Source organism: Phaethon aethereus, assembly GCF_964289735.1.
Source record: "Phaethon aethereus genome assembly, chromosome: 1".
NCBI classification, from domain to species: Eukaryota; Metazoa; Chordata; class Aves; order Phaethontiformes; family Phaethontidae; genus Phaethon; species Phaethon aethereus.
Genome location: NC_138575.1, coordinates 206331245 through 206619602, shown reverse-complemented (window position 1 = coordinate 206619602; position 288358 = coordinate 206331245). Strand labels below are relative to the sequence as shown.

General features: G+C 41.8%; 1 protein-coding gene across 2 annotated transcripts; it reads right to left on the bottom strand.

Moving 5' to 3' along the window:
- Positions 1-91799: 91799 nt before the first annotated feature.
- On the bottom strand, positions 91800-239447 carry PDGFD (platelet derived growth factor D; the record flags this gene model as incomplete). Of its 2 annotated transcripts, none has more annotated exons than XM_082008308.1 (7): positions 238882-239447; positions 154685-154889; positions 150536-150716; positions 123432-123491; positions 118650-118851; positions 104287-104501; positions 91800-91934 (listed from the first exon to the last, which is right to left on the bottom strand). In XM_082008308.1, the coding sequence occupies exons 1-7, from the start codon at positions 239009-239011 to the stop codon at positions 91800-91802; spliced, it is 1128 nt and encodes a 375-aa protein (XP_081864434.1). In that variant the 5' UTR covers positions 239012-239447. The 2 variants fall into 2 exon arrangements, with proteins under 2 accessions (XP_081864434.1, XP_081864435.1); XM_082008309.1 differs by having other exon boundaries at positions 154685-154871.
- Between the last annotated feature and the right edge of the window lie 48911 nt (positions 239448-288358).

Below are 288358 nucleotides of genomic sequence, written 5' to 3'. Positions count from 1 at the left end.
TCCTGGTGTCTGCATTTTGCATCAAGTCTCGATATTATCGTGTCTCAGTTTCACATTGACTGCGTTCAGGTTAGGGGGAAGAAGTGCCTTCCTAGCTGCAAATCATGCAGACAGAGCTGAGCGAGGCTCTTTGCTTCTGGTAGTGCCTCCGTGGGGATCAAAACTCAGCAGCTCAGGCCATGCTTTCTGCAGTCCTCTCTGCTGTCAGTAAGTCTTACAGGTGTGAGTGACAGGTTCATTACCTTCCAGTTATAGGGTCTTGTAGGGCTTCTCTCAGTGGTGCATAAGGAGGAACAGGAACCACAACATACATATGCATAGATGTTCAGGCTCCACAGGGCTCTTGGGGGAAGAATAGCCAAACACATCTTTTTGTGCTGATATCAGCAGTAGCTATCCAATAACCCAGTGATTCTTTACAAGAATGAGATCAAGAAAGAGCTGAGTTACTTGATAGCTCAGTCAGAAGTGTCACATAATTAATTAAAACAATGGTCCCTAAATTTCCCTACATGCTAAACAGAAGGAAAACAACTGCACTTGCCACTGCTGTGCCTTGCTCTGACATGCTGAAATGGCACATATGCCTTGCTCAAGAGTGAAACTCATTACAGTCATTCTTACAAGAACCTTTACCCCGTGTAACTCGGACCAGTGGGACATTAAGAGGGTCCAAAGCTTTCTCTCCTTTAGGTTCAGTTTTTGACAGAGTTCCGTTTCTGTTTCATTTAAGTACATTGAATGATATTTGGAGTGTCTCGGTGCCTCCCAGCAGCTGCCATGGAAGTGCCAGCTGCAGCTCCTGCAGTCTATCTTTGCTTTCTGTTCAGGCTTTTGACACAGCTCAGGATTCAACTCTCCTATTCTTTTTGTCAAATGCTATATTTTCTTCATGCTTTCTCTTCCTCTGGTGCCTCTGGACAGTAGTTTAATTCTGACACCAATAGTTGTTATAAATAATATAGTTCCTGCTCTGGGGAATGAGGACTTGACAAAGGGAGGCATTGTGCATTGAAAATAGCAGAAATGCAGCAGATCTGTCATGCAAGACCACCAGCCCTAAGTGATCTACAGTGGAAATTCACTCAGCTTCAGTTTGCCTTTGGCTTCTGTGCTTCAGCTGGGAAAAGATAATGGATTTTAGATTATTTTTCAGACTTTAGGACATATTAGACTCGAGTACTTTGTGATATAAGTCCATGATAAACCTATGTATTTACCATAGTTCTTGGTAAAAAGACTCTTGCCTAACACTTGGGGCCCTTTTTGTTTTATAAAACATGCAAGGACACACAAAGGGAGACATTCCTTAAAATCTGAACTGCAAGTCTGGCTTCTTAATTTTTACATTTAATTCTCAGTGTCAGGGAACTTCTGGGGCTCAGTTTGTACTTACTCTCTGTCATATATCAGTGAGGAAAACTCATCTGTCCTTTCTTATGGGACATAAACCAGAAGTTTGGTAACATTTCAATTCCTACTTTACTCTGAGGACTAGTCTTTAGTTTTCAGTTTCTCCCATTTGTACACTTGACCTCTGGCTTGAAGAATCAGTAGCAGAATGCATCTCCTTTTATGCTGCAGTTCATTACAATAACCATTTCTGTGTATTCGTTCTATGTACTTGTATCCCAGAGAGACTGTGGTGGGTGTATCTATTTTTAGAAGTAAACAGTGACAAATATTTCCATCTGGAGAATAATAAAAGAGTTGCTTCAGCTGAACCTGAAGTTTGACTCACAAGGAAACAGACTTTTACCATACTTTGAACTTCTAATTTGGAAAATTAGAAGACAAGTTAAGATAGGACTGAAGAGGATTTTCACTGGCTGATATGTCTGTCAAACATTACAGAACAGAATCACAGAATCACAGAATCATTAAGGTTGGAAAGGACCTTTAAGACCTTCATCAAGTCCAACGGTCAACCCAACGCAACCATGCCCACTAAACCATGTCCTGAAGTGCCACGTCCACACATTTTTTGAACACTTCCAGTGATGATGACTCCACCACCTCCCTGGGCAGCCTGTGCCAATGCTTCACCACTCAGTGAAGAAATTTTTCCTAATATCCAATCTAAATCTCCCCTGGTGCAACTTGTGGCCATTTCCTCTCATTCTATCACTAATTACTTGGGAAAAGAGGCCAACACCCACCTCGCTACAACCGCCTTTCAGGTAGTTGTAGAGAGCGATGAGGTCTCCTCTCAGCCTCCTCTTCTCCAGACTAAACAACCCCAGTTCCCTCAGCCGCTCCTCATAAGACTTGTGCTCCAGACCCCTCACCAGCTTCGTTGCCCTTCTGTGGACTCGCTCCAGCAACTCAATGTCCTTCTTGCAGTGAGGGGCCCAAAACTGAAGACCAGATTGGAGGTGTGGCCTCATCAGTGCCGAGTACAGGGGCACAATCACTTCCCTACTCTTGTTGGCCACACTATTTCTGATACAGGCCAGGATGCTGTTGGTCTTCTTGGCCACCTGGGCACATTGACTGTCAGCTGACTGTCAACCAGCACCCCCAGGTCCTTTTCTGACGGGCAGCTCTCCAGCCACTCCTCCCCAAGCCTGTAGCGTTGCATGGGGTTGTTGTGAACCAAGTGCAGGACCTGGCACTTGGCTGTATTAAACCTCATACAGTTGGCCTCTGCCCATTGATCCAGTCTGTCCAGATCCCTCTGCAGAACCCTCCTACCCTCCAGCAGATCAACATTCTCGCCCAACTTGGTGTCATCTGCAAACTTACTGAGGGAGCACTTGATCCCCTCATCCAGATCATCAATAAAGATATTGAACAAGACCGGCCCCAGAACCGAGCCCTGGGGAACACCGTTTCTGACCGGCCGCCAGCCGGATTTAATGCCATTCACCACAACTCTCTCGGCTCGGCCATCCAGCCAGTTCCTCACCCAGCAAAGAATGCACCCGTCTAAGCCATGTGCCACCAGTTTCTCCAGGAGAATGCTGTGGGTGATGGTGTTAAAGGCTTTACCCAGGTAGACAACATCCACAGCCTTTCCCTCATCCACTAGGTGGGTCACCTGGTCATAGAAGGAGATCAGGTTGATCAAGCAGGACCTGCCTTTCATGAACTCGTGCTGGCTGGGATGATCCCTTGGTTGTCCTGCACATGCCCTGTAAGCGCCCTCAAGATGAACCTCTCCATAATCTTCCCTGGTACAGAGGTCAGGCTGACATCCCAGTTCCCGGGATCCTTCTTCTGGCCCTTCTTGTAGATGGGCGTCACATAGGCAAGCCTCCAGTCATCTGGGACCTCCCCTGTTAACCAGGACTGCTGATAAATGATGGAGAGTGTCTTGGCAAGCTCCTCCGCAGCTCCCTCAGTACTCTTGGGTGGATCCCATCAGGCCCCATAGACTTGTGAGTGTCCAGGTCTTTAACTGTTTCCTGCTGGATTATGGGCAGGTTATGGTGCTCTCCATCCCCATCTTCCAGTTCAGGGGGCTGAATACCCTGTGGATACCTGGTCTGACTATTAAAGACTGAGGCAAAGAAGGCATTAAGTGCCTCAGCCTCGTCCTCCTCCTTGGTGACAGTGTTACTCCCCACATCCAATAGAGGATGGAGATTCTCCTTGGCTCTCTTTTTGTTGTTAATTTATTTGTAAAAACATTTTTTGTTATCTCTTGTGAAAGTGGTGAGATTGAGCTCTAGCTGGGCTTTTGCCTTTCTAATTTTGTCTCTGCATGACCTGATGAGATCCTTGTATGCCTCTTGAGTTGCCTGCCCCTTCTTCCAAAGGTGATAAACTCTCCTTTTTTTCCTGAGTCCCAGCAAAATCTCCCTGTTCAGCCAGGCCGGTCACCTTCCCTGCCAGCTCATCTTGCAGCACATGGGGACCACCTGCTCCTGCACCTTTAAGATTTCCTTCTTGAAGACTGTCCAGCCTTCCTGGACCTTTTTGCCTTTCAGGACGGCCTCCCAAGGGACTCTCTCAACCAGTGAATTAGACATCTAATTGTCAGTGACTTTTCTCTTTTCTCTGAGAAAATTTTAGCCTCCTTGTTGGTCTTCAGTGCCTTTGAAAATCCCTTTTTGCCTAGTCCTGTATTGTACATGCCTGTGGAAACAATTCCGATTATCCCAGAGATGCTTTCCTTAGGCTAGCCTAAACGTAGGCATTTAAAAGGCACACTGCTTCAGTGAGCACTCCCTGGTAGTACAATTCTGTAAAGCCTTAAAGACAGGTATGAATCCCACATGAAAACCCATATAAGACAGAGCACTGCTGTTTGAATAGCAAAACCAGCAAGGTTATTACTTTGAGGAAGCAATGGAAGTTGGCACTACAGTGTGTCAGAGTCAGGTTATGTGAGTTAAAGTCTGCAGGCCTATTTAATTAAGTAAATAGACAATCAATCACAAATAATAACAGTTCTCAATAATAGTTTTATAAACCTTGCAATCTCATTCCATGGATTCCAGTGTTGTCCTACTTTCATTATGCAGAACTGGAGATTTTCACTGAAGAATCACTTCTCAGCAGGACAGCAGATACAAGCTCCTGGCAATTTAGGGAAAAAAGTGGCCAAATGCTCAGAATAGGTTTGACACTTAAAATAAAGAGATGGATACAGTCCCAAGTCTGCCAAGCTCGTAGGTGACTTTGGAATTTTAAGTTTTCAGAAGGTAATAAATATCCTAAGGACTTTCCTTTGTTTTCTGAATTCTGTAACTTCTTCATTTGTATTTTCAGGCTTGAAGGGTGAAGCATGTTTTATATATTTTTAATCAACAATTGAGCTTTTGGTATAACTGTGTAGCTCTTGTAGCTCATTTCAAATAAAACCACCAAACTGCAGAACCCCTGAGATAAGATCATGAGGGCTAGCAAGAGAGTGAGTTGCTTAACAAATTCCAGGGACAGGACACAACAATAAATTCAAACTGTCAGGAGCCATTTTTAATGGAGATGCCCTAGATCTGATGTTAAATTCTGAAGTATTCAACAGATTTGTTATAACTCATGTAGAATCCACAAATACTCTTCCCCTGCATCCCATAACGATGTCACACCTCTGTAGGCAGTGACACTTTCCGTGATGGTGGTTGTCCAGTGATCTGAGGAGGTGACTGGGGCTCCCCCACATGCCGGTGTGCCCCTCCGTTCCTTCATGTGTGTGAATGAATATTAAATCACACAACCTGACAATAATGACCGTGTAAAAAATCAGACCTCAGCTACAATTCCTGTGATCATAGCATGGCAGAAAAGTTGCCTTAGGACCTTTGTCTGCAGTAAAGAATTATAAATATTTGTAGATAAACCCTAATAGATGTTTATGTTGTTTTTTTTTTAAATCCAAAGAAGGGAATTTTCTATCATTCCTGCTCTGCTGTTTATGCAGTCTTAGACTGATATTAAAGAAACTCTCTAACTCTGAACTGCTTTGATAAAAGTTAATCTTACTGGTCCTCCTACTGGAGGAGTACTGCTCATTCTTCTGGAAGGCATGCTGTCCTGGTTTCAGCTGGGCTAGAGTTCATTTTCTTCACAGAAGCTAGTGTGAGGCTGTGTTTTGGATTTGGGATGAAAATAATATTGATAATGTGCTCATGTTTTGAGTTTTGGTGTTTGTCTTCCCAAGTGACTGTTACACATGATGGAGCCCTGCTTCCCTGGAGATGGCTGAACACCTGCCTGCCCATGGGGAGTGGTGAATGAATTCCTTGTTTTGCTTTGCTTGTGTGTGTGGCTTTTGTTTTACCTATTAAACTGTCTGTATCTCAACCCACAAGTTTTCTCACTTTTGCCCTTCCGATTCTCTCCCCCATCCCACTGTGGCGGAGTGAGTGTTGTGTGGTTCCTAGTTGCTGGCTGGGGTTAAACCATGACAACAGGAAATACAGTTTTGTAGAGACGTTGAGGGCAGTAAGGGCAGCTTCTGTTTAAGATAAGTTGATTTTCCCCTCTCTGTCATACATGCCACCTGATCCTGAGAAAAGCTGACCTTTCATCCTCTCCTGTTCCTAGCAAAATTAATGGAAGATATCCTGTTGTATTATGAGTGATTGTGAGCTGCAGCTGTATTGTTCCAAATTAACTTAACTGGCACTGAAGACACTGGTGACCCCTGGTAGCCCGGAAAAGTTACCTTGCTACGCTATCTGCTTTATATCTTGGACCAAGCCTCCTGTTTCCACTCTCAGTAAATGCCTTAACTCCCATCTGCTATGAAATGCATTAAAATAAACTTGATCTACCTGAAGCATGACAGATTTTTTAAAGATTGACTGTTCTGCAACAGAAGAAACGGTGCTTTGCTTTCACCCTGAAGTTACCAATACCTGACGTTAGAAGGTCTTATTTCTTAGATCACCAGTCAAGCCTGAGTATCTCCTAGAGCAGGACACTTGGAGATAATCAAGAACTTAATGAAAATGCTATTAGGGAAACAGTCTAACTCTAACTTCTTTGCTAAGGTTATAAATAAAAGACAGAGTTTTAGAGCCCTTTTATAGAATGTAATTGGGAGAAAATGTAATAGGGAAGTGGGTGGCAACAGGAAGACAAAACTTTATAAATCTTTTATCAGTTCTTCCTCTGTCTTTTTAAAGCCCTGTTTGTCTTTCTGCATTTTGGGTACCTAGTAGTCTAGTATGGGCTAGTTTTGTACATGAACCTTGGGTGAAGAAGCAGGTTGCATTTTTGTCTGTTGATCCAACTCCACAGCCACTGTGTTGTTTCTAAGCTGAATCCCAAGCAGGAAGAAGCACCGCAACTTGGATGCTGTTAAAATTTCATGGGAAATCATTTCTCGTGTAGTTTCAACACCTGGTAGAGGCAATTTTTCAATTTCTGTATCTTGAACTTCCTGACAGTCAAGAAAATGTTTATCTGATAGTTTTATCTGCTTCTGTGATAATCTCAGTATTTGGGATCAAATCTCATGGGAGTTGGTGAAGGGAATGGTGAATTGAAAAAAACTCTGCTCTAGTTTATTCTTAATCGCTGTCGTGGTTTAGCCCCAGCTGGCAGCTAAGCCCCACACAGCCGCTCACTCACTCCCCCATGGTGGGACGGGGGAGAGAATTGGAAGAGTAAAAGTGAGGAAACTCATGGGTTGAGATAAAGACAGTTTAATAAGTAAAGCAAAAGCCGCGCACACAAGCAAAGCAAGACAAAGAATTCATTCACTACTCCCCATGGGCAGGCAGGGGTTCAGCCATCTCCAGGGAAGCAGGGCTCCATCACGCGTAATGGTTTCTTGGGAAGACAGACGCCATCACTCCGAATGTCCCTCCACCTCTTTCTTCTTCTTTGTCCCAGCTTTATATACTGAGCATGACGTTATATGGTATGGAATATCTCTTTGGCCAGTCTGGGTCAGCTGTCCCAGCTGTGTCACCTCCCAGCTTCCCGTGCACCCCCAGCCTGCTCACTGCAGGCCAGCATGAGAAGCTGGACTGTCCTTGACTGCTCAGCAACAACTCAAAACATCAGCACCTTATCAACATTTTCTCATCCCAAATCCAAAACACAGCCTCACGCTAGCTTCTATGAAGAAAATTAACTCTACCCTGGCTGAAACCAGGACAACATTCCAAATGACAGCTCTTCTACAGGGCTCTTTTAGTGTCTTTCCCATGACATAGGTTATTCACAAGTAGACAGCAGCAGAACACAACATGATCTTAATTTCATTTTATTCAGTCAGTCACTAAGTTTTCCAACATTTATTTTTAAAAACCTCCAACACTCTTGCTTATTAGGACTCCCTTCTTCCTCCAGCTGTTAATGGGCACAAACATAGCCAATTTGAAATGTCTAATCAGAGCACTGCCTGCTTCTGTATTCATACAACAGCTATTACCCTAAGGGACAAATTATGTCTTCAGTTGCACACACTCATCCCGTTCACCAAAGACTTGACAGTTAATCCATCAGAGAAAATATATATTGCAATTAGCTGCACAGGTTACGTGTTTATTTGGTTTCTTTAATTTTTATTTATTTTGCATATATGAATATACATGTATATTTATTTATTTATTTATTATGGATTTGGTTTATAGTTTATTTTTTACTCTAGACATGCCGTTTTCTTTAAGACATTCTCCTTTATATCTGTGCAGAAGTCTACAATGAACCTTGAAGAAACCCGTTCTCATAAAATATGTTTCACAGAACATACTCACAGGAACCCAAGATACTCTGCAGTTGCAAATTAATCTCAGAATAACTGTGTTTATTGACTGTTAAAGCTCGATAATCTCTCCAGTATGATCGTAGACTGCAGGTCCTCTGCCATAAAATTGTGCACCATATCTTGTGGAGGCACAGACTAAGCTTCATAGCCTACTTAGACTAAGAGGACAGAGAGAACAGCCAGGGTGGTTTGTGGATTATCCCCAGTGACTCGTGCATGCATTGTGGTTAAATGGCACTTTGTAGCAGAAGAAGGATGTATTTTGGAGGAAGGGGTAGGGAGGAGAAAGGAAAGCATTCGGGTTCAGCTGTGGCTGGAGGTGGGGAAGGATGGCTTGGAACATTTGTGGCCTGAGGAAAGGTGGACTGGAAGCACAAGTTGTCACCCCTAAGGTTAGGTGGTGGAGAGGGAAAGGCAGGGATGGCTTGAGAGTGGTCTTGATCTATACTCATGCAAGAAACCCCTTTTCACCTCTTGTCTTCACACCTTCAGCTGCAACTTCACTTGTTATGGACTACCGATTGGCAAAATTTCTAATGCCTTTGCAGAGGAAGGGAATGAGAAAATCCGTGTTTGGAATTTGAATTTCAAGAAGATCTGAAGATGACTTCAAAATACCTTACAGCGAGGTGAGAGAGGTTGATGAAAATGAGGGGAAACTGCCTATCAATCAACTTAAATCCTATGTCCAATGAAAGCTAGAAAGTTGAATGTAAACCCCTTACCCCAAGGAAGGTGAAAAGTAACTAACACAGCATTTAATTGCCACGTTCATTTTTGTCTAGATTTTTTCCTACTTTTTTCCTAATACTAACCTATTTCTGTATCACCAAATTCAGCTTCCTAGTCAGTGTGTTATGGTCTCTCGTCAGTGCTGGATTCACAGATAATTTGAGGGTCACAGCCCCCAGCGGTGCAGGTTAGAGGCAGTCATATTTTAGCTGAGAAGGTTTTGGTATATCAGATGAAGTAGCAGCTATTATACAAACACCAGCTTCCAGAGATATCTGGAACTGGACCCAAGGGGCAATCTCCACAGGATAACATGTGTCTGGAGGTATAATGTCCTCATTGGCTATCAAATCCCACCTGGGTACCCCCCCTTTATGACTGCTAGCTAAGGGAATAATGTTCCCTGCAAAGTCAGAGCTGAGGAACCAATAGGTTGTGGAATTAGGTGGGAGGAAGGGGCAGGCGTGTGCATGGTTACTAGGTAATCCTGCTCGCGCCTATAGGAATATTCATGGATTTCTAAATATTCCCTGTCCATGATGATCTTTTCCAAACTAATAGCATTACCGAGAATTTCATAGAAGTCTCACTGTCACTGTGAAAGTGTCACTGTTAAAAATATAGGTCTTCTGGAAATCTACATGTTAGACAAAAGGTTTGTATTTTCTGACAGGCGTATAAAATTGATTCTATACCTTCAGCCATCTGACTGCTTTCTAGACTTTTGTTAAAAAATAAAACACAGCCCATCCCTGTGGTTTCTGCTAGTATGATGCAAAGGTGTCCTGAGATGCAGGTAGGACTTCTGCTACCTAGATGGATGGATCAGTGACAGATTAAATACAATCTAGAAGAAACTATTCATGGCAGATTAAATACAATCTAGAAGAAATTATTCATGGTCTCCAGATGAAGATGAAGACAGCAGCTGCTCTCTGCTCCATGCCTGCAGGAAAGAAGACTGGAATTTGTAAAAGAGGAAGGACCATGGTCTGAGCTGGTCGGAGTATCTGAGCTCAATGGTTGGAAGAGCTTTCTTAAGATGGCTTGCTGTGGGCCATAACCTTTATCGTCACTGTTGCTTGTCAGGAAAAGTCACCTGCATCCGGACAAGGAGGGAAGAACAGGCAGGCAAGAAGCAACAGCATCTAAATGCGAAGTGTATATTATCATAAGCTGTCAGATAGTGAAATACTGCTCTGTTGTTGCTCCTGACTGTAATCACAGTTGCCATGAATTTGTATTCTAGCTTGTAAGTTAACATATTAGTTATATTTCTGTCAACATAAGAACACAGTTAATAGTCCTTGCAACTAGCATATACTATAGTTTTCTTAGAGTTTTATGTATTACAGAAGTTTCAGCGAATTTAACTAATTTGCATTTGATCTTTTTCCACCCATGACTTCAATAGACGACCCTAATCCTTCACAAACCAATGTAAAAACATGTTAATATTTGCACATAGCAAAAGCTCTGCTCAGGATTTTTGTCTAAGATGACATTTTCTTCCTAGGAAAGAAATAATGTAAGTTATTTTTTTCAAGGAAAGAACATCTGAACAGGAATTATTTATAGAATATCAAGCACAATTTGGCTAGTAATCAGTTTTAATTTGCTTGCAGATAAAGCAGCCCACATAAAGCAGCCCAGATGAAACTGCCTGAACCTTTGTCCTAATTCAAAGTTTAAAGAAAAATACAGGTAAACTTTATTCTGTTGTGCAGTTTCTGCTGGTTCCAGATGTCAGTTAGGCTTGCATTTTGTGGCTCATTACAAAACCCATTAAGTGGAGTTGATGAGAATTCTTCAGTCCTGCGCAAGGGAACACAGCAATTGCGGGGCGTTCCCTCTCCCACTGAAACCCCTTGGGAGTCTTTATGCTTATTGTGACCTGGACCAGCCAGGGTGAAAAGCGCTTTTTTCCATTTATTGTTAGTCCTAGGCTTTTCTGCAATGTGGAAAAGTCCAGTGGAAAGTGTTTGCACCACATTCATGTGACAGTCTTAATCAGAAGTTCAGCCCAAGGATCAGGTTTTCTAGTTTTAGTCAGGTCTTAGTACCCACTGAACTGGTATCTTAAGATTTCTCATGTTGCTTGTTGACTGCTTTTAAAGTGCCCTGCATTTTTCTTGTAGTATTTGAGTAGAAATAGACATTTAATTTAATTATCTAAGAAGATTTTGATCTGGGGTTGAAACTAGAAATACTGAAAACTTATGAGAGAGATTGCTTTTCTAAGATTTCAAACCAACTTCCATGAATGTACAAAGCTTAAAAGTTCTAGAAAATTATTTATATTAGGCATGGACTCCACCTTGTCCAGCTTCTGTTAAAAAATTAAATGCCTAGTCTGAACTCATTTTGTGGTCTCCTTTGACAGCTAATGGAGACAAGCACACCATGTTAGAAGAGAGACTTCTGTCTACATGAGATAGCTTTCACAGTATAGGGTAAAACGCTATATGAAAGTTCTTATTTCTCTCTGCTGACATAGGTTAGAGGATTACTACCATTAGACATTTAACTCTTAGCCAAGGGAATTAATTATGATGACTCCAATAATGAATATTTGCATATTCTAGGTTTTACTTTAAACTAAAGTAGTAAACAAGATGATTTGATATTAATTTTTGATTAGTCAGATATGATTTATTTATCTGAGGATATAAATTTCCATTTCTGGCATGTGAGTATGGAGGCTTTGAAGCAAAACAAAGGAGAGAGTGAAAAATTATTGCCTAGTTTCACGTTTTGTTTTCTTGGTTTGGTCATCCTTATTACAATTTGGAATGAAAAAAACCCCCACAAAAACTCTTGTCCTTCTTATGGATTTAATAGCTAAATAATAATAATAAAAAACCTATCAAAATCAAATTAAGATTCTATCGCTGTAATAAAACTAACTAAATTTGAATACTGTGTTCCTCCAGACTAATAAAACTGAAGTCCAATCAATGAATTGATGAATTAACAATAGTATGAAATTAAGTCAACAATTATTCACCAGTGTTGGACAACACTTAAGATTCATTTAATGCAAATCTACCGCATATAAGTGGCTCTTACAAATTATTAATTACAGAAATAAAAAATAATATTACCTGCTTCCCTTACTCTCTGCTATGTGGGAAGAGAGAGTCTCAAGGTTCCTGTTCAGTAAGGGATTTACACAGTTAACCCTTGCTCCTTGCTTCAATATAACACAATGCTTAACTTTATTTTAAAGGTTTCTGGTAGATTTCTTTTTTCCATGATTAATTTATTAAGTTAAAGTGATACATGGAGTTGTGAAGTGACGTTTGCCAAAAATAAGGATCTTCTTGTGCATTTACTGAATATGCAAGAACATACATTTGCATCTCTACAGATACTTAGAATACCAGAACAGTATCTGTAGGCAGAGGTAATATTTTTATTAGACAATCTTGTATATCTGGAAGCATGTGACAGACTTTCAGATGGACAAGTTCCTTTCTAGATCTGCAGTAGAAATAAGGAATTAAAAAAATAATGCTCAGGGTTTACTGAGATATACATTAGATGAGTAGTATCCAAACGAGACAACAGTTGGTACTTGTGGAGTTGGAAGGAGGAGAGAACGGGAAAGAGTAGAAAGGTAATTACTGCCTACTGTAAAAAGACGTCCATAACAACTCAAGATCCTATGATTTTCTGTATTCTTAAACCATGCTCAGTGTAATCATTAGTGACTTTTGTCCCTGTGTTCATAGTTTTTGTGTATTTTTCTTGTCTTTAAATATTCACTTTAGCAGAAACAACAAAGATTTTCTTGCTTATTCTGTTTGATAGATGAATGATAAAGATAATAAAAGAATGATAAAGAACTGTTTTTCAGGGGAAACAGATTTTACAGGGACAGAATTCAACAAAATTCTAAGTAAACTGCTAAGAATTTTCAAAAGAAAATTTTAAACTCATATGCACTAGTTTTTACACAATCTATACCCACCCACCCCTAATTTAACAACACACAGGATAGACTTAGGAAACTATTTAAGACTATAAGAAAGTTATAACTAATTCAAATAGGAGCAAGCAAGAAGATTACTCAATGAAATACAGTGTACTTTACAGGTATCCATGTGTTACATTCCTTCTCAGCTGTTTGAACACTATAGAAAGGATGCTACTAAATGGAAAAAAAATCATTAAAAGATAACGCTAATTTATTTATCACATATTTTAAGATGGAAAATCTGTGAATAACATATAAAAATTATGGATAATTGTTCTTGTACAGTCTTTGTCAAGGATACTTAGACTGTAATATTGTTCAAAGCTTGCAAGTGAAAGTTTATCTTCTAATGTCAATGAAACAATTATTCAGGTTTACATTTAGCAGAATTTATTCCCTGAATAATCCTACAAAAATTAGGTGAAGAATGAATTTCACTGATTATATTTTGTAAAGAAATCATTCTAATTTGCAGTTACACAGTGTTTGGTATCAAAGGATCTCGAAGCATATGACTGTTAATTAAATTTCATGACCTATCCCTGTGGAAGACATGCCTAGCATTATCATTTAAACTTTTATTATATTCATTAAAATCTTGGCATCCCTATTTACCCTTGCCTTCCCATGGAAAATGCTGAGCTGAATTTGGTGTGAAGTTTGTTTTCCTCAGTTGTACCTCAGTGAAGTGACTACATGACAATCAATAAAGGCTGATAACCTTTTTAGGTGTGGTGGCCATTGGAATGGAATCCCAAGCCATATTTTAGGACTCAGTAAAAACATGCTGAATATGGAACAACCTAAAATAATTCCAGGAAATTTGCCTTACTGAGGCAAAGAATGAGTCTTGAGATCTTGCTTCTTAAGCCCTTTGTTTAAAGGTGTGGGACATATTCCCTCCATTCATAGTTCTAAGTTTGTCCTGGAAAATAGGTCTGCACCTTCATTTGAAATATACTTTTAAATGCAGGCACTGTAAAGGGAGATAATGCTGCCCTTCTTTTAACTGTTAGTTCTCCTGCAAGAGTAAGCATAATTTTGGATTTAGGTAGTTAAATTTTACCTACATCCCACTTACAGTGTTATTAGCCTTTTCTGGATTTGGCTCGTTAAGACTAAGTAAATGTAACAAATCAAACCTTCCATTTTTAGGAAATCATAGAAAACTATTTTTATTAGGAGGATAGCACAACACAGCAACAAATTATCCGGGGACACTGCACAATTTCCATCCTTGGACGTTTTCAGGAGTAGGATAGACATAGCCATGATTGACCTGATCTCATTATGCACTTCGAGTGAGACATTGGACTAGATGGCCTCATGATGTTCTTTACAACTGAGATGACTATGATTCTATGAAATCCTCACATTGTGGATATCTGTTACAGGTAGTCTAGCAGAAACCAGCAATGCATTGTCAGTGTTTTAGCTGACTATGATTGCATTATGTCAACCCAGCAACCCTTCTGTGAAGAGCCAGGTTGATTTGAGGGATTATTATTGCTCTGATTCTTTTGGATTTACGTTGTATTCAGCTTCTTACTAGATTTTGTCGGCTTTTTCTGAGCTCTACCTTCATATTTATCTACAGCTAGAGTGGTTAAGTCAGGAAATGATGATTCATGAGAGACTCAATGACATAGTTCTAAATACAAACCAGAAAACTCAACTGTCAGTCCTTGTGGTGCTATCTGCACTGAACAGGCCCGTTCTGGACTGCACAAAACGGAGCAGAGCACAGTTACAGGAATTAAAGCTCTGCTTCTTGGCACTGTGTGAAATCCCAAGCCTTCTATGCAGTGATCAATATTCAGTAGCCAGTACTAGTCACAGCCATCACTCACAAATGGTAGGGTATTTTTTCTTCTAAGAATTTAAGAGGGAGGGAAATCGTATATAATGCTTCCACTTTGACTGCAGCTGAACCGCAAATATCAATATAGGACCCTTTTGTCTGTGTTTTTGCAATTCATTACCCATAGAAGGCTTCCCTAGGCTTGCAAGAATTTTCAGGGTCTGATGGTGATCAATCATTTGACTGCCACTCACACACTACCATCCTGGCTGAAAATTATGAGCAGGAGGATGAAATCAGCATTAATTTTTTTTTTTTTTTCTCATTACAGGTGTGGATTCATTTGAAGATGAGGCAACTAGTCAGTCACTAGTTTGTCTATTAATTTAATTTAATAAATTTATAAATAGTTTGCCTATAGTCAATTAATATGAAGATAAATGGTGAGTATATGTGCATACATATATATACACATGCACAACTGCAAATTGGGATTAATCCCAGCTAACTACATGCAACTAATTTCGAAATATCTTTCTTCTATGATTAATGGGGAGAAAGTGGGCACCACAAAGCAGTGCTTCATCTCCTAAGTGTCTAAGATGGAGGCATGGGTACAAGAGATGGATCCTAACCAAAGCCTTGCCTTCCCATTTCAGCTCAGTTGTCACTAATGTCACCATCTTCTTAAGTAATTTTTCCAGAAAGTGAATATTCCAGTTCCCCAAAATTTTGAAATTTCAAAACATGGTGTGATGTCTTCTGCTTTCTTCTGTGTGGTGCTGATCTTAGTGGATTCTGTCTCTCTTCATAAGACACATACAAGTTTCTCTTTCTCCAGGGATCTACTGTGAACAGTCTTTTCTGTTTAATATTACTCCATAATGTTTTTGTATGTATTATTATTTTGGATTGCTCTTTCCTTTTTGGGGAACCTTCAACTGAATCCAGGTATCAAGTAAGAAGCAGAAGTTGATCTCTGTTGTCAAAAATCAATACATATTAACTAAGAAATTAAATATTGATGAGTTCAGAATCAATGCAAACATTAAGGAACAATACATCTTGCTATGCACCAAAACAAGAAAATAGAAGTTTTGCCCTGATATATGTGCAACTATCACTGAAATTCATTATATTTGTGTACATTTAAAGGTGAAATCTGGTCAATTACGTCTTGCTACACATATTGATCACCATGTTCATATTTGTGTGTTGATGCATCTAATTTGGACTTCTTGACTGAATTAATGAATCACTTCACTTATTTTTCTAAATGAAAATTCTAAAGAAGGGATGAAATTAAAATCATAGAAAAAGAAAAAATGGCACTTCTCTCCTTTAAAGTCAGCGGTAAATTTTATAAATTTCACTGTTGTGAATTAGGACTGAGTGAAGTATCATGACTGGAAAAAAGTATTTCCAGGACCTGTTATTGACCATTACTCATAAGCTGAAAGAACACACATAGTTTCAACTGATTTCAGCTAGTCAGGAAATATGCTTCATATGTGTAATAATACTAAATATTTCATAAAAATTTGTATTTATGTGTGGGCTTTACCATTAATTTTTGATTTATTTTCTTTATTGATTTCTGTATATCCATATTTTCTAGGACTTCACTTATTGGAAAATATATAATAATCATGAATGAAATACAATTATGGGAAATATGACCCATGGGAAAACGTACTTAGCATGATAAGCATGACCAGAAACATACTATAAGAAGAATTTGGCAAAGCTAAATCAAAATTAGAGCAAAGCTAAATTCTAACCATTCTGTCCAAAATTTCCTGATTGCATCAATCCTCTTATATTTAGAACTTTACGCATTCCTTGGAATTAGCCCCCTTGTTTTGGAGAAAAGGCTTCACGTTTGTCAGGAACAGCGTTTATGATAGAGATGACTGTTTTACTCTTGTGAAAATTTCTTCAGTGGTAGCAGAATTACATGCCTTCACAAAACGTTCAGTTCCAACATGCTCCGCAGTGACTTGATGCCTTTTAGCAGCTGTACTCTCAGTGCATTCCAGACAACTTCAAACATCCTTCATCCACTTTGCTCTTGAAGTATATTTAGGGGTGATAAAAGCTTCATTGTGTAGAGAAACAACGTTGGACGTTCTCATTGTTGCTGCTTCTTTCTGCTCTGTGCCGGGTTGCTGCTACCTACTGGAAAAACCTAAGAAACTCTTTTTTCTGTATTTTTCTGCTAAATGTAAGTCTCAGATAGTGAATTTGAGACCTAGAGCTTTGATCATCCACAATGCTTTATTGTCAGTTCTGCTGCCTCTGTTTTAGACTGCTCCATTTAGCTTATTACAAGATAACAGCCTGGGAGGTTCAGTAGGCCATTCATTTCAGGGACTGTTTCTATAAAGTAGTAGGAACAGGCCTGTACCGGGACTTTCTGTCTTCCAAGAGTGTCCCAAAAGACTTCGCACTCTCAATTCCCATGAGAAATACCTTTACCCAATGAATGCTCTATATATAGCCTCAATTTCGAGCAAAATCCCCCCCCCGGTACATACAGACCGCACATTATTTCAGATGATTTGAACTGAGGAATTAAAAAAGATAAACTAAGTTTAAACACAAAACAATAATTCTGCTGTACAGCCACAGGAGGTCCAGAGGAGACCCCAATCCAAGTACTATGTAGTATGGATGTGACAATTCTGTGCTGTCAGCAGAAAAGTCTGAATATAGCCTGTCTCCTTAAAGCTTCTTTCCTCTATCCTGATCAGCAGGGAAACAGGCAGGCACTGCAGGAGGTCAGCTTGGCTGAACAGGGATTCCTGGAGTTTAAATACAAAAAGAAAGCTCAGATGGATCCTTTGCCAGGAGGTGGAAACGGGGACAGGCTACCAAGGAAGAAGAGTTTGCAGTGATTCCTGCAGTGATGAGTGACAGGCATATATTTGGCTCCTTTAACAACAACAAAGGTCAAAAAAATACAATTATTAAGTATCTTTTTTCCCCCTATTTCACATATGTCCAGTTTTGGGATCCCTCTACATGTGCAGGGACCTGGCCACAAGATACATGAAAAGGGGGAGCTGGTTTTGTGCAGCCTGGAGAAAATACTAGGGAGGGGATCTGATTGCTTTCTTCATCTACCTGGAGAGAATTATAGAAAAGATGGAGCTAGACTCTTCTCAGTGATGCACACTGAAAAGACAAGAACCAACAGCTGCAAGTCATAATAAAGGAAATTCCCACTAGGCACAGGGAAAAAAAAATATTCAGACTGAATGTGACTAAGCCCACAGAAGCTGTGAAATCTCCATTTCCTGAAATTTGTTGAAAGGAATAGGAAAGCACACCTGGTCAACAGATGGCTCAGGGGCTGGTGCCATCGTCAGAATTTTGGGGTTTTTGACCATGGGATGATTTACACGGCACCAGGCCTCCTGGCAGCAGATGGAGTTCAGCTATCTCCAAGGGGGAAAAGGATTCTAGGTTACAAGTTGGCGGGCCTCATCAAGAGGGCTTTAAAGTAGATTTGAAGGGGGAAGAGGATAAAACCAGGCTCACTAGAGATGAGCCTAGGAGTGGCATGCCGGAGTTGGAGGTGAAATCAATATCCCAGCTGAAGTGAGTGAAAACCAATGCACGCGGCATGGGCACCAAACAGGAGGAGCTGGAAGACATTGTGCAGCAGGACAGGTATGACTTAGTTGCTATCACAGAAACATGGTGGGATGACTCTCATGACTGGAGTGCTGCAATGGATGGCTATAAGCTCTTCCGAAATGATAGGCACGGAAGGAGAGATGGTGGGATAGTTCTGTATGTTAGGGAGTGTTTTGATTGTATAGAAATCAACGATTGTGAAGACCAAGTCAAGTGCTTACGGGTAAGGATGAGGGGGAAGGCCAATGAGGCAGATATCCTGCTGGGAGTCTGTTATAGACCACCCAGCCAAGATGAAGAGGCAGATGAAACATTCTACAAGCAACTTGCAGACGTCTCACAATTGCAAGCCCTTGTTCTTGTAGGGGACTTCAATCTACTGGACATCTGCTGGAAGTATAACACAGCGGAGAGGAAACAGTCTAGGAAGTTCCTGGACCATGTGGAAGATAACTTCCACGACACAGCTGGTAAGTGAGGGGAGGTGTCTTGCTTGACCTGCTGTTTACAAACAGAGAAGGACTGGTGGGAGATGTGAGGCCATCTTGGGCTTAGTGACCATGACACGATAGAATTCTCAATTTTTGGTGAAGTAAGGAAAGGGGTCAGCAAAACTACTACCATGGACTTCCAGAGGGCAGACTTTAGCCTGTCCAGGTCACTGCTTGAGACAGTCCCTTGGGAGACAGTCCTGAAGGACAAAAGGGTCCAGGAAGGTTGGGCAGTCTTCAAGAAGGAAATCTTAAAGGTGTAGGAGCAGGTGGTCCCCATGTGCTGCAAGACGAGCTGGTGAGGAAGGTGACCGGCCTGGCTAAACAGGGAGATTTTGCTGGGACTCAGGAAAAAAAGGAGAGTTTATCACCTCTGGAAGAAGGGGCAGGCAACTCACGAAGAGTACAAGGATCTCGTTAGGTCAAGCAGGGACAAAATTAGAAAGGCAAAAGCCCAGCTAGAGCTCAGTCTGGCCACGATCATAAAGGATTAAAAAAAATGCTTTTACAAATATATTAACAACAAAAAGAGAGGCAAGGAGAATCTCCATCCCTAACTGGATATGGTGGGGAACATTGTCACCAAGGATGAGGACAAGGCTGAGGTACTTAATGCCACTTTTGCTTCAGCCTTTAATAGTCAGACCAGGTATCCACAGGGTATTCAGCCCCCTGAACTGGAAGATGGGGATGGAGAGCACCATAACCTGCCCATAATCCAGCAGGAAACAGTTAAAGACCTGGACACTCACAAGTCTATGGGGCCTGATGGGATCCACCCAAGAGTACTAAGGGAGCTGGCGGAGGAGCTTGCCAAGACACTCTCCATCATTTATCAGCAGTCCTAGTTAACAGGGGAGGTCCCAGAAGACTGGAGGCTTGCCAATGTGATGCCCATCTACAAGAAGGGCCAGAAGAAGGATCCTGGGAACTACAGGCCTGTCAGCCTGACCTCTGTTCCAGGGAAGATTATGGAGAGGTTCATCTTGAGGGCGCTTACAGGGCATGTGCAGGACAACCAAAGGATCAGGCCCAGCCAGCATGGGTTCATGAAAGGCAGGTCCTGCTTGATCAACCTGATCTCCTTCTATGACCAGGTGACCTGCCTAGTGGATGAGGGAAAGGCTGTGGGTGTTGTCTACCTGGACTTTAGTAAAGCCTTTGACAGCGTCTCCCACAGCATTCTCCTGGAGAAACTGGCAGCTCATGGTTTAGACAGGTTTACTCTTTGCTGGGTGAGGAACTGGCTGGATGGCCGAGCCCAGAGAGTTGTGGTGAATGGTGTTAAATCCGGCTGGTGGCCGGTCACAAGAGGTGTTGCCCAGGGCTCGGTTCTGGGGCTGGTCTTGTTCAATGTCTTTATTGGTGACGTGGATGAGGGGATCGAGTACTCCCTCAGCAAGTTTGCAGATGACACCAAGTTGGGTGGGAGTGTTGATCTGCTGGAGGGTAGGAGGGTTCTGCAGAGGGATCTGGACAGGCTGGATCGATGGGCAGAGGCCAACTGTATGAGGTTTAATACAGCCAAGTGCCGGGTCCTGCATTTGGGTCACAACAACCCCATGCAACACTACAGGCTTTTGGAAGACTGGCTGGAGAGCTGCTGCCCGTCGGAAAAGGACCTGGGGGTGCTGGTTGACAGCCGGCTGAACATGAGCCAGCAGTGTGTCCAAGTGGCCAAGAAGGCCAACAGCATCCTGGCCTGTATCAGAAATAGTGTGGCCAGCAGGAGTAGGGAAGTGATTGTACCCCTGTACCTGGCACTGGTGAGGCTGCACCTTGAATGCTGTGTTCAGTTTTGGGCCCCTCACTGCAAGAAGGACATGGAGGTGCTGGAGCGTGTCCAAAGAAGGGCAACAAAGCTGGTGAGGGGTCTGGAGCACAAGTCTTATGAGGAGCGGCAGAGGGAACTGGGGTTGTTCAGTCTAGAGAAGAGGAGGCTGAGGGGAGACCTTATCGCTCTCTACAACTACCTGAAAGCGGGTTGTGGCAAGGTGGGTGTTGGTCTCTTCTCCCAAGTAACCAGCGATAGGACGAGAGGAAATGGTCCCAAGTTGCACCAGGGGAGGTTTAGACTGGGTATTAGGAAAAATTTTTTTACTGAGAGTGGTGAAGTATTGGCACAGGCTACCTGGGGAGGTGGTGGAGTCACCATCACTGGAAGTGTTCAAAAGTGGATGTGGCACTTCAGGACATGGTTTAGTGGGCATGGTGGTGTTGGGTTGATGGTTGGACTTGATGATCTTGAAGGTCTTTTCCAACCTTAATGATTCTGTGATTCTGTGATTCTGTGAAATGTTCAAAACTGGTCTGAAGAAGACCTTGAGCAGCCTAATCTTACTTTGAAGTTGGCCCTGACTTGTACAGGAGTTTGGACCTGTTTAGATCTCCAAAGACCCCTGACAATTTAATCCTTTCTCTTTCTATGCCACCCAGTTCCAGGTCAAGATATTATTTCCTATCCATCTTTTACCTACTGCTATAAATGTACAGTTAGTGACTTAGAGCTTGTGTTTGGGTGATGTGAAAGAAGAATTCTTCAGTCTGAAAAGGAGCAAGGACACAAGCCAGACTGGGAAAGAAGAAAAGGAATACATTGGTGCAAGAAACCTCAGACTTCTCCAATGAATGGAAACCTTATGTGTGAAGATAAAGCTGTGGATCATATCATTGGGATGACTTTCTGTTTACTCAATGGATATTAAAATGGTGCATCAGGGTGGGCATCTCTGAGGTACTGACACATTATCAAAGAAGCCCTACAGCTCTAAGTTTTTGCTGGAGAAAAAGTCAGTAGTAGCACAGGGACCTGGGAGTAAAGAGAAAATGATTGTGCCATTTTCAGTGTATAAAAAATTGATACTCTGGGAAAAGAACAGGCAGGCAAGGCCTGGTGCATATGAAGATTGTTGAGGATCACTGGGACTGGAGAAACTGTGAAATGAGTTAGCAGTAGCTGGAATTGGCCTGGCAAAGAGCCAAGCTGAGGAGGGCAGCCTGAGAAGTGAAACCTAGTACAGGCTTGTCAAGGGAGGAGATTGGAATGAGAATGTAGATGAAATTAAAACAAGAGAGTCAAGCTTCATGGGAAAGGCTGGTGAATATACCAGTCCTCCATCATCAACAGAAGTGTGTGAAACCTACTAAGCAGCATGCTTCTCATCCCTCTCTTACACTTTTTATATAGCTTGTGTTTAAATTAAGCTGTACATGTATACCTTGCAGCATGCCGAGGACCTGTTTTTCTATTTCTCAAGCTGGTGAGAGCATTCTGCATGAGTGCCTGATTTTTGTTTCTGTGGAGATCAACATGCAAGGACATGAGGATGGGAAACCAGTGCATATCTGATGGCTGGCAAAAGTTTGGAGTAAGGATGAAGCTGGGTGTGGGAACTTGAAAGTAGTCTCAAAGTTCATACTGGGCTGCAGAAACTACACCTCGGAGTACTTCTAGCAGTCACTACAGAAGCTCAGGCACCTGAAGTCTGCAGGGGAAAATTTCAAGTCTCATCCTCTCTGTGTCTGAGGGTTTCTGCAATGCAGTGTGGTGGAATTGAGGGAAGTAACAGCAAAATGGCTTCTATTTCTTTGAAAAAAAGAACTTAAACAAACCAGCCTACAGACCTTTCTGCATTTCAGATTCTTATTCTCAAGCCACACCTGCCTGCAATACAGACAGGAGGGGAGGACAGCCCACAGCAATATTAATGGTAATGCTTACTTTACTAAATGTTGAAATGCCTCATGGTATTTCTGAAAACATTGATAAGATTTTTGTTCCTGTTACTGTGGGTGCCTCAGGCATGCGCAGGTATTGTAAAGCAACACTTCCGACTGCAGCATTTCCTGATATTTAGGATCTGCCTCATTCCCTCCAACCTGAGGTGCTCAAGGGTTTCGTGGAAACAACTGAAGATAGAAAATTCACAGAGGAGATGTTACGGGGTGTGCCACAGGAGGTCAGTGAGTGCTAACAACATTTGGGAAGAAGCTCATGAATACTCACAGGTATTTGGGCTGCAAGATACAAGCAAAATAACATTTGTTTCATTGCCAGTGGCCAGGCCCAGATACTTCACAGGAAGCCACAAGCCCATAATAAAAATAATAGGATAGTCGTTGCACAGAGGAATGTCTTTTCTAACCTGAGAGTTTCTATTTTATATTTGAAGCATGGACGTTTATGTCTCCTCATAAATTTTACACTATCCTAGTGCAACTTGGGGATTATTTTTTTTTATTCATTCTACCTGCTATAAAAAAAAATTAATCTTATTGAACTCTTGATTTTGGTGTTGTTCCTCAGGTTAATTTCATGCTACAGAAACACTATTGTGTTCTAAAACTTCTGCATTTGTCACTTTTTTTATGTGAGTCTTTCTATGAATCTTGCTCATAATGCTAGAAAAAAGTGTCAAGAAGGGAGAATTCTTCTGTTCAGTCAATTTTTAATCTTGGTTCTTGCACTCCCTAGTTCACAATACATGGATGCAAAAGGGTACGTTCTTCACAAAGACAATACTGTCACCAAATGCTTCTTGTTTTAGAATATGGAAAGTAGCTACAGGCTACCTTTGTTTCATCAGTGTTTCCTCCTTTTTTTTTAAGTTGGATTTCAAAAAAAGACTTGAAACTTTAAAATGACATCTTTGGTTTGTTTTCTAGCTTCCGGTGTCTGAATAAACATGTCAATCAGCCTCAAGTCCTCTGTTTCTGTCTTTCATATGCCTGGGAAAAGAGCAAATAAAAGAAGTTTCTTTCTGTCATCCATTTTCTCTGTTTTCTTGAGTCCTACTCCACAGGGTCTGATTGGAAAGAAATTAAGAGCTCTGTCATCTGCTTTTGAAAGATCAGAACGCGTTTAAACTGAATGTTCCCCAGGCCTCATGCACAAAACATTTCACTTTAGCAAAACTAACAAAGATCAGTGCCTGGCATCATAATGGTTTGGTTTATGAAGTGACTCTGAAATTAACTCCGGTGGAATTAATTTTAATTTCTCATGTGCGGACAAGTAAGCTAAAAAAAAAACAAAAATGAGAGACAAACCAAGTAGGTAGACAATTATGGTCTGGCTTACTTGGTGAGAGATTCCTGTATGTATTTTTGAGGTTCAGATGAAGTATTCTAATCAATGCCATTCTTTCATTCAGTAGCACATTTTGGCATGAATTATATATTTGCACAAAGTACCTATCAGTCATGAATGGTGTGTTTATTACTCAGGCGCTTCTTTGTCCTATAAGCTGGATAATACATAAATAACCAAAGACTGCAAAATTTAACCATCAATCTGTTTGACTGTAGTTTATGGAGTGTCTATGGAGTTTATAGAGTTTATGGAGTTCATGTATATTTGCTCTGTGCTGTTCTGCAAGTTTACTTGTATGCAGATTTTGTTATACCAAGGTCGCTTCCAAGCTCCTGGACTACTATCAAGGTTTCAGTTCAGAACGGTTTGCACAGGCAAAACTTGACTACCCTGAAAGCTTTCCTTGAGTAAGATGCACGCAGAGTACTTGACTTGAATCTACAAGATGTTAGAGGGGGAATGGTAGAATTTTATTTCTTTCAAGAGAAGCAACTCTAAAACAATGTGTTTAACACGTGTTTACAGAATACATTTAACACCGAAATACATTTTACACCAAGAGATATCTGTGCCTGTGAACAAATATTAGCTGAGAACTTGTTCCCTTCCAAGATCTCTGTGATGACTCTGTACGTCTAATCTGTTAATTTTGTTTCCACTGTGAGTCACAGAAATATAGTACATGTTGTAGAAGCTCTAACTGGCACTTGATGTTACGAATACAGGCCTTTTGACTTTTCTTCAGTATTCTTGAGCTTTGACTATAATTTCAAGTTCATAAGTGCCTTGTTTACTTCTGCTGAAATTGTCCATAAAACTCACTTTATATTAAACTATATATACCTCAAAAACTGAAAGAGACAGCCTAAAATCTGAAAGAAGAAACTTTGAAGCCAATGCAACATAAAAGCAGGTTAAACCAAGAGGATCTTTTCATTTTCATGCCTATAACCTAAGGAACCGCAAGGAAATTGCAAACTCACATTTCCAAGTACACACTTCCATATTCAGTATGCTCAGCACTGGAAATGGACTGGAAATAACAGGTGTTCCAGAGTCAGGCTAAAAAATCTTTAGCGGAGGGATACAAGACAAATAGCATAAAGGATGAGGTCTTCTTCATAGAAGTATAGAATCTTTGGGTTGGAAGAGACCTTTTAAGGTCATCTAGTCCAACCGCTCTCCAATGAGCAGGGACATCTTCAACTGGATCAGGTTGCTCAGAGCCCCGTCCAACCTGACCTGGAATGTTTCCAGGGATGGGGCATCTACCACCTCTCTGGGAAACCTGTGACAGTGGTTCACCACCCTCATTGAAAAAAATTTTATCCTTATATCTAGTCTGAATCTACCCTCTTTTAGTTTAAAACCATTGCCCCTTGTCCTATTGCAACAGGCCCTGCTAAAATGTCTGTCCCCATCTTTCTTACAAGCCCCCTTTAAGGACTGGAAGGCTGCAATAAGGTTTCCCTGGAGCCTTCTCTTCTTCAGGCTGAACAACCCCAAGTCTCTCAGCCTATCCTCAGAGGAGAAGTGTTCCATCCCTCTGATCATTTTTGTGGCCCTCCTCTGGACCCTCTCCAACAGGTCCATGTCTTTCCTGTGCTGAGGGCTCCAGAGCTGGATGCAGGACTTCAGGTGGGATCTCACCAGAGTGCAGTAGAGGAGCAGAATCACCTGCCCCAACTTGCTGATTATGCTTCTTTTGATGCACCCAGGATACGGCTGGCTTTCTGGTCTGTGAGCGCACATTGCCAGCTCATGTGCAGCTTTCAATGCACCAGTACCCCCAAGTCTTCTTGGCAGGGCTGCTCTTAATCCCGTCATCCCCCAGCCTGTATTGATACTGGGGGTTGCCCTGACTCAGGTGCAGGACTCTGCACTTGGCCTTTTTGAACCTCCTGAGGTTCACACGGGCCCATTCCTTGAGCTTGTCCAGGTCCCTCTGGATGGCATCCTGTCCCTCAGGCATCTGAACCGCACCACTCAGCTTGGTGTCATCTGCAAACTTGCTGATGGTGCACTTGATCACAGCGTCTATGTCACTGGTGAATATATTAAAGAGTACTGGTCACAATACAGACCCCTGAGGGACACCACTCATCACCAGTCTGCATCTAGACATTGAGCCATTGACCACTACCCTCTGGATATGGCCATCCAACCAATTCCTCATCCACCCAACAGTCCACAGATCAAATCTCTCCACACATCAAATCTCTCCACACATCAAATCTCTCCAGTTTAGAGAGAAGGATATTGTGGGAAACTGTGTCAAAGACCTCACAGAAGTCCACATAGACAACATCCGTAGCTCTTCCCTTGTCCGCTGGTGTGGTCACTCCATCCTAGAAGGCCACTAGGTTGGTCAGGCAGGACTTCTCCTGGGTGAAGCCATGCTGGCTGTCTCGAGTCACCACCCTGTCCTCCACGTGTGTTAGCATAGCTTCTGGGAGGATCTGTTCCATGATCTTCCCAGGCACAGAGATGAGGCTGACAGGTCGGTAGTTCCCAGGGTCCCCCTTGATACCCTTTCTAAAAATGGGTGCAATGTTTCCCTTTTTCCAGTCTCCAGGGACTTCACCTGACTGCCAGGACTTTTGAAATAGCATGGAGAGTGGCTTGGCAACTACATCAGACTATTCCCTCAGAACTCTGGGATGCACCTCATCAGGTCCCATAGACATGTATGTTCAGGTTCCTCAGGTGGTCTTGAACCTGATCTTCTCTTACAGTGGGTGGGACATTGCTCCTCCAGTCCCCATCTTGCAGTCCTTTCCCTCAAGAGGTGTGGGAAGAGACACTGCCAGTGAAGACTGAGGCAAAGAAGTCGCCAAGTACCTCAGCCTTTTCCTCATTGGTTGTTGCCAATTTGCCTGTCTTGCTTATCACGGAGGGTATGCTTTCTCTGACTTGCCTTTTCTGGCTGACATACCTATATATGCCCTTATTATTCTTTGCATCCCTTGCCCAGTTCAGCTCCAGCCATGCCTTGGCCTTTCTGACCCCATCCCTACACAACTGGGTAGCATCCCTGTACTCATCCCAGGATACCTGTGCCTGCTTCCACTCCTGTGCATTTCCTTCTTGCCCTTTAGTTTGACCAGCCAGTCTTCACCCATCCATGCCAGTCTCTTGCCTTCCTTTCCTGATTTCTTACACCTGGGGATCAAAAGCTCTTAAGCACTGTGGAAAGCATCCTTAAAGATCTACCAGCTCTGTTCTGCTCCCTTGTCCCTGAGGGAAGTTTCCCAGGGCCTCTGTTGTTCTAGCCTCTGAAGTGTGGAAATCCATGTGAACCGCTAAAAGTGCTGATAACTCAGTTGTCTTTATAAGTGAAGAATCAAGTGAGACAGTACAGTAACAAGAAATGGACTGGAACCCCTCCTCTTCAGTGGAAGAGAAATCATGGTGGGTAGCATTGTGACAGAAGCTGTATTATCTCTGAGCCCCTGAACAATTAAAAGTATCAGTTAGGTTAATTAAGTGCCTATCCCTGAGACAGTCCATAATTTTTTCTTCCACTCATGTGATGTCTTTACTTCAGGCTGATGCTTGAGGTCAGAAAGTCTGAAGAGATGATACTGGAATGGCTGTCTGTCTCACTCTTCTGTGGGTCTTTCAGGATGGCTGAACAAAGACTTGTCACATGGAAAATGAAAGTTTTCAACAGCTCTTGTTATTAGAAAATGTGAGGACAAAAATAAACCTGAGACTGAAGAAAATGCCTCTTAACTAACTGGAGTTGCAGCAACTTAAATTTTCTCCATATTGCATGTTGGATAGTGCCCAAAGAGTAAATGTACCTTTTTCAAAGCAGCTATTGCAGGCAACATTTTAATGCTTTTTTCTTATTCATTCTGCTAAGATACTCACCTGGAACTTATTTTTCCAGGTAGCTATAGCTCCCTGCCTTGCAGATTGTTCAGTACATTTTTTTCTTTTCTAATTTTGTATTGTTCCTCTTTGCTGAAATGTGAGAGAGACCTATCAGCAGAAACAATTATTGCAGCTTTCCCCTCCAACTTCAGAACATAATTATTATTCTTTTGTTTTGTTTGGATTCTATGGGAATTCTTAATTGACTTTTAATTAATAGCCAAGCTAGCTACCACTGAATATTCTTTAACTGGCATCTATACCTTTAGGATTTACACACCACCACTAACCCACTTTAAACTGTACTTGAGCATGCTAAGATTATGCAGAGTTATTCATAGAAAGGAAAGCTAAGAAGGACAAAAGTTGCAGCCATATGCTTCCTGGGAACTTATCAAACAGAAACAAAGTCTATTAAAAAAATACCAAGGTTATTCCTTAGCCCAGGCTAATCTGTTGTGCCATGACATCTCAAAACTTGAAGGTAAAAACACAGTTTTGGAACAGACAACTGCTTAAAGCCATGGATTTGCAAAAGTGGAACTGGCAAAGCAGGGAAGGTGAACAGGCTGAGCTTAGCTTTAGATGTGTGTTTTTAGACAACCTTCATCACCTTCAGTTTCTTCTTTAAAAATGTGTTTGTAGCCATAGAAATTTTGCATGAAAGGACATTACTTCAAAGCTTTGCATAATTTGTGTTCCTGTCCTGATTTTTGTGTTAGCTGCTTACAAAGAAAATGATAAGAAATTATCACTGAACTAATCAGGAATAGGCAAGAATGCCAATGCTACTTTTTGACATCTATAATATCTCTCATATATTTCATCCTTATATCCAGTGATCTCAAATATTGTCAAACAAAAAATGTTCATATAGAACACCCACAAAACTGTACCCACAAAGCCATTTTTGAAATACTTAGTGCATACAGGAACTGTCAACTTTTGTTTAGGATACTGGATCCAGCCTTCCAGGAAAATTCATCTGCATAAGCCTGTTCCCTCATGCCTTTTTTCTCCAGAAGTCCTCAGACATGGGTAAAGTGTGGACTCTCATGTTTTGGACATGTGATAAATACTCAACCTGTTGTGTGATGGTTTGGGTTGAAGCACACAATTAACTTGACAGAAAGAGCTTAGTCAGCTTGGTATAATGAGCCTGTTTAATGGCAGTGAAAAGTTTGTGCACCAATAACATGGAGTTACACAACCCCATGTTTTTTGTTTTTAAGCTGCAAAATTCAATGCTCTGAATAATATTTGTCACAGGGAAATGCTCTCCATTTGTACAGTTACTCAGCCAAAGCAATCCAATGTTCAAGAGAGATTAACGAGAGCTCTAGTCCTATTAAAAGAAGCTTGGTGGATGACTAGCCATTCTTTGTGTTTGTGAACCTCTCCCTCTAAGTTGCGCAATAGCCATACCGCTGCTCAGCAGCACCGTATAGGACCGAGAATTCTACTCCATACACTTCCTGTAACCTCTTTTCCTTATCCATACAGCTCCTCTATTACCTTTAACTCCTCTGCAACTTCATCAGGGATGATTCCCTTCTGTAGTTTTTCTAAAAAATAAGACTGTATTTATATATACATTTTTATATACATAAATACATTAGCGTAGCCCCGTATCTCAAATGTGTTTTGGTGCATAAAACTCTGACAAACTTAAAAGAATCTGGGAAATACTTGTAGAGTCCAGTGTAGTATATATAAAAGAGCCCTGAGGGGTTGATCATGCCTTGGAAAGTCTTTCTGATGACTTTAGAAATGTCTTTTGAACCTTTATGGAAAGGGGACTCAGGTGTATTAGCTTTTATGAAATGATCAGAGTTTCTTTGATGGTAACAGTTCAGAAATGTTTGTTATTATCAAAGAGCCTGAATAGCCAAGCTATGTCCATTATTTTCTACACTATTTTAATTGTTTTCATTACATAGGTCAGTCTAATCTGCCATTGAGTCATTATTAATATAGCTTGACATGGTCTTTTGGGGTGTGAATTTTGATTTCATGACATGCCAATTTCACTGGATTTACTCTCAAGTTAAAGTGGTGAAAAATGGGCTCAGAATGAGTTCAAAGTTTTTATGAACCAAGAGATTTTCTTCGATTTTGATGGGACATGCTTATATATTCACAGGCAGAACTGGCTGTGCAGCAATCATGTTGCATTTTGCAGCTCTCACACTACCTGAATACAGAAAATGAGAAAAAAGTTTCTGCAACTCAACTAGGTCTCATTACTAAGTGATGCATGAATACTCTCATGTACACAGTCTGCAGCACCTAGGAGATATGAAAAATTAAGAATGGCATAAAATTATCAAGTCTTAAGCATCAAAAATAAAACTTGTATTCCATTAACACAGACCCTTTCATCCTCCTTTATCCTTCACTCAGAGGAAGTCTAGTGTGCCTAGGGAAACTAGGAAACACACTCAGTGATGACAGGCATCCTCTGCAACCCAAGTCAGTAGGGTTTGATGGGACATCAACCCATGTTGAGTATGCTTCTATATCTTCTGTAATCTGCCTCATCCATTATCTCTCGTGTGAGAATATAGTTTTCTGTACCTGTCCCAATATAGCCTCTCTGAACCTTGTTTCTGAGAGCCTGGAAGTGTCAAACTGGACTTAAAACATAAGGATTTTGATATCTAAATCTCTTTCACTGGTATGTTGAGAAACACGTAGCAAGTAACTCAGTTTTCCTGGATGAAAATATCTGCATGTTGTTTTCTGTTTGTACTGCACGGTGCTGTTTCAAGAATTTGTTCATCAGTAAACTTTCATATAGAATGTCATCATTATGCATATTGACTTGAAATCCTTAAAGATGAAACATAGTATCAGACCTTATTTAAAACAAAATATGGGGAGGTTCAGGCTTGACATTAGAAAACATTTCTTTACAGAGAGTGTGGTCAAACACTGGAACAGGCTTCCTAGAGAGGTGATCGATGAGCCAAGCCTGTCAGCATTTAAGAGGCACTGGGGCAATGTCCTTAGTAACATGGTTTAACTTTTGGTCAGCCCTGAAGTGGTCAGGCAGTTGGACTAGGTGATAATTTTAGGTACCTTCCATTGAAATATTCTATTCTATTCTATTCTATTCTATTCTATTCTATTCTATTCTATTCTATTCTATTCTATTCTAAAAATGTCATGCAAGGTTTGCACCTCACTACTGATTTTAAGTTGATCTGAGAGCTCTTACTTAATCTTCATTAGGAAATTTTCTTGATTAACATTGCATTATTGGTCACTACTGCTCTTGTCCTTTATTAGTTTGTCTCTATCTGCTGGTGCTACTCTGGATCTCCAGCTGCTTATTTTTTATTCCACTGCTTTCTGTTTCTCTTCTGTGATCTTTATAGTCTTAAATTCACTGATACATATTTTGCAATTTTCCTTTTCTTTCACTATGTTTATTTCATGGATTAGTACTTGCAAAAAATTTCACATGACTGTATGGATAAAACCTCTCTTGGTTGAAGATTGTAGTAAGCCATACTCACTCAGAAATTCTTGTCAGATATCATCAATTTATATATGTCGCATTTTTTCTGAAAAAGCTTCCTTGTTTTTAGACAATTAATTAAAAACTGCATTCCTCATTTATTTTTAATGCTTAGGAGAATGAAGGATAATTTAAAATGAACGCTAAAGACGGAACAGAATTGAGAGCAGGAAATGTAAAAGAACTTTTGACTACATACTCAAAAGGGCAAAAAGTAGAGTACAACATGGTGTAGTGTAGTGTGGTATATAACTATCTCACGAAAAATGTGTTCTGTGGAGAAATGGCATCTGGCTGATGTTAACTTTGTCATGCATACTGAGATTTCTGCTAAACTGGGCAACCTACTGAGAAGCAGAAAAGATTGCTTGATGCATATGTTTCCTTCTTTCTACAAGAACATTGTGGAACCACCATAAGCATTTAGATGTCATCTATGATGGGCTTCTCAGAGGAAACGGAAAGCTACTACCCTGACCTCAGTGACCTCATCAGCCGTATCCTCAAAAGCCTGTTAGACTTTTTTATTTGAATGCACATATAAGTCGGGATACAATTCTCGGACCTCATGGAATGGACAATACCAACAGCAGCACTATACGGTTGTTTGTGAACTTGGTTGTGTTTTCCAAAATCTGAACACAGAAAGGGATCTTAAATGCATCTAAGTTTTTTTCAAAGCTGCCTTAGACATGTAAACTATGTTGGAATAACCTTTGTCATGTGTGATTATTACTGTTGAATGGGTCACTGCAGGACTTAACACAAAGCTACATCCAAAAGTCAACCCAAATATTGTCTAACAGCTGCAAACCAAATGTTGAGGTTCATTTTGGAAAAAATTACATGCCAGGAAATCATAAAGAACTGGTCTGAAGCTGACAGCTGCTGCATCTGCTTCTGAAACTCTTCCCAAGAATTATTATATTGGGAAGAACCACAATCGGAGCGTTTACGAGGAGCAGCTGAGGGAACTGGGGGTGTTCAGTCTAGAGAAGAGGAGGCTGAGGGGAGACCTTATCACTCTCTACAACTAACTGAAAGGGGATTGTGGCAAGGTGGGTGTTGGTCTCTTCTCTCAACTAACTAGTGATAGGACAAGAGGAAATGGCCTCAAGTTGCACCAGGGGAAGTTTAGATTGGATATTAGGAAAAATTTCTTCACCAAGAGAGTGGTCAACATTGGAACAGGCTGCCCAGGGAGGTAGTGGAGTCACCACCACTGGAGGTGTTCAAAAAACATGTAGACGTGGCACTTCAGGACATGGTTTAGTGGGCATGGTGGTGTTGGGTTGATGGTTGGACTTGATGATCTTAAAGGTCCTTTCCAACCTTAATGATTCTGTGATTCTATGAAACTTTATATGATGTTCTCCTCTTGTCCTGATCAAATTTCTAGTTTAAGAAGTGATACAAAAGTTGTTTTGGTTAACAGATGCTTAAATAAGAAGCATAGATTTTGTTAGGTATTGTAGATTTAATCAGCCACAAGATGGCTCTTATAGAAGTATCTTGTTGAGCCCAAATCAGGTTACTTTGTATGAAAAGTCCATAGTTTTGTTTCAAGGCTGATGAATTGCATGCATATCCTGACAATAACCATACAAGCACAGATTGAGGAGGTTTCTGGAAAAGCACTGGTTATAGGGAACTTGTCAAGACCAGAGATGAAAGACTCTGAAGACGTATACAAATTCTTAGATTTTTTAGTATCTTTGTGTTGATGTGATTGTCAAACGGGTGCATGGTTTGAGGAGCCTGTTGCTGTTTTAGACAAGCTAGGACAAATGGGGTGCAGCATCTTTGTGATAACCTGGAAACATGGCTAGATATTTGATCTAGTCAGCAACCCCCCAGCTACATGACCACATTAACTTCTCTGGTTGATGTTGATGAATGTTGTGTCTCCAGACTTTATAAGCTGTAAGTCACATCAAAGACTTTAAGGGAAAGGAGAACCCGACACCAGTTGGCTTGGTTTTCTCTTAGATGTCCTGGGATGAGTGCTGCTCTTGTGGAAAAGAAACTTCTGGAATCATAATGTCACACTGAATGAAGTGCAGAAAAACAAGCACAATTTTTATGGCTTGAAAATTCCTGGAAATGTACCCAAAGAAATATCTTAAAGATCTGAGCATTTTTTATGGGTTCGATAAACATTTGACACAGCAAGCCAACTTGGATTTCAGAGCATCATGGTAAGACAGTCCTAGCCAAGAAAATTTTATTCAGTCTTGAGATAGACAGCTCTGTGGTGGTATATATGGAACAGACCTTTCCAGTACAATAATAACCCAACTGCAATTAAAATAAAAATTCAGTTCATTATGTGACTATATCAAAATTATTTTGGATTGTTTTCTAGTATTAAAATCCAGTTTTAGAGTGTTCAAAATCTTTTGTATATTTTCTTGTCATTCATTAAAACTGTTTGAGTCCACATTGGCTCTTACACAACACTGACAATGCCTTTTGTAGCTCCATCTCAACAGATAGTTTTGATTATTTCAGCAAGCCACATCAGGCATTCTAAGTAAACCCTATAAACCACACTCAGCTTTGAAATTCTTTTTTACTGTCCTTGTTTCAGTCACTACCAGTAAGTAAAATCTGTACATCTGAAGAATTTTTTCAAGGAAGACCTTCTTAGAATATATATATTACATGTTTGGGAACCAATTGTGTAATCTTCATACACATTAATGGATAACAAATTCACAAACATTCCCTCCAGCACAAATATTGTCAAGACCTAACCAGTTTATTATATAAGAAAAGTTTCATTTGCATGTACATATTTGCATTATATTTACTTGTTGTATCATATTACTAAATAAAGATCCTGCTGTAGTCATAACAAGGTAAAGGCTAGTTTTTGAGATGACTTCAAGATCTGTGGAATGTTCTCATTTTGCCACTGGCTGTTACTTCATTGACTAAGTTTCCCTTCACCTTCAAAACAAAACAAAACAAATTCTCATATTGCACAGAGAGGTTGTCGCCACTGAAAAATAATGTTTATATTAATATAATAAAAAGCTTCATGCGAAAAATTTCTTTTACACTTCCTGACTTGGCTGCTCCCACAGTGTTGGATGTGTTACATTTATGATCTTATAGCACCAAAAAACGTGTATTAGATGCTTTCCAAAATGACTGAGTCCAAGATAAAAACTGTGGTTCAGCTATTTAGACCTGAGGATTTGAAATAATTCTGCATTTTTGCAAAAAAAACCCAGCTAATGGAATCAAGTAGTTGCATATTAATTTAATTTTTCATATAAAACTTGTCTTAGATTTTATTATTGCAGAGATATAAACTCAAGAGCCACATATAGTCTCAAATATTCAAGAGACATATTTAGTTCTTCAGAGAGTTTCCTCAGAATATATAGGCTTAAGTCATGCTTTTTACACACCAGGGTGTTTGAGGCTATTAAGAGAGGATCATACAAAACATTTAGCCTGACTTGTATTTCCCAGATGACTTAATGCAGAAGCTCCTGTGTTAATCCATTTTTGTCCTCATTGTAAATATTTTGTGATCAAGGATGATAGTATTGAGGAAGAGATAAATTACTTAGTCAAGTGTGTCTGTGATGATCACAAATATTTTCCAACAAAAATTGCAGCACTATCCAAAATACATACTGATGATGGTCCTCCCATTCTGCAATGCTCCAGCATATTCTTGCATGTATTTGTAACATTGCTATACATAGAGTCTTCTGCCTTCTTTTGTCTGAATACTCATCGCTATCTATTAAAAGGCAGAAAATCAAAGGACCTCCTTCTTAGACAACTGAGCTCCCTCTTGCAAGGCTTAGATTCGTTGTGGGATAGCTGCCTGGGCTTCTCTACATTATTCTTCAGAAGCACAGGAGGGATTCATTTTATCTAGCTGTAGACTTCCCTACTATTAATAGCTGTTGCCGAATTGGTCTCTCTTGTGTTCATAATGAGTGGAGGGAAATGACAATCTGTGGTGTGCATCATCTGGTTCATCCTAGACATCAACTCAGGATAAAGTCCATCACAGAAGCACTACAGATGCTAATGTCTTCACTGAGGAATCTAAGGCCACTACATATCTAAATTCAAGATACTGTCATTTACTCAGATGACTTATTAGTCCCTCAATGTATACTGTCAGCAGAGAATTTTTCTATTGCTTAGGGTAGAGCAAAATGGTACTCAATATGATCATTTCCAGCAGACAGGCAAAACTCCTACACAGCATATAACATTGGTCTTTCAGTGTGATTGATGGATTGGGTTTGATTGACAAAGGCTGCTGTGGGAAGGATTTAGATTGGAAGAGTGGTTAAGGAAAACATGCAAATGTCATTTTTAGCTATATGTATGAGAAAACTGTCAGCTAGACGTAATTTTATTGGCTTTGGATATTCTTCAGTAACCCAAAATAAGGATAATCATATTTTTCAGAGTGGCGTGAGTTTCAATTATCTACTCTGAAATACCTAATTAGTATTTAGGTAAAAGCAGCCTGACATTCTGAAATATGCCAAAGCTCCTTTACAATTTGATGGGACTTGTTAGCCAGAGTCTTTAATAGCCAAGCAAAGGAGAGGTTTAAGAACTAATTTTAGGCACTGAAGACACAGTCTGGACCATGAGAATCTGTAGCATTTCTAAACTAATATAGCTGTCTGGGATGAGAGATACTAACTGGCCATAATCAGAACTGATGCAGGAATCCAGGGCTTTCAGAGAGACTTGGACAGCTTACTGGCCTTTTGACAATGGAACCTATTATTCAGCTAATTCAACATGTATGTGTCTAAGAGCAGAACTAAGAATCCTTAAGAGCTGTAACCATGACACTACAAAGGATACAGTGCCTGTAGTATCGTATGGTAACATAGTTTTAAAAAAAATCTGATAAAAGATAACATTAACCTGAAGCTTGACAAAAATAATTTAAGAGCTTCCCTGGACTAATACAAAACTTTAAAAAATGCAAATTATTTACATCTGTCACCTGCAATTTGCGGACCCATTTTCTTGCACAGAACCTAGAATAGCATCTTGCACAGGTCTAGTATACAGGTTTACTTAATAGTTTACAAGTCTCTCAATGCATCTCTCATAAGCATTGCTGTAATAAAGACTGAATCATAAACATGCATTTCATGAGCTTTTTTTATGAGCTTATATGAGAATTTTTGAATCCCATCTGACCAGTGTCCTGTTCACAATGAGTACAACCTGCTTTATCATGCTCTCAGGGAGGTATCTATTTATGGTTCATTAATAAGGGCTGTTTTCCAAAGAGCTATCTGTTATATAATTATGAAGAACACTAAAAAAATAACCTCCCAATTTTTGTGATGGGATTGTTCAATATTTTCTGATGTCATGAGACCAGACAAAAATATCTGCCCAGCCCTAGCTTCTTGTCCAGTTAGGCAGCTCTTGTGTATTTGCTTTTTCTTAAACCACGCAAACACATTTTTAAATTACGTTATCTTATTTGTAGTCTGTTGGGTGTAGGGGTTAAATGTAAATGACAGTAGTTAACCGTCTGTCTATCTGCAGACACGTCGCATCCCTCCCTCTCCTGCGTGGCTGTGAGTGGCATGCCGGGTGCTGTCTGGGGACCTCGGGATGTAACTGTGCCTGACATATCATTAAGGGGAATAATATGCAGCAGGAGCAGCAGCTGAGAGGTAAAACCGCTTTCTTTTGACATCTGCATCACACGTGAGAGAAGAAGGAGGCATGGCAGTCCTGAGGCTGGGCAGGAGCCGGCGCGGGAGGCTCAGCGAGCAGGGGTGCGTCTTACCGACCTTCGCTGGCACGGATCACCATCAGCAGCTGAAGCATCTGCTGCAGCTTGGCTCTGAACCGCTGCTCAAAACACCCACCGCGGCCCTCCTGTCTCAACTACCTCTGTGACTTTGAGCCAGGCGCCGGTTTCCTTCGCCGGCCTGTGAAATAGTAATGCCAATATGTAATTATCCAGCCTACTGTGAAAGGGTGGTTCTGTTTGTAACGGGCTCTGGGCTTCTGGAACAAAAGCTGCCTAGCAGACACAAAATATCGTGATGGCTCTGAAGTTGAATGGTATATCAAAACATGTAAGGGAAAGCACCCTGCTGGAGACTGCATAGTGCCTCCAAATACACATTTCTATTTCTGTTTTCCAGGAGTTTTTTATGGCTTTGAAGTTCTTTGTACAGGTGTGAGGAACCATGGAGTGACCAGATCTTGTGGTTCTTCTGCTAGTAGGAAATAAATACTTAATATTGTATTATTTTCAGAACATCTCATGACATGTACTACACTGCTCCATAGAAAAGTTATTAAAAAGCATTGCAAGCTATGTTCTGAGTCCTTACTGCACAAGTAGGAAAGGAGGCATTTTTTCATGCTTTTTATTAAACCTTAATATATAAATTAACATGTAAGAGCTTAATGGACGATTAACAGATATTTTAATAAATAAATTATTGTTGACCTCATCAGGTCAATAGTTTGCCAATTATCATGGTACTCATGTACATGACGTACTTATAACCATCTGGTACATGTAGAGCTTAGACCTGTAGCATGCTCTTAAAATCTATTAATAATTTTAAATAATTTCTAAATGTAATATCTGAATGATTCCTGTTTTTTAGCATATGAAAAACAGAGATTTCGGGTTTCTTAAAAGGAAAGAACGATTTAGTTTCTGATTGTGTGTTCAATATGCTCAGCACCTAATTTGATCTGTAGCTTCTCTTGGTTTATGACAATGTGATCTTTCCCTGACACCTTTCCTTTGGCAGTGCCAATACTTGCAGTTACTTGTTCATGTGTGAATACTATTTGATAAGTCTCTATATTCATATGCTGTCATTCTGCAGCAGTAAAATAAAGCACCACCTTTTTCAGATATGGGTAGAATCAGATCAGAGATTTTCTTTTCACAGGAGGATAAAGTAAAATGCTGAAGGGTACTACTGCTGTGTTTTCGGAGCATTGTGAACTGAGCTGATGAGGAAGTAATTAAAGACAGGAAAAAAACATTCCCACAGAATCCATCTCATACAAATTACAGGAATCAGAAAAGCTTTTCATATGTAGAAGCCTGATTTAAAAGCCCTGAGGGGAGAGGGGTAAAAAGAGGCTTTATTTGTGAGCAATGCACAAAATCAATGGATTAGTCTGAACAGGCATTAGCTCCTGGAGCCTGGAAACCATGATTCACCTCTGTTGTGTAGTAAGTGTTTTGGGGAGTCAGATCTTCAAGTCCTTACAGATTTGTTCACAGAATCTGAACAATAAATAATAATAATTCTATTACGATTGCACAATGTTAAATATTTCCTGCTTACATTTCCTTCAGGGATTAAAGGCCAGCACTGCACCCTTCCAGACTGAAACGGAAGGGAAAAAAGTGGGACTGACACAGGTTTAAAAAGACAGGCGGATCCCCTGCACACTGGAAGTAAATAGAATAGTGCTACTTATTAAGGACTATACATAATGCTTCCCTCCAACATGACTTAGGGACACGTATTATTTGCTGTGAATCACAGTCAGGCAGCTGCCTCTCAAAGTGAATATGAATATTGCCCAACCAGTTCCTGGGCTCAGATGGACCCACACCGCCAGAGCTCACTGCTGCTGAGAACGTCACATGTCTCGTACATGGGTTTGCAGGGTCCTCCACAGACACAGGGAGGACTAACGCAGCGCTGGGTAACACTCAGGGGATGACGTAACTCAGAAGACTGAGAGAGGGAGCAGGTGGGGATGGGAATGGCTTTCAGCATTTTTCAGCGTAGCAAAGCAATGTGTAGGAGTCCATTGCTCCCTAACAGCTTCCACAGCTTCCACAGCTTCCACAGGGAAGTATCTGTTGCAAAGACAACACAAGGCTTGCTGCTTCCAGAGTAAAGATAAAGTAAGCTCCAGTATAATGGGAAGTGAAAACATTTAGCAGATGCCTCTCCCCTTCCTTTCCTCCACAACAGATGATTGTGGATTAAACAGTGATGAAAAAATGTTCATGGGCACAGGAGCTGAATTAACCTGCTAGTAGGGTCCCTACGTGCTTTTCGTTCATGCCAGTTTACCCTCACCCACACCATTCCTGGGTATGGCACAAGGGTTATTTCCAAGGGCCTGCCTGGATAGAGCCACCTGATGTTGGAAGCTCTTGGACGGAAGCTAGTCCAGACCTGGTGGTCTCAGGGACAAAGAAAGACCTTGGACACCTTTAATTCACTGATATATGTGCACACTTCATGCTTATCTGGTATATTAATGTGTCAGGTCTCTCCATAACCTCTCAAAGTGGGGAGGATGGAGCAGACTCACCCTGGCTCTCCAAGCTCCAGGTGGATTTGGCGATGAGGAGTGCTTTGCACAGCTGTGTAACCAGGATCCTCACATGCCTCTTCGCACTCTCATTAAGGATGCTTGTTCTTGTCAGTGCCACTGTTAAGACATGATTGTGTAAGAATAATGAAAGCAAGGAACAAAGCTCCTAATCACCACCAAACTAACACAATCAATGAAAAGCTGGTGAGCAAAATATTTTGTGAATGATGACGTTAAGTTTGAGTGCATTAATTTCGTGAAAGAAGCAATAAGATACAAATTTTTGGAAAGCAATGCAAAGTCAGGTGTACACGAGGTGGTTCCAGCTGAGGGAAGTCAAGGGGCAAAATACCCCACTGTCATGCAAAGCTACGCATGTAGCATCAAAATTACATAGCTGGGGAAGCGCAGAAGTGAACGCAGCTGTGACGTTGATGGGGCACGGCGTTGCACCGGACTGGGGGGATGGAGGCAGACTGCGGCTACTGCTGTCCCCTCCAGCGGAGCCAGAGCGTGGGTAGCAGAGGCAAGCCACGATGGGAGGACCAGATTACTTCAGCTCGCGGTTTCATTAGGGCCTGTGTGCATGGACAGGATGCTAGGCACCTCCAGTTTCAAGATTTGTAAAAGCACGAAGGTATGAAGTAAACTGATGTCTAGAGGTGAACAGCACTAACTATTCTTGCAGTGATCAGTGGGAAGATCTCAATACCAGGGAAACTTGTCACCGTTCAGAAACAGCATGTGGTATTTTTATGCTCAGATATTTTCTTGAACAATCAAATAGCAAAATCTAAGACCCATTAACTCAGTATAACATCACAAATAAGCACCTATTTTACAAACAAAGTAAATTCACCTATTCACTAGTCCAACAAGTAATTTTTCTCTTTCTTTTAAAATTTCCATTCTTCCTGTACACGTGATATTGGCAACTAAACTTGACAGGTGAAATCAAGTCTATTTAACCCTATACATGCTAAATAATGTTAATTGCAAACTATCTGTACTCTACAAGATCTACAAGCATTATTTTCCATTGCGGTTTCTGCATTTGAACTCCCATAGATCCCTGGTCTGGGGGTGATATGGGAACCTTGCAATATTGTGGCACAACCCATTATGTCAAGCTCCAGCCCGATGATAGTTCATTTAAAGGATGAAGTTGGTTATATCTCTTACAAGGGTCCTTGGTAAATAACTTACAATAGATTCTGAGTTCACAGATATATAAGAATAAGTGATACAACTCTCAGCACATGTAAGAAAAAAAAAAGAGGGCCTCTTCCTAATGAAGGTTACATATAGTTACAAATTTTTTTGCTGCTTTTGCTGTAAGCAGGAAGAAAATCAGACAACATATTCCCTTCTGTCCTGCAACAAGGACAGGAGTAAGTGTGGGGTAAAAGAGTTTATATAGCCCGTGCAGAAAGAACTGACCGGTAGCCTAGCACCACTGCCCGAGGTGGGCGCTGAGAAAGTCCATACGTCTAATGTACCATTGTTATTGTAATTGCTGCTACGGCAGTAACTTCAAAGAATATCTGCCATACTTCAACACCACACAGTGCCAGGCTCTGTACTAACACAGGCCAAAGGACGATCCTTCCAACAGAGTTTTACCATTCAAAAGCAGAATAAGATTTTCTTTGTGCTAACACTTGCTGATGCATGCTGATTTGAATCCTAATACGTGAATGCATCTGAGACAAGCCAATCTCTTCAGCAATGTGGATACTAGCTGAATCTGAATTTTATTTATCTTTGCTTGCTGCTCTTCCAGCTCATATGGCTGCCAGTGAGTTGCAAGGCCATTTCTGCGTGCTGCTGCTGGACCTACCCATTCTCACTCGTCTGCATTTTCTCACATTTTGTTTGTTTGTCTTTTTACTCTGTCCTCCTGATCACTCTCCGTTCCTCCCAGATGAGCTTCATTCTCTCCACTGAAATTTTCTGCAGCATCCAGATGTTTCTGGCATCTGGAAATTGGCAAAAGAGGAGAGCTTTTAAAAATGTCATATAGGTTCCTCTTACATTATAAGGCATTGCCTTATAAATGAACCTTATTAATGTCTATAGATATCTGAAGGGTGGCTGTCAGGAGGATGGAGCCAGTCGCCAGTCTCTTTTCAGTAGTGCCCAGTGACAGGATGAGGGGCAAAGGGCATAAACTGCAGCACAGGAAGTGCCACCTCAACATGAGGAAAAACTTCTTTACTGTGAGGGTGACGGAGCACTGGAACAGGCTGCCCAGAGAGGTTGTGGAGTCTCCTTCTCTGGAGACCTTCAAAACCCGACTGGACGCGTTCCTGTGCAACCTGCCCTGGGTGATCCTGCCTTGGCAGGAGGGTTGGACCAGATGACCTTCAGAGGTCCCTTCCAACCCCTGCCATTCTGTGATTCTGTGATTCTGTGATTGCCAACTCTGAAGCCCTTTTTTCCAAGATAATCAGTGTTGAGGGAATTTATACTGCATGTAATTAACTGGGTATATTTTATGGAGCTAAGGGTGGGCACCTGAAACCAGTGCATTAGCACTGATTCTGCTTCCACTGAAATGGGCACATGTAGTGCTCAGAATTTTATTTACCTGGGAAAAGAACAGGTGTGTAGAAGGACATAAAATGCCAGTGGTGTAAAATATGGAGAAAATAATTCTGAGTTTGGTTAAGGGGTAACGTAACAGTAAACAAAAACAAGTAAACCGAATAGTTTGTGCACACAAAATATATTTTAATATTTTAATATATTCAAATATTATATTTAATATATAAATATATCATATATACTATATATTAATATAGTATATATACTATATAATATAAATATATATTTTAATATAATTAAATGTTATATTTAAATTTTATATTTAAATTTTATATTTAAAATATAAGTCCCATGATATACCCTCTTCACATCCCCTGCATATCATAGAATAGTCTATGCATTTGTTTCTCCATTTTAAGTTATGAGCTTCAGATACCTACTTTGTAAAACACTCTAAGCTCTACAGCCGAAAAATGCTAGCTAGGATCCAGGTATGATTATCCTCACTGTTATTCTTTAAACCTCCAAGAGGTTTGCTGAAATCACTCTGTAGATTACTTTTGAGTGTTTCTGACTTAGTTTTCCTTCACGCACATGTGAATAGGCAGGTGCCAGATGTTGACTAGAGTATTTGTATGATCAACCATTGCGCGTTATTTGGTTCATTTATCCCTTGAATGTATAAATCAGAAGCTAAATGGTAAGCGAGAGCTGCCATGGTCCCAAACGTGGGAAGAACAAGCATAAAAGAGATTTACTTAGGAGTCCAACACCTAATTAAATGAGGGGCTGGAGAGAGGAAGAATAAAACAGCTATGGTGGTGAAAATAAAGAAAGTGTTTTACAAGTTTGCCTATACTTCAGGGAACAGTTCTAGTTCAAAACATAAAAGGGATACTTTGGCTTGCAAGCATATGGCTTGCTCATTCAACTCAGAGGCATTAAAACTGCAAAAATTAAGTAAATATTCTGGCATCTTTATTAAGCATTCTGCTTTCTCTAGAAAGGTGTATCCTGGATTGGACTCAGTTCAGAGACAGGTTTTCAGGCTTTACCAAAGGCACAAAATACAGCAACTATATTACCCAATTGATGGAGATGCCATCACTTCCCTTGGGAGTCTTTTCACAGTCTGGTAGACCTCACTACAACGAAAATCGCACTAAAACTTCAGGTTGAGGTTCAGTCTACTTTTTCCTTTCTTTTTTTTTCCTCTTCCTCCCCCTCCAAATTAACGCAAAATAGTCTTACAATCATCAGCACTGAGATATAGGCTGCCATAATTCTGACACTAAGTTGTATTTTTCTTGATTATTTGAGCCTTTTGTGTTAAATTATAATAATTTCTAGTGCATTTCCTTTGACAGAGTCAATCAGGTCGTCTGCTGCTGCAGTGACCAGCTATTACTGCCAGCCAGGAAAACCCTCTGTCTTCAGTACAGCATGTAGACTCCTCTGCAATGCAAGGAGACATTACAGGCACATAAGGAGGGAATTTTCAGGGAAAATAATGAGTTAAACATGATGTGGCTTATAGGAGAGGACCCCTCATGAATCCCTACCATATAAAAGTAGTGGATACCTGGCTGCACTTGGCATTCCCAATCAGTGCATCCTTTTTAGTTGCTGGAGCTTGATCCAGGTCAACACTTTACCATGAAGGACCTCAGAGGCTATTGCCAATGTGGCCTATAGGTGTGGTCTGTGCCCTCCTTCTTTTCCCTTCATCTCTGCTGGGGCATACCTGAATAATCAGTGGCTTGCTCTCTGCCTATGCTCCCATGTTTCCTTCCAGAGAGAATGAAAGCAGAGTGTACATCCCCACCAGCAGCTGCCTCAAGTCACTGAGCTCTTGGATTGAACCTGCTCCAAGAGATTTACGTGGCTGTACTTTACTTGTGAGGACAGGAAGGGCACTGACAACGTTTAGCCTCAAATGGGGTCAGTAGCAAGGTATTGAGCCCGTGGTGTGAGCTCTGAGCAGCTCAGCAGGGACACGCTCCTGGTGGGTTGGAACAGCTACAGACATAAACATAAGCACCTAATGGCTGTTGCTGTCAGTTTAGGTTCCAGGCTACTGTAAAGTTGGGCTGTAGCTGGGCAGAGGGCTTGAGGACTGAAATGGTGCTTAGACAGTCTAACATGTCTCCAGAGAGACCTGAAACCCATGGGTGTCTGATTTCCCAGAATTGAGACAAACTTTAGAGCAGAAAGAAAAATATGTCATTTGAGGGAGAAGGGGGATTTACATTGATGCAAGAAACTGAAATGACCTCATTCTTTTTCAAAAGCACTGAAACACAACAGTCAAGTAGGTCCTACAAAGAACTTTGTCAGTGGTGTGAAAATTACATGACCCTACATGTTACAGGTTTATTCTTGGACCCGAGGAGGGTCCTGCAGCAAAGCAGCACTGTGGTCTGAGGTGACACTGGCTGCAGAGAAACCAGTGGGAAAATGCCAGGTGACCCCAGAAGGTGAGCAGCCTTGAACGTGGGAACCAGTGAGTCGGATGAGGTCTGCTGACTGTTCTCCCTGCTACCGAATCTCTGGCAGTGCTGAGTTACAGGTATTTTGGAAGAATATGCTAAGTGTAAAATATTAAATTTCCAGGTAATATCTTGTAGCCAAAATATTGTCAGTCATTGGTTTTTGTCCTTAACCATGGTTTTAGATTCTTTAGACATGTTTATCTCATTATCCGACACATTACATTGATTTTTCAGACACAGAAAACCCACGTCTTCATCCTTGGAGACAAAATGATTTTAAATTTCAGTCTCTTTTTCACTGGGATTCAGGTGACACTTTGTGCTCTCTTTGGAGGGGAATATATTTTCTCATAGTCCAGACTACAGTTTTGTCATATGCCTTCTGAACTAAACAACTTTTGCCTTCCAAACCCCAATGGCTCATCACCAAAACCCACAGGATACGCAGAGTGCTATGAAGTTTGCTAATTTTCATTTAGCCTGAGAGCTGGAGGGGGAAATACAGAGGATGTGGAGCCCAAAGCCGGACTGGCATGGTTGATGAGACTCATGTCAAGTGCACCAATGCACGTCGACCTGCGCCAGGTTTTGCACGGGTCCTGACGCAGGCTGGGAAGTAACGTGTCCTTGGTCAAGGTCAGCACCTCCCTCGCAGGGGAATTCAGTGCATGCTTGTGAAACACCACCGAGGGGATGTCGCTGGCTGGGAGGGTGTGAGAACGCAGCGATGGACACAGCTGTTTCCCTCATTCCATGCGCAGAATATTTTCCTTTCTTGTTTACAGCACTATAAATTGTTTTGTAGTTGGACCTTTGTTCTGGGCGCAGCTCAGCCTTGAGCTGGGTTCACTTGTTCGTTTCCGCTCCCGCTCCGTTTCCTCTGCCTGCCTCCCGGCGTGACTAAGGCCGTCTGTGCCGCTTCCCTTGTCTCCGCGGCTTCCCCTCCGTGCTCTGCCGCGGACGCGGGCAGCTGCGGCGCTGCTCCTCCGCGTGCTGCCACGGAGCGACCTGCTGAGCGCCGAGCAGTGGGGGACAGTGTGCGAACAGCGACCGAAAGGCGATTGCGTCGCGGTATAGAGGCAACAGACCTTTATTTTCAGTTGAGCAGATGAAAGCTTTGGTAAGCTTTCCTTCTCTTCTCTCACACTTAAATGAGCAAAGCAAGATGTGACGGAAAGAAAGAGACCTTGTTAACTGCGTTACCGGAGGTACTTTCTGAGGGATTAGTATGAGTCTGGGAGATGTAAAGTGGCAGCCGCCTTCATTTGATCATTCGTACTCCTTTGAACCAGATACACGTTTTCCTTCTTTCACTTTGTCTGATATTTTGCTGGTCAGGGCCAAGCTTTTTGCTCTGCTGTAATTGATATGATACATCTTCTTAAGCGACAGCTCACTTCATCCTTTCAGGCCGGTTTCGCCTCCTCGTGGTCTGGCTCAGCACGCAGACCTCGGCCGCAGTGCCCCAGATCTGCAGCCCCTTCGCTGCCTCCGCGGCTGCCAGCAGCCCCTGAGCTTAACTTCTGGTTCACGGGTTTTCACTGCTTCTCAGAAAGCGCAGACTCACCCCTTAGCACAGGAGTGGCATCGTGCACTAATGGGTGTCCATGCACCGCAGGCATGGACCTTCTGAGCTGACTGGCTTGAGCAAAAAATGTGGAATTATTTCCCTTGTTTAATACTGCTTGTATTTCATGTCTTCTGCAAGCTAAAGTGGAAATGGACTTGAACAGAATCCTGCTGCGGCCTGTGAACGGATTCCTGCGGATTTTGGTGGGTGTTGGAGGGTGACCCTGAAACCTACAGCTCCTCTGGGTACTCACCTTGCTGAGCTTTGCACCTCAAGTTATCCCACTGACTTCAGGCAAGTATTTAAAAGCTTTGCTGAATCCATTCTGGGTTCACAGAGAATGTGCTTCAAAGCTTGTGTGACAATAGAGCGATGACAGCTCAAAATGCAGGCAAGCAATGGGAAAAGCAAGAGTTTTGTTCTGTAACAATTACAATCCAACAGAATCTAAAGAAATTTGTAAGTGGCTTTAATGTGTGTTTTTCCAAGCCTCGTGCATGCTTTGCCATATACAGGTTTTTCCGAAAGAGCATTGTTCTCTCTGTTTTGCTTGTTGCTCTGATATAACTTAAAATGTTCATAGCAATTTTTTTCACTATGGACTGTCCCCAGTATCCTCACAGGTGTGGACATCGTAGAGTTGGTGGAAAAGGGTATTCCCAGGGCCTGGGACACAAACTTGGACTCAGAGGACCTGGATCATTTTACAGCTTCATCACGGACCTCCTAAGTGTCCTGTGTCAGCTACTGCACTTCATTTCCCCATTTGTAAAAGAGGGATAGCAGTGCCTCACTGTCTTAGATAATGTTGTCAGGATAAATCCTTTTAATGAACACGAGGCACCACAGGCATGATAGTGGTTGAAAGCACATACCTAGATGGATGTAACCTCCCGAGAGACTCACATTGGGAAATGGTCTTGACAAAAACAAATGGGAAAAATCTAAATAGTTTTCTATTGATAGATAATGATTTTCTATTGAATTACACTGTAAAAAATGTGAGATTGCACACATCACATCAACACACAGACACATGTGTTGTGTACATCCTTTAGAGCAATCGTTCTGAACATACACATCTTCATGACAAACAAGGGAAAGTAATTCAAGATATTCTCCCTGCATGGTCTCAGCCATTACTCATTGGCAAAAAGTGAGCAAGTTGAGCATTTCCCCAGCTTGCCAACTTTCTGAGAAGCTGAAGCCAGGCCAGATCGCTGGGCAGGGAGGACAGATGCAGACTGCTGACCAGGACAGCTTTCGCACAACACCAGTCACAGCATGCTCCTGCTGCACTCCTGCTCTGGGAACCCACGCACAGCCAGGTCTTGCATGGACGACTACAGGAAAACAGAAGTAACGTTCCCATACTGGAGACATGTGAAATACAGAAAAAGTACAGGGGAACATGAAAAGGCAGGCATGTGTGTATGAGTCTAACCTGACTGTACCTACTAGCAATACATACTTTTGTGGAGCAGAATCATGAAACAAACTTTTCAACTATGTTAAGTGGTATGGGGCTGTTATTTATTTAAATAAAAGAGGGATTAAACTCTCTGGCTGTCTCCATGCTACTGAATGAAATGTGCCAGGGACTGTTGTTTGGCCAGAGAAAAAGAGACATGACACAGTTCACCTCTGCATGGCTAAACTCTCTCCTCTGTCAGAAGAGGGTAGCCTCATCCATCCAACCATCCATCCATCCATCCATCCATCTACCCACACACTCATCCATCCACTCGTCCATTCATTGGGAAACACTTCCTGGCACTTGCATCTCCAAACTGTGCCTGAACATGGTCAGGGATAGGACTAGCAGGTCTGGGCTAAAACTGTTCCAGGGAACATGGTTGTGACCAAAGCCTGGCTGGTTGCAAAGCAGGGCTTAGGCCTCAGCCTCTTTGTTTTACTAGAATAAAGACACTGGGTAGGTAATTGGTAGAAGTAGTTGCTCCATTCTGTGTTTGCAGCATGCCTCATTTAGAAAGGTTGTGGTCCATAACAGTAGTGACAAATCTTCATCTCAGTGTAAAAAAATAAGTTACAAGATGGCAGGTGTTTGCCCCTTCCATGTTATGTCCTCAGATGTATTCCTGGTTTAGATGCAAGGTGGATGAAATTCATCCTATGGTATGTCACCTATGGTAAAAACCGGTGTATAAAAAATTGTAATGTAAAGGTTCTGCACTTCCCATTTTTATGGAGCTAAAACCAGAAACTTGACGCAATTTTAGGAGTGATTCCCACTTTTCTATGATATACACATTCTTCATTTCTAGCCTAAGTACCAGGGCATTAAGAGCTGACATTCTGTGGAATCAAAGGGTATTTCATATAATTTACAGAAAGTTTTATGATTCCCTCTGAGTCTGTCTTTATTGAACTTGTGATGAGGACGACTTTAATACCAAAAAGATGTGAAGGCAAGTCGAAATAATTTTTAAACATCCTCAAATTTTCATAACATAAATATCTGAAGCATCCTTGGCATGTGTAAAAGTCATGAAATGAGATTATAGCAGATGATGTGGTATATTTACAGCCATGTAATGTTAGTTATCCAGGAATCAGGTTTCCACCATATAGACATCATGTAAAACAAACCCTGACCCAGACACCTTTCAGTTTAGGCGAGTCTATGCAGCCCACTGACCAATATAATGAATTTCTGATTACTCATTTTATTCCTGTATTGGTCTTTTTAAATGCTCTAGCATGGAGGGACAGAAGCTTAAATAAATACTAGAATGCAAGTGAAAAGGCTGGGTAAAAACTACTTGTATTTCAACAATGAGGGCACTGTACTGTAGGGCTCTTTTATGTATCCTGCAACAACAGGGATAAGGAACATTTACCCTTATTTATTTAAATCAACTCCAACTTTAAAATCAAAAACAGATTTTAAAATAATATTAAAATTTGAGTAGACTTTAAAGTAATGGCTGTTATATTTCCTGGCCGAAGCCCAATATCTTGCTTGCATGAAGTATGGTTGCCAATTACAAATTGTATTAGTGCAAGACAAGTTTCTAGTACTTGAATATTGCATTGCCCAAGTGTTTTATTCAGAGTGTCAAATAACATGTTAATAATTTACTTAAATCCTAGTACCTCCAGTATTTTTATGATATTAAGATTTAATTTATTCCCTAATTAATTGAGAAATTAATTAAGAAAACTGGTGTGGGAGAAGAAAAGGGAAAAGAGCAGAGAAGGGGAGATCTGAATATAAACGTATCTCCAGTGATGATTTGGGGCTGGAAAGGAAGCATACTTCTCACAATCCATACTCTTTTTCACAAAGGTAAGTATAAAGATATATGGATTACCTAAAAAAGGTAGCAACTGGACAACTCATCGAATGGGCAACATGGAGTGAGGGAGAACTTCTGGCTTGCTCTAAAGATCTTGTTCAGGAAAAACAACTTTTTGAGATCACAAAGAGAACAGAAAAAAATGAGCAACCTGGAATTAATTAAGAGAAAACGATAAGAAAATATATAACAATAAACCCATGTGGACCTCAAGACAATGAAGATAACCATCCAGCCTCTTCTGGAGGAGGAAGACTGTTGCCGACGCTTTTCCGCGCAAAGGCCCCAGGACGCTGACACCCCCAGATATTGACTGTCAGCATTGTCACCCAGAATAGCACTGGCAGGGGGACCACAACACAAAAGAAAAGGAGGAGGTACTAAGAAGGTTTTTCTATACAAAATATCTAACAGATATTGAGGGTTTTCTGTATTAATTTGTGTTGTTACTAAACTAATAAATGGGATTATTAACCTGTTAAAACATTAACTCTGTTAACTATGAAATTCTTGTCTTGACACGTGTTCTCTCTTCTCTGTCCATAGCAAAGTTTTGAGCATAACAGAAGGTAAGAGGATGGTCTTCCCATAAGTTGCATGGACTAATTTCAGAAATGGTAAGAAAAGTGAAAAAACCTATGACAATGCCAGGAAAAATTCAAGGCACAGAGCAAAATAGAGGAGATATAGTGCTTAAAAACTGAGGATCTTCTTGGAGCTTGTAACAGTTCTCTGACTAAATATTACAACAAACTAAATTTGAATAATTATAGAAACTGCCAGGATCAAACCGTAAGTTAAAAGAACTTCCAATAAAGAAAAAAAAAAAGAGATGAAGAGATGAAGTATGTGAAGGTAATGTTATTTTTTATACCGGTGCTATGGACATTTCATTAGCTAAAAAAGCTCCTAAGACCAAGTGTTATTTAAAGTCATACTGCCTTACCAAATTGTGATTTCTCATCTGTGACTTAGATATGTCTTGGATCAGTAACTTTTCTGAATTATTATTTACAGTATAAATAATGTATCTTAGTTTCTAAAAATAGCCTAGCTGTTCAGCAAAGCAACCTAAGTTCCTCAGACCACAGGGAGCCTATCGCTTTTTATATGACCACTTCACACATTCTAATCATTCTTCTTTGCAAGGCTCTCTGATGATTTCTCTCTGATGGCATTATGTACTATGATATAAGCTTTGGAGTACAGCATTTCAGTTTAAGTACAAACTTTCTTCACTGGATCATTGCAATAAAGCTTTTTCAGTAACTAAATTATGATTCTGCTAGCAGCTCCCTATTCTATTTTATTGTTATAAAAAGAGTAACTTCCTATTAAAATGAGCTTATAAGGATATAAAAATATGGTTTACTTAGGAGTTCAGTTACATCAGAATGAATTCATTTTTGCCAGCTTGTTCCCAAACAGTTAGTATGGTTTTTTAAAGTGCTCATGCCGAGGTGAAGTTTGTATTTCGCATCAACCCTGCAGGTAGAAACACTCAGGATATCACAGGAAATAAACTTCATCTGGAGTAACGTTTTTACAAAGAAACCCACTTAAACATGAGAGCACATTTAAGGAAATGAGTCCTTAAAAGACTTTCTTCAGATGCGTATTTTCAATCTAGCTTTTGGTAACTAAAAACAGTCTAGGTTTTCAAAAACACCAGAACACCAGAAAGCTTTCATTGAAGTAATTGATCCACTGCAAATGTGTAGCCTTAAGCAAACTATTTAAGAGCTTTTTTGTGTTAGGTTATATGGTAAGAGGCTGGTCCCCATGCACAGAGGAGTCCCCAGTGGGGGGCACCCCAATAACACCCATCTGGGGCATTGCAGGAGCCACCCAGAGGCTCATCCTCCACCGTGAAGGACTCCAGGGAACAAGGACATGGGGGGTCCCAATGACCCCGTCATGGACACAAGCCCCAACCCACACCCCTGGGCTGCCCTGGGGAACCTCAGCCCATGGGGCGGGGGACACTCATCATCATGAGCCAACAGGAGAGGGTCCCCATCACCCCACAGACTGAGGGGTCACTGTCAGGGATGTGGGGATCACTATGGGAGGCAGGGGAAGGGCATTTCGGGATTACACTGGGCTTGTTATGGCGTCTCCCAGGAAGGATGCAGAAAGGAAGGATGCAGAAAGGAAGGATTAAGGTGTATTGAGGAGGAGCGAGTGGGAGAACAACAGGATAAGGAGACAAAAGAGGCTGGTGCTGTGCAAGCAGGGTCTGGTCAGTGCAACCTGCCTGTCTGCGTGTGGCCGGCGCAGTCTGTCCTGGCCTCTCACTAAACCCCGTTTCTCGCTACTTTCCCAGGCCAGGGGCTCTGTCCTGTGTGCAGGGGTGTGTGTGGGTCTGAGTGACAGCCCTTGGGGTGGGACACGGGGCTGGAGGCTCCTGTGTCCATGGTGCCAGTAACTGGAGAGACTGAGCTGTCTGCTGGAGGGACCAGAGGGTCCAGGACAACTGCCCAAGGGTCTGGAGGTCAGCTGAGACCCACCTGCATGTGTGTGTGTGTGTGTGTGTGCACCAGAGAGTCATCCGCACCAGCAGCTGGAGCAGGGCTGCAGCCTCCGGGGCTTTTATGCCCAGGTGCCAGTAACTGGGAAGACTGGGATCCTGGGGCAGATGCTGGGCAGACTGAGTATCTGAGCTCCACTGCTGGAGGGATCCAGCTTGCACGATTGTATTCCCCAGTAAGGGACCTTCGGCATGAACTGCCAGATGGGAGGACAGGATAAGGCCATTGGTGCTGTTTGTGTCTTTTGGAGTGTGGTGTTTTCGGTCTCTGTCGATCTGTGTGGCCAGCCAGGTATGTATGTATATATGAAGTATACATGTGATGTATGCATGTGCTCTGTGACTATGGGGAACACTGGTTCAGCCTTGCTGCTGGCTGGACCTGAGGGAACTGAGATGTGTCAGCCTCACCTCTGTTGGGGTTTGGCAACCCCTAACATCATGTGTGACTTCACCTGTATGTAAATGCCAATAACAAGGCCGTACTCCGCTCCCCTCACATAAAATCAAAGTTTAAATTAAGGAGTTGTCCTTAAACCATTTTTTACAGGGAGCAGAAATCAGGTTTTCAGAGGACTGGAAGTGATCTATGACGTGGGCTGAAGTGTGAGGCCAAGCAGCTTAGGTGAATAAGGAAATTCCCTGGATTCCAGGAGCACAGAGCTGTTCTCGGTGAAGTCACTGGGAACTCCACCTAGAGGAGGTGCATCTGCAGGGGGTTGTGCTAGCAGATCACATGGACCTCCTCACACTGAATCATGAGAAAGCTATGGCTATGTGACTGTAGTCTTTTGTAGACAAATTGAAAACCCAAGTCATGATATTTCCTTATCGGCGTTCTGCTTTTGTTTTGTGAGTCAGTGCAAATAATTGTCTTGAGAATGACAGAAATTACTAGAAAACAAAGATGAAATCATAGAGGGTGACTCTTGGGTCAAGCCCTTTATGCAGCTTTGACATTTATCAAAGATTTTTTTCTATTCTGTACCCCAGCTGTACAGATGTGACAACTTCCTCTGCACCAGACAATAGAGAATGATTCCTGGAACTGAAAACATCAGACTTACACAATGACCAATTTTCAGTTTCTTTTTTCTTTGAGAAAAGAGGGTCTTTTTATATTTCATATTTCTGTGCATGTTTTGTTGCCTGAATGGCAATAACATTAATGACATGCGAGATGGTTAGCTGTGATGGATTACTCCAGTGACAGAGTCAATGTGGGGAAAATGCAAAGAATCTACATAGAGAGAGAAAACAAATAGAGGAGGAACGAGTGGACAGCTGGGTTGCACTTCTCTAAGAAACCTTTGTCAAGCACCGAACAGAAGCTCAAGAGGATCATCTTATACATACATTTTATGGATTGTTTGATACTTGTTCGAAGACTCACCACATCTCTTTTCCAGTGAGGCCAGACTGCAGAAAATGCTAACAAGCAGTAACATGTGAGATTTGGCCCATGCATTCTGGTTTACTTTAGTAATTGGTGTCTAATGGGCAGTGGACATTCAGTGATGTGAGAATAAGTGTTAAAAAGAAAGATCAAGTGGTTACCTCTTTCTCTGAGTCTCACCATGCTGTGGGTATATTGCCCTACCTTTGCATTCCTCAGGTTTCTCATAAAAAGAACACAATGATTATTTCTATATTCCACAACAAGAAAATCCTGACCCTACAGCATCTCTTTGACATTCCATATTCACAATTATTGCTCTGTATCTCTCCCAGGCACCATTTTTCAAACCTGTGACAATACCCTTAGACATGCTGTTTGATTATTCTGCTGTGGTTTGCCTTATTTAATTACAGAACCTGGAGAAATCCAGACCAATGTATTGAAACCTTTGTTCTTCAATCTAAGCTACGAGCTATAGCAAGCTGAAGGGGCTGATTGATAGATCCTCCTGAAGACAGATGCAGCAAGGGTCAAGTAAGCAATATATTCAACCTATTGGTAAATAGAATATCACACCTGGGAGAGGCACTCCGGCTTTCCGTGCAGCTCAGAAAAAATGAGACTGGCTTTCCTGTCTCAGTAATATGCCACATATGCTCTTTGGATAAGCAAAGGAAATAGAAAAGGGGTGAGGAGTGCAGGTCTTCTGTGCACTTAGTGACCTTACCATATAGAGGTGCAATACTGCAGTGTTCAGACAGTTATGTCCATGGGCAAGGGAATGCTCAGGAGCCAAGTATCCTCATGTAGTCATCACACTTTATAAGACGGACATTAACATTTGGAAGTCAGAGTAATTTATTTCCACCCTGCAGGTTTTTGACGCAACGTCTTTAAGAACGAACGCGTTGCTGCAGAGCACAGTCGTGCTGGCAGTCCCTGGCCTGACTGCCCAGGATCTGCACACCCCACGGGAGTGGGCCACCGAAGCTTGCCCTGCTCTGGCAGCCATGCATCTGTCTTCTTTCTTGGCACCAGATTCTCAAGCCCCAGACTAATACACAAGTTACAGACCAAAAGTAAAAGCCTTGGGTATTTGCATTCACACAGAACTGTGATACAGAATAAGGGTTTGGGTCCAAAATGTCACTCACAAAAAATATGATAGACTACATCAGTCCTTGGGCATTTTTTTTATTTTTCTTTTTCAAAGGGGAACGTGAACTGAATTTCAGCACTTTATCTCCTCGTGACGACTGCTTACGTCTGCCATTTTTTTGATAGTTTAGAAGGTTAAAATAGGTTAGTAAAAGTGGCACAAGATTAATCTCCCAATCCTCATCCAGAGTAATGAGGACGAACTGTGCTGAGTACTGCTGACTGCTGCAACTTGTGTGGATCCATGCGCATTTCTGCATTTTCTTATGCACGCGTGTGCAGTTTAGCAATGGTACGGTGATTTGTTAATTCCGCAGCTTTGTTAATTCGAGGAGTTTCCATGATGATGTCAGTATTTCCGATTAGGAGGGCACAGACAAGGCTTCCTCTGCTGAGCTCACACCGCCACAGCTGAACTCGCAGCTGGTTAAGAGCAGGGAAAATTGAGCAAATGCAAATCGTGACATTCTTGGGTTTTGCTCATCTTTTAGGGAGAGGCAGGGGCTGCTTTGCACCAGCAGCTGACCGGGGGGAAGCTTATGTAGTCACAAAACCTTAGCTCGTGGTACTGACATTACCATGATGGACACGAGCAGATTCATTATTACATTATGGTATACGACCCTTATAGAGAGAATATATAGTGACAGTGATTTAGTATCTTGGTGTCCAGATGCGTGGTGCTCACTGAAATCAATACCTGTTAGTTATCTAAGCACCTCTGAAGATCTGGGCCAAGGTACTCTAATGCTTCATCAGCTCAGCAAGTGGAGCTTTTCCTCTGAAAAACAAGGACAGAGGCTCCCGCTGAGTGTCTAATAACGCCTCATTATGCCTGCTGATTTTACATAAAAGGTGCTCAGACCATCTGCAGGTGGACAGCAGCACAAATCTTACAGGAGCTGCCTAGAAAACGCAGCGTCGGTTTTCAGTCGGCTGGATGCTGCTGTTTTACATCAACGCTGCTTTCGTTTCTCCCTATTACAGCAAAGATAAACTGTCAGGCTTATCAGCAAGTTCTCCTTGAAGGTGTGACTTGCATGTGCATTTAAAAATCTCTGTTTTCAACCCTACCCTAAAGTTATCTATCAGCATAAATTTTAATCATTGTTATCTCAAGAGGAAATGCTATACTCCAATTAATGGTTCAAATAATTGTGCTCAGTATGCAATTTGGCTGACAGTCACAGCTTTTGTTAACTATATGATCACTGTTGTGGTTCGTACTGGAAAATGATGTTATTACCACTTCAAGATAATCAGCATCTACTCTGCGAATGCAGAGGCTGAGCAGGGCAGAGTCGTATACACCAGAGTAACTCTGTGTAACATACTGCATTGCAGCAAGACAGCTAATAACAGTGCAGCAAAGCACATTAGCTGTCAGGCAATGCGCTGCGCTGTGGAAAATAGACTGATACCATGTCATATTTTGTAATCATGCATACGCTGGGGGATTTTTTAAGAGCTGAGGCATATTTCTAACAGGGATGCTAATATAATGAGCAGTCAAATGCATTTCTTTCACTCTGGTTATTCATAAAATATTATCACACTGCTATTTGTAGATGTTGGCGAGACAATTCGCTATCTGTTAGAATGCACTGTTTGTCTGATGGCACATCCCATAAGGGACAGAGAATAATAAGACAAGCCTGTTGCAGTAACTATACCCTGGTTTAAAACAAAAACCAGCAGCAAGTTACAGAGCCACAATATTTTAGGATGATAATACCTTTTCTCTGAGAATATTTCCAGTCACACAAACCAGAGTTGGGCATTTGTTTTCCCAGTGAATTTCAGTAGGCATTTGGCATTTAAATATCAATTGTGACTTTGGAATAAATGGTAATTTCACTGGTTAGTTGTCTTTGTTGTAATGGTTGTCACTGTTTTGCCTCATAATTGAGGATGCAAGCAGCGTAGAAAGCATCAGACCTAGAGCTATGAGTAAAAAACTGAAAACCACACTGCACTTCCCCACTGCCTCGCAGGTGATGCGGGAACTCCCTGTTAACTCGGCTTCACTTGAGCTGCCCTTGACTTTCCTACTACAAAATCCAATGGCCGGCACATTATAAGGGGGATGAGCCAAGTCTGATGGGTGCTCAAGCACCTGTGCAGACCTATGCACAGTAATCACAGTTTCATCAACTCACCAGGCTGTGACTTGATCTTCACCTGCATCTTTTGCTTTGCGCCATTTCCTTAGCCAGCAATGTGTGCCCATCCCAAGAAGTGGAGGTTTTCCCTACCTAGGGCATGTCATTGCTGCCGATTAGTAGCTATGAGTACAAAATGAATGGCTAACAAATTGCTCTCAGCAAAAAAAGCCCTTAGCTTGTCCTTAAAAATCTGTCCTGAACAACTACCCTTCCATTTTCTACACAGAAGCTCCCTAAAGAAACACGTACATTCCATCAGAATCATCTAGAAATGTACTGCTAGGTAAGATTAAATAAAGGCTGAACATTGCTTGACTATATAGCTGTACAGTAACATGTGCTTGGTATTACTTGGGAGAAAAATCTGCTAGTTTTCTGTGAATATATAGAGAAAAATGTTCAAAATAAATACCTTCAGAAATATTAATGGAAGATGCCGTTTTTTAAATGGGAAGTGAATCAGGTTGTAGATTTTGCAAATTTGACATTTTTATAATAAATAAATAAAACAGCTTTCAGAATTTGCACTGAAATTAAAAAACTGCTTTTAAAGAGCTCACATAAACTACAGTGATCCAAGGGAAGAGAATCGGAAAATTTTAGCAGGGTCAGTGCAGCCAAGGATTAGCAAATTCACAATGACATAGATAATATGTCTTTCCTGTGCTGAGGGCTCCAGAGCTGGATGCAGGACTGCAGGTGGGGTCTCACCAGAGCGGAGTAGAGGGGCAGAATCACGTCCCTTGACCTGCTGGCCAGGATACAGCATATCATAGGTATAATAGAGCAGGACACTCTCCTTTCTTAGTTTTCTTGGTTATGTAACTTAACAATATTTTGATATATATATATATAATGCAGTGGGATGTTTTCCTTTCTTGGTTAGGTGCAGTAAATGAGGGTGGTTTTGTTATCTTTTGCACCCTGTTGGAGCAGGTCCAGAGGAGGCCACAAAAATGCTCAGACAGATGGAACACCTCTCCTCTGAGGACAGGCTGAGAGAGTTGGGGTTGTTCAGCCTGGGAGAGAGAAGGCTCCGGGGAGACCTTCTTGCAGCCTTCCAGAACTTAAAGGGGGCTGATAAAAAGATGGGGACAGACATTTTAGCAGGGCTTGTAGCGATAGGACAAGGGGTAACGGTTTTAAAAGAAAAAAGGTCAGATTTCAACTAGATCTAAGGAAGGAATTTTTGACAACGAGGGTGGTGAAACACTGTCACAGGTTTCCCAGGGAGGTGGTAGATGCCCCATCCCTGGAGACGTTCCAGGTCAGGTTGGATGGGGCTCTGAGCAGCCTGGTCTAGTTGAAGATGTCCCTGCTCATTGCAGGGAGGTTGGACTAGATGACCTTTAAAGGTCCCTTCCAACCCAAACTAGTCTATGTTTATATATCTCTCTCTTAGTATATTGTTACATTGTATGTTACATCATATATATGAGTTATGTATACTAAGTTTCAGTGGAAACATAGAAAAGAGATAATACCTGCCTGGTAGGCTTCTGAATTTGCTGCTGACTCAGTAGGGTATGGTCACAGAGGGGAATTTTACCGGTCTACAGCTTTTATACTTTATCATGAAACAAATGAAGCATTGTGTGTAGAAAATTTGATCTCTTTACAAGTGGTCTATATGAATGGAAAACGTTAATATTTAACAAAACAAACAGTGACAGCAAACCACAAAGGTTTTATGACCTTGAAGGGATTTATCTCAAACTCTCCACAAATTCTCATCTTGTCAGAGATAAATAACAGGAAACTCCAAGTTCAAAGGTATCTTTCTGAGAAAAATGAGGAGTACGTGTTTATCACTTTCCGGGTTCATAACCTTAAATATAGTGGGGTTTTTGTTTTTCCAAGAAATTAGGAATTATTTGTTTTGTGAATTCAGATTTGACTTTTCATTTAACTTCTTATGAACATCATGGTATTTTTATTAAGGTGTTTTCTTATGTTGATTAGGATTTTAGGTTATGGGTCATTTGTGAGCTATTCTCGTCACTATTTCTTCAGCTTTGTGACATTTGTAAGCCAACATGATGCTTTATTTGCTACTGAAGAAGACGGAAGGTAAAATTCATTCCATACAAAGAACCAGTGCAAATTATTTATACCTGCCATGAATAAATTGAACATGATTTCCCCAGCAGTATATCTCAAAGTATTATCAGGGAGAGGTTTAAACTTGCTTTTTATTCCACTGTTGCCATTTACATTTTTGCAATGGGCTTCTGAAGCATATATGAACATCTCTAATAATTTCATTTTGTTAACCTGTCAACATGTTAATCAAAATATATTCTGCTCCATTTTCAGGAAGTTAATCTTCAGGATCCCAATTACTAACGAGTTCAAAACTCTGTTGTAAAGTACGTGTGTGAGGAAACGAAAAAATCTGCAGGTGAACAAACAACCCTGTGTTTAATGCTATTGATTTCCTGCAGTGATGAGCTGTAGAGATCTGCACTCCTTATTTTAGCCTAATAGTGAGGGGTTTTTTTCTTTTAACTAATGGTTAGGATTGGAGAGAAAAAAATATAGCTCAGCTAGAAAACACCACTTTACTACCAGTAGCCTTGAAAACTTTTGCACCAAGTAGGTAACAAATGAAAAATACTGAGGCCTTATCTTTCTTCAAAGCCATTTCAATGACATCAATGAAACATTTTTTGCAGAGGATGACTGGCTTCTGGGCTGTCTAGTTGCTAGCAGAGTTTTTTGTGCTTTTTTGGGATCCATTTTGGCTCAGGCTTAACCAGCTAATGTGTGTTTGGAGCATGAAATACCATCTTGCTCTAAGAAGAGTTTGTCTCCATCTTCTCTGTAACCTCACATCAGGTAACTGTAGGCAGCAATAAGGTGTCCTGCTCTCCATTCTCTTTTCCAGGCTGAACAGTCCAAGGTCACTCAGCCTCTCTTTGTATGACAGATACCCCAAGCCACAGATCAGCTTTGTGGCCCTTTGCTGGACTCACCCCAGTATGTCCACGTCTGTCTTGTACTGGGGAAAACCCTTCTTGTACTAGTAATTCTTAATACCACAGCAGTATACCCTTCCCTTCCCTTCCCTTCCCTTCCCTTCCCTTCCCTTCCCTTCCCTTCCCTTCCCTTCCCTTCCCTTCCCTTCCCTTCCCTTCCCTTCCCTTCCCTTCCCTTCCCTTCCCTTCCCTTCCCTTCCCTTCCCTTCCCTTCCCTTCCCTTCCCTTCCCTTCCCTTCCCTTCCCTTCCCTTCCCTTCCCTTCCCTTCCCTTCCCTTCCCTTCCCTGTTGGCTAAAGCCACTTGTGATCTGTGAGAACCAAAATCAGCACAGAATTTATACTTTTTTACATTTCCCCTCACTTTCAAGAGTTGTATTCTGCAAAGCTTGTCAAAACTATCACACCAATGGATCACATCTAAACAGTGGCTGAAAAAGTGAAGTGCATGGGTATTCAGCATCAATTGATCTCTATTGCCATTGGCCCGAACAGTAAGATTTTCATAAAATCCAAAATAATTAACATCACTGTTTAAAAAAAAAAAAATCTCATGCAACTATTTTTGGAAATGGTCCTGGCTTTTACTCTTTTGTCACAGAGAAAGCAAATGTGGTTTTGAGTTGCTTGGCGATTCTTGTGAATTATTAATTTCTTGCATTCTTGTTTACACAGAGCCTTGACATGGTTCACTTTCTGCCTGCTCTGGTTTGAAACAGACACTGAATAGTCATCTTACCACAGAAACAATTCATGGCCCCTATCTACTTCTGCAAGTTGCTTTTCTGGGCACAGGTATAACAAAGCACCCACAGATTAATTTGTTCCATGCTCAGTAAAAGATTGTTAATCATGATGAACTAATGTGATTTTAATGGGAATGTCATAAGTACCCCTATGCAAATTCTATTTTAATGTAGCAATTAATTGTACTGTGACTTCACCAAATGAGATTGCTTGCAGTGCAGCATTACAGCTGGTGCACTGAAATATTGTGACCTTTGATGCAGACCTGTGCTGTTGACAGGTTCTTCCTACATAAACCTTGAAAATAGAGAGTGGGCCAAGTGGCTGGGAAGGGGGGGATGTACAGACCAAATTTGATTCTTTACTCCTGTTGTTTACATAGTAATTAATCCGACTAAAGGAATCAAAAGCAGGTGAGTAGAGCATGACTGGCCAATATTTGTGATGGAGAAACCTAGTTTATAAATTATTCAAGACAAGAATTCCTGTTTTCCACAAGGAAAACCTCTGCCTCCGCTGTCCAGTATGACTTACTCCTTTGTACTCACTTATTTCTACTTGCACTTTTTCCCACTATTTGTAGTAATTCCAAAAGGCAAAGATAGAAGAATAGACCCTCCCATTCTATCAAAAAATGTAGGAAATAAAAAAAAAAAATTGTGGGTTGAGATAAATCATTTAATAGGAAAGCAAAAGAAGAGGAAACAACAAGGATAACAAGGAGAACAATACTACTGATAAAGTAATACACAGAAACAAGTGATGCACAACATACCAATTGTTCACCACCCAGTGACCGATAGCATGTCCCCAACCACAGATTCCCACCCCAGACAGCTCCAGTTTATAAACTGATCGTGATGTTACATGGTAACATGGTACATGACAAATGAGCAGGGACATCTTTAATCAGATAAGGTTGTTCAGAGACCTGTCCAAACTAACTTGGAATGTTTCCAGGGATGGGGCATCTACCACCTCTCTGGGCAACCTCTGCCAGTGGCTCACCACCTTCACTGTCAAAACTTTTGTCTTTATATCTAGTCTAAATCTACGCTCTTTTAGTTTAAAACCGTTACCCTTTGTCCTATTACAACAGGCCCTGCTAAAAAGTCTGCCCCACCTTTTTTATCAGACCCCTTCAAGTACTGGAAGGCTGCAATAAGGTCTCCCTGGAGCCTTCTCTCTTCCAAACTAAACAACCCCAACTCTCTCTGCCTGTCCTCACAGGCAGAGGTGTTCCATCCCTCTAATCAGTTTTGCAGCCCCCCTCTGGAGTCGCTCCAACAGGTCTTTCTTGTGCTGAGGACTCCAGAGCTGGACGCAGGACTCCAGGAGGGGTATCACCAGAGCACAGTAGAGGGGTGGAAGCACCTCCCTTGACCTGCTGGCCACGCTTCATTTGATGCAGCCGGGATATGGTTGGCCTTCTGGGCTCAGAGCACACATTGTCAGCTCATGTCCAGCTTTTCACCCAACAGTACCCCCAAGTCCTTCTTGGCAGGCTGCTCTCAATCCCTTCATCCCCCATCCTGCACTGATACCAGGGGTAGCCCCCATCCTTGTGCAGGACCCTGCACTTGGCCTTGTTGAACCTCATGAGGCTCACATGGGCCCATTCCTTGAGCTTATCCAGGTCCCTCTAGATGGCATCCGGTCCCTCCAGCATCTCAACCACACCACTCAGCCTGGTGTCATCTGCAAACTTGCTGATGGGGCACTTGATCCCTGTACGTAATTGGTGAACATGTTAAAGAGTACCGGTACCAGTACGGAACCCTGAAGGAAACCACTTGTCACCAGTCTCCATCTGGTCATTGAGCTGTTGATGACTACACTCTGGATGCCATCATCCAACCAGTTCCTCATCTACCCAACAGTCCACCCATCAAATCCCTATCTCTCCAAGTTAGAGAGAAGGATGTTGTGGGGAACCATGTCAAAGGCCTCACAGAAGTCCACATAGACAACATCCATAGCTCTTCCCTTATCCACTGGTGTGGTTGCTCCATCCTAGAAGGCCACTAGGTTGGTCAGGCAGGACTTCTCCTGGGTGAAGCCATGCTGGCTGTCTCAAGTCACCACCCTGTCCTCCATGTATGTTAGCATAGCTTCTGGGAGGATCTGTTCCATGATCTTCCCAGGCACAGAGATGAGGCTGACAAGTCAGTAGTTCCCAGGGTCCTCCTTGATACCCTTTTTAAAAATGGGTGCAATGTTTCCCTTTTTCCAGTCTCCAGGGACTTCACCTGACTGCCATGGCTTTTCAAATATCATGGAGAGTGGCTTGGCAACTACATCAGACTATTCCCTCAGGACTCTGGGATGCATCTCATCATCAGGTCCCATAGACTTCGGTATGTTCAGGTTCCTCAGGTGGTCTCAAACGTGATCTTCTCTCCCAGTGGGAAGGACTTGGCTCCTCCAGTCCCTGTCTTGCAGTCCACTTGAGGGGTGTGGAAAGAGACACTGCCAGTGAAGACTGAGGCAAAGAAGTCATTAAATACCTCAGGCTTCTCCTCATCCATTGTTACCAGTCTGCTACTCTTGCTCATCAAGGGCGGTCCACTTTCTTTGACCTTCCTTTTCTGGCTGACATACCTCTAGAAGCCCTTCTTATTATTCTTTGCAATCCTTGCCCAGTTCAGCTCCAGCCATGCCTTGGCCTTCCTGACCCCATCCCTATACAACTGGGCAGCATCCCTGTACTCATCCCAGGATACCTGTCCCTGCTTCCACTGCCTGTGCATTTCTTTCTTGCTCTTTAGTTTGACCAGCAGTTCTCAACTCAGCCATACTGGCCTCTTGCCTTCCTTTCCTGATTTCTTACACCTGGGGATTGAGAGCTCTTGTGCTCTCTGGAAAGCGTCCTTAAAGATCTGCCAGCTCTGTTCTGCTCCCTTGTCCCCAAGGGCAGTTTCCCAGGGGGTCCTATTGACTAATTCCTTGAAGAGCTGTGATTTTGCTTTCCTTTTCCTTTTTTGAGGTCCTGACTTTTCCCTTCTGCCCTCCCTCAAGGACTTCTCCCTCAGGACTGCAAACTCCACCAGTGCATGATCACTGTAGCCCAAGCTGCCTCTAATCTTGAAGTCAACAATTAGCTCAATTGCCCTGGTGACCATCAGGTCCAGTATCGCATCTCCTCTGGTAGGGCTGTCTATTACCTGGTGCAGAAGTTATCCTCCATGCACTCCAGGAGTCTTCTGGATTGCCTACAGCTCACTGTGCTACTTTTCCAGCAGATGTCGGGGTGATTGATGCCCCCCAGCAGGAAAAGATCCTGCAAGCATGATGCCTCCTCTAGGTGGAGTAGTAAGGCTTCATCAATAGACTCCCTTTCATTGGGTGGCCTCTAATAGACACCAGCCACAAGGTTCCCTTTGTTGCCTCGTCTCTGATTCTTACCCATAAGCTTTCGACCTGCTCATGGCTATTCCTCAGAGACAGCTCTTCACACTCTGTCCATGTCTTGATGTAGAGGGCAATACGTCTGCCCTTCCTTCCTCACCTGTCCCTCCTGAACAGACTGTAGCCATCGATAGCCACACTCCAGTCATGGAATGAAATTCAACCCACCAAGTTTCAGTAATGGCAACCAGGTCGTAGCTTTCTAACAGCACAGTTGCTTCCAACTCCTGTTTGTTGCTTATACTGCATGCATTGGTGTAGAGGCACTTTGGCTAGGCTGTTGGCAATGTCACCTCCTTAGAAGAACAGCCTTTGATTCCTTTGAGGTCTTTCCCTGGTGGTGGACCCGTATGTTTCTTCCAATGTCACTGACCACAACTGGAAGGAGAGAGGAAAAAATAACCTGTGTACCAGATTCCCTCACCCACATTCCCAAAGCCCTGAAGTCTATTTTGATCATCCTTGGACCATGAATTGCAGCTTCATTGTCACCCACATGGAAGAGCAGTAGTGCGTAATAGTCTGAGGGACATACCAGGCTAGGAAGCTTCCTAGTGATGTCCTGAACCTGGACCCCAGAGAGGCAGCAGACTTCCCCAAGAGAAGGGTCTGTCCAGCATATTGTACCATCTGTTCCCCTCACAAGGGAGTTGTCTACAACTGTAACCCCTCTTTTCTTCCTTGTGGGGGTGGTTGTGATATGGGAGATGGGCCTTTCTGACTTTGGCAACACTTCTGGTGTAGATGGACCATCATCCACACCATCCATTGACTGGCCTTCCACATCCAGAGCCTCATACCTACCTGTTCTACAGAAGCACCTGGGGAGGTGAGGTGGGAAAGGAAGGGGTTCACCTGCTGCCCTGAGCACGGACTTGCCTCCATTCGCTCCTTTCCTTTAAGCTACTGCCTTCAGCCTGGTGGGGGAATGTGAGAGACTGAATCATAAAACATTTGTCTCAAAGATTGTTTATCCAAGGTAAGGATGGCTACATGGCCACAGAGATCTCCGGTTGATGAAAAACACCCTGCCAAGATAATGGCTACAAGGATGAAAAACAGCCTGCCAAATTAACAAATTAACAGCTACAAGACACGTGATAGTCATGTGAGGAGCGGGGCTGGAGCCACCCACCACGAAGCGTATGTGCATATGCAGGAATACGAAGACAGGCTAAATTGCAGGCCTTCAGTGAGAGTAAAAGGGACTGCCAAGACAAGCCCTTGTGTGTGCCAGCCGCCTCCGAGCGCGATCGCCCACCACCGAAAACTTCGCGAGACTTGGACCCTGGTATGCTGCGGATCCATGGTGGTGACTATCCTTGCAACTCTGTCCCGAACGTTTGCTTGATTTTTGTCTTTTTATTCCATTCTGTCCTATCGCAACTAATTCTTTACTTTTGATAATAGAAGCTGTCTTTTGACTACGGCTTTTGACATCCTTTGTGTCTTAATCTCGCTCTCGGGATCGTATCGAAACCTCCCCTGACATTGGATCGGGACATTTAAATTGGCATCACGGACAGGATCCCTTGAGACGAGAGTGCCGTATTATTTCCCAAATAAGTGAGGCCTCTCAGGAAAGTAAGGGGGGCGAGTCTGTGTTTGAAACTTACGTGCTGCCTTCCTGAGATGGCCGCTTCCCCGCTTTATTTATGTCTTGGGTATATGGCATTTGACCTTGTTTGTGTCTTAATCTCGCTCTGGGATCGTATCGAAACCTCCTCCAATATTGGATTGGGACAGGGAAGGATACAAAATCCCCTTGATCTTGGTTTTTTTACTGTTCCTGTTTCTCTCTCAGGGAGGGCAGAGCATGGTTCCACCAGTCTGTCTCTTTCTCAGCCTCCCTGATGCTCCTTAACCTCCCACCAGGCTAAGAGGATCATGCCCCTAGTCACACCTCACACAGCTCTTCTCAGTACCGCCATCGGTTACCAGCGAGAGGCTCTGGCACTATCTGCAGCCTGAGGCCTAGGCGGCTGCCTGTTTTTGTGGGAGCTCTCTCTGGGTGGCCACATCCATTCTGGCGAGTCCAGAGGACATGGTATTCTGCTGGGTGGATACCACAGCTAAGCTCCTCCTGAGGCGGCGGTGACCACTGGTTGAACGCACCTCTCGAGCTGGTAGGGCGGCTGCGCCCTCCCTGTGCGCCCGGCCGCGCTGACTGCCGGCTGACGCACCGCGCTCCGTTGGCAGCGCTCCTGGTCACTTGCTTTTTATAGACACGTGGGGTGGCCATAGTAGCTCCGGCAAGGCCCAGGCCTCGTCGGTGTCTCCTGTGAGAGCTGCCGGCTCCTGGTGGGTCTCTCTGCTACCCTGGCGTTTCTCTGCCTCAGGACCCCCCCGTGCACCAAGATCTGCTGCTCCGCTGCGAGTCGGGCCCACTCTGGAGCAGCTCCCCTCAGCAACTGACTTTCTTCCTTTGGTTGTTTTTTTTTATTTTTCTAAAATATGAGTCATCCAGAGACCAACGAAGACATAAGGATTTAACTCAATCACTGCTTTTTATACCCGGCCTGACGCATGAATACAGATACGCTGGTACACACATGCACTACCTAGTTGTCTGTTGCGCTTTTTTATCCTTGTGTTTTTCCCAGGCTGTTCTGATTCTGAGTCTATTTGGTTCAATTAAATAAAAGAAGATATTCTCACTGAATTCAAATCTTTGGTTTGACCATGACTTCACAGGGTAATTTACTGGACCATAGTAATGTGAACATCAGTCCCGCTCACTTTCATGGCCTGGACTCTGGAATGAGAACCTACAAAACGCACAACTCTATGCATGACTCCCACAGATATTAAAAAGCTTAGGAAAGGTAAAGACAACAGTATACAAAGAGAGGAGATCTCCTCAGATGGGGATACTAAAAATTAAACATCACAATTGAAACAGCAACGCAAACAGTTGAACCTGTGTACAATCACCAAACCAGTGTTTGCTTTTTAAAACTTCTCTTCAAAACTCCATCAGTGAAAAGCAGCTGCTAACTTCCAGTGACCTTTAGCGACAGGACTCCTGTCTTTAGGGAATTGAGATTGATTTTCCACAGCTACCAGTGTAAAGACCTTTTGCCTGGGAGCATACAATGATATCAAGGTCAGAGGATTTGAAGTCAGCAACTTTTACAGGGTTAGACTTCAGCTGTGTGGTGTTTATAGCTACCAATTAATGTTTGCCATTTTATGCCCTGGAGTCACCTGCAGTTTCAAAAGAGATTAAGCAAAGCGGTCCCCTCAAGCTCACGGGGGCAATTCTCTAAAGTGAAGTATCTGACTCAAAGGAGTCTGGCAGGAAGCAATACATAAATCAAAGCTAATAATGAATTACGAGTGCATTTAGTGCTGGATCTAAAGTCTTTGCATGGCACAGCCAAAGTATGTACTGTTCTGTTCATTCCTAATACTGACACTTTTTGGGGAAAGTGGGCTTATGCAAAGAAGGAAAAGAAGCTGAACTGGCTGGCAGACAGGCTTTTGGTGCAGTTGCATTTGTATTTCCTTTTTTAAGAATAATTTAGGCTCCCATTTTTCATTTTTTCTCAGGGTCCCACACTGTCTGAAGCAATTCTTGCTCTTACATAGTTTAAACATACCATGTACCTCCTCTCCACCACCATTTTTCCTACATCTCTTTGAAATTCTGAGCCTGTTCTACTGTGAAACTAGAGTATCTTTTAAACCAGATAAGAAGATAACAGAAGAAAAATCTTATGTAGCACTGTACAAACCAGTGCAGAGGAAGTGCTGCTCATACACAATATAACGAAACACCCAAGAACACGTAGAAGCAGTTTACTTCAGTAACACCCCTGTTTTGAAGCATAACCCTTTGGGTTTTTTATAAAGCAGAGAACATGATTACTGTAAACACTTTGGGAATTTAACCCCATCTTTCCTTTGCCTGCTTTCCGTCCTGGGCTGCGTACCAGGCTATCTGAAGGAGTGCATTGCCTCACACCTGATAGCAAGCATTGAGACTTTCTATATACTTTTAGGTGCTGAAGTCAAGACAGGATTAAATACCTTCAGGGTCTCTCTATTGTCAGCAGGAAGAAATTCTACTGAAAGAGAATTGGAAATTAATTTATTGTATTCATGTTACCATACGATGTAAACCACTGTAGATGCTGCAGTTATGTGACTGAATATAATTAATAAATTAATTTACATATGAGACGTGGCTTCTGCAATCTTGTGAACAGACTCTAACTTAATTCCTTTAATAGTCTCCTGAAGACATTGCACCGGGTAAGTTGTTTATCCAAAGTGATCAACTGCCCAGTAGAAGACTTTAAATTCAAAAGTGTTAAAGTGGCACACTAATCCATGTAGATATCTTTTTAAAAATTAGTCTTCCTGCTGAAAAAAATATGTAAATGGAGAGGCTGAGAACTGCTAATTATTTGAACCACTTAAATAGTGGGAAGTGCTGGGCTGTGTATTTAACGGTTTTGCATTGCGCTAATCTCTGCTGGCAGCAGAGTCAATAAAAGCTCTACGGGGAGTCTGAACACAATGTGATTTTCCTAGCCAGATAAATCTTCCCCGTCCCCACTATCCTTATTATCCTCCTGACAATGCAACTAACAATTGGAATAAATGTGTAATTGAGATCTATGCTGCAGAGTGAATTTGCTCTGAAAACATTATGCAGGAAACAGCCACAAGTGAAGGCCCAAGTTTTGTATGAGTTGCATGCAGTTCTCATTGCTCTAGGGAAAGGGAGTTTCATCTAGAAAACAGGAATGTGCATCCGTCAGGAAACTGTTTGACTTCCAAATGCATTTCTGATTCCAATTCAGTAGCTGTAAGCACTTTTCTGAAAAAAAAAAAAAAAAAAAAAAGAAATCTAATCGCTAACAGCTGTGGGATTATATGTCAGGTGTTTATTGCCCATGTTCATCCTGATTGAAACCAAGAACAACAAAACCTGATCACAGGTATCACTTTGGATGAGAAGTGGAAATGAAATGGCAGAAACAAGAAGTAAGATAGACTGGATGAAAAATAGCAATTTCCTCATAATGTCTCCATGTAGGCTGCCAAACCTTGCCCCAAAGGTACTTGCTAAGTTGGTGACTAAAAGAATATAAACCAAATGAGGCCTTCCTACATCACTCAGCCCAATCTCGTGATATTACATTCAGCCACATTATAAGTTTCTTCTTGTTATCTTTAACTACCTTAAACAGAGTTGGGTTTCTCTCCCCAGTTGGAAGAGCTTTGGAAAGCTCTACTAAAGCTTCAATGTTTAGTTGATTAGAAAATTTTGTGTAAATTCTGGCCTATTTTTATTTATAAATGTTTTATACCAAATTGTTTTCCTGCCAGAAAAGTCTTAGACATCAAATGACTCTTATCCACCTTGGAAAAATATCACCCTATGTTTTTATAATGGGCCAGCATCAGTCCCATTTGTTTGAAACCTACCTTTAAACCATTATTCTGACTTACTAAAGCTTATCGCAAACAACGGTTTCCTTTTCTATACACTGCACACACCAGTGAAGCAATTGGAGAAGGATTTGTTATAGCCTCCTTCAGAGTCACAACCCTTAACAAAGGAGTCTTTTTCTGGGTATTTTCTGGATATCTTCTGAATATATTTCAGAAATATATGAGATTTGTTAATCTCATTTCCAAGTAAGACAACTCTCAGTTTGTCTTACTGAATCTAATAGTTTAGATATGATGATCTGTATTCAGGAAGGAGGGGGATATGAAAAAAATTTCAGTGGCTCTACTAGTCATGAGTGGTATAGAAGACATGATCATTATGTTCTTCCTCTACGCCTCCACAGTATTCAGCATGGCTGAGACTGGTTACAGTGAGAGAAAATGACTGGCCCTTAAGGGAAGTCTGCTCCTTATGGATATTCAAAGTCATAAGAGCTTGTCCTTTTCAGAAACTAGAAACAAACATTTGGTGAATTAGTGATGAAAAAATGTACTAGACTGATCAAACAGGTTAGATGCTAGAAATATGCATAAGACTCATACTGCCCACCTTTCATCAGGTACAGCCAAACCATTATGGCCGTGTGCTTGGATAAGACTAACTTATGAATAAAGACATCTGCAACAAAAAGCCAATAATACCAATGGAACAGAAGTGAAGCTTCCAGGTGGCCAAGCTAAGAATTGTTCTTTGACTCCTCATTACCAGTTGGTTTGTCCATCATTACATCTACAGTGTTGCCCATCCTGACTTCTTTGGAAGTCTTTGTCTCACCCAGATCAGCAGTAAGTTTATTTTCACTATTTATTCCCATGTTAAACTCCATCCCCTTCTGAGAAAGCGAGAGGCTGGAGCTGAGCCCTAATCCCCACTCAGTCATGCCTATGAACCATTTAGACTCACAGGGGAACTGTGCTTCTCCTGCCTGCCAATCTGCAGGGCTCCTTGTGCACCCTCCACAAGCTGATCCGGTCCAGCCCTACAAGTAGCGCTGTGGGTACACACACAAGGTGTCTAGCAGGCACTGAAACCAAAGTGGAAATGGTTTTAAACCAAAAGAAGGTTGATTCAGACTAGATCTAAGGAAGAAATTTTTCACAATGAGGATGGTGAAACACTGGACAGGTTGCCCAAAGAGGTGGTAGATGCCCCATCCCTGGAAACATTCAAGGTCAGGTTGGACAGGGCTCTGAGCAACCTGACCTAGCTGAAGATGTCCTTGATCATTGCAGAGGGGTTGGACTAGCTGATCTTTAAAGGTCCCTTCCAACCCAAACTATTCTAGGAGTCTATGATACTACGTAAAAAGAGTACAGGCGTTTAACATGGAATTAATAATGAAAAATTTCAGCAGTTCCCACTTCTTAGCTAAATCACTATATTTCCTCAGTGTCTTTGGCAACTCTCGAATCCCTTTTCCCTTTGGAGTGTAGGCATAATAACAGCTATTTGTCTAAATCATTGTGAATTTGAGGCTTTCATAATAAATAATTTCTTTATGTCTTAACTGTTTCAACTCCAGTCTTTTTAACACTCAAAACTGCTGAAGCATACTGTAAATATAATATCTTGAAAACAAAAAGCTATGCTTGTCTTCTGTTTTAATTTGGCTCTTTAAATCAAACAGGCCTTCAAATTCTGTGAGTTGTACACCAGCAAATTATAACTCACCCCAGATAATCCTGTATTCCTCTTCTTCCCAAATTTGTAGTATTACAATTATTAACTTGGATGACTGTTATTTATAATCACTGGTGTCAGTCTTGAATACCCAGACTACAGGGTTAAAGGAAAATAGTGGTTAAAATGTAGTGGTGGTCTCCAGGAAATTCATAAAACCTTTTCAGTCTGTGATTGATGAGAAATACTTGAAGCAAATGTCCTAAGACCCTGCAAATGGTTTTAAATGAGATATTATAATTTTATGTTTTTATCAGCAGTAGGAAATTTTTACTAGCATTAAATGTTTGTCACAACTGACACATTTAAACAAAAAACCTTGACTGAAATGTTATTCTAGCCATGCTGGCACTGTGCTTTCTAAGATTTACAATAAATTGACTAATAGGGTTGGATGCAGTCTTCTAAATATAGGTTTAAAGCTGCCTCCCCAGGAGGTCTTGGGACTCTGTAGACCTTATTTCCCATCTGCTGGTCCCAGCTGGGTGTCTCGAATACCACAGCGCATCTGAGAAATGTGGTCCTGAACACCAGTGTTCAGGCAACTGAATTCTACTCATTATGTGTCTTATCTATCAGTTGATATGTCCTGGTGGAAGTAAGGTAGAAAAAGAGGAAGATATAAATCAGTTACCATTTACATAACTGGTATAATTTTAAAAGGTTTTGAAATTCTTAACTAACTACTGAAAATTAAGTCCTCAGCCATTCCTACTTTTCCTATCAGGAAGTCTTAGAGACTCACTTAAATGATTCAGAGAAAGTTCAGGAGTCCTCTTGTCCAACCTCTTGCTCAAAGTGAGACTGTTGCTGACACTAGATGATGGCTGCATAACTTTACTGAGCTGAGTCTTGAAAGCTTCCAAGGATGGAGACTTGACAGCCTCTCTGGGCAGCCCTGTGCCAGCACCATGCTTCTGTAATAGTGAAACAGATTTTCCTCATGTCCAGGCAGAATGTCTCAAGCCAGGAACTGTGACTGTTGCTTCTTGTTACACCATCTGTTGTTGTCAAGAAGAGTTTTGCTCTGCTGCTTCTGTAAGTCTCCTTCAAGCAGCTGCTGACAACTACTAGATTTTCCTTCAGTCTCCTCTTCACCAGGCTAAACAAGCCTATCTTCCTCAGCCTTTTCCTATGGGCTATGAGCTCTATGTCCCTCACTATCTTGGTAGTCCTCCACTGGACTCTCTCTGGTTTCTCAATATTTTTCTTAAACTAGGGTGGTGCTAAAACTGGACACAGGATTCCTGGTGTTGCCTCATCAGTGGTAAATATGGGGGGACACTACCTTCTCCTCTGCTGATGACAGTCAACCTAAGGTATCCCAGGATGCAGTTTGCACTATTTGCACTGAAAGCACATAGCTGGCTGATGTTCAACCTGGTGCCAACAGTAACTCCCTGTTCTTTTAGTCATGGCTGCTACTCAGCCAGTCAAATGACTTGTACTGATGTACAAGTACCAGCTTGTACCCAGCTTGTACTGGTGGGATGGGGTTAGTCCACCTGGGCACAGAGATTTGCACTTCCCATTACTGACCATCACATGAATTCTGCTGGCCCAGTTCTCAAACCTGTCAGGGTCCTTCTGGACTGAGACTCTACAATGCACTGGCTTACACAGTCCCTTTCTTCCGTCCACATCCATTTTAGTGTCGTTCACAGATTTGCTGAGGTTTTACTTTTTCTCCGCATACAGGTCAACAATGAAGACACTAAACAAGACTGCCTTATTACTGACCTCTGGGTAAGCTACCATATTTACAGTCTTGCAGAGAATTCACCACTGTATCTGGTTTGCATCATTGCCCTTTCAATAGTTTGTTGTTTGTTCACGTGTCAGATTACATTGGCTTGCATATTCTTAGCCTCAACAGACCTCTTAAAAACAAAATAAATACAGTTTAGGTACAAGTGCTGGGAACAACATATGCTTTCCACAGAAGAAAAAGACAGCTGAGTGAATTCAGTAAGTTTGAAAAAATAGAGAAAACAATAATTTAAATATGGAATCAGGTACTAAATTTTTGTGATTAAGTCTCATTTAATTATGAAATTTATGCCTTTATAGTCTCCAGAAAATGCAGTAATTTCTAAAGTCAGGTAGTTAACATAGGTGCCTAAGGCGGAAGCCATATTTTACTACTAAATTCAGCAAAGGAAGACAGGAACAGAGATACACACCTCCAGCCACACACACCTTTCTCCAGAGGGTACTTCATCCCACATCAGAGGCACTTTTGACTGGATTCATCTCACCTGTTGTTAGAAGTCTACAGTGCAGATACTAAGGATCCTGTTAAAACTGGTCTAGGGAAATAAGTATTTTGGGGTCATAATTCTTCTGACTAAATGTAGAAATCCACTCTAGGTCCCCTGTTTCTTCCCTTGGTTATATATGGGATGTTCTTATCATTGATTTAATTGTGGATGTTTACATTATGGACATCTACACCTAGTCGATTGAATCTCACCCGTGTTGACTATAGAGGGATCCTGTGGTTTACACAAATTCCAAACTTCCATGCCTAAATGTAATTTGAATAAACATCTTCCTTCTTTGTGCTCTGCAATAGAATGCAGAAATGGAAACTGTCTTTTACTGATTTCCCTGACCTCAGATCAAGTAAACTTCATATGTTGCTGTCAAACTTCTCATCTTCATGCTTTGCAGCCATTTAGAAGATCCATCTTTGCTATACTCATCTCTGTTCTTCATTTTGGTCATTGTAAGAATGAGAGTGTCTGCAAACATCAGAGCTATTCCTCCTCCCATCCAGACATGATGAGAGGACACCTCAGGAAATTACCAAGATGCAGAAGAAATGCGGTGCTATTATTCAAACAATGAAGTAAAGAGAGAGCTACTAGTAGTTGAAAGTGTAGGTGATAAAAAGAAAAATCTTTTATAGAATCAGAGAGGAAAGAAGTCAGGAGGAACCTTTAGAGGGATGACAAAACTCGATATAATACAGCATCCATAGAAAATTAAATTAACTTAGCTTCTACTCATCTGGGCAAGACTGACTCCATCATAGTAAATAAGCCACTTACATAGCTGTCATTTTAGTATTAGAACATATGCACAGTATTTTAATTTCTCATAGTTCTACAGAACTGAAGAGAGAACCCGAATCACTGATATCAACAGAATTCAGGTAGATACCTACTGATATTGCATCAAATATACCATATGGGAAGAATAATGGGGTGTAAATAAAAATAATACAGCACAATACCATTAATAGCATTACCTAACTAGAGTCTTTTACTTTTTTCTCAGGGAGTAGGAGCAGAAAAGGTATTTCCGGTTACTTGAGATCTGCTACCCTGAAAACTTCCCTTCTGCCCGATGTGGAAATTCTTTTGCAATCTTCAGCATCATTCTGGGAGGGAAGAGTCCTTAGACACTCCTGAGAGAGCTCAGAGGCCTTTTTGGGCTATGGAATCATGACTTGGACTTCAGCGGGGAAACAGGATCCTTCACAAGGAAATGCCAGACACTAGCTAGAAATTGTAAGTTGTTCAAAATACAAGTCTTTTCTGCTGTTTCATATTCTGTTTATTACAAAGAATCCCTAGTCTGGGAATTGGACACTTGCCCAATTGATCTCAATGGGAATTTGTGTAGTGAAAAAAAAAATAGTTTATGTAACGTTGCATATGATAATGCTCCTTAATGAAATCACATTTTTGTTGGCAATAAAACACACCACTCCTGTGTGTAGTAAAGTTCTGTAGGTTCTACGGAGGGCTCTGACGTGAGTAGCTTAGATGGCATTTCTTCTCTGGCAATCTGTTCAGAGTCCTGCCTCAAAATCCAAGGGATCAGGCCCAGCCAGCATGGGTTCATGAAAGGCAGGTCCTGCTTGACCAACCTGATCTCCTTCTATGACCAGGTGACCCGCCTAGTGGATGAGGGAAAGACTGTGGACGTTGTCTACCTGGACTGTAGTAAAGCCTTTGACAGCGTCTCCCACAGCATTCTCCTGGAGAAACTGGCGGCTCGTGGCTTAGACAGGTTTACTCTTCGCTGGGTGAGGAACTGGCTGGATGGCCGAGCCCAAAGAGTTGCGGTGAACAGCGTTAAATCTGGCTGGCGGCCGGTCACAAGCGGTGTTCCCCAGGGCTCAGTTCTGGGGCCAGTCTTGTTCAATATCTTTGTTGATGATCTGGATGAGGGAATCAAGTGCTCCCTCAGTAAGTTTGCAGATGACACCAAGTTAGGTGGGAGTGTTGATCTGCTGGAGGGTAGGAGGGCTCTGCAGAGGGATCTGGACAGGCTGGATCGATGGGCAGAGGCCAACTGTATGAGGTTTAATAAGGCCAAGTGCAGGGTCCTGCACTTTGGCCACAACAACCCCATGCAATGCTACAGGCTTGGAGAGGAGTGGCTGGAGAGCAGCCCGGAGGAAAGGGACCTGGGGGTGCTGGTTGACAGCCGGCTGAACATGAGCCGGCAGTGTGCCCAGGTGGCCAAGAAGGCCAACAGCATCCTGGCCTGTATCAGAAAGAGTGTGGCCAGCAGGAGTAGGGAAGTGATTGTAGCCCTGTACTCAGCGCTGGTGAGGCCGCACCTTGAATCCTGTGTTCAGTTTTGGGCCCCTCACTACAAGAAGGATGTTGAGGTGCTGGAGCGTGTCCAGAGAAGGGCAACGAAGATGGTGAGGGGTCTGGAGCACAAGTCTTATGAGGAGCGGCTGAGGGAACTGGGGTTGTTTAGTCTGGAGAAGAGGAGGCTGAGAGGAGACCTTATCGCTCTCTACAACTACCTGAAAGGGAGTTGTGGCGATGGGGATGTTGGTCTCTTCTCCCAAGTAACTAGTGATAGGACAAGAGGAAATGGCCTCAAGTTGCGCCGGGGGAGGTTTAGATTGGATATTAGGAAAAATTTCTTCACTGAGAGAGTGGTCAAGCATTGGAACAGGCTGCCCAGGGAGGTGGTGGAGTCGCCATCTCTGGAAGTGTTCAAAAAACGTGTGGATGTGGCGCTTCAGGACATGGTTTAGGGGACATGGTGGCGCTGGATTAATGGTTGGACTTGATGATCTTGAAGGTCCTTTCCAACCTAGTGATTCTGTGATTCTGTGATTCTGTGATCCAAAGTGGTATTGTATACTTTCAGCAACTAATAAGGTGGTTAAAATTTCTACGTCTTTTAAAGATTGTGTAGAACTTGCAGCATATTTCTTCTGACTGCAGAGCTTTAAGAATTGTTTGCTGAGTGCAGCATAGCATTAGTCAAAGAAAATTAGTTGAGAAATTGGCACTATTTACAGTGCAGGCAGCAGGGGTGGCAAGTAACATTTAATTACATATTTGAATGCCTACATGTTTTGTTATGAACACTCAAACAAGAAAAAAGACCACATTTTATTAATAACACTAATGCCCCATCTGACTGTTGTTCCTCATGGCAGGTGGTTTGCTTGGATCACAAAGCTGTAATCAAAAGGCTGTTAAAGCCCTTTTGATCATTTTCTGAACACTTATTGTTTTCAACTTTTTGGACTTTTACAGTTGTTCAAAATTGTCTCACTTTGTGCCATTGCAACTCCACACAATTGCATACTTTCATGCAGTTGCAGCTCTTAGGCATTGGATTTTTTTTTTTTAATATGTGTGTTGCTCTCCCTCTAACCAAATTTCTTCCCTCCTTCCTTTCCTTCCTCTCTTCTTTCCTTTCTTTCCTCTTTCCTTCCTTCCTTTCCACCTTTCTTCCTTCCTTTCCACCTTCCTTCCTTCTGTAAACAGTAAACAATAACCTTGGGTTTAGTTAGCTAAAACAATTAATTATTAAAATCAACAAATTTGCGATAATAATTTATTTCCAAATGCAAGGATATGAAGCTGAACAAGCTCAGCACTATGCTGTCAGGGAACAGAGTGCTCCTGCCTTCCCCCAGCCAGCTTTTTCTACCAGCTCAGAGAGCTGATTCTGTTTTTTTTTTTTCTTTTTGGTTAATTTTAATCCAGATACTTCCATGGTCTATCTCACTGCATGACTGTGTAAGTGTTAACAACAGTGGAGGTGAAGCAGAATACACCAATGTCCACTACAGTGATATCAAAGATACTGGAACTTAGCATTTTGGATGAAGCACAGACTGACCTAGGTCAAAGTGACAACATTATCAAACCTCATTACCTTCAAGAAATTAACTTAAGCATGCACACACAAGCTTTTCTGAATTTCAGTCATAAACAGGTCTTGTTGAGATTCGGAGATTGAAGCTGTAGCCTCTAGATGGACTCAGTTCCACGAAACCAAACCAGCATGAACAGCACCCAAATTAACCTGTTTACCAGCTTATGATGAAATTTCTTCTCAGCTTCCAGCTTTTGGACTCTTCTACCCCTCCAGCACTTCTCTTTTTCTTTAAAGCTGTACCTTAAATCCAAAATCTTCTTAACTGCAGAACCTTGATGCTTAATATATTCTGTATATAATTAGTGTATTGGTATTTCTACTTCATTGTGGAGCAGTTCTTGTAAGTGGTCTTTGTGGCTAATGTTTTCTATCTCAAAAATTGCACAGGTAATATTCTTAAACTCACTGCTCACTTATGATATTTAATGTGTATAATTAAAAAAAAGTTTTGAGAAATATATTATAGTACATAATGCTTTCAGGGTTTAGAAACTACCTCTGTTTACTAGATCAAAACCAAAATTAATCCAGAGTTTCTCTACATTTTGAAAGCAGCACTAAATTAAATTCTATCTATCTTCTCTATCATGCTGCCAGTGCTGCTAAGAAATACAGCATTGGAAATAAGGTGCCACAGTATGTCTTGCACTTTAATTCCTGCAAGGCTTCTAACATTTGTTTCTCTGCAATCTAGGATTTCTTTAGCACAGTAAGAAGCACAGAGAATATTTTTGAGAGGGCAAAAGGACAATTTATAACATGTTACTTGACCCCTCCCTCAACTAATAAGATCAATTCTACCCTCTGCAATACCTGAATGTCATGGGGAGTTAATCATCATAGCTTTCGGTCTTTACAGAGGTCCCATCAGTTTTACTGCACCAGGGGTTCCCTCAACTTAAAATCTCTTCTCAAATTCATATTGCTCATCCTCCCCGTGTTATCCCACTGAATTATTTCTTTAGGCTTTGTAGTGATGCATCACATACTTTAGAGGGCCCAATGTTGAGTAAATTAACATATTAGGAGTCTACAAAACTTCAAAGGTCATTTTCAATACCCATTTTGTCCATTAATTTGATTGGGAATTTGTAATAAGCTAGATTAGACAGCTTCCAGATAAATATATATCTCATTTTGGGTTTTGTCTTTTTTTTTTTTTTTTTTTAATTTTCTGAAACAAGAATCAGAACTTCTATGTCACTTAAAAAAAAAAAATTAAAATCTTCTGAGTGCTAGTTTTCTGTCATTACCTCTGCAATATATACAGTTGCCCTGAGTGCTCCACAGTTCAGCCTTTTTCAGCATTTTTTACTGGCACCTGTTGCTCACGAGTGAGCACTGTCCAAGGCCAATGAGATTTGACTGAGCAAGGTCACTGCAGGGACAGTAGGTGTGATCAGGGCTTGCAAATCACCTGCTGTACACAGGTTGGAAATGAATCTGTTTGAAATTCAGCTGTTTTTTCTGAGACAAATGGGTTTGGGTGAGATTTTCTCTTCACCCTCTCAGGAAAACCTCTACAGAATATAAATATTTGTGGGAAGGGTGTCACAGCAGTTCCTAAATTTCACTATTTTTCCAACTAATATTACACATCAGGAAAGCTGGGCAAAATGAAACCCTCATTTGTATTCATTTTTGAATGTGGGCACTTAGAATGTTTTTCGAGCTTGTAGTGATATCACATTGATGCATGTAAATAAATACTCAGCACAAGCTGAAAACTTTGGCTTAGGTGAAACATGGTTGTTCTGAATTGTACAGAGAGGTTTGCCATGTCGCTTCATCAAAATATCTTTCTTGCATTCAAGATCTAATGTAAAATAATCAGCAGGACTACAACAGAAAGAATAATTGTTTCATTGTGGACCAGAATCAGTTAACTTGTGAATCCAATGGGAAAAAGAATAAAATATGGAGATGGGTGTGAAATGAAATCTTGCTTCTGAACACTCTCTGATACGGGGGGAGCTGAAAAAAAGTGGAGCAAAATAGTTGTTTTGGATTCGAAATAACAGTCAGATATTTCAAGCTGTGAGCTTGTACCCAAACTAAGCTTGGGAGCTGGGGATTTGCTATAGTACTATCTCTAGAAATAATTGTAATGATCCATGCCACGAATGACATGATATATGACTTTGTATGCCTGAAAAGAATTAGTAGTCTGCAAGTGTGATAAAACCATCTGCCATCCATCTCGAAGGAAAGAGGAGCTCATACGGTTTCCTCTGCATCACTCCATCCATTTCAACAACGTTCGGGCTTGGTAGGTTTACTTGTGCATTGTACAGCCACTTGTACATTCTCTTGTAATAATTCTTTTATGAAAACTTAGTCTTCCTGTTATTAGTTGGAATGTAATTTATAACTGTCCATTGCTTCAGCCTGTCCTAACTGTTCAGAATTAATAGACAGGAAGTTTATTTTTTCTGCAGTTTTCATGACTTCTTTGTTACATTGCATCCTGCCATTCAGTCATCAGTGGGAAGTGAATGGAGAGTATTGTTTGCCAATAGACAGGGGAGAGGACTTTGCAGTGATCTATCATTTATTTTCAGTTTCACCAGATTTTATCATGAAGTAACAGATGATGTAACCATTGTAGTCAGTATAGTTGGCAAACACTGCCTTGGAATAGGCAGTGTGAATAAATAGCTTGCATCACTCATTTTCTTCAATGAGGAAAATGATTTATTTGCAATGCAATAGTGTGCTTGTGCTTACATTTACCTTACTGTCTACAAAGCATGCTGGTATCTTTGCATTCTGATCTTATAAATGTTATATCGACACCATATTTAACATGTATAACTTTATGTGACATCATATTTAAGTTCAAACCTGTGTGATTATAGCATGTTAAAACACTATGTTAGAAGGAAGAGGTGGGGAATCTTTACATAATCAAGTAGGAACAGTAAATCTAGATGACCTTTCTTCAAAGCCCAGGGAGTGGTGTGTTTAGTTATTGGCGACTCCTCAGCCCTATTATTCAGCTTTCCATCTACAAATGTGTCTACTGGGACCAGTCTTCAACCTTCAACAAAAGCAGAATCACAGAATCACAGAATCACTAGGTTGGAAAGAACCTTCAAGAACATCAAGTCCAACGATTAATCCAGCGCCACCATGTCCCCTAAACCATGTCCTGAAGCGCCACATCCACATGTTTTTTGAACACTTCCAGAGATGGTGACTCCACCACCTTAACTTAAACTAACCCTTCTGTATTACCTTGTACAAGCTTTTGTCCCTGTGCATCACCAATCCCTACTCCCTGTAGTACCACTTGCTAGTCAGCTGTATGTATCAGGAACTGAACCTGGCATGGGTCAGCCATAACACCTGCACTGAACTGGGCTATTGGACCATCTTGGCAAAGGAGCACTTGTTCCTCTCTGTTCTCCTTCCCTGGTTTAGATGTTTGTATTATGGAAACAGAGAATCTTTGGGTTGGGAGGGACCTTATAAGGCCATCTAGTCTGACCTCCCTGCAGTGAGCAGGGACATCTTCAACTAAATCACAGTATGAGCCAATAAGTAAAAAAAAAAAAAACAAAACACACAAACAAAAAGCAAACACCCCCCCAACCACCTCCCCCCCCAACTTGAGAAAAACTGAAATATTTTTGTTTTACAGAATGTTACTTGTTCCCTCTCTGGGATCTGTGGTCTGGGATGGTCAAATGGTTGGTTCCCAAATCTTTGATTTGGTGATTAGATATCTTTAGGTTAAGTCTCATAATCTTCACAAAAGTATTTTGGTACTAAACTCCTTTAGACTGAATTTGAAACAAAGGGATGTCCCTATACATCTTCATACATCTGGACGTCTTTTCTTTTTCTTTCATCTGACACAAATCACAGGGAAGTCTTCTTCCATGCTACAAGTTATGTGAAGATGCAGGTTTTCTGAGTACTACTCATGAAACTCCATTAAAGGGAATTAGACTGTATCTGAAAAGCAAACTAAGATATATGGAAATATAGTAAGTTGAAAATTATCTTGGCATGTGAATCATATAAACAACCAAAGTGGCAAAGAGTAAAGAAATAACTATGACTCTACATAATTTCTGCTCTGGTCCTGGATCATGGACTTTATACTATTGAGATAGACAACAGATGTGGATAACATCAAACTGACAACAGAAGGTATTTTACAGGTACCACTGGACTTATCAACTCTGCTCATTACAGACCATTTTGATTTAGAAAAGGAGATGTGAAGCACTGATATGTAAGAGTTACTCTTCACAGAGTTAGAAAGGACAATTCTATGTTGTTGTTTGCTTAGAGAAGAGAGATACAGAGCACCTATGGCTTCAAAGGATATCTCAATAGATAAGCTTTTTGCATAATGGTATCACTGCTTGAAGGCTTTGGGAAGGGAGGAAAATCAGTTTTCCACTCTTTTCCCTACCCCTGCTCTCAAAATTAGCAGAAATCAACAGGAGAAAGACAGTTAGTCTGGAGAAATAAGAATCATAGAATCATAGAATCTTTGGATTGGAAGGGACCTTTAAAGGTCATCTAGCCCAAGCCCTCTGCAGTGAGCAGGGATATCTTATGGTCAGGAAAACTGCCCTACATGGACCTGTTTATCTCCTGTGACTCTCAGGGGTTGTAGATGTGCCTTTTGTCAGAGAAATCCCTTGTCTTACCAGACATTTCAATATTTCTAGGTTTCCAGACCAAAGACCCAGTTAATTTTCCAGTGCAAATAACTGCTAAGTAATGCACAATCACAATATCAAACTGAAGCAAAGATTCTTGAAACCAGACTAACCTCCTTGCTGCATTTAGAGGAAAGAAGGCTCATATTCATCATTCTTCCTCTGGGTGCCTTTTCCCATTCTGCCCGGTGAAGACTGATGTAGTGTATATTGGATAACTATTTTAAGTCTTCCTCTCTGTGTAGGTTGTGGTCCTATGAACCCAAGACTAGTGATCACCTTAGATGAAAATTATAGTGCTAGAAGGTTTTCAAGGAGTTACAGCTCCAGGTGTTGCCCCTTGAGAGTGAAATGAGGTAAGGAGGATGTTCAGGCTATCATGCAGATCACCATTTCCCTAAGATCTTCAGGCTTTGCTAGTAGCTTGAGACAGTCAGACCTCTGGGTTCTTCTAACAGATGTCTGAGGTCAACAGCGATACCTAATTCAAAGACCTTGGCAGAGGTATATGTAACATTTCCTCTTTTCTTATGCATTTAATTTCTCCATCAAAGACACATTTCTTTGATGTCTTATAGATTTAAACACCCAAAAGACAAAGCATGGCTGTTTGTTAGCAGTTTTTGAAGACTTGTGCAGAAGAAGAAAAACTGCAAATTTCTTAAAAAAAATTCAGCTGAAGAGTTTCAATGAACTATGACTAACAACCTTCAATAACTGTGTTAGCACTGAACAGACTTCTCAAAATTTCTTGTGTGAGCAGTGGAAGCCTGGGAGAGGAAGACTGGGAGAAAAATGAGGGGGTCTTGCATAGTACTAGTACTTGTATTAAAAGCCTTTAGTGATTTTCAAGGAAAGGCAGAAAATTTAGCTGTAGTGTAAAAATGATATTTCTCTTTGCCTGCTGATGAATTTTATCTCAATGGAGTAGGATTTAAACTTTTTCCTCCTGTTTTTTTTTATAAGTTGGAAAAGCTTATATACATGTATATGAAAAAATATGTGTAGTATTTATTTTATTTATATATATGCACACATGGCTATATTTATACATACATAGATACATTAGCAAGATGCATTTGATCAGAGAATTGTTCTGTTTTGGATTAAATGGAGGAGGAGCAACTGTTTGGAACCAAATGCAGTTGAAGAAATTACTCAGAAAACTTTCTGAGACTAGAACCGCCCCCTCCAACTTCAGTGCAATATAGCATACACTATTCTACGGCAGGTTTCTCAGTTATTCAGTACTGTATCAGGTGCTCTACAGTCAGGGAGGTTCACAAGGTCCTTGACAGTTTTCAAGTACCACCCAGATAATTTGGTTTTCCTGGACCATGTAGTTTCCATGAGTTTTTTCCAAGTTACAGACCTTAGCACTCTCTTTTAAAATTTCCAGCCTGCATTTATCTATAGGCAACTTTTTGCCTATTTTATGCTGTACCCACATAGTCTATAGTGGGTGCACATAGCTTGCACAGCTTTTATAGAATAAATATCATGTGTCAGCCTTCAGTTTTATAAGCTAACCAAGGTACTATGTCAGGTTGCTTCATTCAGCAAACCAGTTACAGATCATCTACTTGTATGCCCCTGAAGGCCATTGTCACTGGGTATCAGACAATGTGTAGTTTAGAGGGTCATAATGAAGTGGAAAAAGCAGAAGACATCAATGGGAATAACAGTTCTCTTAGCAGATGCCCCACAAACATAGTTTATGGGTGGGTTGTCACTTTGCCAACTTGTAGCCGTCGTCGATTATTCAGTAAGGTCCTACATGAATATACAACATTGTGTTTTGGAGTCTAAAAGCAAATTGTTGTCTTTAAACATAGACTGGCAACAAGAAAACTCCGTCAGCCTATATGCAAATCATTCTAAACATGGTTTTGGGTTTTTTTTTAATGCTGATATTTGCTAGTCCATGTGACCGCTGCTCTATGCAGGGAGTATTCTCTGGTCTCTCTTTTTCAATAGGCACTTCTGTGAAGCGCAAAAAACCCAGTAGCATTTGGTGAAAATTGCATGCTTGTTAAAATCCTTGTCAGACAAAAGTACTTGTATACTCAGACAAAATAAAAAGCACTGATGCTGGCCAGAGCTCAGTGCAATCAGCTAGTGATATTAAAATGCAAGAACTAGTTTTCATTTGCTCCTTGAATCAGCTTTATGTAGAAGGACTTTTTAAGGGATACTTTCATTTTGATTATTAAAGTTGTTGGCTTAGCCTGCACTGTTCAATCCTGAAGATTTCGGGTATGCAGTAGCTGCATTTCTCAGTGAAACTAATTTGCTTACCTTTCCTTGTCAGGGTCTTAATTTGGACCCAAGTGTCTTTATTTTAATTGAAAAAAACAATTAGTCTTCTTCATGGAAGCCTGCATGTCTTGTCTTCATTTAACAAGCAGTTGTGTAATTGGTGCTCAGATACAGTTTAACTGGGAAAATTGCAACATTTTGCCTATGTGGGATTATTTGAATACTGAAACTGAAGCTTTCTATAAAGCAATCAATTCCTTGAGGGCATAAAAATCCTTGCCTGACCTTTTGAACTAAATTAGCAACAGAATCCAAGGGTTCGTATTTTGATGTAAAGGTTGCAATGAATGCCATCTGTTGGGTATCAGAATGGTTTAATGAAGGTGTCTTTTACATCAGGTGCTCTCCAAGTTCGGGAGGATGCTCTGGGGGTTGTGCTGCAGCCCAGCCCGTATATTCCAGTAAAGCTGGACAATTTGCCTTATGACTTAATGCGAAAATCTGACTGGAAGCTGCAAAACACTACAGTCTCCAATCTTTTCACAATTTATGTAAGATTCCCCTGTCATGGCTTGCTGAATGGTGTTAGTGGCTGCTGAGTCTGGCAACCTGACGGAGTCGAGGCTGCAGCAGCTCCGTATGCCCACATCCAGCCAGCAGCGGGGCCGAGCAAGTGTTCCCATAGACAGACACACACACATGCAGGTGGGTCTCAGCTGACCTCCAGACCCTTGGGCAGTTGTCCTGGACCCTCTGGTCCCTCCAGCAGACAGCTCAGTCTCTCCAGTTACTGGCACCATGGACACAGGAGCCTCCAGCCCCGTGTCCCACCCCAGGGGCTGTCACTCAGACCCACACACACCCCTGCACACAGGACAGAGCCCCTGGCCTGGGAAAGTAGCGAGAAATGGGGTTTAGTGAGAGGCCAGGACAGACTGCGCCGGCCACACGCAGACAGGCAGATTGCACTGACCAGACCCTGCTTGCACAGCACCAGCCTCTTTTGTCTCCTTATCCCGCTGTTCTCCCACTCGCTCCTCCCCAAAACACCTTGATCCTCCCTGGGAGAGCTCATAAGAAGTCCTGTGCAATCTTGAAATGCCCTGCCCTCCCATGGTCATCTGCACAAACCTGGCAATGACCCTCAGTCTGTGGGGTGATGGGGACCCTCTCCTGTTGTCTCATGCTGACAGGTTTTCCCCAGCCCATGGGCTCAGTCTCCCCAGAGTTGAGGGCTCCATCAGTCTGATGAGGTGACTGGGGCTCCCTCCTGTGCCCCTCTGCTCCTTCTTGTGTGCGAGAATAAGCCTTTAGTCATGTGAGCTAACAAGTTGTGTTTGTTTTATTAATGAACCAGATACTTACTACACCTCGGTGGGAAAAATCTTCCTGCGGGGATGTTTGGCCCTTCTCCCCACACCACATAAGATACGTGGCTCTGTTTGGCCCTTGAATTACCATGTTACTGATACTGTTGGGTAGGTCTGGGGCTAGGAACTCGAAATCCTGCCTACCTTGGCAGGCAGAAGGGCCTGGTCACCACAGACTGGAGAGTCTTCCCTGATCCACAGCCTTCAGTGGAGTTCCAACACTTTGTCACACTTTTTTGTCTCTTGCTTCCAAACAGTTTGTCAAGACAAACTAATCTCTTCCCCTTGCTCTACATAAAGTCTAATAATAAAGTGGAGTCCCTGCCCTTGGAGTAATTCAAAACACAACTGGACATGGCTGAGTAACCTGCTGTAGGTGACCCCACTTCGAGCAGAAGGTTGGGACAAGACCATCTCCAGAGGTCCCTTCCCACCACAGCCAGTCTGTGATTCTTCAATGCACAATAATTTATAAATTTTGGGGAGGGAATCTTCTTTCTTCATATAGTAGGTACAAGTGTATTACCATATTGTATTACCAAACCAAACTGATTTGTTTATTCTTTGTTTGGTAAAAGGCTACAACTATGGCAGTGGATAGAAAGATATGACAGAATTGTATTGATACAAAGGGTGGTTCTTGGGACCACCTTCACTTGGAGAGGGTAAACTGATTTCAGACTGACCTGAGAGAGAATTTCCACTGCTTGAGATCACACTCTCCAAACTCAAACACAGACCAAAAAGGTTAAGATGTCTGCTCTTATTACTTATCTAATAAAAATGTAATGAATAAAAGTTAAGAGTTTTTTTGTTATGTCACCACCCTTTATATCAAAATATTTGAAAGGTACCCATTTATTTTTGTTCTGTTCTCTTTGTATTGGCTCTGAAACTGAAATTCTTTCAACTGAAGCAGAAAACCTTTGTCCGTTTGAAATTGCAGCATCTAATACAGTAATTGCTATTACATAACTAGTTCCATTTTTATTAAAGCATGTCTGTGCCAGAGCAACCGTCTATAAGCAATAGATAAATGAGGTTTTGAAACTCAGTTTCAAAAATTGGGTTTTATAAATTCAGTTTTGAAATATGATTTTTGCTACCTATAAATGAATTTCAGACCAAGTCTTAAGTCAAAATCTATTTTAGAAGATAGTCTAAAAACTAGAATACTTCCTTCCTACTATTCATGGCAGAGTATTTGCTGGTTTGGAAATCCCATTTCTTGAAGAAGTCTGAAAAGCAATGTGAAATTGAATTTGCACTTTAAACACTAAAGGCAGATTTTCAAGGCCCATCAATGAATGACCAAATAAATTATGAATGTTATGTATTTCAGACTATTTGACCAAGACTATCAATAAACAAACTTAAAGAGCCTAGAATGAGAGGCCAGAATACTAATTTCCGCATTGTCATTAGCTGCTGCACTGGAGTCCCTGGGAGAATAAGTACAAATTGGACATCTGTTGAAGTTGCATTACAGCAGTGTGACTGGGCAATGCACTCCGGAAAAGAGCAAGGGAAATCTTAAATGAATTTGCAGGGAAGCATTTTCACAGCTGTTGCAGATCTTAAAACCAGCTAGAAGGAGATTGTGTTCAGTTTTGGGCCCCTCACTACAAGAAGGATGCTGAGGTGCTCAAGCGTGTCCAGAGAAGGGCAACAAAGCTGGTGAGGGGTCTGGAGAACAAGTCTTATGAGGAGCGGCTGAGGGAACTGGAGTTGTTCAGTCTGGAGAAGAGGAGGCTGAGGGGAGACCTCATCGCTCTCTACAACTACCTGAAAGGGGGTTGTGGCGACGTGGGTGTTGGTCTCTTCTCCCAAGTAACTAGCAATAGGACGAGAGGAAATGGCCTCAAGTTGTGCCAGGGGAGGTTTAAACTAAATATTAGGAAATATTTCTTTACTGAGAGAGTGGTCAAGTGTTGGCACAGGCTGCCCAGGGAGGTGGTGGAGTCATCATCACTGGAAGTGTTCAAAAAACATGTAGACAGAATCACAGAATCACAGAATCATTAAGGTTGGAAAAGATCTTCAAGATGATCAAGTCCAGCTGTTAACCCAACACCACCATGTCCCCTAAACCATGTCCCGAAGAGCCACCTCCACATGTTTTTTGAACATTTCCAGTGATGGTGACTCCATCAGGTTCAAAAAACATGTAGACGTGGCACTTTGGGACATGGTTTAGTGGGGATGGTGGTGTTGGGTTGGTGGTTGGACTTGATGATCTTAACAGTCTTTTCCAACCTTAATGTTTCTGTGTGATTCCAAACAAAAAAAGCAGAAAAAATGTCCCCATCTCAAGAGGCTTTCATTTCCTTCTGCTGGCCTGCACACAGCATTTGGATGCTTAGCTCTACCCTGGTTCAGATAAGAAGCGGAGGTCCATCAGAAGCCTCCTTGTACAGCCTTTGCCAGTAAGCACCATCTTCAGCAGGACAAGTGAGGACATCCCTGCTGGAGCCAAGCCCGCAGGTGTTGAGATCAACACTGAGACTGGGGGAGCACTCTAATCTGGCTGTCAGAGATGCTGTGCTGCTGTCATGCTGCGGCTGCTGCTTTGCAAGGAAGCTGTCAGCTCTTCCAGCCCGGGGGTTCAAACTTGATTATCCCAAAATTGCACTTTGGTACTTCCCTGATGCTCCTGGGAATGACTGCTAAAATTCACAAGGGCACCTAGCATGGATGGTGTCATGTTGTGGAAATGTCTTCCAGTAAATCATGGGCTTTAGTTCATCTGAATTCAGAATAATCACTCAGAGTATCTTCTTTCAAAAGCAGTATTTATTTTTTCATCAAGATAAGACACATTACATACTGCATTAAGTAAAAAATACTGCTAGAAAAGCTGCATTTAACTGAGATAACAAAAAATATATATATATATAGATTGCACTTGAGAAAGTAGGCTCTATCCCAGAAGAACACAGTAAATACAAAGCTAGCAAGTGGTTTGAAATTAGGATTTTTTCTTAGTTTCCTTTGAAAATGTATTTATTTTGGGTGGGTTTCCAATTCTACCAGTAAAAATGAACTAGATTAGCTTTTTTAATAGCACTGCTTTTTAAGGTACAACAATACGTAAATAACATATCATTTATTACATAGACAAAAGAGAAAATAAAGGTGTGGAAAAACATCTCAAACATCTCTGCAATTTCTGCTAATAAATAAAAAGGAAAAGTTTTGCTGGTATTTGGTTTCACCAGGGTCATTGCAGCTCGGGGCTTGGGATTTTGGGTTTTACTTAGTTCACATATATGTTATCGTTCCCAGACTGCAACATAAAACCCATCCTTCACTCTCCTGCACTGGCCTGGAGCACACTGTCTTTATGGGAGATGGCAGCATGAAGCATTGAATGGTTCCATTCATTACTAATTGTCTCAGGAGAAGTTCTTCAATTTTTGTGACAAGTTTAGCCCCTATTTAAGAAAGTAAACCCAACATTAAACAAGAGGATAATCCCTATTGTACCAATCTCTTTTTACTTTACAGATGAATTTTTCTGCTGGACCCTGGCATCCACTGCTGCCTGTATCTAGTTCAGTTAGATAAACTATTAGCTGTTCAGTATTTAAAATTATTATTCATACCATCTACCTTTGTGTATCTCAGGTGCTAAAATCAGATTTCCCATCTCCCTACATAGTCAAAAGAGAGAGAGAGAAAAGTTCCCACGTTGGGTGATTTTCAGCTGGGGTCTAAGGCACACTTTGGGAGATCCTCTCTCCACATTGCCCGTCAGGGTAACTCAGGCTCCCAGATGAGGCTGGATCCCCAAAATCAGGAGGCACAACCCCCCTGACACATGGCTGTTCAGGTTGGAGACAGGGTGAGCATGCAGAGGTGCGTGGGAGACATCAGGCGCAGTGGATGCCCGGTGCACATTTTCCCCTGGGGAATGGGAATTAAAGGACCACTCAAAGCACAAACCCATATGAAACTGAAGTTTCCTACAACCAATGCTAACTATGAGGTCAGAGTGCTTAGGCATAATCCAGGCATAATTCAGGCAGGTATATACATTAGAACGCACTGTCTCAAAAACAACCAGGGTTGCCAAGGTCTCACATGCAAATGTCTTCCATAATTAGCTAAAAATTATGGAAGGTCTGGGTCAACCTTGTCATTAAGCTAGAGACAGAAAAAGAATGAAGTCTTCTTTAAATAGTCCTGAAATATGAAATGAAGCTGGCAATCTTTGGTTACAGTGCTGTTCTTTTAATGTGAATTGCTTTGAAAAATGATGAATCACTTCCCAAGTCAGCATTCAGGAGCATTTTTAAATAGACATCTGGGAGCCAGAGAGGAAAAATTAATATAAATAATAAAAACCCCACACATTTTGAATCCGAAGGTTAAAGTACAGGAAAGAAAGTAACACAGCATTTCTAAGGGATGTTTCAGTAAAGTTTTGCTACAATTACGAAAGAGCACTTATAAAATACTTAAGCTGATAAAGAGGGTAAGTCAGAATGTTAGGGCACTTTTATAACAAAATTGTAGAGTGCTAAAATATACTGTCTTAAAGGCTCTCAATATTATATTATAGCTCATGCCAATTTCCACTAATTATAATGCACTATTGTCAAACTACTTTGCTCTTTCAGAGAGACAGAAACACAAGAGGCAACACAAACAAGACAAATCGATGCAACCTATGTCTGCGATTAAATACAAAACATCAGTCGTTAAACGTGCTGCCCCATTCACTCTCTTACATTCATGATCAAAACCCTAATTTTTTGCCAGACTTAAATCTGCCTGTATTTTACACTTTTGGAGCAGCATTTTAAAACCTTTGAAGCTAGTCTGGAAGGATTTTTTTTTTCCTTTTCAGCTAGAGCACTTTCATAATATTTTAAAAGTCATTGGAAGCTATGCTGTAGCTTTTAAAGTGCTTATTTTATTATGAGGTGGTGTTTAATAATATTCTTCTGGAAGTTAATAAATGATGCACATTTTCCATGACAGACAGACATTGCTTAATGAGTTAATACGCCTCAGCAAAATGCAATCAAAAAGAAATTCACCGTCAACAGTATAACCATGGCAATACACAGAGCTGAAATGAGACAACTAACCTCAGATAACTAAGATTAATGCATATATGAACAAGTTATAATAATCCATATTTAAAACAAACAAACAAACAAACAAACCCCAAACCAAATAATGATAATTAAATCTCAAGCACGGTTTTGTTTCCCAGTAACACAACTGCGAAACAAATCAATATTTTCAACAAACAAGTGACCTATCCTCATCGCCTGCTTGGGGAAACACGGCATCCTCGAACTGCAGCGAGGAGGGTACAAGGGGAGGGCCGTCTCTTCCTTTTCGTGTCGAGAGGGCTCCTCCTGGGCAACTGTGGGCAGCTCTGGGCAAAGGGCAGGAGTCCAGTCCAGGTAGGTAGAGACCAGAATCAGCCCCAGCCCACAGGGATTTACCTGGGGAGCTGGTGGGAGCCCCTTCCTGCAGCGCCTGGGCGATGGCTCCCGTGGAGTCACGGTGGGAGAAGCACCAGCCCCCGCAGCCCCTGCCACCACCAGCGTCCCGGCTTATGCAAAGCATCTACCAATTTCAGCACACGACTTGCTCGAGTACAAACAGTAAGATCTTACTTTACTGGTGTGTTACTTCATGTAGTGATGGATTTTCCTCGTTATAGCTCACTCTGTTGGGCAGGAACGCTGGGAAGTTCCCTCTTGGAGTGGGACAAACCATTTTACACTCACACAGGCTCAAATTCTCTCTTCATTTATACCCACAAACCCCGACTGACTGTCAGCAGAGCTGAGCAGGTAGAAATGGCAGCAGAATTTGAGTGTAGGAACTGGTGAGTGCGACACAGAAACAACGGTTTTCAGCGAGTACAAAGACCTACACAACCGGTGTTTGATTTCAGGGGGCATTGTGTGCCTGAGGGCTGTAAGTGGGCTTTGAAAATCTCAGCCCTCAGAATCTAGCTACAGATACCCATAATCCTATATTCATGGATGCTGATACATAAATCTATGTTATACCTGTTTAGCTGCCATGGCACTAACCAGCACAGCTACGCTGAAACACAGCAATCATTTTGGCTAATTTTAAAGGCAGGCTAGTAGCGAAGTTCAAATGATTAGTGAGTAAAGGTCCTCTGAGCAACCCTGCTTAAAAGTAAATGTCCAGTAAGCTGCAATTAGGGCGTCTTCTTTTTTCTGTTTTATTTATTTATTTATCTTTTATCGGGGTGGTCTTGAACTGCAGATACAATCACAACGCTCATGGTGATCCAGCTGTATATCTACTAAGGCCATGTTGTTCCTGGTTCTGCCTTTTCTTCTGGAATGCCCAGCCTCAGGGATGAATTTCAGCACCTGGGAGGACCAACAGAAATGCATTGATTAGAAAACACTGTTACATATTTGAGAATGACAGTGTTGGGGACCTGAGGGCACCAACAGATCTTAATGGCCCTGACCAGCATTAATTTGGACACATTTTTGTTTTACTTCCAGTTTTTTCTTTCCACTGTGTGACATCCTGCTGTACTGTTTGTCCTGGAGCTTTGACAGATTGGATTATTTCCTATATCAGGTACCTTCATATTGTGCAGTTCCCTAACCATGCCCAGAGTTGCTCCTTTGCATGCAAATTATCAAGCATACTTCCCTAGCCTCGTCTTTGCAGTCTCATACATATTTGAATTGCTCTGCCCCTTCTCTCACTTGTATAATATTTCTGCTCTAAAGAACAAGGAATATTTTTTTATGCAATTTAAAATTTCTGAAGCACATGTCATTAGAATTGGCCCAAAAATAAAATGCTTGTGGGAGGCAGAAGGAGACGAATGGAGCTTCTGCAAAATATGTGCCAGATGTCATTGAGTTTCTCTGGAATCCGACTTTTGATGGTTTATCTTAAAAATCTCTGTCTCAATTTAAATAATTTCTTAAGAATTTACTGTGAATATTGTGAAAAAAACAAACAATCAAAAATTATTTCCTATACATCACATAAGAGGCTTCTGAAAAAATTCTATCTAGGCAAGATAACTTGGAGACTCCTAAAAAAGAGGATTGTAGGTTATAAAGAAGATGAAAAAGAGGCAATGAACACAAGTTGCAATGAAATACATCCAGTTTGGGTATATGGAAGAAAATACAATGGAGCAGGTTGCCCAGAGAGGTTGCAGAAACCTTGGAGATAGTAAAAATTAACAGGACAAAGCTCTAAAGCAACCTCATATAACTTCAAAATTCTCCCTGCTTTGAATTGCGCTAGATGACCCCCAGAGCTGCCTTCCAACTTGTATTATTATATGAAGCTATGATTCCCTGAAAATGGTCTTGTGGAAAACAGGCATACCGTGTCCTATCTAACCGTCTGTGATAGTGCAAGTATGTAAACCATGGACTGGAAAAAGCTGAGGAGGATGGCGGTTTGCAGGGGCGTGCTTTGCGAGCCCACCACTGGAGGTTGAGTAGCTGTGTAAGAGCTCGTACCCCCACTAGCATGGTGGTGCAGGTTGAGGGGAGGAAATTATCTGCTTTGTTTCATTAGTTTGCTGTTGATAGGCCTACAGTAATTTAACAAAAGAGAGATTAATTTCCAATTTATGTCCTGAACCTCAAATACTAGTTCGGATTAGCCACAACAAATGAGTTAAGACTAAGAACACTTGAACTGTCCCACAGCATTTTTCTTCCTAAATCTCACAGCATATTGCACAGAAAGACATGCATCATTGTCAAACTTCTACAGATGGAGCTTCTGAAAGTGATTTGCTCAAGGCTCTGCAACATATCAGTAGAAAAAATACCAGTGGCATTACATGGGCCTTTCCCTTTTGAAACCACTTATTTACTGACAGGGAGCAGGACGCGGAGAAAGCAAGGCTGAAGCTCCACAGCTGGCGGTAGGCAGGCTGGCCTGTTCTGCTCTCTGTGGCCTCAGGCACTTGAGTCCAGAAATCCCACACTGGTAAAGTACTAGAGCTAACACATCTCACCTCTTGGCAGGCTGCTCTGACTCACGCTAGCTTGGCCAAGTGACTGCTAGATCAGCTAGATTTGTCTTGCTTGTTCAAAAGATGGAGAGAATTCTGTCTTGTCTATCACCTGCTAAAGCCACTGGTCAAGTGGGGAGTGGGACCTAAACATCATTAGCGTCTCAACCTCGGAAACAACCACACTTCTGCCCTGAGTAACAGGTCCCCTAACTACAGATAATACCGTTAATTAATAATCCTCTATTTTTACAGAGAGGAAATGGCCTCAAGTTGCGCCAGGGGAGGTTTAGATTGGATAGCAGGAAAAATTTCTTCACTGAGAGAGTGGTCAAGCACTGGAACAGGCTGCTCAGGGAGGTGGTGGAGTCGCCGTCACTGGAAGAATTCAAAAAACGTGTGGACATGGTGCTTCGGGACATGGCTTAGGGGGCAGGGTGGTGTTGGGTTGATGGTTGGACTTGATGATCTTGAAAGTCTTTTCCAACCTTAATGATCCTGTGATTCTGTGATTCTCTACCATTAATGCCTGGAGGGCAGGAAAGCTATGGGATGTAACAAAGGCAAGAAGCACTGAACAGAGTCTATTAATTTGTCCTCCCTTTTGTGATAAAATTTATGTTTAACCAATGGGATACTGGGAGGAAGGGCTGTGCCTAAGCAAGGTACAGACATGTTGCTTTAACATGTTGGGAAAATGTAATTACTTTTCCCTGTTAGAAATGCAGAGACATGTCTTTCTTTCTTTCTTCCTTTATTTTCAAAGCAACAAAATTATTATGGATTTTAATTGATTTCAAACATTGACTGCCTCAATATATGCATTAAATCACCAGGACAATTCACTGTACCACGCTGTCATCCAAAACAGAGAGGAACTGAACCCAGGCAGGTTGTTGTGATTATTACAGAGCTGAAAACAGACCGCATCTTTGAAGATGCTTTTTTTTAAGAAAATGTACTTGCAAAATCAAGTAGAGCTGCTGATGCTGAACCTATGATAAAATTATTTATTTAAAGAAGCCTTTCATCAAAATCTGACAAATTCACATGATTGTCACTTTGCAAGATCATGTGTGGGTAGATCTGCTTTTTTCAATCGACAGCAAATGAAAGTATGCCATGGGATCAGAGCAAAGATGTGGGCTGTACTTAAGCTAACAGACCTCCTGACAGCTTGGGGATTTTCCCTGTGTTTTATATTAAGAAACATGAGAACAGTATATGGGCTTTGCTGATAAGAGTAGAAAAATGAATTGGCAGGCGCTTCCCAGACAAGACAGGAAAGCAGTGTTTGAACACAGCTGAAATTGGACAGCTTTAATAGCTGATCACAGAACTGATGTTCAAAGCTCTCAGTCTAGCTTCCATCTAATAGTTTTAGTTTCAGCTAAATATAAGGGAATTGAACAGAATCAGGAAGTGACCACAGCAGTTGAAAGAAAACCCTTTATTCTGAAAATAGCTGCTGTTTCTTCATTACATGGCCAGGTCCTTAAAGGTGAGGAACTACTGAATTAATGAAAACAGTTCAAGGAAATTTTGTCCAGACACTTTATTGCTTCTTTTTTGGTGGGGATCAGTAGTTGTCAGAAAATATGGATGTGAGGAAGGTCTGGAATGCTCAAAATGTTTGGTTTGTGTGGGCAAAAAAGAAGAATAACCTTGAAGTTTTCAAATTAAAGGAGCAATGTGTGCCACTACTCATCAAAACATGGTGTCTAAGCAGTTCAGATCATGGCCTTACAAATAGTATATAGCCAGAGCCATATCCCCCTCATCAAACACTGAGGTAATTATGGTCATAAAACTGTTAAAGCAATAAAAAAATAAAAATCAAGATAGAGGACTTAGCTTCTGAGCTGGATTTGGCGTTTATAGGTAATACAAAAAACAGTATCAGGGCCTTGTTGCATTTCTTGTGCAGAGAGCTCCGTAGGAGCACACCAATATACTGGATGGCATTTTACTTTGTAGATATGCCTGAGCATCTGAGAGGTTTCTAGGTGAGGTGATTGTGGCCACTGCATAATTTTCCTTCGGGGCAGTGGTAAATGAAATATAAAGAAAATGCTTAAATAAGTTTCCCTGCCAGAAGTCTTGCTCGTTGATTATGCATTGAATTTGGATGCCACCTTCTGAAGGACTGTTTAAATGAGAGAGCAAAGCCATCACAAAAACCAGTATCTGGAGGCTGAAGCCAGAAACCCTCAAACTGGAATTAGGGCACGCTTGTTTAAGTCATCGCCTGGACAGCCCTTCAGGGAACCGTGGGGTTTCCAGCCTGTTTGAAGACATCGGAAAATGGCTGCCCTTCCAGAAGGCATACAGTACAAGTTTGGGTCTTGCTTTAGGGGCAGCAGGGTGCTCTCCAGTGGCCCATGGAGCACAGGAGGTCAGGGCTGACGGCCCAGTGGCCCCTCTAATCTCAGCAGATCTGTAAGAGCACTTCATGATCAGGGGCTGAGGAGAGCAGAGTGGTGATGACTGCTGGGTAAAGGACCCAGATGGAGATAGCCTGTTCACCCTGACCCATACCTGGTGTTTTCCTGTAGAAGCAGCAATAAAGAGGTGACTCCAGAGAACGATTCACCTAAAACACCCATCTCAGGTGGGGCTAGCTCTGATAATCAAGAAAGGAGCTCAAAGGCTGGACTCTCAGCTTTACATGGGTAGAGCCAGATGAGGTGAACCACTCCCTCCGGCATTCGCTGATGGTCCTAGCCATGTATCATTTACCTTTGAAGGCAGGCAACATTTAGCCGTGATAGTCCATGATGGCTAATTTCTGTTTTAATAAATGCAAATAGAAATAGGAAATCCAGTCAACATTTCTTAAAAATAATTAAAAAAAAAAGGGTTATCCAGTTGCTTATAGCCATTTTTTACTTATTATCTTTTACTTTATTTATTAGGAGCAATAGTACCATTCTTTGTTACTTGATCAGTAGTTTAAACACCAGTAGAAATCTGAAGTTTCACTCAAAAATTAGCTCTCTTACTTTTCTGATTAGCTTAAGAAGACCACAGATAATCAATAACATCACTACGGCTTACCAAATATCTAGTTAGCTTCATATTCCAGTGACAGGGGATGGAGTGTAACTCTGGATGCTATTTTAGATAGTGAAATTTGTACTTTGCAGAACTTATTTTAAAATCCTGCTATGCAGCATTATCTAATCTCCTTCTGCTCATCTAAAAATACCATCATTCTAGCATGCAAACCAAATTATATTTGTCTGAAATTCATGAAAGAGGAAGCATCAAAAGTGCAAAACATTCAACAGAGATCCAAGTTCTGATACAGATGAAAAATCTTACTGCGCAATTTTTGGAAGTTATCTAATCCAAAGGTCACACACAGTTTAGCTGTGCTCTGAGCATAAGAAACCAAGCATTCTGGGAATGTGCTTCATAATTTAGCATAAGGACCTTTATTCTAGTAGGAACATAGCCTAAAATAACAACACAGACCCAAAGCTATATTCTTTCATACCAGAGATAATTATAGGATATCAGGAACAAGAAAAAAGAGTTTGGTTGCTGATTGGTAGCATTCAAACTAAGGGATTATTAAATTTAGATGGGATTATTGATTCTATTTTCTATTTGTATAAATAAGAACCACCTGTTTTTAACACAGCAAACATGGGGAAAAAATTAATTGGCTTAAACCTCAGGCATCTGAAAGTCACTAAAGCTATGATGTTTTTGACATACGTGACATCAGCAAGACCCTCACTTTTGGTGATCTTGTCATGCATTATGGCTCCAGCTATTGCTTTTTCACGGACCAAATATAGGTGTTCCCCCTTCCCAAACTGCATCTCTGACTGCACATATATCACAGGATGTTCCACTTGCTTAACTTACAGATGTCTTCCCAAGAACTTTAATTTTCATTTAGTAAAAAATGAATCTTTTTTCTCTCACTGCACCTCTGTGCTCTCTCTGCTCATCTTGTGACCTAGGAGCCATTTCTGACTCATTCTGTTTCCTCATATTTGCATTACAAGTAAATCCCATTGCTGCTGCTTGTATAACATTTCTATGCGTTAACTCTTTTGTCAGGTTAATTCTGTGCCTTTATTACCATAACAACCTTTTATCTCATTTATACATGTACTATCAACCCCAGGACATACAACAATCACACCATACTCCTTGCACACTGGTTTGATGATGCTAGCGCTTTTTAATCCCTTAGCAAATTTCCTTTGTTGTGTCAGTGGCACTCGTATAATTTCTCTCCGGTATCTTATGTTTCCCTGTGTAAAGACAGAGTAAGAATTATTGTCTGCTCTCCCAAGTGCCTCCTAAAGGTTTGCTTTGTTTCTCTGAAAAAAAGGGAAGCAAAGCAAGAGGAGAGGATAGAAGAAGGAGGAGAAGGAGGAGAAGGAGGAGAAGGAGGAGAAGGAGGAGAAGAAGAAGGGGAGGGGAGGGGAGGGGAGGGGAGGGGAGGGGAGGGGAGGGGAGGGGAGGGGAGGGAAGGGAAGGGAAGGGAAGGGAAGGGAAGGGAAGGGAAGGGAAGGGAAGGGAAGGGAAGGGAAGGGAAGGGAAGGGAAGGGAAGGGAAGGGAAGGGAAGGGAAGGGAAGGGAAGGGAAGGGAAGGGAAGGGAAGGGAAGGGAAGGGAAGGGAAGGGAAGGGAAGGAAAGGAAAGGAAAGGAAAGGAAAGGAAAGGAAAGGAAAGGAAAGGAAAGGAAAGGAAAGGAAAGGAAAGGAAAGGAAAGGAAAGGAAAGGAAAGGAAAGGAAAGGAAAGGAAAGGAAAGGAAAGGAAAGGAAAGGAAAGGAAAGGAAAGGAAAGGAAAGGAAAGGAAAGGAAAGGAAAGGAAAGGAAAGGAAAGGAAAGGAAAGGAAAGGAAAGGAAAGGAAAGGAAAGGAAAGGAAAGGAAAGGAAAGGAAAGGAAAGGAAAGGAAAGGAAAGGAAAGGAAAGGAAAGGAAAGAAAGGAAAGGAAAGGAAAGGAAAGGAAATGCCCCCACAACACCAAATTGTGTTAGTTACATTTCTTAACTCCATTGCAACAACTCCTCTGTCTTACTGAAGTCCCATGTCACCTTTTTATTTTCTCCCCTGCTCCCCTGTTCTTTTCTCCCCAATAATATTCCCTACTGTCTTGTTTTCCCAGTACAATGTTGGGTCCAGTTAAAGCTGTTTCTATGCCCCAGAAACTTGTGTGAAGACTTAGTATTGTGAAGGTACCCTGAGGTGCCTGCTACCTCTCTCAGGGCAGCAATAGGTTATGAAGTAGCCACCCTAACACTAATCTAAACCTTGTCATTGAGAGTTAATTGCATATATGTCCTGTGAAGGCACCAGACAAGCTTCAGTCAACATGAAACTTGAGTGGAGGTATAGGACTTCAAAAAGGGGATGATGGGGACAGGTGGAGAAGCACCATATAGACAGTGAAAAATGCATCAGTCTACAGGAGAGACAAGTAGGTAAAGATGCAATCAGCTTTCACCACTTCGCTTTTTTCCTTATACGCTTTTTAGCTGTGTTGCTCAGCACTGTGTTCGTGGAGGTTTATACACTCTGACAAATTCTGGTTGCTACCTTAAGAGCATTTATTCCTCACGGAAACTCATTTCACATCTCATCAGTTACAGCAATGAGATGGGGAAACCGATTTCTTGTTTCTCTGAGGTGTGTGCATGCTGGGAGGACGGCACAGCCGCCACCCAAGCTGAACTGAGCCCTGGCCTGACTTGCCCTACACCTCCCCTGGGCTGGGGGATCGCCAGGTTTAGAGCCCCTCTCTCTTTAAAGAGCAGCTCCAGGCAGGCATTTCCAAAGCAACGCACGGCGACATGCAAAAACAGGTTTTCATTTCAGCTCCCCCTTAGCAAGTTAGGCAGCAGTAGGTGTGAGCATTCGATTAAGGTGTGCTGCACCCATTTCCAGGAATTGCTTTGTCTTTGCCTTGCACGGAGCCCTGCGACGTAACTCAGGATCACTTAATGGTAGGTTGTGCCTGAGAGACATTTTGAGAGACTGCCAGCACTTGGCCTGTTTGGTCTGCGAGGTTCGTGACACTATGTGGTAAGTCATGAGTATTTGTCCATGAGCTCTGGTCTCAGGCAAACCCAGAAGCCATGGAAAACCACAGAGCATCACAAGACTCCTAAAAAAAACCCCACCCATAAAACTGTCTGTTTACTCAAGTTATGAACCCGTTTGCTTCTGGAAACTGCTGAATATTTTGGTAAAGTTATGGCAAACTTCCAGGTTATAAACAGACCCGAGATCTCATTATTAGCATTTCCCAGGGCAATAAAGAAAAAGATACCCCTTACCGTGGAATTCTCATTTTCCCTGCTGTTGCATTATTCCTTACAATTGGACATGATAGCAAAGAGCTGTACCATCTGTTCGGGGAACTGGAGCAGCACTCGCAGCTTGGGGAAATGCAAGGCTACACGTGATAGCTGTCAGTCCTGCGATACGAGGAGGGAGTGCTCGGCGAAAAGTACCGTCTGAGGCTTTGAATAGAAACTAAGGGGGATCTAAAAAACATTAAGAGCATAAGGAGAAGATAACCTTGAAATCTCTCTGGACTAGAAGCCTCTCTCTGAACAAACCCTCTGGGCATCTGTGTCCCCACAGCTGCCTGCATGAAGCTACTCCAGCACTGCAAGGCACTGGCTACAAAGCCAAAAGGGAGCCTGCCTGTCTTTCTCACCCCAAAATACGAGGTGACTCAGAAACGCCAGACAACTTCTAAGTGATTTCCCATCACATTTTTGCTGTTGAGGACAAGCATATCCATGTGCAGGACTAGTAGCTCTGGTGGGTCCAGGAGCTCAGCAGAAGAAGCTCCAGGACAGGGGTCAGGTAAAATGAGCCTGGCAAGAGAAGCGGTCTGGGGTCTGCAGGGTTCAGTTTCGGCTGCTACAAACACAGCCTTTGCTCCAGCACCTTATACTTCCTTCTGGTGTCTTCTACAAGTAAATCAAAGTAATTGAGACTCGTGTGTGAATCTGGCCTACATTCTCCTGCAGCAGAAAGCAGAGATTTTTAACCGAATTAACAGCACTGGGGATTTCATAAAGTGTGAAGCACTGTCCTTCGTTATGCAACTAAAAGTTTTTTGGTTAAGGTTAGCGGGTTTCAAATTGACTTCGAAAAGAGTAAACCAGTTCCATGGTTCTAAAACTGGCACGTCAAGAGGCCCCTCCTCAATGCTTTTACTCCCAGGCATTTAAATAAAACTAGAGTTAAGTGTTGAAGGAGAATAAAGTATAAAACTGATTAGCTGTGCATGGCTAATAATAATAATAATAAAGTGGAAAATATTTTGAACTGAAATTAATGGACACATCTTTAGAATGTCATACATGAATTTATCTGCATGACTTCCAGTCATGTTAATGGGAGCCACTTGGCTAAATTTCTGCTCAGTGAGCTGTTAATTCATCCCTAAGGGATTAAGTTTAAATTTAAACTTACAAAAGCCATTTAATGTTAAAGCTGAAACGCTGTCTTGAATTCATATGGTTTTCAGAGAACAAAGGACTAGTGAAATAAATTAGCAGTGATTTATTAGTGTGAATATTGAATTTCCTGAATTTAGTGATTAATTTGTGTCAGACTTATGTCATGACATCCTGGTTCTGACCAATATCTGGTTAGTGTGATATTCTGGTGTCCCAGCACCGCATGCTGCCAAACACCTGATGAAAAAAAAAAGTCTTGATAATATGTTTTTAATCAGTTATTTGGGATTTTTTTTAGGTATTGTCAATAGTTGGCTTAAGTTCTGATACAGATGTGACCCATGATTCTTCAGTTTATACTTCTAATTCTCTCAGAATCCTTCTAAATTATGCACCACTCATATTTAAGAATTGTAATTCCATATAGATTTACTGAGCAAAAAAATCAAATTCCTTTTTATCATTTTAAATTAGTTCCCTTTCAATCTCTCTCAGACTCTACTTGTTCTTTTAAGGAAAAGACTATTTAGGAAGACCTAATTTCCCTTTGGGTACTATTCACTATTTTCCATCTTTCACCATGTACTCTCTTCAGTTTTTTCTAAATGAAATGATCCAAAACTTTTGAGTCACTTTCCTTACAAATGTTTTTGTGTCTTCTCCTGTATCTCTCTTGATGTATGTTTTCTGCTACTGTAAATACTTTCTACTCCTGCCTGTATCCTTCTAAGCACCAACAGTCAAAACCCAGTATAATTTACCCAGGCCATAATAAATATTTGCTGCGTTACTACCAGTTCACCTCTATTCCTGCAGAAGACTGTCACTTGCTTGTCTCCCATCACCACTGCACTGAAAAACTGTTTTCCTGAAGTGATTCATTACTTGGCCTTTACTCCAACTTCCACCCCTCATTTCTCTCTCCTCCCCTCATGCACCCAGCGTTACAGAATCATAGAACGGTTTGAGTTGGAAGGGACCTTAAAGATCAGCAAGTTCCACCCCGCCTGCCATGGGCAGGGACACCTTCCACTAGACCAGGTTGCTCAAAGCCCTATCCAGCCTGGCCTTGAACATTTCCAGTGTTATAAGAATAAATAGTTGAGACTGCTCATCCTAATGCTTGCTGCTTTTCTAATCTGCATTTATAAATAGTTACATATGCCTTCTGAAATCCCTCGCAGCCTTCTCTGCCGTTAAAAGTACGTTACCTCCTGTGCTGTCATTTTTTTCACCTCTCCGTTCACCTCCCTCCAGATTGATCATACATGAAATAACACTTAATCCGCGTGGTGGGGGCACCCACAGATAGCCACTTCCTATGTAGAAAATCGCTCATCTCTTCCACCTCTTTGCTCTTGATCTCTTAACCATCTTCTAATCCATATCTGATCTTGTCTGGTCGACCGTTTGGTCTCTGAAGGAAGTGCCAGGTCTTTTAGCATTCTTGTACAATGTTGTGGTGCTGTATAAATATTTATTCATACATAAGGCATTCTGAGCTCATTTTATCAGCTCATAGTCATCTAGGTGTTTTATACCTATTAATTTTTTTTCCAATTAACTTTTCTACCACTGAGATAAGGCTTTCCGCTCTGTAATTACCAGGGTCATCCCCTGCATCTTGCTTAAAATTAGATAAAATATTAACTATTCTCCAGTCCTAGCAGATGTGGAGTATACTGTATTCTGCTGTTAACTGTGAGAAGAAACTCCTACCTCAGAAAAGAGTAACCACACTGCTCACAGGGAGGCAAAGGTCTGACCTTCAACAGCCTTCTGCTATTGCAGCCCTAGGGTCTCTCGAGTTAATGCCTTTACGGTATGAGTCCACATCACATCCAGATTTAAAGTCCATAAAGTTAATTTTCACTTAAGACTTAAGCCAAGTGGCAAGTCAGGCTCTTACAAAAGACGTGTCAGAAATTAAGTCAGTATGGCATGCAGCTACCTTCTTCGAGACAATTGAAAGGATAATACCAAGCAGCTTTCCTAGATGTATCCACTTCAGTGAACATTGTTCATGTCTGGTTCTGAAAATACTGATTTAGGGGCAAGAATATAAAATGCTCTTTCTTCGTTTTTTACCTCTCTACATGTGTTCTGAATGGGTTAAAAATAAATATCATGGACTTTGTTCTTATGCAAAAATTTTGCCATCCTGAAAAATTGCTGAGTGGGAAAAAAGCTAAAGCCAAAAGATTCAGCTGCTTCCTGCGGGTAATAAATCTGGAAGGGAAAAGAGTTTACTTTTTTTTTTAGACTTAATTGCCATTTCCAAGCATGGTCATAAGTTTAAAATATATAGCACAAAGCAAGAGGAAGTGTAGTCAAATGCCTCAAGGAACACATGTCTCTGTGTTACTAAAAAGAGTATTTCCAGTGGTTGTACCAGTCCTTTGATGGTGACAGTCAGCCCAAACGTAAGCCTCACTCTTGCAACAAAGTTCACTAGGATGCTGTTGTAGGATCCACACAGCAAAAGTCCTCTCCGACTGCTTCTAAATTAACTTACCCATAAATACCCATTAACACCCCCTTCTAACACTTATATAACCTCCTTCCACTCTGCTCATTCACCACTTCCAAATGTAAATAGCTGGGCGATTATTTGTATCCACCGTATACCCCAAAGACAGAATTTCATCAAGAAAATAGTGGAAGTTCTGGAAAAAAGAGAAGCTGCAGTATCCTGAAGCTGTGCTGCTATGTATATAATGTAACGTGACATTAAAGACATTAATTTTAAACTTATTTAAGGTCAGGCCTTCTTGCATGTTGACTCCGTGGGTGTGCAGCTCTCTATGGCTTACTGCAGTGGAAGGTGTGAATGCTGCTCCATGAGACGCCAAGCTGGTATCTAGCATGGACAGCAAGAGCAATCCCACTGTCTAAGTCTAGGCTTCACTCTCAGGCTACCTGAACCTGCCTGGAAGCCCAAGCAGATCCTTCGCCTCATGAAGAGTAGTGGCCACACTCTCTGGTGTCTCTCAGATGACAGAGTCTTTGCCTATGACACTTCACTGCAGTCAATCATTTCTGCCCATTGATTTTTGCACTGCAGATCCAACGTGATAATCAATATAAGCATGATAATATAACATCATAACGATAATATAACATGATATAGCACAATGATGTAACATGATATAGCATGATCAATATCACATGATGATCAATATAAACAGCACACATAGCTCTGAGAAAAGCCTTCAGAATCCACGCAAGCAATAAATACCCAAAAGAAGTACCAAAGAAAAGAAAAAGAGTGAAAATACCTCATGATATTTTTTCACTGTTTTCCCTGACATGCACGTGCAGGATTTCCAGTTCGAAGTCCCGCAGCCACAGTTTCCTCCACAGCGCTGGACGAGGAGGCAGCGGGGGAAGAAAACTACATTTGTCAGCTTCAGTTCCTCCCTTAAATTGACAGAGTAGTTTCTCGGAGTGCAGCTGTAACGTTTCACATCGTCATTCAACCTGTCCAGGTCAACTGCAATGCAAAAGAGGATTCGTTAGTAAGGTTTGAGTGGGACATTTCTCTGGTTTATACTGCTCCCCAGGCAGCCAGTAACACAAAGTTGCCTGGCCGGGAAATATGTGAAATATAGCAGTGATTTCTGAACAGATAAACATAAACCCACCAATTTTAAAACATCACAGGTGGCCATCCAGGTTCTCATCCTACTCCCACTGACACGCATAGCAGAGCTGCCGCTGACCGTAAAAGTGAAGGGAAGGCTCGAAGTATAATATTGGCCTGAAACCTGAAGATGGGTTATTTTATTTGCACTGTTACTGATCTGCTGGATCCTTGGGTAAGAGATTCCACCTTCGCTACTGTCGTCCTCCCCCTGCTTATACCTGGCTTACTTAGATGATAAGCTTCTGGTTTTTTATTACGGGCGCAATTCCTTTGGCCTAACTGCAGCATACAAAAGGCAAACACTAAACAAGGCTCTTCCTGTGGTCAGAAGAGAAACATCTTCAAAGAGTGATTCATCCCTTCCTCAAAAGGGCATTTCGGACAGGTGGCATGACTTGCTTTCTCAAGTTGCCTGTCTGTACTATTTATGGATAGAGTCTAGATAACTGATGGGGAGATCAATCTAGGCAATATTAATTTCAGTTGGTAAATGCTACTATAATAGGCATACAAATAAACAATTAAAACTAATGAGCTTCACTGAATGCCAGTAGTTGGTTGGTGTTTAAATGCCTGGTATCTCTGTGAGATGCGTCATGTAAACAAGCAGTAAAGCCAACCATAAAAATAACTTATAGACCATCAACTGTGAGTTTAAGTGCTGTTTGTAGCTTTAGCTTGTAAAGCTAAAACAAAACCAAAAAAGAAACCTTCCATAAATACATTTTACACAATTGTAACACAGATAAAAGTAATAAATTTAATGAGTTTTATTTCTATATGAGTCTTCTGGTTTCTTTTTCCCTCCTTTTCTACTTTCTTCTTTTCCTTAGGATTCTGTCCACCAATTAAGTGTTCAAAAAACTCAACAATTCATTCAGGAGCACATGTGAATTTGTGTTGAGAAGTGAGGTCTCCTGGGAGAAAGAAAATTATAATGCATTTTGAAAAGAAAATTAAAATGCATCAAGCTTGAAAGCTGAAGAATTCATCTCCTTTTATTCAAATCTTAAAATTTCAGTAAAAAATGGAAAACTGGAAACCAGAAACACCGTGTCTTACTGACAATTCATTAATTATATGAAAATTCTTTTTTAAAAGCCAAGTAAATTACACTCAAAATATAAGTTAAGCTGAACAAAGAAAAATAATAGAAAACAACTGGAGGGTGAAGCAGACAAAACATAATCCCTTCCTACCCCAAACTGTATTTTATAACAGATACATCCACAGGAAAACAGCAACAGCTCAAATGAGAACTGCGCTAACGGTCTAGTGTTTGTGAACATATCAGATTTTCACAGGCATGTTTAATAGCTCTGTACAACCTGGTCCTGAGTGCACCTATGCTCCTCCTTACTACAAACATGTGAAAACCTCCAAAAAAGACAGGAGCACTACAACGCTTCATACCTTCTGTGATTCAGCCATTGTCAACATCACAAAGTAAATTGTGGAAAAAGCTGTGATTTGTAAATATCACGCACCTTTACATTCTGGCCTGGAGATATCCACAAGGCAGATACGCAAGAGGCAAGGGTACGTAAATGTCATGACTGCTATTATAGAAAAACATAGCAGCTTCACCTTTCTGGCAAGGAGTTATCTCAGTCAAAAAGAATTCAGCAGATAAATTGCAATTTTATAGCAATTGTGACACATCTCGCCATGAAATCTCAGTGGTTCTCTCCAGAGAGCCAGCATCTCTCCAAAAGAGGTGTAGATCACCCTCCTGATATAAGCACAAAATCAATGGGGCTGCTGGTATACTCATGCGCTGCGGGTAAAACGCACTCCGAATGTCCACAGCCAGGACTTAGAAGTCCAGAGTATATTGATTTCTTTCTTTTAACAGATAATATTTTGCTCTCTGCTGTCACTCTCCAAAGCCCCCTCCTTCTCATTGCAGGCTCTCAGGCTGATTCTTCTCACAGGGAAGTGTTCCCCACTCCTCGAAACATTCTCATCGGGACCTTTGCCATCAGCTTTGCTGACCGATAAAGCAAAGAGGCATCTGACTACTATTAATTTCATTGACATGAAGGAAAAATTAATCAAAGGAATAAGAGGGAAGAGAATATTCTGCCTTCATGAATAATGAGATTTCTTGAGGGGAAAGCCTTCATCATCCACCCTCTGGCATGGCAGCAATCCAGGGGAACGGATACTGATACGAGCAGGCTCCTGTTGGGACAGGCTGGCTGTGGACTAGCACAGCATCTGCAGATGGTGCATCTCTAGGCAGAGTTAGAATAAAATGCTCAAAGGCTTAATTCAGCCCATGATTGCAATGCCTCCTGCTGAGGTAGCACAAGAAACGAGGCTTTCAGCAACAAACGGGTCATTAAAGAGGGCCCAGACCCAGGTCACATAAACTGATGTCTGTGTCCGGCAGAAGAAGTCCAGGGGACTGAACAAAATTTGCTCTACCACAGATGAAATTTCCCCTCAGATGCAACAGCCCTCCTTCCTGCACTGAGCTGATACCTATTATCACTGCTGTGTTATCAACACAGAAATGAGTCTTTGCAAGGAGACTGGCGGAGGGGGAAAGCACCAGCATTTAAAGGACCAGGGTGGGGTGGCTTTCCTGCAGAGAGCATATTCTATCCATCACAGCTTTACACATATTAGCTGCAGTACTCAAGCTGCTCAATTTAAATGGGAAGGGGCGACCTGGCAAAGGGCTTTCACTGGAGGGAAGGCTGTGCTCACTAGCCTTCAAAAGCCTCGTTTTGATGACTTTCAGAAGTCTTTGCCGGTCTCTTAGGCTGTAGCTGAGTCAGTACTGTGGAGAGCTGTTGACTTGCTCGAAGCATAGGAGGGAATAACCAGATAATTAGGATAATTTTTTTCCCTATGCAGTATGAAGGAATCAGCTATTTTCAACGAGGGCTCAAAACTTTTTCTGGATGCATTCTTCAGGAATTCTGAAATCAACCAGGAGCAAATACATTTTATTTAGTGTAATTTTCTACGATGAACCATTTTTTAAAAACCTATGGGAAATTTTCCAATGGAAAATTGCATGAGTTCTCCTTGGTTTCATACTCAAGGCATTCTGATCCTCACTTATTAGCAGTTTTCAGGATCCCAAATCCCAGAGTTATCAGTTAAGATGTATCTCTGCACTTTGGCATATCTCGAGTATCAGAGTTCATGTTGAAATGGACCAATACAATAGCAGAAAGGTCTTATTTTAGTGATACTATGAAAATAAATAACTGCAAGCAGAGAAGGAAAGACTAAACAGAGGGCTTAAGACATACACAAGTCATCCTCCACAAAAATTCACTTGGAGGTAAACACTTACACTGTTTTACACTCTGCTCTACAGAAATCCAGCACTTGGTGGGATAAGGTGAGTGTACAATGTCTTCTGTGAGCAGCGTATACTGTACTCTCGTAGTACCACACTGACACCCAAGAACAGCTCCCATTGCCTAATTAGCTTTAGACCATGGTTTGCAGCTCCCTAACAAAAGAGCACATTTTGCTCTGACCAACACTCTCCGCTGAAAGCTTCGATGTGCATTTTTCTCTGTCTTGGGATTGTTTCACTGTCTGGAGACAGTCCATTTCCTCAGCCATATAACAATGAGATTTTACAGTACAGTCAGTTTCATGCATCACTTCACTGCTGTGACTAAAATGTAACCGAGCCTTGGTGTGATTGCTGTGAAATCCTGCTGCTTTACTTACCAAGGACTGAAACCACTGGAGTCCTTAATTTAAAACTAGAACTAAAAGGTTCTGTAGGCTGGATGCAAATAACTTCAAAGTGTTATTACAGAACGTCTGCATCAGAGATTCAATTTAAAGGCAAGGCAGACACAAAAAGATGCACTGGAGCAGTAAGCTGAATACTTGGGGTATAGTCTTTACCCTCTCCTCCCCCTCAAATCCTGTGCTTAAATCCATCCTTGCTATGGCATGTTCTCACCTTGAAGCATTGATCTTAATCAGAGGTAAGCACTGAAATGCGGGACTGCAGCTAATACCATGTCTTATTCAGAAGGGACAGCCTTAAAGATTGGACAGGAGAGAAAAGCTGTGCTGCTGGTCACTGGCGAATTTTAAAGACAGGCAGTCTGTTAGGGTTTCTTTTAACACTTTATCTGTTCCTAATTCATACATGGCCCTAACATTGTCATGTCTGAACATTTTACACTTTTTTTCATGCATCGGCCACAGACCAGAGCTGAGGTGCAAGATGTGGTAACCACCTTGCCACAGTATTCTGATACCACATGTACCACTTATGGGAACCAGTTACTCCTGGGGACATTCCAGCTGGACACAAGATGAAAATTTTATACAATTAGAAGAGTCAGCCATTGGAATAATCTCCCCAGGGAAGTGGTGGATTCCCCAACATTGGACACTTTTAAGATTCAGTTGGACAGGGTGCTGGGCCATCTTGTCTAGACTGTGCTTTTGCCAAGAAAGGTTGGACAAGTTGATCCATGAGGTCCCTTCCAACCTGGTATTCTATGATTCTATGATTCTGTGTCAAGGCCATCTACAAGCAAAGCAAGAAGGATTCGGGCAGGTGCAGACCAGTCAGCATAACCTCAGCCCATGGTAAAATTAAAGGGTAAATCCTCCTGGAAGCAATGTCTAGGCACATGAAAGACAAGAGGGTGACTCGGAACTGCCAGAATAGATTTACCAAGGGCAGATTTTGATGGACCAGCCTGAGAGTTTGCTATGATAAGACAACTGTCTTGCTGGATGAAGTGAGAGCAGCAGAGGCATCTGCTGATTTTTTACAGTGATCCATAGAATCCTTGCAGCCAAACTGCTGAGATATAATGGGACAGGTAGACTACAAATTAGTTGGATAACCAGAAGGTCCAAGAGGCTTGAGCAAAATGGTCATCAACTCCAAGTACAACTGGTGGCTGGTTGCTAGCAGTGTTCCTCAGGTGGTAATGCTAGGGTCAATACTGCTAAAGATCTTCACTAGTGATCTGAACAATGGAATTATGTGAACCCTCAGCAAGTTTGTCAGTGACGTCACATTAGGGAAATTTGTCCATGTGCTGCAGGGCTGCCTTTCAGAAGGACCTCAGCAGGCTGGAGAAATGTGCTGGCAAGAACCTCATGAGGTTGTGATGATAAATGGAAATTCCTGCACCTGACATGGAATAACCCCACACGTCAGTCCAGACTGGGGACACATTGGCTAAGCAGAACCTTTGCAGAAAAAGCCTTGGCATCCTGGTAGACAGCAGGTTGAACATGAGTCAGCTGTTTGTCTTGCAGCGACAGAGGCTGCACACTGAGATGCATTAGGACGAATGTGGCAGCAGGTTGAGGGAGGTGAATACTCCCCTTCATTCAGCTCTTGTGAACCTGCATCTGGAGTACTGTGTCCAGTTTTGAGTCCCCTCCAGAAGAAGAGAATAATCACCTAAATGCACTGACACTGATGACATTATTCTTCTCCATACCAAATGTTGACCAAACCCTGTGGCTTTTAGTCGTCAACACATATGACTGACGGTAATCACTGTTCCACTGCACTTGCTTAATGATACCACAATAAGCACTTTGTTAAATATATCTGAAAACTTTGGGATCTGTCCAAGTCTTTCTTGTTGGAGCTCGAGAGAAGAGGCTGTGATTGGGATTTACTACAGAATCACAATGCCAAGACAAACCTCCTCAATACAGCAACTATATTTTAGAGAAATGAGAGATCAGAATTTCAGTGGGATTATAACTGTCTGCATGAAACAAGGTTCACATTATATGCGCCTATTATAGACTGGCAAACCAATTATCAGCTGTGGTATGGGTCAAGTAGCAAACTAAACCATGAGTGTCATAAATGGACATAGCTTCATTGACATCAATGGAATTGAACAGCTTATTCCAATGATAAATAATATGCTGCAAGTTTCACTAGCATTTTAAAAAAGGGTTTAATAAGAAAAGCTTTCACTGCAGTGACTGACAATAATGTCACATAAAGCATAAGGGAAAATCTCATTTGACGCAGAGGGGGAAGAGTACGGATGTAGATCTGAATTAGGCTGTGAAATGAATGAATGTGTGCAGTTTGCATGCAGAAGACAACTTGGTTCCCAACTAAGGAAGGGTGGAAGAAATACCCTGTTTTTTAAGCACTGGGAATACTTCAAATTAACACCTTTTGGAGAAGGTATTCCACCTACTTGGAATATTCACATTTGCCGTGAATGAGTAGGCTTTTGGCATTTGTGATACCTGCACCCCCCGTCTGGTGCAGTTAAACCTGCTGGCAGACATCCCAGAAACTTCCAAGGAAGAGTGCATGGACATTTGCAGTAATTTATTGGCCAGTGTTTGCAAATACCTGAGAAATTACATTCCTGAGTTAAATTTTTAACTTCTTGCTAGGCTATTGTAAGTAATGACAATTAAAAACTACTCTTAAGTACATGGCAAAACTTGCCTGATCTTGGGAACCTGTTTGGCAATGGATAGAAGAAACATTCCATGAAGACTTGTGGTCTCAACTCACTACTCCCCTTCTAGAGAGCCGCGTGGTTATACAAGTGTTTATTTATTTAACTTGTAAAGCTGTCACTGCAGACAGATGTTATTGCAAGAATGTCCCACCTGATTAGTTTCTTCTGATAGCCAAAGGCTTCCTGCATACTATTTCTGAAAAAGAAAATGAGCTCAGAGTCATGTGTAGTCTTGTTAATTATCAGAATGTATCTATCCACATGTGTTCTTGCTTCCTAGGTTTATTTAGTGAAAAATCCCCTTCCTTTTTAAAGATGACTCCTTTCTCTAGGTACTATCCCCTAGACATTTGGATCTCTTGTGATGACAAACAAACAGTGAACTTTCTCGTTCTCCTTTCTTTCTTCATTTGTACACAAGCCATTTCACAAGCAGAGGTCTTTCTAAAATTATAAAGCCTTTTTCAACGGGATGTAAAACTTCGGAGTGAACAACAAAAGATAAATGCAAACAAGCATGTGGAAAAGCTAAATGATGGTTGGAACTGTTTACAACAGTCTCTCTGAGGAGCTCTTCCAATATTATCAAGCAGATACATTGATGCTTTCAAAAATTTAAACTACAGCAGGAAGAAGTTTCTTTCAAACATGTCTGAATGCTCCTTAGGACTCTCTAAAAGAAGAGAGACCTATTTGTCTCGATGCTCAACATAACTGTAGGAGTATGGCTGTTTTCTTATTATATCTACCTGTGTTCTTGCTAAGAATTAAATAACCCACTAGCCAGTGATATCCTTTTAGAGATGCTTTATATTTGAAATAGCCAAATTACTATGGCACTGAGGTTGGCTACAACATATTGTAAATCAACAGTGCAAAAGGAATTCTTTTACGGGATATACTTTATTTGGTATGACCTGCTTTTTTCCTAAGAGTCTAAGATGAATATTCATACTTTCAGAGTTTCTAAAATGCAGCAATGGCTAACAAACCTTTCTAAGTATATTTACAACTGCTGCAAGGTTTTTTGAAATATCTACTTGTCATATTTTCATGTAGGAGGTGTACACTGTAGTTTATAGCTTACAAAAGGCCTCTCATTTAATGAGTTTGAATACGTAAGTGTGTATCTTCCTCTTCCTTTTCTCTCGTTTTCTTCCAGTCTGGGTTTTACTGTGATTCTATAGTTGACTTCTACTGGAGTGGTTAACAGCAAACATCACTGAACATATGTAGAATTAAATTTAAAACTTCATGTGGTTATTCACAGAATCACAGACTCACTAGGTTGGAAAAGACCTTCAAGATCATCAAGTCCAACCATTAATCCAGCGCCACCATGTCCCCTAAACCATGTCCTGAAGCGCCACATCCACACGTTTTTTGAACACTTCCAGAGATGATGACTCCACCACCTCCCTGGGCAGCCTGTTCCAATGCCTGACCACCTTCTCAGTGAAGAAATTTTTCCTAATATCCAATCTAAACTTCCCCTGGTGCAACTTGAGGCCATTTCTTCTTGTCCTATCACTAGTTACTTGGGAGAAGAGACCAACACCCACCTTGCCACAACCCCCTTTCAGGTAGTTGTAGAGAGCGATAAGGTCTCCCCTCAGCCTCCTCTTCTCCAGACTAAACAACCCCACTTCCCTCAGCCACTCCTCATAAGACTTGTGCTCCAGACCCCTCACCAGCTTTGTTGCCCTTCTCTGGACACGCTCCAGCACCTCAACATCCTTCTTGTAGTGAGAGGCCCAAAACTGAACACAGTATTCAAGGTGCGGCCTCACCAGTGCCAAGTACAGGGGCACGATCACTTCCCTCCTCCTGCTGGCCACACTCTTTCTGATACAGGCCAGGACGCTGTTGGCCTTCTTCGCCACTTGGGCACACTGCTGCCTCATGTTCAGCTGGCTGTCAGTCAGCACCCCTGGGTCCTTTTCTGCTGGGCAGCTCTCCATCCACTCCTCCCCAAGCCTGTAGCATTGCATGGGGTTGTTGTGGCCAAAGTGTAGGACCCGGCACTTGGCCTTATTAAACCTCATACAGTTGGCCTCTGCCCATCGATCCAGCCTGTCCAGATCCCTCTGCAGAGCCCTCCTACCCTCCAGCAGATCAACACTCCCACCCAACTTGGTGTCATCTGCAAACTTGCTGAGGGAGCACTCGATTCCCTCATCTAGATCATCTATAAAGATATTGAACAAGACCGGCCCCAGAACCGAGCCCTGGGGAACATCACTTGTGACTGGTCGCCAGCCGGATTTAACGCCGTTCACCACAAGTCTCTGGGCTCGGCCATCCAGCCAGTTCCTCACCCAGCAAAGAGTAAACCTGTCTAAGCCATGAGCCGCCAGTTTCTCCAGGAGAATGCTGTGGGAGATGCTGTCAAAGACTTTACTAAAGTCCAGGTAGACAACGTCCACAGCCTTTCCCTCATCCACTCGGTGGGTCACCTGGTCATAGAAGGAGATCAGGTTGGTCAAGCAGGACCTGCCTTTCATGAACCCATGCTGGCTGGGCCTGATCCCTTGGTTGTCCTGCACATGCCCTGTGAGCACTCTCAAGACCAACTGCGCCATAATCTTCCCCGGTACAGAGGTCAGGCTGACAGGCCTGTAGTTCCCAGGATCCTCCTTCCGGCCTTTCTTGTAGATGGGTGTCACATTGGCAAGCCTCCCGTCTTCTGGGACCTCCCCTGTTAACCAGGACTGCTGATAAATGATGGAGAGTGGCTTGGCAAGCTCCTCCGCCAGCTCCCTCAGTACTCTCGGGTGGATCCCATCAGGCTCCATAGACTTGTGGGTGTCCAGGTGGTTTAACATGTCCTTAACTGCTTCCTCCTGGATTATGAGGAGTACATTGTGCTCTCCATCCCCATCTTCCAGCTCAGGGGGCTGAATACCCTGTGGATACCTGGACTGGCTATTAAAGACTGAAGCAAAGAAGGCATTAAGTACCTCAGCCTGGTCCTCATCCTTGGTGACAATGTTCCCCGCCATATCCAGTAGGGGATGGAGATTCTCCTTGGCTCTCTTTTTGTTGTTAATATATTTGTAAAAACATTTTTTATTATCCTTTATGACTGTAGCCAGTTATTACCTCACTGCAATAGTGTAAATAGAAAGAAATGCATTTAACTCAATAGAGTTGCATTAGGGTTGCAAAGGTGTCAGATCAGATTCTGTAGATGGAATGAAGTTATCATACATACAGATTTAATCAACACACTCTTCATCTTTAAGGTTCTGGCAGGAGCTATCCAGGGAGGGATCAATCTTATAACTGTGTATGAATACATGATGGGAGGGAGTAAAGAAGATGGAGCCAGAGTCTTTGAAAGGACAAGAGGTATTGGACACAAATTGTACCCCAGGAAAACTTATTTAAAAGTTTAAAAAAAAATTTTCTTTATTTTTTCTTACGAAGGTGGTGAGACACAAGTTGCACAGAGAGGTTGTGGAGTCTCCATCCTTGGAGATATTAAAAACTTGACTGGATATGGTCCCAAGCAACGTGCTGTTGGTGACCCTGTCTTGAGCAGGGGGGTTGGACTAGACAGTCTCCTGATGCATCTTCCCACTTCATCTATTCTGTGATTCTGAGAGGTTCAGCTATACTAAAATACTGTACTACTTATTCCCTTGACCCTGATCCTCATCTTTTTGGATTATTAATTACCAAATTAAGAAAACATGTTATTTATCACATATCCCTGTTATAAGAATTGGTATTCAGCAACACCACCTCTTAAGCTCAATTTCATGGCACAATTTGGTATGGGAAGAGAGTTGGAGAGGAGCAAAATCATTAGTGATTCATTCATAGCATTTATATGACATGTTCTGAAAACGCTGTGAAGGATAGACAAAGACTATATCAAATTGTTCTAATCTGCCTTAGGGCTATTCTAACTAAGGATAAAGAATAGAACCCAATCTGGAAGCAGAAACAGACAGGTAGCTGAAATAAATGATGATGCAATCTATTGCTCTCTTTGCTGCAAGGTTATCCTAGTGCCTATAAACATTCCTCAGAGATCCACAGTGTCTATGTTTAAAAGCCACCAAGCATTTTTCATTTAAGGACTTGTTAAAGATATTCCCTACTCCTGACATCATCCGAGAACCAAGCCTTTAATCTTGTCAAAAGTTTATGATTAAATAAAAATTCTTAACTGAAATTTATTAAAGATTTGATTGTGGGTAGGTACTTTTGTCCAGAATGCTGCTGACAGTGAGGGAATTTGGCCTGATAGTTTGAGGACAAAAGAAAAACTGTTATAAAACTTTTTTTGCTTATTTCTGTAACCAAGACAGCAACAAAAAAAGTCCTATTAAAATAAATCAAGTGTTAAAATAATAACTGGAAAATTCTATGTCTTTTACAATGTTTTGTTATGCAAGAAGCTGAACTACATTTATACTAAATGGAGAAATGTTTATGCATCTGAATTTTCTGAGCACTACCAGATCACATTGATACTTCTAGCCTACATGATCAGCATCAATAAAGAAGTAAATGTTATTTTATATGTATATGGTCATTTAAACATATGGGGCACTAGGCCAAATATGATTGGAGAATCAAATGAAATCTGGAGAGCGGAACCAGTACAGGATCCAGGTTTCTAATCAGCTTCTCTTATAATCAAAAAAGGTCCTTTATTGGTTTTGTATACATGTCTATCAGTGCCAAATCCAGCCTGGAAATAAGGGACACACAGCTCATGTTTCACGGACTCCTAAATGAGATCAAACCGATCTCAGAAGTTATGCAGTGACAGTCAGGTGATGTTTTTCACAAAACATGGGCTGTTGTGACTGCACGAAATTTCTGATGTGCCAAAATGGAACAAAGAAAAGGGGTTCAGTTTTCACTGGACGGGTGCTCAGGGCTTTAATGCAGATTCCTTTGAAGTGCTGAGCTCAAAACCAGAAAGGCAACATGTCTTGGAAACTGTAGGCCAAGTTGGCTGCTTATATTCTATGACACTGTATAGAATCATAGAATCACAGAATAGTTTGGGTTGGAAGGGACCTTTAAAGGCCACCTAGTTCAACCCCCCTGCAGTGAGCAGGGACATCTTCAACTAGATCAGGCTGCTCAGAGCCCTGTCCAACCTGACCTGGAATGTTTCCAGGGATGGGGCATCTACCACCTCTCTGGGTAACCTGTGCCAGGGTTTCACCACCCTCATTGTCAAAAATTTCTTCCTTAGACCTAGTCTAAATCTGTCCTCTTTTAGTTTAAAACCATTACCCCTTGTCCTACCACAACAGGCCCTGATAAAAAACCTGCTCCCATCTCCCATCTTTCTCATAAGTCCCCTTTAAGCACTGGAGGGCTGCAAGAAGGTCTCTCCGGAGCCTTCTCTTCTCCAGGCTGAACAACCTCAACTCTCTCAGCCTGTCCTCACAGCAGAGGTGTTCCATCCCTCTGATCATTTTTGTGGCCTCCTCTGGACCTGCTCCAACAAGTCCCTGTCTTTCCTGTGCTGAGGGCTCCACAGCTGGACACAGGACTCCAGGTGGGGTATCACCAGAGTGCAGGAGAGGGGCAGAATCCCCTCCCTCAACCTGCTGACCACGCTGCTTTGGGTGCAGCCCAGGATATGGTTGGCCTTCTGGGCTGCGAGCACACATTGCCGTTTCATGTCCAGCTTTTCATCCACCAGTACCCTCAAGTCCTTCTCAGCAGGGCTGCTCTCAATGCCTTCATCCCCCAGCCTGTATTAATACTGGGGGTTTCCCTGACCCAGGTGCAGGACTCTGCACTTGGCCTTGTTGAATCTCATGCAGTTCACATGGGCCCATTCCTCGAGCTTGTCCAGGTCCCTCTGGATGGCATCCCACCCCTCAGGTGTGTCAACCGCACCACTCAGCATGGTGTCATCTGCAAACTTGCTGAGCGTGCACTTAGGGCAAGAGGAAATAACCTTAAATTGTGCCAGGAGAGGTTTAGATTGAATATTGTGAAAAATTTCTTTACTGAAAGAGTGGTCAAACATTGGAACATGCTGCACAGGGAGGTGGTGGAATCACCATCACTAGAAGTGTTAAAAAAAACCATGTAGACATGGCACTTTGGGACATGGTTTAGTGGGCATGCTGGTGTTCAGTTGATGGTTGGACTTGATGATCTTAAAGGTCTTTTCCAACCTTAATGATTCTATGATTCTCTGATCCCACTGTCTATGTCATTGATGAAGATATTAAACAGCACTGGTCCTAATAGGGTCCCCTGAGGGACACCACTCATCACCAGTCTCCTTCTGGACATTAAGCCACTGAGCACCACCCTCTGGATGCGACCATGCAACCAGTTCATCATCCACCGAACAGGCCACTCATCAAATCCATATTGGTCCAATTTAGGGAGAAGGATGTTGTGGGGGATCATGTCAAAGGCCTTAAAGAAGTCAGCAGATGCAGCCTACATATCCTTTTTCAGATCAAAGCACATTAAAGCCTTGTCATTTGATAGCAAGTAAGTTGCAAATATTGAATTAAAATCCCCTCTCCCTGCTTAGCACATGCTTAACATAGTGGGAATGGGATTTGAGATGCAAATAATTTGTAGACTGCACAGAATCAGAACTGTGACTTGGGCATTGTATTTATGAAGTTATAAAGAAGAGTGCATATGAATACATCTCTTGAAAATGGAAGACAAAATTAAGGAGACAACTCATATAAAATGTTTCACTCCAGATCTTCTGTGAAACCTACAGCAATTGTCATCTTGGAGAACTTGAACAGGCTTTCTAGATCTGTGCATGTACATAAAGGGCAATTTCATCAGGCCCTTCAGTGCATGGTTACCCCAGAGCATGACTGTCTCTTCTAAATAGTGTTTCTCATCTCTTCTAAATAGTGTTTCTTTATCATTATGCATTCATACTGCTAGCTTAACATCCCTTTGCTTTACCATTTGGTGGATGATTTGAACTAACAGAAGGAAACAAGAAACATAACCCAGAAATATGTGCTTTGCTCAATTACAAAGATGTTAAACCATAATAATGTTCCCCACCAACTTAATGAAAAACAGTGAGATGTTCACATCCTAAAAAAACAGCTGCACATACAGGTGTCTGCGCCAGATGCTTCCCTAAGCACAATGTGATAAAAGTGATTATTCCTCACTCAACAGAAAACAATCCCTAAGCAGGGTATTTAAAGGAGGATGATAGTGCAGGTAATTAGGAGCCCCATGCTTTATACACAAAGTAATGTTTAAGAGGGTGAAGCTGAGAACCATCTGTCCTTTACACATGAGTCTGTGATTTTATTTGTGAATTCATCATAACGATGGACAGTTTTCAGTATGATTTCTCAGATGAGTTCCTACTCAGTAAGACAATGATTAAGGATTAAATGACTTTATCCCTGGTTTTAACAGGTGGTAGCTTGCCCTATGGCTCCAACAGGAACACGGGCACCAGAATCTAATACCTTACCAATGGACAATTCTGTGAGGTGTGAAGAAATAGCTTGGTCTTGCCCCAAAGTATGTATGTAGTGTCTTTTCCTACCTTTGGACTTCCTGTCGTGGTAGCTCCTGCCTCGATAATGGTGGCCACTGTCTGTGTACAAATTCTCAAGATCTTCTTGCCAGGTGTCCGGGTTAAAGTGTTTGAGCAGATCCTCCACTGTGTCAAACGCAGCAATGGTCTGATCCAGTGCTTCCGCCGTGAGCGTAGGGTCAGTCACTGATGGAGAGGGATAGGATACCCCCTAAGAGTGACATACATCTCAGTGTACTTGGAATAAATTACAGCACCACTTAAAACAACTGACAACAGTTACTGAGAAACTTTTCTCATTATTGACTGAAACAGCTACATTGGGCCATCTTTTGAAGTCCTTAGCTGGGTCAGCCTCTGTTATGCCTGTGTCTTCTTTCGCAAGGAGACAAGACATCACGAAACTCCCAAGCAAATCCCAGAGGAGGTGCAGGGAGGGGAAGCACTGCCACTGCTGCACTGTCAACATGCGCACCCACTCCTCAAAGGGGACAACAGGATGTAATGGAACTGTCTTTTGAAACCACTGTGATGGCCACGACCACAGAACGAAGGTGCCGTGTGGTGCTGGGGTGGTGCCTTCACAGCTCTGACAGCTCTGTTGGCAAATCTGTAATAGGCAGATCAGAAACCACAGCTGAGAAAGACAAAGGCAACAAGTCCACTAGATTGTCTGTCTTTCTCCAGTCAATTTGGACAACAAATTTGACTTGGTTAAAGACTTGAAAAGCTGGCCCTTTATTCCCCAAAATTAAATGTGTTATGAAATACTGACAATTCTCTCACCCTTTTACCAAAACCACAAGTTACTAAGCAAGCGAGAAAAAACATTATATTTGGATCTCAGCAATGTAACAATGAATATTGGGATTACCAATGTAGTAATACCCTCACAATTATATCATAATACCAAAAAGAATATGATTTCCAACCAAGAATGGCCAAGTACCATTCTCTGAGCGTATTTGGTTCCCACTGAACTTGTGGCACAACTTGACTTTGACAGAAAGATTGCAGCAGTTTCATTTTTACTGGAGAGGACTTCAAACATTTTTAATAATCGTTATTTAGAACCACAATATTCACTACCCTTATATCACTTTTTCCCCTTTCCAACCACAAAGCCTCATAGTATGTGTAAAATAGTGCAAGGAAAACTGCTAATGCAGATCTGTTACTTTCTAAAGAACTACAATCAAAATAACTGATCTTGTCCAACAAGAAGCATAATATGGCACAAGAGTTCTGTTTGGATTTTGGTCTTGAAAGTTAAAACCTTGAGGGAAAGCCCCTGGAAACCATCTTCCCTCATGAAAACCCACCTCTGAAGTAATGTAGCAGAAATATGCCATTTAAAAGTAATGGCTCCCCAAAATAATTTTTTGCCTCATCTCCCAAGTAAATGCATATGTTAAACTACTAATTTTTGTGATTAACTTCACTCAGTTGGGTAGTAATGGAAAGGCCAACTCATTTGAGTAAAGTTACTCACTTGTTTGCAGGATTGTGTCCTTCAATGCTTACTAAAATACTTCTAAAGTATGTATGCCTTTCTTAAAAAAAAAACCTTTTTGCTTGTCTTTAACTGTGAGTTATACCACAAAATTAAAAATCCTTTCTATTTTGCTGCGTAAGTTTGCTGAAAGTCCAGACAGTCCAAATTATTAAAAATAAGAAAGAGAAGAAATAGAAAACATTATAATACTGTGGTCAAGAAAGCATAGCTGTGCTTTACTTCTTATTGCCAACAGCACAAGAGGTTTCAGAGGGCCCACTGTGACTGCAATGTCTCTACAATGCAGTGCTACACAAGAAACAGTGCAGATGGCTGTAAAAATTCATGACCTAAAAGGGAAAGCATACCTCAAAGCATCTCTCCTGACTTCTAAGTGGCTTGGAATAGAGACCATCAGAGAGATGGGAGCCCCAGGAGATGAACAGCTCATACCAGTAAAGCGACCACAGCATTGTTGCCTACAACAATACTGCAGGAAAGACTGTGCTGTAGGCGGGTACCGTGCAGTGTGATAACGCAGTTATTGAGGTTACAGAAGAAGAATGCACCCAAATGCTGTTTGCTTATTGAAGGGAGCTCAGTGGAGCTCATAGCTCATCTGTGACTGCAGCCCAACATGGAAACATCAGGCCCCGACTACCTTTCAAGAGTGAGATGGTGCGAGGACGCTGAGGGAACAGCAGCATAAAAATCAGGCCACAGGTGTGTGGCTTAGACAATGCAGGAGTTTTTTTCACGTGTTCAAGCGTGCATTTCATTACAGAACCGCAGGTCAGTCTGTGAATTTGCAGGGAATTTCAAGCTCATACAGGCAGCAGGGATTCCCCATTTTCTTTTCATATAGAAGCTCCTACTCGAGATTTGTGTAACCTCGTTCACACACAGAAGAAAGCTTAACTTTTTCTCAGTGACGGCCAAGTCAAGAGGAATTATTTCAACAGCTCAGAAAACCTACTGGCAGCGACATCATGTGACAGGCCCAAAAGCAACTTCAAAGCTGCCAACCCAACTGCCTCTCTTTTGTCCTGCCAAGAACGAGGCACTGTGCTCGTCATAATCTGCCTTCTGAGATCACATCCAAAGAGAGGGCAAGAGGAAGAGTGAAATGCAAGAAGCAGTGAAGAGCAAAGATTTTCCACATCATGTACGTCTTCTGCATTTTTTAAAAGCACTGAATACATTTCTAATTTCATGGGACACAACAGTATTTTTTTGTCAGTGCTTTTACCTCCAATTTCTATTCCCCCATTCTTTTATACTTTTTATCTGCATTGTGAAGCTGACAGGCAGTTCAATGTGCATCACAGCTGTTTGTTGGTCATATCATTACTCCACAAATAATGGAATTTTGTTTCCTTTTTTTTCTGGGTTTGCGATGCTGGTTTAAGGGCAGAAGTATTGGGTTTAGCTTTCTGAGAAAAAAAAAAAAAAAACCACAAGAAATATGTTTCTGTGATATGACATCAGACAAGGAAGAATAAATTTGCTTACCCTCAAATTTTCATTCTAAGAGTTGTAATGTTCCCAGATCCTAAAATGAGTCTTTGGGTTGCCTGTGGGTTTCAGGGCCAAAACTTCAGATCTGCCATGTTAACTGAGTATCAGCAGAACAGTATGTCATCTTGTCAGCAAGAGGCAGGTCTGAGGTTGTTCTTCTGCCCCTCAGGACCATAGCAGAATCCCTGAACCTTTCCCTCCTGAAGAATTCAGATGTCCTCAGACTTTTTTCCTGGGTGCCTTTGGGAAAAATTACTCAACCTCCCTACGTTATTTTTCCTGAGCATAAGAAAGGGCTAGTGGGTGCAATGCCACTTAATAGAGAGGGGGTGGCATGGGAAAACCAATGAAACTGAGGTTCTGCTTCTGGTTCAGCTGTAGGTTTCCATGTGACCATGGGCATCAGCTTGCTACTTGTAATATTTGTACCGAATCTCCCTACCTGTAACACATTAACAGTAACTTCTCAGAAACAAATACATGTGGAAGATAAATAAACTTCTTTTTCAGTATGAAAAGAATACTGGATTATTGTTTGGCCTATCGTGCGCCTCATAATGTTAAGGATGATAACTAATATGGCGTTTACCACATATTTGCTCTCATTTTCATAGTTACCTGACGAGGGAGCCCCATGCTTACATTTTCAAACATCAGCCTACCACATTTTTAAATAAAATATGCTATCCCATACATTTTTTTCCAAGCCCATATTAGAATGAAAAATCAGTTTATGTCTTTCAGTGTTTTAGCAACTCCTGCTTGGCACATCCAGTAGATCTCAGCTCTGTTAATATTACTGTGCAGGGCTTTCAGCACAATTAGTTCAAGGCTATCAATGCATCGTATCATGAAGGGCAAGTGTCATTTGCAAACTCAAGGGTAAACATGAGTGAGATTGGTTTAACCTCTTCTAATTTTGGCAATACAGGATTTTCTCTGTACTCACTGCCTGGTTTGGACACTAATCAGTAAAATTTACCCATATTTTATTTACTGCTTTTCCACTGGCAACTCCTGGTAGCAACTGTAACAAAGGTGCCATCACTAAATGCTCTTCCATGAATGCTCCAAACATTGGTATCAAGTCTGCTCTGAGCACTTATCTTTGTCTCATGTGTTTTAAGAGGAGTTTATAAGAACTGTGACATGGTGCTGACCAGCCAGCAGAGCACACAAAAGAGCCTATATTATGAATTCTGATGCTGCATTGCCATACCCCAGAATTCAACTTTACTTGGGAAATGAAAGAGGGGACAGATTTTTGGCCAATGACACAGATCAAACGTAATGAAGAGAAAAAGAAAATTTTATACTGGATTACTTGTCTTCTTTCTTTTTTTTTTTTAAGTCGCATTTCACTGCTGAATATGGAGACTTCAGATGTAATATTTTGTTACAAACACTAAAAAAAATCTCAGTATTGACAATGAAAAGCTAGATCCATTTTCCTGACAGCATGTTTTAAGTATAGTCTTCTATTTAGGTCCAGACATTTTACAATTGAAAATTTTAAGGAGTTTATCTTGTACTTTCATCTTGGCAGGATGAGTTTGAAAGCAAGAAATGGCTATCTCATGTGGTTTCAACAGCTTATGGCATATCCTGAATCTTTTCTCCTTAAAAACACACTAGTTGACTCCAGTATGAGTTGGATAAACACTTATCTTCTGCCCAAGGTGAATACATGGTTCCTCTGTGCAGGTGCCATTTTAGTGAGTTTGATTAAAGTCATCCTATCAATCCATCCATGGGCAAAATAGTAACAAATTACTTACTGAGACAGAGCTTGTGACTGACTCCCAGTTGGTTTCTGAGGCTGCATGCTGGAAATCATCCTAAGGGGAAAAACCCACAGGAAAAATCACCATTAAGGCAATGTCCTAAATTAACTGCAGAACCTAAAAAATGTCTCAGCATTCAAGATCTATCACCTTTTTCAAGCCTTTTTAATGCAAGAGGCCCTTGCCATGTGTCATTCCTATATAATGCCACTTACATTCAGGTTCCTCCCTTTTCATTGTTTATAAACTAGCTTCTTGTAAGCTTGCTGGGGCAAGGACAGGTATTATTATTATTTGGAATATGATATACACTGTTTCGCACAGCAGGACCTAATCTGGTCAAGGCCATTACATTTATCTTCCGACATAAACACCACCTCTGCATGGCTACAATCAAAGTACAAATGCTGTTGCCCAGACTGATCCATTCTGGAAAGAATGTGGACATGCTAACACCCTGGTGCTACTTAGCCAAGGTGAAAAGCAGGGTAAGCTAACCCATTTGAAAGGTAATCCTAACACGGCAGTACGGCCTTTGGTGCTTGTGCCGAACAGGACTTACTCGTCTGCGTAGAGCACTGAATGGCACTATGTCCTTTACATTAAAAACCACAGCCACAGTACATTCACATTAGAAGTGTCATTGCACAAAGCCCCCGGGCATTTATGATTGATTTGAGCACAGGGATGGGATTCATCTCATCTACCTTTGGACGTCTACAAAGTAAACATCTAATCTAGTCGCTCATGTTTCCATTTACAGGCAACTAAAACCAGCATTTTTAGGGCTCAAATCATCTGATCGATTTTAGAAGCTTAATTTGGGATGACATTGCATCCTAAAAATGTTTTTTTCTCCTCATTTTCTATAAAGGGAGCCTGGGAGGACTAACTTAGACACAGATGTCAAAATTTTAGATATTGACATGTGGTCATCTGAATCCCAATCCACTTGTCTGATGAGTGATGGGCAATCATCACTTAAATAATGAAGAAGCCATTTCTTTAATCTTTCGGTAGTTTTACTCATTTCCAATTGGAATAATTAAAAAATAAAAAATGGAAAAAAAAGGCAGCTTTACAGAACAGTTATTAAACACATGCATGCAGTGAATAGCTAATGTTTGACATGAATAAACAGGTAAGGAAAGTGGGCTGAAGTGACAGCATAACAAGATTTTAATTTCTAGTAACAGAATTTATAATGAAAAGATATGAAGAAGATGGATCAATGCCTGGGCTCATCATTTTACACTGACTCAGTTTCTGCTATGCATTTTTTAAGTTGGTAACCAAACGGGAAAATGGAAGAGTAGCTGCTCAGCTGATGTTCTCTAGACTCAATGCTGCACTGGACCATACATACATGCATATATTCCATTATTTCTTAGGCATGCAAAAGAGAAAATTGATCACATAATCTGCTAATCCACCAATAAACTTATCCTTTAGTCAAGAAGGAACAGAGCCACTTTCAGATCCAGATCCGATATACATGGTATTTTAATGATTTTCATTTGCTATAGAAAAATATTCAAACGCCTCAAAAGTCACAAGATTGTTTATTCAATATTGTTACTATTTATCCTTCCACAAAATGTTGCTTTCTCTCAAATTTGAGGCAGCAAAACAGTAGTGATTTCTTCAGTACTTAAGATTAGTAGAAGAAACCCCATCACAATATAGTGTCAGTAATTGACCACTGAAACTGCAAGGGCTATTAAAACGTTAATAATTGAAGTAGTCACTTTCTTCTAGGAATACAAAAGCAAAACAGTTTTGGTGAAATTTTTAATGCAGATTTTTTTTATAAACCGTAAAGAGATCAACAAATGCTATGATCAGGTCATAAATAATTCAGGAGCAGTGGGCTACCTTGGCCACATTCTCTACACATTTGGTTGCCCAGTTCTTGACAGGCCATGATTTAAAGTACATAAAAATGGATTTGAAAAGCTCATGGATCCTCTGGTAATGGATGCCAGTTGCAAAACTTGGAAATAATTTTCTCTCTGTCATTAGCTCCCATTTAGCACTTCCAGAAAAAAAGTGGCATTGAGTTCTGAGGCATTATTTTAAAACAGGAACAATATCTGCCTCATTGAATGTCTGGAGAAGACCGTAGACAAGGAATAATTTTGTGTTTGAAGTGACGGTCCCCTTTTGTTATCTAATTGTAGATATCAAAACTGTTTCTTTGGTCTATGATTCTTTGAGATGGTTGATGCCAGGGAACCTCTCCAAAACCTTTAAATAGATGTGTACCACCTGCTTCTTGGATCTCAAACCTGATGACTGCAAATTTTGACTCTGTGATTGTATTTCATCTGCATAAACTATTCACAACTATATGGCTTTGTTCCACCATCATTCAAGGCAGCTGCAGTCATTCTTGGCTTCTCAGAGCTTTCAACCTTTACAGTTTGTAGATTATTATTATCTCTGGCTTCTGCTGGTAGCTATTTCAAGTAATAATATCAAAGTGGTTCTCATCATTACAAAATCGTCTTCTCCTTTCTCACCATTGTCCCTAGCAGAACCTGAAGGACAAATTTATTTTCAGTGTTATCTATTCAGTTCATACCTTGTTTATATGAATTTGCATATGATCACTTGGCTATTGTTTTCTCCATTACTTAAAATTACATTAAAACTTTTAGTTAAAACAAACAAAAAACCCCACATCTTTTTTAACTGAATACTGGAAAAACAGGGTGGTAATAATTTGAGTACATCACCCTGACAACAGTGCTTTTATTTTCATATGTGTGTCATGGTAACATAACAACATTACATGAGACTTCAGAAAAGCATTGCATTAACTGTTCTACAAGCAGCAAAAATACAGGCAAAGCAACAGGGCTATCATCAACCACCTTCTGATAGCAGCTACTCTTATTGAAGAAAAATGACTTCCTTACCTCAACTTCAAGAATTACATATCAGCACGACAAATCCTGAGTCAGTCCTTACAGTTATATATGTATGGACATTGATATATTGTTCTTGGCTCTGTGTCAGACAAAGATAAGCTACTCTCTCCTTTGCAGACTGACTTTGTCTATAGCCTGTCTCCCACCACTGATCTCCAGTAAGTGACAAGGAGTCATGGGGAATACTCTTTGTTTCATCTAGGGCATTTACAAGTGGAGATCATAAGGCAAAATCACTGCTATCAAGGATATATGAGACTGCAGAGCCAGATAGCACTGAGTGCTGAGGAAGATGCTTTGCAGCCTGGGGGTCCACGACCTGCAGGAGCGCAGGCTCTGCCAGGGTCAAGCCATGGCCTTTGGCGGGGTCAGTAGGAACAGGGAGACATCAGGAAAGGATGAGGGATGAGGCTGGGGGACTCGTCAGTTTGAGAAGTATGTTGTCCATGACTCATGTTGCCGTACCACAAATATGGCAAAACATGTGAGTCCTCCTAGCCATGCTGGATTACTGCCTGGACCTCAAATTAAAAGCAAGCAGCACTTCCTAACATTTCTGTGATTCTTCATTGTTTACATACTTTATCACTGTAGTTCAGTCTTAACTCATCTTGGTGCTTGACATCTATGAGGCATGATAGGCAATAATCCTAGATGGGCACAACACACTGGTAGGTCTCTTCAGGGAAAAGAAGCAGCCCCATGTCTCTATATGCTCCTCTCTGAGCCCTTTCTCCTAATCTGCAGGTCCCTGGGGTAACTGGATTAGGTTTGGTAAAAAATTGTTTATCTGCCAAAACAACTATAAACTATGGCTAACAAAATCTGAGGTGATTCTCTCCACTTCAGGGAGCATGACAGGTTCACAAAAGAATTGTGGTTAAGAAGAGCCCAGACAGCATTCTAGACTGATATTTAGGGCCTACCAAGTTTAATAAGGTCCTCTCCCGAAGGAGCAACCTTCTCTACTGTGACCTTGTCACGGGAATGGAAGAGAAGCGAAGGGGAGAATGTAATGTAGTAAAAATGTGGGCATGTTCTTGGTGCAAGTAAAGATGAGAAAGAGGAAGAAAGGAAACTAAGAAAAAATGAACATAGAGAGGATGAATGTGTTGGGGTCTGTCTGTGGTCACCCCATTTGTGGTATTTAGATACCATACCTATAAACGACACAAAAGAGAAACAGCTTCTAGAAGTCTGCAGAGGAACAGGGCTAAAGCACAAGGGAGATTGTACTGCGGCACAAGGGAGATTCTGCAAAACCACAGCAGAGGTGAAATGGCACTTGTTCAAAGAAGTTTAGATATAATGGAGTTAAATACAGTTGGCGGCCAGTCACAAGTGCTGTTCCTCAGGGCTCAGTTTTGGGGCAGGTCTTGTTTAATATCTTTATTGATGACCTGGATGAGGGGATCGAGTGCTGCCTCAGTAAGTTTGCAGATGACACCAAGTTAGGTGGGAGTGTTGATCTGCTGGAGGGTAGGAGGGCTCTGCAGAGGGACCTGGACAGGCTGGATCGATGGGCAGAGGTCAGCTATATGAGGTTTAATAAGGCCAAGTGCAGGGTCCTGCACTTTGGCCACAACAACCCCATGCAATGCTACAGGCTTCGGGAGGAGTGGCTGGAGAGATGCCCGGAGGAAAGGGACCTGGAGGTGCTGGTTGACAGCCGGCTGAACATGAGCCGGCAGTGTGCCCAGGTGGCCGAGAAGGCCAACAGCATCTTGGCCTGTATCAGAAAGAGTGTGGCCAGCAGGAGTAGGGAAGTGATTGTGCCCCTGTACTCGGCACTGGTGAGGCCGCACCTTGAATCCTGTGTTCAGTTTTGGGCCCCTCACTGCAAGAAAGACGTGGAGATGCTGAAGCATGTCCAGAGAAGGGCAACGAAGCTGGTGAGGGGTCTGGAGCACAAGTCTTATGAGGAGCGGCTGAGGGAACTGGCATTGTTCAGTCTGGAGGAGAGGAGGCTGAGACCTTATCACTCTCTACAACTAGCTGAAAGGGGGTTGTGGCAACGTGGGTGTTGGTCTCTTCTCCCAACTAACTAGTGATAGGACGAGAGGAAATGGCCTCAAGTTGCACCAGGGGAGGTTGAGACTAGATATTAGGAAGAATTTTTTTACTAAGAGAGTGGTGAAGCATTGGCACAGGCTGCCCAGGGAGGTGGTGGAGTCACCATCACTGGAAGTGTTCAAAAAACGTGTAGACGTGGCACTTCAGGACATGGTTTAGTGGGCATGGTGGTGTTGGGTTGATGGTTTGACTTGATCTTAAGGGTGTTTTCCAACATTAATGATTCTATGATTCTATAAGTCCTGTGCAGAAACAAATAGAAGTTGGAATCTCTCACTGGAATATATGAATTAGGGGCTAGGACAGTGGAAGGAAAATGTAGGGTAATTATAATTTGAAGAAAAAGAGATGAAAATATCCTAACATTTAAATTAATAAAAGGAAACTCAAAGATAGCTATTTTTGAACAGTAGTCAACATGCATTGATTGCATTCAGAGCTGTCTGTGGACAAGCAGCTGATAAGCAGATAAACTTGTAGTTAGTAATAATAAATTATAATAAACTGGAAATAAGGTCTTTCTTTTTTTCCCCCGTAACAAGCAATAGTACCAATTCTCTAACATCGCATTTATAGATATTACATTTTATATACAAAGCAACAGGTATTTCAAGCAAATAAAACCCAAACTCAGAACACACTGTGTCACAACAACAGTGTTAGGTAACTAAGGGGCAAAAGAAAAGTCATAGTTCCGTTTAAAAAAAATGCTATGATAAATAGTCAAGTTTATACACTTCCAGTGATTAATTATAATTCATCATGTTGCATTTTAGTACACTTCAATTTCTGTTCTTTAATAAATGTATAGAGATGTACACTTTGAAATATCTTTCTTTTACCATACTTTCAATTCACTACATTGCTAGGTTTCATTTTCATATCAGAATATTTATTACCACATGTCCTAAGGATTCTGAAAGATACCTTTTTTCTATATTAGGCTACTCACTAGGAAGTCGGAGGCTGCATTTTTCTTACCTACAGTAATGGCCAAACCAGTTCTCTGTTCAGTTCTGGTGACCAGGCTTTAAAATATAAGATACTGAATTTGGAAACCATGCAACAATGATTATTTGTAATCTGGAAATCATGCCTTTCAATGAAACAATAAATGGAGTGTCTTTCAATAAGGTTAGAGGTACCGTAACCTTATCTCTCCAGATAACAACCTGTAGTTAGCTACAAGAATCACAGAATCACTAAGGTTGGAAAGGACCTTCAAGATCATCAAGTCCAACCATTAATCCAGCACCACCGTGTCCCCTAAACCATGTCCTGCAGCACCACGTCCACACGTTTTTTTGAACGCTTCCAGAGGTGGTGGTTACCAATGTTAACAAGCTCTTTCGTCTAGCAGTGCAACCATTTAACAAAATCATGTGGCTGTAATCTGAAGGCAGTGGTATTCAAACTGGAAATATGAGCATATTTTACCACTAACAACAACTATTAGTGGAACAGATAATAAATTAAGAAATAACTTTAACTACATTGAATTTTCCTTTCTATTTTTTGGTGTAGGCTATTAAAGCAGGCCATCCATGACACCACTATTTTAAAGTCAAGTAACAAAAGGTCAGACAGCCACCAAAGAGTGTCTGATCCCAAATGTGATAGTATGATTCTTGCCCTTTAAAATAAGACATAAATTGAATTTCTGAAGCCCAGCTGGCACTACGTATCAGTAGCTACAACCTTGTCAGTTATGACTAAGTTAATACTAGTGCAAAATGACATATAAAATCACTCTTGATTTGTTCTGACACATTTACCAGCTATAACCAAGTGAGAAGCACAAGATACTTAAAATGTCAAAAGTTTAAGGCTGTAATAATGATTTAGGTTAACTGCAGTTTGATACATTTATTTATCAAAAGTCAAAGTAAAACTGAAGCCTAAAAATATGTTTAATAACAGTTATGTTTGGTCAATACTCCTTTTCATCCTTCACCTAATTTTGGAATTAGGCATTGCTGGGTGTATATTATAATAGTGCCCAAGACATTGACATTTAAATGATCTCTCTAAAAGGTCAGATAATAGTTGCTCAAATGAGATGATAGCTGCTTTTGAAAAATCAGATGTCATCTAACACTACACTGCCTGTGAGCACCCCGTGATGTACATACCCACAAGAGAGTGCACAGGGCTTCGCTGCCATGCTGTGCAAATTGCGTGTTAGCTTTAATTTTTCTATTTGTCACAGAAGCCTGTCCTTATACCTCCATGTACAAGGGATTTCATTTGCTAATAGCTACTCTGGTGCATACTGCAGTTAAGCAATTGTAAACAAAACAGAAATCAGCTACATTCATTGTAAATACTCTGCAATTCCTCCTTTGCCATTTTCACCTGAATGGCAAATTTTACTTCTGCAATTAAACACTGGGACACAAAACTTGAAAGGCTCTTCTAGATCATCACTTCAAAACCCTGGTTATTTATTTCAGGCTCCACCAACTCCACTATCACAAACAGCTCCCTGTCCATTTTGAATCTAGTTGGGTTTTCTTTGCTCCTTCAAATCCCTCAGACTGGTTGGCTGTTTCCAAGCTAAATTTATCTTTATTGCACTTATGTAAGTGCCGGCTTTGTCCTTTTCTTCTTCTCTTGAGTTTGCTTCCTGCAGTACTTCTGAAGAGATGTTGTATCGCCTCTCAGCATCCGTTTTATTACACGAAGCAAGCCAAGTTGTCTTGGCCCTCAGTAAGAAACGTCCTCTTTTCCCCCCAACTGTCCTGTAGCTGTTCCCTGAACACAGGCCAAGAAAGGTGCGGTTGCTCTGTACTATGGGGATCAAAACTGTACAAAGTATTCCAGAAAAGATATAACTACCCCCTCATTGGTCTTATGCCTAGTGCACCCAGAAACTTTCTTCTCTCCTCTTTGCTAACCAGTAAGATGCCATTTAACAGCAAATGTTTTTGTTATTATCTCTACATGATGACCTCTTTGCTCTTTTTGGGCTGTTACATTTCACTGCACATCAATTATCCAGTCCTCAAGGTCATCCAGTTCTCCTCTCTGATATTCTGACTTTCCCATCATGAGCAATGCTCTTCAGCTCTTGTGTGTGCTGCAGAAGTCATTAAAATGCTACTCTGACAGGCTGTGCTCCAGTCCCTAAAAAAGACCAAAAATAAAACCAATCATAGGACCAACTGTTTAGAAACTCCCATTAGCCAGCTCTCCCTGGCTGGATACTCCTTTTACATTACAGTATGCTGTCTCCCCTTCAACTCTCATGGCTCCTTTATTAATTGCCATCTCCTCCACCATAACTGATTGTTTCCTGTGTGGCACCAATGAGATGCTCCACCAAGTCCAATTAGATTTGCTATACAGCATTTCCTTCCTCTCCAGACGATCCTCCAGTCTGGCATGAGCTCCTTTGATAAAGAAACTTGGAGTTTTCTTCTAGTTCCCTGTATCTTTAACCACCTTCTCTCCTGACAAGTGCCCTGTAGCTCTCTAGGTCAGACTAATGAGCGCACAGTTGCGGTGGCCACTCTCCTGCCGTTGATATTATAGGCTGCCACTGCATTTGCCGTTTCCATGTGAGACCTGGCTCACCTCATCTCACTCCCGGGACACAAGCCAGGTACATTAAGCTAAGACTGCGGCCGCTCCCTGCTCTCTTTATATTACTATTATATAGAAAGGCAGACTTGCTTTCAACAAGCAAGCCCTCATGCCTTATGGTCTGCAGTGCCCATCTCCTGGCAGTGACAACGGAGGGTGCTGAAGGCAATCGGGCTCCTTCCTCACCTCGGTTCAGTGTCTGAGCAGAGCTGTGCCGTGGTACCAGCCCAGTTTGCAGAGCTTGCTGGTCCCGCTGTGATGCCTCATGTTGGCTCTGCCAGGGTGGTGGGGAGCAGACATCAAGAGGGGTCCTGGTCAGTGCGATGTGGCATGTCAAAATGGTGTCAGGGAGCTGCCAGGTGGAAACGAGCTTGGGAGGAGTGATCCCGGGAGCCAAAAACTTGCTCCCGGTTCAGAGTCCAGTGCCCTTGAGAGGACTTGGGTGAACTTCTGCCGCACTGACTGACAGGTTTTTGGAAGCAGCCTCCCTAGTAATAGGTCAATCTGCCCTGAGCAAAACTCGAAAAGCTGACACTTCACTTGCCCAGCAGTGTCCAGGTGGGCAAAAAAGTCTTTCAGAGGTAACAGAAGGCAGTGACAGCCGGTTATTTCAGGTCCTCCTTCTTGGCGTGACTCATACCAAACAGGAATGTACTGAGAGGCCCCAGTACTAGGGTTAGAACGAAAAATATTAATGAATGAAAACCTCCTAGGAGCTAACTATCCATTTTCTGTCTTCTTTCCGCTTGGGTTTCTACTTTTTTTACATAGATTTAAGCACACTCTATATTCAGTGGAAAATAATCATTAACAAATAGAGCCTAATTTCATTTAAAATTCCAAGTTTTTCGTTGTTCTACTAGGAGGATCTGCTAAGTGCTTTGACATGCACGCTCACATTTTCAGATGCCATTTGGGAGAAACATAGGATGAGTAATAATAATGAAAAAATCTAATGAAGCTAAGAAAATTTAATTCCAAAGCTGAGGACACAATGTAAAAAGGCACCGGTAAGGGACATTAGCTGCCCTAGCAGCATTCTTAGCCTATTGATTTTTTGTGAAGGATCCATTTGTTTTTGAGCTCTCTCCCAGAGGATGCCGTTTAATTCTGCAGTAAGCATGCAGCCGGAGCACGTGTTATGTTTCACAGGTACTGCAAAGCAAAACAATTTGTTCACCCTCCCGCTTTGACTGGAAGGCATTGCATTTTCTAGGACAACAAAAAAGGACTGCTGTACAAACTTTCTAAGACAAAAATAATCATAAAAATAGCAAGAATACATCATCTCTGAAGAATACACGAACCAGCTTCTCTTAGCTTTTCCATGTTTTTGATGGGATCAAAAGCAGTTGATTTATTGCAAACAGCAAGTGATACTGCTTATTTTTGCTTTTAACTTGAGTTTCATCAAACAGCTAGAGTAAGGAGCAGAAAACTACTCAGGCTGGACTTCCAGCCCCAGACCTATTCCTAAAAATTCCCATTGCTGTTAAAGCTAAATACAAATACCTTAGGAACAGTCACGCTTCTCGTTTCTTTTATGTGTTATTCTTACAAACATCAGTTATAAGTAACACTATGAATGAAGACTAGATAAAAAGAAGACACCTTACATTTGCCACATTTTTGTAAACAATCTGACTAAACCATGTTATCAGTTTTGGGATCAGCTTACCAAAAGCCAGTCTGAGAAATCCTTTTAAACACCAAACTGAGACCATGATCTCAGGACCAGCAAAGTGTGTACTGGGTCAAAATTAATGTGTGACGCATTTTATTTAAATTGTGACTAAATCCAGGCATAACCAAATAGACTAAGGATATCTGTAGAATTACAATAGGTTAAATATGCTTCAAGCAATGAAAATCAGTAGGAACAGTTTATTTCACTTTTATACTCATGACATGGAAAATTTCACATAAATTTACATTGGAAAAAATAAATAAATTAGAAGTTGGAAATAAAAAAGTTGTAGACACCATTTAATACAAAGAAATATGCTAGGACTACCAGAGGTCAGAAGCAGAGGCAGGGAAGAAAAATAAACTTTCATCTAGAGGAATGTAAATGGAGAAAAAGGTACAAGCCATAAACTCTATTTGATGGCACACATAGACTCAGAGAGGAACTCGTGCCAAGACCCTGGGCTGAGAAAAGAAGGAAAACATGAAACTAATCTGCAATATAACATGGTGGCATGTCACACAGGGTGACTTATGGCTGCACACACAGACATGTCCCGCAAGGTGTGGGGAGATGCTCTCCTCATACCAAGGGGATACCACACCACCCCAGCGGACCGTGGGCAGAGGTGGGGCCTCTCCACACTCTTGGGGGTGTGTGAACAACTGCATGTCTCCACCACCTTCCCGGGGTGCAGCACAGGGTCGTGAGGTCTGTGGGTGCAAGCGGCCTCTCTGGCTACCGAAGATGGGTATTCTCCAGGCAATGGGCACAGCCAGTTAGTTTTAACCTATCCAGGTGCTATATCAGTATTGATACAAATTGCAGGAGGTAGCTTCATAGCCCACCTATGAAGATGCCAAGGTGGCACCAAACCTATGCCACCCTGGCCTTGCACTGCTGGGCTGAACAGGCCAGGTTTTTAGGCTGTCCCCCACCATCAGCAGCGCAGGCTTACATGGAAATTATGAGGAGAGCACACTGGTATCCTCTGGCAGAAAGCCTTTGGTCTGTGGTTCAAAAACTCTGAGTCTTCTGAACACCAGACAACATTTTACATGTACCAAACCTACAGTCTGTTGAGTTTTTACTGCTGGTTCTAATACAGCCCTCCCGGCCACACAGTTCATCTCTGTTCAGGATGACAAGACCTCCTGGACAGCCACTGCACCACTGGAAGATCAGCAGCTGTGCAGCCTCTAGATTTCAGCTGTTGGCATTACAAGCATTTTTTCTGCTGCTAATCCATTTCAAAATGTACCTGAACCAGCACTGAGCTAGCAATGCCAGCGCACAAAGTTGCTGCTAAGGTGGGAAAGCAGAGTGTTTACTTTCACATATTTGTGATGGAGATAAATTACGTATAAAGGGAGCAGAGTGTCCTATTTTGTGCTGCCATATATTATCTGCCTTGACCGCTCCTTTTTTTTTTCCGTTCAGAGCTTAATAATACCAATTTTTCTGTATAAAATCATGTGTATGCAGAAAAAGGGTGGAAGACCTGAATAAGAATATGACCTATATATACAGGCTACCCGCTAACCATAGGCATAAGATAAGCACAGAAGACCTTGTGTTTGTCATGTCTGCCCAGAGGACAGGCAGCTCAGAGCTAATAGGGACACGTAGGACGATGCACATTTTGAAATGAGGATCTCATTTCCAGTTACCTGCAAAAGTTTCACCTCATCTTTAAAAGCAGCAATTGCTTTCTGTTCGGCTTAGGTACTCATACCTACACAGCATTCCCAATTTCTGTTTACTACTAGAAAAACCAAAGTTTTCAGCAGCCTATTTCTACCACTACCATCAGCCTCTTCAGCATGCAACAGAAACCACACAGAGCAGCCAAGACTACCTGCCCCCATAGTGTCCAGGTTCTTCCAAGCATTTTTTTTCAAGTTTACTGGCCAGACCTTGGTGTGACATAAATTTTTGTGGCCCAATGTGGTTGTTTTATCATGCCTTAGAGCAGAAAAACTAGCCTCACTCTTTCTAGGCAGCTTTCCCAAGTTTAAGGGTTTGTTCTTTTTATTTTTTTCTCAAAGGTAAGATTCTCTTTTAAAATTACCCGTAAGTCTGCAAACATGGAACCCAGGGCTCACAGATGTCATTAACTCTGTCCCTCACTGTGTTGTCAGGCAGTGAAGAGAAAATGAAAGAAAAGACCAACCTCCATGTAAGAACTTTTGGGCTACATCTATATGAGTAAATAAGATGAGGTAGAGATTGATCAGACATGGTATGACTCTTGTCCTAGGACACAACTATGATCCTGCAAAACAGAGTGGGCACAACAAACTGCATATTGGAAACAGCCCAAGGCCCGTGCAGGCCTCAAACTAGCTGTGTTAAAAATGCGAGAGTGCAAACAACCTTGTGTCTATACTTTGGCTCACACCCAGCCTGTTTAATCGTCTTTGCCGACAATTTGTGATACTTTAAAAGTATATAGTCTTTGCTAACAATCTGGGATACATACTTCTGCATCAGAGGGTCTGATCCTGCAAGAGCTTGCATCTATACTTCATTATATAGAATCATACAATCATAGAATAGTTTGGGTTGGAAGGGACCTTTCAAGGTCATCTATTCCAATCCCGCTGCAGTGAGCAGGGACATCTTCAACTAGAGCAGGTTCCCCGTCCAACCTGACCTGGAATGTTTCAAAGGGATGGGGCATCTACCACCTCTCTGGATAACCTGTGCCACTGCTTCACCACCCTCGTTGCCAAAAATTTCTTTCTTAGATGTAGTCTAAATCTACCCTCTTTTAGTTTAAAACCATTATCCCTTGTCCTAACGCAACAGGCCCTGATAAAAAGTCTGTCCCCATCTTTCTTATCAGCCTCCTTTAAGTTCTGGAAGGCTGCAATAAGGTCTCCCCAGAGCCGTCTCTCATCCAGGCTGAACAACCCCAACTCCCTCAGCCTGTCCTCACCGGCGAGGTGCTCCAGTCCTCTGATCATCTTTGTGGCCTCCTCTGGACCTGCTCCAACAGGTCCACGTCTTTCCTGTGCTGAGGGCTCCAGAGCTGGACGCAGGACTCCAGGTGGGGTCTCACCAGAGTGCAGTAGAGGGGCAGAATCCCCTCCCTCAACCTGCTGGCCACACTGCTTTGGATGCAGCCCAGGATACAGTTGGCCTTTTGGGCTGCAAGCGCACATTGCCAGCTCATGTCCAGCTTGTCATCCACCAGTACCCCCAAATCCTTCTCGGCAGGGCTGCTCTCAATCCCTTCATCCCCCAGCCTGTACTGATACCGGGGGTTGCCCCGACCCAGGTGCATGAGGTTCACACAGGCCCATTTGTTGAGCTTGTAATATATGACTGAAGGCTGGACAACAATGGTGCCTAGAATCAAGGACACACAATGAGAAAACACAGTGCTCAGTTCCTACAGGTTCAGGTTATCTTTCATTACAGAGGTTTTTTTACCACCCATCACCTAAGAAATATATCAGGACACAAATTTTGATTAGAAAGAAACATTTTTTATCACTGCCAGGATCAGAAGTATTATTAAAAAAAAGGTTTCTGCAGCTGAAGAAAAGAAGGGGACCTGGAAAATAAGTTTTGTCTGCCACAAAACATCAATTTGTAGAATAAAAATATTTCCTCAAACAAAAACCCTTAAAATGAAAAAACCCTCTGTTGTAAGGGTCACAGAAAAAATGGATATTATTTGATTCTGCTGAAAAAGATCTGACAACAAGATACACAAATTCCACAGATCTAAAAATTATTTTTAGCTTCCAGTGCTGCAGATGAGTTGCAAAATCTGACCCTGTGTAGTTACAGGCTCAGACCTTCTCTAATTAAGCATTGACTAGTTATCAAACTGACAGTCGAAGAAAACAGAACTGCATTTTTCTTGGTATTACAAGGGACAGGAAATGTGATAGATTTTTTGGGGGCATGGCATGTATGTTCAAAATTGGTTCAGCATGTAGAAAAATGTATGGGTTGAAAAACAGACAGGGGGTTGTAGGTAGAGGACTATGGTAACAACCCAGGCACTGGGTTGGAGGAGGTGTTTAGTTCAGTAGCACAGAGTTCAGCACCAGCTCATTTTACGTAACAGTGTCATTCAGCCAAAAATTTTCTAAGATTTACCCTATGAAGTCTAAAGTGACAGGAACCCTGCAACTAATAAAAGATGTGTGTGTGAATATGCATGTGTAAGGGAAAAACAGAAACAGTCTGTGACATATCTGTCATCTGCATTATTATGAAGACATGCATGGACTTTATCAAGTGCTCAGAGCAAAATAGAAGGTTGTAAATTTAATAAAGAAGTATGCATAGAAAATACAAATCAGATTTATACAGCACCATGTCTGTCTTTGGAATGCGGTGTATAGCGTGAAGGTCATTGAATCTAGAAGCAGTGTGCTGGGCAAGGAAGAGTGCCGGCCTCCAAGGACAGCAGCTTCTCCAGCACAGAGGGAAGACATACAGCGTCTTAAACCAGAGTGGACCTCAGGTGCACACACAGAAAAAGCAAGCTTCTGAATAAAAGAGTGTAGCAGACAGACCCCTTTGTTCATCAGTCTCACATTGGCCATGCAGTGTTAGGGCAACCCAAGCTGGCCACTGCCATATAGACCTGCCTAAGTGGTCTACCGTGGCAGGTTGCCCTCCACCCGTACACAGCCCTGGTGACACTTCAACCACCATATTCAGCTCCCCTCAGTAACACATTGTAAAAAGCTGGGAAAATACGGGGGCGTTTTGAAAAGAACATTAAAAAAAAAGCCTCTCTGGGGACTGAATAGCCTGAATCTTTGGCAAAGATTAAAAGCTAAATATGGACATCATTGCTCGACAAAGCAATAAGCAAAGATGTGTGAGAGCACTCTGCAAATATCTGAAGGAGACAGACACCCAGGACAAAGAGAACGGACTTCTTTATCATAAATTAGGAAGGAATACAATTGTAGGCAATGGTATGGCATTAAAAAAAGGAAAATGAAAACTGATTATCAAAGAAAAAATATCTTTTTGACAGTGATTTATTAGTCTACAGTTTAATCTCCTGTGAGGTATGCTCCTATGTTTGTTATATTTACAAATTATACTAGATGAACAATCAATAAATTTACAATACAGAGAATTCTTGTCCTTAGAGAAAAATGAGCTGAATGACCTCACATCTTTAAATTATCAGATTCTATGTTGGGCTGCATTACACATTACTAAACAAGAAAAAGCCTACAACCTCCCTGAATTTAGACTTGGAAATCCTAAAACAACCACTATCGTTTGATCCAGGGCTGTAAATATTTTCCAGCAGTTACAGCTGTTGCAACAAACAAGGCAAAGATTTATTCTGTAAGCAATTAAGCACGCATTATACACAATGCATTGTTTTCCCTGGATTGCCAAAAATGACAAAAAACACTGAACAATGCTAAGGTTGAAACAGACCCTGCAACCCAAACTTGGGCTGAATGAATACAAGAGCAGGATTGTGCTGCCAGACTTTGTAAGATAACGTTGACACATGGTTGAATAAATAGTATTGGTGGAATACAAAACACGAAGTTCAGCCTAGGAGCCAAACTCTCCACAAGACTGTGAAGACATGCAATTCTTGTTTTAATTCAAAAGAAAACATGCAACCAACACCTGCTGGGATGGGTTTTCATAAGTTCCTCAGTGCAGGCTGGAGGTCTAGCATGTTTCAATTCATCAGTCACTTCCTCTGAAAGTTTGTCAGAAAAAAATCCTGAAAGCAGACTGACTTCCTACTGTTCTCCAACACAACTGGCACACATTAAAGTTAAGCTGCACCTCCATTTTTTTTTTTTCCTGGGAAGAACAGGCCTTTTCCTCTCCCCTTGTAGCCATGGTGGTAGGAGGGACCAGCCTTGCCACACTGAAGCACCAGGAGTTAATTAACACCTTTTTGCAGCATTGTAATACAACCCTAGTGCCTCATTAACTTTTTTACAGAACAAACATGGCATCTCTGCTCTCCCTACAAATCTGCCATCTTTAACTAGATTTCTATAAAACACCCTCCAGAGTTAGCAAACCAAAATAAAAGGTAACTCCTTCATATATTTTCATCATTCCACATGCTAACGTTCTTCAAGCGTTGCTAAAGTGGAATTAAAGGACAGAATATCGATTTACAGAGACAGCATTACGTCCTCAAGTCAACAGTCTAAAATAGTCCCACTGTTCAAACCAAACAGCTCATGTGATGGACAGGTTAACGTTTGCTGTTAAAAAAGTTTGACAGTGCAAACTCACCTCATGTTCATATGTGGTGCAGTTGAGGGTAAACTTAGGTGAGTATGGTTGGATTTAACCTTCCTCTTTAGTGTAGACACAGAGAGGTCCACAGATCTACCAGCAGCACTGATGGGGTGTTTGTGGCATGTCCAGTTTGCTATTGTATTTTCCATGTCTTCTCCTGGTGCCCTCCTAATGGTCAACTCTAAGCAGACAAATTAGCTACCAGGTTCTAACAGGAACTTTCCTGAGATTGTTATTGGTCTGTCCCTATTGCCGTGTCGAAACACCATGTCCAAGCTGTTGATATTTCCTGTTTGGTTACACAGACATGGGAAGTAAAGTCAGGGAACAGGATGGCTTTCACCCTCTCCCAGGTTATGCTCATTATGGCACAGAAAATGTACCTTTTGATTTCATGCGTTAGAATTTTCAGTGCTGGATCCAGCCTAACTTTCTGGTACCTATATATGCTTAATGTTAATTAAGAAAATTGCTTTATGGATACCATGAAAAAGCTGTCCAACATATGTGGTAAGTAGCATTACTGATTTTAAGACTGGCAAGCTCTAAAAAAACCCTGAAATCACAAATCCTTTTTAAAACTAATTGAGTAGTTTTAATACAAAAATATCTTTAATATCCTCCATCCATTTTTTAACCACCAGTCATTCACAAGACTTCCAGACTGTTAGGAATCATTGATTTATTTCTCTAATTAACAATGGCTATTTAAGTTTTTTCCAACAAGTTTGGGGATGGGTTTCATTTCCTACTTATCCAAAAACACTGACCAGTAATTCATGAACTCTGGCTCAATCCCCCTGCCATGGGCAAGGACACCTTCCACTAGACAAGTTGCTCAGAGCCCTGTCCAACCTGACCTTGAATGTTGCCAGGGATGGGACATCTACCACTTCTCTGGGCAACCTCTGCCACTGGTTCACCACCTTCATTGTCAAAAATATCTTCCTTATATCTAGACTACATCTACCCTCTTTTAGTTTAAAGCCATTACCCCTTGTCCTATCACTACAGGCCCCACTAAAAAGTCCGTCCCCATCTTTTTGAACACTACGTTCAAAAAACATGTAGTGTTCAATAAACATGTAGTGTTCAATAAACATGTAGACGTAGCACTTCAGGAACTGGTTTAGTGGGCATGGTGGTGTTGGGTTGACAGTTGGACTTGATGATCTTAAAGGTCTTTTCTAACCTCAATGATTCTGTGATTCTATGATTCTTGTAAGCCCTCTTCAAGAACTGGAAGGCTGCAGTAAGGTCTCCCCAGATCCTTCTCTTCTCCAGGCTGAACAACCCCAACTCTCTCAGCCTCTCCTCACAGGAGAGGTGTTCCATTCCTCTGATCATTTGTGGCCCTGCTCTGCACCCACTCCAACGGGTCCATGTCTTTCCCGTGCTGAGGGCTCCAGAGCTGGATGCAGGACTCCAGGTGGGGTCTCATCAGAGTGGTGGAGAGGGGCAGAATCACCTCCCTTGACCTGCTGGCCACGCTGCAAGCACACATTCCCAGGTCATGTTGAGCTTCTCCTCAACCAAGAATAAAATGATGATTTTTTTTTTTTTTTTTTTTTGTCTAATGTGGGTAATGCTCTTGTACTGCACATGATGGCCTTTTTTTGTTTTTGTCTTTGTATTTCTAACTTACCTTAGAAAAGTAGGAATTTCCTCTTTTGGTCACTGACTTCCACAGGAATTCTTAAAACAGGTAAGTACTGCCAGCAGGAAATGCAGTCCTTGAGAATCTAAATGTGTCCTAAATGAACAATGCCTCTAAGTCTTGTTAAAGTCAACTATTTGGGACAGGATACTGGATTTGAAAATATCAAGCTTTTGTTTATATAATCCTTTGAAGATGTAAAGTGCTACATTTTCTTGTCCTTGGCCACTGACATAAGTTTGGTGAATTCTCAAACAGTGCACTATTGGATCAAAGATGTAGCATTTTCAACAGGAATTGGACATCCACAGGATTGCTGTTATGTTAAGACAGATTGATAACAATGTCCTGCAAAGGAGGCACACTTTAACTGAGCTGTCAACAAATCAGGGATGGAGGAGAGCAAATGGCCAGTTCTCCACCATGCTGTTGAAACAACAAAACTGCCAGGCACACATGCTTGCAGCTGGGAAAACATAGACACTAAGTTCCATTTTCCTTTTTGATTAAAACAATTGTTTTGTTAGTTGAAGTCTGACAGCTTCCAGGAGCTTCTGTGTGCTTACTGGGTCCTGCTGCTTCTGGTTTTTGGTATCTTCCTTGCCATAAGGTCTGTATTTCTCTGGACATAACTAAATTCCTCATGAATGTTCCTGGCTGACTCTTTTCACCTTTGATACATTGCCAAACCCAGCCCTACTACTCCTGAAGTTCACAGTCAGAGGTTTTGCCAAAAGAGTCTGATGCAGTCAAAAGGCCCTACTTTGGCTCTGCTTTCTATGTGATCTACACCTGCCTTCCCTCCTCTCCTAGACCCAGTCTTTCCTATTTCAGGTCCACTGCTTGTTTAAAATCTCCAATTCATTTGACTCTTTCCCCTCCTAACCACGCTGCCACAACGCCTCTATTTTACACAAATCCTTCTTTCCCTTCATTCCCTTAATAAAAGTTTCCTTAATTGCCATTCTCTCTTCTTCAGCCCAACTGAAACTACTTTCATGGTACTGTAATGAACAAGTGACACTTTGACATCTTCCTAATAAAGGTGGAAGGCTTCTTTCTCATCTTTCATGATACATCTGCCAAGTTTGATATCATCAGTCACACCCTCTCTGTCCTTTGGCTTTTTTATTTTTCCTTTCAGCTTTCAATAATCTTTGTTTGTTTGGGTCTTCTTCTGCCTCTCAGACCATTGCATTTTGGTGTTACTGCTGCCTTCTCTCTCTCTCTGTGGACTTGCCTCTTTTATTGTGTGTGCTTTTCTTACCCACAATTACCTTTATTTCTGAACTTGGACTATACTCAACTCTGCTCCCTTGCCATTCCAAGACGATCCTACGGCAATCCTTCCCTCTAGTACTTGTATCACCCTCCGCTGCCAAGCTGGTAGGCGATTCCTTTTCTCCCTGAAACCTACTTTTGTTCACCACTGTCTTACCCGTGTCATCTCTGGCTTGCAAATGGTTTTAGAAATTAAGACACAGGACAGGGAGACTCCTAATGAAATTTAAAATCCAGAGTCACACAGTACAAGGATTGGGACCAATCTTTGTGTCTAGGACAACAGGAGTAAACATGGAGGGGGCACCAGACCTTCAGAAGAGACCTGCCAAGAGAAGGACTATATTAGACTGCAATCTAGGGAAGACTGGGAGAAGATGAAGTCTGGGAAAACTGGTTGTCAAGTGCTGGGCCAGGTCAGGTCATTGCTCTGGCTGCAGCCCCCAAGCTCTCTTTGACTCATGCTGCATTCAGCTGGTAGGTCACAGGCCTGAAAACCTGCAAGGTTTTCCACCTGAGGAGATGGGGCAGGCAAGACTTAGGAGGTAGGCAGTAAAGGTTTGGGGTTTTGGAAGGTGCAATAGGAGGCTGGTGGGAGAAATAGTTCTTCGTTAGATGCAAATATTGGAATGAATATTTTAATTCGGAACTTCAGCTGGCCCTGGAGCAGGCAAGGCTGCCTGTGAAACTGCTTGTCCAGACATGCCTTCTCAACCCAGCTATGTCAGCTTCCTTATTGCCAAGCTATCTGATCCCCACAATTTGTTTCTTTTGTACCCTTCACTATTTTTGGTTCTGCTCTGAGTACTGGGAGAACTGGAACATTCTTGTCTACGATGCCACCTTCCTTTCTTCTTCAAACCCTGCTGAAGGACAGATTAGGTCTGTGAGATGAATTAAGCAGCAGATCAAGGACTGCTGGACTCTCAGGAATCTTCATTAAATGGAAAAGCTTTGCTCCTCGCTCATATAAAATTGCTCTGAGATGTTCCATGTCTCAAGATGCGCTGAGGCACAATCTCTTTAACATGGTGTCATTTTATGTTGCTTTTTAAAACAATATAACATCTTTCAATGTAAAAAAAAAAAAGGTTCTTAGATCTTCTGCTTATGTTAAGTTGGGGAAGGAATGTTAAAGATTTTGAGCAAGTTTTATCTAATTAGAAATGACTTAATTACATCTCTCCTGAAAGATGAGCCTCTGGCCGATAATTTTATGAGGATCGTATGCCTTGAGCAAAACCACAGAAAATAGTGTTCTGCCAGAACTTAAGAAAACAGAAGTTTCAGTATATAGGGTTTTATGAGTTTTGCACATGTGTAGCATTTATAAAAAATCTTTGCTATCTAGCATAGACAGGCAATCAAAACTGAAATCAGGGAAAGAGTAGCAAAAGAACAACTGATAAAGCTTCCACGTGTAAGTTCTTGCTTCTTCACTGCATAATCTTTTTCATGTTCAACCACTTTATTAACCAAGACATACCCCTCACCCCATTCCTCTCCTTTTGCACCCCCAGCAATTTACTGGGATTCCTTCAGTGGATTATCTAAAAGCAGGGAAGGTATTCATGCACCATTATCACGCCTGTTGTCACATGAGATATATTACGCAGGTTTTCAGGCATACTATTTTGTCTTGGAGACAGAAATGAAATGTCTATTCTGTGAAAGAAGCATCAAGCTAAAACAGAAGCACACCAGCAAAGACTCATGCAGCTTCTGGGCTGGATTCAGCTCTGTGGCCAGTGATAAAGGATTAATCATCCTTTATGGTCTTTATGAATTTGTATTCACACTGGTGGCTGAATCTTTTTGTGATCATGTTAACTCTTACAAGGAAGTTTATTTATTGACATGTTAAAAAAATGGAAGCCTAATGCTGCATTACTTTTATTACAATTACATATTGCACCTGGGTCGGGGCAACCCCCAGTATCAGTACAGGCTGGGAGGGATGAAGGGATTGAGAGCAGCCCTGCCGAGAAGGACTTGGGGGCACTGGTGGATGAAAAGCTGGACATGAGCTGGCAATGTGCGCTCGCAGCCCAGAAGGCCGACTGTCTCCTGGGCTGCACCCAAAGCAGCGTGGCCAGCAGGTTGAGGGAGGTGATTCTGCCCCTCTACTGCGCTCTGGGGAGACCCCACCTGGAGTCCTGCGTCCAGCTCTGGAGCCCTCAGCACAGGAAAGACATGGACCTGTTGGAGCGGCTCCAGAGGAGGCCACAAGGATGATCAGAGGGCTGGCACACCTCTCTGGTGAGGACAGGCTGAGAGAGTTGGGATTGTTCAGCCTGGAGAAGAGAAGGCTCTGAGGAGACCTTATTGCAGCCTTCCAGTACTTAAAGGGGACTTATGAGAAAGATGGGGACAGACTTTTTATCAGGGCCTGTTGCGTTAGGACAAGGGGTAATGGTTTTAAACTAAAAGAGGGAAGATTCAGACTAGATCTAAGGAAGAAATTTTTGACAGCGAGGGTGGTGAAACCCTGGCACAGGTTGCCCAGAGAAGTGGTAGATGCCCCATCCCTGGACACATTCCAGGTCAGGTTGGATGGGGCTCTGAGTAACCTGCTCTAGTTGAAGATGTCCCTGCTCACTGCAGGGGGGTTGGGCCAGATGATCTTTAAAGGTTCCTTCCAACTCAAACTATTCCACGATTCTATGATTCTAAAATGCAGACAGCCAGTCACTTAATACAGAGTGTCTGTGAGTACAAGTATCAGGATTTGGTTCTTATTCTGCACATTTTATTTTTCTGATTGTGCTTTGATTTTTTGGTGTTTTCTTCTGAGCTTAACAGACAAGTATCAAAGAGTTTAAGTCTAGCATTTGAACTAACTTTGACTGGTCAGCATTGTTTGCATGGCAAAGTAACTAAATTTTATTAGATTGCCTGTGGTGTCTTACCCCATTTTGTGACCAATGCTTGTTTTTGATCATATGATTGGTGACCCAATCCTGGGTGTTTAGCAGAAAGCTACTTCTCTGTAAAATTCCACATGATGGATCAAAACGCAAAGTTTCCCCCCACCCACCATTCCATTAATTTCTTTATGGCTCCTTCATTCAAGAAATGACATTTCAAACAAGCAAAACTTACTCATGATCTAACACATTGATACACATTTTGACACATAAGTTTATCCTGGGACAAATGCACTTATGTGCTCCTTTTTAGCACATCATGTCCACCATTGTTGGTTTACAGCTCCTAAGAAGTAAAGATTGCTCGTAATGTCATGTGATGATTCCCAGTCATGATTTATATTATAAAGAAAAGAAAGGTAAAAGCACATGTGTATATATGTAAAAAGATGTGCATGTAAATATGTATTTTTTTAACCTTACATCTTTATATATAGGCATGTTTGTACATATACATATATGTATATGTACATATATATACACATATACATATACATGTTCTTAGCTTTTTTGAAGCCCTTGTTTTCAATAATGATTTTAGTTGAAGTTCCAAAATACGGATTTCATTTAGGATTAACGAAACAAATTAGTAAGACAATAACAATTTACTGTTATAAACGTATAACAAATATGTGTCTTTTACAATAGACTTAAAATAGTGGTTTTAATTACCAAATGGAATCCAACATTTTCTTGTCTCATTAAAATGAAATTAGATGCAGGGCTGGGAATTTTAATTCAAAACATTCACCTTTATTGTTGGAACATATTCCTGAACAAGTTCCTAGTTTATTTTAGCAAATGTCCATGCTAATGTACTTGTAAAACATAGGGTTCAATCTTGTTAACATTCTCTTTCAGAATTAGGACACGGGAAGAATTTCACTTCAGAAGGAAAAAGGGGATTGTATAAAAGGACTTCAGTCAAGCAAAGATTATTTCCATGTGCAACACTGTAACTTAATTTACATTCCTACATCTCAAAATAATTGATGTAGTATTTTTAGTAATTACTGAGTACTTACTTGTTACGTGTAAGATCCCTGAGTTGAGGTAACTGCACTGCAAGCAGTGATGGAACGAAATTTTACATTTCTGGCAATATGAAACATTCACATCACCTACTTTAAGGTGTGCAACCCAGGGGCCTCTCTCCTGACAGTGCCTCACCTCCCCTCTAGCAACTGTGTACGTAACCTAAGATGACTTGCCTTCCTCTGTATCACATATTTCTGCAGTGTTTTTGTGAAACACTGTGTCCTTAGAGTAAGAAATTATATAATGCGTGAGAAATAAAGACTGGAATACCTTGGTGCCTTCTATACTGCAAATTAACGTTTCTAAGGCAACTCAATGAAGAAAAGTAAAAAAAAAAAAAGTTTGAGAAATAAGCAATTTAAGTGATAACGGCAGGAAGGAATTTTAGACAAATTTGCAGCTAAGTGAGGCTCATGCCTAATAGCTGTCCAGGGCTTGCTCCAAACCATTTTTGCTCTAGGCCTGTGAAGCTTGAAGGAAAAGACAATTTTTAAAGAGGTCTGAGGGAGACATTTCTCTGTGTGGATACCCAGGCTAAGCCAACAAACTGCACAGCTACAACTGGGGGCTTTGTGCGTGAAGTGTCTGTAGACACCAGACACCAGCTGTGCAGACTTACCTCGTTCTGCACCATCACAGACAGCACAGGGTAGGAATGACTTTTTCCAGCCAAGGACACTTTTGACTTTTACTCAACTTGGGATAAGTGGTGGGGCACACTCAACTCATGATAAGATCCTGGAGTCAGCTCCACCCTGGAGCTCCCACCCCGAGAAGTCCTATGGCTTCATGGGGAAAGAGCGGATCAGGGACAGGCAACAGGCAGCAGCACGTTGGATCTGATCCTTCCCTCCAAATCCACCCTCACTGCTCCCCCTCCAGCCTTCTAGTCCCTCCGACCCACAGCAGGGAGGGCAGAGGCAGAGGTGCCAGAGGCAGAGGACGTGGGGAGAGAACGAGGAAGACTAAGAAGGTGGAGGAAGCCAGCTTTGGCAAGCAAAAGTTACTAAATGCTGTGTTTAGATGCTCAGACTTTTTTTCACAGATCTGCTCCCTTGCCCACTGTCCCTTATCTTATGCTGGGACAGTTAATTACTCCCAGAGATCCGTATGGCTTCCAACTCTGTCCTGTTAAAGATCATCCTTGTATTTTTTTCAGTCTAATTTTCCAGTCACTTTGAATCCTAATCCCACCATCCTGAGTGACCGAGCCCTTTCATCTCACATGGGCTGCTTACTTTGCATGCCTTGTTTTACACAGGTAAATGTGGTTTTCATGGATGCAAGTTTAATTTATGTTTTCTCTAGAAAAATAATCCCTTTTTCTTTCTCTAAACGGTACTGAAATGTGAAGTCAATGCAAAAACACAAGGGCAAGAAGATAATGAAGCATGTTGCTGCTAAGCTCTGCGGTGCCTCATTTGTGCCTCATGCAGAGTGCTGAACTAAGTAAAAACTTGATCTGCATCAAATGAAGTGAACTTAACTGACTTCCTTGAAGATTCATAAATGAGAAGGCCAGAGAGCGAGGCTGTAAGGCTGTTTGGCTGCACATGTAACGGTGAGAAATTCACCCATCCATTCTGGCACCTCACTCAGGAGATGCAGCTGATCAATAAACTCAAGGGAACTCTCCAAATCGCTTGCTTCTGTTTTCGCCGGAAAATTATCTATCAGAGCCTGGTATACAAATAAACAACAGCCATGCAGATCCAAACTCCAAATGTAAGGAAAAAAAAAAGGGAGTTAAAGATTTGCACATATCTTCTACACCATTTTCCAAGTCCTGTGAAGTAGCCTTGTCTTGAAGAAGGTTACAAAGGAAAGAAAAATAGCAATGTAAAGGTCTTTCATTTCATCTGATACAAAATACCATATGTTTTTGCACGCTTCATTAATGCTTCCTGGTTTGCCGCCTCGAAACGCACAATGAGTTCAACCTTCAGGGGTCAGCAGTGCTCAGCATATCTATGAACCGAGCACTAAGTGACTGCGGGGACTATCGAGTACGGGCTGACTCTGCTGAATATTAATCCTGCAGTTATAGGTTGGACGGTTTGGAATCTGAAAACCAGCTAAGTACCTATCATCCCCCATCTCGCAAATGCCACTGATCACCTGTACAGTTCCCTTCTCGGAAATAAAATAGTATTTCATTTAGAGAGTGCACTTGGGGAGTATTCTTCTGAATAGACTTGCTAGACGGTAAAACTCTCTGTTTACTCATAGTTTTGAAATTAGATAAATACAGTAGCCTTTTTTGAGCTTTCTTGTGCAGAGTCCTGTGTTTTGAGTGATAACGTTTGTTTTTGGGAAGCCTAATACTATCAGACAAGCTGTACATGGTCTGGAATAAAGCTTGCTAAATGCAGCACAGTTTTTGTGGCTGCACTGAAATACGAGCTGTGTAAAGAGAGGCTGCTTCACTGCTTCATTTTTATGCCCAGTGGTCTTTCATAGACTGCTCTGCCTAAATTTTAGTTTTAGTAAATTACCTTCAAATTAGAGTAAATTAGAGCTCAGGATTTACTCACAGTGCAATGCTTTACTCCACTAGAAGCCTAACAATTTAAATGCAAGGGAGCACAACACTTACATCTTTAGAGTTGTCTTGACGATCTGATGTTTATAGGCTCTTTTTAGCATACATATGCATGCATGCAAAGCCGAGAGGTTGAAGTGAAATGACTCAAACAGTGGATCTCTCCTGTTAGAGAATTAACATTATTGCTATTCAAGGCTTTCTTATTCTTGTTAAACAACAGCAGATTGAATAAAAAGGCAATAAGAAGTGTCACGGATATGAAAATATACAGATGATAGTATAATAAATTAATGCTTATCATTTCCTGAGTGTTTGCAAAATCTGCCTCTTTCAAGCTACACTGCACCAAAAGCATAATAATATTAATCAGGACAATACAAAGGAATCGTAGACTCATAGAATAGTTTGGGTTGGAAGGGACCTTTAAAGATTATCTAGTTCAACACCCCTGCAATGAACCATTTCAACTAGATCAGGTTGCTCTACATATTTGTATTGAAAGCTACTTAAAGCAATGAGCATTCCTGCTCCCTAAAGAAAAAAACAAAATAAAAAAAGAGGAAGTTTTCATCTCATTGAAACAGCACATGATACACTGCTAATGCCACTGCATACACAAAGCAGCATGTTTTTACATGGTTAAAAATACAGCCTGAGCTTTAGCACATTGTCTTACCTGTAGAATTTCATTGCATGTAGAATAAACTACTCTGCATCTAACTCAGAATCACGGCCATAACCCCTCAAGGTATTTTTATTTGACCTCAAATGAACAGAAAAGAGGACTTCATAGAGCAGCCATTTCTTTGCTATTTCTGCAGCATCTGTCAAGGCACTGGCCGTGCAGCCTCAGTGCAGAAACTCTTAGTGCTTCTGAAATATGTTATTAGTGTAAATCTTGGCCTAGACTTGACTTTATTTTATATTTAATGACAGGATGTCAAAAACACTTTGATCTGTATTAATGTAGTTGCTGGAATAAAAATACTTTCTGTCAATTAGTGTTTTGATCCAATGAATTTAGCTACACCATCCAGTCATCTAGTACTGATGCTCTTTTACACTATAATCTGTCTCTCACCCATGACACAGCTAAATGACTTACCACAAGGGAGTAACAAATCTTGAATCCAGGTTTAGCCACAAAATAGTCATCGGATTTGAAGGTTATCTTTATCTGATTTGTTCTTGATGTTATTCTTGGAGGTACTTCCTTGTGTCCACACCACCGTCCTCGTATAACCGTGCTGGTCTCTGATACATCTTCCACTTCCACAAAGTCGTACCTGGGAACCAGTTTGAAGGATTAGTTTTTGCTAACTCTGGTTACAGAAGATGGTTGCAAACAGACAGGAGCACAGCTGGAGACACAAAGACAACTGTTCCCCGTTCTCCACTGCAAAACATCTGACTAAATATTACAAACAGTGGACATGTTCGTGTAGCACAAAATACACTGAGCTGCAAGGTACTGCCTGAGTGCTCAAACGGTTGATTTTTGGTCTCCTGCAACATGCCAGACAGTGTTTTCTACTGCATTAAAATAGCAATGAGAGGCACTTGCATGGGATTAGTACACAGTAAACATACACATTGCGTTTCATGTGGTGGATAAATAATTTAGAGACCCGATAAAACATTTTTTAAGGCAGGTTGCCCAAGCTGAGCAGCTGCAAGGCTTTGTGCACTTTCTCGTGGTTCCTCTACTCCCTGCAGCAGCAGCCCCCGGCTCCCGCCTGCCGCTCCTGTCGAGGAGGGATGGAGCTGGGCTGCTGCCATGCCAGGAGCAAAGGGAGATGCTGGAGTGCATGCTGCTGGAAGGCACTTTTTAGGACCTTCTTTGGAGGTGGCGTGGTGCTCCTGCTAGATGGTGTGGAGGGATGCATTTCAAGCTTTCAAGCAGAAAAGGGCAGGCTGGCACTCTGCGTGCCGTGGCCGGGACTCCTGCGCCCATCGCCGAGGTGCTGTCACCAGGGGAGAAGCAACAGCACATCTTTCCTGGTGCAAGGTCACACCTTGGCCAGCCACACGTGCCATGGCGGTGGTGCCCCCGAGCCCAAAGAGGGCTCTGCCAGGAGCAGCAGACACTAAGCCCCAGGGATGAGAGGACACAGTGACAGCACTCACTGCCACAGCCTGTGTATTTGCTGTCTTGGGTCATTTATTGAGTTCATTTCTTGAGCTGGAGAATAAAGAAGGCAGAGGACAAAGTCCTGATCTCACTACATCCATGAGAAAAACAGTTCCTCAATATCTGCGGGGTCAGAATTAGGCCCCACACATTGAGGCTGGCGAGGGAGAGGTGATGAGAAGACGGGCAGGCTGAGCGCAGACAAACGGGAGGTGGGGAGAGCTGCCATCCCCATGGTACAGTTAAGCCTTAAAACTTTGGAGGTCTTTACCAGGAGAGGTTTTTATTATCAAAGCACGTGCTCCCTCCAAAGAGGGAGTTTAAGACTGTTAACGGGTTCTTACTAGAAATATGCTGCTCCCCACACTCGGGTCTGCGGGCCAAGCGCCTGCCTCCCTACCCAGCTGTGGGACCTGAATAGCTCTGTAAATAACAGACCTGCTTTTCTTTTTCTGCTGAGAGCCTGTACTGTGCGGCTTGAGAATATCAGCACTGCTGCTTTTATACTCACCAACCCCAAATTGCACAGAACAGAAAATAACAGCTTCGCCGTAACCAAATCACTTAAGTCTGCCCAAACTCTGCTGAAACAAACATTTTTCATAACACTACAAAGTTTAGTTCCAGACAGAGGTAAACTCGTCTCAGGCTCTCTCTGCCGTCCTCTGCTCCCACTCCCTCCTGGTGATGGACGCGCTACCCAGGCAGAGCTCCCGCTGCCCGCGCGACAGCCAGCGAATGCTTATCGTAACAGGAGGGGTGGCAGAGTTTGCAGCGTGAGATAACCTTGTAGGCTTCGGTGAAAATTGCCCTGACCGGCCTCCGCTTTTTGAGGCCAGGAGCCAGACTAACTGCTAGCAAAAATGGGGCAAATCCATGGGATTTCTGCTTTCAACAGCAGAGGCTTTGCTAACGATCGTGGAAGTAGGTGCAACCTCTGTTGTTTCTGCTTGTCCAAAGATGAACAGAAGGCTGGGTAATTTAAGTGCTTTTCAGAATCATCTTTTATCAAGTGCCTGTGGAAAAGCTAATGGCATTTCTAGAAAATTCTGTAAATCCTTGAATACTTCCTCTCCTTCTGAAAAAGCTCTGCTAAAGTATACCTTTTAATTGCTCAGCCTGAATGAATTTCAATCAGTTCAGTCTTAATAGTATGCAAATTAGAATAATTAGCATTAATGAAAAATTGAAAGAAAACACCAGGAAGTTTCTGAAAAAAAAAGCATGAGGTCAGAAGCAAGTACAAAAGGAAGGTAAGGTGCAGAGGTCCTGAATTACTCGTCCAACATGCACAGCATTCAGGCACGTGCTCAGCTGTCAGCATTCATTTCAATTAAAACACGCCTGGCTGTCTCTCTAAAGCAGCACTGCAGGGATCGGCTGGGACTAAAGTTGCAGAAAAGACCTAGTTTTGAAAAACATATTGAGCATCGGCAAAAAATCTAACTATGCACACAGCACTTCACAGGCTTAAAGCCACCACGAGCTGTCTGCCCGAGAAATTCCTCACTCTAGAAGTAATACTACACAAATAAAGGTCTTCCAGGAACGCCAGGGAAAGCTTTATTGCAGAAAAGAATGTGATATTTCTCCAGTTTCTATACACACTATGGATGATGGAAGGTCTTTGCTTCTCTCTGCATCCTAAACTGGAGAAAGCAGGCAGACTGTCTTCCAAGATGGTCCAAACCCATAATGCCAGTAACGGCTTGACTTCCCCTCACCGTGCCACCATCTTTAGTAGCTCTTGACACCAATACTTCATCTATTTTTTTCACAGCAAATTAGCCCTTTGTTTCAAAGCTGCGATGGTTTAAGGTCAGCCACAGTTTATCCACTATGTAAATATTAACAGGCTGCTTCTGTAGGCAGAAGGATCTCAATCTGGGAAGGCGCTGGCGGTGCTGGCAGGTCACCGTCATTACTGACTCTGCTGATCGCCGACCAACAGCACCAGAGCACAGCAGCAGCTGCCCAGACCATCAAGGTGCAAGGAAGGAGAGACAGTTTCAGGCTTCATTCTTTTATTACTGAAGGGAAAGCAAACCTGCAGAAAGGTTTGTCTCTATTGGTAGTGTAGAAAATTAACAAAGCACAACAAGAAAAAAAAAACACCCTGTAAAACCCCACAGAGCTGCCAAACCCTATAAATGCAAATTAATTGACAAAGAAGATAAGATAAGCAGAGGCTGGGTGTGCAGAAATCCCAGTTCTCTGCATAGATAAGGTGTCAGTAACAACATGATCAGGCAGAGCTGGAAGCTGAGACGAGCGTTTTATGTAAGTAGCATCACAGCAATCTGCTTTCGGAGCGCACGGGAATCCTGAGCCTGTTCTCTCCCGCAGAACAGATAGCTGAATAAAAGAAACATAAACAAAAAACTCCATGGATTTATACTGTTTTAGTAAATGTTGGCAAGATTCGCCTCTGTGCTCTGCTAATGTAAAGCAGTTTATCCACCTGGGCTAATCAGCCAGATCAACGGAGTTTATGGGGGCTTTTGCTTAAAAGGGGAAAACCAAAGAAGCTGGGATATAGTAGAGTACATTTTATTAGATATATCAGTATGCAGAGTACACTGATGTTTGTGGACCTATATTTAAAGGTTTTAAAAGAAACTGTGCCACTGAAGAGTAACAATAAAGAAAAATAAATAATTTGAAGAACATAGTTATATTTTTCAATGCATTTTTATCTGTCTCTCACACCCCAATACAAACACATACCTACTCACATCTCCCAGAGCCTTCGACCTGCTGAAAAAGATGGTTTTTGCCTGACTGACACATGACAGAGGTGATAGAAGACAAAATCCTATTAAAGTAGTACCTGAGTTGTTAGGTATCTGGATTTGAGTGTACAAGTGCCTTGTGCTTAAAATATTATAGAAGGACTAAAACCTGCCAGAACTGCTTCAAGTCCAGGACAGCTCAGTTTTTTTATAAACTCAAAGACCAGTTTGGGTTCGAAGGGACCTTTGGAGGTCTGTCCTCCAAGCAGGATCATCCTAGACCCGGCCAGAGATACCCAGGTTTTGGTTTGCAGTCTCATGTCAGTGGCCACATCCTTAAGCTCGAAGGTGGTACTAAGGAGCCCTTTGCAAACTTCCGCTCGCCACTCACCTGCAGATATCATTTTCAGGCTCCTCCAGCCCAAACTGATTATCAAAAGCCAGCTGGATCCTGGTGCTCTCCGGGGAGTGGAGCCGCCACGTCAGCAGGAGGTTCCTGGGATAACTGCTGGGGAAGCGAGGACTGTGGATGCAGCCGTTCCCTGCCACGCTGATGGTCTCTTCTTTTCGGTACAAGTCTGTGAGGTGATTGCTCTCTGTTAGTAGTCACAACTTGTAGAAATTAGTGTGTTGTTCCAGTTACAGGAAGGCAAAAAACACAACAGTTTATAACACAGCACAAATTATTTGCATTTAAAGTCCATAAAAAGTTGGGTCTAGGAGCAGTTATTATTAAATAGGAAGTACAGTGTATTTTCTCTTAATTCACCCCCCTATAAACAATAAGAACAACAATACTCAACTGTATAGACTCTTTATTTTACGATAAGTATATCATTACTTTTACAGTGGTATTAATTATATAATTTCCTTCTCGTTATTTTGGCTTTAAAACAGAATTTAAACTTTAATAAAAGCTGCAAGCTTGAGAACACTGAAGTGAGACAGAGTGAAGTAAAAAGGTAAACAGCCCTGCTTCCCAAATTTGGTGCTCTGGGGAGAGATGTCCTCTCAACAAAAGCAGCAATAAAAGACAGCAGGAAAGCACGTGCGAGAGAGTCTGTTTATTGTGCTTACGTATTTCCTCACAGAAGCATGTGTTAGGTCACATTTTGATGTTATTTATATGGTGTGAATCATTTTCTGTCAGTGGATCATTAACACAAATAGTTACTCCATGCTTACACAGAATCACAGAATCACAGAATCACTAGGTTGGAAAGGACCTTCAAGATCATCAAGTCCAAACATTAATCCAGCGCCACCATGTCCCCTAAACCACGTCCTGAAGTGCCACATCCACACATTTTTTGAACACTTCCAGAGATGGCGACTCCACCACCTCCCTGGGCAGCCTGTTCCAATGCCTGACCACCCTCTCAGTGAAGAAATCTTTCCTAATATCCAATCTAAACCTCCCCTGGCGCAACTTGAGGCCATTTCCTCTCATCCTATCACTAGTTACTTGGGAGAAGAGGACAACACCAATGTAACTGAAGTCAGAAACTGTCCCACCAACCGTCTTATTGAGTAACTTCAAGACAAATAGCCAAGTCTAACTTAACTAAAATTCCACAAGTTCTGCCTGAGCAAATACTCAATTGTTCCTAAAGCTTACTTATACTGAGGTAAAGCCTCAGCTGCTGTAAATCCTTGGCTCCAAGGATAACAGGAAGTGTGGCACGACCCAGCTCTCTAAAAGTCAAAATGTCTTCTCTGTTGCACCACGTGCTTGCATTGTCCAGCTGTTACTGATGCTGGAGTTTGGCTCTCAGCATCGAAGAACTGCAAACAACTAATTTTTTTTGTGCAATGACAACTTCAGTGTGGTGAAATTTGGAGCATCAGAAGGCTCCAAGGCAACACGCAGATCACGGCAGGGTTCAGTTCCTAGTTGAGACACTCAGACCTGAGCCTTCACCCCTGAGACAGCTATCCATGTTCCCCATGTGGTGGGTGGGGATCTCGGGCTTAGTTCAGTTACTCACGGAGAGATTTCTAACACCATTTAAGACATAGTACAGTTTCCTGCCTGACCTCCACAAAGATTGGGAGGTCCAGCAGCATATCCAGCAGTCCCCAGCAAAAGTCCTGTGGAAGCCGTGCCGTCTCACGGAGCTACCTGCGCGTGAGCAAGCTGAGCCCCTTCTCAACACAGCCGGTAGGACCTACACCCAGACAGGACATGAGTCAGTCACCCAGCTGCACTGACCAAATTTCTACCTACTAGGAGAACTGGGGCACTTGCTTTCATGTAAACACCTAAATTCTGGTGTCCTAATCTTAAACTGAACATCACCCCCAGTACTCTGCTGAATGTCAGGTCAACCTCCAGTTCTACTCAAGCAACAGCAATATAAAATTGGTGCCTTTTCCTGAATTTGGCTACAGAGGAAGAGCAAAGGGAGGGAAAATTTCTTCCATGAAGCCACTCTGTGAACATTGGAAACACAAAACCAGAATACGCAACCAGCCACAGCCATCTGTCACACACAGTAATCAAAGTTTTCTCTAAAACATTCTCTAAAATCTAATGTTTGACTGAAGCTTTCTAAGGTCTTTATATAAAAGAACTATATTTGTTTCATAAATGGTCATGGAAAACAGGAACCCAGAGAAATAATACAACCTTCATGGTAAGTACATCTATTTTTCAGGTTGCTTTTCACTGGTTCCTGGCTGTAAATACCTCTCTGCGCATAGCTGTAAGCAAAGCATGGCTGTGTGCCAACAGTTCATTGTACCCTTCTGACAGGGTAATAATTCTAGCTTCCAAACAACCTGAAACTTAGAAGATAAAAGTCTAGGTTTCCTGGAAAAAACTACCTCCAAAGATCTATTTGTGACATCCTTCTAAGATGCTGTCATTCAAGATTAAATGTTCTCACACCCTGATCCACCCAAGCAAATGTAGCCTTGACTCCATAACTCACAAAGTGCAGAACTAGCCAGTTTTGGTTTGTTCTGCAACTTGTTTTGACCAAACAATTTGCACTGGAAAAGTGACAATTCAGTCGAAAGACCACCCACCTATCGGTTTGGTTGTAATTTTCGTCAGGAACATCTACACTCAAGTCTGTTTTCTATTTTATTTTATTCTATTTTTTTTTCTGAAACAAACAAACAAAAAATGAAGACATTTACGTTTTTTTTCCCCTAATCTGGAATGAAACAAAATGTCCAGCCAACACTACAGAGCTCCTGCTGAAATGCTGAGGACCTTTGGACTCTGAAAACACCCAGTACACCCAGGAGAACAAGACCTTTCATGGGACTATGTCCAAAATATCCAAGAAAAAGGATAAAAATAAAAAAGGTTTGAAAAGAAAATTCTGCACTTCTGAATGAAACAACCATTCCCTAAGTGAGAACAAAAGCTACTGCAGCAAAACATGGCAGAACTCATCCTATACCTGAGAGTACTTTGTTCTTCTTTCTTGGACAGCAAACTCCTGCCGTTTTCCCACTATCAGCACGCATTTCACTGTGTGGTTCAATGTGGTTCATGCTTCTGAGGGAAAGCTTCCCTTTTCCCAGCCAGTCCTAGTACAGGTTTTACTCTGGAGCTGTCAGCTGCTGAGGTCAGAGTGCTGGAGCAGTATCTTTTAAATGTGATCATATATATGATCCAAACAAAAAATCTGTGCACTTTACTCAGCACACCAGCTGAGAAAGTATGCTACCAGCGTTCTTGTACCCCAAGAAGATAGGCTCTGTCATGGCTTTGCATTTAACCTAAACTCTGAATCCCACAGACTGGGGTGCTCTGCCAGCAAGTCAGTCACAGCTGACCAAGATCAGTGCTGAAATGCAATGGCTGGCACAGCTCTGCAGCGTCCAAGTTGAACAGGTAAATGAGAAATAAAGCTGCACATGTTAAAAAGCTTAAAAATCAAAGCACAGTGACTTGTTATTTCTATCATGGTAAATGCAGTAACTATAGAAGCATTATAGAAGACAGGCTGGAGAGAAGCATGGGGAGACAATGCTCAGTATAGTAAAATAGGACATATAAAAATATGCCTTTTCCATATAGGAAGAAAGTATGTTTGACAAGAATGTCCATAAATACTGTTTCTATAATTCACATGAGACGAAATGCAAAGCCACTCAGAGCCTTCACCCGACACTGGAGTAGACTCTTCAGGAGCTCTGAAACAGCTTGGTTCCTTCTTACCTCTCTCCCCATGCGCTAAATTACAACCTGAAGTGGTGCAGCCAGGACTGGAACCAAAAGCACCAGAGTTTTCTAAGGGGATTTTCAGTGGGATTTTGCAGAGTTAACTGTTTTAGATAGACACAGCAACACAGTCAACCAAAACTCCGTCTCTGGAGGTTGGCCCCTGACAAATCATCAAGCATCTGGGAAACAGCTTGAGGAGATGTGAGCAACTCCTATACTTCTTCTAGCAACTAAGATGTGAGACTAAAATGACAAGACCTTTCCAAGCCAACAAGCATTGTCCTCATCAGATACGCTGGGGGAATTAATGGAAACCAGACACTGGCCATGGGGAAAGTCAGGCAAAAAAACGCTTGAGAAAAGATGTAGGCAAAGGAAAAGGCAGTGCCTCTTTCAAGGCACTGAACTGTCCCATGTTGCAATGCAATACAATGCAATATTATACAGCATCCTGAATGTGACATACTAACTGTATTCCATAATGCTTTATGGGAGTAAATAAAAGATGATAGTGGGTAATACACTGCCTGTCACATTTACTAAAAAGCATATCAAATCATTTCACAATGAATAAAAGTAGGTGTTATGTCATAAGGCAAAAAGGCCATTTAAGCAATACACAGCAAGAAGATATTCTAGATGGCAGGAGTTACGAAGACATCCTTGCACTGGGGGAGGGAAACTATTTCATAAGGAACATGAGTGGGAAGAAAGCTGGGAGACTTTCACTCCTTCACAGTGAGGCAACTCCCTGTGGAGAATCTGAACTGACTGGGAAGAAGCTTGCTCTATATTTTATTTATCTGAACTAATCTCTCTTTTCTTCTCCTCTTAATTCTTTCCCACCCACTTATTTTAAACATAATGGTATAAATGACAGTCCAGCTGTCCAGGCTAGAAGAGCTCCCATTTAAGAGCCTAGAGCATCTGCGTTTTCAGAAGTGTTTGCCTTCCTCCCCCTGCATGGAGGCCAGCTGGGTATCAAGCTGGGAACTGGGAAGTTCATCTCAATATTCAGAAAATTGTGCTTGTCTCAAGACTTTCCCCACTGTGGATGCACAGCACATCCAATGTTTCTCCTTCCCAGCTAGGGCATGTTCTCCTAATGCCATGCTGCATGAGCAGTGAGATTTGGAAGCACAAATTTTATCCTGCGTTTTCTCTGGATGCCTGCATTTCCTTGCAAGCTTCAGCAATGTATCAACACATCTTGTTAAAGCTACTCCCAGTCATGACATACTACTACAGAAAGAAGTTCACTTTTATTATCATCATTCAACAGCCAATGAATTCCTTCACTAAAATGAAACAAAAACAACCCAAAAGGCAATTACTGCTGGTAATAGCTAATCTGACATCTGTTCTTGGATATCCATTGAGCAAAGAGAGTCCATAAGTGTCAATTCCTTCAGAAAGAAGAAGGATTCAGAGAATGAACTTGTCTAAGGACCTAACCAATAATATGGAATATTTAGTTCCACTTTTCTAAGGTTTCTGGAATTTTAGCCTCACTTCCTAAGGTGTTGTCCTGTGCATAAGTTTGCTTCCGTCTTTCTTCCCCTTGTAGAAGTGGTTGCCCAACCTCAACAATTTTGACACAGTGGTAGAGGCTGAAAATATACCATATTCTGACATGTTTCATGACAAGAAAAACACCCTTTTAAATCCCATGAAGCGTAACCTGATGAGCCCATACTCTGCTACATCTGAGGAGACAGTTGCTGGAAACAACGTGAAGTTCATTTTACCACTCGTGAAATTATTTGTTATTTCAGGAAAGGACCTTGGGAGTTTGCATGTGGGAGTTTTCCAGACATAACCCTCCTCTCCCATGGCTGCTCTCTTTGAAACAAATACAGTGGTCAATGGTTTGCCACCAGTTTTTAAACAAATGAGATAACCTTTGGGTAGAATAATAGCTCTTCAGCTCCTTCAGTTGAAAATCAGCCTGGTCTAAATAGCTGAATCCACAGAGTGAGATGCAAAGAACAGTAAAACATTTTTGAATCCAGGCCACAAATCAGTTCATCTCGGGGACAGGCATGCCAAGCAAGCTGTATTTATGGCAGTCTGTTCAGATATTCATTGGTGTTTTTTATTCCCCCACCCTCCTGCAATAAGGAGAAACTTTATTTGTTATCCATAAGGTTCTGTGTAAATCAGAGGAAAAGGTGACAGAGTTCATGGTCAACATAGTGTATTCTGTAGCTGGACACAGTTTGCTGGGAAGATATAAAACTGTAAGGTCATTTACTTTGTTAAAAATGATTTTTTTTTTTTTTTTAGTGAATATAAATAAAAAGAATCCTAGCCAGTGAACACAACATTACATTTCTGTTCTCTAACGAAGAAAATAATCCTGCATGGTAGTACCTGTCAGACACCTCTGTCCTTTTAAGAACAGAAACCTAACACACTTGGCCCCGCTCTGCTCCCGCCACAATTCACCAGCAGTTCTCCAAGACGGCAGACGGAAGGAGGGAAAGGGCTGCGGTCACAAGAAATGAAACAGGAATAGCACAACCCTCGCCAGGCTAAAAATTTTATATGGCAGCCCTAAGCTGAGAAACCAGTCATTCGGTATAAGAATGCATACATAAGTGTACATCAGTCCAGTGGATACAGTACAAAGCATTACTTCAGGTCGTTTTCAGCTTTATAGAACTGCAGTAGTCCCATTTATTTCAAGGAGACTACAAACTAACTTACAGTTAGGCTCATACTTAAGGAGTTTGCTGGATCAAGACTCAAATAAGAGAGCAGCATTTTAACACACCCTATGTGTTACTTGTCACCCAGCAGCTGAGCAATTAAGAAGTGGACCCAAACCCCACTGGAGTTGATGAAAGACTCTCAGGTTGGTTGGCTTAACACTGAATTTCAAAGAAGCAGCTCCAGGTACCTGCTGCTTCTCTTATCAACTGGCCCTTTCTTTTTGTCAGGAGCATAAAAGATGCTTCAGGCATCATCAGAGTTCAAATCCAAAGCATGACCTGTTCTGTCATTGTGGCAATATCAAGAGATGCTGTGTGCATGTTCAGCCAAATTCAGACCTCACGTGCACTCAGCTAGCTCCCTCTGTATCCTTAAGCTGTGTGGAGAACTTTGCTAGAAGAATATTTTTTATATCTATATAGGATATATCAAAGCAATGAAAAAGTGAGCTGTAATTGAAACAAGCAAAATTAGCCAGTGCAGAATACCAGTGCAGAAGATGGCAGAGAATGAAAAAAACCCCAGCTGTTGAAAATTCAATTCAGAGCCATCAACCATTTTATAACAGCATGGTTAGTGGTCTACCTGTGCTTCTGCGCAGCGCAACCCTATGAGGCTTGGCATCACATAGTCAATTTATGGTTTAACAGGACCTCACTGAAGACCACTCATGAGAATATTAAGTGGGAAATTGATAAGGAAGTCCAGGCATATAATTCATAAAGACATCCTGTTTCTCACTATAATAAGCATTATTCTATTTGCATTTAATAATATTATTTGTATTGTGGAATGGTCACCACTGTAACTGCACTTTGAATGCAGTAGTAAAGAAATGGTCCCAAAATGAAGAACAGGCTGGATTGTATTTTGGTGGCATGAAGGCTGTGACTCTCCTTTGCCCCCTTGGTGGGTATCTTGCTCAGACTTCCACAGTAAACACCGAGAAAACAATTCTTTACTTATTTTTATGGGGATATCAAACTGTGACTTCTGCTTTTTGCAGTGAATTGTATTACTTGCCTTTATTTGACTTCTTGATAGAGGTTTTGTTCTACATGAAAGAACATGCTGAATGTCACATATTAAAGCAAAAGTGTCTATAGAAAAATAACATATGTTAGGCCAACACATACAACATTTCGTTGACTGCTAGCTCTTTCATGGGTGTTAGCATTGCAATGCATCTCTCTGTTGGACTCTTAAACCAACAGCAAACTGAATGTATTTTTCTCTTGAGATTCCATAATTAAGTATGAAAAAGGATAATGTGTATATCAAGAATGTGTAGCTGTAATGATGTGGAGTAAGACTAATGAAAATAACCCCATGATCATGGAACAAAAATACATAAACCCTTGAGAAACCATGAGAAAAAATAAACAGGGAAATGATTCTCCTGCTGCTCCAAAGACCTTAAGGGAAACCTGATAACTGAAGCAGAAGTGTGCAGTGAGCGCCGACACCTCCATGAGAAGGCTGGTACCTAACAAACTTGTGTAGTGCCTTGGACAAGATGATGCCAACTATAGACACAATTGCTATTAAGCATGAACATCAACACTGGACTTTGGCTCACGTTGTTTTGCGAAGAACTAGGCACTCCTGTTTAGGCAGTGGCTTCAAGTAAGCAGACCTTTGTGGGAAGCTTCCTTCAAATCCTCCTGGTGCAATGAAAATACACTCCTTTCTCATTTTCCCTTAATTATTTTTCAAATTTTTACAACCAAGCAAGGACTATTTGCCTCAGAAGCTTGGCATGGCTCAAGTCTTAAAAGATAATTTAAGATACTTGTTTTAGAAGCTGTTTCAGTCAAGCACTTCTAAGACTCCACAAGATGTGGAATTTCCTTAAAGAAAGAAAAACGTTGATAAAAGGAAAGAAAATCTGGTCAAAGGGGGAAAGGCTTCTCCTGTTAAACATATTGTGGCAGACAGAAAAGCAATTACTGAGTGGAAGGTTGTATGTTAGAACATTAGGCAGTAAAAGAAGAAAATGTTTCAAAAGACAAATCAAGGCAATTTTCTCTTGTAATGTGAGTTTCCTTACCCTTTATGTCAGTATTGAAGGTCCAAAATCTTTGGAAGGGAGTGAAAGGTTGTTTCTTATAATGGAAAGTCTGGCAATAGTATTCTAGCAGATATAATTTCTTTGGCCTGAGTTTGCCAGTCCATATATCAACTGATTGCACAAAGATAAAAGCTTGTGGGGATATTTCAGTCCCTTTAAGGCACATGCCTTAAAGACCTAAGTACCTGAAAGTCACCTAGATCTTTAAAAAAAACACCATAGGCAGATCTCACTGCATTAAAATATGATTTTCGGTATTCCTTTCCTTTTCCTGTAGTAGCCTAGCAGCTAAATTTCTTGCAAGGAAATGGAAGCCTGTATTGTGATTCTTCTATTTGCTTGAGAGAATTCAGAACACTTGTCTCCTTCCAAGGGAAGGATGGGTTCTGAATGCTGCTTCAAAGATGGGTTGTCCATTTTCCAAGAAACAGTTAGAAGTAAAATGCAGAAGCAGTTCTTGGAGCAGGGACCAGAACCCTTAGCCACAAATTAAAGATCCAGCAGCTTTTCTACTTTCTGGCTCCCAGATGTGCTGTCTTGGGTCTCTGACAGTTTGGACCAGAGCACACCATGGTTCCTTCTTTGTGCCTGTGCCTGAGTTTTGTTCTGATGGGAACCACAAGCACTGGGGCAATGAGGGCAGTAGACATTGAGGTCTTTTCCCAGAATGGAGGCAGAACAAAAGTAGGGCCATAGGGATGGCTTTCCGTCATTTAGATAAAACCCCTGTGTTGAGAAACATTTCCCCAGTCTGGAAAGCAATTTAAGTCATACATACTGAAAGTACTGAGTACTTTAAGTGCAGACGATCTTTCCTGTAAGTGCTTAGGACTTTCTCTGGAGATTTGGCATCAAAATGCTACAGAGCTGTCATGTGGATAGATACTGCAATTTAACAAAGTTTCCAGGCACATTCATAAAATTCTTGGCTGTGGCCTTCTTTTATTGTTATGATCTTGCACCAAAGTATCATCTAGAGATTTCCTTAGTCCTGCACCATAGGGCGAAACTACCTGTGGTGAAAGAGCAGAAGAGCTCATTCACTGCCAATACGGGCAGATGCCACCCTATATGGGACCAAGGGCTGGGAAGATGATGCTGATGCACATCAGCACAGCCCACAAGCTCAGGTGCTGCTATGCCACGTGCAGCAAAAGTGTCTCGCACCAGCACAGCCACATTCTGATCACTGTAAGCTGAAACCAGAACTGGAAATGGAGTTGGCTCCAAAGGCTCAATTTACAGATCCCAGCTTCCCAAGTCCTTTCTGGAAAAACAGCTGTTTGGCTGGTTACCAAGAGGAACTGATTGGAAACATTCCTTCTAGGCTGTGTGGGGGTGTTTGACAGAAAAAGAAGGGCCTAAGAAGTTGTGGAGCTAAGCCACCGTTTAGGCTCAAGTCATGCTGCTGCCCCATGCAGACCCTGGTGCACCCATCCCACCTGCGCTCAGCGCCGGTTGTACTGGGCTTCGTGTGTCTAACACTGGCTGGTGAGGGTCAGGATGGCACGTCATGCGAATCACGTCATTTTTATTTCCAACTGTGGCATTTACCAGTTGTTTAGTGATACTTAACTGCATGAGCCAAGCCATCTAATGCAAAAATTTATTCTCTTACTGCTTCCTCGTTGTAGAGCCTGACACCAGAGGGGGAATGGAAGCAGTGAAAAGACACACACAGGTAAAGGTAATGACAAGGTCAGAAGACCACTGCATTACAGATCTCTGTTTAACAGTGGATGTCTCATTGGTTTTGCCCTCTGCCGACGTGAACCTAAACATGTCCGTAGTTAATTTTGTGGCGGTTGGAGATTCTGATCAATGTGGTGTTGTGCACTATGGAAACAAAGTGAGAGATAACCTCTCCTCTGTAAAGTTACAAGATAAAGGATGGAAGAACTAGAAAGTCCAGAGAAACATTATTCATATTGTTCAGCAAACCAGTGATGGGACAAAAAATTAAATATACCTTTCCAGATTTCTACTCCAAAGCCCTCCCTGGGCAATGCTCTTAAAAAAAAACAGGTTTTGTTCCTTACCCAGAAGCTCATTAAACGGGATGGGAAAACTACAAATAATAACAATTAAAACAAATCAGTAGGTTATTTCCTCTTTTTCTAGTAAATTAGTTCTCAGTAAAAGGAAGATGTGCATGGAGGTTTTCTTCCCGAGATAAAGGTTTTCTGTCCATTTCACCCATTAAATAAATTTCATCTCACACAATTTCACCTGAAAAACATGTGATTAGAGCAGAACTGGGACCTTCTGTTGCAGATGTTCTCAAACCTTTCGTAATACGTTTCCCTACCCTGAAGTTTGTTAAGTTAGAGCCACAACAGATACTGCATGAGCAAATGAAAACACATTGAAACCTGTCTGGAGGAAACGAAACTCGGGACTCTGCTAAGACTCCCTGGGGAACAGACATTATATATCTTTATGTTCTGAACAGGGCTGAGTATATCGCTGGCAAATGAAGAAGTAATTAAATAATCCTTCACTTTCATGGGCCTTCGATGAACTCTCACTTTTAAAAGGAATACTGGAGTTCCCAGTGTAATCACACTGGAGGTAAAGCCAAAATTCAAAGTTGTCCTTTGACAGTGGATTCAGTGAAACATTTGACAGAAGAAGAATTGAGCAGTTACAATGATAAATTCAGCCAGCTTTGGCTCCAGATCTCGCCAGCAGGAACATGAAGCAGCACACTCCATTCCTCCAGCTTTCAGAAGACACATGAGACAATGCAGCATTAACCAGCAGACACCACCAGCACCCCCTCACCTTAAAGCTTCCAGAGAAGCACGGTGAACCCAATTCAGTTTGTCCCTACCTTGCTGAAAGCCTAACACTGTGGAGAAATACTTGTAGATGTCATGGCAGAGGATTTAAGGGAGGAATCTCAGGCTGTGCCTTACTCCTCTTGACCTAGGTTGCATATCAAAAAAGCAGAGAAGCACACAGCGGTGGTATGCATGTGGCTGGACACCAGATGGGACTTTGATGCTTGGCTTGGGCATGGCCAGAGTAGGTCCCTAGGAGCATGTGGCACCCAGTACGTGGAGACCAATGCCAGGCCAACAAGGCTTGCAGCGCAGCCCGATGGCGAAAAGGTCCACCCTCCGTGTTGGCTGGGGAAGTCCAAGGGGACTATTTTACTTCTGTCTCACCCCAGCTCTGTGCTGGTATTGATGTTGCACATCGAGATGAACGTCAGGAGCTGAGGTCCTCTCCGCTAACTAGAAAGGCACAGCAGCATGTTGACTATTTAACACAGCTCCGAGCAGCTGTTTGGCCGGAGAGGAGCCCGATAAGAGGCTTATGTGACTCAGATAAAAAGGGTGAGAAAGTCCAATAAATACAGTACTCTCACATAATTTCATTTCATGAACACTCTGTATCAGAGCTATTGAATGGAGACAGGGACATACTGCACCATTTCCTAGGAAAACATTTTCCACACTAATACTTGAAATGCAGAAGGCTACCTTGGCAGTCTTTGGACTACCCAAACAAGTGACTTTTACTCAGCTCTGCATACCTTCATGGCACCTAGGATTACCGTTCAAAAAATTCAGCATCAGTCCATCTCACAACAAGAACAGAATATAAAATGCCAGTGTTTTTTTATTAGCTTCAGCAACCTTGAGCCAGATATTACCAGATGTGGCACCAAGAAAAGAAAAATAAATTCACTGTAGTACTGCCTAAAACTATAACTTGGTCAGTTTCCAGAAAAAAAATTAGGAATAATAAATGTTCCTTTATTGCATTTAAAGCTCAGAAAATAACAGTTACAAACCACTTCACTCTTGCCAGTTTGAATTCTTGCCCAAAATAGGAAAAATATTAAAGTTCATCTGTTTGACACAGGAAAAGCAAAGAAATTCAGTTTGGCAGAACAGATATGAAAACAGAATTTATGACAAGTTTGGTGTAAGGAAAAATTGTATTTTTCTGGTTTCTATTTGTTGGAAAAAATTCCAGAGACCTTTTTTTTGTCGTTTGTTTGCACTTCCAACCTGCTTCAGTCATTCCTGCTGAGTTTCTCTCAGTCTTTTCCATGGAAACCATGGAAGAGCAGTCTATCAAAGGATAAAATTTTAAAACTTTCTTGATTTAGAGACTTCAAAAGTCCTACTTTACGGCAGACACTCAAGAGCACTAAATAAGATGGAAAGGCAACAACCATTTTTGGGTTGCCTAGGGTGAAATGGTCTGGGTTTTTTTATAGCCTACACTGTAATTAAGAAAACACCACAACTATGACCTTGAATATCTTCTAGTATAAACTGTAATTAAATAACCAACATCTTTGGTAAATAACAGCGGCTCCATGTGTTCTAAAATCAGTTGTGACTAGTGTCAGCAGTGTTTTATTGAGACAGCTCTGCACTACTGGACTATCAGTTGCTGGCCTCTGCATCGGTTTACTTGATTTAAAGCAGGTTTTGGTTTTTTTGCATTCTCTCATTCTCCTCATCTCACGGCAGCTCCATCCTTCTCAAACCTTCGCGTCTGATTTGTTACCGAAACGAACATCCTACGTCACCAGCCTCACGTGCCGTTACGAACGCCGGTTTGCTCCGTGCTCAGTCACTTCTCCTCTCTGCTCGCAGCTGCAGGAGCGCTGGGGGATTGCCCCCAGACGTGTCACCCCACCTCCTTCCTACACCCAGATCTGCCATCCCGGTCCTGGCCCTTTCAGGGCACACGGCAAGACGCGGCGCAGTGTTTCAGAGCCGTCGTCCTCGCCGCACTCCCCGAGAGCATCCGGGGCTACGGCTGGGACGGGCTGTGCCACGGCACAGGCTGCCCACCTCCACGCCGCCCCTCCAGACTACAGGCCCCCACGTACTTCTCGACCCCACGCCAAGACGGACAAACCCCACCGAGATGTGTGCAGCAAATACTTGGCCAGGAGAAGGCGGCCGTCCCTCCATCCCTCCATCCCACCCTCCCCTCCGCAGGTCTGCCGAGGCTTTCTCTGACACACAGCTGCAAGGTAAAGGCTGTGAGTCTCCCTGATTAATTCGCTTTAATTAAGGGACTGATAATCCCCCACCTGCCAATTCAAGTCTACCCATATACACATTTACTTGGTTATTTCATACATAAAGCTTTAAATAAAATGTCTTTCTTTTTTGCTCCTACTTTTTAATGGATGCAGACAACCATTCTGTCAAGAAAGAAACAAATGCTCCACTAAACCCATCTCAATGGACAATTTGTTTCTTCAATGCAGCACTTAAGTAATAAAGAAAGAATAAACATAAAATTCTCCTAAGAAATAAAATGAAAGCTCCTTTAAAGAACACTTGTCTGAGGCACGTTAGGATGCTAATAAACTCAGTTCAGACATTTACAGACAAAGCTCGCTCGCCAAATCTATTTTCATAAAGCAGCAAGACAACCGGGAACCAGATCATTTGCTTGTGTAAATCAGCAGCATCCTTACAGGGATCACAGCTATTTACACCCACTGAGGACCTGACCAGAGCAGCAGAAGAAAAAGGGAAGAAAAAAACTCTGAGCGGAATGCAGTATCTGAGAAGGAGCAGGAGCAGTAAATGCCCAGCACAGTCATGCACTGCACTCATGATAAATTGAACTAAATCAGCTCATAGTGATATCAGGGAAAAATTCAAGGTGTGCCTCTCTGACCTAGTAATTAGAGTTGAAGAAATAATGGATGTTTTTCATTCACTCATTGAATTGGGGAGGGGAAGATTCCTATCTATATCAACATGGGATGAGTTGTTTGATCCAAAGGAAAACATTTTATTTTCATGTATTTCTAAACAAATATTAAAAGATAATATAGCAGGGGTTTTTTATGATTTCTGAATTATCTTCTGGACATAAAAGTAATGGCTGAATTCAGCCAAATTTGTGAATTTCATTCATTACTTTTCACGTTTATAGTGGGGTTATAATTTGCTGGGGTTAGTAAGACACCTTTGAAAGTCTCACTCACCTGCACTGGGTACTCTTGTATGACTCAAGGAGAACATCAGCTCATCAACAGGTGCAAATCAGTAATTGTTCAGATGACTAAAATGGAGGTGGTCTGATTTACGGTCCTGGAGCTGGGGCTGAGCACTGAGCACGCAACGAAGCCGGCTGCTCTTCAGCTGGCAGGAGCAAGACCTCCAAGCCCCTGCCATTACCGGAGAGCGAAGGAAAACACTCATCCCTCCACCAGAATGCAACGATCAATGCCTTCACCCAGGCAACAGAATTCCTGTTATGTTTTTTCCTTTCCTGGTCACACATTTTGCACAGAATTTCCACTACTGCACACAGAGCTAGAACACAGATATTGAAGTAAGAGTTTGACATTAAAATTCATAGTTTATCATTTATAAAATTACTTAGATGCTATACCATTTGTGATTTTTTTAAAACTAATGTAATCCTTTTAACATTGTGTTACTGACATAAACACATAGATAATTGCAGGCCCTTAATTCAGAATTCACCTAAAATCTTGTCAATAGCAGATTCCTGGGCATGATATATGACTTGTGTTTTTTTCCCCCCTCCTTGAATCATCTGAAATATTTTCATATGGCCATAAAAAACTGGTTTTAAGAAACAAGTCCTGAAAGACATGCCAGCTAGTCATTAAAAGCCTATGAATCAATTAGATATGTGCTGAGTTCTTCACATTCTCCAAATACAGGTTGCTGTTTATGTCAAGATGCAGAATTATCAGCCTTTATGTACTACAAGAATTAGTCAAGAAATCCAAGGGCAGAAGGAGTCATCTCAAAAAAACCTGAGTTTGGATGAGCTGGTTCCAAAAAAGCACACTGGCAACAACACTTCGCTCAAAGGAATATTAAAGGACAAAAAATCAAGCCAACCGCAGGCTTTAAAAATGATAAACAATTAAAAGAGAAATTTAAAAATTGTGGGTTTATTTTCTTAGTTGAGAGTGTATAGGATGGATGTAGGGATTCGTTTTTTTCTCTCACAAAAAGACAAGAACTCACTAGCTGGACCGACTATTAGGGAGGAAAAATGTTTGCAAAGAACAACTTTCTACCAGAACATAATGCATAGCTGATTACGAGGAAGCCTGCAGACCGTATTTTCTCTCAGAAACCAAAGGAGCAAGAGGCAAAGACTGTCAAAGCATTTGACGTTACCATAAATATCTAAGGTTAATGGAAGGACATTAAAGGTAGTATTGCTCTCCAAATTCTACAGTGGCAGATAAGAGAAGGGAGTTTTCTAGGCTTCTGGAAAAGACAGGAGACATGACAGAGCTATAAATTATTAGCATCATCGTAGTAGCAGTTATATTGTTAATATACAGTAACTTCCAGAAGACAAAGACCAAGGCTCTGTTACGGCAGGTGTTGACAAGTATAATGGGAAACAGCCTGTACTCCTAGGAGGCTATGTATTGAATAGATATCACCAAGGGAATGTAAATTATCTTGGGATTCAGACAAAATTTACAATTCAGAGGGACTGGACACTGGATCGCTTTATTAGGAGAATCAATACATTTGTCATACTTACTTACTTACTTACTTAATGTCATTACATTCTTTGTACCCCAAATTGTGGCTACTCCAAAAATACCACTTGGGCATTGTATTTGTACTACAATTCTGGCAGAATTGTATTTCTGAACTCCACCAGTGCACTCCACAAAACTTCTGACTCTCTTCTTAGGTGCCTGGAGATCTGCTCCTTCTGTAGGGCTTTACCCTCCATGTTCTGCCACAGCCCACATCCAGGAGGTACCAAACACAGACTAACTGGGCACAAATTACTCCTGATGCCGTGTTTGTATCAGTTAATAGGTATTTTCTGGCAGATTACAACAGCTTTTCATCAGGCATGCCATAGAGCACTGCATACTGTGATAGAGTCAAAATGTTGATATTTTTAATTTCTCTGCATGCAGAACTGTATATTCACAGATATTTTTGGGGAATCTGCATACATAACTAAGACATTTCTGCATGCATGCCTCTGGTGTTTGGTTTGTTGGGGTTTATTTTTCCCTCTAAATGAGCGCATCTATGATTAAAGTATAATAGTTTTCTACATAGTTTTCTTAATGTTTAGACTGATTGATAGAAGAATATGTTTTATCCCCATTACTTGCAAAAGCTCTCTTACTGAAAGTAAATAGTGATTAAAGAAACCATAAACATTGCTTCATTCAGAATTAAAGCTACTTCAGCTACTTCTTTCACAGAAACTACAGAAAAAAGCGAGGCAGACAGGGTGCTCTTATTGCACAGAATCTGCTCACAGCACAAGTATTTTTTAAGTGTCTTCATATTTTCGCAGGAAGTAATACAATTATCAGAATAGGCCTGGATCTCAAAATGTTTTATTATCCCCCTCACTGCCATTGCCAGCATGAATAAAAGAAACCAAGCAGACAGAAACTGAAAAACTCAAACCATAATCAAGTTGCAATTAGTTATTATGAAAGGCTGCTTGTTATAATATCCTTTATTCTAGATCCTGCTTGTCATTAAAAAGGGAATTGATTATTACAGAAGACACCCAGGGGCTTAAGCACGTTCCAAATGAAAAACAGAAATCTGAAAGAAAAGCCCTCACTGTTCTTGCCAAGCAGAATTAGGGGAGGATGGTATTTGTGGATGTTCATGTAGCTTCCCTCTTGGGACATGATCTTATTCTCCTTGAAGCTGCACTAGTTTCCTCAGTAATAGGATTGGGCTCCAATTTTTCATTCAGGTGGTGGTTTGTTTCTGTGCTTCTTTTCTCTCCATCCCTTTTTCACGGCTGGGAAAGATGCAAACCGTGTAAACAGATGGGATTTTGCTACACTGGTTAACATGTTGATCAATCACATCATCTGCTGTGTGAGCCATCCTTCCCTTCCCTCCCCTCCTTCCACAAACACACAAAGAAAACCACCAGACGTTGAATATCATTGGTCATGATGAAGGGCAACACATTTCTCAGTTTGCTCCCCCCTTCGCACATATAAAGGTCTACACAAAGTTTTTGCACCTAACTTCACAGGGGTTTTGCATTTAATCGTAGACACACAATGCTCAGAAAAAAACCTGGTGCCAGTTTCTGCTGTGCAGTGTAAGATCTAGGACATATGTGCCCACAGCTTCTTGGAAGTCTTCCTCCAGGGTTGGCAAAGGAACATGCTGTAATTGCCTGGGGACACCTTCAGTGACGAGATGTCTCTTTATATCACGGCTGTTGCTCTTAAAATGTATGATGGCAGCGACTTGTAGTCCTCAGGATTCAAGGCGTTTCCTGAGCTAGGCACCATATGGTTATGCAAAACCCTTCTGCAAAAGCTGCCGTGATAAGAGGCAGGATAGAAGTGGAGAAGGAGCATGAAAAACAGATCACTGCAACAATAGATAGAATATATAAAAAGCAGCAGTCGCTGCACATTCATTACTAATTATATGTCTAGTGTTTGCCAGTAGAAAAATGCTAAGTGGTCTGAGGGTAGAAAAGAAAGTTTGCAAGAAAAGGTAAATTTCTTTAACTAGGCTAGCTGAATTGGCTTAAAAAAATCAAAACACCTTTGGGCACAAAGTATTTCCATTGGTCCTCTCTTCATCATGGCTGGGTCCTGTTGGTGAGGTTTAGAAGTGGATTTTTCAAGGCTTCACTCCTTCTTTATGAGGGAATCAGGACTGCAGGAAGGGCAGGTGAAATACCCTCTCCAGACTACTAGGACCAGAGCTGGTCTCCTGTAAGTGAACACCTTGAGGAAAATGGAGAAGAGCCAAAAGACTCCCGACTTAAGCACCAGGCTTCCTTCCTGCATGTAAATGAGATGTCAGGACTGGACCCCATTTTTTAATGAAACCCATAAATAGAATCATACCTACTTTATCCTGAGCATTTTTTAGTGGTAATTAACACAGACAGATTGCAAAGCTCTTCTAGCAGCTGGTTCTATAAAGATGGTGCTGTTCCATAAAGGATGCTTAGGACAGACATGACACTGCTCCCTGCATTAAAGCTGCCTTCTAATAAAAGCAGACATTAATTCCAAATTGCATTCAGAGCACATGGGGGAGCAAAATCAATGTTTGGCCAAACAGATCAAGGAAAACAACTCCTTGGCAAAGTAACTGTGTTTTTCAGCTCCTGTGTGCCCAGTTCAAATGCTACTGCAGTCAATGCAAAAACCCCCTTGGGGTTTTGATAGAATCAAAAAACAACGTAAAAAAAAAAATCAAATAGAAAATCAAAACCTTGACTTTGAAGCACATTTAAAATGCAACCAATATACACCTCGTATTCTCCGGATCCAGTGTTTTAGGGCGAGAATCAGGCTAAGGTACACAAGGTCCCTTCAGCTGGTGGACATCCTAGTGAGAGAATTTTGCCAGCCATCAAGATTTGAACTGAAATATCACTTCTGTTTAATGTTGTCTGAAAGAGCTGTAGCATCTAATATTTAAACATCAAAGGAGTTGAACATATCCCAACAAAACTATTAATCTTTAAAGGAAGAAGAAAGCTAGTATTTTCAATATACTGAGAGATTGACAAATTATCTGCATTATCTTACTATTATTCAATAACCTGTGTCCATTCAGAGGTAGCAGCACATGCTTAAAATTTTGAAAAAAAAATACATTCCAGCAGTGGCAACAGTACAGATGCAATCGACCTTTGAAGGAAAGAGGCAGAAAAATGAGGCTCTATTTCTGGCAAAATCAGTGCAAAAGTAGTTAGAGAAAGGGAGGAAGAAAAAATGCTAAAGCTTTTCTTATAAAGTGACACCTTAATTTGAATATAAAGATTCAATTATTATTTATAAAGTTGTGTTTTCAATAGACCTTTTCAACAAACCTATAAAAGAATGAAAAACTCCAGCAGTAATCATCAATCACTTGTATTTCACTACTTTTTTTCATTTTTGTGGAGGGTTTACCACTAGAAAGTGGTTGCTAAAAACCTATGTTAATCTCTGAAATGGCTTTTCTTTAAAAAACTCCAAAACTTTCTTTACAAAAAACCATAAAAACACATGCAAAAAAGGAAAGAAAAGCAAAGCAGCAGACAGAACTCATATTATCAGAAATTACTGATGTTGTGCAAGCATTACACACAGTCTAAGAGCAAGGACTTGCTACTCTTCAGGATGCAATGGTTTACACAATACTCACTCATTCCTGCTAGGGAGAAACCATGGGCAACGCTGTTTTGGTCTTCTTAACTCCATGACCAAAATGTGAAAATTGTACGCGTAGTACTGCCTTACGTGTATTTGCATTCTGCGACTGGATTCAAAGCATTTTTCTGATAACAGTCATGCCCTTCTGCAACACTTTTGATGACCTTTTCCATGTCTGGATATTGCAATTATATTAGAGGAAGAGATTCAGAACTGACTAGCTACCCAAGATCTCAGATCCAAATCCGAGTGCCCTCTCTCCCACATGGTTTGCTTCAGCAAAGCCTTTGCATAATATTAAATGTCCAGAAATAAAAGTTAACAATTGTGCTTGCAACTGATTTTTGTGAAAATCAACCAGCTTTATGGAGTACTAAGATAAATAATTTCCCAAAGAGAAAGGATTTCTGTAGAGAACAATCTAGTAGAAAATAAAACTTAGACCAGTATTAAGTTGTTTACCTGTGTTTTATATGCATCACTGATGCAATAGCTGGTGAATATTACTGCGGAAAAGAAACTGGATAAGGGCTGGACAGAAAATGAGACTTACTGTTCATGTCTCTTAGTTGTTCTTAAGGGTGCTAACACACACTACAGTAATACCCAGACAGGTTTTAGGGGGCATGTAGGACTGTTCTCATTCAGGAAGTCCATGGCTGAAGAATAAAACAGCTTGAGGAAAAGAAGTAAAGAACTTCTCGAAACCCCACTGAAGACCTAGAGATAACAGGCAGCAGTTAACTACCTAATCAATAACCTAATCAATAACCTAATCATACCAAACCCAAATCATTGTCTAAATCCATGATCAACATGCTCACAATGTCATTAAAAAAAAGAAGAAAAGAAATAAAAAGAAAAATGGGGACAAGTGATAGATCTTGATAAGTATTCAAGAATCAACAAATACGTTATTGTCAGACAAACAGTTCACAGATGATAAAACCAGAAGGGAGCATCATAAGCATCCATTATAACTTGCGGCAGGATACAGGCTATAGCCCAAAGCCAAAATGTATTAGGTTAGGAACAACGGTTCTGTGAACAGCAGAACAAATGAAGATTGGTTTCCTACTGTTTCTCTCTTGCTTGTTCAACTTTTGAGCTGAACTATACTGAGATATTTTGTTATCTCTGCCTTTTCCCATACAAACTTTACCTCACAGTAATTTGGCAGCATCCAGTAGACTACTCCAGCAAACAGGTCCCAAAGATGTTAAGGCTGCAGCATTTAACTGACCTGTTCAAGATCATGCAGTAAGACAGTGGCAGAATGGGTAAAATAACCAAACAAGAACAGCAAGCACCTGACCTTCAGCCAGGGCAAAAGCTCGTAGTGAGCATTTTCCAAGGCCAGCCCCATTCTCTGTTTCAGATTGTCTTAATAAGAGGGATCAGGGGCATCTGTGGGAACCAGATGAGGGCAAAATTGCCTTTTGTAAACCTGAAGTGTGAAGATCAGAGATCAGGAGATAACTGACAAAATGTGTGTATGTATTTAGTGTGTGTATACACATATATTTGTGGTAACCAATACCTATGTATGGGAAAGAGGTATGGCACTTTGGCTGCTTACAGAGGACTATTAATAACTGAACACAGAGATGTCTCCCAGCTTGACTCCAGCAACTATATGGAGTATATGTTCATGAATCAGATTTCTTCCAGATGCCTCCAGGGATAATGAGCAAAACTAATTAAAATGCCATCAAAAAAGTAATGGCATTCTTTCTCCACTAAATTCAGGCACAAATTTAATTCTCCAAATGCTGTGTCAAAGCTTCACTCTGAGAAGTACTAGTAGATCTTGTTGGCTGAATAGGATGTAACCAGATCTCAGGGACTGTACATGGTATTTAAACCAGCAAACTTTCAAATCAGCAAAATACTGAATGGAATAGGAATGCGGAGAAAGGAATTCCCAGCTGCATTAATTTCTAACCCCGTCTTTTCCCAGAAATTATTATATAGCTAAGTGGTCAACAACTTCTCTTCAGCTTCATTCAGAGTGACAGAATATTTATGTGTTTGACAGATATGATGATCATTACTTGTCACCATTCATTACGGATCTCAACCACATTTCCTGGTGGAAAATGCACCCTGCTTTCAAAGTACACACATATCGATAAAGCAGAAAAATAGATGAGCAATTATATCAGATTATTCCACTCTGAATCCTAAGAACTGGAAGAAGCACGATTGTCAATGCTCATTTGGTTGATGGAAAAAGTCGACGTGTATAGAAGAAACAGTTGCTAACACGATATTATCTGTCATAGGTAGTTTTAATGTACCCTCCACATGGAACCTACATTTAAAAAAATGGAAGGGTCAGTTTAATGTAACAAGGCAATAGTGGTATTAGGTAAAGAAAGGAGGATTAGAACAAATAATCTACCTACCAGTTTTGGTAGCCACATTGTAAAGGTCTGTGCAATCTAGTAAACGTCTGAAAACAGCAGTAGTAGCAGCAGACATGCAATAAAGATGTCCATTACTATAAGGGGGGAAGGTTTTGTTTGTGGTTTTTTGGTGAGGTTTTTTTTTTCTCCAAACCTTCAATTTGAAATAAACAAACCAAAAATTTCCAGTTTAGAGGACAGATATGTACAGTTCAATTATAGGGGAGACAGATAGTTTCCTCTTACCCTATAAAAGAAGAATGCCAGGGACCTTGTGGGATTTTTCATTCACAGCAGCACCTTGGCTTTATAATGACTCAGAGAAAACTGCTATGGGACCCAGTAGCTACTCCCTGAGATTCTGAAGACATTCGGATCACTCTTAGTCAGGAATACAGCATGGAAAATATTTTTTGTTTTAAATAGAGGTTTTCATAAGTTTGTATTCAGTAAGCAGCGTTTTTGGCCTTGAGAGGCAGCTATTCATAGGGCTTCATCCATCCTCAGGCAGAGACTGAGGTGAAGGGAGTTTCCTGCCATTTGCAAAAAGGATCTGAAGACCCTCAAGAGCACTTGGTGCAACCTCTCACATCTCTGAAGCTACATATGGACCTAAACGCCTGGAAGAAGACAAGCGTCACTGCATTCTCTTGGTTTGCTAACGAGCGTGAATAATATATGCAAAATTCACTCTCTCCTTTTTCAGAACTCCCTGTCCTCGCAGAGATGAGGTTGTGTGCATTTGGTTGTCAAAAACAAAACAATGGGCTATACTGTAATTGCAGCTTGTTCCCTGTGTAAGGGCTGTGCACCTCCGCCAGCCCCGCGATGGACCGAGGGATGACGGCACTCTGCCACTCACGACTCATTTGGTTTGCTCTGGGTCCTGAGGTCCACAGCCCAAGTCAGGACACTAATCTGACAAAGCTGTCTTGGTGGAAGTATGCAGTCCTGCACACTCATGTGCACATATGCACACAAAGCAAACAAGACTCCACAGTAGAATTGGACAGTATGTTGGCTTCAGGTCAAGAAGAACTGATATACTACAGTCAGCAAAAAAAGAGTACCTTTAAAATAATTATTCAGAGCTACAACACAAGGAAAAAAAAATCCAGGAAATACCCCAAAGAAGGAGATTCAGTTTTCTGATTTCAGGAACAAATACGACCTTTATTTGTATACTTTTGTTCCAAAGGCAGAAATCTAATAAAAACTTTATGTTTTATTACTCATGTAAGTCCTTTATAGATGCCTTAAAACCAAACATATGACAATCATTTATTTTAAAAGGCCATGCTCACAGTTTTCAGGGGCAAGAGTCTGAAATGCCTTGTTTGCCTGCTTTCCCTTGTTCGAGAGTAAGTTGCAGAGTCAACAGCATGCCAGGCTAACACAGTGCCAAGCTCCTTACCTGTGTGACAGCCACAAACCTTGTACAGTTGTCACATTTCTGAGGACTGAAAATGTAAATATTCTGCAATATTAAACAGGAAGAAAACAGAGTAAATCACAAAACCTGACCTTGTCACAATGCTCACATACTTGCCTGCATACTTTTTTGTCACGTAACCCAACAGCAGCCATTAGGAACTGTCACTGTCAGGCAGTGAGACATCAAAGCGTTCCTCAATATTCCAAACCTGGGATAATTCATTTCAATTAATAGCTGACAACTGCTGAGCTTTGCTGTATCCAGTGAAGTCAGCTATCTATGACAAAAGATGTACTGATACGGAGAAAAAGAAATGGGTACTCCTTTACATCTCATTTACTGTGGTCCTGTTACCATGTTTCTGGCCTACAGTGTTGGCAGCATTTTCTCACTCCAGATCCTGTATTTGTTACGCCATGCATAAGCCGTATCGATTCTCTCTGGATAACAGGATACAGACTTTCACAGCCATCTGTGCAGCTAAATGCAGCCTAAGTTGTCATCTCTACCCGTATCACATGGACTTGTGCACTCTTCATATCTATCCCGAAACCTCCTGCAGAAACCATACCCCAGGCCTATGCCTTTGACCACATCACCTCATCTGTATGTCACTTACTGCTCTGCCCTGCCCTATCAAAGACTTCCAAAGCCTGTATAATTTATTATGCCTTAATCATAATTCCTTACGTGCAATCAAACTGTTGATGACTATGGCTGTCATGACCTATGACCTGCAGTCTATGACCGCCACAGTTAGTTTGATATTTAACATTCAAAGAGGTGCGTTCCCATCAGCCCCTGAGGAGCTCACTTATACTTCCATACACTCTCCTGCATAAAATACCTATGAAAACTTTACAATGGTCAGGTCAGTCCAGCTGCTGGTTATTATGCTAACTTCTTTTAGAATTATAGAATAGTTTGGGTTGGAAAGCAACCATCAAAGATCATCTAGTCCAATCCCCTTGCCGTGGGCAAGGATATCTTTCACTAGATCTGGTTGCTCAGAGCCCTGTCCAACGTAACTTTCAACATTTCCAATGATGGAGCACCCGCAACTTCTCTCAGCAACCTGTTCCAGAAACTTACCACCCTCGTCGTAGGAAATTTCTTCCTTATATCGAATCTAAATACACCCTCTTTCTGTTTAAAACCCTTGCCCCTCACATTGTCACTACAGGCCTTGGTAAAAGGCTCTCTCCATCTTATAAGCACCCTTTATATATTTAAAAGCCGCAATAAGGTCTCCCCAGGGCCTTCTCTCGTCCACGCTGAACAACCCCGACTCTCTCAGCCTGTCCTCACAGGAGAGGTGTTCCATCCCTTGGATCATTTTTGTGGCCCTCCTCTGGAGCCTCTCCAACAGGTCCATGTCTTTCCTGTGCTGAGGGCTCCAGAGCTGGACACAGGACTCCAGGGGGGGGTCTCACCAGAGCACAGTAGAGAGGCAGAATCACGTCCCTTGACCTGCTGGCCATGCTGATTTGGATGCAGCCCAGGATATGGTTGGCCTTCTGGGCTGGGAGCACACATTGCCGACTCATGTCCAGCTTTTCATCCACCAGTACCCCCAAGTCCTTCTCAGCAGGGCTGCTCTCAACAGTTTGTAAATTTAGCCTGCTGTTGCTTGTGTTGGGACTCCACCTGCTCGGGGTAATCTATTTGTCATTCACACAGCACTCAGGACAAAGAAGATGCCTGAGTGTATTGATGGCAGAGGCTAAGACCACTTTTTCTTTGGGGGGTGTGAACTGAACAAATTCAGGATTGGGATGTGAATGTGCTGAAGAGGGTCACGCCTTTCATCTTTAGCTCCCTGAAAGTAAGGTGTCTCACTAAACCTGTCACATAGGCTCTATTTACTTTTGGTGGACACAGGATTAATTAAGGTGCTTATCTACTGGCAAGCACAGCTGAATTGTCTCACTTCAGGAGGACCATTGTTTATGCCCACCTTGGAGAAGGAGGCAGTACGCAAGGGCATGGGGCTGTTGGTTTCTCCAGCTTCTTGCCAGGGACTCCGGCAACCACCCACCCTGGTCCATTGAGGACCTGCTTGCACTTGGGCAAGGTCCAACAACCTGCGGTAACCTCCTAACCGCGGTCCCCTCACCACAGCCGGGGACCTCAGCCAAGACAGAGACAGCACCGCGTCCCACTGAGAGGGCGGAGGACCTCGGGAACCACTGCCACAATTTTTAACCAGCTCCTGGAATTTAACATCTGCCGATTAATGGCAGCAAGTCGGATTTAAGGAAAAAGGGATCAGCCTCCTGGTCTGCCTGCCCTGCGGTCAATACGTTGCCCACTCCAGAGTAACGGGGGCTTCTCATACGTGCCTTAAAGTGAATCGTTTGTATTAAGTTTTAGTGAGAGGCAGAGAACTAAGCTGGCTCAGGATCACTTTGGTTCCTCCTAACTGGGGGGGGGGCAAATTTAAAAAGATTCACTATTTTTCCTTTTCTTTTGGATAATACTGCATGTTTCACCTTTTTTTTTCTACCACTCGGCTAACTCAAAATCAGAGACGCAGCACTCATGTGCCTCTGACAGACTTGACATTAGCTGTTACAAGCCACAAGACTTTACAACACTGACAACTTTACCCAGTTCTGAAGAAGTGTGTTGTTTCTGCCTCCTTTTCAAAAACCAGAAGGTTTGACTGCTTGTTCTCAGCTATGAGCACAAGCTTGGATTTTGCAGGTATTTCTTTCTCCTTGTTCCTTACCCAAACCATCCCCAAACCAGCATAGCTTAAGAGGAACAAAGAGGTTAAAAAGAGTAGGAATTGATTTTTTTTTTTCCCCCTGCCACCATTTGGTGCTGCTGTGGGACCACAACAAACCTTGGCGCTTTGTCCCTTTTTTAATAAGGATAAATGTGACTGCCAGGCCCCAAGCCACGTGACCATGCTTTATGTAAGAAAAAACACCATCTGCATACATTTCAATTTCATGAGACAAAGTGACTAGTTCATCTAAAATCTCTCTCCAGGGGTATATATCAGAGTTACCTCGTCCTCGAACACTGAGCTGCAGATAAAGTCACTAAGCACTTACACAGGTCAGAAACAAACCCAAACAGGGCACACGTGGAAAGAAAAGCCTCGCTGTTAGTGACCACTGCTGGCTGAGTTTAATGGCAGGAATGTGATTTCCAGCTTCATGCTACCAATTTTGGGTATTCCGAATACTACGACTCAGGAGTCAAGAATCTGTGAGGAGTGAACCTGAGACACCAATGCTGCATGGGCGCATGCTCCAGTTGATTTGCCAGAGACAACATACCTGACAGGAGGATACAGATCACTCACTGCTTTGAGATCACAGAATCATAGAATCATTGGGTTGGAAGGGACCTTTCAAGGTCATCCAGTTCAACCCCCCTGCAATGAGCAGGGACATCTTTAACAAGATCAGGTTGCTCAGAGCCCCATCCAACCTGACCTGGAATGGTTCCAGGGATGGGGCATCTCTGGGCAATCTGTGCCAGGGTTTCATCACCCTCATTGGAAAAAACTTCTTCCTTAGACCTAGACTGAATCTACCCTCTTCTCGTTTAAAACCATTACCTCTTGTCCTGTCACAACAGGCCCTGCTAAAAAGTCTGTCCCTATCTTTCTTATCAGCCCCCTTTAAGTACTGGAAGGCTGCAAGAAGGTCTCCCCAGAGCCTTCTCTTCTCCAGGCTGAACAACCTCAACTCTCCCAGCCTGTCCTCAGAGGAGAGGTGTTCCATCCCTCTGATCATTTTTGTGGCCTCCTCTGGACCCACTCCAACAGGTCCACGTCTTTCCTGTGCTGAGGACTCGATGGAGGAGCAGAGTGTATGACACCCACCTGAGCAGTCCCTTCCTCCTAGTGTGCACTGGTGTGGTGCCTCCCTTAGACAAACCAGCAACGCCCTACACCAGCCAGTCAGCAGGGATGTCATGGAAAGCACATGCTGCCCTAAGTTCCCTGGTCTGTTCCATGCAGGCCCTGGTGCAACTGCAGGGAAAGTCTTCTTCAGCCTCGACCAGGACATTTTTTACGTGTCTGTACGTGCAGGAGCTCCAGTGAGTACCCACTAAGCATGGACAAACATACAACTTTTTACTCAGACATGTGTAGGAGAAGCACATCAAAAAGCACTTTCTTATGAGAAATTCAATCTCTCATCCCTACCACCAACTACCCTCTGACAAATTTCAGGTCTCCATCCAAATACAGAGGAGTCATAGCTACTCAAAGAAAGTCAACACATTTATCAAGATTAGAAAACAAACATTTTCTTCCCGTTTTATTCCCAGAAATGCCTGAAATTTTCTGGTCACCATTTTCCCAAACAAAATAATTAAAATAATATGGCTTAGGGTAGATATTCATCTTGGAAAAACTCATCCCAAGCTGTCAACGTTTAGCACAGGCATTAATCTTAAACAAAAAAAAAAAAAAAGGAAAGGAAATTAATGAGGTCTTCGTAAGAGATGTTATTCCTAAGGGTGCTCAATGGGACTGTGAATGAAACTGAGCTGCGCCAATCCTTCCTCCCAAAACACATCCCACCTCACGGTTGGTGATGTGCGAGCCCTGGAGTGTGCTGAGCGGCAGCTGCCACCAATCCCCGCCGTGGGCACAGTGGTCAGCATGTGAGCTTTCACTAAAAGCATAGAATTAAAAGGATAAACTCCAGGCCATGGTAGTGAATGGATTCTAGCTTTAAAGGCAGGCTGATATGATTAATAATCCTAGGGATTTTTTTTAAGAGCACCTTAAATGTTTCTCAAGGAAATTCCCTGATCCACCTCTACCATGGACCCCCTCTGCTTTGGTGTGACACAAGGGTTTATCAGCTCCCCTCTGGGAAAAGTGCAGAACTGTGCCATGGCTCATCTCTAGTAATACAGCCAGACCCTGAAAGACTCACAATAAAACCTTTATCTCATATCTCACAGTACACTGTTTTTTCCCCTCAACCTTCCTTGCTTGCTCTCACTCTTCTCTCTACCCATAACACATAGGACTTCGAGAGCATTTCCATATACTCATGAGTGTAATCCTGTATAAAATATACACATTATATTAATCACACCTGAAAAATAATCTCACTGTATTACCTGAGTTTTGTTTTTAAAAACTAAGACCAACATGAAATGCTTATCACATTATGACATTCAGATTTCTCTGATTAAAATTTATTAAAATATGCACACATCCACACACACACAGGGAAAAGAAAAGGTGAACACAGATACTCTCAGAGAAGACATCTTCAACTGAAAACTGCCTTCATATTTCACCCCGTCAGGATATACTTCTGAATGCTATAAGCAGAAAAATCTACATATACTTCAGTCTCAACTTATTCTATGTTTTTGAAACTCTTCAGTCACTGATGCCTTTGCCCTGGAAGGTCATTAATTTAAAAAGAAAACATTTTGCCTTTTTAGAGCACTATGTATCACAAGTGTTGAAGGAAGAACTTCACCAAAAGCCCTTGATGAAACGTTCCTCTGAAAAACCAAAAATCAATAAAATCTTTGAAGTGTTGTTCTGAAGTACAACTGGTCTCATTTTCTGATGTGCCAGCATAAAACTGAGTTCTGAGCAATTTTTACAGAAACAAATGAGTAGCAATTGTCTTCTTTGGAATGGAGGCTACAATAAAATTAATAGAAAACTTATACCATATTTTAGATAAATGCCTTGAGAGGTTAACAAAAATAAACAAATGCCATAAACATTTTAAAAAATTAATGACAGAGACAAATGCCCAAATTTAGTGAGGTGTATGTTCATCATCTATCTGGAATTTTGGACTGAGGAAGGAGGGACTTGTGCTCCCAGTTCCAAGGATCCTGCCAATTTTCTTGGAAACAGGGCTGAAGAGGTCTGCTGGTAGTGCCTGCAGCCTTCTCCGCAGTCCCACCAACACTGGCGTGGCTCAGGACGACCGCACTCATCCCACAGGACAGGGCACACCCAAGCCCACAGCAGTCTGCTGCAGCAGACATAGAAGTCTGTCTGTGCTTAATTAAGTGCAGCTTTTAACAGCGTGCATCATTACCCTTTATTGTACTCAAACCCAGCAGGGCCCACGCCCACACTGCATTCAGCAATTTGTACAAAAGGCAAAAAGCTTTAGCTCCCACCCTCGCAAATGCCCGCCGCCGCCCCGCCGCAGACCCGCTTTGCACCGAACGCCTCCTTATGTATTTGCTCTGCCCTTCACCAGCGTGCTATGCTATGCTGTCGATGGCATTGCACGCCCCTGGTTAATTCTAATCAACGATTAATAATCACAGAGCCCACAGAGACTACTGGAGTAACTGGGAACCACCAAATGATAATACTGCTCAATACGGTTACAAAAGACTTTGTTGCCCTTTCTTACATAAAAAGTGCTAAGTTGTAATGTACAATGAAAGGTGTGCCGCTTGCCATTTCTCTTCAGACATTTAGCAACATCTTTGCCTGTGTTCAGGGCTCTCATGGCACTTACGGGATACTCCTAAGCATCAAAGTAATGTTTTAGCTCCTTCAGATATCACCACGTTTTCATGTTGTATTGGTAAGAAATGTTTTTGACTTAACATGATATTTTTTATGCATGTCACTGCCTTAGTATCTTTTCACACAGTTGTTCTTTTTCTTTTCTTCTTTTTCAATACCGTAATTTTTTACATGTTAAAGCATCTTTGTGAGATCGAAAGGCATTCCTTGGAGGGAAGGTTAGAAGCAGTTGGAAGAAGAGACTGTTGTGCCCTTTTCTTCTAGCATCCATCAAGAGGAGTACAAAACAAACACTCAGACCACTTCCAAGTGACCATGGGCGATGGTCTCACAACACTGCTGAGAAGTAAAGAGCACTGCCCTGTCCTTGTCTGGCAGCTCCCACCTCTGAAGCCACCTGCTGAAGAGTTGCTTCCACTCCCCTTTTTATGTTCCACATCTTGTTTCATTTTCCAGCATCACTCCCACACTGCAGCGCTCTGTGCAATCTCAGAATTAAACTATTAGCGGTACACAAACACGTGGGCCGCATCGACATGCCCGTGCCACACCAGGTGTCTGACGAAACGCAAAATGTCCCTCACCCAAACCAGACTCATGTCACTCTGACCCTCAGCCAAACATTAATGTCAGGAACTATTAAATTTGCTAAGTTCATTATGTATTGAGTGTTTTCCTTGGAAATATTCTCATTTTGTAATCTTGTGCTGTATAATGTTATGCTCAGGATTATATGATTTTCGTAATGGTCTGGAATCGGACTTTGAACAACATTATTACAAAACCAGAACAGCTGTATTTATATTTCCTTAATTTTGAGACAAGTAATTGCAAATAAGAGAAGAAACAGATGGGCAATCACAGCAAACAGAAGCAGATACGATCTCTGTCTAAACTGTTGCTGACTCGTGTCACCAGGCCACCGCTTGAGCAAAGAATAAGACAACATCCCACTCCTCCATGAGCTATGGGATTTCATGTGACCAGATGTAATGATAGGAATTATGCCAAAATTAACATGAAGTCTCAATGTTTTAAATTACCGGCATCATAATTTCATGACTACAGGGCCAATTTGCAAAACAGAAGAAGCGTCCATGTAGGCAGCCATGGACCTAGTAAGATTTCCAGGGTCATACAGGTGACTTTCGACACCTTCTAAACGACCTTTAAATTCCTAATCTTTTACTGATCTTTAAATGCCTTTTAAAACTTTATGCAATATTAGAGGGTCCTGGCACAGTTAATGGGCAACAGCTATTCTGAATTAAGTTGAAAGACCTCTCAACATCTCTGTTACAGCTTGCTCATAATGGGCTCCAGACAACTTTTTTGCCTCAGAGCAGCTCCTAAAATATTCAAAATAACCAGTGTGATTACTCTCCAGCTATATATGTGTGTGGGTGATATATGGGATCTCAGTGTCTTTCACCCTTTCTCATACTCCTGCGAGGAAAAAAAACGGCTTGATGTCTTCATTAATATTTTGCAGGCCACTAACACATGCTATGAAATGCAGCCTCAAGTGAGAGGGGAATAAATGAACTTTCTGAACCACCGGCAATTAGTTTTGAAAGATAGTGTAGATCTAGTGAGTGCCTGGAGAAACAGAAAAAGGAAAATGTGGCCTCTGTCTTTCAAAAAATAGAGATAACAATTACCTGAAAAGCAAAGCAACGTGCCTCTGGCCCTTCCAAAGGCAGATCAGCCAAGTCCCTAGTCCTCTACTATACCCACAGTGTGAACATACCACTTGGGTGTCACGCTGAAGGAGCATCAAAAGAGAAGAAATTGCTAAACTACCCATGGGATAGTGACCAAAGTGCATCATGGAAAACGAACAGCTTTCTGCATCACAACTATGTTCAGGAAAAACAATGAAGAACTTCAAAGTTCATTTGCAATGTAGAAAACCACATCCAAGGGGACAATCCTTTCTCCCCAAGTGCTCCATATGAAATGCTTCACTTTGTTTTTAACCCATTTAATCATTTACAGAGAAAGACTACCCACAATATACCTAACCAGAATTCTACCTTATTGGGTGATAGAAACCAGCAAGTCTGTCACTGTGAACTGTATGTTAGACATAGCTGGCAATTCCTCTGCTTATAAATCTGACTCTGGCTTTTATAAGCACTTGCTGAAGTCATGGTGATGAGGTTGTTACTTCATAACTGAATAATGCAGTTTTATGGCTTGTAAATTCCCTGCTGAATGGCTTGACGTGAACTCGTGGAAAAGAGAGAGAGGCAGAATGACTGTAGAGGAAGATTGCTGAAGTCTGCCATCCCCGCTGCCCAGAGGCAACTCCACACTCTTCTCTTACTAAAGGCTGAGTCTGCAGCTTCAGAAGGCGCTAGAGATTTGAAAAATATTTCACGATACATGACAAAAATGGTGAAATGTGTTTTGCCTCTGTTTTCTGCACGAGAGTAGAAATAGAGTGTTATTCAGAGGCTGCGCTGACCATGTTTAGTTCATCAAATAACATTTTGCTCTCCAAAGTTATTTCAGTAGACCTGATGTCGTTGCAGGTCAGTTCTGAGCCTCTGGAATTTCTTAGACTGTAAAAGCACGCTATTTCACAGAGTTTATGTTCATAATAGGAGACAAGAGTCCTGGAAAAAATACCAGCAGAGAAACTCAAATAATTTCTAAGAAAAATTAAGTGCTTTATTGCAAAAGTTAAAGGAGAGGAAGAGAAATTGCAATACAGCATTGCAGCATAGCAATGCACGAACTTGAATGAAGTGTTACTGCAGAAGAGGGAGGAGAATTAACAGAAAAACACAGCAAAGATGACTACAAAGTATGAAAGATTAAATTGTATTTCTATGCTATATGCAAACCCCCAGGGTATTTCAGGGCATATGTATTCTCAGATACTGTGCCTAAACAAGAGCGTGGAGAAAGCCATTTCTGTCAATTAAAGGCAGATTTTTCTGTCACCAGTGCTGAAGTGGCGATTTTATTCCCTGCCAAACTACAGATTGTTTTGAAAGAAAAAAAAAAGGTTTCTTTTCTATTATGATGACTCTAAACCAGTTACAGCTGTCTAACAAAACAGATGTGGGACAGCAGAAGTGGAGGAAAGTTCACTGGATCAACTCTAAAGGAAATAAGTCCGAGACAATACGCTATTCTGGAACCCTAAGTCAGTGCAGAAATGCCAACAGCTTTAATGTGGACTCCCCCTTCCCTCCCAACAGCACGATCTGCTGACAAATGTAGGCGCTGTCGAATTGTATTTGCTCGCTGCTGGAAGGCACCAACGCCGCGCGTGCTGCCGCAACGCTCAGAATTTTAATGCTGCCCTATCGCAAGAAGAAACACACACAGTGATCCTTATCACGACGGTGTCCTGCCCCTCCCTCCCATAATTTTCCTCACCTTTTTCATTTCCTGCAGTCAAACCGAATACCTGCAAATGAAGAAAAGCAGTCTTCCTTTTCCATTTTCCATTATCTTGTTGAGTATAGCCCATATATTATATAGAATACTTATTCACCGTGTAATCAGAGTACTTATTCACAGCCAACACTCCAGTCACTAGAGCTCAAGGGAACATATTTGAGCTATCTTTAAATTAGCTGTCTCGGTATTGATAGCAGGGTAGCTATCATAACACAGAGCACAGCACAGCATGCTGAATATTGCAGCTGCCTGAAAGTTACCACAGGTATTTCTAACAGAGCTGCAACCTCAGCAGCATTTGCAATGAGTGGCTCTTTTTCTGCATATTTATTTTAACTATCACAACTTCAGAAATGAAGAAGGGAGGATAATGAAATAGAGAAAGAGAAGGAGTGATAAAAACAACATGAACCAGCTGAAGGAAGCAAACAAAAACCAGACTCACCTCCTTCATCCCTTAAGTTATTCAGGTTATTAAGCAGCGTTATTTACCAAATTACCATGTAAAACAATCTTTTTGGCCTAGATCTGCTCAAACTGAAGTCAAGGGGTAAAAAATTTTTAAAAAGCAAAATGAATGGGATGAGGCTATCAGCTGGAGAGATTTCCCAGGGCTTAAAACTACATAGAAATGTGATGATAAAGACTAGGAACTTTGGAAAGTCACTACTTTGACTAAAGCTTAGGACTCTGAAAGAAGCTAAATTTGCAGTTTTGTAATGGACTCTTACACATTTGCTGAAATTTTCTCACAGAAAAGAGAGAAAGCGTATGCTTGCATATAGACCTGGTCAGTAAGATGGATGGAGAGAGGGAGGTCCTCAGGTATGATGCACAAGCAACATCTAACAATCCTGTTTATTTCTTCAAGATAAGGACATTTCCAAGTAATCAGTGCCGGGAAATTGCCCACCTTTGGAAAGTCACATCAGGCATCATGTACACAACAGAAAGGAGATCAGCAAAAGGACAACACGACTTACAAAATAAACTCTGAAATAAACTCTTACTAGTCAGCCTTGATTGACTTAAACCATTATCTGAGGAACCCAATGTTCTGGATCAGAGACCTTGACACAAGGATCCTGCTTTTTTTTTTTTTTTTTTTTTAAACATAAAACTGTCTTTCCCTTTTGGAGCTGTCAGTCACTTTTTTCTCCTCCTGTTTTGAGACTTATAATCTATATACACAGCTTAAAGAAACATCCCCACTGATGCACTTTCAACATTTCACACACTTAATCTTCATTTTCACCCAGATGCTTTGCTTAGTCAGGTAATTTATATAATCAATATATTATGAAGCCAAGAATTACCAGAATACATTACGAAAGATCTGGAAGACTCAAAAAATAATGATACTGAAAAAAGTTGTTTGAATTATATCCCAAAACTTGCATAAAGTCCCAAAACTTGTGTAAACCTATAGTAAACTGATTCCTCTTCTCTCGTTCCAGTGGATTACTGGATGTCAGAGGTTTGTATGACCCAAGTAGAGATATGGAAATGAGCCCAAAATAAGCCCAAAAGCCAAAGTCTATCAAAAAAAGATTTAGTTTACAGAAGAAATAGTGCTATAAATACCCAGGAAAAGCATTCCTGGCAAGTACTCAGCAGAGGGAGTGCCACAGATCTAGAGATACTAAAGATGAATGCTGAAGCTTAATTTTCTAAGAGGTATCAGATTTTTGGTCTCTGTAGCCTCTAGAGACAGAAAGTGAATTTGATCATGTAAAAAGACTGTCATCAAAAGCTTGGAGAGTCATAAAAATGCTCTCGGAGAAAGAGATAATACTGAAAAACACAAATGTTTAGTACTATGGGGTGCATAGGCTCTTATCAATAAAAAATTTACTTACCTGAATGTATCCTGGGGCAAATATTGTCCCCAACTACACCAAGGCCAGTCAGCTGAGGTCCATGAGTTCAGGCAGATGCAGAAAAAGGCAGGATTATGTTATTTAGTGTAATCCATCATTTATGAACCATGTTAACATCATCCACTTGTGATAAAAGGAATATACAGAAATATCTAAATAGGCTGTTACTGGTTAACTTTTTATATAAAACTGTCTTTCCCTTTTGGAGAAATTAGTCTTTTTCAAACTAATGCAGCATATTCATGGGTGACTATCTATGTCCTCAGAGAACAGTAACATTAGAAATAATTATGAGCCATCTTAATTAATTAAAGCTGGTTTTCCACCCACTTAAGTTTTTAATCTATTGCTGTGCTAGCCAACTGAGAATTGACACACTGAAAGCAAGGAACTGATTATATCGCCACCGGCATGTTCTGAAAAGAGCCAAACACCACCCTGTCCTTGGGAAAGAATGCAGCTCTAGGAAAGAAAGTGGAACTAAACCTGGTAAAGCAACATCAGCCACAAGATTTGAGGCATTTCTGTACTGATGTCTCTTCCCAAAGCCGTATTGGTACAGGTGAAAGGCCAGAATGAGATCAACATGACAAGCACACACAAAAGTCAACAGAACCAACCTAACCTCTCTGCAACATGAGGGAACAAAAATATTATTTTCATGATGTCATTAATTTTGGCGCATCTTTAAAAAGGCTTTTCAGAAAGAATGGTGCTTGCATGCTCCACATTCAAAGCCCCATTTTCTCCAAACGATGTTAAAAATTTTGGCCAGGAGTAACTATGTTGTGTCTCTGACACTGCATAGAATTGTAGGATAATACTTAGTGGATCAAGGAAGGAGTGATCATGCAATGGCACCCACAGAAGCAGAGCAGGTCACAGCACAAACTTCCTGGACCAAGACTTGCGGGGAATGGTGATATGAACTTCAGTTCAAGAGAGAAAAAAATGAATGTAATAAATAAAAGCCACCAACGGCTCAAGAAAATTTAACTTATTTCACAGGCATGCTTTAAAACTCCTATGTCTGAGAGTTTTTCCATTGTGTCCAGCTCTGCTGGACCTGATACTGCTTTGCTGAACCTAATATTCATAAACAAGGAAGGACTGATCGGGGATGTGAAGGCTGAGGGCAGCCATGGCTGCAGGACCGTAACATGGTGGAGTTCAGGTTCCTGAGAGGATGGAACAAGACAAAGAGTGGAATCACAACCCTGGAGTTCAAGAGAGCAGACTTTGGCCTGTTTGGAAGAACCTCATGGGATACCATCCTGGAGCAAAGAGGGATCCAAGAGCTGGTTGATTTTCAAGGATCACCTTTTCCAAACTCAAGATTAGTCCATCCCTAAAAGCAGGAAGTCAAGCGCAGGTGGCAGGCAGACTTTATGGATGAATAAGCTGCTGACTGAACTCAAACATAAAAAGGAAGCATACAAGAGCTGGAAGCAGGGACAGCAGAAATGTAGAAACAGTATAAGCATGCAGGGATGGGGCTGGGAAAACTAAAGTCCATCTGGAGTTTAACCTGCTGAGGGATGTGATAGGCAACAAGAAGAGCTTCCACAAGTATATCTGCAGCAAAAGGAAGACTAGGGAAAACGCAAGTCTCCTGCTGAAAGAGAATGGGGACCTGGTGACAAAGGACATGGAAACAACTGAGGTATTCATTGCATTTTGCGTTGACAAACTGATGAAGTATAGACAAGGTCAGTGGAAAGTGAGGTGGACTAAAAACTCTCAGGCTCAGAGGGTTACAGTCAGTGGCACGAAATCCAGCTGGAAGGCCAGTCACTAGTGGTGCACCCCACAGGTTGATACTGAGACCTACTAAATGCTGTTCAGCATCCTCCTTAATTACCTGGAAAATGGGACAGAGTACACCCTCAGCAAGTTTGCAGATGATACAAAACTGGGAGGAGTGCCCGATACACCAGATGGGTATGCTGCCACTCAGAGGGACCTCAAGAGGATGGAGAAACAGGCTGACAGGGACCTCATGAAATTCAACAAAGGGAAATGCCAAGTCCTGCACCTGGGAAGAAATAACCCCACGCACCAGGACAGGCTATGATCAACCAGCTGGAAAACAGCTCTGCAGACAAGGGAGGCCTGGTGAAAACCAGGTGGAACATGAGCCAGCAATGTGTCCCTGTGGCAAAGGCGGCCAACAGCCTCCTGGGCTGCACTGCCAGCAGGTCTAGGGAAGTGATGTTTCCCCTCTGCTCAGCACCGGTGAGGCCACACCTGCAGTGCCATGTCCAGTTCTGGACTCCTAGGTACAAGAGAGATACAGACATATTGGAGACAATGCAGCAAAGGGCCACAAAGATGATAAAGGTCTTGAAGCATCTGTCATATGAGGAAAGGCTGTGAGAGCTGGGACTGTTCAGCCTGGAGAAAAGAACACTTGGGGGATTAAATGTAAATGTAAATGTAAATGTAAATGTAAGCATACATATGCATATGCATATACATATAAAATACCTGATGGGTTATACATGATGGAGCCAGAGTCTTCTCAGGGGTGCCCAGTCAAAGTAAAAGAGGCAATGGGCACAAACTGAAATGCATACAAGGTAATTTAAACATAATAAAAAAGATTTTTTACTCTTAAGGATGGTAGAACACTGGAATAAGTTGCCCACAGAGGTTGTGGAGTCTTATCCTTGGAGACAAGAATCCAACTGGACATGGTCCTGGGAAACCTGCTTAGCTGACCCTACTTTGAGCAGGGGGTTTGGACTAGATGATCTCCAGAGGTGCCTTTTGACCTCAACTATTCTGTGATTCTGTGACTCTGTGATTCTGTTTTTTCCTAGTATCCTCATACTTTGCTTCCTATAGTGTGAAAATACATGGCATTTTAGGAGCACAACAGCAAAAAATGCATACATGCTTGCATATACACAAGCAGTCTATGCCAGTAGAGTAGCAGATGCCTTCACAAACTTGCATTACTGTGTACTTCTAATTGTGTGGAAGTTGTACCACGACCTCTGTTCTTTGGCCGAGAATTGACTCAAGTCCCTACACAGCAAAAAAGCAGTTATCCCTTATTCATCATTTTTCAATCAAAGGAAAAGAATAAAAGAGTGGTGTCCATGCTGCATGTACCAGGAATGTTGGGAAGCAAAGCGCCAGCGAGCAAACCACATCTGTACTCCTGGTATATCATTTTACACTGTTCATGGCTGGAATGTGCTAAAGCAGCATGGCCCACTTGGCAGTCGGCAAGCCAAACCCGGTGCCTCCATTCACCCCGCTGCCTGTTCCCCAGGCAGCACAAAGAATGGCTGGCTGAGCAGCCAAACGCCTCCTCCTGCGCTGGCTTGCCGGCCTCACAGCTCTGCTGGCTGGCTCAGAGGGAGTGGATGGGAAGAGGGTCCTACAAGAAAGACACTGAGTTGCTGGAGCGTGTCCAGAGAAGGGCAACAAAGCTGGTGAGAGGTCTGGAGAACAAGTCTTTGAGGAGCGGCTGAGGGAACTGGGGTTGTTCAGTCTGGAGAAGAGGAGGCTGAGGGGAGGCCTTATTGACTCTACAACTATCTGAAAGGCGGTTGTGGCGACGTGGGTGTTGGGTCTCTTCTCCCAAGTAACTAGCGATAGGATGAGAGGAAATGGCCTCAAGTTGCACAAGGGAAGGTTTAGATTGGATATTAGGAAAAATTTCTTTACTGAGAGTGCGGTCAAACATTGGAACAGGCTGCCCAGGGAGGTGGTGGAGTCACCATCACTGGAAGCGTTCAAAAAACACATGGACATGGCACTTCAGGACATGGTTTAGCGTGTATTGTGGTGTTGGGTTGACGGTTGGCCTTGATGATCTTAAAGGCCTTTTCCAACCTTAATGATTCTGTGATTCTGTATTTCTGGGGAAGGGAGGTAATAAACTTTGGTTGCCAGTGGGGTGAGAAGCCTATCTAAGTAGGGAAAAGGTAGGAGTATGTTGCTGCTGCCCTGGGGTATGGAAGGCAGGTGCTTGTGCATGGAGGGTGAAGATAGGCAGATGCTGTTAGAAGAGTGGGTGGTCTTTAAGGTGGGGGATGGAGGATTGCCCTCTCTGGGATAAACCAGAATGGATCCAGCTGCCAAGATCACTCTGCACATGTGCATCTCCCCAAATACCTCCTAACAGCATTAGTGACGAAACGCCTTGTTCCTAATATCGCAGTCCTATGCTACCCAGTTCCCCACCTTCCCCCTCTGGGGGGAGCGCGCCGGCTCCCCGCCCGGGTGCGATGCGCAGGTTCTCTGCAACGGGCGCAGCTGCAGCCACCCCGCAGCACGGCCACGCATGCCGGGAGACCGCACGGATGGAGCCGCCAGTCTAGCAAGGCTCTTCCAAACCTGCATGCTCCTTCCTTATATGTTCTCTTCTTTCACATATGATATTGTCTAAGCACCACCAGTGCTTTAACTGAATCCTGTAAATAGGAAGAATCTTATAAATAGGAAGGAGAGGTGTTAACTCTTTGTCTACCAATAATAACTTAATAACTTTTGCTGACAGTCTCCTGTCCTCTCAAGGTTTTCAGGTTAATTTTTCAGGTTAATTCTACTTTACTGTGTTCTTTATGCATGCAAAATTATGATGTAATTTTTCAGATGTATTCAAATATGACTATATGCATAGACATACGAAATATTAGACAGAAAATGCACGGCATCAGAATTTGTATTAAAATGTAATTAGTAACTTGTCTGACCCAAGAGAGAATCTGTTGGACACCACCAAGCAGAGGAAAATGTATTTGATGCACAGATTCTTTGCACTCACCATACCATAACTGCACACACATATAAAAACTACTGTTCCAGCCTCATCCCTCCTAGACAGGGTGGTACTCCAGCTGAATGCATAATACCATTTCCAAAACAAAGGTAAACTCCAGGTCCTAAATCCAGCCGGCTTACAAGGCAGGCTCGCACACCTAACTCCCCACCAAGTCTGACGTGAGGTGCCTAGCTGCTCGCCTCTGCTGGAGACACACTTCCACACTGATAAACAGCTGCTTGAAAAACTTTGAGGGACAGTAACTGAGAAAAACATAAAGAAGACAAGCCATATCAGAAAAGTCACTTCAAAACCTGTGCATTTCTGATAATACACCAAAAGGCCTGTCTGAGATGTAAATGCCCTCTCCAGCTAGTGGCGCCGTAGTAGCCCCCAAAACCCCCAGGATCCACAGCTCCAGCGAATATTTTCTACCCTGGGGGGCAGTTTCCCATCTCTAAAAGCTGCAAGATGCCAGATGGATGGGGAATTGACACCACACACTGAAGACGCTGAGCACTTCGTGGCCTTGTTTGGCAGGACAGCCAGTGTGGCAGACAGGCTGCTGTGGCCTCAGCCGCCAGGGAGGGGCGAGCGTACTCAGGAGGTGTCCGGAAACAGCTGGGAAACTTCCCCACGCTTTCCACCCCATGATAAGCCAGCAATAAAACAATACTTTGTAAACCAAGTAAGTACCCGGATTTAGTGTGGACTTTCCTTCCGATGACCCCTGCAGCACTGTACAATGATGGGAAAGTGTCACGGTGTTCTTTTTACATGATGGGGACTGGCAGCACATTTAATGGCAGTGATGGAAATGAAATCCAAAGCTGCAACCCTGGCTCCGTGGTAATCCAAAGTTTTACCACTAATGTTACTGGAGCCAAGTTTCATGGAGATCTTCTGACTCCTACATCCCTCTGTACATTCCTTTCCTTTTTTTTTTTTTAATGACTTTGCTTTTGTTTTTTTAGGGTGTGGGAAGAGCTGTTCCCTAGGACTCCTCTTAGCAACGTCCATCTCTTTGTTACAAACACGCTCACTACATACCAGGGAAACAAAGCCCACTTCTGCACTTTTGAATTCAGGAGTCCTAAGGTGAATATAGAGACAGATGAACACTGTGAGAAATGGAGAGAAGAAAAATAACCTGAAATTAAAAAAAAAAAAAAGTTTATTAACTGCTTTTGCTTATATTTAAACTGGCAACATGCACAAGTGGCGACACAACCTTTCTCCTGATATCCTCCAAACATGCTATCTCCTGGATCTGCTGGGATCAATTCTACGAACACAAGGATAATTCAACACCCAGAACCATTCCCCTCTGAGGTGAGGCACATGGTAATGTCAGCATCGCTGTGCCTTGACCATGATGCAGCACCACTCCTGTTACTTTCAATCTTACGAAATATTCATTACTTTTTTCCTACCCTACCACTAACTTCTGCTGGAAGTTCTCTCCCATGGCTGACTCTCTGACCCCATCTTTGATCCCTCTCAAAATCCGCTCACATCTTTCTGTTCCCTGACCCCACGATTCTTCCTTCACGTTTCCACACCACACAGTCCCAGCCATGGCACAGCCCCAAGCCGTCCTTCGCCCCGTGGACACTTGTGCCTGCCCACTGGCGCTGTGATCCTTCCTGGAGTCATTCCATTGTTTTAACACAACTTCACTTGGGCAAAACATTCACAAGAAGGCCAGGGGACAATTGCTTGAATAAGGACTTTGCAAAAAGCCCTGGACTGTGCTCACTGAGGTTATATACCTCCGGAGAAGACCAGTTCACAGATTCAGGCAAGGTGCCAAGACACTAAACCTGGTATATGGATAAAAAGGTATCTCTTCAGTTAGTGCCACAGGGGGACATCGACTTCTCTTGTCACCATAACCAACCAGCACATGCCCTCTCCACACTCCAAACATAAAAAACAAACAAACAAAAAAAACCCCTAATCAAAACAAATCAAAACCATGCCAGGTCAGAAATGGTTCTTAGGACACCTATGCTCCTAAAGGTACCATCGTGCCTTTGAGCAACACAGAGCCACATCATGTCAGCAACAACTTATATAATTTCAGGTCACCACAGTGCTTGTGGGGGTGGCAGGGAACAATCCTTACGGAAGGATTATCCTAACAATCCTTACTCTGCGCCTGGCCAGCACGCGGGGCAGGGCCATCACTCATACCCGACATGAAAAGCAGCAGCATTCACCACCACCTCTCGTCATGGGCAGAGGAGCACAGCAAATCGTCTGGCTGACGCAAGGACGCACACATGACGATGGCTTGATCTGGTCAGGCTGCACCCAGCATTATACACCATCAAATACAGCAGGCTTGCTACAGGCTGTTTACCACGATGAGGAGACAACATACTCTGCAGTGATAGATGGCTCTGAACAAGCTCATACATAAAATTAGAAGCAGTCTGCAAATCTGTAATTTCCATTCTCCCATGGAATTGAAAGGAGGATGCCTATTATCGCAGCAGTTGCTAGGGCTGCTATATGAAAAGGTCAACCTGCAATTTCATTACCTCCGCTCCTCAATACAAACACACATAACAAAGACCAAACCATTCATATTTCAAAGCTTGTAACTCCTCCAGACATGTCATGTAGTATACAAATCGAAGCCCTGAGGCACCCACTTGCCTTAGTAAAACCAGAAGGTCTGTTTGTAGGTGTATTTGAAGTTGATGAGCTCTAATAAAAGCTGGGTACCTCTTCATGTCAGCTTGTTTCACACACTTCAGCAAAACAGCTTTTATTTTTTCTTACTAAGAAATTTTGCACCCTATTAACCTTCCCTCTGTTGTATGAGGAACACAAGCACAGCAACATTATTCTCCTGTGCAGGAACCGGAGACCAGACCTCTGACTGGGGACCGATCCTTTTCTTTCAGTACTTTTGCAGAATGTAACCAACTCACAAACCACCTGCCTACAGGACCAAAATGTGTATTGCTACCAGCACTAAAAAGTGATTCACCTTACTGAAACAGAATATTTAAGCTGTCATTGTCCCTTTAACATTTCAAAAGCTTTTTCTGAAATAAAAGCCATAATAACTATTGGTTTCAAGACATTTTTAAAATTGCTAAATGTTTTGTGATCGTGATCAGATAAAACCAATTATCTTCTCTCACACAACAGCTTCACCTTCTAAAAAATATCATCAATGAGGAAATGATATACTAGTTCAATATGATGCTCAGCTATGGTGCCCCACAAGAATATCAGTGAAATTTTGGGTGATGAACACTGTAATATTGAACATTATATGAAACTGAAGGAAAAAAAATGAGGGAATCTTCAGTGCATTAAAAGCAATTACCAGCTAAACTAAGATCAATGATATGACAAACTACAACACAGGAATGCTTTTGCTTGCTTGAACTGCTTCATCTGCTCTCAAGCTTCAGACAGAAGCCTAACTCAGAGCTTCTGAATTTCATGACCTTCTAATACAATTTGCTTAGTTCACACCAAAACTTTGCACATAAACATATCAGCCAAGTTACTTTGATGGCATAAAACCAGTCTGGACCTGTTGCAATGCATTCCATTACACAGGAACAACACACCACAGGCCAGGCACTGAGATTACCTCAGCCTAAAATATACATTTACTCTTGACACCAAACACAGGGAATTTCTTTTAAAAAATTGCTGTAGTTAGGTTATTATACAAAAGTAGAGGAAAATAAATCTTAACTTTCTCTTTAGAAGATCTGACATGAAACAAAGCATGGAGGCCTGTTAAAGAGCTGAATTTTGGTCGCTTCAGCAGATATTTTAGTAGGAAAAAGTAGGAACAGGACAGAAAATTATTTGCTTCATCCAAGGCTTCCTACAGGCCAAACTGGATGACATTTGCTATTAATTCAGACTTAAGAAATTTATGCCTTATGAGGTTTTTCTAAATGACTGGGTGAAGGATAGAAGCATAGTCTGAGAGTTTTGGCTCACCCTGCCTCTGAACTAGCAGTGTCCCATATTCTCATCAGCGGAGACAAAAATTACCCTGCTCCAGGAAAAAGAAAATGCATTAATGGGTGCATAGGAGGGGCCTTTTAAAAACTGACTATGGATATTCAGAAAAAAACACACCACTTTCAGAGTAAATTGATCTATACAAAATCCTTTTTAGTAAATTAAGAATAAGAAAAAAAAAGAGAATCCTAATCCAGGGATATTACTGCCTCCAGGCTACTTGTGTACAGCTCTTCAAAGGACAAAATCCCACCATCTCCAAATCCACCAAAAAGCTGAATATCAAATCATGTATTTAATGCATTTTATAATGCTATCTGTGCAGGAACATATTCCATAAACGAGCAATGACTGAACAAGAACATCCTGACTTGAAATTTCAGTCCCAGTAGGTCTCTGTAAGGACATATCCATGATATTCCTGTGCCCAGCACTATCACAGTAGTGTAAAATCTTTTACAGATGTATCCTCACAAAAATCCTGTAAGACAAGAGACTATTATTGCAATAGGAGATTCAGGTCAGTGCTACCAGAGGGATATTGCTGCATCACATGGCATTGTTTTATACTAATCAGAGAAGAGAATCCTCCAACAGTCTCAGAAATACCTGTCATTATTGACACTGTGCAGAGAATTGAGATGCAGAATGATCATATGGTCAGTAAGGATTGCAATGGAAGTTGTAGGGGAAGCACAAGCTTAAATTGTTCTTTCCCAAGCAGCCTCCAGACTCTTCTTCCACTCTTCTTATTCAGACCTAATATTTATCACCTTCAAACCACTTCCTGGCTTTATTTGCCATCTACATAGGACCTACAGCATACTATTATTACCTAGTGCTGGCCTGATTCCCCCATAATTACCAGTTTAAGATGAGAAAAAGGAACTCAATTAGGAATTCAAGCCTCTTGAATTTTTTGATGAGGAAGGAGAAAGAACTCAGAGGCAATTAATATGGAACCATATTTTGATTTCCAGTCTATGTCTGGCATCTTTTGCCTTATCATGACTGAATCTTCACTATGAGAGAACAGAAAGGTCTCACCTTAGCTACAGACAACTGCCTAAATGCTGACTGAGATGGGTACTCTGTCTGAAGTGTCAAAAGCTATGGCAAAAGCTAGCTCATTTTTTAAAGTTATATGCATATTTGAATAGCATGTTTATATGTTAAGAATAAAAGAAAAACATATTGTGATTGAAGTTTGGCATCTGTTTGGGAACGTAAAACAGAACACTCTTGCAGAGGAGACGTTGGCAGAGTCTCAGTTATAACAGGCAAGTTATTTCCACTATAATATAATGCAGATATTTCAAATATTTCAAACATTTAGAATTTTTGTACAATCACAATGCTTTTGAAAAGCCACTGCATTAGCCAGCTATCCAAGTTCTAGAACACATTTTTACATGCAGCTATCAGACTCCAACAAGAGAGTCAATTTTTACTACCCTATATTTAATAGAGCTTTGCCTTCAAAAGAAGATCAATGTACATTTATAACCTTTAACTCCTTTTTTCCTCATGATAAAAACAAGTTAGGTTTTTTTTTTTTCCTAAGAAGCAGGAAATATTTCTTCTAATAAAATACCATGTAAATAAACTGCCTTCTAAATGTGTAAATTCCACAAATTAGGTACTAAGTACCCTGGGCTTTTGCGTCAGAATAACAATTTTGCACAGTAGGTGCAATTTCTTCTTGAGCACAGCTAACCATTAAAGTAACATTAACTTTTACTACTAAAATAGTAAGGCACTTATGAATATTTCCTATGTAAAAATGGGACAAAAAGAATCTTGAAGCAAACAAAACTTAATGATAATATCTTTCCCTATCCCTATTAACAGTCTAAACTACAAAGAAAACCATTTATGCATTTAATCCCTTAAACAATGAAAATCTTACCGGCGTTCAAAAAAGGAAAGCAAGTTGAATATTTTTAACATTAGTTCACTTACTTAGCATTTGATGAAATCCAAAGGAAACCTGTTTATCTACCCCCGGAATCAGCAGCTCCCAAATATGACTGTGCTGACTGTCCATCAGTGGAGGTGTTCAAAAAACATGTCGACGTTGTGCTTCGGGACATGGTTTAGTGGGCATGGTGGTGTTGGGTTAAGGGTTGGACTTGATGATCTTAAAGGTCTTTTCCAACCTTAATGATTCTTTGTTTCCTCTCTGTGCAAGGAAGCACCTAAACCATTGCTCTACAGCACCCACACAGCCACAGTCCCACACCCGTGCCAGAACCCAGCTTTACTTGTTCCCATTTCACAGAGAATCGAGGCCTGACCCCAGTCCTGTGAAATCAAGCTGAAGCTTCCCTCACTGTCACCAAAGCAGCAGAAATGGCCAGTGATGGCTCACACCACCTTCCCGAAATACCACCTGTAGGACTGGGTGAACCACCTTACAGAGGTGGGTAGCTCTTTCCATCAGATGTGGAGGAAGTTTACAGAAGTCCTCCCTAGGCCAGATGCTTAACTTAAAAACCTCCAGAGCCAGATGGATCCCAGTCTGACCAGGAGAGAGATCTGGCACCTGTCACAAAGGAACCCTGAGGCCCAGCAGACACTTAGGGCTTGCTGGTGGGCATCCCAGAGCAGTCACTGGGCCACCCTTCCACAGGGAATGGACCAGCCCTATGGGAGCATTTGCAGCTCTGACTTCTTAGAAACACGGGTGGTTCAGCAACAACTCCGTAACTACGTAAAGACAGAGAGGGAGGAGGGGTACAACAGCCACTCAATAAAAAGGGTGTATGTGGTCCTCAAAAGTGACCCTTACACCTCAAGTGAGTTTCGTCACTCCCTGCTTATCTGAGATCGCTTTACTGTGTCTCCTCCCTGCAATGTTTCCTCTTCCAACTGCTAATATGAAAAATGTCTGAGTGACAGGCTGTGACCCACCTGCTCCACTATGTCAGTATTTTCATCCTGTAGGTAAACGATGTCAATGGAGCCAATACAAACCTGCAGCCTCCTCTGTTGTTTCCTCCAAATAACCTGAATTCGGAGGATGTCAGTGGGGCCACATCCTTACAGTAGGAGTTGTTCATATCAATACAGGTCACCTACTCGATCCCAAATGCGGAAGAAGAGGCCTGGAAGACTAGCACAGCTATTCCAGCCGGCTCAGGCTGTGAGAACCCTATCATCAGGTTATTAGAGGCCTGGAAAGTGCCTTGCATCAGTGCCAACTTTCTTATATCTGAATATATACATATTTAGCTCTATACATTTAAGGAAGAAAAAACAAAGACATTCTATTTGCTCCAGCTATTCACCGAGATGTCAAGAATCTCTCGCTTCATGAACATAATGAAAAATAAACAAGAATTGTAACATATATTCCACTGAGAACAAGCCGTGCCTGTTCATAAAGCTTTTGAACGGTCTGGCAGTCGTTTCTGCCCATGGACAGGCTGTAATTGCTGCCTCTCAGCTGGAGTGAACCTCCAGCCTGGTGCCTGACCTTGTGGTCACCCCCCCTTTCATCTTTTATATTGGCTCAGCAGACAAGGCGGCTTTATAAAATCTCCGCCGAACGCGTTTTGGCAAAGTACCACAACTCGATACTGTTTTGCTTTTGACAGGCTTCTCGTAACTCTGGCCACTTCTGTAGTTTCACTCGCTGCAACTATCCGGTATCACCCGGGGATCAAAACGTGCAAGTGGTATGGTGCTTGTAAAAAAAACCTAAAAAATGAAAAAAAGCCTCCTTCAGGCCAAAGGAAATTCACCCCCTGCCCTTGAGCTGAGCTCTCCTCGTTCTCAGTCTTGCTGGGCTTCAGTCTGGAGGCAGCGGTTGGCTCCATGTGCCAGAGGAGAAGCTGCCAGCCCCCAGCAAGGCCCAGGTCTGGCCCAGGCCCCAGCAGAGACCTCGGCAGCAGGCACGACAGCCGGGGCGTGTGACAGAGGTGCAAAGGCTGGAGCTTCCAGAGCAACCGCGATGAGAAAGCTGGCAGTTTTGCGGCCAAACAAGATTTGACACAGATATTTTGGCCACTGTTTGCTCAGAGGTGTAGAAACAGAAAGATCATCAATAAAGTTTCCCAACAAGAAAAGCCACAATGAAACCAACATAGTGACAGAGAGGAATGCAGGTTCTTGCAAAGATCCAGGATGTCAGTAACAAATACCAGAAAAAGAAGGCAAAGCTGATGCTTTCTGATGAGGAAGATTGAACCGTCTTGTCTGCATCGCACAATTACCCCTGACCCAAAACTCTCCCAGAGGGAAATGGACCACTCCTGCCCACTCTACCCACTGAGTCCAAGACAGGTACCAGCTCAAACCCACACAGGGAATTTTCTCTCCTCTCATGTCCAAAAAAGTAGAAAATACACACGTTACGTTACCCAATGTGGCATTCATCTGAGACAGGCTGGCCTGGAAAGGAGTTCACCCTCCATGTATCTTGGAAGAGGATGCATTTACTTTAAGATGAACAAAGCTGGATGATGTAAGTTCCCACCAGAGATGCCACTTCTCATGTACCTTCTTTCCTTACACAAGTTCGCGACAATTGCAAGGAGCAAAACACCTGCCAGAACAAAACTAAAATAAAAATGATCTGCATCAGTTCAGGGCGATCCCTGGCTTCAGCTGAGGTCAGGAATTCCTGCAGCAGTGAACGGGAGGTCACACGCCATTTCATGGTGGGGTCTGTGGTGGGGATGTGACAAAGCTACTGAATTCCTGGCCTGTGTTGTCCCTTTCTCAGGGGATTTCTCTCCTTGCCCCACCACAGTGTGTTTCTCGCACTTCTACGCTGACAGTAGAGCATACGTAAACTGTGTCCAGGATAAGAACGGGCTGCTAGAACTTGCTGTGTTCAAATGCTAGAAGGCTTCAGCTCTTTTGTACCAAGCAAAGCGATGGAGATGAGAGCCAGAGGGGAAACGCAGGATCTCCTTATAGCCTCACTCCTCTGCTCCCTCGATCCTCATTAAACGTTTGCTCAATCCATCCAACTTATTCAACTATTGTTTTCCCAGCTCAGCTGTTTTGCAGGGACTCTGACAACAGAACCATTCCTGACAAACATCTGGGATGCCCAGCAACTTATTGCAGAAGAAAGAATACCATATAGTACAAAAATAAAGAGGAAGAAATGGCAGAAGACGTGGGGACATCCAGACTGTAGACCACAAGACAGAGAAACTCTCTTTTCCATGTCCACAAATGAAGAAGAAAGGCTAAAAAGCTACCTTGAACAAGCACTACCCTGCAGACTGCTTTGTAGAATACATACAGTTTCAGAGTAGTTTTCATGTGCCGTAGGAAAAAGTGAACTGGAATTGCTACAGAATCCCTGAAACAGAACAATTTTAAAGCCTCCTAAAGGTTGGCTGAAGTTATTGGTGGATATTGCAAATAATGTAGGAGATGATGATGTGGACACGCATAGGGCAGAAAGCCAAGAACACACAATTTCTACCTATTGCACCCCTAATCTCATCCTAGGAAAGTCTCCAGTGAAGACCAGATATAAATGAAAAAGACTAACTGATAAAAAAAAAATCACTGGCAACTGAATGGGTGCTTAGGGACCTCATGCCTCTGCACAAGCTTCAGCTGTCTGTGGCCTAAGAACTAGAAACGGATGGACCTTGGTCCTCCAGGACACCTCTTGGCCAACTACAGGTGGGTAAGGAACAATTAAGAAAAGACCAAATAGAACCTAACCACTATTTGTTTAAATTATGCTATTGCATTTGAATGCATCTGTCTCTAATAAACCTATTTAAATTCAATTATATCTATTAAAACATAAAATATTAATACTATTTTACTTACACTGAATAATTGAAACAGTACCTGCTTGTTTTCAAAGTTTTAACACAAGTCAAATATCTAAAGTGGTTTATTAGTAACAAGTTAAATGGAAGACAGTGGTTAAGCACCTAGAATAAGTACTAAAACAGATTTTGACAGCACTAGTCTCTTCTGCAAATACAGAGATAATGTATCTTTCTTGACAGTTTATTTAAATATTTTTGGTTCACTGAATAATTCATTCCAAGTTGAAACCAACTAAGAGTTCAGGAAAAAAAACAGACCAAAAAGCTTCAGAGCCAGCTTGCTTTCTAATTTCTTCTTGTGAATAAAAAGCACAGGGTGAGAGGATGAGCACTGCAGTTCTAAAATCTTGAAGGCAGTTATCAGAAATAAACAGGTCATTAATTACAAAGTTCTTTTGTTTAATTAATCACTTCAAATGATAAAACTTGCAGAAAAAATTATCTGAAGTCAAAATATATTCTACATAGGTAAGGTAGTTCTGACTTGGACGTTTTAAGAATGCTGCTTTTGAACACCTTCCAGTTAATCTGATGTTTTGTCCTTATGCAAGCTGGCACTTCAAACAAGTGGGAGAAAATTATTATCCAGGGAGAGCTGCATTATTCCTTTTTGTTTCTTTTATGAAAACATATAAATCAAGGATCTGAGCGAACCTGGTGTTTCTGGGTCGCAGAAAGAGATGCTGACTGCACGTTGCCACTTGACAGCTTGCAGAAAGGGAGGGCTTTGCTCACAGAGCAAACCTGCTGCTGGGGAAGGTGCCTGGTATGAAGAGGGGGTAACTGCAACGCAACCCTACAGCCTCTCTCCTTAGTCCTCAGGCAGGGAGAGCAAGCTGCAGAGACTGCAGGGCGAGCTGCATTCGACCAAGGGAGTCTGGCAAGGGACAGAGGCTGCAGCTCTGCGCCGCAAATGCATGAGGAGCAGGTTTAGCTACGGCAAAGTGCAAGACAAGAGCCGGCTGTGGAGACCTCACGCTCAACACGAGTGTAGTACTGCAACATCAAAGCCCTGCTCTGCCACCGACCTGAACTCTAGCAAACCCACAGAAAGCGTACAACCTGCACATTGGCCAGGAGAATTCCTACCTTTATTTTTCTTTCTAAAGTGATGGGAGCAAAGTTTCCCTACCTTCCTTGCCGCCATGCAAGAAAAGTGATCGAGTTAAGGTCTGGAGGGCACTTGTGATTACAGAAAATGCCATATACTGAAGTGGAACTGACTGAAAAGTTAGTAATAAAATCAACAAGAAAAGAAGGCAGAAGGAGGCGTTCAAGACTGCTTCACTGCTCTCTTAGAAGCATGTACATGAACATATAAATCTGTACATGAACACTAGGACTAAGAAAAAATAACCCCACCTGGGTAAAAAAGAAGAAAATGAGGAAAGCCAGTGTGAAGGATTTGTCTTTTAGAGATCAGGTTACTGCAATGTTTGCTTTCCATTAAAATTTTTGAAGCTATACATTTAAAATATCACAGGTCCTTTATTACTCCAAGAAGACAAATTCATGCTGCTTAATTTGTACCCAGAAGAAAAAAGAAAAAAAAAGACGATTCACCTGACGCTCAGTTACGCAGTCATTTTTTCACTCTGCTGTATTACTGCACAAGAGAGATAAAGCACCATCACTGGGGAAGCTTTGAGTGCTGTGATGCAGCTAACAGCCTCCCGGGCGCATCTCCTTGAACAGAGCTGCCTTTCACTCGCTGCACCAGCTTTTCTCTGAACGTTGTGCTGGAAACGAAGGACTGGCAGACTCCCTCACCGCAGTGCCTGGACGCTATCTGCAGCGACTCAATGTCTGGAGACACTCAAAACAGTTTCCTTCAAAGACATACTTCATAAAAACTTCAATATATAAATGAAGTTTGGTCATGTCAAACATTGTTTGGGCACAAGAAAAAGACTGCTGTTGTGACAGACAGAAAGTCTGCCTGAATCGCATGGTTTGGCACCAGAAAATCCCAACCCCTTCAGTGCTGCAGGGAAAGAAGCAGCAGCGAGAGTCGCTGTTATCAGTGGTGGGACACAAACGCTCAAACAACGCTGGCACGCTTCATGGCCATTAGCATAAAATGGAAGTTGTTCAGGGCCTTACCTGTATAAATAACCTTCTGGGCTTCAATGCTTCAAGCCAAAAAAAGTAAAACGAGGTTTTACCCCACAGCATACAACCATAGTGAAACTTGCTATTCCTGAAATGCTGCAGAGGAGAGGAGCAGTGCCCACACACCCCACCGCTCCCCATGCGCTCAGGTGCCCACCTCAGTTTTGGTGGTCAGGAGGAGGATGAGTGGTTCATCGCATTCCCTGGCTCCCCGGTGCAGAGAGACAGTCACAACCCCAAAACTGGGCACCTTGGGCAGTCCCAGCACCTCCCTGCCTCCCCACGCTGCCGCCCCAGGAGACCAGTACCTGGCAGTGCGGGGTACCCAATATGGACCCGCTCACTGCTCTCATGAGCTTGAGCATCAGGGTGGCTGCAGCACTACCCACGTGTCACAGGAGGTCTGAACTGAAGGAACCTTAATTAATTCCCAGTTAGGAATTAATTCCCCAGCGAGGAAACAGAAACCACTGAAGTGTGTTGGCTTCCCAAGGCGAAGCAAGAGTGAGCTGTTTTGTTTATCTTGTTTACTTCTTCTAGGGTGGCCCTGTGTGTCTTAAGCACAAGTTTTACAGACACAAACAACATTCCTGGGCCTTTGCTGCTATTTCTGGTGGGTGTGGAGCCATTCCTCGCCAACACCCGAGCCGCTCCTCCCACTGGGAGCTTGACAAAGCAGTGTCTCCTGAGGCCAAGCTCTACTCCATGACAAGATCAGCAATTATCTCATTAAGAACCATCATCTTAAGGCAAAATTTAATCTTTGGGGGTCAGGAAACAGTCACCGGGGGAGATACCATGAGAAAGCACCATGGATATCAGTGCACCATAACAAAAACACTACAAGAAGCAAGGAAGGCTGCAGCAGAGGAGTCCTACAGAACAGGTATTCCACATCTGGGATTTATAGAAATGTTAGGAGTTCAACAGGAATTACTCTAAAAAGTCACAGGATTTATTAAACAGTGCTAAACTTTCTATTAGCGTTCTGACCTACCACATATAAAATACAACAGGTATGCAGCTTTTTAGTGTAGAGCATGTTCCAAATACAACATATATTTTTTTCTTATTTTCTATTAAAAGTTAGATGAGTTTTCCGCAGGCATTTTATGCCTATAGAATTTATCCGAGATCCTCATCTGTTAGCCCAGTGGTGGTCCAAAACCACTTGAAAGGTCTCACGATGACATTTTTCCCTCCGCTGTTAGATCCTTTCGAAAGGTGAAACGTTCTCCATGAATAGCTGGCTAGCTGCCCAGCACAGTTAAGAGATGAAGCACCTGCCACCTCCCCTCCTCCTTCTGTAAGGAGGAGAGAAACGGGAAACCTTCCATCCTGAAAAGCATGAGCTGAGCTGCATAGGCACGCTATTGTGTATAGCTGCTGTGGGACGGCATGGGGGAAGGTTTCCAATGAAGAACCAAGAGGAATGAGGAAAAATGTCATCCTCAGACAAAAGGGAACTCTGCCTAGAAAGTGAACAAGGAAAGACCTTGAAATTTTGCTTTTAGTGCTCTTGGGCAATTCGGAGCAACGCTGGCAGACCTGAGAAGACACTGTCCTGCAGAGACAATGCTACTGCTCTTGCAAGGTCCATCTCCTGCTGGAGGGACCCGATGCGGCACGAGGACCCGCGCCAGCGCTGCAGGATGCACCCAAGCCACAGCGGGTTTATCAATGAACACAGCCTCCTCCCTGCTTGTTTCTCTCGCGGAGGCCAAGGGAAAGCAACCGGCCCAGCACTGAAACACAATGCCAGGCACACACACCATGATGTACAAAGACATAGGAACGACTCCAATCTCAATGGATATTAATCCTCACCTTGTGCACTGTCGCTACCCACCATAAAAAGTACAAATGGTTATGTATTAAAGATTGTTTATATGTGACTTTAATTTTCCTTTTTTTAATTAGCAGGAGTAAAGAGGTTTAGGGGGTTTAATTAAAACTAACTGAGAAAACTACCTGATGATTTTAAGGATTAAATGCTTTTCCACTCCTAGGCTGAAAAGGGTATAGCATGTTTGCAACACAGAGGTTGTGGGGAAGGTCAGACACTTCATTGAATACAGTCTCTTTCCAAAAAGTCAGCAAAAGTGCCACTGCCAGCTTTTTCTGCCAAAAGAAAGCAGGCCAAGAAATGGTTGAGTTGACAATAAAATGAAAAGGATATTCCTTTACTTTCCTGTAGCCAGGAAATTTCAACTAGAGAGGCCAGTCACTCCAGTTGTGTGCTATCTGGCTGGTGGATGGTCACCACTGCACAAGCATGGCCAGGCACTCCAAGCCCCACTCTCCGACACCTCATACCCTCTGCACAGCGACAGGATGGAAGTTGCATTCCAATGAAGAAAATGGATATTGCGGAATACAAGCAGCACATTTACAGCCAGCAAAATGAAATAGCTGCCATACAGCCTGTAATTACCTCATGGAGCTCGCTGTTACAGCATATGGAAGAGGCTAACGGTTTAAATGAGTTTAAAAAAGGACTAGATATTTGTAGAGGATGGATTCATCACAAGCTGTGAAATATGATGGTTTGGATGCAAATTATGGCTCAGCAAGTCTCTATAATATTGATTACTGAAAGTTGGAAAAGTGTAGCAGAGAAAATGTCTCTAGATTTCCTCTGATTTTTATATTCTTTGGTCCGCGCCTTGTGTTATTGCAGTCTTTGCACAACTGAAAATAACCTCTCTGCGTGCAAGAGGCTGCAGCAGGAAAGCCAGGAACTACTTTGTATAAGGCACCAACTCCCTTCATGGCCCTGGGCAAAGCATTTGGCCTCTGTTCTCCTTCTGCAGTCACCAACTTGCAAGCAGTTTAAGACAACTATTTAGCTAACATCATATACGTCTTAAACATGAAATATGCTACATACCATCAAATGGTCTCATTTAACAAACACAAAAGAAAAATATTTATTGAATACCCTATTTCTTTAGGAACTTGTACAAAGAGATAGTTGTTACAGCTTCTAGCAAAGCAACCTGACATTTTCAAAAAAATCTCTGTATTAAAATACCATATTGAAATCTACAGCCTTGAGGGTGAGATGGAATAACTGATGACATAGACAACTCTACTCAGCTTTTACATTGTACTAGCTTCAAAGATATGATATTACGTTTACATGGATGCAAGCCAGGTGTCACAAAGTACAAAGATGAGATATTACATATGCAGTATCTTCTCGATGGATCTCATCTCAGACTGAAGAATGTGGACGTGACTATACCATGGTCTGCAGCAAGCTGCTCATGAAAACCACTGCATTATCTTTCCCTAAATCTGGATAGCTATAACAGTACAGGTGCAGCAGCATAAAGCTTTGGATGAAGTGACTACCAAACGAGCAAGCTTACCCACTTATCCTGAGCTCTATACATATGCTGGTGGTAATGCATGATCAAGGCAGTCCAAAATTACATTGGGTAGACATGAATGCAGTCCCTGGGATAAGCCACCTGAAGATACCTGCCCCATCTAAATTAAATGTCTGTGTTTCCTCCACAGTCACAAGGGCTGCAATGACCAAGCACAGACCCAAAGCTGATGCTGTGTGTGTAAGAATATCCAGTCCGGACACCAGATTTTCTGGGTATCAGATGTGAACTACATTTGTACCTCCATCCTTCATTCAGGTTGTCTGCTGTTTAAATTGAATAAAGTAATAAAACTATCACTGTGCTATGTAAAAAGCCTTAATGTGGCTGCCAACAGGGCAAATTAAGAGACAAAAGGACCAGTAGTTTATCACATGGTTTATTGCTGAGAAAAACAGTGCGCTCAAGCTATTATCACTATTATGCTACAAGTTATAACAGGAAATCAATAAGGATAAGACAGAGAGATGTTCACATTCATCCCAAGGCACTGAAATCTCCCTTCCTTTATGCAAAAGGGAAGAAGGGAATTGAATGGCTGCAGTGTCACTGAATGATGTCAAAAGGCATGTCTGTTACTCACAGGATGAGTGTTGCTGCAGCAGGCATTTAGTGAACTTTGAGTATTTTAAACCAAACTTACCTTGAGTGTATTTCCTAGCACACAAATATCAGATTGTAGGAAACGGGGTGTAGAAGCAACTGATCTGCCTGGCAGATCCCCCAGCCCCGACAGTGACTGGAGCTGGCATCTCAAGCTGCTGGTAGACAGGTCTAACAAACATCTCCCATGCGACTGCACAGGAAGGAGCTCCCCTACGCCCCTCCTCTGCTCCCGACGCTGCTTTTCTCTCGCCAAGCCCAGCTGCGGCACAGGCTGTTCCTCCCTCCCCAGCTCATTGCCTCCTGACCTCCAGGACCTTCTGCTGAATGCTGCCACTTGCTATTATCATTAGCACTTGGAAAGAAATATATCCATACTACAGAATGCTAGTAGACCAGCAACCAAGACAGACTCCTCTAAATGAAAGGTCAGTTCATTGTCCTTGGGAAAAAAGATAAAAGAATTACTTTTATCCAACTCTGTTGCATCCATTGATGTTGCAGTGTAGCTCTTGTGAGGAGGTGAAGGGAAGAGAAACACAGGAATGGGTGAGGAATGGACACAAGGAATGGATGAGGACAGTGAGTACAGGACAGAGATGAACTGCATGTACAAAAAGGGAGACCTAAATTAGAGAAACTTGGAAGGAAAAAAAAAACACCAAACCAAAAACCGTAATGATGATGCCACTAAGTAAAAAAAGGCTCCAGTTGCTGAACCACCAGGTCTGAGGGTTGTTCTTTTCATCATATGCTCTCAAACACTTCTGTTTATTTGTTTAGTTATTAGTACATCTTCTTTATGCTTTATCAATGAAAAGGATCATGAATTTATTTATTATGATTCATAATTAGTCCAAACTATTTATAATGCATAAGAATACAGAAAATAAACTAGCTCATTTTTTCGCAAGACATCTATAAAATTTCTAAGATCAACTTTTATATAAATATGTAATATTAAAAAAAAAATCCATGATGTTGAATTCTAAACATCATATTGACATGTGCTTTGTCCACTGCTTTGCTTCCGTCTTGTATTTCAGTATCTGCACAACAACATTAGAACAGGAGACAACTGTCCAGTTAATGTTTCTCAACTGATGCATCTGATTAATGAATGATTATTATGAGTAATGGATTATGGAATGTGATGACGGTGTCTCATTTCCGCCCCCCCTATCATTCATTCAGCTTGATGCTGTTGTTTTTACAAGTGGGAATACATAAAAAATGGCACTGGACTTTTTCAAACTCTCTCAAAATATTTCTAAAATACATATAACACACACAGAATACTTAGTTTTGTGCTAATATAAAAAGAAGACATTTTAGTTCTTCGGGATGGCTTCACTTTCTTTTTAACCTCAAGTAAGCAGTACACCAAATACAGTTAGATAAATTTGATTTGACAATACCTGTCTCTTATATTCTTACGTAACACCACACAAAAAATATCATCTATTTGAGGAAGTTGCCAGATTGCACAACCAGGAGCCAGAACTTTTAAAGGAAAAAAGTGGTGAGGTCACTCATGATCACACCTACTTGAGTCCCTTCATTCCATTGTGCAGCCTCAGCTACCACTTACATTAACCCACATTTGCTGCATGATTGTCTCTGGCCTGTGCTGTGCAAGAGTAAAGGCACCAGGGTCACTTCTGCTAAACTACAAGGAAAGGCAAATTTAATCTCATTAATCTTACTTTTTTGGGGAGAAGCAGGCTCTCAGTAAATATTTTGTATTCCCACTTCTTTTTCACTTCTAATGCAACCTCTACTCTCTGTCCTTTCGCAGACTTTTCTATCCAGTATTAAATATATTAACTTCTCTCTAGCAACAAGACACAAACACAGAAATTGGCAGCTCATGGTAGCTTTCAGCTTTTCCATGCTTTCCTCCATCCTGGCCATTTTTGGTCCCAGTTGTGCAACATTTAGGATGCGCTACAAGGTCTCCAGAGCAACACATGATCTAGCATATTAATTTACAAAGAGACAGAAATTAAGTCGGAAAGGTAATATAAACTAATATATACTCCCCAGGGACCAGGGCAAATAAAATAAGGAAAACAAGGAAGAAGACAAGTCATAGATCAAGGAAATGCCCTAACCAAAGTTCTTCATTGAACGGAAATTAAGAAACAGCTAGCGTGCTCTGAAATGCAAATAGTAAGGGAGATGCAAACTTCTGTTGCACAAAACCAATCCTACAGGACAGTCAGAAGGTTAGCCGAAAAAAACAGGAGAGCAGAATGGATTAATATCACCTTGCTTTAACATCAGTCTGAGATGGGGTAAAGCCTTCTCAGAATAAGCCTGTCAGTGTTCATTGCCTACAGACGGAACCCAGATAACCAGCTTCATATACACACTGCTTTAATCATTAAGTGAGATGAATCCAAAGGTGTCACCAACTCTGCCCCACTTCGGTGGGACATTATTCAACAAGGACAAAAAAAATAAATATCTGTAAGGCAGCTTCAGGGAATGTCTGTGCATGCATGTGTCTTTGAACTCTCTGCAGGTCTGCATTCCACTGAATCTCCCTGTAAAAAAGATGATATCACTTTCTATTTTTCATCCTTTCTGGCACACTATTTCATCAGCATTTCTCTTGTAATCACTAATTGACAACACATGCTAGTATTTTCCAGCATAATATTTAACATTGCACACAGAGAGATCCCTGCCAAAGTTTCACTGTGTCGCTGGCATGTTAGGCAACGCTGGAAATATTCTCCCACCAAAAAGTTTGCCACCTCCACAGTCTACTCTTTTTTTGAGAAACTATTTGATATTCACTCTTTCCAGAATCTGCAGAAGTCTCAAGATTTCTGGAGTGCTTTCTTGTTCTTTGAAAGCTTCATTAAAATAATTAATGCATTAATACAATTTCCACTTAAGTTCACAATGTCCTTTTTCCAGAACAACATCCTATACTCTACCACAACCGCAAGCTTCTGTTAAGCAAGAGCCAACAGCTCACAGAATGGTTACACGGGGGGCTAACCATGACTCACGAAGCAACATCAAACCTGAAGGATGACCACACTGGAGAGAGAGGTCCTATGCAGATACTCCCCAAACTAAACTTACAGAGCTCTGTTCATGATAGGAGAGAAGAAATAAAGGCTTTACACATAAAATCATGTCCTCCAGAGTCCATGGCTTAAACAACTGTAGATCTGCCGCTGTCCCAGAGCAATCCAGGTTTCTGGGGACTGACAAGCATGAATCACGAAGATCCACACTTCCAAAGTTTTATGTGAGACTTCCTTCAGCAATAAGAAGCAGGACAGAGGGGTGCAGAAGTCAGAGGGAACATAAAACATCTTAGCAGGTAGAAGACAGGAGCTAAAGGTCCCCTTCTACTAGCTGGAAAATAGATAATTCCAAAGTTCTCCCAAATGGAAGGGAACAGACCCAGCGAAGTGGCACAGGGAGAAATTTTCTTCATAACAACCACCTTCACTGGAGGGTCCAAGAATGAAAGCGAAGTACGTACTTTGGCAAAGCAGCTATGTTATGATCATGCTTCTCACCAGTAGATCATGCCCAGGTGGCCAAGAAGGCCAATAGCGTCCTGGCCTGCATCAGCAATAGTGTGGCCAGCAGGAGCGGGGAAATGATTACGCCTCTGTACTCAGAACTGGTGAGGCCGCACCTTGAATCCTGTGTTCAGTTTTGGGCCCCTCACTAGAAGGACGTTGAGGTGCTGGAGCGTGTCCAGAGAAGGGCAATGAAGCCGGTGAAGGGTCTGGAGAACAAGTCTGATGAGGAGCGGCTGAGGGAACTGGGGTTGTTCAGTCTGGAGAAGAGGAGGCTGAGGGGAGACCTTATCACTCTCTACAACTGCCTGAAAGGAGGTTGTGGTGAGGTGGATGTTGGTCTCTTCTCCCAACTCACTAGTGATAGGATGAGAGGAAATGGCCTCAAGTTACACCAGGGGAGGTTTAGATTGGATATTAGGAAAAATTTCTTCACTGAGAGGGTGGTCAAGCATTGGAACAGGCTGCCCAGGGAGGTGGTGGAGTCACCATCTCTGGAAGTGTTCAAAAAACATGTGGATGTGGCGCTTCAGGGCATGGTTTAGTGGGCATGGTGGTGTTGGGTTGATGGTTAGACTTAATGATCTTGAAGGTCCTTTCCAACCTAGTGATTCTGTGATTCTGTGATTCTGTAATAAAGTGCAAATTTATATTGAAAAATCTGAATTCTGGTCAGTCACATAGGCGACAGAACTGTAAAACTGACATAAAGAACAAGTTTGTCTTATTGCCTTAAAAAGCTGGGAGTAATCTTTCACACCGGAGCAAATTCACATATTGAAAATTTTCTCAGCCAGTACACATCTTCTGTTCCCATTGCCATTATTGCAAATATTTATATTTGAGGCACAGCAAGCTGCTACAGTTCAAAGAAAAGTCTAGACAGATTCAGACTGACAATGAGATCAAATTAAACTCTGAACCAGTGGAATAACTTAACAATGGATTCTAGCAAGTTCAAGTATTTAAAAACAGGAATTTGAAGTAATGAAACAAAAATTTGCTCTAAGCTTAATCAGAAATGTGTCACTGCAATGAAGCAATCATGTGGTGAAATATTATAGTCTGCTTAATGAAGAATGCCAGAACAAATCCAGTGGTTTCTTCTGGTCTAAAACTTGCTTACAAGTTCTGCAGGAACTCCTCTTGCAGATAAATAGATAGAGGGATAGATAAATAGACCCATGTTTATAATGATATTGTAAGTCCACCACAATGGCATTATCTGAAAGGCCACTGTCAGCATTATAGGCCTAATGCATCAGGCCACTCCTCTGTAGCATCCTACTTCTGTTGGAATCATTCAAGCTACAGTGGCATGAAAGAAGAGAAAGGTCTTGAAGATTGAAAAGCCTTTGTTCAGAGCTGAGAGAGGTGGTGAGATCAGTCTTTCAACTCAACATCCAAATGGTGATCAGCAACCACACTGGCAATAATGATAATATGCAGATGGAGTATAAGTAGGCTTCAGTGTAAGAGAAAGATTTCTCAAAGTCTTTCCACCCTAAAAAAGTATTCATGCTTCTTTTATCGTACAGTTTATGTTAGCCTTATTCATTCTTGGATCACAGTGCACCTCTCAATAGAAAAAAAAAACAAAAAACAACAAAAATTAATAATACCAAATATATTATTCTGAAAAAATGCAAATATTGGTCATGTTTCACCCTGCAGCAACACGAAATTTTTGCCAAGAGCCCCCTTAGCTCCAGTTGCTGGTGTGTAGCAGCACACCCTGTGACCTCCTAAGTATGAAGATCTGACAGTGTATCTTGGAAGCAGATTTTCACCTTTAGGCAACTGGTTCACATAACTTTTGCAATCAGGCCTTTGTTTACCATGTACATGCATGGACACAAAGCAGCTTAATGCTGTTGAAGTCAGTGGGATGGAAGTACATGCTTGAGTGTTATCTTGATTCAGGGCCAAAAAGTAAGGCTCTTAAAAAGAAGAGATTCAAAAACAGATGTTGGAAGGTGGGACAAACTCTGATGGAGAATTCTGCTAAGTATTTAATACCCAGTAAATCATGAGAGTCAAATGGTCTTGCCCACTTACTTCCACTTAAGCCAACATAAAATCCAATAGGTGCAAAGCTTTAAGAGCTCTGACACTTAGCCACCTCAGTGGGCTGTATATGCCTGATATTTCAAGAATACCAATGTTAACTCCACTTCCTCCAAAGGATCATGGTAAACAAACAGAGCTAGTCCTTTATACAGGCATGAGACTGGCCTTTAAACTGTTTCCACATAAATTCTTTAGTCATATAGATTTTTCACCAAACTATCTTAGGATTTTTAAGCATGTAAGACTCACATTTGGTGACTTAAAATGTAATATCTATACTATTCTTGAAGCATGCACAATAACATTCAATACACAAAGTGATCTTATATCAAGTCAGCACATTTACAGGCAAACAGCTTTAGAGCTGGTTTCCCACGTGAACACACGAACTCTACATGTCTGCTTGTCAATCCCCACTACTGGATTTTTAACCTTCAAGATAACTGGAATCAATCTGAGATAGGAAGAGAGGTTGCAAGATACAGTATTTCTACAATTTAAGAGAAAAGAAGAGGCCAGCTAGAAAAAGAGACTCTGTTAATGACACCACTCAGAAAAAAGTTGCAGAATGGGCACACTCTTATCAGGCATCAGGGAATCCATACCGGCTCTCATCATAAAGATTAAAAACCCTTAAGAAACCAGTCTTTGTTGGTTCACTGCTCACAAAACAACTTACTGTCACTCAGAAAAGCATTTTAATAACTTAGCACCCAAAATCTAATTTATCTGTCTCCTCTATTAGTTTTCAACCACTCTCGCTGCCACTGCTTGTACAGCAGTATAGTGTTCATGTGCTAGAACTAGAGGCCAGTGTGCCAGTTCTGCATTCCAGAAGGGAACAGGAAACAACACAACTCAGAACATTTTCCTACTGGCAAGGGTCAGTTTGTATGTAACATGACCATTTTCTATAAATACACCAAGTGGAGTCAATTCCAAAGAGAAAGAACCAAGCTTGAGGACAGACTTCATCCACGAACAACCAGACGTAAACTTTGCACAACCAAATCATAGCCAGAATTATAGGAAGGTTGCTATGCAGCTTTGGTACAGCCCCCAGGTAGTACCAGCAGTAGTCCAGAATATACTGTTTTTAAGTTGGAACTCACTTGACCTATACACAGGGACTTGGATGGAGGCAGCCCTTCCAACTGCAGTGTAAGCTAAAAAAGGACAGAGGAGAAGCACCAGCACATATTTTATATTGAATAAAATATGTGAATTTTAGCAAAGGATTTCATAGGAAATGTGAAGAGCAGTAAATGGTGTTAGGAATACTGCCTAGCAGGAAGACAGGTACAGCTCTGTTAATGGGCACTGAGTCAAGCCTCATAAAAAAATACTGATTTAGCAGAATATAGCATACAAAATAAAGGCATGAGAAGTGAAAGAGAAACTGTGGGTAGCATCAAAAAAAGCCCTTGAAAGTGGACTGCAGCTTAGAGTAGAGAGACCACAGGCTTGCAAAATGTAGAGGACACCGAGTAATCTACTCCGAGGATTAAACACATTCACATTTGTTGCTATATCTGAGCCACAACTCTCAGCATTTTTTCAGATCAAGCCAGTAAGGAGGAGAAAGTTCTAACAGTTGGGAACCTCATGAAAGACATCAAGTGAAAAGATGGAAAGATGCAGGAAGTTAAATGAGGACCTTAGCTTTATTTTTAATGGCTGTTAAAAGCCTTCCATGTGCAGACTAAAATTAAGGTACAAAATGCCACTATTATCTTCAGTTCCTTCATTCTGAACTAGCCTTACCCCCAGTGGACTGCTATTCAGACCAAGAGAGGATTGACGCCGAGATCCTTTGGTTCATGTCACATCCCAGTGAGTGTTTTCAGTGTGTCAACAGATAGTGATCAGAGGAGAGGACAAACAACCACTGCTTTTCCAAATCATTATCTCCAACACATTTTACACATCAGCCTTTGCTTTTCCATTTAATCTAAGCTCAATAATAAGAGCCAAGAAGGAACTCTTGTGGTTGTTGGTTTGAGTCATTCAGTCTGATACCTTTCTTCTGACAGCACTTGTGCCAAGTTCCTCAGAGGTCAACTTAAAACTACAATAGGCATAAGCGATTTTGTAATGTTAGATAACAAAAGAAAACACCTTTTTGATTATAGATTCTTTTACATTCTATTTGGATTCATACACCTAGAAACAGTCAGTTAATTTAATGATAGTTGCTACTCAATTTCATTCAGGGCCAAGTTGTGCACATTGGAAACAATGGTAGCAATGTCATTATCTTCCAGGGCATACGGTCAAATCCAGAAGTGTCTTAGCATTGCTCAAAACTTATTAAACCATTTGTCTCACATTAGATGGAATCAAACACCCTTTAGAAATATTCTGAATCAGGCCTTCCACCACTTGAACTTTCGCAAGTGAATTTATTGTGCAAATAAATCCTTACAAGACCTCTACAGAAACGCTGTTTTTCAGTTAAATTGGGTTCCATCATCTATTCGCAATGAAAGAATCCCATCTTAGCTTCTGTACTGTGTTATTTATACACCCTGTCCCTTCTGAATTTCTTTTCACTAGCTCTTACATCTCCTTTTTGTGCAGTTTGTTTACCCAAATAAAAGGTGCCTCACAGCTGTAAAACAAAGAAGCAAGACGTAAGGTCCCCACTGGACATGTCTGTACTTCCTCAGGTTTGGATTTTTGGTGTATCAGAATCTAAAGCTTTTCAAGATTAACTTTGAAGAGACAACTTATTAATAAATACACCATTTAAATGAGTTGTTTGTGGGGACAAAAAAGTACAACCTTCCAAATTTTTTTTTTTTAACACCAGTAGTTGGAAGGAAATAATGTAAAGGGTTGAATAAGAATGGGCTGGAATCTTTCTTTGAAAAGGATGAAATGGGGCACATTGAGCTATGATGTTTTATTGTGTTGTAAATGCAGTATGAGTGAACCAGAAACAGCATTTGGATGTCCAGAAAATACTCAGTTTCTAGCTGCAATTGTTTTGGATTCAGAGCCATTGCACAATGCTAAACAAACCTTATAGACTCATGCTGTTCCTACCGAGATATAAATCTCAGTCTAATATCCAAAACATGATTTATCTCTCTATTTCTCCCATGCAGTCTGTCATCTATGATATGTGTTATGCGTATGTTCTACTTTCAGATGGGAATTACACATTAACTCCCTTTACTGGCAAGTTTAAATATACACATCTGATGTCCATTCTTAATAGTACAGAATCTCTCTGGACTCTTGCTTCGATTAACTTCTTTTGACCATTATCATTTTCAAGAGACATTCTTTTTCTCTTCTTTTTCAAGAGAAATGAGATCTACTGATGTTGTTGCTCTGGAATTCTGTAAGTCCTTTGACACGCTCCCCCACAATATCCTTCTCTCTAAATTGAACAGAGATGGATTTGATGGGCGGACTGTTAAGTGGATAAGGACTTGGCTAGATGGTCACACCCAGAGGGTAGTGGTCAAGGACTCAATGGAGATCAGTGATCAGTGGTGTCCCTCAGGGGACCATATTGGGACCAGTACTCTTTAATGCCTTCAGCAATGACATAGACAGCAGGACTGAGTGCACCCTCAGCAAGTTTGCAGATGACACCAAGCCAAATGGTGTGGTTGACACGCCTGAGGGACAGGATGCCATCCACAGGGACCTGGACAAGCTCGAGGAATGAGCCCTTGTGAAATGAGGTTCAACAAGGTGAATTGCAAGTTTCTGCACCTGGGTTGGGGCAACCCCTGGTAACAGTACAGGCTGGGGGTTGAAGGGATTGAGAGCAGCCCTGCCGAGGACTTGGGGGTGCTGGGGGATGAAAAGCTGGGCATGAGCTGGCAGTGTGCACTTGTAGCCTACACGGCCAACTGTATCCTGGGCTGCATCCAAAGCAGCGTGGCCAGCAGGACGAGGGAGGTGATTCTGCCCTTCTCCTCCGCTCTTGTGTTACCCCGGCTGGAGTCCTGCGTCCAGCTCTGGAGCTCTCAGCACAGGAAAGACGTGGACCTGTTGGAGCGGGTCCAGAGGAAGGCCACAAAAATGATCAGAGATCCATCTGGAACACCTCTCCTCTGAGAACAGGCTAAAAGAGTTGGGGTTGTTCAGCCTGGAGAAGAGAAGGCTCCACGGAGACCTTATTGCAGCCTTCCAGTACTTACAAAGGGCTCATAAGAAAGCTGGGGGCAGACTTTTCAGCAGGGTCTGCTGTGATAGGACAAGGCATAATGGTTTTAAACTAAAAGAGGGTAGATTTAGACTAGATAGAAGGAAGAAAGTTTTGACAATGAGGGTGGTGAAGCAGTGGCACAGGTTGCCCCAAGAGGTGGTAGATTCCCCATTCCTGGACACATTCCAGGTCAGGTTGGACAGGGCTCTGAGCAACCTGATCTTGTGAAAGATGTCCCAGCTCATTGCCAGGGGGTTGGACTAGATGGCCTTTAAAGGTCCCTTCCAACCAAAATTATTCTATGATTCTAATATACCCTATTTCCTTTGACTCTGACTTTCTTCCTTTATTTGTTTACATTCTACTACCTGAAATACTCATAACTCCGAGAAATAAAAGTATGATTGGATGGGGATTTCTGAAAGCTCTCAATACTCTATTCCCACTGAAGTCACTGCTAGCTTTATCCCACACTCCAGTGGGATGAGAGCTCAGGCAATGCTGAGGCCTGATTTCATGTTGTAGTGCTTCCATAAATGGACTTCTAGGTATACACAAAATCTATTTTTTAATTCTTAATCACTCAGTAACCTCACCAGTGTGAATTTGCTCTATGCCTGTATTCCCACTTGTGTGCTTCCCTAATAACTGTTGAACCTGTTAGCTAAATTGAGGATAAAAGCCTCAGAGGTATCACGCTTCTGTTATTTTTCTGGAGACAGGCAGGAAAACAGAGAGAAGAGAGACTGTGTTAATGCCTCCCTGGGAGCAGGGAAGCAGCATGAGCCTTATCCTCGTTGGTCAGCAGGCAACCTGGAGGGAGAACATTACTGTATGCCTTAGCGCTACGCAAAGTTTCAAATGCAGCTCACATTTCACAGCACAGCCTACCAATGAGGTACAAAGCCTTACGAGATCAGGCTGCATTACTTCTGCTGTACGAAGAATTACATTTTATTTGAATTCAATGTATTAAATAAAGCTTAGGCCTTAGCACAGTCAGATTTAGACATTGTATATCTGCATTTAGATAGGTTTATGTTAAGCAAGAAAATACATCTTCAATTCTAAATACCTGGGGGATTATTTATTTTTTCCTTGCTTTTACATCTGCTGATCAACAAGTGAAAACAGTATCTTACAACACGAGAGTGGCAGCCAGCCCCAAATACCTCCCATTACACAGTCTGAGGTGCTGGAACACACGTAGAAGTCAATGACCACATGTGCTACAGCTGCAGGTCCAGGGAGGAGACCTGCAGGCAGAGGTCTCAGTCGGCATTATGTCCGAGTGGGTTCGGTCCGGATGAGGGAAGAGAGGAAAAGGGGAAAGAGGCTTCAGCTGAGCAGCAAGACAAACACAACTACAAAGATTCAGAAGATAGAGAGGTAATGGGCTCAGAAAGTGTAGATTCATGTTTGTGCTTACACGTTCATACAACCAGCCCGCACCCAAAGGTATCTTCCTAGGAACACTACCATAACAAGATTAATGACGTTCTTTGCTATTTAGTAGTTGGCATTCAACCAACCCCTTTTTCCCCCCAATACCTCCAACTCTGCAGCAACCTCCGGCTTAACTTTTGTGACCGTGTACCTCCAACCAGGCGTTGCCGAGAGCTGCTTCCTTACAAGCAGTGACTTCAGTCCCGGCCAGAAACCTCTGACAAATTCACTCTTCGTGAGTCAGAGCCCAGTGCCATTATGAGGTCTGGAACAGCTGGCAGGGGCGATACGTATTAATCTCAGTTGACCTCTGTACATACAAAAAATTGCTAACGCAAGACCTTGCACAAATATATGCTGGTCTAAGTCTATTTAATAACGGTCTGTGATTCTGGAAAAAAAAAAGAAAAAAAAGAAGGCAAATCTAATTCTAAACCTGCCCTTATTCCAACAGTAGTTTCAACCCTCCACATTTGATCCCAAAAGCAGTAGTAGCGACTGTTATTGGTGAAGCTCACGCTCCCAGACTGACGTACTGGTATCACTTGCTAGTCAGAAATAACTAGCATAATGCCATTGTTCATCAATCTCAATAAATCTTTAATCTTATCCTAAAGGTGCAGCACTTTGAAGAGATCAAGAAGACCCAACTCACATTTCTCAGAGAGTGGCAAGAACTGTAAAATTTGTAGGTGCTTCTCTGAGCTTGCTGTGCTAGTTGCCCTGGACTCGCTCTGTATGGAGTGCAGAGAGGCAGCACCTACAGGAGGTAATTCATTTCAGGTAATTCATCCCACCTGAAGACAGACGTCTAAAACAAATGGGATCAATGGTTCTCTGCAGGTGCCTTTCTCTCCCCCTCAATTATAAGGGAAGAATTAACAAGATGCCCCATTTTTAAAACCACCAAAGTTTGGTAAAAAGAACTTCTTTTCTCTACCAGTTACATTTCTACCTCATTTAAACACATAGTAAGGCAGACTGAATCTAAATGTAAATGGTTAAGAATAACTTAAGCCAAAGGCAAACACGTACATACGTACATACAGATACGTATACACACACTTTTCAAAGGCCTGCAGCCAGGACCTGAAATAAAGTACCTGACTTCATGACCTATTTTCTGATCTACTGTGGAGCTGAGTCACATCTGAAATTTCAGCTGGGATTTAAAGTTACTAGTAAGAAACCTAGCTTTATATCTTTAATTTTAACCTGAGTTTTCATTTTTACTTTTCAGGCTTGTTTCTTTTAAAAGAATATTTAAAACACAACCATTAAGAACATATTGGTCTGCAATTAAATATAACTTAGCACAAGATCAAGTAATTCTTTCTGCTCCCTAGAAGATAAGCTATATCTAATAATATTTAAAGCTACTTTCCCTCACCATACATTTATTGCACATCTTGAATTTTATGATATTTTAAAATGTCTGAGAACTTAAAATGATGAAAATGACTGTTTTGACTGTGATTTGCATCAAGCTGCATTTTGGATAGAAATCAAAATTCAATTAAAATGTGCATATCCTAGCATTTTAAATAGCTCTTAGTTAAATAAAATTACCTTAATTGTGTTGAAAGCATCGGAAAAAAAGAAGTACCATAACCTGTTTTGCATTCAAGTTTGAGTTAGTAAATAAAGGAAATATTGCCTATTAATGAACTCCCATTGCTCCTATTCACACAACAGCAGCCATATTTTGGAAATGATTCATGGGCCCCAAAATAAAATGCAGTGAAAATTTAAATCTTTTTGAAAGCATCTGTGCAGGTCTGTTCCTATTTGTATTTTGGATGTTTTTCTCTGCAATGTTGACTTCATATATTCATAGTTGTTTTGTACTTATGGACTGAAAGAGAAAACTAATCATTCTGTTTGTGTTCTGTTTGGTTTTGGGGTTTTTGTAAGCCCAAACTGATTTCTCAATTTCAAGTGAACTAAGCAAAATGAAAAAAGAATATTCACACTACACTTGCTAGGTAAATTGAAATCAGGAATAAGGAAAGCAAAATTTATGTACAGCTGCAATTGAAGTTTCAGATTTTTAAAAAAATGCCAACACCAGCATTTAATCTACTGTAAGTATAGAAAATACAGGTATTTAATGAACAACATCCCACTGTGATATGGCTGCAAAACTTGAGATGACCTCATGAGATAAAAATAGTTCTTCAATTCCATACATAATTAAGAAATCAGCAATATTTCCAGCAGTAGAATTTGACAGATCTCAATGAAACAGCATTTTCCAGTTATCCAATAATATGTATTCTATCTTGCAAAGTATTACATTTTGCTCACATCTTCAAATAAGCTGTCATGATTTCAAATGGGTTTCTTTTTCAAACTAGTAAGCATGCATTTTTTATTAATAAATGTTTTTATTATGCAATCAAGCCCTATATTTAAGAAAAATATAGAAGATTTGTGCAGAATAGTCTCCAGAGCATAGCAGCCCCACCAGCATTCAGTCTGCAATGCAACAGATGTAAACAATACAAAAAGTAAAGACCTTCACAATGCTATTAATTTCATCAAGATCATATGACATCAATTCTTCAAACAACACAGGATTAGAAAGATTTTCATTGAAATATAAAACATGATTATAGCCGAGAACAACACATTTACTACTGCAGTATAAAAGTTTTACGTCCAGACAGCTTCAAAACTGTAGAAGCAAAAAAGCGTGACCTGCTTTTCTGTGTCCATCAGAACAATAAAAAGTCCTACACAGACTTTCTATAGAAGGTTGGGCTTGTTAACAGAATTGTACCATTTGGACACCTGAATTTGGAGTTAGGTCCCAGGTGCTCAGAGATGAGCATCAGCTTAGATCCCATGCATACTACCAAGGATGGTGGAACTAAATAAACTTGTAACACTTTGCACTTACTGGAGAGAAATCCTAACTGTAAGTGACATGGGAACCTTCCCACTGGCTTACAATGTCCTTTGGTCCTCAGCGGGGATTCTTTTCCAGACAGAAGGAAAGAGAAAAGGGTTATTCTGAAATTATTCTCGCAGGAAGAGCCAAAGGAAGGAAACACAACGTTACAGCATAGAGGCTGCACGCTATCTTTAGGATACTCTATGGAAACACAGGTATTTACACTAGAATCAGGTATGTATGGCATTTGAGTACCTTTCCGTTGATGGACTAGCTGCTACACAGATACGTGCACAAAGACCAGGAACCACCGTTTCTCTCTTAGAAAAACAGGATGCAGGAGACAGTTACAGAATATGGTTAAGGTCTCAAAACTAGGTCCTTGAGAGCGTTGGAAACGAGAACTCTCTCCAAAGAAGCCCCAAGACCTTCACTTAACACCCCCATTCACCAGCATAAATGCAAGCCTGAAACACCTTTGGAGCAGAGGATTTATCCACAGGGAAGGCAACCAAAGCTGTCTGAGGTGTATTCCTTACATTTGCATTTAGAAGTTGCCAGAATAATCACAGGGAGAGACAGTAACCACTAGAAGATAATACAGCTTATAAAAGAACAACTCCTAATTTACATGCTTAAAATTAGATGGAATCAGCTGCTGCCCCAGTGTGGACTGAGTAATCCCGATGGATTTATGAGACACAACACTAGAAACTGTTTTCTCTCAGGGTTCCTCAAGAATATGTTTCTTTGCATACAGGATGGTCTCCAGCTACCGCATCTAGAGGAAAATGCATATGAAGACGCTGCCTCTCACGGTTTCTGTAAAACTCCTTTCTCCGCTGCCAGGAGGGGAGAAAAGCCATAATTGTTTTATATGTAGTTCAACCAATTCTATTCCTTCACTTCTCTACTAAAAGTCAGATATCAATCTGTAGAGTATGAATCTAGCAAAACCAGTTAATACTGGAAACAAGGACCTCACTCAAACTACAGTGGCATTAACGGCTTCATTACAGTTTGACTCCTTCCAGCAAAGATATCTAAAAACTGTCAGATTAGATTCAGTGTAGCACAGAAATTAGGTGCTAATTAAGTCATCTCAACACCTGAACTTTTGCAACACAAAAGCTGTAAAATAGTTCAGCATTTTATTTACCAGTCATTAGTAAGAGGTGAACAGCAGCTGAAACGACACTACGTTAACAAGGTCACAATTATAGTAAATTACTTCTGTACAAATTGAGCACAATCACATGATATTTAAATTTTTATTTAAAACAGCATTATTCCCAGTCTTGGGAGTAAGGCGAGGACAGGATCTACACCCAGTGTCCATCTTCCACGGGAAGTGAAAACGGCACGCATGGACACAAAATGACACAAAAGACATATATGCCTCACGTGAGGTGCATGTGGACTGGCTCTCCCGCGCAGCTCCGTGAGGAATACAGAGACTGAACACCTCACCTGCTTCTCTTAGCAAAAGCTGCAGTACCACATGGAGGAAGCGCAAAAAGTCACACCTGGCCATATACCGGTTTGTCTGCTGGCCCAGGGCTAAGCCGAGGCTTCAGTTCTTCGGGCAGAGGGGAGGAGGCAGGAGGGAGCCCCGTCCAGCACACGCTGAAACAAGGGGATGCTCCTCCATGTTCATCAGCAAGACGCGGAGCAGGTACTTCAGCAGGGAGGAGTCTTAACACACTGCCCAACTTCTTCCAGCCTCTCTGCCTTCTGCCTCTTCTACTGCGCTGTGTTTGTACACCCGAGGGGAAGGTTAACTGGGAAACCGAGGCAGGGCTGCAGCTCCCTCCCCATCTCCCCTCTGACGCTCAGTACATGGCTGGTAATGCACATGCTCAACTTCCATGATGTTACCCTTTAGTTCTGCTACGTCTGGCCCTACAATGAATCTAACAAAAAAAGAGAAATAACATTTTTAGTTCTTCTATTTTCTTTATTTTGTACATTTAACAAGGCTGTGTAGTCAATTCCACTTCATACTTAACGTGACTTTGAATTTAACTTTAAAAATGTGTTGCAGATTAATCCCACATGTTTAGTCATCTGGAAATGTTTGGGGTTTTTTTCTCCTGGGAAGAACTGAAATGAAAACATCTCTGATGCTAAAATCTTTTTTTTTTTTTTTCCCCCCTCTTCTTTCTGGTTGCTTTTCTTTGCCTTATTGTAAGAGCAAATATTTGGCAAAAGTTTTGTGAGAGCAGTGCTTTGTTTTCAATGTAGTAAATGTGGTGATTTGACAGGTACTAGAAATCTTGAGCTTTTAGTATTGTCAGTCTATTCTCAACTTGGTTTTTCTGGGCCTCAGATGTCAGCATCAGAAAGTCAAAATATACCAACTTTTTAATATAAATGGTGCATATGTGCACAGAAAAAATGGGCATTCCATGTGAAAACATTCAGCAGCCATTACAGGTATGAAATCTTTATTAGGATCCATCACCAGCAAGCACAGTGTACCTTGGATGTGGCGTGTCGCTTTCTTACAGAAGTTCAGCTAAGTCCCTGGCGGGAGCTCCCTGGGTTTCTTCTAGCCAGCTCTTTCAGCAGGCCCGCTCACGCTCTCTGAAAAGCTGTGCCAGCTGCTGCTACACGGGTAAGAACCTCTGTCAAAACCAATTTACAGAACTGCCTGGATTGACATGCTGGCATCAGGTCCTCTATTTTATCTGGTGCTTTTAAGAAATTTTAAACTGGCAAAACCATCAAGCCAACAAAATAATGATTCTACTTGTCTCTTAAGTACCACTGTGGCTTTGCTTGAGCCACAGTAAATGTAAAATAAAAATAAAAAATTGACAACACTGATTTATAGTAAATAAGCAAAGGAAATGCTTGTTTCCTACCCATGGAAACAGAAGGGAAGCAGAAGTCATGTTAGGTGGCCAGGCTGGCTATCCTCTTCAGAAAGAAACAAGGCAGCTCTGGGTATTACTGTTCTGGTTTGGCCGATTGTCTTTTAAGCCCTTCTTGAAAATGAAGTGCTGGAAATACATTGACAAAACTACAACAACGTGTACTTAAATTTTTAATCACTTCATTGCAAAAGCATATATATAGAAATACATTCTCTCTCTTTTCTGCTTAAAAAAGAAACAACAAACAGGTGATACTTTTTTCCCTCAGTCAATATTTTGACTAATGGCTTGCCTAAGGTAAGCTGAAAAACAATTTTCCTGACAAGGCTTGGCTTTAGGTCCTGCAAGAGTTGGTGACGGCACAAAAAAAAGCAGTAGCATCGGGAAACAGCATTGTCGTTGTAAGGCTGCAGAGAGAAATCCTGAGACAAGATCCTTGTACAAAAATAAAAGGCAGCATTTACAAGCCTTGAAAAGTATCCTGCACTTATTGATAAAAAAGCCTTTAGAGTCATTCTTCAAAAAAATAAACTGAACTGACATATCAAGTCATTATGATTTCTTCTTCATTGCCTTCCTCTATTTCCTTATGCAGTAGATGAAACCAAACCCAAGGACCATGCAAAGAAACAAAAACAGGATAACAGCTTTCCCTGTTTTGTTCTGGGGTCTCTTTGGAGGGGAGATTGCAATTTAACTCCCACGTCAGAGCAGTTATTTTCAGGCAAGCATGTGAGAGCCAAGATACTTCATTTTTACGCAGGCCATCACGCTGCTGTTTTGTATGATGCTCTGTTCCTCAAAAATGGCTATCCACGTGCCCTGTTATTTTATCGCAGGATGTCACACGGCTCTGAGCCTGCAAGAACAGCGGCAACTGAGCAGGAAAGTGGACAGGAGGTGGGACAGCACAGGCAGCAAGGGCACAGCATTTTAAGGATGGCTGCACCCTGGTAAGGTTCTCCAGTCTTTGGCCACATGTAATGACTGCTATGAGTGACGCTTCTGCCTCTCCAAGCTGCCAGGGCTCGACACCTACAGTGAAACAGGAGGTATTAAAATATAGTGTTACTGCCTGCAGAAAAATGTCCTGAAATGCATGAACACTGCCAAGCAAAGGGCTACTACATGTGCTGTGACTGGTTAGGGGACTGGGGAAAGAGCAGGCTGAACAGCCACGCTGGTCCACTTCTCCTCCTCTGCTTGCCACTGTGGGAGCGACGCAGGTCCAGGGTCAGTCCTCAGATGTGCCCCCAGAGTATGGCATGATCTGTGCTGCAAACAAGTTTCTTTTCTGGAGTGATGCTTGTTTCCATGTTGACATGTGGCCAAGGGAATTACTCGTGCCTTTAAGCCTGTGGGAGGCAGGCTGTATGTATGGGGATGGGGATGTAGTATCAAAACCTGGCTCTGCTGTGCAGGTCCAAGGACAGACCCAAGACACCTCGGCATCACTCAAGGGTGCTGCAAAGGTGGGGCTGTCTCTGTGTCCATTGCTCAGAGGCACCACTCAAGACGCTCTGAGCGCACTGTGCAGTAAACATGGTGTGCACCGTCAGAGAACAGACTCTTGAGGTGCTAGTTATGTAAAAGCAGATCACATATATACGAGAAGCCAGATTGCTACTATACAATGCAAGAATTTTATCTCTTGCTTAGAAGAAGAGCTTAACTTTGGCTTCCACTCTCTGGGACCTAATGAATGATAGGAATTGGTGAGAAATGCACAGCATGTCATTAAGCTCTCCTGGGTGACAAGTGTTAATTAGAAACAAAAATAAAACCTAGTCTACCCAGGCAAAGAACTGTTCTCTGCCATTATGAGGATGGAAGGATCAAAGAGTATCTTTCCCCTTCTCACAACTACATAGCCACCCCACCAGAACAGCTGCCATACATGCAGGTACGGGGCTTTGGGAGCCCCAGGTCACACCGTATAGACAGCAACGAAGCAAAGCAGCAGCCCCCTGCGCCGACTTGCAAACACTTGGCAACCTAACACAGCAACGCGAAGGCGACTTAGAGCAGCAAGGGAACAGGCCTACAACCTGATCCAGGAAAACGAACAGTACCGTAACTTTTGGGCTCTCTATCGATTTCAAAGTAGCAAATTCTCTGTAGGCTTCTGTGGTGAGGTCTTAAAGCCTTACACTGACATCAGGATGTGTCAGTAAAATCATTCCTATCACTGTTTATCCCTGCTGAGACATCATGATTAAGAAGCTGTGTTGGTCTATTTCCATAAAGAATCTAAAGGCATTATTACTACCTACTTGCTGTTTTCATGCAACACGTCTGTCACTGGTTTGCTAAAGCAAAGGATTTATCTTTCAAGCAAATTCCTGGTTGAAAAATTAAGGACACAATGGTATGTAAAGGGTTTTCAGATTCCGCAGTACTTCTGGTAACCAACATTCTGGTACCTATTTTTGTTCCTTCTCTCTAACCAGTCTAGGTCTCTGCTTTATCCTCAATCCACTTTTACTGTGAGTCACATCAGATTAGAAATACAACTATGAGAAAAATCTTCTGCAACTGATCCAAGAAGAAACAATAACAAAGCCCCACGCATATTACACTTGGAGCCTCTTTAAAACTAAAAACCAAACAGTAACAATGCAAGACATTGAAAAATACTGACAGGTTTCCTTAAGGACTTTTTTAGAAATGTACTGCAGCTGAAGTCTCTTGTAGCATACCCTGTGGGTGACACACAAGATTGTCAGCATAATAGAAAAAGCAGCCGGACATATTAAACCCACGAAGCTTTGTTCTGTACTTCTGCTACACAATCTGTAACTACATCAGTTACCCTTCATCTCTATCAGTGCAAAGGTTTTCAGTGCATGGACACTGATTGAATATCTTAACTGTGAGTACTACAAAGCTTACTTCCATAAGCCCCTCACTACAAGAAATACATTGAGGTGCCAGAGGGCATCCAAAGAAGAGCAACGAAGCTAGAGAACAAGACTTATGAGGAGCAGCTGAGGGAGCTGGAGTTGTTTAGCCTGGAGAAGAAGGAGGCTGAGCAGAGACCTCAATGCTCTCTACAACTACCTGGTCTCTTCTCCCAGGTAACTAATGATAGGATGAGAGGAAATGGCCTCAAGTTACGCCAGGGAAGGTTTAGATTGAATATTAGGAAAAATTTCTTCCTTGAGAGGGTTATCAAGCATTGGAACAGGGTGCCCAGGGAAGTGGTTGAGTCACCATCCCTGGAAGTATTTAAAAGACATGTAGATGCGGTGCTTAGGGATGTGGTTTAGTGGCAGACTAGGAAGTTTATGGTTGGACTCAATGATCTTAAGGGTCTTTTCCAACCTAAATGATTCTATGATTCTATAACAAACTCATCACTAAATTCCCAAGCATTTTCTTTTATCCTGTATTAATTCCAGCTCTGTATCCATCAGCACACAAAAGACACGGACCTGTTGGAGACAGTCCAGAGGAGGGCCACAAAAATGATCAGAGGGATGGAACACCTCTCCTCTTGAGGACAGGCTGAGAGGGTTGGGGTTGTTCAGCCTGGAAGAGAGAAGGCTCCAGGGAGACTTTATTGTGGCCTTCTAGTACCTGAAGGGGGTTTATAAGAAAGATGGGGACAGACTTTTTAGCAGAGCCTGTTGTGACAGGACAAGGAGTAACAGTTTTGAACTAAAAGAGCGTAGATTCAGGCTAGACATAAGGAAGGAATTTTTGACAATGCACGTGGTGGAAGACTGTCACAGGTTGCCCCAAGAGGTGGTAGACGCCCCATCCCTGGAAACATTCCAGGTCAGGTTGGACGGGGCCCTGAGCAACCTGATCTTTTGAAAGATGTCCCTGCTCATTGCGGGGGGGTTGGACTAGATGACCTTTAAAGATCCCTTCCAACCCAAACTAATCTATAATTCTAATTCATGTGAACTATGAGCCAGACCCTGCTGCAGTAAGAGCTGATGGAAGTTTTGTCATTGATTTCAGTGCAACGAAGGTCAAGACGGCTATTTTTCAAGTTTTTCATGGACCTAGTGTTGAATAAATATTTTTGCAGAGTCTAACATCATCAAGTCCCAGTGCACAGCAGGGCTAAAATATATTGGCAGGAAGTTTGTCCTGAAGGTAAAGGGTGTCCTCCTGCACCATCTCCAAGTATGCAGAGCCCTGACTGCCAAAGCATAAATATGGGATGTTGGCCTTCACAGCGTGGGACACAGATCAAAAAGGAAGCATCAGACTGCAGATTACTCAAGTACAATAGGAAGCTTGAGATCATGTAGGATTTATTCACTACCAAAAATATTAGAGCCAAACCCGAACTCCCAAAAGAAAATCTAGCCAATTTGACACTGTAAACAGGACATTTCCTTAGCTTTGTAAACAGGAGATTAATTTAAAACAAACTGCCACGTAACCTAACACAATCCAGTATTTTAGCCAAAAGATCCTCACCAAAAGCAGTGATATAAGTGGTTTCTTTTATCCAAAATGTGGCATAATGTGATCAACCTCACAAATATAACAGCAGGATTTTTGGAGGTAATTCTTGAATACAGCTTGAATCAACTAACTAAAAGTACTACTAAATTTCCCTGCATTAGTGTGCAAATTCTTACTATAGAGAATGCCAACACAGAGCCTTTACAGTATTCCTTAGGACTCATTTAATATCCTAGTGTCAAATCCCTGCAGGTCCACAAAAGCCAGAGCAGGCAAGGGCAGACAGCCCTTCTGTAGGGCTGGGAAGACGCTATGAACATGGAGACCTAACTCAAGCTTTTTCAGCTGGGGAGGCAAAACTGAACATTGCTACAGAAGGAATGGAGGAGGAAAGGACACCACTGGGCCCAGCGCCGTGGGAGAACCAGGCTTCATGTTCCTGCTACTGCTGCGCATGGTAGAAGGGGTGAGAGTGGGAAAGAGAGAAAGCAGGACGGAAGAGATGGGGAAGGCAACCACTGCTTCTGATGTCTTCCACCCCTCTGTGAGTAGGTGCAGTAGGTGCTATTACAGAATGGCTGAGGTTGGAAGGGACCTCTGGAAGTCATCATTATTGCTCTGGAGGCAACAAGGAGCTGGACATTTTGAAGTCTATTGGACTCTGGTACCACAGGCAGCTGCCTGCTTTTCCTGTGCTTAGAGACAGTCCTTCAAGATCTTTTATTTGCTGTGAAAGAGATCAGCCCTTAATTTGCTGCAGACATTTTAATACAAGCAAGTCTATCCATATGAAAAGACCGGAGTATAAACCATACAAACTTCTGCTGCACCTTTTGTATATATACTATTATTAGAGGTATGAAATGAAAGCCATTCCCTGTCCTTCTAATTTACTGTTCCCCAAAGAAGTTTCTTGCTGTATAAATAACTCACGTTTTGCAGATCTGTTCCTTTTATGTAATATTTACATCCAGTCTAAAGGAGTGCCAGAAATGTAATGTAGTGAATTTGTATATTATTTCATTGACAGAATTTCTACCTTCGATAATCCTTTTCCCTATAAATAAATCCCTTTCCCTGTTTACTTAATAAAAATTTTAATAACATGTAAATTACTTTCAGAACTTCTACTCGCAACCTGTAAAACTGACAAACATTTTTAAACGTAACTGTTGCTTTCAACCCAAATTCCACAAATTACATAGCTAACAACATTATGTAAAGAAGATCTTAACTACCTCAAAAAGATAGGCTCAAATATTTGTCTAACAGTTCATTCTTTAACTAGAACTTCAAAAAGTTACATTAAACCTGGGATTTTTTTTTTAATATTCTAAAAAAAATTCTCTGGGTACAATATTTTTATGATTTTAATGCTAATTTGGAACCAGTTATATTAAGTGTGCTTATTCTCATTTCTCTGTGCTTGTGTCCTCTGATTTATGTATTATACATCAGCATATATAATATCCTATACTAGATAATATGTAAAAGGTACAATATATATTTATTCTGTGTGTGCATATAATTAATATTCATGCCTATAAATATGCAATTTTTTTTATTTTAACAGAGTATTTGACAAATTTTGCAAATACTTGTACTCTTGCTTCACCGTAAGATATAGTTATTTTTACTCAACATCATCTCAACTACATATAAGCTATTCCAGTGTCGTTATCAAAGAATCCTGTAGGACTGAGCCCCTCGACTGTAATCGAATTATAAAGATTCTCAAAGTTAAGGACATGAAGAATGCTATTGCACTAATGATTCCCCATGAGTTTCCTATTTATGCCTATTCCTATTTTATAAAACACCACCTCTCTGTGGGATTACAGTGAAAAAAACGTTATTTTTGAATTTTCAGCAGTGTTCAGCGTCTAAGAATCAAAGCAATAAATTATCAAGTTTTCTCTGCAAGACTTTTAAGAATTAGCTGGCCTACTTAAGTTTCACACAAATACATTCAAAAAAAAAGAAACACAAAGTGTTGAGAAACTGGCTGAAGAGTTTATAAGTGAACTGGCTTCCACTGTATGACATACATCTGCCTGATAAAACATGTTTCAAAGCTCCTTTGGAGAATTCCTCCATGATGCCTGCTGCTGAGTCAGGGCTGGAATTCTCATGCAATAGCCTTTGATACTTCAGTCCAAACAGTTAATTATACAGATAAGAGACATCATCAAAGTTAAACAATTGTAGACCAAAGTGCATTACTACAGGTAAATTACTAAGGTGTGGGTTTTTTTAATCTGATGAAGCCTGAAATATACCTTTTTTTTTAACAAAACCTACAAAAACAACCAGGAAAATAAAGCTTAGAAAAAGCAAATTTATTTTAGCTATTTTCCAGTCGACACAATTTTATGTTACCAGAGTCCTTTAAAATAACATATATACAAGCCTATTACAAAAGAATTCAAGAAGTGCATGCCAAAACCGAGGTTCATATAGCAATAGTGATAAAAGAGACATTTCAAAGTGGTATGAAAATACCCCAATTATGTCTTTTCCCAAGAGAAGACAGTTAACACCTATTTGTTGAGAGAATACTACCCAAATCATCAAATGCTTTTCCCTGTGCTTAGGCACAGGCCAACACAGGGAAGGGGAGGGTAGATGTAATGGCCCACATCCCTTTGGACAGGCCATCAGAGAGCCAAAAGCTACTGCAACTTCCCCAGAATGGTAAAGTACATTTTTACCTTGTATTTTGGCAGTGCACAAGCGAATGAAAGTTTGGAAATTCCTAATTTTTTGGATTCAGAATGAAAACCATAAAAGCCCAGAATCTTATCTCAAGTCGTCTGATGTTATGGTTTCAAATCCACATCAGAAGATACTGATTCCATGGCTTTCAGTTGTTTACATACTGAAATGATTTGACACTATGCTATCTGTTCTGTTCCGAGTTTTCTTTAAACTTTGGATTTTAAAGTTTAAAATATGTATACTGATGCTTAGTCTGAGTATACAGACTAGGCATACTTTTCTAGATTGAGCATTCATACAGATGTTTGTTCAGTAACAGATAAGAACGAGCAATTGATGTTTCAGTTAGATACCATACAGTAAATAATATTACTTTGCACTTTTCATCTCCAAATACACATAAACAATGAAAATAGCAGAAACAAAATAGCAGACTTCTTGTAATTAGGCAGTAGTACGTGCATACTGCTACCTGGGAAACTGAGGCAGAGACCAATGGAAGCACCTGGAAGCCCTCTGTGTGTTATTCTGATGAACTTCAGAGGACTTCACAGGTAATGGCATTAAAAAATACTTTAAGTAAATACCGTTGCGTGTGCTATAAATGCGGCTGGCATCTCCAGGGCACTTTAAAAAATTGATTAGTGCTACACCGGACAGCTGAGTCATCAATGCCCATCCTTCCGCTAGGACAAAAGGACATCTTGTAAGCAGGTTATTTATATTCTTAATGCCCTCAGCAGGAAATAGTCTGGTTAGGTTTGGTAGTCATTAAGCAGCACTTTTTTTGTATGTGCTGCCCTTCATCTATAGATTTAATCCCAGCACAACCTCAGTCTTAAGTAAGAGCAGTTACAGATAGGTCAACCTCTTTTAGCCTAAAAGAAGAAAGACAATCTCAAATCATGCACAACGCAAAGGTCTGTTCTGCCCAGAAGCAAGACCAAGCCTCCATATTAAAGCTCTGTGTATGCAGTATCACTAGCTTACCCTGCTTGGAGGTAAGAGAAAACTGGAATCCAAAGGATTGCTTTCTTTTTCAATAAAATGTGCAGGCAGTCTCGGACTTGCCAAGATACAGTATTTTCTTAAAGAGCTTAAAGAGCTGAACAGACCTTGCTTCCTCTTCAGTGTCTCTCTTAATTCCACAACATAATAATCATGATTGTCAACCCAGGACATAATATTAAATAGGTTTTTATCCCTGCTGTGTGTTTTGAGAGAGACTGTTGGAACATATTACTCCCAGTGTATTGTGTGCTCTTAGATCCTATTCCGTATTGTCATGCCTGCAAATATTTACAAAGCAAAAAATACTGTCTGTCTCACTCAGCAAGGCAACCCCACATGTCTTTAATGCTATTCCATATCAGCACTTCAGACCGAAACAAGACACAAACACCACTGAAAATTATAAAAGACAGAAATACTTTTAGTGGCCTACAGCCAACTATGGTCTAAACCCTTTGCTTGTGAGCTTGTCAGATGCATGCAACATTTGGAATACAGCTCATAACCTTTGGCTGCACAAATACAGTCCTTCAGTCAACAAACTCAAGCAACAGTTTGGTTCATTTGAGTGAAATCAGGGCAATCAGCAGCTGATGTGCTTTAGATGTTGTGACCCGATGCCCAGCTCCACCGGCCATACCAGCACGCACCACCCTTTGCAGAGAAAAAGCAAGAGGATTCCCAAGCACAAAGAGAGAGCAAGGCTGCAGCGTGCGAGGGGTCTGCATGCGGTCTTCCTAAAAAACGTGCTACCTCCTCAGTACATGGATAACATCCGCTAAAGGACTGCACAGGTGTCTGACTTCAGCATGGGTCCGTTTCACTACGTCTGTAGGCTGCAGGCCTGACCAGCATATGGCCCAGGGAGGGGCGAAAGTAGTATGTAATCTCACACAGGTCTGCCGCTTTCAAACATCCCCAGCACCAGTCCACCCAGAAAGTTCAGCCACTGCAAGTTGTGGAAGATAATTTTAAAGGTACAAAGCTTAATCGCAATGTTAAATCATCACAAATAGGAAAAGAGCAGCTAACTAATCATTTCACATAGGCTTGTTCTCTTCATCACTGCAAGAAAGCAATTTCACCACAGGAAGTCTTCTTCTGTAGAGTGAAACACCAGTCACGCTGCCAGTAAGCTGAAAATTTTATTTGTATTAGAGGTTACTGATTTCTTCACTGACTCTACAGAGAAGATCAGAGTAAAACACGTTTTGAAGTTTTAAGTAAATCACTGCAGTTTTCCTCAAAAAAGCTTGTTTGGAGTTCAACTTGGAAGGAAGCTTGCTTAGCTTAGTTCAGAGATGGTCTCAGTTCTTCTACGAAGTTTAAGATGGAAGGCTAACAAATCATGAAGCTTGACAAAATACACAATAAAGGATGAAACAGAAATAATGGATGTGTGCTTTTATTACAAACACATACATTTTTCATTAGATTAAATGTGACTTCTGAGACAAAAGGAACTCCAATTCTGTCTTGTTTCCAGACTTGCTATCTCATTTCTAAGAAAAAGCTTCTTCACCTTCTCTATGCCTTTCTTTCAGTGACTAGGAAAGGCATACAAAAGATTAAGTTCAATATGGCTCCAAAGCTGAAAAAACATCTTCCCAAATCAACTGTATACGCATTACACACATTGTATGCATGCTGAAAAATAAACACTAGCAAATAGAGTACAATCTTGGAAATGGCTCAAGTGGCCGGGTTTTTGAAAAGGGTTTACAAAATACATAAATTCTGGCAACTGGAAGATGTTAACTTGAAGACTGAACTTAACTCTGTTCATTTTCAGAGGAACATCTTGCATTTCGCTCTGCAAGAAGGTACAGCGCAACTTGCATAAGCAGGTCCTCCTACCCAACAGGCTGCTCCCCAACCAGAGGCTCATCACCCAAAAGGCCTGGCTGTGTCTTTGATCATGAACACGTGGATTCCAAAGGTGCACTTCAGTGGTGCTATTTTTACTGCAGTCTCTGCATTCATTCACCACGGGGCCACAGCACATGGCTGGGCTGACCGCTCGCTTGCGGCACTTGTGTCCCAGGCAGCTGTTCTGCTGACCCTCGACAGCACCTCAGCTGTCGAGGATATCCTCTGCCGGCGGCGCGCAGCGGGAAACGCGCCAGAGTTCAAACACGAAGATTGAAAACACCCTTCCTACCAGGCGGGCAGTGACTGAAAGCCCGCAGCCGCCCTCCGTGGGGCTCACCATCACTGGGCATCCCACTGCGGCCAACTGTGCGGCGGGCACAAGGGACGAGGCTCGTCCTCAGGGGGCACTGCCCAGCAGACCCGGGCGAGCACCCAGCCCGGGGCCCAGACCCTGCCGCCAAGGCAGCCCTCCACCGGGAGGACGGCACCCCGAGAGCCATTACGGGGGCCGAAAGTGGCCCGAGAGGCCGCAGCGGGGCCGGCCGAGGAGACGCGCTCCCGCCAAGCACCCCCGAGGCCCAACGGCCGCCGCCCGCGCGCCCTCCCTCGCCCGCCACACGCCGCCCCCGAGGGGCCGCAGCCGCCCCAAACTCGCCGCCGTCCCCGCGTGTCCCCGGCGCCCGCACCTCAGAGGGACGCAGAGGGGCCGGGGCCGGCGGCCGCCGGGCGGGGCCCTCCGCGGCAGCTGGCGCCGGGCACCCGGCCTCGTCAGGGGCGAGGTGCCGCCCGCGGCCCCGATGGGACGCTGGAGGCGCCGCCGGCGCCCCGGAACGCTGCCCGCAGTTGCCTCGAGAAGTTCGGGTCCGCCCGCAGGAGCAGCCGCCGGGCAGAGCCGCCCCCTCAGCCCACACCTCCCTCCCGCCCGCCACCTGGCCGCACGCTCCCGGGCCGACCCCGTCGGCCTCGGGGGACGCGGCCCCCGCTCCCGGAGAAGGGGGGACGGCGGCCCCCGGGGGCGCTCCGGGCTCGGGGCTTCCTCTGCTCATGCGGCCCTTGGGAATAAAGAAGGCAGAGGGACACTTACCATCGCGCCTGATATTCGAGGACCGCAAGGCTTTTATAGATCCGCTCTGGGCAGGGGCAGTGGTGCCCTGACGGCTGCAAAAGTTGGCACAGACGACAGCGTAGAAGAGGAGGAGGATGAGCAGTTGCATTGGGCTCCGCTGTGAACGGGGTCGTGTCCCTGCAAAGAAACCCGGCTCTCCCCACCGAGGGCGCTTCCCTCTCTCGTGTTCTCTCCCCCTTCCCGGACTTTTTGGTTGTTGTCGTTGCGAGTTGCTTGTGTTTGGGGGAGTTGTGTGCAGGGGAAAAAAAAAAAAAAACAAACCGAACCAAAACAACACACTCACACAAAAACCCAAAACAAAAAGCCACACCGCCCGAGAGAGCCGTCACAGCTGCCGAGTTACTCGCCCAGCTGCCCGCAAACTTCCTGCACGCGGAACTTTCTGCAGCGCCTCTGGGGCCGGCCCAACCCGGCCAAGGTGAGAGTCCCCGGCCGGGACCACCGCCCTCTCCCCGCGGCCGGCGGCGCCGAGCCCCACCGCGCAGGCGGGGGCAGCCGCAGCCGCGCTCCCGGGCGGCCGCCGCGGCGCCGCTCCGCGCCCCGCTGCCGGCTGCGCCCGCCGCCTCGCGCGCCCCCTGCGCCGCGCCGCGCCGCTCGGCAGGAGCCGCCGCCGGGGTCTGGAGCGGCGGGAGCGCCCCGCGCTGGGCGGTGGGGCCGGGGGGGGGGCGGCCCGGGCGAAGGGGGCGGCCCGGGGCAGGAGGGAGGCGGGGGAGCGGTGTCCGGGCCCTCCCTGAGCCACCGGCCGCGCCGCCTCCGGCCCGGGCAGAAGGTGGCGGGGGGGGCGCGGGGGGGGGGGCGCGTGGGCGCGGGAAGAGGGGAGGCTGACCCAGCCGCGGCGTGGACTGCTGGGCTCCCCGCGCGTGGGCCCGGTGGGAGCCGCGTGCCAGGGGTTCTTCGCCGGCGAAGAGGCCGCGCACCCGAGTGTCCCGTCACGCTCGGGCCCGCAGTGGCCGCGGAAGGGCTGTCCCTTGGGCTGGGGTGACTCAAATCCCCGAGCTGCACCAGGGCGGGTGAGGAGACTTGGTGGAATAACGGGGGAAAACACATCGGCTGCAGAAACCCCGCAGCTGTCCCTGGGAGGGCTCTTCTGTCATGCCAAGCACTGTCCAATAAATATAAAAAGTAAACTTTTTCATCAAAAGTTGATTCTTACTAATTAGGCCCTCGTTAAATTGGGGCTGGTATTAAAAGATTGTATTACTGCCTGGAAGAGTTTAGGTCCAAACCAAAGGTATGTGAGGATTGTGATCAGATTTCTGTTTTAATGCTCTTTTTCCTTCCCTTAGCTGCAATTAAAATAATCAAATGAAGGCATAGAAAAAGCAGTCGGGTTTTAACAGTTGTCTAATAAATCCTTACCTACTCAGTTCATTTCTTGCAGCATTTTTCATAGTCTTAGCCACTCTAACAAATTGTAACGTGCTGCCTCGACCTTTAACAACATGAACCAACACCTCACTAGTAGAAGAATGTCAATTCAGTGCTGTATCAGGAATATCGGATGAGTCCTGCTACATTCGGAGGAATGCCTCTGCCTGTATGAAACATTCTTCTCCAAGAGCATGTTAGGATGACAATGGGACTGAAGCATCTTGTATGTCTTAAGGAACCAGTAGGGTGCAATTCTCTTATGCATAATTCATGGTTCTTTATCTCTTTCATGTTCCCCAAAACTGACAGTGAGCCTAATCCTGCTCCCATGTGGTAGATAATGGAAAGACTCATACAGTGCTTCATTTGTGAGCAGATGTGCCTACATTTTAGGTGCCTATTTCAGGGGGGAAACCGGGCAAAGAGACGGAAGGTGGCCAATCCAATCATCCTAACAGAAGCAGAATGTCAAATGAAGGTACAGCAAATGAAGGTGGGGGGAGCTCTGAAGATGTCTTCTGTTCATCCGGTCAGTGTGTCTGCCCCTTTCCAGTTACATTACAAGGAGCTGGCAGAAAGCATCAGTAGGGTCCCAGCTACCTAGCTATCTTCTGAGTGCGGGTACCTTTTAAGATAAAAGGAGGTGGTTAATATCCTGACCTTTACCACAACCCCTTGGTGAAGTCTTTCGTTTCTCAGTGCCCTTAGTTTTCTCATACGAAATTCATACATCTTCCCAAGAACTGGGTCTGGAGCTAGAGTGGTGTGGTGCCTTTCTGGCCCCATGCCTCCCTGGCTGCACAGGTCCAGCTTTGGCTCAAGAGTGGAACAGGCTTTTGCCTAAAACACTCCACAGCTGTTTGGCTGATGTGCTCCCTGGCTTGATACAGGCTGTATGTTTAAACTTCCTCAAGCTGACCAGGGCACAGAACTGAGGTTTTCTCGGCATTTCTGTTGTTTTTTTCTTTTAAAAAGGGTACATACCGCTGTGGCGCGTAAGATGAAATTTCTGTTTCTGTTTTTGTAGCAGAGGTACTTGCTGCATAAAGAACTCTCAAGCAAAACAGTGTGGGGCCTCATAAACTAGACAGTGATGAAAACAGGCAAGTGGATTCCACCACTGATGGCTTTGATATATATCAAGAGGAACTGTGTGTAACTCCTATCGTATGCTCATGGTACATTTCTGTGCAAAGCATGGGATGCTGCCATCTTTGTTATAAAGCCAAAATATTTTTGTAGCATAAGGGACGAGTCTTTTTCTCAGATCAGAACACAGCCAGGGAATATTACTGTGAAGTTCCAAACAGAGGCCTAGCTCTATCAATTATCAGATATTTATTTTAGTCCCAGTATCAAAAAATCGTGGATTTTTCCATTTGATGTACAAGTATACAGAAAGATTTTCGGATAGAGCAGCAAGACTGACATGCATTGGTAAACCTTTGTAAAAAAGCCTGCCTTTCAATGACTTGCTACAGCTTCTGAATTCACTTTAAAAAGCACTAAACCCAGTGCAAAACAAAACAGTATCTTTGGTGTGTCATAGAACCCCATGTCAAAGGGTGAGAAGTTTGAGTTATGCTCAGATCGTTTTATGAGCAGATCATTGGATCTTCACTTTCTGGAGAACATTCTAGTACATTGGTTAATCTATATTCCAAGGGTTTGGGATAATTTAAAACATCAGGTGATTTCTATATGAAGACCTACAGCAAAACATGGTTACTGCATGAAGGGACATACTGATGTGAAGTGTGATGACCTAAGAATTACAAATCTGTCAGCCTGACTGAGAGCCTGATAAAATAACGTAACGACTGATATAAGACTCAATTAATACAAATTAAAAGGAAAATAATATAGTTAAAGCTAATCAACCTGGAAAATCTTATCATGCTAACTTGGAAATCTGGTTGACAAACAGGATAGCTTCAAATTACAGCTTTCATAAGGCATTTGAGTTGGTATTACACAATTTAAATTACATGAAATGAAAGTCATGCATACTAAATGTTTTCAAAACTCATTAAATGACAGGTTTAAAAATGTTTACTAAAAAGGGAAACATTATTAAATGGATACTTTGTGAGATAGCCCTACTTAGGCTAATTTTTGCTTCTGCATTGATTTGCATTTCCAACAATGACCTAGGAAAAATGGAGTCATTACTCATGGCATTTGCAGATGACGCAAACCTTGGGGGAGTAATATGCTGATTCATAGTAATGGTGTTACATGGAGATAGACGTGTAGGTACTGGGTAGAATTGTGAAGCTGATCCCTGGCATAGCTTACGCTTTAAAATAGCCAATGACAGCAGTACACAGTGCCTGTGGCATCCATCTCACCTCAGTTTACTCTTCTGAAAGTGCCTGCTGTAAGCCAGTCACATAGGTTCTCATTGTTCATGGAGAGAACTGGATACCCATTAGAGGGCACTCTAGCCCAGCGGTTTTAGGCAGTTGTGTTGGGATGGGATAAATTGCATTCTGGAAGGTCCAGTTTCTCTCCACTGACTATGGAGAGAGCATAGGGAGCAAATACATTTATAGTTACTGAATAAAGTAGTTACTCCTGGAAAGCACTGATGCAGAAGAAGTTACGGAGGTGGATCATCAAGGAAGTCTATGGGCTGTAGCCTTCTCTGTTATCATTTGTTGGCTGGGAGGTGCTCCAGTGTCATACAGTTTGTCCATGGAGCACAGATGTGCTGTGTGTCCACCCCTTAGAACATTGGAAATATGATGATTAAGTAGCAAAACCCAAGGTCATTGTTCATTATCACTGGGATCCTTGAGTATTTATTTAAAGAAGGGAATATCAATTAGAGTAGGGGCATTATGATTTCTTCTGTTATTATTAGACTGCTGCATCAAGTTCCTGTGAATATAGTCTAAAAAAGGTCCATGATAAAGTGAAAAACACTGAGAGGAAAACCACAGGATTGGTTAGAGGTTGAGAAACATGCCATTCAGGTAAAGCTTAAAAGTCTCGAGTCAGTCAGCTTGTCAAGGAGAAAATCAGAGGGGTCACAGCTACCTCCCGGAGGTAGGATACTGATTCTAGAAGGCTTTCTGTCTAGTGGACAATGACATATCAAGGTGAAAGATGGAGTTAGACAAATTAAGATTAGAAATAAAAGGCATACTCTTCAGTGTGGAAAGTCATGGAAGTATCAAAGTTTTATATTCTTTGATGTTTTCCTAAAACCAGTCAAGTGTTTTCAAGCTGCACTTAGGAACTCGTGGTGTCTATTGATCACTTTAAAAGGTCCATGAACGTGACAGAGAAAAGCGTGTTCATACGTACTGTACTGCAAGCCACAGATGAAATTTCTAAGTGGTTCTGCAGTTTATTGGAAAACGACAACTAAAAAAATGTACCTCCAGGGATTACTTCAGGGCAGCACTGCGATTTCTGTTATACAGGAGGGCAGGCAAGTGATGGCAGTGACCCCATCCCCCAGTTTATAATCTGCGAATGATTTGAGAATGACAGAGGTGCGTGGAGTAGGATGGAGAGACACCTCACAATTGCCAAAATGTGTGTCAAGTAAATGAATGTAACGTGATGGCAGACCAAAAGAATGCAAAAAGGTAGGCCAAAGGCAGCAGCTCAACAGCGTACAAACAAAATCCCCAGTGAAACTGATCACCTCAGGTGTTGAGATTATCAAACACAAGCCCAAGCGCTGCTGGCTGGTGTCACTACAAACTTGGCATTGATTCATGGGAACTCTGTTAAAACACTCTGAACATTGGATCTGGGCCACAGACCTGCAGCTAGTGCTGCTGTTTGTCCTTCTCCAGCGGCCAGCTGTGCATGCTCGCTTCTCTGGCCCATTCTTGACAACAGCTGCAGACGGCTTTGATTTATCCAGTCTTTTGGGTTTCCCTCTTGTGTCTGCACTGCTACAGGATGCTGTGCCCTTCTCCCTTCAGTGTACACCTGCTTCTCTTCCCAACTCTCAAACGACTTTTGCTGTCTGTATGTAACTTTTTGGCTAGTTCTCCACTGCAAGTGTTAGAGACAAATATTGCACCACTGACACTCACATAGGGAGGGAGAAGAAAAGGATGTCCCAAGCTGAATGTGTTCATTTATTACATTTTGAGAAACTGCTATATCGCTCAGACTCTCCCCTTGGTACCTAGTGACAGGGCCAATTGACATACAGTGTGCATGCAATATTCAGTCATGCTTTCAAAAAATGAGTATAAACCACAATGAAAGAAGTATAGCCCTCCTGAGGTTAAGTAGGATTTTTTCCCCCCATTCATATCAGTAGCACCAGCATTTAGAATTAAATTCAGGTTTAAAAATAATAGCCTATGCTTTCTCATAAGTTTTTCTTAATAAGAAAATAATACCTTCAAAAAGACTACATTTCTTCTGTATCCCAGTTCGCAGGTTCATAGATTTTAAGGATAGAAGAGACCTTTCTGACATGATACAGTTTGACTTCTTGCATAAATAAGACAAAGTGTTTTGCTGTCTGACCTCCTGCTTTGATTTCTCAAGAGTTAGCATGGTATCTTTTAGAAAAAAGTTCAAAACTCGATTTTAAAATAGGAGGAAACTCAACTTTACAGTATCTTGAGACAGAGAATCCCCTACCATCAATGTTAAGTAATTCAAGTGATTAATGACTATTTTTAAAGATTTGGTATTTTTTCCCCTCTGGATCCTGTACTGTGTATGAACAGTAAAGGTTTATCAGGATCCTGTGCTTGGTCTTTCAAAATATTTGGATAAAAGCAATCTGAACCTACTGCAAAACAGTAGGTTTTGTAATCTGAACATACTGCAAAAAGACTTTGCAAAACAGCTCTCCTCAAGCCACAGTAACTTCCACCTAACCACTCTTGTTATTTCTGTGATCAATTCCTTTGCACCTGTCAAAATGAGGTCAGAATTTGTTTGTCTTGGGTATAACATATATGCATTAGAAAACTGCCACCTAGAGTTGTAGACAAATTGTAGGAATGTTTTATTACTGGTAGCCTGAGGTCTCTAGGATGAGAGATTTCAGACTGAAATTTCTCATGATAGTTCAAGTTTTCTGTCTGCATATTGTAGATATTACTTAAGAAATAAAGCATCCAGTTTTAGTAAGACAAAGAACAGAATGGTATAGGTTCGTCTGTGTGTTATCCTGCAGAGACATTCCCTCTGGACTATTCTGTGTTCTCTTCTCAGGGACAGGAAGCATTTTCCTTCTTTTGACTTGAGCATTTTACTTCTCCAGCACATTTTCAGAATGGGAATACGCACAAATTCTGGAAATTATTGTTATGTGAACAACTTAGAACATACCATCTGAGCAATGCTGCGAAGACTGAAATGCACCTTGATGGTGAACCCACAGAGCAGTAACTTGTGTCTTGGCACCACAAAAATGGCACGTGAACTTCTTGTCATCTTGTTTTGCAGTTTGTGGTCATTTGAGAAGATATGTAAGAGACCAAATGTGTTCCTTTGTTGATTAAAGAATCCCCCTCATTTTCCTGAGAGATGAAAATATGAGCAGCCATCATACATTTGTGTCCTGTACAAAGTCCTGTATTCAGCTATCTAGATCATCAGAAGTTTATTGTAATATTTTTGGGATTTTATAAGGACTGAACCTTCTAATTATGTAAAATTTTTCCTTGTTCTCCTGAGTTATGTCCTCCTGATTTACAGCTTACCTTTAATCTTTTGTCTTCATTTTTTTTTACAGAACATCACTTACTCATCTTTGTTGACAGTGTTTCAAAACTGCTGAGCTATGACTCTGGGCTGTTTTTTTCCTTTCCCTCATGGGCAATTTCATTCCTCTTTGGGGTCTGGGTGCACATGTGCAATGGAGATACTTACTAAATCCGATTATCCAAGAACCTCAGACTTATTTTTTTCTGTTCTCATTTCCCACTCAAGAATTTTCCAACACCATTTTACAAATAGGGAAGTTTCTGGCTTGCAGTAAGAAATGTACAACGCACAATGGAGAACCACTTTTCCATTGGCAACCATCTTAGTACTGTGTGTGGTTTTGTGCTTGCGAAACAAACTGGTCATACTTCCTCTTGACATGCCTATATTTCAAAGATATAGCAAAATGAGGCCTTTTCAGTCATTTCAGAATCAGTAAGTGGACACCATTGAATGGACAAATCCAGAACCTAATGGTCAGAAATGCAAGAAGGTGAGAACGCTCAAATCTATGCCTCCCAGAGCTTACATCATAGAATCATAGACTCATTCAGTGGTTTGGGTTGGAAGGCACCTTCAAAGATCATCCAGTCCAACCCCCTCCCATAGGCAGGAACATTTTTTCACTACATCTCATTGCTCCAAGCCCTGTCCAAACTCACCTTGAACGTTTCCAATGATGATGATCCACAACTCCTCTGGGAAAACTGTTCCAGTGTCTCACCACCCTCACTGTAAAAAATCTCTTCCTTACATCCAATCCAAACGTATCCTTTTTTTAATTTAAAACCATTGTCCCTTGTCTTGTCACTACAGGCCCCGGTGAACAGTCTCTCTCCGCTTCTTTTTATAAGCCCCCTCCATATCTTGAAAGGCCACCGTAAGGTCTCCCTGGCGTCTTCCATTCTCCAGGCTGAACAACTCAATTCACTCAGCCTTTCCTCACAGGAGAGGTGTTCCACCCTTCTGATCTTCTTTGTGTCCCTTCTCTGGACCTGCTCCAACAGGTCCCTGTCTGTCTTGTACAGGGGACCGCAGAGGTGGATGCAGGACTCCATATGGGGTCTCATGAGAGCAGAGGGGCAGAATCATCTTCCCACACTTTTTGTGTTGCAGCCCAGGATACGGTTGGCCTTCTGGCCTGTGAGCACACATTGCAGACTCATGTCCAGTTTTTCGTCCACCGGTCTCTCCAAATCCTTCTCAGCAGGGCTGCTCTCAATCCATTCATCCCTCCAGTCTGTATTGATACTGGGGGTTGCCCCAACCCAGGTGCAGGACCTTGCACTCAGCCTTGTATATCTTAAAATGTACTCTCTGCTTCCAGTTCATTTTTTTCAGGGAAGGTAATTTTACATCATACCGAAAACAGAACCCATATACAGCGGAGTACAATGTATAAGCAACCAGGTTTTCAACTGGAGTTGATTTGTAAGTATTGGAGAAAGCACATTAAGCTTATTTTAATTTTTTTCTTTTAAATATGTGTGGTTTGTAAATCAGCTTGTTAAGAAAAACCTCTTTTCAATCTGCTTTAGGTGGCAACTCATGAGTCTTCAGCTTAAGGGCAGTAGTGAGAATGATTTATCTCTGGTTCCACATTAGTGGGAATACGTTCAGGCTGCCCGACTCTCTCTGCAGATCACATTGTCATACAGAGGAGTTGAGTTCACAGTTTTATGCGCACAACACATTAACATAAACTAGTTAACCACCTGGCATTAGTTAAGCAGAATTTATGCTGATACTGTGCTAATGACCTTGCATTATCATTAGACTAAATCAGTCTCCTGGGGGGAAACCCAACAAAGCATACTAATTCAATGCATTCCTAGGAAGTAGGATGTACAGTAAAATATATTTCGTCATTTATCTAGCTCCATTTTCATTCATAAGTACTTTCTAAATTAAATACCAAGGCCTCTCCAGGGCCCTCTGGAATGGCAGAATGAGATAAAAACATGCACTGAAAAAAGACAAACGGAAGATCTGCGCACACCTACAGTCATTGTGGGCATTTTAAAGTACTGATGTACCATATTAACAAGTGTAGAAATAATCTGCTCTAAAAGTAGACTTAGAAAACAAAACTTAGAAGACTAAACAAAACTTAGAAGGCTAAGTCTGATGTAGACACCATAGGCTCCCTTTACAGTCTATGAAAGAAACAGGTGCCACCAGAGGGTGCTTCATCTAACATGGCATTTTCATAATTATTTTAGGAAGTGTTGAGTTCCCCTTGCCCTTCCTCCCCCTCCAATGGCTTTCTCTTTCCCCAGTGACTGAAAGACAACTATGGGTGATTAGTGCAGACTTAGATGTCTAACTTAAGGAAACATAAGTTAGGGCAGATGAATTTCAACCTGAACAATCACAGCAATCAGAAGTTAGAAAATTTCAGAAATAAAATGGTTTGTGAATCTTAATTCATCATCCTTTTAGGATGATTAATTATATAGGACATACATATGCTTTAATTATTAGACATGGAAACTACTTTTTTCAGAGGATTCAGTACACATAATGGAGATGAATAATGATTTTACAGTATAAAGGGAGAAAGTCTGTAGAAGCTTTACTTCATTTGTGGCAGAGTTGAAAGTTATAAAGTGAGTGGAGCAGGAGGTGGATGGAAAAGAAAACTGAATCCCTAAGGCAGTTGAGTGCCGTGAAAGGGTTTCTACACCCGCCTTTTTGTGTTGCTACAAGGATGACGTAAACCAGATTTCTCACAGTTGGTCTCTAATGCTGTGTTTCTCATTTTCTGGATGCCCAGCTGGAGACAGTAGGGTCTGACTTGAAGAAGTGCAGAGCACACATAACTATATTTGAAGTTAACAGAAGTTGTTTCTTGAATATGTGTAGTGCTATATAATGGCAAGCATCATAAATCTTAGTATCTGAAACTATTTACCTTAACCTGTGTGCACCCCAATCCCATCTGAGAAAGGGGATAATGTCATACTTCACTATACACTGTAGCACCCAAATTAAATGTCTGGTATATATTCTGCCAAATAAAATACTGCTTCTAACCATAGGTATGTCGGTAACATAGACAAAAATTGACAGTTTTTGAACAGGGTTCAAAACAGCTCATCTAAGAACAAGCTGAGTTGCACCGTAGCAGTACCTTTTTTTTTTCCAGTGACACTACAGGAAGCCCAAAGTAACTAGTTCAGGTGCAGGCATGAGGACTGCAGATGTCTGAAGGCAGAGCAGGTGAATCCTGCCTTCTGTGATGACTTCCATTTCGGCACTGAATGAGGCACTCTATAAGAAAAAGTACTCTCCGATCATGTTTTTTGTTAGTTGGCTTTGTAATAGATATGCACAAGGGACCAAATTAAGGTTGCACAGAGTGCCTTTTGAAAGCTTGGCATGGCAATCTTAATAGCAGTATAATAGTTATTCTGTGGGAATGAAAAGACATCAGCCTGAGGCAGACACTTGGAATGTTGCATTTGAGTTCAAACAGTTAAAGTTTGAAAAAAGAGTCTTACATCAGGAAAGGAGGGCAAATTAATAATAGGTGGTTTTACTAGCTCTCCCTGAGAAACTTCCAGCCTTTCTCAGTTCTGTGGCAGGCAACAGAGCTTGCATGGCAGCCCTGTAAGCCTGTGCACGTCTCAGCCCTAGTCCTTTGTTCAGCATTCCTCTGGAGTTAGTAAGGACATTGCATTTTCAACAGTTTTTACAAAAGTGACCCAATCATCAGAGCCTTTCTCTGGAAGCTAGCTAGGTGTTTGTTAACATTCACACCGCAGAGGTAGGGAAAACATTGGTTAAAATTATTTGTCCAATGTCACATCGCACAAAATTATGAGGTAACTAATAGTCCAAGTCAGTGTTTAACTCATTAGGCTAAAATGTCTAACAAAATTTTCTCTCTGATTCTTCCTGGCAAAGCTGCACTGTACCACTGCATGTAGGGCAATGACTGTTATGTGCTGTTTGTTAATTTTCTGTACACACCTGTACGCACACACACTGTCTTCTAATATAGCTGCAGAAGAGAGAGACCCTATTTTATGTTCATCATCATGGACATAATGAAAAGAATGATGAAAAGAAACTCAGTTCCGGTAACCTGGCTCTGTGACTGTGAGGCAGGTAGCCAATCTATGGTTTACAGTCTGACCATTTTGGTATCATATTTTCTTAGTGTTTTCGTAGACAAAATAAGGATAATAACTCTCTACAGAAGCAGTAATAATGCATTCTTCTAAATTCTGTTGCAGAAGGCACAGAAGAAAAAGTAAATGAAGTGTAAGGGACAATTTCTGTTTGTCTGACAATTCCCTTCTAAGTCTGTTACACTTTAAATAGTGTAAGCAGAAATTTAGATGAAAAATTAGAAGCATTGCTCCTATAATGGGTATTTAAGAAGCACAAAGAAAAAAATGAATCCAAGGAAGATGTACTTTCTTAGCTTGGAATTCAGTCCATAACAGCAATGGAAGGAGCTATGGTTTAAAGAACTGAATCAGGAATGTTAGTTTGTTATTCATAAAAGTTGAACAGTAGATGATTTTAATAACTTTACTTCCTGTCAATTGATGTGCATTTTCAGATACAGTCTCGAGGTAATTGCCAGCCGTCAGCTGTAGTCCAAGTAATTATTAGCTGTAGCCCAAGTAACCAACTATTAATGTATGTTGAACTACCATGTGCAGCATTTATGGGTTACTTTACTTCATGCTGAGTTTTAAGATACCCAAAGTGATCATTTTTCCCTTCCTGAGGGAGTGATGAAATGGCCTTGGGCTTATTTACAACCAGAACTGATTTATGAGCAGGAGTTTATTTGTAGTTTTTTGTTAGTCTCCATTAAACATTGTTCATTTAAAAAAATGAAATCCATCATGGCAGACATGCCTGGTTTGGTAAGAATAACTCACAGATTGAGCAGATTAAGCTCTTGGGAGTTTACACCAATTTGTATCTTTTCAGGAGTACTGAACCTCAAGCGGCAGTCTACCTGGTTGCAGGGTGAGATGTCTCAATATGTTCCACACCCACTGAATTACTGTCTTAGGTACAGTCTATAATCAGTAATTTGAGACCCTGTGTAGGTCATACAGAGGTGTCAGAGTTACTGAAATCACAATACATTTGTGCTTTCCTTTGATTTATAATTAACATTGCCTTAATTTTCCTTCTACCTCCCCAAATTCGCATTTTTTTCCTTTTTTTGTAGCTATTCTTGAACTGTTATCCACATCTTAGGCTTTCTGAAGGCAAGTATATTGGCCTATGCTGTAGTAATCTTCCTTAATTGATTTGGGATGTCTGCCAGTCTCTCCTATTATTCTGTGCTGATATCTTTATATGACTGGCTTTTATCCAAGTGCTGACATCTTTTGCATTCTCTTTATCCCTTTCCTCTTTTTGTGCTGAGAGACGGTATTCTTAGCCTTTGAGTGTTGCCCCTTCATCCCTCACGTTTGCAGTGTAAAAGGTACATAGGGCAAACTTTCCAAATACTGAGATCTCCATGCTTGCCCTTTCTGATATTTTCTCTACTCTTTTTGGTTAAGGCAGTTGTTGTATGGCATTCCTCTACTTAATAAGATGGCATTTAAAGGTTTGATTCATTTTACTCCCGTTTAGTACTTTGGTGAACTTATTTTTAGTGCTTTAATTTTTTTCTTGGTATTTTACTTTCTATTTTCCACTCTATATTTGATTCATTAAAGAATCATAGAATCATAGACTAGTTTGGCTTGGAGGGGACCTTTAAATATCAGCTAGTCCAACCCTCCCTGCAGTGAGCAGGGACATCTTCCACTAGATCAGGTTGCTCAGAGCCCCGTCCAACCTGACCTGGAATGTTTCCAGGGATGGGGCATCTACCACCTCTCTGGGCAACCCTGGCCAGTGTTTCACCATCTTCATTGTAAAAAATTTCTTCCTTCTGTGTAGTCTAAATCTACCGTTTATGGGGACATGATGATGGCACTGTGTTCTGATTCTGAATCACATCCTTTTCTTTGTATTTACAAATAACACATTGTAAATGTCTATAGTTATTTTTTATTAGTACTAAAAATAATAATGAACTATCACGCCTTTAGTATATTTTATGTAATATACTATGTGGAACTGATGCAATTACAATCAGTAATATATGCTTATAGTCCCCATCTAAAATAGTATTTGAGCAATTTTCAGAATATATTCATCTCCATAATACCTCTATTAGGCATTATTCATTATAATCTGCCATCATTTTACACAAGGAGAACTGGAAAACATAGGCTCTGTGTACACTGTTTTTTGAAAGCAGATTCACCAACTGACCATGTTATTCACCACAAGGAGTGATGCAAGGGACAGGTTTAGGGTAAACCAGCTGCTGCACACAGTAGGAAAATTTCCAATCCTTTCTGCACTGTAAAGTGCATCCGAAGGCACAGTTATCTGCAGCGACAGCAGGTCCACACCAGCAGCATGTGTCTGGCCATTTTCATATTTCTTGCCTGCCTTTGCAGTGACATCACAGGACTAATATCATGCATACAAGAAAGCCCAAAATTCTTCTTAGAAGGGTCTGATTTACCATTTACAAGGCAAGGTGAGATTTTTAGTCAGTCCTCATTCTGGTTGCTTACAAGGACAAGCTAGATACCTGGAACCAGATCTCCAGAGTATATGAGCATGTGACACTGCTGTGACCAGGCAGCTCAGGGTCAGTATAGACGTCATCACTGAGACTAGGTAACTTGCCTTGTATCATACAGGGAGTATGTGATAAAGAAGGGAATTAAATTCTCTGTTTCCGTATCCCACGATAATACTGTAGCTATTGGGCCTTCTGTCCTATAACTGACAAGTTATACTTGCCAGTCACGTTGCACTGTGTATTTTTGAAAAGTTATATAAACAGTAACTAGTTAGTGTTCACAACATTCTTAGAAGGCAGGAGATGATTATCCTGTGTACACAGGTATTATCCCTGAACCCAAAGGCTGCAGTGTTTAACTAAGGCAGATCATAGATTTGAATTTTCTGTTCAACTTTAAATTCAAGACATAGCATCACAGAAGATCAAATCTTTGCAAGGTCTATCCAAATGACTCAGTAGGCTATTTTGCCATCTTGTCCTATAATTAACTACAGCAAGTAGTAATTAACAAGGGTGCTTTAAATCCTTGATTTAATGTTCTTTTAAAATAGATACAAGGCAAGTGGAACCCTGGACAATCTGTCTGGCTTTCTCTTCTCTAGCATTTGAAAGGCACCTAGAAACTTGGCTTCTAAGTACTACAGAGCAGATTTAGACCCAAAGGGCACGAGATACATAAAAATTAGTCTGACTGTAAGAGAAAATGGAAAGGGCAGATTGGCAGCATTACATCAGAGAAGACAGTCTGTTCAGCATAAAAGAAGAATAGAGTATGATAGTAGGTTGGACTATCTCTTAAAACGCTTAGACTTCCGATGACATTAATAAGCTACTTTCTCTCTCATGCTTATATCATTACTATGTACAGGAGAAGAATATAATGCTCTTGTATATAATTGATTCTGTCCCCAAACTGTAGATGCCTAATCTCATGCTCTGGGGTGAAATTTCAGGGTTTGACTCCAAGTTCGCAGGACTTCAGAGATGCCAGAGTAAGCATAGCTGCAGACATGTGAACAATAAAGCTGATATTAAAAAAAGCAAATGGGAAAGTGAACTACCAGTATAACACATTACCACAAAATGTACTGAAGCTAAGAATTCAGCAGCAAACAAAAAGCATTGGATGATTCATAAGTAATTACAATATCCAGGTTTAAAACAGAATTTAAACCAAACCCAAACCAAAAGAACAATTGATTGGAATTACTCAGGGTATATTCCTACGGAATGATGGGAACAAGAAAATATCACTATTAAATTCTTTCATGGCTATAGGAGAAGGGTGAGGCAGTATGATCAGAAGATGGTACTCATTGTGTAAATGAGAGGTAAGGACTATTGTGGCATGAAATAAACCTTTCATACTTGCATAGCAGCAGGTAATACAAATACAGCCTTTTATCTGCTATGCCTGGAGCTTTAGACAAAACCTGATCCTAATCATAGTGTGATTCTTTCCTCTGGTAATTTCTAGTATGCATAAGTGTGAAATACTCTTTGTCAAAAATATTCTTACTCTCTTTTTACTGATTGGGAAATACGAAGCAAGATGAAATTAATTACATAATGGAAAATGGTGCCTAATAGCCTAGTAATCAGACTGGAAATTTTGAGATCTGCAGTGTGTTCCAGTTTTAGTTACAGTGAATTAATACCTGGTTTTGGGACTTTAGGATGACATTTACTTCTGCCGTTATTTGTGTCTGAATTGAGCAAATAGTAAAACAGTTTGAATTGGAGCCAAGAATATTAAATGTATCGACATGCTTCCATATTCAGAAGAAAAGCCATTAATAAATACCAAAGCGGGAACTTCTCTCATCATGCCAATTTCTTAAAAATATGACCTATTTTGTTCTTGACTGATGTCGCAGAGCAACAGCATGATCCACCAGGAAGTCTTCAAAGTTTAATGTATAGTGTCACCTCAAGCTTTTCCCACTAGCACAGAAAGAGGCTGTCATTACAAGCTCTGTAAGACCCACTGGAGCATAAATGTTATTTCTTTCTCACAACATAGCTTCTACAGTATTTTCCATGAAGAATTTTGCTGTGCACTTAGTTTTCTTTTCAAGATTTTTGAATGGACTTGGGTCCATTTAAATGGGTGATGAATTTGTCTCTCTTTTGAGTCAAAGATGTTGACATGAATCAAATAATCTGCTATTAGCATGCAGAACTGAAGTGAAAAATCTTTCAAGATAGGGTAGGTGTCCAAAAAAATAGGGCAAAAAGGCTGCAGAAGATCAGTTAAGAACAAACTCCTGCCCTAAAATGGGATAAAAAACTTAGTGGTTGGAACGAGTCTTTTAGAAAATACTTCTGTTTAGAAGTAGCTCAGATTTAGTATGAAATGGGATGTTATAATGAAAAGTAGAATAATGTAAGAAACAAAAAATGAATTGCTGTTCATGAGCTGGAGGTTCCTTACTCCCTCCTTCTATACAGTTTAGCCTGACTGGTTTATTTTGGAAATGACATTGCCACACTTAGCAGAACCATCACTATCCCAGTCTCAGACAGTATATAAGCAATTATCTAAATTTAAATACACATATAGTGCAGGGGACAGATTTTTAAAGGTATTTGGGCACCTAATTCTTAGCCTCATGTGCTCTAGTACCTTTCCTAATGAAGTCATATTCATCTATCAAGCACTTGCTATCCTAAGATAGGAATCTACTTTGCAAATATTATTTGTTAAATTCTCAGAGCCACGTGAGTTAGGCAGGCTTCATGAATTAGGCAGACTTCAGGACAGCCACTTTAACGACTGGTACATGCAAGTTCAAAGGTGCTAAATGGATTACAAGGCGCATCAGTAGAGGAGCTATGTCAAGTACCTAGCACACTTAAATTCTAGTCCTCCACATTCAACATTTATTTATAAAGTTGTCTGTATATCATATAAAGCCCCAACATTTGCAATTTAATAATGTTTCTTGCACTCTCCCTGAGATTCAGTACATGGATGGTCTCCTAGAATTCAAGACAAATGATGTATAAATAGTTGCAATCCCAGTTCTTAAGGCATGAGGGGGATTTTTCCAAAGCTCATCTTGCTGCTAGAGTTTATTGTGATTTCTCAGTTGTTGCGGTTATTTGTCAGTCTTTTCTGTAATGATTTGGTAATCTTTATTGTTAGAGCATATGGAGCTGTCCTGTGCAGCTCTCTTCGCTTTATGGATGACAGCAGGAAGACATTGCCAAAGGTTAGAGATGGCAAAATTCACTTTATTCACAGAAAAACAGAAATAGGAAAGATACTAAAATCTGTTTCTATTTGTGGCTTTATAACAGATATTACAAATTACCTCAGTTGCAAAGTGTCTTATCATTGAATGCTAAATGGCATTCATAGTAGTATAAATTCTACAAGATACATAAGACAATTTTATAGTACAAATTTTGAAACTTCTGCATAGGCAAAGGAAAGACAAATGTAGTTTGTAAAAGGAATTCATACATGTTGCTTGGCTAACATTAGCTCCTGGGCTGTAGTAGCTGGCATCCCATTAAGTGACATCCAAGTCACCTTAGTTTTCTCACTACATATCCACTCAAGGGACGCAGAAATTCTGCAACACTGGCAAGACATGCAATTGTAAAGGACTGTACATAAAGGACCTTCATCTTTCCTACTATTTCCAGCTATTTCCTACTATTTGGACTCATAAAAAGCATTGCCATTATTTACAGACTTTTCCATGCCTTTGTCATCAGGTGGCTGTGATTACATTACTGCTGGGCGCTCTTCTGTGGCACTTTAATACAATATACCTTGAATATGTTGAAACTAATGAGGCCCTGAATCTGAAAAATGTCTTGAGCCTTATTTTAAATGCTACAGCATTCATCTTCAAACTGAACCCCCTTACTAGCCTATGTTTAGGCACCCAGTTAGTTATTTTGCTGAACGGGAGTGCTGATGAGCCACGGTAGCATAAGAGATGCAAACCTTACTAAAAGGTTTTAATAGTGCTTTGCTCTGTGTCGCAGCTTCTCAGGATATTGTAACACCAATGGTGTAAACCAACATAAATCCAAAACAAAACAAAAAACCCATCTCAGTAGAGGTGTCTGTAGTTTATCTCAAGAGGACGTACAGAATCATGCACGGCATCAAACCCAGTGATCGCAGTATTCATAAAACAGGACTTAGGAAGAGGAAGTACTAGTTTTCATTTTGTGCAATGGTGGTTAAAGCATTTCCCAGAAACATATCAAATGCAGGCCATAACACAGGTCCTAACAAATTTTATCTATTGATGTAGCTATATTTAAAAAAGTACACCATTCCCTCTGAAATAAAAAAAATAAAACAGGACTTAGAAAATAAATATGCTGTGTATGTAATTACTTGAATAAATTTGCATTATCATGTTTAACAAGCCAAATAAAAAGGGTTTAATAGGAAAGGAAAAGCTATCAAGTAAAATGCAAAAGAGAAATTTTTAAATAGTGGAAAGTGTTTTACAGAACAATTTCTTCATTGCCACGTCTGCAGAAAGGGACGATGGAGCATGTACAGAATTTTAACTATCATCTCTTCAAATCCAAAAGACTTCTAGCGAGGAGAAAAAACCCATCCTTTTCCAAGTTCATGAACAGGTAATTGGGTGATGCACGGTATTTTACAGATACATAATCTTTATACTTAGCCAATATCTATTACAAAATTATGAAAAAAATAATGAATGAACAATTAAAACAAGTAAATCTCTAAGTCAAATAATTTATTTTATAGGCATTTTAAAATTAAAATATCACTATAGCTTGTTACTATCTATGTAACTGTGTTCAATTTTTTTTCAGTATCATCATGTTCATCTATCTATGTAGTTTGCTTTCTTGTTAAGCATAATCACTAGCAGAGCAGTGATGGCAGTAGAGCATTTTCTCCACAGCCCAGTACATGCAAAGGCCAGGTGCAAGGTTCTGCACCTGGGTTGGGGCAACCCCCTCTATCAGTACAGGCTGGGGGAGGAAGGGATAGAGAGCAGCCCTGCTGAGAAGGGCTTTGGGGGTACTGGTGGATGAAAAGCTGGACATGAGCCGGTAATGTGTGCTCACAGCCCAGAAGGCCAACTGTCTCCTCGGCTGCATTCAAAGAAGCGTGGTCAGCAGGTTGAGGAAGGGGATTCTGCCCCTCTACTCTGCTCTGGGGAGACCCCACCTGGAGTCCTGCGTCCAGCTCTGGAGCCCTCAGCACAGGAAAAACATAGATCTGTTGGAGCAGGTTCAGAGGAGAGCCACAAAAATGACCAGAGGGATGGGACACCTCTCCTATGAAGAGTCAGAGCCTGAAAGAGTTGGAGTTGTTGAGCCTGGATGAGAGAAGGCTCCAGGGAGATCTTATTGTGGCCCTTCAATACATGAAGGAGGTTTAAAAGAAAGATGGAGAGAGACGTTTTACAAAGATTTGTAGTCAAAGGGCAAGAGGCAAACTGAAGGATGGTAGGTTTAGACTGGACATAAGGAAGAAATTTTTGACGATGAGGGTGGTGAGACACTGGCACAGGTTGCCCAGAGAAGTTGTGGATGTCCCATCCCTGGAAACATTCAAGGTCGGGTTGGATGGAGGTTTGAGCAACCTGATCTAGTGAAAGTTGTTCCTGCCTATGGAAGGGGGTTTGGACTAGATGATCTTTGAAGGTCCTTTCGAACCCAAACCGTTCTATGATTCTATGGGATGGAGCCTTCTTTGCGGTTCTCCAATAACTGCCAACTTGCCCCACTAATAGAGTAATAAATGGAGCATCTATTCTATACACCTAGGAGTAGGCAGGGCTACAGAGGCTGGAGGAGTTGTAGTGGTGTGAGGCTTTCCTTAGCACTCAGCTGACCTCATGCTGTAAACAGCTCAACAGCACAAAAACAGTGATGCAGAAGCTGCTCTGGATGTCACACCATTTTTTTAAATTCTTTGGAGCATATGTGGTATGATTCAGTTGTCTAAATGTATGTAAGATTGGAGATCTTCTAGAGAATCCGTTGGTGCTGACTGGTACCACTCTGGACTTGAAGAAGAGCTGTGCTCTTCTGCAGTAGCATCTGAAGGCCTAGCAGGATACCAAAGGCATTTCAAATGGCACGACACGTACCTCTAGAAAACAGAGTGCATGCCTAATGCTTCACTAAGACACTACTGCACAGCACAGATCCTGGGGTAAAACATCCAATAGTTCATTTTTAAGCAGTTTTAAATCACAAAGTTACTTTCTTTGATCAGATTTACCTTCATAATAAAAATTTAAACCCCTGAAAATTCTTAATTGTCACAATATCCAGTTAAATTACTTCCTAGCAAATCGCATGAGAGTTTCATTCTATTTATTGATGCACACTGAGCTTGAGGGTTTTTGTTTAAACACCAATATTTTACCATGGAATCACATTGTTATGTGTATTCAGATCTTATTGTTATTATTACTAGCTGCATAAATTATTGGGAATAACTGACAGAGGATCTCAGTATTTAAAAGGCACTGGTTTAAGGTACTTTGGGTACAAAGTCCTGAAAAATCAATGCATAAATAAACCAATCCTCTTATATCCACTGAACTAATTGCTTCTTTTGATTAGTGTGATATATGTTTCATAGCAAACATTCTCTTTCTTCTCTTTAAATCAAAAATTACATTGACTTAAGAGGAGCAAGACATGGTTTTATCTGCCCTTAAGAATGTCTATTTAAACTGTTGGATTCACTGGAAAACAGACATAAATTTCAGGAGAAGAATTCACATCCAAAGAAGAAGGAAAAAAACCTTTCTTTGCTTGTAACACCACCCATTACGGAATCATATCCTGGCTAGGCTGGATTCCAGAGAGCAGGTGAAAAAAAGAATATTTGAAATGTAAGCATTTGATCACTTCCTCCGAGAGCTGACAGCCTTTCCCAAAACATAATTAGCGTTGCAGTGGTCGTCTTTGTACTGTTTTGTGATACAGTGCTCAAAAGAAGCAGGGAAGAGATATGCAGGATGGAATAAAAGGCACAAAGTTCACAGGTATCAGTTTGGAGTTAGAAAGTGGAAAAGTCAGACATCAGAAAAATACTCTTAATACTGTGAGGAAAATCACAGAATGGTACAATTTTCCCAGGAAAGCAACATCATCTCAAATGCAGTGTAGAATTTGGTTGAGTGGACTTTCTGTTGGATTATTACAAACATTAAAAAGAAGCATTAGGCTTATAAATGAAACCTGTGAATAACACATAATCAAATTACTACAAATGGTTTTCTGAACAGATGGAGTCTACCAGTGTTCTTTTAACATGGTTCGCTTTTTTTCCCTAGTTTTTGATGACTATACTAGAAAATGGATTCCTAAATGAGATCTCTTTTACTATATGACCTTTCTAAGCCTTAACAGTAAGAAAGAGTGGATCAGGTAGTAAAAATCAGTTACATATAAAAAGAAGTTTTCACTGAAATAAGTGGAGCTATGCTAGTTTACCTCAACTGGTTCTAACTCTCGGAAGCCAATACTGCATATAGGAAAAAAGGCTGTGATTTGGCAACACCTAAGCCTGCAAGTAAATGGAATCACTGAAACGTAATACTGTAATACATGTAACAGTGAAAACCCTTGGATATCCTGAAGCATTAAGCACACAGCTTTAATCATGCGCTTGATTGCTTTGTGGAATAAAAACCAGTGCCATGGTGATGACCTAGCACAGTAGATACTACATACATTAAAACTTGCAAGTAAGAGCTGAAGTGGTGTTGGAGGTACTAATAGCAGCAATGAAAAATGTGGTCAATTGTCTTTGCATGGTAAATACATTACCTTTGGTGTCCTAATTATTTTTTAGTGCCAAATTATTCATTATTCATGACCTGCATAAAATAGTTAAGGGATAAAAGTATTGTTTATGCTAGATACATGTTATTTAATGATCCAGCTCTGTGATTAAAACTAATCCATGTGTTCCCAAGTGGCATTTTTCAGTGAAATTCTAAAGATCAAGGAAAAACTTATGCATACTACTTCCGTTATATTAACACAAATATCAAAATCCCTCAGGATAAAAGTTTTCTCAGGAGAAGTACATCATAAAACACAAGACTTAATGGTCTAATTATGAAATTATGGAATTGCACTAAAATATTTAAAGCTACAATGATAAAGTAGTTAGATGGAACAAGTCTTTTAGATCAGCTGGAAAAGATACTGCAATGTCAGAACTGTTGGGTTCAAACTCAGTCATCAGGAAGAGGATTATTAATGTCTAAGAAATATTGAAAAAATAAGGAATAATGGGAGATGAATGGGAGGTACTGTTTAGATAAATCATTACACTAAGAACAAGTACAGTCCTTCAAATCTAGTTCTTCAGAAACCATAGTATCTTGCCATCTCATCAGAAGATGAAAATCCTGGTGTTTGAGTTGAGAGCAGAAGTAATAAAACCCCACTAATGATTGCTTCTCTGTTTTCCCCAAGGTATTTCTGGTTCGAAGTATACCTGAGAGTTAACACTGTGCAGAAAATTATTCTTAGATATTAACATTCTGGCATGAAGGCTTATACTAGTGTGAAACCATTTCTCAAACAGCTGATTGAAATGGGTAGAGAGCTTCATGCCACTGTGAGAAGACGACTTTGCTGTTTGACCACAAAGATGTAGAAATAAAGGACTGTGAATACCTTGCCACTTTATAGAGCCTGTATATGCAGTATAATTATCTTTTGGCTGCTAAAATTAATTTTAAGCAATATATACTCTGACCAATTGAAATCCTCTCCATAAACATTAGTTCAGACACAGTTACGCCCATGTCTGAAACTGAGTTTATGTATTTGTATATTTTAAAGCCCTAAACATGATAAAGGAAATACCAACTACGAAACAGCTTGCATAACAGGAATGTAACTTCTGTTTCAGTTAGATCATCCTTGTACAAAAATACCTACTCACAACTTAAAGATATGAATAGTCCATCGCATCCTTTTGACCCAAGTCAATTACTTCACTTCAGGCATCTTGCTTGAGCTTCCATTCACTGGGTTTCTCTACTTTTTTTTTTCCCCAGATTCTGCATATTGCCATTTTCAAATTACTTCTTAGTCTTTTTCTTTACATAAATGGACTAAGTTTCTTCTTTTAATATAATGCAAGTTTTCGTAACATTCTACTGATTTCTGATACTTTTCCAGTTTTCCAACATATATTTTTAAGTTAACACATTAGTGGCCTTTCACAAGTAGTTCTGTCATCTCCAGACAGAAAGGGAAAATCACCTTCTTATTGGCTACTGTCTTGCTTACACAGACAAAGTTGGCATTTGCGAGTTAGCTACTGCAGCTTTGTTTTGGGATTACACATTTAGTTGATGACTGAGGGGTTTTTTTTAAAGACATTTCATCTCCCTGATGATAAGGAAGATGCCCTTTTATAATAATTACATCCAATAATAACTCAATTTCAGTATGATACATGCTCTTTGCTTCTAGATTTGTATTATTTGATTTAAAGCAACAGGATAACAGGATAACAACACCAAACACAAACTAATCCCTAGTGAAAAGAGTTCAAAGAATGGAGAAATCTATTTTCAAACAAACACCTGGAACAAGATGGCAATGCATATGACTCTGGCCTTTAGAGTAGTGGCCAGAGCTTCTTCCTAACCCTAACAGCATTTTTAAAAGCTGTACACTGTCATAATATTGAGCAATCCTTCCCATGTTATCTGGGAATTACTATTTCCTTATCTTCCCTGATGTGCCTATGTGGAAACCCTTTCTCGTGCTTGGATCATTGCAGCTCACTGCACCTGTCTCCAGAGGTAACATCCAAATGAAGGCTTGCAAAGTCCTCCATCTGTTAGCATTTGACAGGCACTTTGACCACAGAATTCTCAGGTGGATGCTTTTGTACTAAAGTCAAAGTGTTGAAGGGTTCGCAGTGCCTTACACTAAGGGCTCTTCTCTAGAGATCACACATTTGTTCTCCAGACAGCATATTCATAAAATGAGCTGGGAAAGAGAGTGAACTCTGAGGTGATAAAGTCTACTGATGATAGGAAGTTATTAAAAGTAAAAAAGACTGGAGATCACTATGAAGAACTACCTAGGGAACTTAGGAGACTGAGTGACTGAGCAATAAAATGCTGAAATTCAATGTAGATAAATGTCAAGTGATGCATGTGAGGAGAAAGACTCGCAGCTTCCTGTATAAAATGATGGGCTCTGAGGTGACCATTAATGCTACATGAGTGACACCTGAGGTTATGAGAAATAGATCAATGCAAAACTATGCTCAGTACCTGCCAGTTGGCAAATGAACAACCAACCAAACAAAACACCTCAACACATCAAATCCTGGGAGTTATTGGGAAGTGATTTGAGAAGAAAAAAGAAAACAAAACTATGTCAGTGTATAAATTCATGGGTCACCCTCATGCCAAATCCAAACAGCATCCAGAGCACAGAGGATTCCTGTCTGCACCACACAGATTCCCTTTGTGCAGAAAACAGAACTCCAAGGAGACAAAAACACACCCTGATACAGGGTCAGCTTGAAAATTAATCATCCTGAGAACCATGATCTGGAAATACAACTGCATAAAGTAATATAGCCTTTATTTCAATTCTCCAGAAAAAAGAGGCTGAAGCACATACCATTTTGCACAGGAATACTTACCGAAATCCTAGATTAGATATGTGGATTCCCATACAAAAGGGAAACAAAGTTTGTGGGAATGAGCAATATTTTTATTTGCCTAGTCTGTGTGTACAAAGCAGACAACCTTTCAGAGGAACAAGCCTTTCTCTAGGAGAAACACAGCAAGTATCAAGCTAAATTCCCTCTAGGAGCAATTGGTATGGATATTATTTGTATACCAGAGAAAAAAAAAGACTGTGTGAAAGGAAAGGTTGGTTGGCATCCTGAAGAGAGGAATGTGTTTTAAACTATACCCTTCTTCCCCAAGGATTTATGAAGCTTTCTCCACACTGGAGAAAGGGATTTGTAATCTTAAGACATACTCTGACATTAAGTACCTGACTCAAATTTCTCTCACAAAACATTGCTGAAGAACTTCTCAACATACTCAGTGATTATGAGATTATTGTACTCATCTGGCATGTGTGAAACACTTCGAGCTTCAGTTTATTCCTCTGTGTGAGGGAATTGTAGCAGTAGTTTATCTATGTAGATTAGAGGTATTCTTGGATGAGGTACTCAACCAGCTACTTTACTGAAGATGCTTCACTTTGTCTGATACAGGCAAGTAAATTCTGGGCAGAACCTGGAATGCTGATGGGTTTTGCCTAGTGATAACAGAACTCAAATATCATTAGAAGGGCCAGAGTTTTGTTACTGAAAGAGTTGTTACAGTATGAACAGTAATCCAGATACTTGTGGTAGGTACAGCTCTAACATTTCCCTGACAGATTCCAGGACATTTTTTTTACTTTCTGTTAAACTTGGTACAGAATGTACATCCTCAAAACCTCCCACCTGGGACAGGTCAAACCCTTACATTGAGATAAGCAGAAGGACTCCTAGTTTGAGTGTCTGAGAAAGCATAGGCGTTCTCTGGAAGCTATTGATTAGGACTTTCAAAACTAAATCAACTTTGGCCATGGCAGTAGTGACATGTACATCTTCTGAGAGGAAGCTAAACAGCATTATGTACAATTTTGTACTGAAAATTCTAAATAAGTTTCCAGATGGGGAAGCGGTCACGTCCCATCTGCTCAAAGACAGGCCAAGTTAGGACGAGAGGAAATGACCTCAAATTGTGCCAGGGGAGGTTTAGACTAGATAATAGGAAGAATTTCTTCACCGAGAGAGTGGTCAAGCATTGGAACAGGCTGCCCAGGGAGGTGGTGGAGTCACCATCACTAGAAGTGTTCAAAAAACGTGTGGACGTTGTACTTCGGGACATGGTTTAGGGGGCATGGTGGTGTTGGGTTAACGGTTGAACTTGATGATTTTGAAGGTCTTTTCCAACCTTAATGATTCTGTGATTGTGTGAAGTTAGCACTGGCTTGCTGTACTTTGCATTGCCCAGCTGCACCCATAAAACATGTGATCAAGCCCTATATTTCATGTCATAGAATTACAGAATTATTTGTGCCTGTCCTGGGCTCAGCCAGGATAGAGTTGGTTTTCTTCACAGAAGCTAGTGTGAGGCTATGTTTTGAATTTGGGATGAGAAAATGTTGATAACGTGCTGATGTTTTGAGCTGTTGCTGAGCAGTCAAGGACAGTCCGGCTTCTCGTGCTGGCCTGCTAGCAAGAAGGCTGGGGGTGCATGGAAGCTGGGAGGGGACACAGCCAGGACAGCTGACCCAGGCTGGCCAAAGGGATATTCCCTACCATATGACTTCATGCCCAGTACCTAAACTGGAGTTGGCCGGGGAGTGGGAATCGCTGCTCGGGGACGGGCTATCAATCACCAGGTGGTGAGCAATTGCTGTGTTGGGCATCACTTGTTCTTGTACATTCCTTTGTCGGTATTATTGTTGTTATCATTGTTGCTTCCTTCTTTCTTGCTGTCCTATTAAACTGTTTTTATCTCAACCCGTGAGTTTTTCCCCAATTCTCTCCCCCATCCCACTGGGGGGGGGAGTAAGCGAGTGTCTGCGTGGTGCTTAGTTGCCGGCTGGGGCTAAACCATGACAGAGGGTAACTTCAAAGATCATCTAGTACAACCCCCCTTCCATAGGCAGGAACATCTCTCACTAGGTCAGGTTGCTCAAAGCTCCATCCAACCCGACCTTGAATGTTTCCAGGGATGGGACATCCACAACTTCTCTGGGCAACCTGTGCCAGTGTCTCACCACCCTCATCGTCAAAAATTTCTGCCGTATGTCCAGTCTAAACCTACCCTCCTTCAGTTTAAAACCATTGCCTCTTGCCCTGTGACTACAAACCTTCGTAAAACGTCTCTCTCCATCTTTCTTATAAACCTCCTTCATGTATTGAAGGGCCACAATAAGATCTCCCTGGAGCCTTCTCTCATCCAGGCTTAACAACTCCAACTCTCTCAGGCTCTGACTCTTCATAGGAGAGGTGTCTCATCCCTCTGGTCATTTTTGTGGCTCTCCTCTGAACCTGCTCCAACAGATCCATGTTTTTCCTGTGCTGAGGACTCCAGAGCTGGATGCAGGACTCCAGGTGGGGTCTCCCCAGAGCAGAGTAGAAGGGCAGAATCCCCTTCCTCAACCTGCTGGCCATGCTTCTTTGGATGCAGCCCAGGATACGGTTGGCCTTCTGGGCTGTGAGCGCACATTGCCGGCTCATGTCCAGCTTTTCATCCACATATGAAAAAGAGGTCATGATATCTATAGATCTACTTACTTAACCAAAATTTTTGACTGGAGAATTCTGACTAGTCAGAACATTGAAGTCACTTTACAGAAGCATAATAATAGTTACTCATGGTGCCTTGTAACACAGAAGCAGTAACAACAGGATTAATTCCTTACTGGAAACTGGAACACTGGAACACACCACTGGTTGTTAATCAGACATTTCTTTTGGTATCTATTAGTGCCTTTTCAGGACACTACTTACATTAAAACTGGGAGAAAAACTTTGAAGTATTTCAGTGAGACAGATTAATTACTAGAGAAGAAGAAATGATATTTGGATGACACTTACTAATGCAATGTATTAGCATTGTGCTTTCTTGTTTTTCCCTGTAATAAGTCAGAACCTTCTAACGGGAAGCAGTAAGAAACTGAATGAAAGAGAATTTAAGTATCCCCAAAGAGTTTAATGAATAGAGGGAGAATACATTCTTTCTGATTGGCTATATACGTCTGGCCTGCAGTAACGTGCCAGCTCACTAGGGAATAGGGTGGAATAGTGAATAATAGGGAACTAGATACTAGGAAAGTAGAAATTATTAATTATTTATATTGCTAGAAGCTTTTAATGGACTGTCTTGCATTGTCCTAGAAAGAAGGAAATGGATCTGAAGGACAAGGATATGAAAAAGGAATGACTGTAATTTCTTCCTTGGCTTACACACTGTCTTCACACCTTTCTTTCTCACTTGATGCTTATCTCTCTGTTCCCCTTTCCTCTGTTTCTTCCCATCATTTTCGGTGTCTTCAGCCTCTATATTGAGGTCTACTACCAAATATATCTGCCAGCATTGTCTCATAAGCCTGCATGAAATGCATTGCAAGTAATTGATCACAAAGTTTTTGTAATGATGGTGAAGAGAACTATTGTGTGCTACTGATGTTGTATATTCAGTAAATGGTAAGATCTTAATTTGAAAATTTGGGAAATGGCTTGCCCCAAAACAGAAGGCTTTAGCACCTTATGGGATTCACATACCTTTTCTACCTCCTACCACATGGTGTTTTTCCTAAAGGAAAGGAAAGACTATGATGAGTGAGAAGACAAGAAATTTTTGTGACCCATGTCAAGCTGCACCCAAGTAGGCTGCAGTAAAAAAGTGGACTTCTGTAAAGTGGAATTCCCATATGGTGTATTTCCCATACACCACCTCTTAATGTCTTTTGTATTTACCTTAAAAGCTGTTTGGGATAAGACTTTCTTTTGCTAGAGGCCACAGACCACAGACTAGCCTCATGTTCCTGTGCAAGGGAACAGATGCCAGGCAGCAGGGAAGCAGGCTCTGCAGGGACCTGTCTGGCAAATATATGGAAAAGGTGGGAACAGGTAAGACCTGCACCATGCTCAGTAACACAATTTGTGCCATGTAAAGGGAAGGAGGGGTCCTGAACTTGCTTGGTGCCTGAGGAATAAGATATTACACATACTGGGGAAAAAAAAAAATGCGTGTTTGACATATGTAAGACAATCTAAGAAACTTGGATTTGGATAATCTAAATGGTGATGTTTGAAAAGAGATGATAGAAAAAAAGTCAAATATTCTGGGACCAGACGTACTAGCTAAAAAACAGTGACACACATCTTTCTTACATTTTCTTTTCAATCTCTGTGTGTGGAATCTGGATTCAAAAACCTGGAATAGGTTCCTGGAAGGTTCTCTTAAGGCAAGGGCATGATAAGGGAAGAACAGTAGATTTGGCAAGTCTGAGAAGCAATCTATTGCTTATTTTTGTTGACCTTTGCAATCACCTTGCTGCTGTGTGAAAGCACATTTTTATAGAATAACGCAGAGAGGAAATTTGTTCATATTAAAGTGCTGACATGTTCCCTTCCTGCGCAGATTTTATCCTAACAAAGGGTGTTGCATCATGGTACAAGAACTCAGGGGAGCTATAAAGATGGTACTGATGTATTTTTACTGTTTAGGACTCAGAGTCATGTTAGGGCAGAATACAAAATGATAAATTAAAAAAAAAAGAAAAGACTTTTGAGGCTACTGTTTATATGTGTTATCCAATAAATGTCTCATGCAGACTTCATAAATAGCCCTGGTGACAGTCTGAACTTCCCCCTCTTGTGTGAGTGTGTGAAACATTAGTCTTTGGGAAGTGGAAGAGTTCATGCAGTGAGGGAACAAAACTTGCTCCACAACCACCAGGCTGTGATGCTGAAGAAGCATCCTTTCTCCTTAGGACTGGTTACGTTAGACTCCTGTTACGGTCAATGGAGAGAAACAGGAACATTTAATGTTGTGATTAATCTTAATTGAAGGGGCCATCTGCTGTAGGAGTACTGATCACTCTCTGCTGAATCAATTGTATACACGTCTATAGAGATAGACATCTCTATAAATGTATCTGTAGTGTAATTTCCTGTGGTGAAAGGAGATAAATACCAGTCCGTAAGGAATTTGTACAAAAACAAAGTCAGTATAAGATGAGTGATAAATATTGTGTTAGGAGACCTGCAAAACTAGGCCTTAATATTCCTAGGCTGGGGAACCCCAAATTTGCAGACACTTTTAGCTTTCTGTGCCTAAAGATCCCATCTGTCCCTGGGACTAAGAATAGTACTGGCTTGCCTTGGAAGGTAAAGACACTGAAGTTGTATAATTTTGGCAATGGTCACAGAAGTACCAGGGAAGAAAAGATGTATGCTAGCTTTGGAATAAGACAAGAGTACCATGCAAACAAACAATTCTGTGTATTCAACAACATTTTTTCATTGTTCTTTAATTGAATACAGTCCATCCTGTGCAGTGACTGCCAATATGACAGCCATTCTATTTTCAGGATTCAAGATAGAAACTCTGTAGTAAGCGATTCAACATCCATTCATATAATTATAACTTGTGAGATGAAATCCTCTACTTAGCAGAATACAGGGCCATCACTAATGCTAAAGTACAAAAGAAAACCACAATTTCTAGGAGTGGGTTCATCCCATTCTGACCCAGTTCTGAAATAGTTCGGATGATAGCAACTAGCAGAGCGCAGAATCAAGTCTGTCATGGTATCTGTCAGCAACATGTTGTTTACAACCAAATTTAGAAATCTAAATGTAGAAAAGCATTTAAAAAGTCTAAACATTTATGTAAAACCACATTGCAGATTGCCCAAGACATCCACATAGAGCTGCCATGTATGAGACAAAGATCTATGGGAGATCTCTGAAGTGGCCTCTTGGGATCAGGACAGATACCTTAGGATATCTGAAGCGCACTGCAGACCTCACTTCAAGCACATGAATTAAACTGTACAGAGAGTGTTCAAGTACCTAACAGATAAATACCCAGTGCCATTGGGGAGGCCTCCATAGTGCCTTGAGACCCCCAGACAGAGCAGTCCAGCATGGTGCTGCGTTCACACCAGCCATGCCCTGTCCTGGTGTAACGTCGACAGGCCAAGGGAGGCTCCTCACAGCACCTGAAGTGACACTGCGGAGCCCGTTTCCAGATACCTGAACCCTGATGTGTGCAGCTGGGTGTGAGCTAACTGTCCATGCGTGGAGACAGACGACTTCTAGGTGTTACAGCCGGGATTAAAACAAGCATTTGGTACCATGTGGGGTGCCCCTGTGTATCCCTCCTGGCTGATCTAAGGAGGCATGCGTTTCGTCCAGGACCTATCTGCCCATTTCATGTATATCCATGGGATATTAGGCTGTAAGGCAGTCCAAGTGGCACTAGGCCAGTATGTTAAACACCTGAATTGCTCCCCAGTGTTTAAACACCATATTTATTTGTCTGCACCCTCATGCTCTGCCTTACTCTGCCCTGGCCCTGACAGCAAGGAGGAGGCCCAGGGGAGGTGGGGTGGGATAGGACAGTGAGGGCCTCTGAGGTGACCGCAGCCCCGGGCAAGAGGCTCTCCACACACAGACAGGAGTGACAGTGGGTGCTCCATGTTGGCTGTTTTCCCCATGGGCCTGACTTGTGGGGTTTGTCCATCCCACTGGGTTTATCAAAGATGAAGAGTGGCAGACATTTTTACCTGGGCAGCTGAGGGTTGGCCTTCCATCAGCCCTGGCTCGCCCCAGTGATGTGGTGGCCATGTCACAGTGGGCAGAATGTTGGTGGTGTCCGTGTCACAGGGGGTTGGTGATGCGGTCACCCAGGACAAGTGTAGAAAGGGCTGCGCAGTGAGTTGGCCCAGACCAGAGGCGAGCAGGTGGGTGAGCGAGAGCTGAGGCGAGAGGGAAAGGGGGGAAGGCGGGGAGGGGAGGAGAGGAGAGGGGAGGGAAGGGGAGGAGAAGGCAGGGCTGCTGGGCCCGGGCACGGAGTCAGGGGTTGCCCATGGCGCAACAGATGGCGGCTGCTGCTCCTTTGTCTTCCAGAGCCAGAGCTCACACAAGGACAGGACCAGACCATGGTACACTCCTGTCCTCGGCCACACAGCCAGACATTTGGTACCTTCTACAAGGACACTGGCGCTAAGTTAAGGCACCAAGAGTCCAGCCAAGCCCTGGGCAGGGGATGCCCACGGGGAGCCGGGGTGGCTGCGCCTCTGTTTGTTGTCCTGCCTTTTGCAGACTCTGGCCCAGGCGAGAACAGAACCAGATCACGGCGCACTCCCATCCTCAGCCACACAGCCAGAGATTCACTACCTTCATCAAGGGTGGTGACACTAAGTTAAGTAATCAAAATTGACAGAAGCTCTTGGCACAAGCCTAGTGATGCATTTGCACTGCCAGAGTGGGCAGTTGCCTGGTGGTGACCTGTGCAGCCATGGGATGGGTGTCTCTGGGCTGCCAGGGAGATGTGGGACTGACAGCCTTGGCCTGAGGCTGGCAGAGCCCAGGGCAGGGGTTGTCCACAGTGAGCGATGGTGCCTGCTTCCTTTGTTTGTTGACTTTTGCAGCTGCAGGCCCAGACAGGGACAGGACCAGATCATGGCACACTCCCATCCCCTCCCTCCACCGCCACTCAGCCAGAGATTTCTGCAGCTCTTGACAAAGCCTTTGGCCCAGGGACAAGGAAGCACACACAGCCCCAGGCTGCACCGCGCCATGGTCCCACAGGCAGCTGGAGGCTCCCCACAGCCGTGGGCAAGGGCAGCTCCGCGCCACCCGCCCTCTCGCTCTCTGAAACTCTCCTTGAAGTAAAATTTTCTCATTCAGGAACCGCTGGCCGGGTCGTCTGCTCTGTGTGGTCTTTTGGGGGAAACCTCCGGGGCCTTTTCCTTATTGTCCTTATTACATTGAATGTCTAGATCTTTACAGATGACCAGAGATAAAAACATAGACAGCTTTATATGCAGACATATATAAGCTGTACCTGTATGTTCCTTCTGGGAAAGAGGTGGGGATCCAGTTGGAGGGGGCTCTGAGATCATGTGGGTATGATGCTTTCAAAACATGGAAACCCGCCAACCACAGAGCAGTATGAAAACACGTGGTGTGTGAGCCAAGAGCCGCGCCCTTGGGTCAGTGGGATGAGGCAGGAGGCAGAGGTCAGCCCCGTGGTACACAGGCTCCACGCAGACCTCACCACGAGGTCATTTGTTGCCAGGTCCACAGCTGGGATGTTCGCTCCATCATGTTTTGCAAAGCCAAGTGTGACATCCTCATGTAACTTGGAAAGTGTTGAGAAAAGATACTGGTTTAACAAAGGAAAGGTGTATATAAAAGGATTGTCATGATAAATATTAGTTGTGCTGCACCATGTATCGCTTGCAGGTGTTGAAGTAACGCTGGGACAGGTGCACTGTAGGGCTCAGTGGATTAGACTGGACTGCGCTAAATAGAAAGCTGCCTTGCCCCAGTCTGTCACCCAAGGACAAAAAGAGTACAAAGATGGCAGTTCTGAAGTCCTTCCTCAGAGCTGAAACCTGATTCAAATCCCGTACAGTTCAGGGTTAAGGTACCTCTCCTGAGTGATGATTTACTGACCTGTGATGCATAAGGTACCAAAACCACTCAAATCATATTTTGACTTAATTACTTTTTAAAACCATGAAATCAGGTCACTTAATCACATTAGGAATGCCTGATCACTCAGTTTCAATTCCAGTATGGTCTGCAAAGCTGATATCTTGTATTTCTGTAGTACCAACCTGGGTTTCTCAGTCATTATGTGACTTCTGAATGTATTTTCCCTTACTGCTGATCAATATATTAATATTTTACTACCTTACTTGTACTAAATGCCTCAATAAGTGTGCAGGTCTTTTTCACAGGCCATTGAGTGTGAGTCAAATGATAAACTCTGAAGTCTGGGATTTTTTTGCAAAACATTTCAGTGGACCAAAGCTTTTATGACCTAGTGTAGTACAAATGCTCATTTTTGTGGATTGTGCTAGAGACCCTGAATGTATTACATTATCACAGAATCATAGAATCTTTGGGTTGGAAGGGACCTTTAAAGGTCATCTAGTTATGCATCTGCTAGAAGTATTGGTAAACCAGCACAGAATGGACCAAGCAGTCGTTAGAAGTGAGACTCAGTTCATCTCTTTTCAGTGCATATGATGCAAATATTTCACCTGCTGAAGTAGGCTTCCATTTTAGCCAGTGGGGAGAAACAGGTGCTTCTAGGGATCATTTGACCTGCTTCAGACAGTGATTTAGGATTAAATGAATCATATCTTAGAAGGGCTGTTTGTTTCCTCTGCTGACTATGAAGTTAGTGTTGGGCATAACTTGGCTGTAAGCATGGGTGGGTGAAGCTCAGTGAAATGCATATCATCCTAGCAGACTGTAAGCGATATAAGGGCTCCTATGTCACACATGCTTACGCCATCTTTAGTTATTCTATCTGTGTTACTGTTACAGTTCAAACTAATACTTTGCCTGCTTTATGTTGAACTAGAGTTGATCTTAATGAAAGCTATTGACCAATGCAAAACACTTAACTCCATTAAAAGAAGTCATTGCTCAGAATTTGCTATGATCGCCCTGCATATGCAGTCTTCAAAAAATGATGCAGAATACCTGCTCCAGCATGGCCTCTCCACAGGCTGCAGTGTGGATATCTACAACAGCGCTGGGAGCGCCTTCGCCACCCCCTACTTCTCTGACCCTGCTCTTCATACAGTTGTTTCTTACACTTATTCTCCTCACACCACCATGCAGTTTAAGCACGTTTTCCCAGAGGCGCCACCATTTTGGCTGAGGGGCTCAGCCCTGCCCTGCGGTGAGCCTGTTGGAGACGGCTGGAACTGGCTCTCTGTGGCACCAGGTGGCCCCAACCTCTCCTCACAGAGGCCCCTGCAGCCCCACCACTGCCAACACCGTGTTATGTAAACCCAACTCATTACTGCCAGTCCCTTTTTCTTTGTTTTTAGGATGTAGCTAGGGGCAAGAGAGGAACGCTAGTCATTTACCTGGTCCTGGCTGCTTCTCTCCAAACCAGATGAAGTCTCAGGTGGGAGAAGTTTTTCCCTGAGAGGAACTGATCATGGTCAGGGGGTCACGCTCAGTTAGCACAATCATCTGAGGGAGCCCTGGGGAGGCATTTTCCCTCTTCAGGCAATATAGCAGTGATGGAGAGCCTGCAGTGGGGACAAGCGTTAAGCATGGAGCTGGATCTCAGGCATGCTGGGAAGAAAGACATATTCTCTCTGCATTTGGAAGATGACAGATTGTGTCAGCTGTTGCAAGTGAGCTGAAAGCAGCCTGGAGGAACGGATGTTATTGACAAGAGGTAAGGATTGTTTATATCCCCTCTATTCTTGTAGTGTTTTATCTATTCACTGTGAGTTTTGCTATTGTAAAAGACTTCTTGTCGTAAGGCCTGGCTTTTAAGGCCTGAAGCCCTTTAGAGACTTTGTGTTTACAGAAAGGTGAGGGAGTTCTCTATCTCAAAGCTTTGTTGATAATGATGTAGCTCCCCTTTGCAATATTTCTTTTTGTGCAGGTTTTAGCTAATAGGGATCTTTGTAGAGGTATTACCCAGAGCAGAAGGTCCTCCCATAGAGAGTAATTCAGGGACATCAGGTCAGGGTGGAGCAGACCCTTTTCTTTCTGGTGCTCACAGCTGTATAATGTGCCTCTGAAAGTTGCTGACATGACAAACTAAAATTGGAGAACTCCTTGGTATGTTTTAAGTGTCACTCATGAACTAATTTAGCTTTTGGAGAGAAGACAAAGAGTTAGTACTGTGGCATCTCAGTGGAAATTAGATACCAGTCATTTTTGTGTGTCTGGAAGCATGTGATTGATTTTAGGATTTGCTGTGCTAGACAAGTACTGGTGTTGTCAAGTGTCCTATACCTTAATGTGACACAGCTGAAGAACCTGCACTCAGGAGGACATTCTCTATGAGGTGTAGGCATTCAGCAAGTGATCCACAGCCAGGCAACACCTGATTCCCTGTGGGCGTTCTCACAGGCTGAAGAAGCAGGATGGCTCCAGCCGGGTGTGAGCCTGTGATTTCCTTCCTCTCCTACACCTGTGGCACAAAGGTGTTGCCTCCCCTCTAGCTTGCACTACCTCTTGATGAAGAAATGAATGAGGCTTAGTCAGCTCCAGCAGGCATCTGCTTCTCAAAAGCATGACCTAGTCTCAAACAGTTTTGCATCTCTGGCCAAAGCATTTAAAATAAGTTCTTCTCAGGATTTAATCAGTCTTAATAAAGGAGTTATTTTGAAAGTCAGAGTTCTTCCTATAATAATGTTCAAGTCTAGGCACAGTAAGTGTTTTCATCCAGAACACCACACAAATGAGAGCACTTGGTGTCTACCACAGGACATAATTTTTTCCATTTGAAGCAAACAATTTTTCCTTAGTCACATCATGCTACTGCTCTTTAGCAAGACTTTTTGTTTGTTTGTAGCAAGAAAAAGGAGCTTGAGGAGTGCAAGTTACAAATCTGGTTTTGTCTTTAGACTTTGAAACTTTCCTAGGGCAAGGGCCTGTCTTTATATTCAAGAGGGACACAGCTCGGAGCCTTGTATCCATTCTTCATTGGAGTGAATATCAACATGATATATGTATTTCAGTTGCCAGGAGTAGCTCTGAATACAGTCAAAGTAGGTAATAGTTTACAGCAGTTGCCAGTCATGGGTGGGATAACAGCCATGGCACAAGTGTTTACTTAACTTGTGCCAGAGCTATGAAAATCAGGTTAACCACCTTCCTTTTCCCGCTGTTGGAGAGGCCTTACCGTTGTAAGGCTTCCTGAAAGGAGAAGTTTCTGGCATGACCATACCCATCTGCTCCTCCACATCCAACGTAGGTGCATCTGGCTCTCCAGGTTTCTGTCCTTGACTCTGTCTCAGCATCATCCCTTCTCTGTCATTCTCTTTCCCTCGCTATTCTGACCCTTGTTTGGCTCTGATCTTTCGTCTTCAGGGAAAATGCAAAAATGAATTTAGTTGCTGCCAGGAAGCTTTGAGCCAATGCTGGCAAAGAAGAAAACCTTAAAGTTGTACAGCGTGGCACGTGCCTGAAGCCTTATGTTGTTTGATTTCAGTAGAAACACTTAATTATTTGTCAAGTGATGACTTCCACAGAACAGCCCTGATTCAGGCAACTGACTGGTGGTGCAGCAGCTGCCCTGTCTTAGAGGGCCACACAAACAAACCTCCAGGCTTTCAAGCTGTAGCGCAGCAACATTGAGGACGATTTCTCCTTCCTCCAAATGTGTTCCTGTAATGAGAGCGTAATTTCTTCTTTGGTGTGGATTTTCTTCATTTAGTGGTACAAGGCAAACTTCACTGAGGCTGGGAGTAAGCTCCAGAGTTTGTATTTGCTTTACTTCACAGAATCACTAAGGTTGGAAAGGACCTTCAAGATCAAGTCCAACCATTAATCCAGTGCCACCATGTCCCCTAAACCATGTCCTGAAGGACCACATCCACACGCTTTTTGAACACTTCCAGAGATGGTGACTCCACCACCTCCCTGGGCAGCCTGTTCCAGTGCCTGGCCACCCTCTCAGTGAAGAAATTTCTCCTAATATCCAATCTAAACCTCCCTTGGTGTAACTTGAGGCCATTTCCTCTCGTCCTATCGCTGATTGCTTGGCAGAAGTGACCAACACCCACCTCACCACAACCCCCTTTCAGGCAGTTGTAGAGAGTGATAAGGTCTCCCCTCAGCCTCCTCTTCTCCAGACTAAACAACCCCAGTTCCCTCAGCCGCTCCTCATCAGACTTGTGCTCCAGCCCCCTCACCAGCTTCGTTGCCCTTCTTTGGACACGCTCCAACACCTCAGCATCCTTCTTGTAGTGAGGGGCCCAAAACTGAACACAGGATTCGAGGTGCGGCCTCACCAGTGCCGAGTACAGGGGCACGATCACTTCCCTGCTCCTGCTGGCCACACTATTCCTGATACAGGCCAGGATGCTGTTGGCCTTCTTGGCCACCTGGGCACACTGCCAGCTCATATTCAGCTAGCTGTCAACCAGCACCCCCAGGTCCCTTTCCGCTGGGCTGCTCTCCAGCAACTCCTCCCCAAGCCTGTAGCATTGTGTGGGGTTGTTGTGGCCAAAGTGCAGGACCTGGCACTTGGCCTTATTAAACCTCATACAGTTGACCTCTGCCCATCGATCCAGCCTGTCCAGATCCCTCTGCAGAGCCCTCCTACCCTCCAGCAGATCAACACCCCCACCCACCTTGGTGTCATCTGCAAACTTACTGATGGAGCACTCAATTCCCTCATCTGGATCATCTGTAAAGATATTGAACAAGACCAGCCCCAGAACCGAGCCCTGGGGAACACTGCTTGTGACCGGCCACCAGCCGGATTTAACGCTGTTCACCACAACTCTCTGGGCTCGGCCATCCATCCAGTTCCTCACCCAGCGAAAAGTAAACCCGTCCAAGCCATGAGCCGCCAGTTTCTCCAGGAGAATGCTGTGGGAGACACTGTCAAAGGCTTTACTCAAGTCCAGGTAGACAACGTCCACAGCCTTTCCCTCATCCACTAGGCGGGTCACCTGGTCATAGAAGGAGATCAGGTTGGTCAAGCAGGACCTGCCTTTCATGAACCCATGCTGGCTGGGCCTGATCCCTTGGTTGTCCTGCACATGCCCTGTGAGCACACTCAAGATGAACCTCTCCATGATCTTCCCTGGAACAGAGGTCAGGCTGACAGGCCTGTAGTTCCCAGGATCGTCCTTCCAGCCTTTCTTGTAGACAGGTGTCACATTGGCAAGCCTCCAGTCGTCTGGGACCTCCCCTGTTAACCAGGACTGCTGAAAAATGATGGAGAGTGGCTTGGCAAGCTCCTTCGCCAGCTCAATACTTCTCAGTACTCTCGGGTGGATCCCATCAGGCCCCATAGACTTGTGGGTGTCCAGGTGGTTTAATGTGTCCTTAACTGCTTCCTCCTGCAATTATTATTGTGCTCTCCATCCCCATCTTCCAGCTCAGGGGGCTGAATACCCTGCGGATACCTGGACTGGCGGTTAAAGACTGAGGCAAAGAAGGCATTAAGTACCTTGACCTTGGAGACAATGTACCCTGCCATATCCAGTAAGGGGTGGAGATTCTCCTTGCCTCTGTTTTTGTTGTTAATATATTTGTAGAAGCTTTTTTTATTATCCTACTTATAGCTAACCTGTTCATATCGATGCACAGTTAACACATCTCATACACAAGCAAGTCACATATACGCACACATGCGTATCACATTCATACACAGTCGGACTAGGTTTGCTTACCAGTTATGTTCATTCAGATGGATTAGGGCTTTTGTCTAATAAATTTTCAAAAATGCAACATGATAGGAAGACATGTTTTTAATAAATAAAACAGAGTGTTGTTATACCTCAAAATTTTTTATAATGAAACTGGAAACAATCTGAAGTATGAAGTATTCAGATATGTTTACAATATGGTAATCTAAATCCACTTTTTTAAAGGTTGCAGAAAGTCAAGTTCAAGCTGTCTGAACCACTATTTAAGGTGTTTTATTGGTATCTCATTGCTTGAGCTGTACAGTACAACTGAATTGAATCATAGGCTCAGACATTCTCTGTGACCTATTTTATGCTTTAGCACCCCAAATATGTGTATTTTAGGTTGGGTGTCATCCCCTTCCCCCCCATTTATTTTGCTTTAATTTAATGCAGAGTTGATGTACTGGTAAATTGATTATGTGCCTTTGGTGATATGACATCCTTGTCTCTCTCCTGCTCTAAAACCATGACTTATAATTCTCCATCAGGAAAAAGCTTTCAATTAATTTTAAGAGGGGTGTTTGATCCCATTAACATCAACAAACTATGTTTCTGTTTCTTTGTTGCTGTATTTGTCAGTTCAAAGATACAAAGGAATCTCTACAAATATTTTTGGATGATGGATGTCTCTAAAAATTGTTGATAAGACACACATAGTATGAATATCATGCTAATCAATCCAATACAAACGAGTGTCGTAATTACTATCCAGCAGATAAAATTTAGTATATGATCTAGATTTGGGATTTTATTTTTTAAATGTTCATGAAATAAGCACCAGTTGTATTCTTTTAGTCTAGAGAAGTTAAAATAGAGGGGACATGAGCAAAGAGGTTAGAAATAAATGGTTCATAGTGGACTTGGGCAGAAGAAAATGAATGGGCAGAAACAGCAATGTAAGAGATTTAATTTAGGAAACAGAAAATATTTTTAATGGTAAGGAAAGTTGAGGACTGAAATAGATTGCTTGGGGAAACTGTGAAATCTCCATCACTGAGGTTTTTAAAAACAGGGTAGATAAACATTGATCACGAATGATTTAGGCTGAAGTGATTGTGCCCAGGGACAGGAGGATGGACTATAAATCTTCCCTTTGGGGGTTATATCATTGTATGCCTCTTTATTGAGGGCCTTGGAGGAGTCCAGGAATCATAGGAGGATGGAGAACGATTGTTCCCAGTGATAGACTTATCAGTATAGTTGCAGTTTGTATTAGTGTTGCCTTTACCTTGGAAGATCTCTACAAAAGTCTCTGGCCAACAGAATTTCTGATATTTTATAAACACTTTGGAAAAGGAGCACTGCAATTTGCACAAGAGGCTAATTAGAACATTTTTGCCAAAACATTTGAAAAGCTTATGGTCTTTTCTATGGTTATAAAAGCTGTACTCATTCTCTGTCTTTCTGTAAGAATTTCAGTGCTGAAGCTCATCAAGCATTTCAAAAGCACTTTAGGTGTTATCTGAAGCTTCTTGGTGACAGCAGAAATTTTTCTATTACTTCTTAATAGTCTTCGCATCAGACTTTGTGTGGTGTTCATATAGTGAGTCCTAATTTCTTACTAGGAATAAATACCCAGCATGACAAATACTGCTTTTACCTTGGTCAAAGGAAGTTTTTTCTAATTCTACAGTCAGCTGCATGTGTCCGACACTATGTTCCTGGGCTGTGTTTAGAAAAGCTTTTTATATCAGTTGAGTCACATCTGTCTCCCTTAGTGACCACAAGAGACTTTGACTATTTATGCCTTTTCAGACATCATGGTACGTCTTATGAAAAGACAAGCTGTGTTATCAAAATATTGCTAACCACACAGAAAAGCACTGAAAACTCTTATCTTGTTTTTTTAAATGCATTTCAGTCTGAATTTAATCATTATATTTTTACCCAGGCATATTTCAGAGTACACCTGCCTCTGTCTGGCGTAGACAAGTCTCTTAAGAAGCACAAAAACGATTTTAGAAACTTGACTGCAATTGAACCTATTAACATTTATTATATTGAGACCCTAAGATGTCAAGATTATGCAAACATATAAGTGTTTTTTTAAAACTTTGTTTTTTTTTCCAAGGTTGCTACAGAAATGAACATTAATTCTCGCTCTTTTTTTTTTTTTCTTCTTCTTTTTCCTTCCTTCTCCCCTTGGTTCTTCTGGTGATATGGGTCATTCTCTTTCCCCTCTTCTCCCTCCCACCCTGAAAATGCACTTATTTGCTGAATTTTATAAACTAGGAACACCTGCTCTATCTGCCTTATTAGAAAAAAACCCATAACAAGTAAGAATTACAGTAGGATGGAATAACAGTGTCCAGACATAACACCAGTGTAACCCAATGGTGCTTTGGCAGCGGTATTGGAGAACTATCAGAATAATTATCATTGAAGAAGGTATAAACATCATGAATTTGAAGGTAGATGGTTTCAGACTATCTAGTAATTTTAATGCTTCTCTGCAGTCCAGTACAGTTGCTGATATCTTTTTAGGTTCCTCGCTGGTTTCTTTTCTGTGAAAAGCAGGAAAATTTGACAAAATTACATGCTTTCCATCAGCAGTCTTGCCCAAAGCCACATTTGTCTCATATAGCCTGGGTCTGATAGTGAGCGGGTGAGTGATGGTGCTTTGAAACTTGGATGGCTCTTCAGCAAAATCCAGGGGTGTCTGCAGGAGGGAAACCCCAGGGTGAAAACTGCCTGTTGGTTGCTGGCGGTCACAGCTTGAGGGTTTCAGAGCTCCTTCCCTCAGGGAACCCTGATGGTGCGTGTGGCTGAAGCTCTGGATGTCTGTCTCCCTGTAGCTTGCTCTGGAGTAAAACTGAACACCTGTGCTCACTGTTGGCTCCTGCAACATGTTTGAAATTGGAATTTAATCAGGTGATGACAGGATGTTACTCATGGTTTCAAAACTACGGTGACAGGAAGATACCTTCAGAGGAGGATCAATACCCCTGATTCGGGAAAGAGGCAAGAACCAGAAGCTGTGAGTGAGAGCCAGCTTCGTTTAAAGGTTTGTGTTTCTGACCACAACAGCAGTGAGTGGCTGGGACAAACTGCTGTGAGGAGTGGTGGGTTCTTCATCTTTTTGGATATTAAAAGTCTGGATGCTTTCTTGCTGGATGTGTTTCTTTCAGACAAATAATTAGAAGAAGAATTATAGGAAGCATTATATAGGAGGTTGGTATAAGTTTGTTCTGGCTTTAACTCCATTTACATGTAATGACTCATTTATTGCATGCCTTTCAAGTCTCCTTGTCACATGCTTCTGATAAACATCTAATGACTTTCTGTAAATTGGAGTTTTTTCTGTATTGTGCCAGTACCTCAAATACAGACCTAGCCTCTTCTGCACCAGTCACAGTAGGTGAGGTGGGTGGGTAAGTGGAGGTGTCTGGGCTTGAAGCAGCTGCGGGTCTCCTTTAGTCCGTTTGCTGGAATCACAGAAGCTTTAGGCATTCTAAACCATCTCAAATGTAATATAAGGGTCAGGATTTCTTTCCTTGTGGGGAGGAAAGAGAGTCTCTTGATACTTATATTCAGTAAAAACTACTCTTGCAGTTACAAGTGTATTCTTAATAGTTCATCTTAGCTTCCTTAATGGCAGTCTGAAGATAGTGCATATAGATTTACGCTTGACAAATGATACTATTCTTCTTTATGCCATCCATTTATGGAGTTGCATGGTAAACTGTTACCCGCTCGCCACATTTGTCTTTATTCTAGACAGATTGCACCTAGGTTGCTTCCCTCCCCCTCCGCCCCATCCCATTTTTCATGTTTTTTCTGCATTCTTTTCCTAAAATTTTTGGTAGTGTTTGAGGCCTAGGAGTAAGAATAGCATTTGAACCATTGCTTAATGAGGAGCAGATAGTCAAATGATTTACCATTGTTCCAGTCACATTGATGCACTGAAGGTAAAGTCCTCTAACAGTAATGCCAGATAAACACACTTAAATAATCCTTTGATAATTATCAGAACTATATTAATCTTCTAAATACGGGGAAGGCTGTACCTCAATATCTAGTAGAGTGTGTGTCAAATACAGTGGCCCATTGGTCTGACAAAATTCGCTGCAGTATTAAGCCACAGCCCGTTGTCTCCCCTCATAGGTTTCCCCTTAGCTTTATAAGGAGATGTCTTAGATATCCAGCTGTACCTGAATTTAAAAAAACCCAAACACACAAACCTTTATTTTTTTTAAATTGAAGTCTACAACATGTTGTAGGATGCTTTTAAAACAAATGTTCTTTGAATTATTCAGTCAGCTCCAATTATTGATAAGAAATTGCTGAAATTCCTGCTTGCTTTGTGAAAAATATTTCTGCAGAAACCAAGAAACAGAAGATGTTTCTGCTTGCAAAGTAGTCTTGTTTGCGTCTTACAAAAAAAATGCTTTGGCACCTGCTCAGTGTTGAAGATTGATTGGGGTTTTTTGGTGCTTTTTTCAAATTCTTTTCATTGTTTTGGGCAGCTGGCAAAGATTCGCTAGAGCTGTTTAGCAGCAATATAAAGTAGCGACAGCAACTGGGAAACTGCTACAAAGGACCAGTTCCCAATATGCATGTATATTCATTTAATGTCTTTTTGCTAGGACATTTCCAGAGAGAATGACTTGTGGTTTCACGTGGAGGCAGAGAGCAGCGTGCTGTTGCCATGTCCTGCACACAGACCAAACGGGGTCTCTGAAGCCCTGGTCTCTTGTCTCGGTGTCCTGGCTGCATGGTGAGGAAAGATGTGCTCTCCACAGATTTGATGATGCTGTTCTCCGAACCAGAAAGCATAATTCACTCTCTTTTATCCCACTTCGATTTTATAGGCTTTATTATAACCCCATCTTGTTTCTTTCTTTCTCCAAGATAGACCTTTCTTCTTCATGAGTTTCTGTGACTTTTGATCCATTTACTGTTCTTGTATTTTGCCTTTCCTTACTCGTGGAAACTGAGAGATCACAGCAGGACAGACGCTTCTTTCTACCTCGGTGTTCACTGCCATGCCTATATGGAAAGTGCATGCAGGGGCTTTTGAAACAATGCTTTTTTGTTTCTATTCTACAGTATAGAGAGGTTTATTTTATCTAATTAATCCTTAATTTTATTCTATCCTTAATAAAGCCTTAATTTTATTTTATTATTTAATCCTTGACTAATTTTATCCTCTGAGCAACCTGATCTAGTTGAAGATGCCCCTGCTCACTGCTGGGTTGTTGGACTAGATGACCTTTAAAGGTCCCTTCCAACCCAAAGATTCTGTGATTCTCTGAAGTACTATTATTTTGCTTCTGCATAAATTAGGCCATGCCATAAGATTACAGAGAATTTTGAGACGTTAAACATCCATTTACTTCTGGTGAGTGCCTGCAATGAGTTGCACTTAGGTAGTTTGGGAACTGAGAAGGTGTGCTCACCACCCTGTCAAAACCGTTCCTATTTTGAACACTCTTAATTTGCTATTCAGGGCAGATTATTAGATCTGATTTTACAAAGAGCTTTGAGTAATGACTGGACCACTGCGAAAACTATGATCTGCTAAAGGATAGTTTGTGAGCTGAAAGTTTATGGGAGAATACCATGTATAATATATTAATCTCTCTAACAGCCACAGTCAATTTTCCTATTCAGTATGTGATTTGTTACTTTGCTACAGTGATACAGCCAAGCTGGAATAGCAGTAGCAGGAAACATACAGGTGTTTCTGTTCTGTGTAGGTCTGTAGAGCTCACCAAATTATACGTCAGCTACAGGCAGCAGGATATCACTGAACTATTTTTCAGTGTTTTTCCAAATGACTCAGAAAAAGGCTGCTAATATTTTGCTGGCCCTTTAGAGAATTCAACTCTGTGGTCTAGGTAGCTCCTCTGGTACCAAAAAGGAATTATATTTTATTGGGTCCCAGCAGTGCACGGAGCAGACGGCATCCCGTTATTTCCTGTTGCTGTCACTTGAGAGCAGAGAGTTGTTGGTAAGCCTATTTGATTTGCAGTTTTCTTATATAATGTGCTGCATGGCTGGATATCCTGAACCCTTTTGTATATTGTGAATAATTCCAGCTAGTCTTACAGATGGGCTAGCATGTAATGGTCCATCTCTAAGGATGAGATGTAGCTGAAGCAGTGATGGTTGCAACTGAGAAAGGAGGTTTCAGTGCATATGACTTGATGTGGGATGCTGTGACCTGGAGACTTTTTCTTTGCTGGCTGTTGATGAATATGCCTGCTGAGGTCACCGAGGGCACAAACAGGTATTAACACAAGGAGAGGGCAGGAGACCAAAACTCCCTTTATTCTGCTGAAAGCATGGGTGCATTCCACCTTCATGTCTGCAGAGGAATTAAATTTTTGTACTGCACACTGCTGTAATTGCTGAGGGCACATACATTCCCCTTGCTGCACTCTTGGACTGTATAACCTCTCAGAACTTCATGTTTGCCGCAGAGAGATTTTTCTCCCTGGTGGCTAAGACTCAGGTTACAGGGTCTGACCACCTAAGTCTACCAGGCATCACCTGATGACCTGGGCTTTTCTGCTTCTGCCAAAGTGTGCCTCCCTGAGTCCATGCCCACTGACTGGCTGATACACAGCAGATGCCTCTTACAAGGTATTGTTTTGATGGGTCACTGCTATTAACATTTGCTTCTCTGCCCCATCTTTGACCTTATGATACTGTGCATTTTTAAGACTGTAATCATGTCAGAAGACTGATGTCATTGCAGGGCAAAACAGTGGAAAGAATGGGGTCAGAGTGAAAGCTTTTATTCCAGTATAAATATCTGAAATAACAACACAGGCACTCCCAAGTCTTGACAACACATTTCTTTTTGCATGTGTGTTTCCTTTTCTTTTTAATAAAATGTGCTCTGTTCCCAAATTCCCACTTCTGTCATGGAAGTGTTAGAATTGGATGAGCTACGTGTTAACCTCTTGAAAGATTAGTGATTCTCTAACACAGATTTTAACGGCTCATTAGTGTAAAAGGAAGTGTTGCTGGACTGATGAGACAGAAACATGATTCATATTCAAAAATAATGTATTGCTCTGAGTTCACTTGCTAACTCTCTCTGGCTAAAAGGGCAAAGTGCAGCCATTAAAAGGCAGAAACCAAGAAAATACAGACAAGTGCTTCTGACCTGGATGATATGCGGGCAAACTCTCATCACTGAAGGAGGTCGGATTATTTTACCTGTGTAAGTGGGTGCACCTCTATAGGCTCTATAGGATTAAGTAGAGCTATTCAGATTTACAGCAGCCAAGAATCTAACTCCAAATGTTTTAATAGTTTGGTACACAGTTGGGAGAATAGAAATCTCCTGTCCATCATTTAATTTTATTGAACACTTGAGCCATCTGCGTGTTTTTCTGATGTTTGCAGCTCACACTGCAACACCAAACAAAAAAAACTCGGAAGTAATAAAAACAATGAGGTCTAGTCTAAAACCAAAATGTTGGAGATGGGTTTTAATTTGAACTGTTTGCTCTGGCTGTTTCTTCTGTGGCCAGATCATCCCCTGTGGATATCTGACTCAAAAGTTGCTTTGGCAGAGGTATGGGTGTAGCTGCTTTGAAGGCTCTGTTGCCTCTAACCACGGATGAGCTAACAGTCACTGACTATCCACCCAAGGGTTGGTGTAAAACAGTTTGTTTGGCACTGTCCTCTGCTGAGAGCTGGCTGAGTAACCTGATTACTTGTCTAATGCATTTTTCTGTCTCTTTTATTAATTCTGTCACTATTTGACTCCAGAACCCGCCTAGTAAAATTTGCTCTGGCACATTGGAGGAAGTATTCATACATTCGGCACCTCCTTTCACATTTTGGGGCAACTGGGGAAAAAAGGATGCCCTGTGGGGCTCAGCCGTAAGTGCCTCTGAAGTGGGAACAGGCTCATGTTATCCCTGTGCTAGCAAGATGTACTTAAGAATATTCCTGTCTTGCAAGTACTCAGTAGCATTAATTTCATTTCAATAGTAATTAATTCAGGAGTAATTAACTTCATTTTTGGTTAATCAATATGCTTCAGTTCAGAAATTACTGATTTGGGGGTTTACCTGCATTTGGGCTAGTGACCTTGATTAAGTAGTTTTTCCCTGATACCTAATGCAGTGATTCATTCAAGAAGAGTTTTACCAAAAATGATAAGTATCTTAAGAAGAAATAATTCTGTCCAGCCAATAACGGCAGATCACGGTGAAGGCTCAACAATTATCTTTCTCTACCTTTCTCAGTGAAGCTACATATATGTACATCTCCTGTTTAATAGCTGAGGCAGTATGCCTTTGTCTTGTGACCTATTTCGTTTACATTGAAAGAATTGTCCATTAAAAATTATTTCTAATGGACCGTAATGCCATTTTATGTGCTTACATTGTCTGTTTTCTTTTCTTCTTTCCACTGGTCTTCCACTGCAAATTTCAACTATCCTATCTGTAGCTCTATTTCACATTTCTTTCTCAAGGTAGATTATAGATGCAAACACTAAGTTAGTGGTGGGTTAAGAACATTGCATTAATCTCTAAAGACTGACCTAACTGATGCATCCGAAGCAGTTTTGAAACATGAAATACATTTAACTGATGCAAAAAGTCTTCCTGAATTCCTAGCCAGTCTGAAATAATATTTCCTGTCCTGTTCATTACAAGAGCTGTTGAGGATCAGTAATGACAGAGGTAGTAGTTAAATAACTGGTCCTTTAATAAAAAGAAGACATGATAGGAAAAAACTTTTCTTGAGAAGTTGCAGTAGGATGCAGGAAGATACATGGAGAGGCAGCGAAAGTAGGAGGCAGTGCATTTATCTGACCAAATACATATTTCTTATATAGCTGTCTACACTTAAGTTGGCTGTTGAACCTCCTTTTGTAGTCAGTGGAAACAGGAGATTCTGAGATTTAGATTGTTTCATCCTAAAATAGCTTGACAGCTAAAATAGATCAGATGAACCACACTCTAAAAAATGTCCTTTTCTATGTGTTTACTTGGGTCATTAACTTCACAGCAGACATCTACTGAGGTGAGGTGACATCTACCCTGCTAACAGCACCCTGGCCTGTATCAGGAATAGTGTGGCCAGCAGGAGTAGGGAAGTGATCGTGCCCCTGTACTCGCCACTGGTGAGGCTGCACCTTGAATCCTGTGTTCAGTTTTGGGCCTCTCACTACAAGAAGGATGTTGAGGTTCTGGAGCATGTCCAGAGAAGGGCAACGAAGCTGGTGAGGGGTCTGGAGAACAAGTCTTACGAGGAACATCTGAGGGAACTGGGGTTGTTCAGTCTGGAGAAGAGGAAGTTGAGGGGAAACCTCATCGCTCTCCACAACTACCTGAAAGGGAGTTGTGGTGAGGTGGGTGTTGGTCTCTTCTCCCAAGTAACTAGCGATAGAATGATAGGAAATGGCTTTGAGTTGTGCCAGGGGAGGTTTAGATTAGATATTAGGAAAAATTTCTTCACTGAGTGGTCAAGCATTGGAACAGGCTGCCCAGGGAGGTGGTGGAGTCACCATCACTGGAGGCATTCAAAAGAACTTGTGGATGTGGTGCTTTGGGACATGGTTTAGTGGACATGGTGGTGTTGGGTTGATGGTTGGACTTGATCTTAAAGGTCTTTTCCAACCTTAATGATTCTGTGATTCTGTCTTGTTTTTGTGCTCTGATATGGAACAAAAAAAATGTTTGAACTAGTCATGTGAGCAAGTCACGGTAAAATTACAAAGAATCAGGAGGCTAGGTCTGACTTTTGTTAAATGAGGGATCAGTTTTCAATTACTTGAGGGGATACCCAGTAGTAAAAATAATGTTAGTCTGTTGGAATATTTCTATAATTTTAAACAGTTACTCTTTTAGTACCATTGCATAGTGGTTTTTTTAATAGTTGTCATTATCAATGTAATATGCATGCTGTGTCTGTAGCTGTTCCTTAAAAAATATTCTGTTCTTGGAAGAGCTTAATTATCCTTTTTCCTGTTCCTTTTCCTGTTCCTTTTCCTGTTCCTTTTCCTGTTCCTTTTCCTGTTCCTTTTCCTGTTCCTTTTCCCTTTTTTACTATCTTCCCCTTTGCTATCAATCCCTGCACACTTAAAAAAGAAAAAAAGAAGATGAAGAAAAAAAGAAGCCATTGAATGCAGAGTCTACTGATTGTTGTCTGGAGACATGACAAATAAAGATGATTTCCAAATGGAATTTCCAAGTACATTAACATAATGATGGTATTGTGCCTACATTTATTTCCCAAACAGTTGTGTTCTTTCCAAAATGCAAGTTGTGTAGATAAAGAGAGCTTATAGTAGATAGCTGAAATTTAAGTTTTTCTCTAAGAAGTTCAGACTCAGCTAAGAAAATGTAGTTCTAAACAGAATGGTGGAGGCACTGCTGCTATTGATTGCTATGGTGTTAGCCTAGGAGATCAAGCTGACTGCACTCTGTAAGTAATACATTGCAATGAAGGCATTGGATGATATCACTTAATAGGAGAAACTTGTGCTAACCATCATTATCAATACTGCATGCTTTTTCAATTTCAGATTGTGGTTAACTGATTTGGCATTAAATTACCCTTTACTTTTGCCCAGCACTGTAGAGATGAATTGTTTTGTGGCCAGAGATCAACAGAATATTGATCTAAAAGTCAAATCTGTCTACCCACCTTTTACATGCCTTTTTGCTTACTACACGGCAGAGCAAATTAAACTGATCTGCTACTGTAAGCTTCTATTTCAATATAAATCTTTCCTTTTATCTTAAGCTCTTTATCACAGTTTTAACAGTGAATTCTGCTCACTCAGTTATTCCTGTCTTT